Genomic DNA, 288,358 nt, shown 5'->3' with positions numbered 1-288,358 from the left:
CTTTAGCCCTGAGTTGAGCAAAATACATGAATCAGTCAAGCACTCAGTATTTTCTGCTCAACACCCTCCACAGCCCTTTCATGAGTCAAGTGCATTTATTGAGGCTTTCCCTGGCAGGACTGCCACAGTGCCAGGAGCAGATTCTGATGCACTTTCACATGCTCTGCAGCATAGAGCTGAGACAAAATTATTATTTGTCCCAAGTGATTAGGAGACTGTAGGCAGAAAGACAGGTAATAACAGCCTGCCAGGGGTAACCCCCTGGCCTGGACACAGAGGACTATGCCCACCTTGGGCAATCAACCACTCTTGGCAGTCAGCTGCACCAGCCACCCTCCACTACCATGCATGCCTCTTTATCAGTCTTGTGTTCTCATAGCTAGCATTTTTTCCATTGCTGAGCCTGCTTATTGTGAGGAAACAGGTTTTAGATCCTCTTCCTCATGGGTGTTTACTAGCTCAGACTTTCTCCAGGTTATAGTACCATGGCCTCAGAGTATTGTATGAGCGAATGAATGTGCTACTGGCTTCAGAAAACCTAAGTGACAGCCAGCCTCCCATTTCAGCATGACACAGTAGGCTAGAAGGGCCTTCTCAAGCCCATCCGCTCATTAGTGGTGACAACCATATAAGAGAAGAATAAATTCCTCCATTAATCATTCTGCCTTCACAGTTTAATTTTTAGATATATTTTTATATGTTGAGAGTTGTTTCTCACATTTTGTGCATATAGCAGAAAAGCGGTAATTTGCATTATAAAATTAGACTTTCCACTACTGACTAAGAAACAATAGGAATTAAATAGTAATAAAAGATGGAGCTTTAACTTTTTTTATTTATTAGCACTGAAGCAAATATAAAGGAGAATGAGGCAACAGATTAAAGCAGCACATTATGTTGACTAATTTAAGTTTCTGGACAATAAAGAAAATTAATGTCATCTTGACATTTGAGTGAATTTTTTAATGAAATTTCATTAGGGTTTTAAAGGACATTAAAATGATCATCTTAATAGAATCCTGATTAAAGAAGAAATATTGATAACAGCAAAATTATGCGATTACACTGTGGTTCTGAGGTTTTCCACAAACTTTGACAGCCGTCCAAGGCGTTATATTCTTCACACCATACACCCTGAACTTTTAAAAGAAAAGGAATTGGTGTTTGTAAGGTTAATCCAGTTGTACTATTCTGTTAGTAAGGATCTAATGTTGTGGTTAGTGTGCTGACTCTGTTAATCCTGTTTAATACAGCAGTATGTAATTATCCAAGGGCAGTGCAAAATAACTTACAATTACCCAATTTTTTTTCAGAATTATTTTCAGCATATAATTAATTGCCTTCTATCAAGGAAAAAAACAGAGAAGCAACACTCCTTAATGAGTTCTTCCAGGGTGAAGCAAAAATTATTTCTCACATACATAGTTATGATTGCAGTTTGACTATTAAGTGAAGACATAAAATACTAGGTGTTATTGAGTGAACCTGATCTATCAAACAAAAGTTCTCCTATATTATATGTAAGATAATCATATAATATAATTAGAACTTGAGTTGTGCAGAACTGTCATGTAGCACCAACAATATTTAGTGCATATGTTGACTTGAACAGAAATTTTTTTAGCAAGGAAAATGGCAGCTGACATCATGTGAGGCCTGAACTTCTTTCTGTAGTTTGAATTTCATTCTTACTTATGCAGAATATTAATTTTATTCCATCAAATTATATTCTTGGACTATTAGTTAAGTCTTTATAGTTAACATACTAAACAAAATAACTTCTTGTTGCACAGGGCTCCTCTTAAGCCCTGTGCTCTCCAACATCTTCATACATGACTGGACACAGGACTGGAAGTAATACTAAGCAAGTTTGCTGATGAGACAAAACTGAGGGGGAGATGTTGACCCCCTGGAAGTCAGAGGCCCTGCAGAGAGACCTCAACAAATAAGGGGACTGGGCAATCACCAAGCATATGAAGTTCAACAAGGGAAAGTGAACCTGGGATAGGGCACTCAGGATGTTCATACAGACTGGAGAATGAGATGCTGGAAGGCAGTGCCATGGAAAGGGACCTGGGGAGTTCTGGTCAAGGGCAAGTTGAACATGAGTCAGCAGTGCCCTGGTATCTATGAGGGTCAACTGTGTCCTGGCGGGCACCAGGCAAAACATTGTCAACTGGGCGAGGGAGGGGATTGTCCCACTCTGTTCTGCACTGGGGCAGCCTCACCTTGGATATTGTGTGCATTTGGGCACCACAATATAAGAAAGATATTAAGCTGCTAGCGAGTATCCAGAAAAGGGCAATGAGGATGGTGAAGGGCTTTGATGGGAAGCCACACAAGGAGAGGCTGAGGCCACTTGGTGTGTTCAGCCTGGAGAAGAGGAGACTGAGGGGAGACCTTCTTTCAGTTGCAACTTCCCTGTGAGGAGAAGAGGAGGAGCAGACACTGCTCTTTTCTCTGGTGACCAGTAACAGGACCTGAGGGAATGGCCTGAAGTTGAGTAGAGAAGGTTTAGGCTGGATATTAGAAAAAAGTTCTTCACCCAGAGAGCAGCTGAATGTTGAAACAGGGTTCCCAAGGAAGTGGTCACAGCACTAAGCCTGACAGATTTCAAGAAGCATTTGGATGATACTCTTATGCACACACGGTGACTCTTGGGGATGTTATTGTGAGAGACCAGGAGCTGGACTTGATGATACTTGTGGGTCCCTCTCAACTTGGCATATTCTGTCATTCTGTGATTCTTCTTCCTCTGTTTATTGCTCTGAGGCTTGGGAAAGCCAAAAGGATTAGAGAAGTTCTTTACCCAAGAATTCCTTTTGAATTTTTAAAACTCTTGCACATACATTTCCTTACTTTGTTCTTCACACAATATCTGTATAACCATCATGATTATAGAGTCCTTTATCTTCCATTTCATAATGTATGGAAAATAAGAATGCAATTATGGCTTAAGGAAACCAGGCTGAAAATGATAAGCTGAAACACCTGTCATCTGAAGCCTAGGGGAACAGCAAAATGTGACTAGAGATGGTAACATTAAAGCCATCACAAATCACAAGTCACACTAGAAGTCCTTCAAGAGTTTGAATTATATGGGCTGATCTTAAATGCCAAAGTGGAAGGGCTGACTTATAATTTTCACATTTGTGCACATGTGTAGAGAAACTACATGAGATTCATTAAGAAAAGAATAAGGCACAGCACATGTCAGAATAGATAGATGGAGTAATTGAGGAAAGTGAGGAAAGGGTTCTGTTGCTGATTACTGGTTGACTTTAACATGGAACTATGAGAAAAATTGCATTATTAATTAACTGTTTGATTCTGACCTGATTTGAAGAACTCAATTATGTCTATTATTTTTCAAATTATTAGGGCTGCTTTAAATACCTGAGTTCATCATCAGTTCCTCTTAGCCAGTAATATATTTGACCACATCTTCTAGGTTGTGTCAGATTTGAATTTAAAAAGCTTCCTCTCCTCATCTCTTTTAAGACCCTCTCTAGAACAAAGTGAAGGTCAAGAAAGCAACAGCTGCCAAGCATTTTCCTAACTCTTTGATGCCCATAAACCAGAAGTAATGATGTGAAGAACACAGAATAAAGTGCCAGTGAAGAAAAGACACTCTTCAGAGAGCGAAGTGACAGTCAGCAGAGATGTCCAGAACTGACAAGCCAGAAATAACAGGATGTGAATTTTCACATTTTCACATTTTCACAAATCCAAAGTATGAAATTATTCCATTCCAGAAAAGAGCACAATGTGACCCAAGTGAAGTAAAAAAGAAAAAAAAATTCAATCTGGGGTATCACAGGGAATAACGCTGTGACACAGAATCTTTTAGAATCTGTCACATCACTCAGAAAATATATTGCAAATTTTCTAGTGTTCACAGCAATTCAAGATTTAAGTCAGATTTTCCTTACATAGTCATATTGCAGTACAAAACATTACATCAATGGGCTGCATTTTGTGACTAGAAATTTCTAAACTTTCTACAAATTGCACTCTGCCATGGCACAAAGAATTACAGCCAAGTAAGCAAAAGCAGTGACATACTTAATCTCCCTTTTTTTCTCCTGCAGTCCGATACACCTCACTCCTCAATAAAAGAGTGCAGGTTTTTTGTGTGCTGTCTCCTTCCTTACAGTGACTTTCTGTGCCAGGCATTTCTAATGGGGAAAAGAGCATTAACAGACTACATAGCTTGATCTGAGCTCCATAAACCGCAGCCAATTTACCCTGTGGCACTTGGTCTTTGTGGTCTATTTCTAATCTCTCCTGCCAGACTCCTTGCTTAAATCCCCTCCAACTTCTCAACATAGTCATATTTTTTTAGCCTACCCTTTCAACATGTAGCCATTATTATAGTAAGCACCAAAATTACTCTTTACTTTTTTTCTCCCTCTTCCCTGCATCTTTTCCTCTCTAGGAACTCCTACACCCTGCTGCTGATTTTCAACGATCCTTCTTTCACAACACAGCACATACTTTTCCAGAAAATGACAGTAACATGATACAAATAGCCTCCTCCTGGTTAGTATTTCCTCTTTTGAAAAGAATTGCTGATTAGTCTTGTTAAAAAGCCCCCTGAAAAAAATGCTAAGCAGTTCGTTCTTCACAGTATGAAAAAAATAGTTATAGAAATGTCCTTTTCATTTTCTACAAGCTATGACCATGTCTACAAGCAGATGATCCCTTGTGTTCATGTTGGCATGTCTTAACAAAGCTGTTATTGCACAAAAAACCCCTTGAAGCATTGACCTAGGTAGCAAATTGAGTCCCACTCAATCAGTATGATTTCACTTTCTTTATTCAAGCTTGTTCAGAACATTTTGAAAGAGTTTTGACAAAAAGATTGCTTGACAAGTATTTTCTTCCAGCAAATGTTGCCTGTTCTCCCACAAGTGTCATGGTGTTACTTGCATTTCTGCATAACTTCCAGGAATGCTCTCATGGGCTTAGGACTGACATAAACTTAATAGTGAAATAAGAGGCTCTACTAATACATAGACATGGTCTTAACGAGATTGAAATTGTAACCACCCTTACACCACAATGCAGTGACTAAGTTCTGCACACTATTGTGCATTGTAACACTATCAAAATGAACTAAATTAGTAAAAGGAACTGCCTGGGCCATTAAACTACACTCAGAACAGTTCTACAACAATGTAAGCCAATGCTGTTACTTTTCTAATTTATAGCCTAATTTAAAGCCAATGTTGAAACACCAGAAAGAAGAAACCCACAACCATTTCTTGGAACTGTGCATAGGTTTTATTAGTACTTTTGTGTAGAACATATATTTCTAATGTTTTCCCATGTCATCATACAATAACCATTACACCATAAACATGATGCGTTAATTAAAGTCACAAAAATTAAAGTTCCAACAAAGGTGAGAGAAAGATACAACATCTAAAGATGAGATTCTGCCTTGATTTTGCACACTAAATATAACTACTAAATATCTCTTCAAAGAAGGTTAGGCAAATGGGCTGAGAGTAAAAGCCATATCTAGAAAATGGAAGTAGATTTAAGAGTGAAAGCAGCAAATGATCAAAGGAATTCACAGTATACTGAGAAGAGGGACCCAAAGGAACAAATTGCTCTTTCAAACAAATGCAAACAGTATCCCAATGGGCTAGGCCTACCACAATACTATAGCTTTCTGTGCCCTTGGTACAAATCAATCATAGTAGTTTGAGCATCCTCCTTCACAGGATTCAGACAAAATAGTGTGGAAAATAGAGGGCTGTAAAAATGGTAGTGTGATAATTCAAAGCATCTGTGACTGCAGATGCATAAACAGTAAAATGGCTTAAGGAATCTTGGCTGCCAAGTAACTCTGAAGCCAACAGAGATGAGGAAAAATCTCAAAAATATGACATTGTCTTTTTTTGTCTTCCATTGTAGGGACTCAAATGTTCTGGATACAGCCCTACTCCAACAAGTCTGAGACCATACTGTCTTTAAGAAGCTGAGAAATGTCACTGAAGTCAAAATAATGGATTGACTAACTGAGCCATCATTTAATCAAAGGGCGAAAAGAAAAACTGTAAGTCTGACACGAGATTGTTCCAAATTCTGTCCAACTACAAACATATCTCCTAATATTACATATACAAATAATAGAATCATAGAATCATAAAATGGTTTGGTTTGGAAGGGACATGAGCAATCTACTTCCAAACCCCAGGGCCACCTCTCACTAGACCAGGTTGCTTAGAGCTCCATACAGCCTGGTCTTGAAAACTTCCAGGGTTGGGGCATTCACAACTTCTCTGGGCAACCTGTTCCGGTGCCTCACCACTCCCACAGCAAAGAACTTCACCCTAATAACTAATCTAAATCTACTCTGTTTTAATTGAATCCAGTCCTCTTTGTCCTGTCACTACTTGCTCTTGTAAATGCTTTACATCTTTCCTGTAGGCTCCCTTCAGGTACTGGAAGGCCACAGTAAGATCACCCCAAAGCCTTTTTTCCAGGCTGAATAAACCCAGTTGTCTCAGACTTACCTCATAGGAGAGGTGATTCGTTCCCCTAATTATCTTGATGGACTTCCTACAGACTCAATCCATTAGGTCCATATCCTTTTATGCTGAGGACTTCAGAGATGGATGCAGTGCTCCAGGTGGTGTCTCACCAGAAAGGATTAGAGGACATGGCTGACTTTCTGGGCTGCAAGGACACTCTTCTGGGCTGCAATTGCCCACTCATGTCCCAGCTCTCATCCACCAGCAATAAGTATATACATACAGGTACGTATTGGGTTTATGTTGCAAGGTTTCCATAGCGGGAGGCTGCAGAGGGGTCTTCCATAAGAAGGTGCCAGAAGCTGCTGGCACTGGTTAAAGCTGAGCCCATCTGTATCAGTGGAAGAATATGTGTAGTATCATATTTCAAAACAGTGCAAAAATATCTGCACACCAGGAGCTCGGAGAAAAGAGTGAGAAAAACAAGTGTGAGAAACAGCCCTGCAGACCAAGGTCAGTAAAGGAGGGGCAGGAGGTGCCCAAGTGTTGGAGCACCTGCAGCCTGTGGGGAAGACCATGGTGAGGCAGGATGTTCCACTGCAGCCCATGGAGGTCCATGGTGGAGCATATATCCACCAGCAGCTTGTGAAGGACCTCCACAATGCAGGAGGTGGATGCTTGAAGGAAGCTGTGGTTCCATGGGAAGCCCACACTGGAGCAGGTTCCTGGTAGCACCTGTAGAACTGTGAACAGAGTAGCCCATGCAGGAGAAGTTGTGGTGTCAGGACTTGTGACCTCATGAGGGACTCATGCTGGAGCAGCCTGGCCCTGAAGGACTCCTTCCCACGGAATTGACCCCCATTGGAGTAGGGGAAGAAAATGAGTAGGAAGGGGCAGCAGAAACAATGAATGATGAACTGACTGCAAGTCCCATTCCCCATCCCTCTGCACTGCTCAGTGGGGGAGGATGTAGATTTGGAAGTGGAGGGTGAGGTGGTGGAGGGGAGGTGGGAGGGGTGGAGTGGTGTTTAGATTTGTCCGTTATTCTATTTTGATTTTGACTGGTCATAGATTAATTTCCCCAAGCTGAGTTCATTTTGAAGTGACAGTAATTGGTGACTTTCCTGTTCTTATATTGACCCACAAGGTTTTTGTCATATTTTTCTCCCATGTGCTGTTGATGAGTGGGAAGTGACAGGGTGGCTTAGTGGGCACTGGCAGGCAATCAAGGTCAACCTACCACAAAGTAATCAATGCACTGTAATCAGACCTTTATAAAACACTGAACATAACACCACAAAAAATCCAAATTAAAACTAGAAGGCTACAAAATCCAATAACAGAAATTAAATAGATGAAAAAAATTAATGATGGCTCATAACGTTACAGAGGAAACACCATCCTGTAGGAATGCTTCACCTTGGATTGTATGAAATCACAGACTGGTTTTGGGGGTTTTTTTGCTGCCACAGAGCAACTACAGTCTGTATTTCAGTCTGTGTTAGCCCAAACTGAAGTAATATGAGAGCACAGTAAATATTTACACAATGGGGCATCATGCTGGGAAGTTGCAACTCCAAATAGGACATAGGAATCACAGCTACTAAAAAGCTGAGCATCAGTTCCTAGGACAAGAGGACAAGTGCTCTTCCTGATTCAGTAAACAGAGAAATCCTGAGGACTTCCACCACAAACACTCTACAAATACAATCAAAGATGATGTCAATACTTTAAGATGAAAGTTGGTAAATCAAAGGGAAATTGAAAAATTCACCAAAAATAATAGGGTTGTAAAGCATGCTTTACAAGAAACTGCAGAATGTCAGTCTCTTTTACTTCTCAAACTGAAGGGTAAAACATAAGTACCTAACAAAAATGATATTATCTCCACATAGCATTAATAACATAAACATAATATCATCAAGAGGATGAAAGCTGAAGTAGTTTAAAGTCAGATTACACAGTAAAAAATTGTGTTAGAGATCATAACAGAATCTCCTTTACTGGCCATTTTAACTTAGGTTCATGTCTTCTCCCCTAATATTTAAATTCTAATTCAGAAAATTACTTTAGTCTACCACTGTTCAGACTAGATGATCACATTTTCCAAGATCTTACAGGCTGTAAATTTACGAAATGTGTCAGTGTGGGTAGCTTTGAGTTTTCAATATGTTAACATTTAGGATCCCCCAAAAAGTAGAACAATGTGCTAAGAAAACAGCTATTTATTTCAAGACATTTTCATATAACCTTTTCTCAAAGATGTTACATGTGGGTCTGACAAAATACATCTCCCACTTTGGTTTACTTATAGACAAACTTAACAACACAGGCTTTCACATACTAAAGTGTTTCATTTTATTTGCAGTTCTTACTCATCTTAAAGCATAAAAAACTTCAAAGATGTTGCCTCTAGAAAGAGACAACATTAAGTTTCAATGTGGAATATTGTGCTCTCCTTTTTGTTCCTCCCCTTCTATGGTTATTAACCCTTGAAAATAACAATGGTGAGAATGACCACTTGAAGGTGATAGTTTCTAGACTGGCAAGATGCAGTGAGTAAAGACTTTGAAATGAGAGACAAATGTGCCATTGCAGGCCGCTCTGACAGGAATTAAGACGGAGAAGGGATGACAAAACTCCTGAGGCTGTTAAACTGCTCTTTGGTACACCCTGCTGTTGCTCTGGCTGGACAGAATCTGGCATCAGCAAATTGACCAAAATACTGAAAGTAGGTAAAACACATGAAGTTCCAATGAAAAGAACAGCAGTTTAACAATATGCCCCTCCAGATACAACTAAAGCATGAATGAGACTTTTCTGCCTGGCACACATCTTCATTGGTTTTTAAAGCAAGCTTGAGAGAATAATGGTTCCTTTTATATGATTTTAAATGTGATTAAATTTACATCATAAACTTAGAGTACGAGAGAATTATTACAGGAATCTCATGTTGGTCAAGCATTAAGTAAAAAGTTTAAAACAACTCTCCCACAGCGAAAGTTAGCATAAAAAATAAATCAGGCTCTGCTTGGTCTCAGGAGCTGAAAAGAGAAATCTGAGAGAAAAAAAAAAAGAGCTGTAGGTCAGATCTCTTTTGTCCCACTTCAGCCATCTCCTGCTCTGTTGCAGTTGTTCAGACAGATGATCTTCAAAGCTGTTCTAGGACTTTAGAAGAAAATACTGTGATGAGCAGCACAGCACAAACAGCTTTTTTTCCCGACATTAGTTGATGGGGATATCATCCGGGAGTAATATTTATAATATCAGTAAAACTAATAAATCAGCTTTGCTAGAGCTATTTACCTGAGTGAGAATATTCAGAAGTATTAACTGCAAGACAAGGTAGAGAAACAACACAGAAAAGGCTGCTCAAGTTGACCAAGGATATGATTTTTAAAGACAAGCCAGACAGTGGCAGAGATAGAGATTAGAGAAGGTGAACAAAAACTAAAAACTAAAGAAAACTTCAGTCCTTTACAAAAAACTGATTGCAGGAAATTTTTAAGTCCCTCAAGAACCAACAAACAGATATAAAAATATCTGAAGGAGATCAAGTTTCACTTCCAAGTCAATGAAGCCAAATGAAAAAAAGGCAAAATGACAGAGGCTATAGTCACCTCAAATACTTTCCGTGGTTCAAACAGGTTCTTCCCAAAGCAGTCCACTCTGACACTGATTAAAACCTACGAACACAACTAAGCTCAATGATTAAAGGGTAACTAGACTACAGCTGACTGATATTCTTCACTCTCTCCTGCAAAAACCCAACCTCCTCAGAAAAAGTATGGCTGACATCTGGACTATACACATACCATGGTATTTGCTAAGGTTTTAAACAGTTGTGAGTCTGAAATTCTGAGAAGGTGGCTTTTTTTTTCTGAATGCTTGATTAGCACAGAGAGAAAAAGCCATATTCTGAGAACTTTTGAACACACTTAACATAATTCCAGGCCTCACATATTATACAAAGGAAACCTGATTGCTGCAGCATTTTGAGTTCAGAGCTGCATCCTTCCCCCTCTGCACAGCAGTCTAAAAGGCCAGATGTTGAGAAGTATTTAGCACCCTGGGACTTGACTGTCAAATCTAAGACTTGGAATGGAGCCAGAGGCAAAACTGGAAGTCACTTCTTTTAGGTAGCTGTCCTGACAAAGGCAGGTAGTAGAAAGGTCAGATTTTTTTTTTTCCAACAGCATTGGCATTCAAAAAAGTATAGCCAGACACAAGCTTTATTTTTCTTCAATGGCTCTAGAACTATTTTATGTAGCTTAGGACGCATTTTCAATCAATTTAAAGAGAGCCTTCAATACAAAGATCTCTTAAACTTCACAAATTGTTATATGGTATCATTAAGTTAAGCCTCATGAGACTAAAGCCATTAATTGTAAATCTGTTATGTGCAGGACAGGAATAAAAGTCAATGGGAAGCAGGCAGAGATGCAAAGTTGCCTTGCCTAAGTGTGGAAATTTCCTTCTCCTTCACTCGCAATTGTATTCCTTCAAGCACAGTCCCATAGTGAGCAATAATTACAGTGCATTTGTCACAGGTGGCAGAGAAGGAGCATGTCATAAAACATGAGGTTTGAGAAGGTAGGGAAAAGAGAGAGAAAACAAATGTGTAATGTGTTTATGAATTTTAAGACATTGATATGTGAGAGAGACAGAATTCATGTTATGAGATAACCAAAGCAATTACCCTTTTCCTCCAAACTGCTCCTCAGAACATGATCATGCAGTTTACCAGTATTCATCTTATTGTCCCATTGCTTTTCACTATTTATTTAAATACTCTTTCATCTCTAATGTTTTCAATCTTGCTACCTGTTTACTTATCCTGATTACTTTTATTTCAGTTTATTCAATCAAAAGACAGTCATTGCTGCATAAACCTAGAAAAAAAATTATAAAAGTGTAGACTAAAACAAAACCAACCTACAACCTTCTAAATCTAAGGAGAGATTATGTTTAATTTTCCCAGATAGCGATATAAAAATTTTAGGGACTAACACAGCATAAATAAACCTCCTGCTAATTTATAACTCAGAACTAATTGAGAGAAAATTAAAACCTGAAGACTTTTTCTGTTTTATAATATTTTTGAAGTTCCACTGAATTTTGTCTCTTACGTATGTGACTTAACAACATAGCATGATTATTTATAGGGAATGCAAGGACAGAGACATCTTGTGGTGGCAAGAAGAGGTTTGCAAAGAAATGCATTTCTGTATACTAAAAATTCCCTTTAGATACATTCAATAAGCCGAGTATACTCCAACTTTCCAAAATAATTTCAAACCAAAAATTTAAAAATTGAAATATTAAAATGCTTCATTGATAAAAATGTTTATTATGTTAAAGAATTGTTTGAAGGTTTTATTGACCAAAGCCATATTGCTGAAATTGTGCATATGGTTAAAAAAAACCCAAACAAAACCAAACAAACAAAAAAAAAAAGACAAAAAAGAATCTGCTCTAATTTCAGTAAACACAAGCAGATGCTCTAACTTCAGACTACCTAGGAAAGATATTTAACCAAGCAAATATAAATTAAATCACTGTCTCCTTATAAAAGAATACTTTAAAAAATCTCAGGTAGAGGGGAAATTAAATGGTGAATCTAAATTACAGCAAAGAAAAGTCAGAAGAGATGTTTTCCTCTCTGTGCTGGTTAACAAAAAAGAGTAAGTTAACATTAGAAGTGATGGTTGGAAGTGACACAGGTAATCAGGACTGTGGACTTTCATCCTATGGCTGGTCTCCATGCTGGCCTGCTTTCACTCAGTTTCTTCATCTTATAATGAAAGACACTTCTTTACCTCTGTGAAACATTTGGAGTTTCTGCTGACAGCATCATCCTCTACTTTCAACATGAATGGGATCCAGCAAATACCTTTTCACTGTTCAGAGGCTTCAGGAAGGTTTATCTTGTAAAAATGGCTACGTTAAGAAAGGCATAATTGCTACTGATCCATGACAACCCTGAATGCCCTAGAAATGGGAATGACTACAGCTTTTGTAAATCTTCAAGAATCTAGATGAGTCTATCCTCTTGGTAAATAAATGCCATTGATCAATATTCATTTATGTGAAAGGAAAAAATAAATAAATTAAACTTGGGGAGTTACAGGAAAATGTTACAGTGCTACAAAATATTGCCTAATGCTGAATGACCGTGGGGTCATGAAGTTCAGGGAGATTAAACACATCAGCTATGATTAAGGTCAGACACCAGCTTTGGAAAAATGCCTCACACCCCAAGCTGCAGCTTTTAACAGCAGCTGACATAGTCTTATCTAGGCATATTATCCCTTAGTTTACTGGCATAAAAGCATCCATGCATGAGATACTAATCATTACAAGATACCATAAAAATAGAGAGAACTCTCTCCAAAAATATTTGAAACAGATGCTGAGAGCAACATCAGACATAGGTCTATGTTGCCCTCTGAAATATGAGAAAACAAATATGCTAGTATTTTCAAGTAGAGCTCTAAATTCCTGTGAGTGGATTTATCACACCGCATCAAAACAACGTTTCTTGCATGATACCAGGTTAAAGAACAACAATATTAGGTCTGAAATGCTAAATCCGTTTCAGAGTGACAATTGAGATTGCCATTAACTGACCTGGAAGACATCACAGGCTGTTTTGTCAGTCATCTAGAAAGTCAGACATTTATGGAACAGGCAGCACAGAGTCCAGAAAGTGTGTTTTTCCTATTGCCATTATTTTTTTATTAGTATTATTTCCTGTCTTCTGAAGATCAAAAATCTCATCTGAATGCAGCTTTCAAAATATTGCAGAGGAGGGAGAAAGCAGATACAGACAAGATTATTCACATCTGCTTTCATAAAGTTGTACCACAGCTGTACATAATGTTTAAAATACTGTTAAAGGAAATATTTTTTTTCACCTCTAACGAAGAGACAGACATTTTTCATGTCAACACCTAGATAGTTTGACAGTTTTAACTAAATTCTCATTTATGAGTACAGCTTCAAGTCAGAATACATTGTTGCAGTTTTTTGTTGTTTGGGGGCTTTTTTATTCAATTGTAGAAGCTTTAAAAAGATGAAACTTTATAAAGAGAAGGCAAACATCCTGCTACCTCCTTGAGGCTGTAAACCACCATAAAAAAGAAGAATTAAATATAACAAAAAGTTGTGAGATCCATCAGCAAATTGATAATGAACATGGGAAGAAAGCCAAATTAAACTGCACTTGGTGACACAAGTAGTTTTTGGAGTCATGCCCTCCCTCTCTCTCACAATGGTTTTCAGCTAAACCACAGCCATCACATTAATACTGCCTGAGAAAAATAATGGATATGAATAAGGAGAAAAATAAATTATTAACTAAAGGGTTAGGGAAGTCAAAAACTCCTGAGGAGCCCTGACTGCCAGTGCTGTCCACAGCCAAGGAAACTAGAATTCAAAGGTTTCACCAGGGATCACTGTAGAGATGGCTGGTGATAATGAACTTACCTGGCATGTATCCAAGTAAATATAAAATTACACCTAAATGGAATAAGAATAATGTGTTTCACCTAAATGAGATAAGATGTTGTTAGGGTCAGAAACATTACAAGACTGGGAGTTTGAAAACTCAGAATACAGTATACACATCCCACAAGAGAGTTAAAACTGTAACTACTAACTCAGACACATTTAGATACTGTAAAATTGATGTAATTGGAGTGTTCTAGCTTTCTACTTTCCTCCTGCAGAGATAATCAAGAAAAGGAAACCAGCTCACCACCCTTTCAATAGGACAGAATAATTTATTTGTGTGACAAAAACACAGAACACACAGTGTGTATAGTGGAAGACTCTAGGGGTGAGTGTAAGTGCATCCCTTAAGGAAAGCTGTTTTGGAGTTCTACTTTAAAGAGATCAGAGCTACCTGGAGTATGTGTGGTGGCTTGTGACCAATGAGTGGCTGTGGTGTATGCAAGGTGAATTGGTTAACCAGTTATGTGTTGGCATGTTGGATATGAGAGTGCTTAAAAGGTGTGGTCATTACTGTGTGAGAGAGAGATTTACTAGGATGTTAGAGTGAGTCAGATCTAGATCTACTGATGCAATAGGAACTAACTTCTACTATGAGCTATGAGAACTGTCTGTTAACCTATCTTGAATAAAACTCCTTAAGTTGTGAGCCTTCTGATCAAGCCTTCTGATGTTTGCTGTGCCTGAGCTCTTCTGACCATGAGCCCACACCCAGCTCAGTGTAGGGGGCTTCCCCTATAGAAGACAGCATAACTCAGACCACAGAGGTGATCCAGATGTGCACATCTCAACACAGAGGTATACACACAAATGGTCAACCTTCACCATGAGGTGATTGCAACTCCCAGAGGGCATCTCAGGTGTAAAACAGTCTCTATCATCCCACCTTGCTCACCTTCAAGAAACAAAGCAGCTTCTTTAGGATGGTGGAGAGTGACCCAAAGAATAGAGACACATTTACTACTCTCTGGACTAGTGTTCTGTTACTGCTTCTATGCTTCAGTTGCATGCCCCAATCAAACTACCCTGTGTCCATCAAGCATTTTGCCCCTGTGCCTCCTAGAAATGTTGCTTGTGAATCATCTCCTTCAAGGACTGTGTCCCAGGTTATCAGTCTCCTCCCTACCATTGCAGCAAGAGAAATCCAGAGAGACTAACTTGCTTCTGCTTGAACACAATTTAGGAGTAAATGATCAGTGTCCTTTCACTACTCTCTTCTGTCCAAAACCCAATATTCACAGTAACAGGGCAGCTATGCTGAATATTTTTCAGATCAGCAGAGAGAACAGTATTATGGTACAAGAACTGGACTTACCCAGGACTCAGAACAAAGTTGACTTAAAAGGTTCTTCAATCAGAATTGATTACATTTACATTTCACTGTAGATAAGAAAAACCTCCTTCTACATAATCTCTCAGAAATAACTAAAGCACAAGAAAATAAAAAAATAAAAACAAAACCACCAAACTGAAAGAACATAACAAGAGCATCCATACACTTCTGCAATGGTTGTAGAGGAACACAAAGTAATCCCTAAAAAGGATTTTCAGGCTGGACCTCTATTGAAAGTAATCTTTCCATGCTGGTATTTTGTGCTGTCACATACATGCTACTGGATATAAAATATTTTAACAGAAAATGCAGCAATTATTCTGTATCACCGTCTTCCTTAAGCATACCCATTATAACATTTGCAGAAACATTTTGCAGGAGTGACAGAAGCTGAAACATGATTATGGACCTCAGCAGGGTACTACTTAGGTAAGTACTAATAGTGCTAACTAATTCCCTCAAACTGGTGATTGGGTGTGTTAAAAAAATAAACCAAATAGAATTGCAAAAAATGCATACATGGAACATCACATAACAGTCAAGGCTGGAGGAGGTAAGAGAAAATGGAGATAAAGCATGGAAGAAGAATATGGAGGTTAAAATAAACCAACTCTGGCAAGAAAAAAATACCTTTCCCCAAATATATTCATTGCTATTGGCCTTCAGGTAATGTGTCAATATTAAAAGTAACCTACCAATACTTTTCTCCTGTAAGCAGTATTTTGTCATTAAAGCATCTGTTGAAAATATTGTTTGATATATAATCACTCTGCTGAGTTTTCATTAAAATACTGTCCATTCTGGGTGGAATGAGATGTTAAAATTCATGTCACAACTATCACAGTAACCCTACAATCACCACAAACACCATCACTACTGAGGCCTTATAGGGGTGAAGACAGGACAGCTGTGCATTGTCTAACAGTCCTCCTTACCCACCTACGGTTCTCAGTTACCTTTTTGCTGCAGCATCACCCCATTGTCTAATATTTGGCTAATTTCCTATTCTATGCAATTCCTCTTGTGACTTTTGGTTGTCTGCCGCTGAGACAAGCAAAGCAGAGGACTGTGGGCTGTGGCTGTACACTCAAGGATTGTGAAACAGCCCCCTCTCACTTTCTGTTGCTTGAGTTGTATTGCAAAACAAATGGTGACTGCATGTTCCAATGTCCACAGGGGGATAGGAATTTTGAATGACTGCATTTGTATACAAAATCAGCCCTAATAATCCACAAATATTTTAGAGGGTGACTAGTGAAAAGGCAGCAAAATTAAAAATGGTTTTGGTCTGCAGGAGATATGAAGTGGAAGCAGCAGTAAATGCAGCATCTGGCCTGGTTACCATCTGGCACAGAATGCCTTCCACAGCCTCTGCAACTGTGTGAGAGTGCTCAGGGAAAGCTTCTTAACCCCAGCGTTTTGCAGAAGCTAGATCATCCGAACCTTGTAAGAGTCAGTCAGTATACCAGGAAAGGTAAAATGGTGGATCAGGAAAGGATTTGGTTTCCCATTCCACATTCAGATCCTTCCTCCATGCTGAAACATTCTGCTTCACTGCTGGCTGAACAAATTGAATAAGATATGGATGGCACAGAACGGAACAAGTATCACCATCTCTCTGCTCTAAATAAAGTAAAACCTGCTGTGCAGACTGTAGGCAGACTTTTCTTCACAAACTGGCTAGAGTACCTGCCGGTTTTTCCTATCACTAGACTTCGTCTAGCACTGCTGAAGTGTTACTCATTAAAAAAATACAGAGAAAATTACAACTGTATAAAACTTGTAAAAGACAAACTTTTAATACATTTAAAGGAGACCAGCTCATTTTCCCCCCAAGCACTGAAGTTGGTTTTGAGCAATTTCCACATGTTTCACTCCAAATTCCTTTTTAAAGTGTTTTATAACCTTCAAGTTCTTAACATGTGCTTTTGCTTTGTCAACAGTGACCACAGTCCCAGTAATTCTTAAGTATTTTTGGCAGTTGGAGCAGCAAAATGTATCAATCTACAGGTTTTACGGACTCTTTATAATCAAGAACCAGTGTTTAACCACTGTTTAAAGCTTACAACGTCAAAAAGCATGACCTCACTATAGTAGGTACAATGTAAATAAATACAAAATTAAAATCCCTCAATAAATGCATTTAATTTTAACTTAGTTCAATAAAGCAGATAAAAATTCTTAATTCTTCTCACTTTCTTTCTCAGAAATTATTTATATTGTTTTATATATACTACTGACAGAACTGCTGCACACTGTACTTAATTTCAGGAGATAAACTGTTGCAAAGGACTACTCAAAGAAATGCAGTTAATTCAGAAGACTTGAAATTTCACAAATTATTTTAAATCGCTTTTATGTGCATTTGACTTCAAGAGCAAAGGTCTGTGCTTCAAAGCTCCTGCTCCCAAATAAACAAATAACATAATTTGGATAAAATTATTTTGGAGGACAGAAAACAAAAGTAAAAAAACCATATCAAAAATGTCAACATGCAAACAGGAGATGCCACTAATACCACTCATTTAGGGTTAGATTGGATTTTACACAATCCCCAGACATGGGTAGCTGTGGCTATCATCCTGGATGTTCAGATGTATCTGCATCACAAGCCTGAGAGCAAAAAACACTGGACAAACATGGAAAAGACCCAAGACTATAACTACATCTTGTATTTAGTCATGAGGTTTAGCTGGACTAAGCTGGAAGTACCAAGGTGGGATCACAAAGGCATAGGCAACCAACAGATCTAAGAAAAGCAAGCCAAGAGGAGATGGCAGTCCTGAGGAGAATATGGGTGGCACTAACTACAGCTGCCAGCACTCTACTCTGCCTCACTTAGGTGGAAGGGGCCCAGGTGTTTGAGCAGTGTTTATTCTCAGAGCAGCACTCTGACCATAAATTTAGAGGCCACTTAGACTATCAGTTTGCTCTTTAGCTCTCTGAGCAAGTACAGTGTAGCTCAGTTTGATAAAATACATATCAATTAAATGGAAAATATGCTGTGTACTACTGCCATTGCTGTATGAAATATTTCCAATTGTTTCTCAATTAAATGTTGTCTAGGTTTACAAAAAGGCAATGGTAGTACCTTTTATTTTTTATTATTAAGTACCTCCAACCTAGAATTACACTGAACTCAATGTGCTATCATTTCTTTAATTTAGAGGAAAGAAATTGCCACCAAACTGCAATATTCAGAGGGCAATGTTCACAATGTGACCAGCATGAGTTAGACATTATGCCTGTTGGATATACCTCAAACGTTTAGACAATTATATCAACATCTCCCAGAGTACAATGTCATAGTTAATCTCTTCTCTTAACACAGTTTAAGGATCATACAACTTACTTCAGCAGCAGTGCTGCTGGAATGTTTTAGACCTACTGCTCCCAAAGAAGTGACATTTCACTCTTTGTTTAAAGATCAGAAGATCAAAAGAGACCTTTACATTCATCAGACCAGCAGAAAGCAGGTAGGAAATTTCCCCCAGTAGAATGATCCTACCAAAGACTTCTTCCTTAATGGTTAACATCAAGAAAATAATTAGGAACAAATTTGGATATTTAAAATGTTATGACAAATAATACAACTTGCATAATGAAAAACAATCTATTTGCCCTCCATTTTCAGGTCTCTGAACAAATCCCCAACTGCCATATTCACTGTTCTATCCTCCAAGCAGCAAGTAGTAAGCATAGCCCAGTTATCAGAATAAAGCCTTGTATTAGTGCACAGTTACATGGGTAGTATCTCTATTCAGATGCATTAATGCTGAAGGGATAAAACATCAATTTTCTATAGTTAAGTGTTTGATCAAAGCCAAACCACATGTGAATCTGATTGTCCCCACAGAGAAAAGTTTCACTGTGTTTCCAGAACAAGCCTCCACTAAAGCCAGGATAGTGACCACAGTTTGGCAAACAGGCACCAAGTTCGCTTTAACAGAAATATGGAGGTCAGAAATATAGCTACCAGAAATATAGAGGTCAGCACAAGCTGCACAGCCCACTCTGAGCTCTGCTTCCCATCAGCTCCCACATGCCACTCTGAAATCCCTGGACATCTCTCTGCCAAGCAACTCTGTGGCTACAGGAATGCCTGCAAACCTCATTAAAACTGAATTTGGTCTTTCCACACACCTAGTAACTCAAATAGAAAATGCACCAGGAAAGCTTGTTCTGAAAGAAAGATATTAAAAGACATATGAAATCCTGGGGCAGCAACACCAATCTTACTAAGGTTCCCTTCCAATATCTAATAGCATCAAAATTTCAAAGAGGTTTTCTACAAATTCCCTAAATCAAATATAACAGTCTCCCACTATCTACAAAACTGACCAACCTGATATCTTTCTATGACAAACTGATCCAATTAGTGGATGAGGGAAAGGCTGTAAATGTAGTCTACCTAGACTTCAGCAAAGACTTTGAAACCATTTCCCACATGATTCTCCCAGAGAAACTGGCCTTCCATGGTGTGGCTGGGGATACTCTTCACTGAGTTAAAAACTGACTGGGTGGCTGGGCCCTGACAGTTACATCAATTGGCAGATGATTCGCTAGTGGTGTCCCCCAGATCTCAGTGCTGGGGCCAGGCCTCTTAAATATCTTTACTGATGGTCTGGACAAGGGAGTGAGTGCCCCCTGAGGAAACCTGCAGAAGACCCAGCAGGAGAACTCATCTGTTGGAGGGTGGGAAGACTCTGCAGAGGGATCTGGAGAACAGGCTGGATTGTTATGGCCAAGGCCAATTGAATGAAGTTCAAAAAGGTGAAATGCCAAGTCTTGCACTGGGTCATAACCATCTCATGTAGTACTACAGCCTGGGAGAAGAAATGCTGAAAAGATGACTGGAGGAAAAGGACCCGGACGTTTAACTGACAAATGGCTGAACATGAGCCAGCAGAGCACCCAGGTGGCCAAGAGGGTCAAGGTCATGCTGGTTTGTACCAGCAATACTGTAGCCAGGAAGTGATCAGAAAGTGATCAGGAAGTGATCGTCCTTCTATACACAGCACCGGTGAAGCTGCACCTCAAATCCTGTGCCCAGTTCTGGGCCTCTCACTACAAGAAAGACATTGAGGTGCTGGAGCATGTCCAGAGAAGGGCAACAGAGCTGGGGAAGGGTCTGGAGCACAAGTCTCTCTACACTCTATACAGCTATTTCAAAGGAGGCTGTAGCAACATGAAGGGGCACATCTCTTTAGTATTACTAAGAGGAAACGGCTTCAAGTTGCAACAGAGAAGATTTATACTGGCTATTAGGGAAATTTCCAAAAAAAGGTTGTCAGGCCCTGGAACAGGCTGCCCATGGAAGTGGTTGAGTCACCATCCCTGGAGGTATTTAAAAGTTGTGTAGATATGTCACTCAAAGGCAGACTCTAGTGCACTTGGCAGTGATATGTGTACAGCTGAACTTGGTGATCTAAAAGGTCCCCTCTAACCTAAATGAATTTATGATTCTGTGATTTTATTCATATTTTAAAAATGCAAAAACATTAGTAAATGCTGAAAAGGAGTCACTAAGAATTGATTTATAATATAGATCAATATGTTAAAAACACATTTCTAGTGGCTTCCAAATTTTTAAGCAAACTAATGCAGAGACACTGGAAACACCTCTCTGCATTTGGATGTGATTCATTCATAAAGATCATTATTTTATATGACCTAATTTTTTTAAAGATCTTGCACTGAATATAGAAAAGCTCTTACACAAAAGGTTCAAAATGACAGAGTAGAAAAGCATGCATAATACTGCAATAAAAATATGCCTGTCATCTAAAGAATGCAAGGCCTTCTTCATGTCTGCGTGGATTTTCACAACAGTTATGAATCATACGCATTTTCCAAAAGCAAATGCAGCAGATTTTTCCCTTAGTTATTAGGACCTCAAAGAGGTATAATTTAATCATACTACCCAGTCTGTGACAGACAGTAGAACAAATCTGACCATGTTCGGTACAGAAGTGTTTTCATGACCAGCCATGGTTCAGGTTGAATAATACTTCAGACGAAAAATACAATTCCCTAATGGAAATATTTCAAATATCAAGGGGAAAGGCACTGTAAGAGAGCATATAAATTTCATGGTTTCTTACTCCTTTGGATAAGCACCTTTTCTTTCAAGCAATGACAATTCAAATAATTTAACAGTTAGTATAAATGTAATGTTTTATACTTCACTTTGAATCAAAGATATGGAAAAATATAACTATCCTCTGATACGGTCAGCTGTGGAAACAGCAGTGTCTTTATTATATGCGAGTATAGAAAAACAGATAATAGCACAGATATTGTTACTATAAAGCCTCACAACAGTTTCAATTTTATTGCTTCCATTTTCTCAATACGTAAGTCAATTAAATTGATGTTACTGGAGTCAGAGAATATTAATAATTGTCACGTTAGAAGCACTGTACAGATAACAGCAATATGATATGGTAGCACCTAGCAACTAAACACCATCTCACAGCAGCTCATAGTTTTATATCCTCTTCTAGTTTTCTCTTGGGGTTTTGTAATTTAATTCAAATTTGGATTTTTCTCTCCTTAATGTAAAGTGCTGTCTCAATACAGTCCTCTAGCAGCCATGAACTTTCAACGACTTTAAAGTCACCAACATATTTCTTAATCATTGACTTTCATCATGATGAGAGAAGTCTTCTATGAAAATACATCAATGAGAAAAGCAATTATTCAAAAGGTTCCTTGGAGCTTCATAAGTCTGAGAATCACCAGCCTGGATTTTGCTCTGAGACATCTCAGCCGGACAAAAAAGTGCATCATTATCTCCACTATCAGAAAGCATAAATATGACTACAAAAGGGCAGTTTTAAATGCTGACAAGATACCTTCAGAACTTATTGGGGTATGTTGGGACAGGTAAAGAACCTGATCACATGATTTACAGTGTTCACCCTGGGAATAACAGTGGCATATCTCAAATTCTCCCAGTCAGGAGATAAAAGGGAAGAAAAAACCCAGTCCTGTTCTGGAGATTAAGACACCATGGTATTTCATGCAGCATGGGTTTAGTAAGACATAATTCTGCAACAGAAAGAAATGCTGCTATTAACAAAAGATATTTGGGAAAGCATAAGGTTACACGTTTGTTTTCAGGGCAGGGTTACTCATTCCCCAGCGCAGTTTCTACTGCTCTCAGTTCAATGTAATAAAATTACAGATCTGTTATCAGCAAATTTCTCTCATACATATGCTGAATCTTAAACAGACAAAAGCATATGCCTAAGAAGACAAGAGAGAAACATGACAGACTTTGTAAAAGTCTAAAAGAGAAAATTGTCCCTCTGCTCACAAGCATGTAAGCTGTGGCTACTCGAATTTGACCCAGAATTAAAAGAAAATTTTTCTGAGTTAAGCAAAGTGCCTGCTCCAGTTTGATCAGATTATCTAAATTTTATTTGCTTCATGTGAATGCATATACTGTCAGTGCAGTACTATGGTTCACTGAAGTCCAGGGAGCAGAGAGAAACACTGAATTTCCTGCTGGTGTACAGAAGGACTTGCTAAAATCCTGGTAACATTTTCAAATCTTAGTACACCACTTTAACAGTTGTAAAGGAGAAGAAAATAATAGCCAACGTCTGCTTCAGTGAGAAACCAACAAAATTTCTACATATGGCACCTGTGATACCACTGGAGAGAGGAGAATCCAAAAATTATATATGCATCAGGGAGAAATTTTGCAACACTTTAGCACCAAGACAAAACAGTCATCTTGACTAATACATGTGGATTTTTGCATGTCAATCTATTATTTCAGTTATTCTTGAATTGTTAACAAATTAGTCTTTCCAACAAAGTGGGTAACATCTTTGCATCTTCTAAAGAAACAATACATTCAAGCCTAACAAGAGTATTTCCATTTTAGCTCTTAAGAGAAAATTTAACATAGTCATGTTATTAATGATTTATAACACTTTCCCTCAGATTTCACTCATTCTGTTGCTGAAGATTCTTTTAAAACTCGTTCTTCTGTGACAAATATCTATTTGTGACTTTAAAGAGACATTTATGCAGGGGACTGTCATCAGCATATCGGGGAAATATTTTAAATATTCAAGAGATTACTACTTATGCAGCAAAGAACAACAGAGTAATGAATGGAGAAATACAGCATGGGAACCAAAGCCTGTTTTTGCATTATTAGAAAGAAATTCCAGTCCAAGCATTCCTGATATTTTAGACCCAGTTTTATAGAAGTTATTACATAAGTTTAGTCTTATAAAGACTGTAATACTTACACAATTCTAGTTTCAGACTATGACTCTCCTTAGAAAATGGGAAACTGAAAGAGAAAACAAACTCCCAGTTCTTTACACAGTAGAGTAGAATTTTGTGAATTTAGTTTAAGAACCTGTTCCACTCATTTGTTATGTGGCCATGACCAAGTCAGGTAGCTTCTATGTACCAAGTCTGTCCATTATTCTTATGAGTATCAAAGCTGAGGCAGTTAAATGCCACCCTGACACCCGATCCCATCAGATCTCAGAAGCTCAGCAGGGCCAGCCATAGTTAGTACTTGGATGGGAGACCTCCTGGCAATACCAGGGGCTGTAGGTTCTAGTCCTGAGGACTTCACTGTCACTGTCCAAGCTCACTCGGCCATGGCAGATGAATCTCAGGAGTTAAACGGTGGGGCCAGTTCTGCACACGCTGTGCCTCACCTAAAATCCACTGCGCAGGCTCAAAGGGCATACCCATGTGGGTAGAGCCCTTCCCAAATCTTTGCTCATGAAGCTTGGCCATGATGATGATCAAAGTTGAGAAAATGGAGGCTACATAAACAATACCAGCAGGAAGAAAAGTACTGGGCAAGTATTGTCCAATGAAAGCATTATTACCAGATCAAAACCAGAAACCTCCATGCAGGAGTTTTTTAAAAAGATCCACTCCGAAAAACTAGATATAAATCCTTTTTAAGATCTTCTGAAACCAAATACTGCAGAAAATTCATAGTCTAAAATAACTGTTTTAACCAGTAATAACTTTAGCCTAGAAAAGTAATACTGTGGGTTTAATTATTTCAAGTTAAGAGGTATCCATCAGCCACCTTTTTATTCTTGAATTTCTGTCTTGCTGAGTATGAAAGAAAATCAAATTTATCATAACCACATGTGCTAGAGGAAGAAACTAATGTTTGAGCATCCCAAGAAAAGCTTTCCATGTGGTTGAATTGCAGAATGTAGTTAATATTCACCTATGAATCTGTAAGCAGCATTCTACAGCACTGGTTATGATGTCTTTCTCCTTCCTGTCTGGCTAGAATTTTAATTAAAAAAAAAACTTCCCAGGAACTTACTATCAGAGCCTATTCTTCTGATTCTGTGAAACAATTGATTAGCATCAATCCATCTATTTTGTAACAGTACTAGCAACCAATGAAAGCAATTATGCTCATAATAGAGTACACAGAGAAATACAAGATTTGATGACCCTTTAAAACTTCAATTATCCCTGGAGCTAAATAATATTCCTAAAACATTCTACCTATATTAATGATTTATACTGCTGACCAGTCCTACTGTGCTTAACCACTTGCTGCACTAATTATACAGGCTACCTACCATGTCTGGCTTTCTCCTAATTTTGGATTACAGAACATCTTCACACATTTTTAGTGGTGACAACAGGTAGTACTGTGCCTGCAGGTTTTTTATTATATGAAAATTGCATTCATTATCTGGCATAAAGAATACCATGAACGAAGTATTGATATTCCAATTGCACAAGACATAACATTTCTGGACAAGTAACATATTTTCCATCTTCATTTAAATATAAAGAAGTGGTTACACAGAATTCTGGCAGCACTGAGATATGTGTTCGTCTGAAAGATCTATGTCTACCTTTATAGTGGTTTTTAGCACATGGATCTCTAAAGTTTAAGTACTGTATTTAAGGCTTGCCATATATCATGAAGCTGTGAGAGGACCACAGCAGAGGCACTTAATCTCATACAGACAAAAGATCTCTGCCTGAAATGACTTAAACTTCAGCTTCACCTTTTGGAAGAGCCTACTCTCCTTCTCTCCAGCTCCTTCCCCATGCCTTGAGCAGATGAACCAGAATGAGTTTTAATTGGCAGACTGGAGATTGCCATCTGTAATTATCAGGACTTTATATATATATATACTTGAATGCCACTTTTTCATATTAAAAGCATCAAAGAAAAAATAAGTGTCTTTAACATGCAGGGTGCACACAAAGTTAATGCACTGTTTAATTAATTCCAGTCTACATAATAATGCATATTACTTGTTAATCAAATCAGAATCTCAAACTGTGTATACATTTGCATATTCCTTCATGATCACCAAAAAAGGCAAAAAGTATGTTGTTCAAAGCTGCATTGTTGTTTGGAGTTAATGAGTGATGTTACAATGTTTGTGATGAGCAAACCATTATTTACAGCACTGAGTTTATTAATTACTGATAACATCCATGCCCATCTGTGTATCAACAGAATTTAATTAAATGCTAATTACATTACAGAATTGGCAGTGTTAGAAGTTCTAAATTGATGTCTGTCACAGTGTATTTTGGACTGCCATGGTAACTTCATTTATCTGGCACCTTGCTCCAAAATAACCTTAAAAAAAGTACTTAAATGCTAAAACTCCATCAAGAAGCACTAGGATTTTCAAACTACTATTATGAAGAAGAAACCAAGCAGAACAACTGCTGTGCCTCCTAAAATCACTAATTACAGGCAGGAGGGAGTGGCATAGCAAAGCTGCTTTCAGAAAGGCACAGTTACAAACAGAGAGTAAAGGATGCTGGAATGCACACACCACATGTCTGAAAACACAACATGGGCTTCAAACACCAATTCACAGACAAGAACAGAAGGGACTATTGAAACAAGTATGTCGACACAGTGTAGGGATAGCAAATTTTTTTTTGTTCCCCATGAGAGCTTTCAATTTTTCTAAAAGGCTTGTATTAAGGTCTGTTGCAAAAGGTAGGTAGAATTGCTATAATTCATAGATGACTTTTCCTCATCAATAAGATATTCTCATTTCTTGCATATAACATAGGTGTTGCAGCCCTGATTCAGGTGGGTCTGGAGGACCACCTTACAAGTTTCGTTTTCACCTTAAAAGGACATGTCTCCAGCCTCAACCAATTGGAGTCAGACCACCACACCTAGGGCGGGGTCACTTGAGGTCATATATACCTGTGTTTTTGAATAAACGGGATTTGCTTGAACATCATATTGGTGTGTGCAGTCTCCTAGGACTTGGTTTGCAACACATAGGACAACTACTCCTTGTGAAAAAGAACTTCAATAAGCAAAACACAATAATTCCACAAGTCTACCTATGCTTAAGCAAATAAATGCACAGGAATGAAATAGGAAATTAACCAGCATTTGATTACTAAGGTTACTAGGAATTTTGCATTAGCCAGCCGATATCTGTAGTAAAAGTCAGAAATGTGTCCAAGCACATTTTTCTACCTCACATACAAACCAGCAGTAATTTCAAGTTAAATACAGAATTTGAATAATTATTCTGAGTTAATGGAATGATGATAACTAGAGCACTTGAAATAGAATGGTGATTGGCACTACCAGAGCATTAAGGGGTGCTAGTAACAAACATCTAAGTGATTATCTCTGGTAGGAGGGAGAGACACAAATGATTACTACTTGGAGATAACTGGGGAGTTGGTTCAGCTACATTATGAGGGAATTCTCAATGTATTTTCAAACACATGCCTCTGTTAAATCTTAAATTTCAGCATTTAGGTCTGGATACTGCAGTCTGGCTAGAGTCAGGCCCTTCGCTCCCAAGTGGGAATGTGAAAAGTACTGCCTGCCCAAGGCTTTCTTGGAGAGCAGAACTGAGGGGCCAGGAAACCCAGAGATGGTTTGAAAAGAAATGTTTCTTCAGTCCATTATCAGTCTTGTGCAAATTCATTAGAGTAATTATATTTTGTGGGCTGCTTTTAGTTGCCCTTCATATAACAACTCCAAGGCAATCAAACCAGGGACTAAAACATTAAAGAACAGCTTGGTTCTTTCAGAAGTTGTTTAAAAATAAGTGAAAAACCCCATAATGTAGCATGTCTATTGGTTGTCTCTGTCAATCTCCTAGCAACAGAGTGACAGAGTGCTCCATTAAATATACATGTTAAACCTCTTGGAGTACAGAGAATAGCAACGATGTTTATAGCCAGACTCTTTTTTTCATGATGACTAAATTTATATGTAAAGAACAGACTTTGCAGCTACTACCCAGCAGTGCTTCAAAACCCAGCAGCCCACTGCAGCTTTCATTTTTGGCCTCTTCTGAGGGAATGGTTTGGTAAGGGCGAATTCTGGAGGAGTACTGCTCTTCCCAGCTCAGTATAAGTTAATGTCTCCATTTTGATCTACTTACAAATAGTATTTTATCAGCCCCCAAACCCAATCTTTTATGTAGTTTTCCCCTTAGCTACAAAATCTCAGAAATCACAAAACCTTCTTAAAGACTTCTGACATTAAGAAGGTGCTTAACAAAAATTACTAACTGGCTGTAGCAAAACCATTACTATTGGAGCTGAAACAGAGTTAGATATAATTTTTTGCAATCTTCTGAGTCCAAAGCTACGTTGTGGCTCTATTATATGAGAGCTATGAAATATCAGATGCATTACAGCCTCCAGTGTCTAAACACTGGACAAAAATGTTCCTTAGGTGTCCTTGACCTTCACTAGAAAGTTTCCCTATGTGTGGCAGACTCTTAGAATAAGACTGTCTACTATGGTTACAAGAACTGCCATAAATAAACAAAATTCCTTCACTAATCACAGTCCTGCTAGGAAATAGCAAGAAGCCATTGCATGATCTCACATCATCAAGCAGGGACTTGATTAACATAGTGCTTACCCTCTGATGAGTGGTTTCAGCAGTTCTTTTGGAATACTGAAAAATTAAATAAAAGCATTACATTCTGGCTGTAAATTGGTATCTCCTTACAAAATAAGTATTTTGATAATAGAAAACATTGACCTCAGATTTTGACATTGAAAACTACTGAAATTGCAGGCTCATTAAGTGGCCTGGAATTCATCACCACACTTGAACGTTGCAAAAGGTATGCAGATAAACACCTCTTTTGGAAACAAAACAAAACCCTCAAAACCCCACACTATCTTTGAATGACCACAAGTGACCAAATGTTTGACTTTCCTTCAGATATTAATACAATCATCCATAAGAAGAATTTTGTAAAGCCAAACTGAACCTTAATCAGTGTTGACCATCGTCAGCCTCAGAGAGAGATGACTTCTGGGCATTTGCTTAACCAACTGCATCAGTGATCTGGGTTACAGATCACAGAATGTATTTCCTCATTCAAAACTTTTATTTTTTTCCCTCAGAAAAAGATTAAAAATAACAGTCAAGAGGGGTTTGGTTGTTTGTTCATTTTTAATTTTCTACGTTGTTTTCCTTGTTGTGCTTGGTCACACATGTAAAAAACCACTCTGAAGAACCATACAATCAAAAATTCATTGAAAGTATGTTTTAAGCTATGAAGGTTGTATTTTCCCTGATAGAGTTCTCAGGTGGACTCATTTTATCTTCGTGAAAAAAAGAAACATCTGAAAAACCACATGTTTTACATTCAGTCAGAAACTCTGCTACCTTTTATCATCACTTCCTGACAGGATTACAATGCCCTCAGCACTAGAGCTACTATGAGCTCAGATAAGATTACAGAAGATATCTAGAGCACCACGGCCCATTGTTCATGGAAATCAGGCTGAGATTCACACAGCAGAAGGCTGAGCAGAGTACAGTCCAGTTCTGACCAGAAAAGAAGTAGACACTGAAAAGCAGAGAAATGAAGGGTCAGGTAGCTTCATGAAAAGGTCCATCACCATCTCAAGTCTCATGTGCTTCATCTCAATGGAGAGACTTACTAGTAGGAGGAAAGAACAGCACACAAAAAGCAATGTAAAATACCTGTATAGCGCTTTGAAATGTAGCCTAGGCATGTTGATTGGTAACAGCAGCAACTCAATTTCTATTTCCTTTGTGCACTTGCTGTCCTAATAATTTGGGAAACACTAACAAGGTTGCAGATGCTTTGACTGTAGTATGAAATTAATTCCTTTCTTTCCCTTTCTAAATGTGCAGAACAGGAAACTATGTGGGTAAATTTAGAGGATGCAATGAAACCTCACCAATTCACTGTGATTGGTTTTTCAGCATTTATAGTAACATAGTCTTTTTTGAGCGGACTGAAGATAGAAACACAAACCCATATCAATTTATTCCACCTTTTAGTTAGTTCACAGTAGCCCTGGCATTCTACCTCCCAAGACTTTTATGGCAGCTTCACTTGTCATGATGCAAAGTTGAGAGAGATTCAAACAAAATCTAGGTCACCACAATGAACTGCTCTTTCCCATTTCAAATCCAAGTGTTCATAAACTACTGACCGCTACGCTTAATCTATGTTTGTGCTCCTTCTGACATGCTGTAACAAGAGAATGGGCAAAAGGCAAGAGGGCACAGGCAGTGAAACAGGAAGCATTGGTTAAAAAAGATGACAAATTCAGCACATGAACATGCTGAAACATTTAAATAGTACTTTATGATTGCATGAGATTATATGCTTCTGTAATTAGAAATTTAAAAACATTTATTCTTAACCTAAATATTTATTTAAGTGTGAGTATTCTCAATTGTTTTTTCAGGTCAGCTTATATGAAGCCCATTTTTTACTGAAATAGTATTAATTTCAGTGAAAAAGGCACTTGACATGATCAAGGCCTATGTAGTGTAGGAAAACATAAAAGGATTAATGTTCTAAAATGGCTCTTTGCAAGATGCATACATCCCTACATATAATTTGTACAACTTTAGATATTACTGTACCTTGCTTGGCTCTGTCTTTGAGACGGTGACATTTCAACATATGATTTCACTTAGCAGACTAAAGGAACTGGGGTAGTACTCACTGATAGACACAAAATTATCCACCTCTTACTGAGCTCAGCCTACCCACTCATTTAAGATCCTAACATGCCAGTTCAGTGAACTGATTTTCAGATAAACCAAACATTTGAATTGTATCACGGGGGCAATATAGAAGTCATATCAATGCAACTACATTGATAGTATACTTTATTTGTCCTAATTGACTTCATATCTGCTGATGTCCAATGCTTTCTACGTCAGTCTGCTGGAGATACAGCCGATAGCTCAAAGGACAAAATTTCTCTCTGCAGATGAGTCATCATGGAGAACTCGTTTCCACGCAAGCAGAAAGGTATCTGCACCAACTGAAGCAGAAGGAAAAAAGCACTGCAGGAATTGGAAGACAGAAGTATTTCCTTTTCTTCCTTCACCCTTTCAAAGATTATGATCATAATGAAAACACTGCAATGAGACTTATCCTTTCTTTATGCAGATCTTTGTGCTTGCTCGATGAAGGCAACATTGTATAAAAACAAAGTCATCACCTTGTGAATGCTGCTTTGCTCCCAGTGCTTCAGGAATGAAAGACATAATTTCAGTGACATAAACCTCTTCACTGTATATTGCATTATATTAGAGAGTTTTATTAAAAGAAAAAGGAAGTATATTAAACTATTTCAAAATGCTTATTTATTCGAGTGAGAACACTTCATTTTACAAAGCCTTTTAATTTATCAAGGTGACTCTTGAGTGAAGAACCTTTTACAAGTAGCGCTGCCCAACAAACTAGCACACAAATAACTGAAGTCCTTGTAGCAAGGTGGAAACAAGTCTTAGAGGAGACAGTGTCTAAGTTCCAGCCCTAAGTTCCTCAAGTTTGCAGCTCTCTCCTGCTTCTGCTCCTCCCTACCTTTACTCATTTTATTATTCTCTGATTATGAATGCAGTTGTCAACATTTAAAAAGCTGTTGACTGTAATTGTTGATAACTGCTGGAAGATGTATTGAACTCCTCTGAAATAAACTAATTAAAAACAATTCCAGTGACTAGAAAGCATAAAAATCAGCACAGGCTTCTCTGAAGGCAATACTTATAGATAGGAAGCTTACATAACTTTCTCCATCATTAATGCTCTTCTCCATTAATCAGAGGACCCATAAATGACTGAAGAGGATGTATGTCAGTGGAACTGCAATTTGCTTTTTAGAGGATTGATATAATTGCAAGCCAGCAGGAAGACTGTAATGAATGTAAGAAGAAGAAAAATGAGATCTAAAATAATACTGTGCCATGATTAAAAATCACAACAACTGACATGACCATGTTTAGCAGTAACTCAGTTATTCCAGAAAGATAAACAACTCAATTCTTATCTCCAGTGCTACAAAACCTGGAATTCAGAATTCACAAAATCAGAATTCACACTCATGTTCAGATACCACCTTACTTACATGTATACAGAGTTAATCAAGACACTGTAAAGCACATAGTGCAATAAAGGACAGTCTTCCCCTCCTCTGCTAAAATGCTTGCAAAAGCCTCCTTATTTTCTATTACATTTATCAATATCACTAAAGAGCTATCTGAGGTGTCTAGTAGACAAGTGTGGCTTTGCAATCCAAGATAAGGGCACTTATCCCTGAGAAAGAAAAAACATTCAAAGCAGGAGCTACCCTGGAAGAAAAAAGGATGTGATGTTTTGTTGTTGCATATCTGTAGGTCCTGCACTGTATTGGTATTGTTGCTGCTGTACAAAAAGAAAGGTCCTCCAAAACCACTCAAGATATGACAGATGTTGACAGGTTTGAAACACAATCCTCTGAAACACAAACTGATCTAGATAAAAGCAATTGATAATCCCTTAGACTCCTTCAGACAACCACCTTCCAAACTGGCTAACATTCCCTTCCATGGATCCTTGCGTTTATTACTAATTTCTGAGAATATTACTCCTAAAAGCTAGCAACCATGAACAGAAGGTTTCCAAGTAGTAGGAAGAAAACAAAACCCAAAACCACCAAACCAACTCAAGTATATATTCAAAATACCAAACTGACCTTACCTTCAACAGTAAACAGGTTGTTACTAGATAACAACAGCTAACTAGAACATTCTTAAGGTTAATGAACTGGCTAGAAATAAAGTCAACATGCCAAAATCATCAATAGCAGCTATTAGAACCACAAAGCAGATGAAAGAATTAAACAGCTGAATTATGCTCCTAGAAAACAGTCTACCACAATACTGAAAGGCTTGCTCCATTAGTCTCAGTACAGAGAGCAAAAGAGCAAGCTTTTACAATAGGGAGTACTTTCTCGTCTACTCAAGATTAACATCTATGACCAGTTCATCATGCAGGAAAAAGTCAAATTCAGAGTAAAGTCTGGGATGTACAGATGCAAAAAAACATGTAAGACCCCAAGTCTCAAGCTATGAGCTCACCAGGGGAGTTTTATTTCAAAAATATATAACATTTCAAAAATATCTGCCCTCTAGACATATTAGAAAAGCCTCCGCCTCTTATAACACCTGAAGAGAGAATGCAAAGGAGAAATAGTCCACATTTTCTCAGGAGGTACTTTACTGGTAAACTTTGGGAAGTAAGAGATCTTGGCAGAAGTTTAAAGGGTAACATACAACCAAAACAAAAGCATTCCACAAGCATTGACAGCACGTGCTAACCCATATAATTTAGGAAAATCCAACCCATCCAGTCCTAAATTACCCAAAATACTAAGGAGATTAAGGAGAAGGAGTAAAGATGAGATCTTAGCTGGAGCCCTGTGAGAGTCTGGCTTCCCCACATATCCATGTGGCAGATCTTCAGCAAATATAGCCAGCACACATTGCTGCATTTATTGCTTTGGAGCCCTCTGGCCAGCCCTCCCAGGCAAGCCTCCCAGCCCACTGGCCACTCTTGGGCTCCAGAGCAGGCTGAGGTGCTGCTCCCACTGTGCCAGACAATCAGAGGCTGGATTAGTAATGGCATTTAGTAAAATGACGTTCTTTAGTAATCTCCAACCTGTTAGATTGAAGTTGGGTTCAATATTACCAATTTCCCTCACCTGGATATATTTGCTTCTCATTTAATTAGAGGGAGAAAACTGCTATGAGCACTCTGTTCCCTTCTTGTTGAGCAGTACTTTCAGATTTCAGACTATCTATGGGGCTGAGGAAAAGAAATAACTTGTGAATTATGAAGACCATGTAACTTACAATAAATATGCCATTCTTAAATGGTTGTATTGATAATTGTTTTCCTAGTCTCAAAGTTAGTTCCTCACAGTTCCTTTTTCTTAATATACATATTTCTATGGCATTTTATGTAGATTTATGGGCAGGAAAGAATATATAGACAAAACCTTTTTTCAGTATACCATGTACAATGCATAAAGTTACAAAGCTGCAATCAATCTGTCCTCATGCAATTTCTTGAGGGAAAGTAATAGAAGACACTTACCTATTTGACAAAAAGCTGCTTGAAAAATAGAAGCTGGGTAGTACAGGTCCTACTTATACATGAAAATGCCATGAGAAAGGTAAATGTTAAGTGGTAAAAGGGCATTTCTTTGATCATTTCTACTTGATGGCCTCTTGGAGATGGCAAACATCCCACTTGTTCTGTTTCCTATCTATTCATGATGTGATTTATGTGAGGTACTTGTTGACATACTTAAGATTCATGTTTCTCTGCCTGAACTAAAGCTGATACAATAGATGTGAAGCAATAGATTTGAGAATTTGACTAAGTATTACAACATGTACAGTTTATCTTCAAACTGCCAAACTCAGCTGCAACCCCAAAGTTCTTTAATAGCTACAGTCTACTCTCAAAGTAGGGAAAGGGAAGTACCTCCAAGTTTTGGGACAAAAAAATAATCCAATATTCCATCCTCTAAAATAAGGCCTTCTCTGACCAAGAAGAAAAGTCTTAGATGTCCCAAATTCTTTGAAAGGCATAAACATAACTGAGCACACAAAATGCTAGTCATATGCATTAAATCAAACTTCCAGGTGTTCATGTGGCTATTGGTGATTAAGAACATACCTTCTTTAGGAAAAGGTACGGCACAGCTGCTATCTCAGTTCTGGTCATAGGTTCAAAATGAGGAATTCACTTCCATCATTCCCTGCTGCTATGATATGGCCCTCATGAGAATAAATCTGCACAAAGAACAATTTGGCTGCAGCAACAGTCTTCAGGGCAGCATTAATGCCTCTCGGGTGAAAAAGTTTCCCCTAAAGAATTAATGCTAACTACTTTCCATGTGATTTATAAGAGCAACTTACATGAAAATGACTAATCATTCTGGGCGGAGCTGAAGCTCAAGAGTTTTTTCCTATCCAGAAAAAAATCACATAATGACAAGATGCAAATAAACAGAACAGACTTCCATCTTCCAGCTGTTTTGATGGGTCAGACAAAAAATGTCAGTTTTAATAATAAACCAGCTAGACTCATATAAACCAGACAGTTTATCTAAGGCAATATGAATGAAGACTGACAGACACATAGAAGGAGATATCAAAGACAAATATTGGTTTAATTTTCTTCAGAATTAACATAGAAATATATGCTTCTTTGTAAGAACTACATACATTTTATTTAGATAAAGGTCTGCAACGAGAAAAGCATGATTATCTACCATTGCTGAGAAACTAAAAAGTAGCAATAGTAAGAATTATATTAACTTCATAACTTCTGCTTAGAGCAATTAAATCAGCTTGCATATTAGCAGTATAATGAATCAGTATATTGATGTTATGTAGCCTGCAATTGTTTCAATCATTGATTCTGAACTAATTAAAATTTCTGTCTTCTGAAGTTCTTCACTGCTGTGGTAGATGATCAAGCAGTTCAGAGTTTGGCATAATCTTTCAGGATCATTTCCAATTTCTGGCTCAGCATGATGTTCCCCTTCACTTTTAGTTTACCAGAGAAGAATGCCTAAAAACAGCAGAGGAGGAGAAAAAAACCCCATATATTAATTTGTTTACATACAAAGCAAAGAGTTGATAAAACCAAAGAAGTCGCCAAAGGTAAATGGGGTTGTTTAGTATTTAGGGGAAAGCCTTCAGTGCACAGTCCTAATGGCTATTGGCTATTAATGACAACCATTCCAGTTCAATTCTAATACCATTCAGAGTTTTCTATCTATAGTACAGGCAAGGCCAAGTCCATCACTCAACAGGAAAAAAGTAAATACAAAGCAACTTCAGCTGACTTTGTTTGTTTTCTGTGTATAGCACAGAAGACTTCTGGTGTAAGACAAATGCCTTCACAGAAGCTTACGGCAAAATTTCAGCAGGGCACGAAAATAAAGCTTACAGCCTTGTCACCCCATGATACAGTTATCCATATATCCCTACAAGACATAAAAAATGGAATGAAAAGGCTATTCAAAGAAAATTCAAGGCCTAACGAAAAGGTATGCTACTCATCCAAATTCATAATGAATCCAAGCAGAAACTTGCACAATGTATGTATACACATACTCCAAATTCCAAAGAAATGCATTGGCTTTACACATAGCATATTTTCTTTGAAATGCTGGTATAATACTTGAAAGAACTGTATATTCTGTTTCAAATCTGGTTCATATTTTTTTAAAACTAGTTTTGCTTCATTGTGGCTTTGCAGTTTGGAAGCTTATTGAAAGTTCTTTGAATGTGCTTTCGCATAGTTACATTAACTTGAAATACATTCAAATAATGAATAGAGAGAGCCAGAAGAAAAGAATTTGAATAGATGCTTTGAGCTTCTTTAGATGAAAAACTTCACAGAAACTCAAAGAAAATACTAATGTGAAAGAATAGATCATGTTCCTGAATTCCAATCACTGTTCTTTAGCATTCTGATGATTACATGTCAACATCTTGTTTGTTTATGCTTTATGCCTGCTATATACAGACGGTCACAAAGGATTTTACTCATCTGGTATATAGGACTTATAACAAACATTCACCATCATTGTCAGTCTCCAGTTTTACAATCTAAGTCTCCAACAACTTCTGCTTGGGATCAAAGAAAAGGAACCGTTTGATATATATTGAGCTTAATTAAAGTCTTCATTTGCTCAAACTTTAATCTGTAAGCTGACATACTAAATTTATGACAGTTTAATTTACTTTCACACATGCATTTTTATTAGTAAAATGAGCAGTTTTAAGCAGTAGATTACTCCAAGAAGCTCAAAGTGCAGACCCAGACTACAGACCTTTCTTAAATCTTTCTCCCCCTGAAAAAATTGTCCTAGTTTGGGTGAATTTTGACCAGTTTCAGTGCATCTGCATGCATGAACTGTCTTACATTTCTCTTTACTGCAGTGCTAGCAATAAATTAGAACACTGCAACAGATACCAACTTGCTGCAATATGACAATAAAAACAACCTGATCAAACTGACAAACCTAGGCTTGCAAATCATGTATTGTGAAGCACCAGGAAACAAAAACACTACTAACTTTTCCAGGCTTTATGTCATTTGTGTTATCTTTGTCTCAGGATGATAAAGGTGGCATAAATTCCTCATCAAGTTTTCTGACTAATTCCATATAAAGTAATGATGTGCTTATACCTCATCTGACAAAACATCCACTGACAAAACACCCAGTGGTGTGGATTTTGGAATGCAAACAGGAATGAATTGGAGCTTGATTTGTATGTCCCCACACAAGTGACTATGTCTGTGACATACAGGTTTTACCTTTTGAGGGTTGGTCTTTTGTTGTACCACATCCATGAAATCCTCATCTGAGAGAGTGAAGGTGGTATCAGCAGAACTTCTGGCAGGTCCCTGATACACTGCTCCAGAGCCATTCTTTAAGTCAATTGCTGAGAAGCAAAAACAAAGATAGTTTAATTTAAAAATAAAGATAAAATTTTCAGGCTAGAGAACTCTATTCTCCTTATCTATTATTATAAAGCATCCAGTTTAAACATATACCATGAGCTATCAGCTACTTAGAAAACTGAATTGGGTTTAATTCTTCTTCTTTAATGGAGGAAAACAAAAAGTGATTCCTGTACTAACGGGGAGGCCATATGCAGCAAGGACTGCCATTTAAAAATTCTGGTACCAATGGTTAAAACTGTTTTTGAACAACACTAAAGACGCACAAGATATTAATTAGTGCACTGCCAAAATGTTAAAGTGAGTAATGAAGTTCTGATGTTTGAAAACCATCCTGTAGCTACAATCATTGGCAAAACAAGCAATGGGCTGCCGGGCCCAGATTGTGTCCTGCACTGTCAATTGCGGAAGTTACCACAACAGCATAAAGCTGTGTTAAAGTGAGAAGCCAAAAAATAAAAACACAAGACAGCACAACTATATAAGTTTAAATAAGGGAAAAAGGCCTAGCAGGTAGTCTAAAAGAACCAGAAACACTGCTTGTAAAGGCCTGGGAGGTCCTTAGAGAGAGATCCATAAAAAGAAGAAAGATAATGAAATAACTGGCACCATGGCTTTAAACAATGCAAAAAACTCCCTTCCAAAAATATTCCTCCTTGTGTTTCAGTTCAGTCATAACACCTCAAGAATTTTGACCATTTGTTGAAATAGTATGTAATATTTAGCCACATGAATCAAATTCTAAATTAATTTTAAAGTCATTTTTTCCTTTTTGCTTTCTTGCAGATATGTACATTATGGAGTCTACCCTCAAACAGCAATTTTACATAGAAAAAGAGAGAAAGATAATTCAGAATTTTTCTAACCTAACAGCATAACATTTACAAAACTGATTTAAATTATTGTAAAGAGAAGATCAACTAATAATCAGTAGGCCAAACTGAAATGTAGTGTAAAGAAGTGCAGTTCTACCACCACAGCTAAGTAGCATTAAAACGTGAAGCAGGTTTGAAACCAGCCAAAATAGTGCCACATAAATAAATTCAAGCTATAGCAAAGGCTACATCTTACTACCATCTTCACTTTTAAAGTAAAACATTAATTTGTTGAGGGCTAAAATTTCTAATTATGTACAGAAGCTTCCATTACATTAAAAACCGAAAAAGTCAAGCATTCGAGTCAGCAAATGGCATTGTCAATGTTACATATTCTAAATCTACCGTCATCAATAGTGTGCATTACAAAAATCTGGCTGATGATTATATAAGGATCTTATAAAGATCTTCTAAAGTAAGAAATCTTCTGAGTTATTGAGAATATCTTAACTGCAAGAAAGCTGTCTTCCTTTGAATGTACAGCCATAAACTACTCTCTTCCACATTCACTATGCAAAATGAATCATACCAGCATCTGGCAGGAGAGACAGTACATGATGATGATCTTGAATACTGAATAATAATGTATGTAAACATGCCAAAAGAATTAAGTTTGAAACTGCTTATAAATCTCTTTTTTTCTGTTTTGTGTTTTTTGGAAGTGTTTTTACATGACAGGAATGGCATTTTCAAAATCTCCCAAAATAAAAATTCCAGCATGCAGATAAGCACATACCTAGCCATTAGAAATGTACCATTAGAGTTATGTAGACAATTGTAGCAGGCTATTGATCCATAATAAGGACAAACTGTGAGGGTTGACACTACAGTTGTCATAACTGCTAAGACTCTGCTAGTGAGTATTCTTAACTATTTTGACAATTTAATATTTAAACTATTTATAAGAGTTTAACTATCTTAATATTAACTGTTCCTCATCCTATAACTACTTGACATTTCAAAAACACACAAAAATATTCAGAAAACACAAACAGAGAAATCAGATGACAGAGAAAGTTCTTTGCAAAAGTGATACAGAAAGGGAATACTTGCATATCAATATTACTGATGAGAAAAGTAAGCAGTATTTTCTACACTCTCCTGGCCACCTAGATATTTCCATTCAGCCATATATATTTACTACTATGGCATATCATAGAGGCTACAGTAATTCATAAGCTTGAAGGAACTGACCACATTATACAAATATTCACAGTAACTTTTCCAAGATTTTGGAAATGCTTCATTTCAGCTTTTAATAGTAGTCAGCAACAGGAAATGTTTAAAATACTGGACTACCTCCTCCACTCTCTATCCCACAGGGAGCTTTATGTTTTTTTCAAAATTAATATAGAAGTATAGATAATTTTCACTGCAACAGAAGCAGAGGGAGCAGGACAAATGTGGCTATTTAATCCCTTTTAGCGAGACAAACATGCACTGGAAGAAGGCAACTTTCCTCCTACTGCTTCAGTAGGAAACACAAGAGAGGACAAGCTTTGTTTGAAAGGAAGAAAAGGCTGACTACTTATTTTCTCAAAGCAGGATTGTTCCCTTGCTCAGGAAACAATGGCAAAACCATCCACTTGTCTCCCATCTAATGAAACTTGGTCTCATGAGGCAGGTAAGGCCTCTGCTCAGGCCTAAACCTGTAAGTGTCCTTGTTCTGCATTCAGCAGTTTGCAGTTTCAGATCTTCCTGAGTGAGAAACTTTATTCATGTCTTGAACACTCCTCAGCAGAATTTTCGTTCATTGACCTACCCTCTATTCTCTAGACACCCATAATACTGAATTTAGGTTACAAACAAAGCAGTTCCAAAGTTAAAGACAATGATAAATCATCCTGAAATAGTTTTCTGGTCTTCATTATACACATGACCATCACTTTTACCATATTTAGTTACGAATGAAACAATAGACAGGACTGATGTAGTGTATAGAGTGACTGCCCAACAAACACAAGTATCCACTTTTAAGTATGCACTTCTAATTATTTTCTAGACATTTATGCAAGAACATAAGAAAGACTTCCTAAGGTTTCTGTCCCAGTTCTAGCCATGTCCATAATTTAAATTAAAAATTTGCAATAATGGAAAACTGCAGACAGTAGAAATGATTAAGAACAGTAATGAATTTTAAGATGGAACATCTGAAATGGATTATTCAGTATTTCCCCCATCTTATTTTGATGTATAGGCAAACATCTTGCATAATTTACACAGGTATACTCTGCATACTGATTGCAATTCAAGTGGAAATCACCCCTTATCCCTCAAAAACTGCTTAAAAGGCAATAGAGGTAGAACACAACTATCTTAAACAATCTACTGATATTTTTCCTGAAACTTAGCAGCAGTCTTGCAACTCAGAATCTCTGCTGGTTAACATCAGGAAAAACTATAGGTTTCTAAATTGCTCTGTAAAAGGACAAGCAGTTTCTCAAACACATTAACCACTTCTTGAGAACAGACATCGGAAAGACTTAACTATAGTTTAAAAAAAATCAGTGTATACAACAAAACACAGCAGAGACCTGATCTAACCTACTGTCAGTCTCTCTTCTCAGACTGTCAAAGGGCAGCCCACTTCATCTGCATCTCCCCCAAACCTCTTCCGACTGCATCCAGCCACGGAGACCAACAAAATGAAGCACTCTAAGCAACAGACTTTCACAGACTCAAAGACTTTCATTTTTCCACAAACAACAAAGACCTGAAAGTTACAACCTGACTAAGCTTTATCTCTCTGGAAAAACTTTACATTCCACTAACAGACACATGAACTAAATATAAATAATTCCGAAGACAATAAATATATCAAATTACTAATTTTTTAAAAAATACATATCCTTAGAAAGGCAGCAAAAGAGAATTTAAGAAGAAAAGTATTTTGAGGAAGTACTTTTGCCTCCATCACACCATTTCACATAATTCTATAATCCACTTTACCAGAAACAGTTCGGCTCTGACCCATTGCTATTACAGGCTTTAGCCTCTCTTCATCAACCAGTCCCATGCTTAAAGAATGGGAAATGATGATTCATCATCATGGCTAGGCTTTCCAAACGAAGACTTAGGAAGGGCTGTAGCCACACTTGCTGCAAGTGTGCTGGTGGCTGAAAAGGTAGATGTGGGATGGGCAAGTCTGGTTGCTGGCAAGTGATGATTATAACTTCACTAAACCCTGACCTTGGAAAATTTGAATGGAAACATATTGGACTCTAGTGACAAGAACAATGCAGTAGAAATAATTACTTGTTTTAGATCAGTTAGCATGTACATTACCACCAGACTAATTACCGTAACACAGAGTGCCTAGTGAGCTAATTTACCGTGCTTTCCTAAGTGCAGTGGCAAACCAGTCTGCCAAATGTAAATGAAAATGCACTTAGAATGGCTTACGTCTGCATCTAAACAGGCAAGTTACAGAAGTCGGTTCCTACAAAGGTTATTAACTGCCATTATGGAACTTAGCCTGACCTCCTGCTCATTTGTGCATCCAAAATGCATTCAGACCTTCAGGTCCCAGTGAACATTCATTTACTATCTTGTGTTTATTTCCAAGTTATCAGTTTAACTAGAATGAATATAATTAATCTCACTTCACTAAAAAATGCATTAGGGTATTACACAAATGTTACAACTTACTCCACTGCATTGTTGTTTTTCCATCTTTAGTGATGTCCCACTGGAATATGGCATTTACTTTCTTTACCAATTCATTTCCCATCTCTTTTACACGACGACTAATTTCTTCAAACACAAGGTCACTCTGCAGCCCTGTAGTCTTAAAAAAAGAGAGTATTAAAAATTTAAAATTGAAATTTGTTAAAAGTTACTGAATATGTCTCTTAGTTCAAGCACTGTGTCCAGGAAAAGTATCTATATGTTCTAGTTCAGCAGGTGGGACCAGGTATCACTGTGTGGAGGTGATCAAAGCTGTGTATTCTACCCTCTCTATTCATTCCCCAAGGACAATGGACCATTAGCAGCAGCTGCCCAGGGAGTCATTAGCACCTTCACACCCAGCCTGAGGGGGCGTGGCTGCTAATGGGCCATCAACGGTTCAACAATACCCCATGACTCCCAGAGTTATACACAAATTGTGTGAGTCTATAATTCACACAATAACCATGTCTAGCAGCCATCACCACTAAAGAGTACATTCAAGTAGAAAATTTCTCATTTCAAATTTTCATTTCAAATTATTTCAAATCTCACTTTTGCAGTTTTTGTCATTTATCATTACAATTTAATTTTTTTTTAATTAGTGGTCTAAGAGTTTCTAAATTGCCTTAAATTCCCTTTGGAGGATAACCATTGCCCCTTTTTCCACAATGAATGGCATGTTAATTTTTAAAACCAAGAAGTGTTTTTACAAGTATATGACTTTAACTTGACATGGAAGATTTTCAAAACATACCAAACTATGAACACAGTCAAAACTCCAGTGAGGACATAGTTTAGAATGGGCTTACTACTTTCACATTTTCAACTTTGCCAAACATATTATTTTACAAGTCTTTAATTGTCTTTCTTTTGCAAATACCTGTACTGGATAAAAGGCTGCATGTTTAGAAACTACTTGAGTGACATTTTTCATCTAACCGGAACTGGAGGAAAGGAGCTCTCATAGCTGTAGTTTTTCAGCTGTACGTACCTGTACACCAGAACACAATGCTCCTCAGGCTGTTGTTATCTTGTCACCTCTTTAGTAAAGCCTAACACTTTCCACTATATAACAGAGTTCCTAATGGGATTTAAATTTGCCAATATTCACTCAGTCAGGCTTGTTTCCCCTGGTAGATATCTGAGCCCATCAGCCAATGTTTTTCAAAGCATCTTAATTTCTCAGAGTAAGCTTGAAAGATAAACAACTGCCCAAGTTTAAAAAAAAAACTTTTACATCCTATACAGCTTTTGATTTAAAATCTACAAAATAAAAATAAAATCCTTGTTCTACACATATGGCCACAAATTACAGGAAGTAATTTCAATCTTAAGTTATGCTAGTGCTCGAAACCTGTAGCCCTCACTGGTACAAGCCTCACTTGATTTTAACTTACAGCACGATGTTTATTCTAAGAGTTCAGTTAGCATCAAACACATTAAACTACATCAGCATCCTGTGTGTCTTAAAACAAATGGAATTTTCCTCTCAGATAGATCAATTAACCTCTGTATCTCTAGAAACGTGTTTGTTCACACCTCTGAACTCATAGACTCATCTGAGTACAGGAAACAAGACTGGTAAGCAATCTAAGTATCTTTCCAGTGTTTATCACAAAAATAAAGCCTAACTATGCTGTTTTGCACATTAAAGCTTTTATTGCTTCTCCCTACCTTCAGAGGCTCTTGAGCAGGAGCCTTATCCAAGGCTGGTACTAAATCCACATAACCTCCTGCAATCGCGACTTCTCCAGTCTCCTTGACCTGTAGTGGGGGGGCATAAATACATGAAAGTGGTGATGTTATTTGCAAAAAGTCCCAACACAAGGGCATCCAAGAAGTCCTCCTTACATTTTAAAATCAGAGATGAAGGAAAGAGTAAATATAAAGGTTATAGAGTGAACCCCCTTATGCTGTTGTCTTGAGACAAGTTGTTAGTATACTGTATTTTTTAAGCAGCTCTTCGAATGAAATAACTGTTTATCTCTTGAGAAATTGTATTCAAATATATTGGTAGTTTTCTGTCCACGAAACAGTAGAAAAATCTTGGTCATCTGAAAATTTACCTCCAGTGTTTTAAGTTACTGTCAATGTTTCTTCATAAATAGTTCTGAGAAAGGCATTATTCTAAAATGTTTTTCCTTGAGGCAGATATACAGTTAAGAGTCTGTTTAGACAATTTTAATATCTCCACATGCCTTATACTGCGAGTTGCACTAGAAACAACTTTTTAAGCATTTTAAAACAGGAAAGATTACAAGAAGAATTATGAAAAATACCTGAATTTCCTTCTGGTTTAATTTTTTGAAACAGTTAAGTCAAAGAAGAAAATGGGTTTCATTTTGGCACTGTCTCTTTGGGGAGTGTAATAAACCATTCTGACTTATGGCAGCTAACAGAAGATGGCAAATTGATTCACTGGAAATGCACACTGAGAGTCAACAGAGAGCCAAGTGGAGGAATATCCAGTATCACAGTGTAGTTTATTGCACTACATAGAACAATTACTCAAATCATGCCTAACAGTTTGTCACCCACTGCCACTGCACTTCAGACAATGCTGAAACTGGAATCAAACCAGCATATGGAATTTATATGTCCACTTTTAGTTCGATTTAGCCAGAGTTTATTTCAAGTACAAAGATGGTTTTAATTCCAACCAATCCAACAAGCAATAAGAAACAGAACTCTGCATAACTCATAATTGTTCAAATAAGGCAGTTTTCTATAATCTTGTTAAAGCTTGTAATTCCTCTCAAAAAGCAGCTACTCCAACCTTGTGAAGAAAAAAAAACCTGCAGCAAAATTCACAAAGAGTCTGTGTATCAGCAATGACTAAACCAAGCATAACTACAAATTCAGCTTTTAAACGAAACAAAACAACTCATCCATGTTACAAATTCCAAAGGGCTTGGAAGCATATCATGACCTATATTCCTTTACACTGCACATGCAAACCCTCAAAAGTAAGTACCCGAATTCCGGAAATTCTGTTAGGAATGGGTGGTGGTACGCTTTAAGTACAGCTACAGTAATCTCCAAAGCACATTTCAGGCACCAAACTACCTTACTTACTACTAGTAATCAGAGAGGGACAGTTTGTACACTGCATTCTCTATATTCTTAACATTCTGAAATTCTATAGCAGATAACACTCATCAGGTCTGCAAACAAAATTTACCTCCTTCAGTCAACACATATACTACAAAGCTGCATTCCTGTTGGAACAGGAATCGTGTGTTCTTATGATGGCTCCCCTTACTTGATTTCGCCTGTCCAATCCCTGCTGCATCTGCAACTATAAGTGCTGCCTTGCTCACTAAGGAGCAGTTGACTACATTTTCACAGAGCTGGGACTGCAAAACTTTTTTGCCAGCCAAAGCAATGCAAATTTTATCTGCACTAACCAACATATTGACAAATACCAGTATCAAATCACAGTTTAAGAAAGTGACAATGTCATTCAACACTAAACAGGAGTGATAAACATTTGTGATAAACATTTACTTTTTGCCTTTTATGTGGACCGTTTTACCCTTAGTTTCCAGTAAGTGGCCTATGACATGTAGGTGAGGATTACAGGATACCCACATAAAACACTAATAGCAATGTTGAAGAAAATAGAATAAGGCAAAACTAGAATTTATAAAAATGTAAACTCTTTTATTGTAGTTACGATACCCAATTGCTATAAAATTCCCATTTTTAAGTAAGTTGTTCTGTGCAGTTTAACTCAATTTAAGCTAAATTTGTAGCATGTATACCTGCGTAAACTGTCAGGAGTTTATTTAAGATAATTAAATATTTTTTAAAAAGATGCATTTGCAAGGTTTTGAGGAACTGCAGAAAACAAGTACAAACTATGATGACCTGAGGATGACTGCTTTTTGCTCTTACACAACGGAAAAACACCAAAAAAATGCAACACAATTAAGTGACTACCCATTTAATATGAAGGTATTAAGTCCTATAACAGTATTTTTATTGGAATCCTAGTAACACCATAAAATAACAAAGAATATTTTATTCTATTTACTTAATTTCTTTACAAAACCCTTGTCAATGGTGTGTTGGATTACTTGGTTGTTTTTTTTTTTGCTTCCCCTTATGCCCCCAGTCAACCAACACACCTTTCTCTAAAGACCACAATGATGAGATTGTTCTGACCTTGGTCTGAAAATGGATTCTATTTCCTTCCTTCCACATTTCTGTCTGCAAAGTCTGCCCTGGAAATACTGGTTTTGCAAAGCGAACCTAAAAGCAAAACAAGAAAAAAAAGGTTGGATTGCGAACAGATCTGTCATTTGTACACGCAACACTTAAAAGCACAGGTTCCACTGAAATGACAGAGCTAAGAAGAAATTTAACAAACTACTGATGTAGAAAGCCTAACCATTTAAGTAAACATACAAGGCAGAAGCATTAAAATACTGGCAGCAGTACGTAAAAGCAATTCTGGCAGATAAGACAGTGCAAAAGCCTTTTCCTACACTAAGTATTCTTTTGTCACTAAACCCAGAAAAATCAAGAAGTTTAAATGCAAAGAACAAACACACATACCTTGATTGCCTTGAATATGTTCACATCATTATTTGCAAACTGCTTCAAAACGTTCCGAGCCGCAAACCCAAAGGTGCATAGTCCATGAAGTATGGGCTTCTTAAATCCTAGTTAAGGAAGTAACATTTTAGCACTTTCAATATTACAAAATTGAATGTTGGTTCTATGAATATCTATACTTCATTCATAGTATTTTCCTCCAGTAATGTTCTTAATTGTTTTTCTTTTTATCCTAATTTATTGCACTGAAAAAGTATCTGTTACCATTTACTGTTTCCTCTACTTATAGGCAAAGGAAAGCACTTGGTGAGAACTGGCACTTCAACATCACCTATGCTCTGCAAGACTTACAAGTAGGATTAGTCTCTGTCTGTAGAGATGAAAAAATGAAAACCATGGAGACAGCTGTTTTAGTATACATGCATATACAAACCAGACACACAGTTAGATGGAAGCAAGCATATCAAGGGTAAGACGTATTGTAATGATTCAAAGGTGGTGATACTAAGATTATTTGATCCTTCCTGTTTTGAATTCCTATTTGTGGTTGCCAATATACTACACTTTTCTTTATTTAGGAGTGGAAAAAACCCTGAGAAGACTTCAGGAATTTTGGGCACATGAAACAAACAAACAAAACCAGGGGAACAAAAAAAAGGCAAAAAGCAATTTGCAATATTTTTCTTATATTGGCATTTTTGGCAAGTTTCCTTGCACTTCTATGCTTTGGAACAGGAGCTCTGTCTTGGCAGAGGAAAAGCTTTATATTAGCTTTGAATCTTTTCCCAGTACTGTCAAAGTCTGACAAAACAAACCTTTGAAAACTGGCCTCAGATTTGTTATAGTGCAATAGTTAAAGGTATAACATGCTCCTTGAATGTTGTGATTCCTTAACAGATTGCTCTGACCTGAACAGGTATGTAAGCAGTAATCAACCATACTTGCAACAGGCCATGGAATCCATAAACATCTGCCCAGCTGTGGCTCTGAAACCAGTTGCTTTGCCCAGAACTCATCTGCCACTCTTGTCTGTCAGAGTATCTTTTTCCAAAACAGACAGTTCTAAACAACTCCCCATAGCATCTACACAGCATATGTCCTAAGGGACAAGAGCTAGGAGAAAAACCAAAAACAAATAAACTAAAAAGAGGAGACAAAAGAAAGCCCAGCCTGCAGAGAAATGGAGGATATAGAAGAAAGGGAACCACCTTCAAGACAAAGAGAAAAAAGCCAACAGGACTCTGTCCCGGTTTTGGCTGGGATATAATTCATTTTCTTCCCTACTAGCTTGTACAGTGTTGTGCTTTGACTTCATTGTGAGGACAATATTGATAATACACTGATGTTTTGGCTGTTGATAAGTAGTGCCTAACCTAAGCCAAAGACTTTTCAGTGGCTCATGTTCTGCCAGTGAGCAAGTGCACAAGAATCCATGGGGAAGCATGACCAGGACTGTTGATCTGAACAGGCCAAATAGATCATCCCAGAGAATGTCACGCCCAATACATGTTGGGAGAGGCTTGGCCTCAGCCCCTGCATTTGCCCGACCCCGCGTTAGGCTGGCAAGGTCAGCCTGAGCTTGGAGCAGTCAGAAGGAGAAGTAAACAACCTCAGCCCCTTGGTAAACAGCGACAAATTGTTGCCAGGGTCGGGCTGCCCAGCGAATGGACAGCTCGTGATAGCTGGCTTTCAGCCAATGGGAAAAGCCCCTCAGGTCATGCTCAAAGCCCTTAGACCTATCCCAAGCCACTCCAGTTCACGTGTACCCCTCAAAATCCTATATAATCTGTTTACCCCCGGAACAAAGTTATGCTGAACGTTCTTTTAACCATTTTGGAGCCTGGACCATATCTCTGTGAGAATTCATCCAGGTATCTGGCACTGAAACCTGAGGTCATGTCAGGGTTGGGCAGGCTGGGACAAAGAAAAACCTCTCGCTACAGCAAAATACAGCAGCTTTTTCCCTACAAATACATAAACTGGGGGGAGCTGGCCAGTAGTCACCGATCACGGCTCAGGGATGGGCTGATGAGGAATTGTGTTGTGCATCACTTGTTTTTCTTGAGGTTTTTTCCTTTATTTCTCTCTCCTCTTCTCAGTATTATTATCAGTAACATCAATAGTATCATTAGCATAATATTTTACTTTGTTTTAGTTATTAAAGTGTTGTTATCCTAACCCACAAGTTTTACCTTCTTTCCTCTCTGTCTCTCCTCCCCATCCCACTGGGACTGGGGTCGGTGGAGAAAGGGAGATGAAAGGAGGAGAAAGGAGGGGAGTGGGATGGAATGAGCAAGAGGCTGTGTGGTAATTAGTTGCTGGCCGAAGCTAAACCATGACAGACTCAATGCTGGGGAAGGGGGGAATTATGAGAAACGGCCAAAAGGAAAGACAGGGCTACCCAGGACTCAGCACGAGAAAGAGAATTTTTGACTCTTAGGTTAGAAGAGAAGACATGACAGAAGGACAGGCTAAAAGGAGCATGAATCTGTTTTCTCCCTGTAGGTATTCCACCTTGATCATTCTGCTCTTTCTTTACTGTAAAATATTTGAGTATGCACACTTTTAACAGCACTCTCTTTTCTGAAAAATGTGCACTGTTCTGAAAGCACAAAGATACTAGGCAGTCAATTTTAAAACAGATTACTGCAACTATTGTTACATCGTCAGTATTCAGTATCTGTCATTTAGAATGTTAGTGACACTTAGCTCCTCAAAAACTTAGTTCAATTCACCATGCAAGAAGCAGAAACCACTACTGTTTTCACAACTCTGAAACAGACAAAAATACATGATCCTATTTTCCCCAGTATTTTCTTTATAAGACTAATGCAATCTCAAAGAAAAAGGCAATTCCATATGGGGACCAAGTTACTTTGTATCTAGACTAGAACAAAACCAAAGTGAATGCTTGTATCTAGAAACACTAAAAACACACAGGAATAAAGGCACAATAACATAAACAGGTGTTTCCATGTAGTATATGTCCTCCTCCAAAACAGGAAGGTTTAACAACAACTCTGGAGCGACCTGAATACACTGTGCTGAATGCAGCGCACACTGTGAGAGCCAGTTAAAGAGAACACTCACAGAGACTCTTGCAAGACAAGGTGTGTGAATATGCCCGAAGGAAAAAAGCTTTTGAATATAACTAGAAAAAAATATTTATGGAAAACCCCTACAGTAATATTTTAATTTGATTGTACTTACCTTTAGTTTAGAGTAGGGTACTTTCACGGTTCCAAAACTGAGTGCAGCAGTTTTATGTACCTCATCTACATAGTTAATCTCATTTTCACTGTGTCTAAGTGCCAATGCTCTTTTGAGTGAGCAGGTAGAAGATTTCAACTCCTCTTCTTTTGTAAGATTTTTAAGGGATTATGATCATTATTCCAAACACTAGGTTTTCAGTTACAAACAAGTAATTTTTACCTCCAGCCTCTTCACAAGAAAATATTCATCCAAAATGATCAGATGAACAAACAAAATGGTTTAACAAACTGGGGAAATATCTTTATGGACTCTAGTGACTATCATTACTTAGTAACACAAATTTACATAGAATTATAGAAAACTGAGTTAATCAAATAATTAGTACACATTTATGAAAGAAAATAATTTGTGAACATATGTTAATCATGATCTGAACAAGGAAATAAGCTCTGCTCTGTTTGTCTTGGCACAAACATCAGAAAACTGCTGACCAACTGTTACAGTTTGGTATTTTCATGTAATGTTTATGATTGGCATACATCATATTCAGGATATTCAGGAAAGTTTCTTAGGTAAATCAAATTGCTGTCTGCCTGAAGTAAGCAAACTATACTACTACCCAGGCCTGAAAAGAACTCTGAAAAGTAACTTCACAACAGGATAGTAAGAAAACAGACCCCTTTTCAGTAATTACAGCCTCTGGTCGAATGCTTTTACATGTAGCATTATGTAAATGAATGAGCTAATGCACTACCAAGAGGTGCAGTTAAGCAACTTCATAGGAAAGAAGTGCTAAAATCCCTCTCTCCTGCCCTTCTAGATTTATTGGAATTGAGGAGATTACACAGAAGAACAAAAAAGTCTACCAAAACCAATATAATCTCAGAATTATTTAGATGGAAAGAACTATATATAAAAGAATTTATGCATTTCCTTCTGAAGCTTTGACAGTCAACTATTTCTGCTTATGAAACAGAGATTGTGAAAACAGGATAGTGGCAACAAACAAGCTCTAAAGGAAAACAGGTTAGGAGGCATGTTTCCACTGTAGGTGAAGTCCAAATGCCACTCCCCATTTCTAGGTACAATAAGCGATTCTTCAAAGTGAAGTGTCATGCAGAGCTTCGAAGACAGCTAACAGTGACTCTAAGGATAGCTATAAAACAAACATTACTTCCCCAGGTTGTTAAAACAAAGTAAAAAAAAAAAAAAAAGACTAAAAATACATTTGCACCATCCTTCATCCAAAGAAAAATACAATGGTATCCCTCAGCTCACCTCCAAGAGCAGCAAAACTTGGATCGACATGTAATGGATTCCAATCCCCACTCAGCCGATATAAGGCAGCCTGCAGAAACAGAGAAGGAAAAATTGGAGGCAGAAACAAGCAAGAGCCACCCAAAATCTGTCATTCATTCATGACAGATTAACAAATTTATCACAATCTATGTTACTAGTCCTTAGATAACATACTCTACAACAAAGCAATTAAAATAGAAATTAATTATTACTGTGCAGACAAACTGCCAAAATTCAACAGAATGCAAAGAACCATGTATGGTCTTGGTACCTAAGAAACTAATACAAGTGCTTAATGGGAAGAAGAAACAGCCTACTCTGCTGACACAGAGATCCAGCTTTACTAAAATTTGGCAACACTGAAGTAATGCATTTTCAAAAATTTCTTCACAGGTTCTTCAACTTGAAGTCTAATTTTAAAGAGTCTTTTCCTTGACTAATTTATGCATAATGTAAAAAAAAAAAAAACAAAAAAACCAAAAACAAACCAATTTTTTAAAACATGCACACACTACTGTGTTTTTCTAACAACTGATTTATTCTTACAGAGATCAGAAATATCCTTATTCTTCTCTGTTAAATGTAACTAGATTGACTAATTGTGATACACTTCTCTCACAGCCAATTCATGGGTAGCTGATCCCAATATCAAAATGAAACATATAAAATCCCAAAGTAATATTACAAGCTTTCTAGAAGACACTTGCTTCATATTAAACATTCTCTTTCACTAGTGAAAAAAGTAGAGAAATACATATTTAGTGTGTTTTATATATTGCGAATGTGAATAAACCTGAGAAATGCTGAAGGATATGGCTACTGTACTTAAGGTTTCTGTCCCTGTGTAGCCTCAGCATTTCCATGATCACATCTTGTATTTGCTGTAGGTGTATAGTAGCCAGGAGTCCATATTATGAGAGCTATGGCAAGCCAAACTGTGCAATTCTGGACTAAAATCTTTTTTCCCTGGTCCACAGATTCCAGTGAAATCCATTAACTAAATGATTGGAGAATACTTTCTAACAGAAACTTCCCAAAAGTACAGAGAAAATCAGTACATCACATTAATTAATGAAGATTTCAAGAATTTAGTAGCTTAATAAGATGACATGTTCAAATTGAACACAGATTCAATTGAATAAAGCTTTTAAACTGAAAACAAACTATTTTAATCAGAACCCCTTACCACTAAACATTTTTTCCCAGCATTTTGAACTGCGACTATGAAAAATGGTATAAATTTATCCAAATAAGAGCAAGCTGAACTAAATTCAATTTGGAGGAAATAAACTAGCAGATTTCTTAAAGAGAAGGATAAAAGTTTCCCCAGAGGAAGTATTTTCTAATATATGTATAACACTCTTTCTCCTATCAAATCTGAAGCAGACAGTGTAACTAAAGAGATTCTGAACTCGTATTATCATTTTAATCCATAATCCACTTGTTTTATTTTTCAACCTGTTAAAATTCATGTCCATTTCTTGAAGTATCTACAGCTTTAACAGTAAGCTCTAACTCTCTTTGTCCTGGTAACCTTCATCAACACAGCAAGTGTTTTGAGCCTCAGTTAAGGTTTCTGTGAGAGTTGGACATGCACTAAAAACAGCAAGAGGAAAATCCTCAACTGCACCATGGCTTAAGTATGCACATTTAGAAAGGTAAATACTAAGCTAATACTTCTTCATGGATTTTTACATAGTTGTTTACCCTTTTTGAAACCCTGTTCCTTTTGAAAACAAAGATGTATCAGTATGATGACAGCATAAAATTGAAATTTCTAACTGTAATTCTACCTTTGCACAAGTTTTCTTTCAAAAGCAACCAAAAACTAATGGCAAGTTGCCACTCGAGAACTAGACAAAAAATGCCAGATATTAAATTATTAAATTAAACAATTAAATGGCTTTTCAACTAAATTAAAATTCTAAGGTCTCCCTTTCATTCTTCAATTAATTTGAATTTTTACAAAAGCTTTCAGGAGGCTATTTTCACAAAGGAGTTGTAATAAATTTTAATTGTAACTAAATAACATTTAGTTGCAGTACTGGAAAATTCAACTTATGTGTGATAAAAAAACCCCAACTTCCTGTTTTAAGTCCAAATCTCAAATCTAGCAATGCAGCTGTTGCTTACTAAAGCTATAATAAGATCTAGCAATTTAGGGGTTTTATTTACTTTGGAGACAATACTTGTACCAAATGCTTTCCAAAATTACTGCAGTAAAAAAATACTAGTGCTTTGCAAACAAAATAAATGTAGCATTTAGGAAATAATTAGGTTCAAATAATTAAATGTGATCAATATATTTAATTAAAAATTCTGACATATAAATGTGGGAACTGGTACTTGCCATTTTGTATTTTCAATAACTACAGTGGAACTGGTCACCACTAAAAAAAACCACAAAGGCTGAACTGAACAAAACAGTTACACAGTAGATTATTTCAGATTCAGCGCCAAATCAGGTCTGCCAACCAATGTCACTCACCACAATCTTTCATATTACTTCATTATATAAATTACATGTCACAGCAACAACAAACAAAACCCAACAAAAAACCCCAAAACAAACCAAACGACAAAAAAAAGATGCATCCCTGCAGGATGACAAGAATCAATTGATGTCTAGCATTAGATTGAAGTTAGTCATGATATGGTCAGATTGTTCTCCAATTAATAACACAAACTGTCAAGTCTCATTTCCTAACAATTTAGAAATTCTGTCAGACCACAAAAGAAGAGGCGATATCCAACCTGTCTGGGCCAATTTTCAATCTTCCTGCAGACTGCAATAAAGGTCAGTGGTAGAACTAACAAAAAAAACTAAGCTAACTATACATATATTTTCCCTTCTAACGTGTTCTAAAAAGAGTTCTGCCCTAGAGCTTATCTTACAAAATGCAAGTGTGTATATATGTATACATGTGCATATGTATACAGACATGCATATATGCATGCCTTAACTAACAGCTTATTTAAGGGCAAGCAGTCACGCGATCTCATGATGGAAAAACAGCCACAATCTCATCTGTACAGGTCAATGACCTCTCATTTACATTAAGAACAGTGAATATGTCCAGTTAAATGGGCAGTGGTAATGCTTCAAGGGCTCAAATTTAGCACAGTACTTAAGTAATTCACTGCACATAAAGCTTCCCCACCCCACATTACTTACATATTTACTGTTAGTCCATAACAAATATTTTTCAGATTTAGTATCAACTTACATATTTTGACACAGACTTCACAGTACATTAGTCATTTTTCAGTAGTATGGCAAACGTGCAAGAAGCTTTCCCCTTAACAATGCCTCTTTTAATTAAAAAAACCAAATCACTTCAGCTTGGGGAACTTCAAATGGAATAATAATTTTTATAACCTTTACTAAGGCATGCACAGATAAGAGGAGGAAACAACCATGGTAAGGAAGACTATCTTGCTTAAAAAAACTGACTGCCAGCCTAGTACCTTTGCTTTTATCATCTTAACACACAAAATTCTAATATAATGCGAGCCCTCAACTATTTATCAAAATTGCCATGATTCAAAAATTGTATTATAATCTTCCCAACAGAATAAGGACAGAGGACTAGGGGTTATACAAATCTTAACATTAGCATCATAGCATGTAAAAAACTTTTAAAACAATCACTATTAAAAATGCTCTACAACAGTTTGGAGAGCACCATCTCTGCACACTGAAATCCCTAGACAAACAAGGAAAAGGTTATCAAATCCTAGCAAAGGCTTTGCATCCATTTGTTTGGCTTGTATCATCCTTTGTTGCTTTGTACTTTTTTTCTGTCATGGTCTCAGTATTTGTGAGCCTCCTGGAGCACATCATTTCCTCTATCATAAGACAAATTATTTATGCTACAAGTAGAAAAAAAAAATCACCTGAATCTCTCAGGAGGCTCTCTTGTGCTATTGTCTCAAGATCATTTAAATTTACATGTTTTCAGGCAATGCTGTATTACAGTCTTTGCAGAACAGGACATAAATTAGATTGCAACCATATTTTGATGGTAACTATGTCATAGCTTTTCTGTTGCAGAATGGCTTCCAGTTCCCTCTCCTTGTTGCCTGTCCTGTGTGCATTGTGTGCACCTCAGTTGGGCTAATTATCCCACCACTTTTTTGGCAGGGAGAAACTCTACATTATGTTCCAATTCCTAACATTATGATCTCAGGCGTTTCCATGGTTTCTAACTCATCAATAACTCTTGTGTCTCTGCTGACACAAGGATTCCACCTCCACTGAGGCGGCAGACTGAAGGACCTCACTCAGCACACCAACCCTCAAACACTGGCATGCTGCTCCCCTTGCTCTTCTTCAGCAAGTTTAGTTTTATCCCTTCCCCTTTTCAAATCTAGTTTAAAACTCCCTCACTGAGCTCTGCTAACTCCTGTGCAAAGATCCCTTACCCCTGTGAGACAGGTGTACCTGTGTGTCAACAGCAGATGTGCTGTTGTGTAAACTGACACATGATCCAAAAAACAAAACTCTGCCAGTGACACCAGGTTTGAAGCCAGCTATTGATCTGTTTGGTCTTCCTGTTTCTTCCCTCATCATTCCCCATGTTTTCTAAAAACACTCAAATATTTACACAGGCTTAGGATGAAAATACATACGAAATTTTGTAGAATAAAAGATGGCTTTTCACAGATAACGATTCACATCCAAGCTACACAGAAGCTTTTAAGGGTCTTACCACACCAAATAATACTCATAATACTGACCCTTTTGGCAATAGATAGAAAAGTTTTCACAGGAGATTTTAGTTTATCGATTCATCATCATGCTGTTAAATGCTTCCCATGCCCCTCTTTCTTTACAAGACATCTCTTTAATAAGTTTTTATTGTAAAGTCCACTTTTTTACAACAAACTAGATTTTTGTATAATTGTCTTCACAATTGTTTCCTGTTACTTTCAGAATTGTGGTTTTAACTGAACTTGATGCAGTGAAACACTAAACTCAGGTAGCTAGCACACAGCAGTATGAGTGGGGCTGCAGGACTGAGAATGACTCCGGAAGGAAAGGCCACTTCTGCAGTCTTAGTCACAGGATGCTGATAACATTTCTGCAAACAGGACAGTGCCAATTATTTTTTTTCTCTTTCAGAGAAAACAGAAAATAATTGTATTTTTGAAAATAAACCCAAACCACTAAAAAGTAGCCACTTCACACTGTGTCAGCCAGTGCTAGATTTATACCTGGAACAGAAGCCATTACATCTACATACATGTAGTATACACACATGCCTCTTTTCTATGTTGCTCACTGTATCACATTCTCAAAAATCACCATCCAGTGCTAAACACCACTCCTTTAGACACTCTCTGTACAATTAAAATGTCTCAAACACTTATGAAAAACCTTACTTTACAGACTGGAAACTACAAGACAGCAGAAAAGGTGTAATTGTCAGCAGCACAAACCAACTCCAGCTCTCCAAAGTAATTTCTGAAAGGGCTAATTTTTCAAAGTGCCTAACATTTTTGATGTACAGTGTACAAGTTCAGAACGCAGCTCTTCTGTGTTCAATTTCAGACTGTGATGCTCAGCCACTGTTCTGCTAGTCTAGCTCCCAAATTCCATCTTCCAAATTCCATCATCTAATCCTCTTCTACCACCCTTTTCTACCTGGTTAACAGCTGCCCACAGATCATAAGAACAAAACAAAGAAAATCCATCATCAAACAACTGCAGTTTCAACCAGTCACTAACCACGGTATCATTTTCCTCCACTACTCGTTCTCACAACACAACTTCTTGTGACAAATAACATAGGAAAACTGACTTCCTACATTGTCTCAGCTCATACCTAGTGCCATCTCTTTGTATGTGGAAGGAGTTCTTAAAGAGGAGGAAACAAACACACCATTTATGCCTGCATGACCAAAATCTGTATTGTAAAGCATTGCACTTAAAGCAGTTTAAGACAACAAACCCCATACCCTTTATTCAGAATTTTTACCTTTTTGGAGACTCTGAAACAATTAGAACAATATCACCGTTTTCCAAATCCAAGTAACTTACAAATTACAGGATGTAAGAAAGCTATTCCTCCGAGAGACCAGTATCAGACTTGGTTTCATCAGCTATAAAGAACAATTTTTCTGGAAAGCAAGGATGGCCATGGAAACCACAGAGCAGATGTATCATGTGCTTGAGATACTCAAGTGTCATGGAAAAGTAGCTCTGGCAGAAATTCACATGTGATAGCTCACATGACACTGCACTGTAGAGACTTAAAGAAGGCAAAGTTGCATGTACACAGCTGGTCTCAAAGCATGATACTGTGTTTTTCAAAATCTGTCTAAATTGTTCTTTTTTACCTTTTTGTCATGTCTATTTCTCCTTGTAAATATGAAAGTAACAAGAATGCAGAGTTAGAATTTAAAGTGGGAGCTTTCAGAAGAAAGTTGGAGGAAACAGAACAGTAAAACTTAAACGATTTCTTGAAAAATTCTGTTCTGTGGACTACTGCTCTGTGTTTATGCATTGTCACAATGCTGTGTATTCTGAATATTATTTCTGATATTTGAAGATAGAGAACAGTTTATTTTTTGGAAGAAAATCTGCAGAGCACTAGAATGCTGTGAATTTTTCCATAAGCAAACAACAACAAAAAAAACCCTCTAACAAATCACAGAAAATCCTCAGCAAATTCAAGACTCCTTATCTGTTTACTTCCTCAAAAGTAGAAACATTACTTAAGATATCATCCACTTTAAATAACCCTTGAAGCTTATTTTGAGTGTCATCAGAAAATGAATTCCCAAGAAATCAACACATTTAGGAAGAGACTGAAAGCTCAATGCAGACAAAACTTTCCAGAGCTACAGGTCATTCCATGCCTGTGATTTTTCATTGCATTAGGAACCATTCAGCAAAATCCATTTGATTAATTTAAGCTCCTGGTTCAAAAACTGGCAGGACAAAAGCCTGTAACTACATTAAACATTCCCTACAGGGTTGAAATTTAATGATTCATTCCTTGCTAAATGGCTAGTAGTCAAACACCCTCTAAACTTCTTGATCTTCTGTCAAAAGGTCTATTTTATTCAAAAGATTTATGGCAGTGTATCTAGTAAAGAATAGCTCAGGTTACAGAGAGAGAACAAGCTAGAAAAATACCACTGCACATGCACAGCTTTACCAGGCAAGATGGAAAATTTTTTCTAGCTCTTTGCAGAAAAATTCATGAAAACAGAAGAAATATTTTATATCCTTCTTCAGCAGGATGCAAATTTTAAGCCTTAAAACAATTTAGAAGGTGAGATATGTATAAACTTTTCTTAATCAACTTTCACCTTTAAGCAGCTTACATCACTGTACTGCAACTCACTTGTAAGCACTGGTTGATGTTTAAAGAATTTCTCAGAAATGGGTACAGATTTGGAAGGGATGAACGCATTACACCACCCGCTATTAGGTTTAGATTCTACTAACCAAAAGGATCACTTTTTTCTGTCAATGTTATGCCACCGACACAACACAAACATTTTCCAAGGTGATTGTGCTCTTTGTTCTGCTGAACACATGGTGAGGGGCAAAAACAGTTATTAGCCCTCTACTCCCAGTATCCTCTTCCCTAAGCAGTGCTTCATCTTCTACCTCTTGGAAAAATAATCAGTGCAGTAGAGTTAGACCAGAATGCAACTTTCAAGGCAACCACAGTGATTATCTTCAGTGAAAGACAGGTATGTCATCACTGTAAATATTTCTAAAAGGGGCATCAAAGTCTATTTACCAAAGGTTTACTACATGATCATGCTAAGAAAAGTTAAGGGGGAAATGGAAATTGTGAAAAGCAGTTTAGTCATGGTAACACAAAAACCAGCTATTAGTACAATTTAAGTTAAATCAAGTGCCATCTGCAAACTGACTCTTCCAGTCTGTCTTACACTCTGTACCAATTCAATAGCTGAATGGCAACAGTCGTTTCTGCCAACACATTTTTCATTTAAACACTTAGAAAAAGAAATTTGGAAAATTTGATGCAATTTGTGTGCCAGCTTCCGTTTTTTTTAAAGATGATTTTAGGCAGTCATGTGTCATTCCACAGACACAAAAATGTAAAATCTTAGTAACATTTTACCAAGCTGTCCTTCACATGAAAGCCGGTATTCCTGCCCATAGAGTTCCCAAGTTCTATTCATTCCCCCTCCTGTACACAGCCATCATCACTGAAGAACAAATGCCAATGAATAATTTGCCAGATAAGCTTTCTTACAACTATCAAAATCCACTGTCTGTTGTTCCTCTAAGTTCTAAATGGAGAGATATTCTCTTTATATGTATCTACCTGTCAGAGTAGATCTTAAAACAAAACAAGGGTAGTGGTTCCCATTAGCACTTTCTTTATTTCTAAAAATCAATTCTACAGTAACAAAGTTTCCCAACTTCTGCATTATAGGGTTATTACCCTCTTCTTTTAACTCATGAACTTAACACTTTATGTATAATAACAATTTCAGACATAAGGGTTTAAGGCTCAGAAACTAAGATTACTGGATGAACAAGGGGATCACAAATACCATGTAAAAACTGATGGGCCTGGAATCAATAATATAATCAAGGAGAGAAGAATATGAGCAATGGTTCCAACATTCAAAGCAAATACTTTTAACTACCAGGTGATTAGAGATGCTGTATCTTATCTAATAAAGGGTCAGCTGCTAGAAAGTACCTTCCACTACATTTCCCAGAAACAAAATACTCTCTCCCTTATTCACTGCTCCATGCTCAACTTCCCCATTTACATGAAGCCTCTTCAGAAGAATTAAGACATCTGTACTTCCTAGACTGATGCTATGGATTTTTGTATGCACCAGTGACATCAGTGACAGAAATGGAAATGCTGATCCAGACCCTTTCCTGGTTTAAGTGAGTAGGGTTAACTTGGACTTCAAGCACGGGAATCAGCTGGATGAGACTTAATTACTCTGTATATAATCAGAGAGAGGCTAAGCAGACATCTCAGTTACCACATTTAAGCTAATGCTCAACATTTTAATTCCATCTCCAAAAGCTATAGCCTTCTGCCATGACTAAGTTCTTTTGAAAACACCACTCAGTATCTTATAGTGGTAGCTCCAGACCTCCCTTTCTTATTTGTCTGACACTTGCACAGGTGAACCAGTGGGGCAGTGGACAGATAGAAACATACCTCAACAGGCATCTGCCAGGATTTCAGGTTTCCCTGACTCCTTCTGCTACAGGAATTTAACCTTTTCAAAACTGTTAACTACAAGTAATTTATTTTTTTTGTCACAATGTGTTTGTTTGCACCATGTAAACTTCATGAAGTCTGAACCATTTTTGCCAAAGTGAAACAGAATACAAATGTTAATTTCCTCCTATGTAAAATTTGTAATAAAAACTATTCAATTTCATCAATCTTAACAAAAGAATGCTTTACACAGTACATTGAGCATTGTCATAAGTTGGAGAAATTTTACCTTTATAAATACATACACTCACACACACATACACATAAAGACACAAATACCTGAGGTATTTCAGAAGACCTGAGCTACTAGTAAACATCATGTAAGACTCTTTTCTCAAAAAAAAACAAACATTTTGACACCTAAATCATAAAAAGCTTTACCTGATCAGATGTTGTGACATCAGAAATTACAGCATCAGGGGGTCTCTTTGGTGGATTTGCTGTTAACTAAAATAAAAGTAATAGTATGATCAATATTTCACAGCAAAAATCTTTTATTCATACTCAATGGCAGAATATGTCAAATATGTATAAAAAGAAACAATATTTACCAATCTTTAGGTTTCTCCTACCCTTTCTACATGTGCAGACAAATAGAAAAAGGTTTTAGACCAGAAAAAGTCTCCTCTCAAGGTTAGCTTTACAAAGATAGTGATCCTGAGGCATCAGATCTTTACCTGTTACAAGCGGTAAGTTTGATGAAATTTCTCCCAAACTATTCAAAAAAGCTCAAGCAAGAATTATTCACTTAGAAAAAACAGTTGTCTCATAGAGCATTAATGCTTTGGAACACAGATATTAAAATGAAGCTTTTAAAACAATACTTTAAAAATCACAATAAAGTACAAAATTACGTACTACTTCACTCATGGACTATGTTACATCATTTTTCACCTTTAAGAAATCAGAAGAAACCAAATGCTATGTAGTTTCACATCTAGTAAAAGCAAAGGGTCTTTCCTGTTTATTAACAGCAAGAACACTTCTTTGGTGGAAGAACAACTTGGGCAGAAGGGGATGATAACAGCACTCTTGCTTTTGTCACTTCAGAGAACCACAACGGACCTACACATTAATCAGCCTGAGAAGAAGAACATTACCTAAACATGTTTTCAAAACAATAATGGCTTGGCATTCTATTTACAGAAACTCAATCTGATTTACTGAGTCATTAAAACTGGCCACCATATGAATAATCAATGAAACCCCTCTGCCAGTAGGGTAAGAAAATCCCAGCTCTAGATGAGAGATGTGACTTACATAACATCGAAGGCTTCAACTTGGAAATATGTTTCACTTAACTTGCAACACAATTGTCAAGTACAATGAAAATGTAAAGTGAGAAAAAGACACATTATAACATATGTCTGATTGGCCTGGGGTTCCTTTTTGGCACAGAGGAACATGAAACTGTTTTAACTGGGAAGGTTTGCAAGGAAAAAGCAGGAAAATTTACCATTTGAAATTGGTCTCTGGCATGCAGATGCCTGTCTTGAAATTCCTATGTCATTGCGTTTTCTTAACAAGATTACATTGTGGGGGTATCACAGGAATGATTGCTGCCTGAAACAGGTATTCTTCCTATACTAAAAATGTAAAATCATTTACAGAACATTTTTGTACTTCACTAAATCTAGTGAAGAAGATGCAGCTGTTTAAAGTGCAACACTTAAAAAGTGCCAAGGCACTATACTAGACTGACTGATATCACCACTATAGGTTGGCCACCTTTCCTTTGACAATGTTTTTTTTTTACATGTACTACTATAGAAACCTTATTTCAGAAGAATTAAGAGTTCCTTCAAAGACCTCTAAACACTCTCTATAGTAATATTCTGTAAATGTTTTATACTACGCAGAGGCTTTTCCCGTTTCTCTTTGAAGCAGTAGGCATTTTAGTATTTGATTAGTAAAGCTACATATGGTAAAACTTCCATGCAATTAATACAGATTTAACTGAAAAAGTTTGTAAGTTTACACGCAAAAATCGCAGAGAATATCACCTAGAGCATTTCAGATGTATGAAACCTAGGTATTTAATTACAAATTTTCAAAAATACTGGGCTTAACATAGCCTCTATTCAATTGATTATTAACTGTAGTGCCTCAGGGCTCTAGTTCACAATAAGAACATGCAGTAACAGCTGACACTACCCTCAAACATGATATTGAAGGAGACAAAGGTTACATTGTCAGGCACCTGAATAGCTGTTTCATGCATTGGACATACACACTACAGGTTCATGTGACACTGTTTGCTACTTGCTAACCCTCTTCCAAAACACAGAAGTTCTACCCCTAACTATGCTACTTCTCTTTTCCTCTTTATGCTTTCCAAATCTCTTCCAGGCAAACACATACATTTAGAAAGAACTACACCTACTGATCTTTTCTTGAAACTGCAAGTTCAAACCTAACACTGCTTTCCATTAGGATATTCCACACCTGCAATTTCAAATATTTGAAAGCAACAATATCTCATCCATTGTGTGTTTACAACTTTACTTTTCTCTTAATTGTCAAAACAAACCCACTGGTTTCCCAAGCCTCAAACAGTACCTTTTTCCAATCAGGCTATCAGTGAACAGAAGTATTTAAATTCCATTCGAGTTCGTACCATCACACTGCTTAAATGCTAGTTTATTCTTCCTAGTTGGTAGAGCAAATATTTTTCTGGCAGTGCTGACAGAAGTTTTTACATAGTTCACTTTTTAAAAATATGAATATATGAGAATTTACCTTGGTCTTTTCTGATGTTCGTCTTCCACCAAATCCTCCGGCTCCAACAAAAAACAAAGAGAACTGATTATAACAGACTAGGTCCTTTCCACAATAGGTATTCACTGAAAGACAAAAGAAGAGGAAGGTCATATATTGTCTTCAATCTCCTTTTTCATATAGCTAGCATGTGTTGGTTGTTACAAGAGACAAGTTCATTTTCAAACATGACAAAGCTTATTTTAAAAACTGAAGGGGCAATGGTCACACTTTCAGGTTGCACAGTTGCAAATCACTTCCTGACTAGGGAAGACTAAGGATCTGTTTCAAATAACATCATCTATTTTATCTATATGAGAGCATTAAAATTAAAAAATGAACTCACGAAGTAGTGATGACATTCAAGGTGCTAAAATCATTTGACAACAGAGTGCTGAAATTAGATTTATTTCAGCACCTCTCATTGCATTAATAATTTATTTAAATATAATAGACTTGTACCATAAAATGTGATGCATTAGAAGCTATTATGAATACCTAGTAATCTGCATAAAGCAGATTACGAACTCATACAAAAAGTAGTACTAGTATCTTGTATGAAAAGAGTTTCAGAGTTTAAGGTCACTTGTTCTATTTTGAACAAATTATAGTCCTTACATGAAATTGAGATTCAGCTTCCTATTTCCATTTCATAATTATTCCACTTCTTTACACCTTGGACTGAAATTTACAGTATTGTTTGTTAATAACGTTCATTTCCAGCTGCAGAAGAAATTTAAAAACCACTGACACTCTGCTCACAAAAAGAGCTTTTGCATATTGCAGAAACAGAGAGAGTTTGTATGAGCCCATTATGAAAACAAAACACAGCTAGGAGGAACAATTGGTCAGTAAAAACCTGTTTCAAATTTTATCTGTCCACGGAAGAACTAAAAGGTCAACAGTGTTTGGACCTTCACTGCCTATTAACCTACTCTTGCTGCCTGATTTCCCAAAGGACTTTGGTATCATCATGTGTAAAGATAGTAAAATGGAAACTATGGGTTTCTGAGACATTCTGATCCCTTAACACATGCAAACATGCAGACATTCACCCCCCTACTGCAGGGGGAAGAATCTAAAATGTCTGCCTTCAGGCAGCACAAAGCAGTATTATTATTATTAAAGAACTTTGATCAGTTTTCACAGTGCACTATTCCAACTACACAGGAAGAGTGTTCTTATTTCAGTACGTTAAGTGCCCTAGAACAATTACACAGCCACATCTCACTGAGAGTTAATAAGCTAACAGACTTTTCTGTGGAAGTTATGGCAGTTACTAGTTAAAAATGGTACAGCTACTTAAAAATGAAGCCTAATAAATTTTACTGTATCTCCTTCAAAAATCATAATCCTTTTTACCATCTATTAGCAAGACTGCTCCTGATCCTTTGTCGAGAATATCAGCAACAGTTGAAACTGAAGTTAACTGCCCTGTAAGAAAAGAATGTGCACACATTGTAAGGATATTGCTCTGCGAATGAAGCCTACAGATCCTTCTTTACACTTCCTTACTAACTGACTTCCTTACCTAGCCTTATTATTATTATCATCATCATCACAGTCATAGTAATCACAATCATCACGATTATAACACCAGTGTCTGGATATCTTTGCAAATCTTTGTTTACAGAAGAGAAGGGGGTTCTGTTATGGGATTTGATTTTTAGATTTTTTCCGTTGGTTTTTTTTATAAGTTTGGGGTGTTTTTTAAGCAGAATTTTGCTATAGTTCATGTATTTGGAGCTGAACAGAAATCACATTTCAGACTCAAACTTCAAAGATAGCTCAAATCACTTAAGGATTGTTCCCAAATTTCAAGACGGCCAAGACAACCACCGTTCTTTAGAAGAGAAGCTCAGCTCAGAGCCTGACCATGAGGGTTCATGAAGTTTGTTGCTAAAGAGGTTATTGCTCAAAAAGACACAAATAACCACATCTGTTAATACATCAGCCTATGCAACACAAAAACAAAAGTCCTGGCAATCCATCACTAATTATCAGACTTCTCTCAAGTTAATATAACTTGAACACATCCCTTTTTTTGATTTCAACAAGAAATCCTGCCATTTATTTGTGACTTGCAGTATTTCTGTTCTTGTACACTCTTGAAAACTTAGCTTCTAAAAATTACTAGCAAAGAAATCTGGACACATGCATACAGATCTTGAATGAGTCTAAACAGCATTTCTCAGTGTAATCTGGGAAAACACAGCCATATGTGACAAGAGCTTGCTACTGCAGTAACTAATAGCTTGAGAATTTTGACAGGAAGACAAGTAATTGCTTTTTGTCCTCGTTGTTCAGATGTCAATTTGTTCTTTACACACGTAATTTAAATCTTATCCTCTTACAGGCACACAGGTGCAATCAGTGTTTAAGAAGTTTTAGGTAAACATCTCAGAAGTTTTATGCTACAACATTACTGAAAGAATTAAAAGTTCTGGTAGTTGGTATCACATTATATGAATAATACATAAGTATGTAGTGTATTTGCTTATTATGTCAAAGATTAGGCATACTTTACTATATAATATAGAAAACCAACACATGATCCCAAGGACAGTTTCAGAATTCTTCAGTAATACAACAAGCTGTATCCCTTCTCCAATACTCCTTGTAAAAAGAATATGCAATAATTCAGTTTGAAACAGTTTCCCTATTTCCATGTACAATATGGCTATAGGAACTGTTGTCATAGGGAAAAACAAATCAGCAACATGAAAGAACTGACCTGAGGTTGGTAATGGTTTATACAGCTCCAGATATTGCTCACCATGCAGCATCTGTGTAAAGAAAGACAGCACTGTAACAGCAATCAATGTGTTGCTGTCTCCCCCAAGGCAATACACAAGTATTTTAGAAAGTGATCAAACCAAAGCAATTTTTTTAAAAAAAGCCAAAACAAACAAAAACTAGCAACAACAAAGGAACAACCACTCAAATGTTCTTCTATGATTTTTCTAACTTCCATCACCAAAATATTTTCAAACAAAGTATTAAACTTTTGTGGTTTAAAGAAAGGATACTGAAAACACAGATTAAAATGTAATATAAAATATATCATTCATGTCATCTTAAGAAGATACATGTTATATATGTGCAGTAAATGAGGAATTTTTTAGGATGTACAAAACCAGAACACTGTATTTTTCCTTTCTATAACAAAAGAAACATAACAGCCTCATAAAAATACTAATTAAAGTCATCTTTCAGTTACATGACACACAAGTAAAATTAGCTACTTAACTCTTCCATACCTTTGCAAGATCAATATTTAGTCCTGGAAGAGAAGGAACACCATCAAACATTGAAGTCTGAGCAGGAATTACTCCAAAGCTAGGTAAACAGCAGAACTCTTCACTTCCTTCAAAGAGAAATTTTAGGTGATCTGGATCCTTAGTTGACATTCCCACACCAAGGGCATATAGAATAGGCTCTAAGTGAGTATATTTATACACGTTGGTAGCCAATTCACGGCCAACAATGCTTGCCTGGAAATTAAAAGTCAGCATAAAAGAAAAGTTAAAAATAGTTAACATTAAACTTGCATTCTTTCTGTAATTCTCATACAAAACAAACTTCATATTTGAGTATTTTCTTTATAGCCACATGTAAACATGAAGTATGACTAATCAATACAGTATAAAACATTAATGTATTTGTTGCAATACAAGCAACCCAAATGCAATGTATTATACCTTACTGCAAGCAATTTACTTAAAGAATAAGTAGTATACCTCCTTAAAACTGCACTCCCAGCAGTGCATAAGAATTTTTCAAAAACAAACAACAAATGAAATAGTTAACACTGTACTAAGACTGAAACAAGGAAAAATTATCCATAGAGAAGTCAGAGCAAAATGACATTGCTTAAAAACACCCAAGCCCTGCCCCTTTCCTTAAAAATACCATAATTAGAGAGGCTTAACAGAACTTAAAAGCACTTAAATTCTGCATTATCCAGTCTGTGCACCCATTAAGTTTTCCAGTCATCAATAAGAAAAATAAAGAGTGCAGTCTGGAGATGTTTCTTATTCTGTTTCCTCGCTTCACTGTTTAAAACCCACCATTTTTTTTGCAGACAGCAAGTCGGAATAGAAGCAACACAAGACACTTTGCTCAAGGTTTTCACATAGCTTTGAATGCATCTGTTAGACAGATGTACTTACCATGTCAACAGATGAAGAGGCCACTGATCCAGAGCTTGTGGAATTCATAGAAACATTCCCTTGAGACTCTATCTGACTTAGGGCATCACTCAACACACTTATGGACTCTAGAGAAAGGAATTGAAAAAAATTCAGTTATAAATATCTACAAATGAGACACCTCAGCTAGACACACAACAAACACCTCAGCAAATGAGATATAGTCTGGTATTTCTCCATCAATTTTTAAACACAGTAAATATACATCTGCAAACTGAGCATAGTCCTGCATTTTACAAGCATCTACAACCTCAGTGTAAGTGATTTCTAGACCAGTTCCATCAGTTGTGCATCGACCAGTCAACCATGACACCTATCTGAATGTGTCAAGGAGAAGATAATTAACACTGTATGCTTCAACTGTCTGAGAAGCAAACATCTGAAAATTACTACTGCTTTTCTTATCTTGGAAATTATTTGCAATCTAATCTCCTGGCTGTTACCCTTTTTCCTGAATTAGACAGACAGACAGATAGACAAACAGACAGATATATAGACAGACAGACAGACAGGCTTGATCAATGACAAAAATACAAGTGAGACAATGTACAGCTGAACTCAGCTATGGTAAAGGCAGGCTATCAAGAACAGCTTGTTCCTTGAAGCTCAATATGGCTAAAATAAGTATGAAACACTGAAAGAATACAAAAAAGGTGATGAAAATCATGCACAGAAAAAAAAAGTGCTTAAATTAGAGGCATGAAAAATCATTACTTAACTACCTTATCCTGGAGTCACTCCACTCCACTTCAAAGCCTCTATGCCCATAATGACGTGCACTGACACGGTGTTGCTCTATCACACAACCCTACCCTAAGTACCCTACAAGTTAACTGCATGACCTCTTGTAGAATCCTGATCCTGATCTCTTGTTTACTAGTCTCACTGCCAGAATCATCATGTTTTATTTGTGGCCCAAATCTTGAGAAGAAAAAGGAAATTCTAAGAAACAAATGTATGTTGTCACCTCTCCTGTGAAGACATAATATGAAAATGTGCAAACCAAGATTTTTAATTTCTAAGAATCTCTTTTATCTCTTTGTTCTTCATGAAATGAATAAAATAAAAGAAACCAAACCTGAGCTGCTGGAAGAAGTAACAACGTTTCTACCTTTTCTGCCTGAACCAAAGGAAGGTTTCATACTGCTTTAAAGTCTTCTCAGGAAAATACAGGTTGGACATCCAAACCCGAATGTTTCCTCAACTTAGCATGTTCACAACCTATTTCACAGAAGAATATGACAATCACCTTAAGTGGTGAAATCCAAAGATTAACAACACATGTAGATGAAGTGTCATAATTAAGACCAACACCATAAAGGTAATCTGTAAATTAATAATGGTATAGAATGCTACATTCCGCTTTTCAAAGAGTCTTTCTTCCAGAATGCATGACATGACTGGACCATAAAATTGGTGAGATGGTTTGTTTCTGGCTCCACACTAAGGGGATCATAGAACCACAGAAAAGCTTGGGTTGGAAGGGACCTTTTTAAAGATCCACTAGTCCAACCCTCTCTCAATGAGCAGCGACATCTTGAACTAGATCAGAGCCGTGTCCAACCTGACCTTGAGTGTTTCCAGGTTTGGGGCACCGAATACATCTCTGGGCAACTATGCCAGTGTTTTACTGCCTCTATTGTAAAAAAACTTCTTCCTTCTATCTAATGTAAATCAACCTTCTCTTCATTTAAAGCTATTACCCCCCGCCCTACCACAACAGGCCCTGCCAAAAAGTTCTGAGCAACCTTTAAGTACTGAAAGGCTGCAATAAGCTGTCCTCGAAGTCTTCTTTTCTCCGAGTTGAAAAAAGCCAAGTCTCTCAGCCTTTTCTTATAGGAAAGGTATGCCATCTCTTTGATAATTATTTTGGCCCTTCTCTGGACTTGTCTTTCCTGTGCTGAGAACTCCAGAGCTGGATGCTGACCTCCCGTGGCCAGAATTGCCTCCCTTGACGTACTGGCCATTCTTCTTTTGATGTACCCCAGGATACAATTGACTTTCTGGGCTGCGAGTGCACATGGCTAGCTCATGTCCAACTGTTCACCCACCAGCACCTCCAAGTCCACTCACAAGTAGGGATGTTTCTGATGCCTTTATCCTGTATTGATACTTGCAGTCGCCCCAGCCTGAGTGCAGCACCTTGCATTTGGCTTTGTTGAAGTTCACGAGGTTCCCATGGGCTCACTCCTCAAGCTTGTCCAAGTTCTTCTGGAAGGCAACCCATCCCTCTGGTGTGTCAACCATCTCACTCACCTTGGAAAACCCTCAGTACATTAGCAGAAGGTGCACTCAATCCTTCCATCTATCTAATTGCTGAAGAAATTAAACAGAATTGTTCACAAGACAGGTTTCTGAGGGACACAACTTGCCCCTGATCTCCATGTGGACATTGAGCCACTGACCACTACCCTTTGGCTGTGAGCATCCAACCAACACCTCATCCGCTGAACAGTTCAAATTCAACTCTCTCCAGATTAGAGAAGGATGTTGTGGGGGACTGTGTCAAAGGCTTTAAAGAAGTTCAGATAGATGACATTCATAGCTCTTGCTTTTTCCACTGATGGAATCACTCTATCATAGAAGAACATTAGGTCAACCAGGCAGGACTTGCTCTTGGTGGAGCCATGCTGGCTGTCCTAAATCACCTTGTTCTCGACGTTCTTCACAGGCTGACAGGTTGGCAATTCTCAAGGTCCTTCCTTCTAACGTTTTTTGAAATGTACGATGTGGTGTTTTTCACCCTTGACGTCAAAAACCTCAACAAAATTTGGGGGTTTTTCAAACCATGGCCTACGGTTACAGTTGTCATCAGCAACAATACTTGACCTGCATCACACCAGAATGATTTAGTAACACATTCACTGATTTTTCAAACATGGAATCTTCTTTCAAGGACTTTTAGGTTTGTTTCTGACAGCCACCAACTGTGTGAGATATGTCTATGGTTCTAGGACCAAACATTTTGAGAGGTGTCAGCAAAGAGTGTACATTATTCTTTATGTCTCAAGATGGTTTTCATTCTTTGATATCCCTTTGGATTGCCTCAAGATGTTTATGCAAGTTATTAGAACATCATCAAATACAGACAGCAAAGCTGATTTGTTGTTGTTGTTTATTTTTTAATAAAGGGGGAAAAAATGTTTCTTTCTCCCCCCCCTTCCCTGAATTACTATGTTACGTAACTTTTCCAGTTAAGAACTCAACTGCTGACATTTTCCTAGAGCAGAGTGCAACTGAAATGTTTCAACACATTAATTTGTTTCAGTCTTCACGGCATTTCTTCTGCCTAGCATAAGAGATTGGACCAGTATGGTGTTATATTTACAGCAATATTTTAGTAGATATGAATCTTTCATGCAGAATTACACTTTTAATGAAAGAGTAAATTAGATTACTGCATTAGGAGGTACAAGGGTTATGATCAAATACATTGTTATGAGCTAACAATGCAATATGAGACTATCAAAAAAGAAAGATAAAACATTCAAAATTACTGATAAGTGAGGTTTGGACACTGTAAAAGATGTCTTTATTTTGCAATAATTTTGAGTACTGGCAGTGAGGAGGAAAGAACAGAGTGGGACATGAGTTTTTAGACATGTAAACACACAGGATGTCTGAAATTAATGTTTCAGCAGTGACAATTTGTACATTTTAATACTCCACAAACTGAGGAAGGTGCTATTTAATACAAGAAACATATACGAGAGGGTATAATTTTGGTAGAAACAAACCCAGTAGGAAACTTTTTCATTAACATAATTATTTTAGTACTGGTATCTGAGTATTTTTTAAATTGTTAGACTGACAGTGAACATTAAAACCTTAAATGCCTACTATCCCAGAATGGTCTGCTATTACGCAGCAAATGATTAGCAGACAGCAGGAAAAGATTAACCTGGAGAGCAAAGGTTGAAAACAATCACAAGAAAGGCTATCTCTTCCCAAAAGTATTCCTCTCACTTTCCAATTAGAGAACATTGCATATGAACCATATCACTTAACAATGGAAGAAACAGCACCAGTATTTAAACCCTTTTTAAATACATATTAAGAAAGCTGACATTGATGCCGGAACACTGTCTCGGTTTGAGGGGAAAAAACCAAAATGTTTTACCCACAAGCAGGGGAGGGGCCTCCTCCACGATAATCACACCACTCTTTATCAAATTTAAGAAAACCCTTTCCCTGAGGCAGGGTTGATCCAGACTGTTTTCCCTAGCATACCTCTCACATGTATTACAGGGACTTTGTCTCCATCTACAGTGTGAAGGGGTTCTGATTGGGCAGGACCGGCTCGATTGACAGAGCCTCTAGTGTTGACTAGCCATGTAGCCTTTGCTAAGTGTTGATCCCAGTGTTTGAAAGTCCCTCCACCCAACGCCTTCAAAGTGGTTTTCAACAGTCCATTACACCGCTCAACTTTCCCGGCAGCTGGTGCATGGTAGGGGATATGATACACCCACTCAATGCCATGTTCTCTCGCCCAGGTAGCAACTAAGCTGTTTTTGAAATGAGTTCCATTATCTGACTCAATTCGTTCTGGGGTGCCATGTCGCCACAGCACTTGTTTTTCCAGGCCTAGGATGGTGTTCCGAGCAGTGGCGTGAGGCACTGGGTGTGTCTCCAGCCACCCTGTGGTTGCTTCCACCATGGTGAGCACATAGCGCTTGCCTTGGCGGGTCTGTGGCAGTGTGATGTAGTCAACCTGCCAGGCCTCCCCGTACTTATACTTATCCCAGCGCCCACCATACCACAGGGGCTTCACTCTCTTAGCCTGCTTAATGGCAGCACATGTCTCGCAGTCGTGGATAACCTGAGAGATAATGTCCATGGTTAAATCCACCCCTCGGTCTCGTGCCCATTTATAAGTGGCATCTCTGCCCTGATGGCCCGAGGCATCATGGGCCCATCGAGCCAAGAACAGCTCTCCCTTGTGCTGCCAGTCCAGATCTGTCTGTGATACTTTCACTTGCGCAGCTCGGTCTGCCTGTTGGTTGTTGAGATGTTCCTCATTGGCCCGATTTTTGGGCACGTGTGCGTCTACGTGGCGGACTCTCACAATCAGCTTCTCTACTCGGGTGGCGATGTCTTGCCATATATCGGCAGCCCAGATGGGTTTCCCTCTGCGTTTCCAATTGGTTTTCTTCCATCGGTCTAACCATCCCCAGAGAGCATTGGCCACCATCCATGAGTCGGTGTAGAGGTAAAGCTTTGGCCATTTCTCTCGTTCAGCAATGTCCAGGGCCAACTGCATGGCTTTAAGCTCTGCAAACTGACTCGACCCACCTTCTCCTTCAGTAGCTCCTGCAACTTGTCGGGTGGGACTCCAAACAGCTGCTTTCCATTTGCGATTAGTCCCTACAATGCGACAGGAGCCATCGGTGAAGAGGGCGTAGCATATTTCTTCTTCTGGCAATTGATTGTATGGTGGAGCTTCTTCCGCACATGTCACCTGGTCTTCCTCTTCATCTGCTAGAACAAAATTTTCACCTTCAGGCCAGTTCGTGATGATTTCCAGGATCCCAGGGCGATTTGATTTTCCTATACAGGCGCGCTGCGTAATCAGGGCAATCCACTTGCTCCAGGTAGCATCAGTGGCGTGATGTGTAGAGGCAGCCTGTCCTGACAACATCCATTTCAGCACTGGTAGTCGTGGTGCCAGAAAGAGCTGTGCTTCTGTTCCAATCACCTCTGAGGCAGCTTGAACTCCTTCATAGGCGGTTAGGATCTCTTTCTCTGTGGGGGTATAGTTGGCTTCAGATCCTCTGTAGCCTTGGCTCCAGAATCCAAGTGGTCGGCCTCGAGTCTCACCAGGCACCTTCTGCCAAAGGCTCCGAGACAGGCCATTATTCCTGGCGGTGGAGTAGAGCATGTTCTGTATGTCTAGTCCTGTCCTGACTGGTCCAAGGGCTACAGCCTGAGCAATCTCATGCTTGATCTGGTCAAAGGCTTGTTGCTGCTCAGGGCCCCAGTGGAAATCATTCTTCTTACGGGTTACCAAGTAGAGAGGGCTTACAATATGACTGTATGCTGGGATATGCATCCTCCAGAACCCTATGGCACCCAGGAAGGCTTGTGTTTCCTTTTTGCTGGTAGGTGGAGACATTGCTGTGATCTTATTGATGACTTCTGTTGGAATCTGACGGCGTCCATCCTGCCACTTCACTCCCAGGAACTGGATCTCTTGGGCTGGTCCCTTAACCTTACTCCGTTCAATGGCAAAGCCAGCTCCCAAAAGCATCTGGATGACTTTCTCTCCTTTCTGAAAAACCTCTTCTGCTGTGTCCCCCCACACAATGATATCATCAATGTACTGCAGGTGTTCTGGAGCCTCACCCTTCTTCAGTGCAGTCTGGATCAGTCCATGACAGATGGTGGGACTGTGTTTCCACCCCTGGGGTAGTCGGTTCCAGGTGTACTGCACGCCCCTCCACGTAAAAGCAAACTGTGGCCTGCACTCCAGTGCCAGAGGAATGGAGAAGAACGCATTAGCAATGTCAATAGTGGCATGCCACTTTGCTGCCCTGGACTCCAGTTCATACTGGAGCTCCAGCATGTCCGGCACAGCGGCACTCAGCGGTGGGGTAACTTCATTCAAGCCACGATAGTCCACAGTCAGTCTCCATTCTCCATCAGACTTATGCACAGGCCAGATGGGGCTGTTGTAGGGTGAGTGGGTTTTGCTGACCACCCCCTGGCTCTCCAGTTCACGGATCATCTTATGGATGGGGATCACAGCATCGCGGTTTGTTTGGTATTGCCGACGGTGCACTGTCGTGGTGGCAATTGGCACTTGCTGTTCCTCAGCTTTCAACAGTTCAACAGCAGAAGGACTTTCTGAGAGACCTGGCAATGAGTTCAATTGTTCAATCCCTTCTGTCTGTACAGTGGCTATTCCAAAAGCCCATCTATGCCCCTTTGGGTCCTTAAAATATCCACTCCTGAGGTAGTCAATGCCCAGGATACATGGGGCGGCTGGACCAGTCACAATGGGGTGTTTCTGCCAATCTCTCCCTGTCAAGCTCACTTCTGCTTCTAGCACAGTCAACTCTTGAGATCCCCCTGTCACCCCAGAAATAGAAATAGTTTCTGAGCCCACATGTCCTGATGGCATTAATGTGCATTGAGCGCCAGTATCAACCAAAGCCTTATACTTTTGTGGGTCTGATGTACCAGGCCATCGAATCCACACAGTCCAATAGACACAGTTGTCCCGTGCCTCTACCTGGCTAGAGGCAGGGCCCCTCTAACACTGATCCTGGTCATAGCGGTCAGAACCTTTTCTCGATGAGTACACCTGGGAGGTGCCCTCCTGTGGGTCAGATTCTTGCCCGTGGGAAACTGGGACTGCACTTACTCTCACTGACCTTCTTCCATTCTCCTTCAGTTCTTGTACTCGGGCTGCAAGGGCACGGGTGGGTTTCCCATCCCACCGTCCCATGTCTTCTCCATGTTTGGCCAGGAAGTACCACATCTCAGTTCGTGAGGTCTGTCCACTCCCTCTGGCTGGGGGGCGTCTGGCTCTGACTTCAGAGGTTCTCATTCGCACTGGTGCCACTTGGAGACTTTCCCTAATTTCCTCTCTGATCGCTTTTACCTCTGCAGGCAGCGTCTTGAGACTCTCAACCAATGTCTCTACAGCAGAAATACGGGCTGCATTGGGCTGTGGGTCATGCCTTCATATATCTGCAGCTTATTTGCTACAGCGCCCACTGTTTCTTGGTTCTCTTCCCTATACATGGATGCCAGGAAATCGGTGTATTCAGCTGGCCCCGAGTGTGAAAGGTTCCACCACATATGTGGTGTGCATCTGACCTTGTCAGGGTCATTATTGGTTTGCTCACCTCTTCCAAAAAGCACGTCCATCATTGCCATCTCCCTCAGACGTAAAATTCCTTCTTCCATCGTCTTCCAAGTCTTCCTAATATGATGTTCCTGCAGGATTTCTCTATAAACAAACTTCTCTCTTACACTCGTTAGAAGTCGTGCCCAGAGTGAAAGGGGCTTTGATTCCCTCACGAACACCTGTTCAATAGCCACATCCTGGGCCAGAGCCCTCAAAAACCTGGCTTCAGCACCATCCAGTTGTAAGGTTTCACCCATAAGGTCCCAAACTCGGATCAACCAAGTCAGGATGGGCTCACCCGGGTGTCGAGCAATGTCTTTCCGCAAACTACGGAGATTATCAAATGACAATGACTCAGTGATGATCTCAGGCTCTGGGTCTGCTTGCTGTGGAGGTGCAGCAGCCCCCTCATCGTCCGCTGGATGGTCTAATTTGGTCTTATATTTCCTTTTCTGGATAGGGGCAACTTCCATAGGCTTGGCCTGTCCTCCTGGTTTAGCTTCGTCCTGCATCACTGTAACATCAGAGGTTTTACCCTCTTCCCTTTTTTTAGCCTCGTCCTGCATCACTTTAACGTCAGGGGTTTTACCCTCTTCCTTCTCCCTCTTCACTGTAACGTTGGGGGTTTTATTCTCTTCCTTTTCCCCCTTCACTGTGGCATCAGGGGTTTTATTCTCTTGCTTTTCCCCATTCACTGTGGCATCAGGGGTTTTATTCTCTTCCTTTTCCCCCTTCACTGGGCTAGGCTTCTGAATGCATTCTTGAAAAAACCTGGCCCTACCTTTAAACATTCTGTAAGCCGCAGGGATACAACCTTGCAGAAAAACCATAAAGAGCAAGATATCTCTGGCATCCAGGGAGAATTTAAACATCTCAAAAGCTGTTGTAGCAGACTTGAATGGGGAATGGACAAAGGGTTGGGAGAAGAGATTCCCCTTTGTTCCTTCCCAAGGGTCCATACTATTATCACTGAATCCCCAGAGGTAGCAGCTTAGGTTGTGGCAGGAAAACAGCCTGGAGAACACCACCCACATGACATCCAAAGGCATCAAATTCATGGCACCATAAATCCAGAGTAAGAACTCAAAAATAATTGCGGCTATTTGAGTTTTACTCATTGATTTGTTGATAAGACTTAAACCTGCCGCTCCTTTTGGCATGAATTTGTACCAACAAAAAGCCAATATATTATACAGGATGGTCCTGATGAACCCTAAACTCAAGACCCACATGGTGCCACAAAATAGCAGTTATCCTTCTTTGTTTACAAGCCCCAAACATTGGGCACCAAGAAATGTCTCGGTTTGAGGGGAAAAAACCAAAATGTTTTACCCACAAGCAGGGGAGGGGCCTCCTCCACGATAATCACACCACTCTTTATCAAATTTAAGAAAAGGAATTTTAATACAAGAAGGATAACTGCTATATATATATATATATATATGTAAACAGACTAGTGCAACCCACTTCCCCAACACCACAAGAGAAAGAAAAGAAAAACAAAACAACAACAAAACCCAGCAGGTTTTCCTCCGGGAGAAAAGGTTATACTTAAGTGTCCATGTCACAGCCCGGCTGGCTGCAGAGTGAGTTTCAGTCCCTCTCCAGCGAGACAGATGAGCAGTGAGCTTTCAGATGGACTCAGTCTCTTCCCCCTGTGTTCCCCATCCAAGAAGCAGAAAGGTACGAGCAACCAGAAGCAAATCCAAGGCAGGCAGCAGCAGCAGCGCGGCACGAAAAGTAGTCCGGAGTAGGCAGCAGCGAGACAGCCAGGAAAAACCCAGCAGTAACCAGCAGGGCAGCCTGCCTCCTTGGAGCCCACACTCCCGCGTTCTGCCGAGCCAAGACTGGGAAGAATATCCAAAAAAAAAAACCAAAAGAGACAAACCTGCCCCCACCCCAGCGATCAACAGTTAACTGCTTCTTTTGTTAACCGCTGGCCTGGGCAGTTAAGTGGTAGGGGAGAGAATTTACATAATAATCCCAAACTACAACAAACACTTCCTCTATGACATTTTTTCTTCATACACACACGCAAAGCATACACACCTTCTATGTGTTTTACATTGATTTGCTCTATGCCAGAGGTAAGCTTTTGGAGTGTGCCAGAAGTCAGCCAGCAAGAACACTCAAGTTGTGTTCTATACATAGACAGCTGCTAAAAAAATTTAAAATGGACATGAATCTAAGAGCCAATTAGAGACCTCTAAAATACTACATTTACCAAAAACCAGCTCCCATCTTCACAACTGAGGAGAAATAGTGACAGGGTACCTCATTCGGGTACTGGACATAAAGAACTCTGTTTCCCTACATAATGAAAACAAGCAAACATACTAGCTGATGAAATAAATACTATGGAATGCTGTATACTGTATACAATCTGCAGGACAGGGATGGCTGTCTTCTGCCTATATCACAAGACAATATGATTCCCTTTCCACAAGGGGAAGATTCAGACAATGACACAAGAGCCCGTAGTACACTGTGAAGGCAAGCAGAAAACACACCAACATCCAGAGCAATATGAAACTGTGACCTACTGCATCATGCACCACACATCCAGAAGCTTCTGTATCACATTTAATTTAGTCTTTCTGCTTATGTATAGAAAACAAAGTTATAAATTCCACCCACTCTTAACAGTATTACCAAAATAAGAAACAAGATTAATATCTCGGATTATAGGATTTTCTACTACATTAAAAACAAATATTTTAACTAATTGCTTTTCTGTTGTTTTTTTTTATTAAACATAATGTTTAGTATACGAATGCCTTTCACATCAAATTACTTAAATTAATGAAACCTTCAGGAAGAGTTTTAACTTGCAGATATTAGGTATTATAGCTTTTAATTTTTAATATAAGTACTCTAATTAGTTTCCTTTATTTAATAAATAGCTTTAAGCAAGAAAGTGGAGACTTTGGCAGTAGAAAAAACTTTTATTAATATTAAAAAGTCTAATTAGCTAACTTCGTCAGAATTTCCCTCAACTCATCTGCTGATTTTCAAATACAAGAAAGTCGTGCAAGAGTTCTTATTCACGCTGGCAGTATCTGTGGCTTAATGTCACTGCAAGGAAAATGCCATATTTTGGCTAAGTTCATAACAAAACAGAAGCCAAGGCATGTACACTGCATGGAAAACTCAAGTCAATGTAATTTCTTAACTGTAGAAATCTGCTATGTTGTATTGTAAGAACATTTACAAGTTCAAAATCTTGTCCAATTATTTCTCCTAATAGCATCAAGTGTCAGATGAGGAATATCACATATTCTGTGGAAGTAACTTTGAAAAGGAATTCCTTTCTACTACTCTTTCTCTGCAACAGTTTTCTGTTAGCAATCCATAAAAATAGCATTGTACATGGGACAAGCTGAATATCAGATCAGAAGATATAAAGCTGAAACTACGTTAGTATAAATACCATTCCATAGAAGGACAGAGAACATTTGGGAGCAGGACATCTGTAAGCCGAAGATCAGTAAGGTGACCTGCAGCTACTGAATGGATGGTTACATTCCCCTGCCAAGATGTGAGTGAAAGGACAAAGTATCTCCTGTTCTGGAAGCATCTAATAACATATAACTAAGGTTTTAACAAGATATCCTAAAGTATTTCATAATCAATAGCTTAAATATCTACTGTGTAGCTAAGTATCCTTGAAATGCAACTGGCATTATACATCAGGATGCCTCCTCCCTCCTGCTCGACACTCTTCAAAGCAGGCAAGGAACACCGAAAGTAAACAAAACATTTAAAGAGACAATCACCTTGGTCATCAGCCAAGGGGGCGATGTGCCCCAGGAACACATGGCACAGTAAGAACTTCTTTGCTGTGATATATCACCCGACTTAACCAGGGAGCTTTTTAATAGAGAAATGTTCACCAAAACCAAGATTCCAGGACTAAAAGTAAAACAAAATCTCTCTACTACACTGCGATTGCCCATATGTAGGTGCAATCAAATAAAACACTATTGTTAGTCTGACTCTAATACTTACAATTAACTCTCATGTTGCTTCTCTCAAAAAAAGATAAAATTATGTCTTAATTCTATAGGCAAAACCACAAAAGATTCTTTAAAAAGATCTGACCATACTGAAACAGTAAATTATTAATGTTACACATTTACAAAAGAATTCACTGGTTCTGTAGATTTTGAAGCAAAGTTTTAGCAAATGTTTGAAAGGAAAGAATTCTTTTCCAAGCTTTGCTTACCCAAACCATCCACACAGAATCAAAGAACAGATTGGACTGGAAGGGACCTTTACAGGTCAGCTAGTCCAACCCTCCTGCAACTCTCCTGAGCAGAGACATCTTCAAGTAATTAGGTTTCTCAGAGCCCTGTCCAACCAGACCTTGAATGTTTGTCCAGAAATGGGGCATGCACCTATCCAGGTAACCTGTGCCAGTGTTTCACCACCCTCATTATAAAAAACTTCTTTCTTCCATCAAATGTAAAACTGACCCTTTTTTAGTTTAAAACCACTACCCCCTGCCTGTCTCAACAGGCTCTGCTAAAGTTTGTCCCTTTTTTCTTATAGGTCCCCTTTAAGTCCTGGAAGGCTGCAAAAATGTGTCCCTGGAATATTCTCTTCTCCAGGTGGAACAACCCCAGCTTTCAATGTCTCCTTTACCTTGGATGGTTCTAGGTTTGCTGGCATTCTCAAAGTCACACACCTTCTCCCAATTATCTCTCACTGCTTCAGGAGTCATTGGCTGACTCTTTCCTCTGACAATAGCTCCCAAGGATCGCTCCCAGCGCACTAATGGGAAACAAGAGCCAGAGAGTTCAAGCAACCAACAAAGAAACATTTTGGTTCTTCAGATAACTTTCATTTAGGTCACTACTCTCAAGATCCTGAATCAAGGGAAAAGTTCTAAGTACTCTAATGTAACTCACAGTACTACTTCAAGCTGGACTAAAAGGGTTCACCACTCCTAACACTTAGAAAGCGAACAGAATTGGTTTTAATTTCACTGAAGCTACACAGACTGATTGCCCTCCAAAGTATTACATGAATTTTATGACTCCACCTAGTGAAAAGATGTAGCTAGTATTTATCTACAGACTTTCTCTTCTGACAGTATTTTGACTAGTAATGGTTAGGAATCTCCTGAAATCCATGGAAAACTATGGAAAATGTGAAAATCACTTGTCATCTATGAAAGAACATTAACATCAGTAGCCAGCATCTCCAAATGGTCTTTGAAGTTTTATTCAGTACTGTAACCAGACAGAGACTGATAAGGCCAGTGTGAAACCTGTTCTGTAAGAATAGAGATTTCTTGGTTTGCAACTAACCTGTCATGTTGGTTTTGCTCTTAATTTACAACAGACAAGGAACAAGGCCATACTGGTACCTCATTAACAACCTGATTTTATTTCAATAACAATAGCCATCATAATGATGAAAAACAAACTTTTGATTAGAGAGATTTTCAGCTGTTTGAACCTTAACTCCTTGTGGAGGGCAGCAAGACACTTTATGCTGCTGTCGTGCTTCTTTTGATCTCTTTACTACACTTCCTGGGAAAGCAATTCCAGTGTCACCACAGTTAGTTAGAAATGTACAAAATGGTTATCAAGTGGGCAAAAAAAAAAGTTTTAAGAGGAGCGGGAAATGACTTCTTCAATTAATGGCCCAACTTATTGGTGATATTCACATAGGCTAAAAAGTTAAACCTTTAATAATTACAGTATTAGGTTCAATGCACTTAGGAAAAAAAGTTCAGATATTTCACATAATTTCTTTTCTTCTCCTAAATCCTCAGTATTGTCTGTGAGTTTTCTTTACATTCATATTTAAGCTAGTTACTGGAGTCACTCAAGGCAAATGCAGTCAGCATAGCGACTGGTTATTAAAGGGCTAATTGCCTCAGCATGTTTAGAACTAGAAATTGAGGCGGAAAGTTACTAAGAAGTTTCTTGTCTACCAGCATGTGCTACTTTTATATCATGAAAAACAGAAGTTATCAAGAAAAGGCAGCAATGTATACTTAGCAGAAAAAAATGGAGATTCTTCTTGACTTCAAATTACATGTGGGACTCAAGAGCTAAGGTTACTTAGGCATATTTTCAGTTACTATTAGTTAGCTCAAAAGTGTAACAACACCCAATGTAAGTTAATAGTTTCCCCCACATGAAGTTAAATTTGTGACTTAAAATAAGCAGTTACCTCAGAATCCTAGTCTTTTGTTAATTTTCTCTTTCTGAATAAAAATGTCTTGAGCAGAGGTTAAGTGCTAAGAAAACTTGCACATTTTTAATGTAAACTCAAAAACAAGATCAATCTTGCAACATAAACTACTTACATTTTCCAATCCATCCAGCTCCCACCTGCCAAGAAAAAAAGAAAATCATCAGCTTAGCACATGCCACAAAGCAAACCTTTGGTAGTATAGGGAAACAAAACTATACTACAGAACAAATTCAAACATTATAAAAATTCCTGAACTACTGCTGGTTGTATTTAACACTCTAATTAAGTACCAGAATGTGACCAACACAAAATCAAAGTACAAAATAACAGCTTTCAACTGAGGTAGCAGTTTGATGACAATACCTATAATGAATATCATAATTATGCTATTCATCCTTCTTGCGAGTTATTTTTTTGTATTTGAATGATTTAGAAAACAAATGTCTTTTGAAGTAGTTTCTTTGGTATCTTTTTATTCTTAAAAGATGAGAGAGTAAGAATTTTAACAATCAAATTGATAGTATTTTGAGCACACACCAGAATTTAACAGGTTGTTACTGCCTGAAGTACTCATCAAATACTGGACAACAGGGTCAGCATTTCTTCCATCCATACTGAGAATGCAGTACTTCACAGAGTAATTTACTTTCATCAAAAAGGTTAAGACTGGACAGGCTGAAAAACTGATTGATTTTGGGGAAAGGGGCACAAGGAGGGAAAGAGAAGGAAGAAAGGAAAAATAAAAAAATTACCTCAAACAGACTGCCATTCTCCACACAGCTCTCGTGGCAAAGCCAAACAACTAAGGGAGCAACATACTCCGGTTTGAATGCATCAACCAGATCTAGAGCAAATTGGAAAGGGGAATTATAAAATACAAATAAAATAGGAAAAAAACCTCTACAATTTCACTGAATTGTTCTTACTCTAGAACCTTCTGATGAACTGCAGAACCAGAATTTAACCAACAGTGCTCTGTCATGAAAAGAAAGGACAAACTAAATGAAACCTTCAAGACTCATTAAATATGAACAACTGATGAGACATGTATATGCCACCAAACCCCATGACATTGCTCCTCAGACAGAGAGATGAAAGTCTGTTTAAATGTTGGGAACTCTGTGACATGCAGACTGCAAAGCCAGGTACCCTCCTAAACTTCCATCTGACAGGCAGCCAGAAACAAGGACAAGCCAGCTAGACATAAGCAATTTTCCTTTTAGTTTGCTTGCCAGTTATAAAGGCAAGACATGATGGAGATTATTGCAACTGCTGAATGTTTAAGAAACATCTCATTTGAAAATGCTGATTTTTCCAAATGAGATATAGAGAATATGACCCTTGCTAAATTCATATAGCAATTGTATTTTGGGATTTTTATTGATATCTGGTACAATAGAAAATTATCTGAAAATTGAGACACTGTCATGGAGCAAAGTGTGGTTGTCCAGGCAGCTCTAGCTTTGAAATCTGCCTAAGATCAGGGAAAAGGAGGGTAAGAGGGAAATGAAATAGGCTAATCTGGAAGAGTTTCCGGGAGAAATTTCTTTTTACAACCCCTTTTCTTCCAAATCATTTTTCTTTCTTCTGGTCATTTGCCAAAGGAATTAGTCAGTCTATTTATCCTAAATTTACACTTTGCACACAGCTGTCTCCTTAAATGTTCTTTATTCTGACTTCCCAATGCAATGCTCTGCTAAAACTATTTCAAACATTCAAAGAGTAGTAACTGTGCAATAAAGAAAAAATAGGCAACTCAGTTCACTATCATCTCCTGCTGATCATGGACAACCAAGTACACACATGACATGTTGTGCAACAGCTCAATATTTCGCAATTAGACAATATTGCAACAAGTGCAGACACCTTATGCATGTACCTGATTGCACATCTGATGAAACAAACAAGCCTTTCCACTACTGCAGGAGGGCCTTGGAAGACATTAGAATTAAACAACCTTGCCACATGAAACTGCTTTTGGAAATGAGAAAAATTGCTTCTTATCTTGTGGAAAAAGGCAGGAATTCCTCACAACAAACAAAACAAGTAAGTTGACAGTTAAGAGACAAAAAGACAGTGAAACAATTAATTACCAGAGTGCGAACTGTTAAGGATTTGGATTTTCAGAGAGATAAGAAAATTTGCTGTGCTTCAATTCACTGAAAAATATCAGTACAGGACCTTAAGTGATTCACCTTGTGGCATGACGGTCTGGGTCAGCCTGGATCCAGCAGTGGGAGCAATCGTGTTGCAGTGGATGTTGTATTTCCGGCCTTCAACTGCAATTGTGTTTGCAAGACCCAAAAGGCCAAGCTTTGCAGCACTGTAGTTTGCCTGACCAAAGTTTCCATATATTCCAGCAGCTGAGGATGTCATAATTATTCTTAAGGGAGAGGAGAGAAAAAAGAATATTAAATTACTTCTTCAACTTATTCAATTCTACACAACAGCATTTTCCACCTCTGGCATTATAGTCTCCATATTCCACAAAGCAAAAGCATGTAAGTAAGAAAATATTATTTTTTTGTTCTGCTAACCAACAGGTAACTATTTCATGTTTGATGGATAGCAAATACACGAAAAAGGCTGAAGCACTATCAGAGCAGCAGAAAAGTAACAAAGTCATGAGCCTTTCTGAGATATACTGCCAAACTAGAAAAGACATGTTTTGACAACAGGGTACAGTATAAATAAATTTCTTTTCATATTCTCATTGCACTTCAAGTGGTATTATTCTTACGACTAACAAATGGTTTCAGTGGTTAGCAGAAAATTATTTTACTGAAAATTATTTGACCATAGTATCTACCTGGTAATATGCGAAGATCCATTCTTATAGAATTCACATTCAAATAATCCTAATGTGCTTAAATATGTGGCAGTAGAAGACAGGAAAGTCTTGCCCTTTGCTCTCCCCACTATTGCTGTGGAGGTGACTGAACTTCTCACAGGAAAGCTCTAAAACTACTGCAGTTCATAGCTGGTTTGAGGCATGAAAACATAGGGCTACAGGTCTTCTCACATACTTGAATTCAAAAGAAAAGGGTCTACACCTTCAAATTCAAAAGAAGACTTATGAGATTCTGTTCAAATCTACTTGCAAACACACTCCATAGCTGGGATAATTGTTATTACTGTCTGCCTCACTGCCAATAATCCAGTGGTTTTAATCTAAATAAAGAGATGTGTTACAAGCACTGGCTTAACATGATTAAGATGAAAAAAGTTATAAACTCTGTATAAAGCAAGCATTCTGCAGATGGCACATGTCTGTAAGAAAACTGCAGAAGGACTGATTACCATTGTTATCTGAGCAAATACAGAGAAAAGGAGCCAAGGGAAGCATTTTCCCAAACAGATGCAACTCCCAGCCATATATTCTTCCCGCTGATCTTTTTTCTATCCTCACAATTCAGTTCTCTGCATGAGAATCAATGTTACTTAACTCACAGGATGAGAAAATAGCTCACACAGTTTTCAACATGTGGGTATGAAAATAACATTTGCACCTTGACTAGGAAAAACAACAAAAGTGAAAAAAATTAAAGATTTGATTTCACTGCACTCTTTTGAGTTAGCAGTAACAGGTACCAAGACAAAGAACACTCCTATAATTTCTAAGATAAGTACATGTGTCCCAAAGGTCAAAACTAACAAACCAACCAAAAAATGCCACAAAAAACCAATACCAAACAAAAAAAACCCCCACTACCTATAAGCAGAATTACATGTACCGATCACTTGACTAGAAAGAAGCAGGACAAAGATTTCTAGCCAGTTCCCATGAAAAGAAATAGTGTTTTCATAGTTCTATAGCTTCTGTCCATAATCTTCAGAAAAATGCATTTAAATACAAAGGAAAAAAAATCTTTAAACATTTGGCTGGGGAGGTGGAAAGAGGTTGAAATGGTTTACACATTTGAACTGATTTTGCTTCACCCTTGGGACAGTGAAAAAAAAGGGTGCACAACTCCTCCTTCACTGATATGCATCAGTCTATTGTATCCTACTGAAAGAGCACAACAGAAGACAAATTTTTACCTGCCAAATTTCTGGTTTTTCATATGATTCCATGCAGCTCGAGTGACCAGGAATGATCCCCTCAAATGAATTCTATGAATTATATCTAGGGAAAAATTAAGGTCAGTTTAATAATTCCAGGATTTTGTCTTCCAAATTGAAATGAACTGTTTCTTCTTCATGACAAAAAACGCACGCACTCTGACACTATTAGTAAAAGAGTGGTGGACTCTTTTGTTTCCTTTTTCATAGATCATTTTGAAGTTCTTGCCTGAACATACACTGATCATGTGGGGACTCCCCACAAACACTGCCCCTTGGATGGGGCTTTCCTGCATGGAATTCAAAAGCATTCAAAAGTCCCGCACACTGGCAGAATCAGACAAGGACTGACAGAAGACAAACCATCTTTGTAAAAGTCTTCTGTGTGTGTGTGTGTGGCTCAGCTTCGCGAATGAAGATTTGGGAAGGGCTGTCCCCACGTGGGTGTGCCCTTCCAGCCCGCCCAGTGTATTTTTTAGGTGAGGCACAGCATGTGCAGAACTGGCCCCACCATGTAAGTCCTGAGGTCCATTTGCCACAGCCGAGCGAGCTTGGACAGTGACAGTGAAGTCCTCAGGACTAGAACCTACAGCACCTGGCACTTCCCAGGAGGTCTCCCATCCAAGTACTAATCTGGGGCTGACCCTGCTGAGCTTCCGAGATCTGAAGGGATCGGATGTCACACAAAAGTCTTCTCTACTGGCCTATCAACACCTTCCATCTCACTGAAGGTTTCACCTTTTACTTCTGTCCCTTGGCACATCAGCTTGCTTTCCTAGTTAGTTCTGGGGGTTTTAGTATGCTGGTGCTAGGAATGTGTTCTGCTCACAGAAACTATTGTGTGTAATTCACATGGCTCTTTTCTGTATTCCACTCAGCAACCCCCAGTGGCAACTAAAGCCTTTCTTCCCCTGCGGAACTACCTACACCTACCATGTATTGCAGCACAGATCTGGTTTGCAAGCTGAACACAAGCAGCTTAACACTAAGCTTTCAGGGCAAAAGGTAAGCCTTCCCTGCCTTCCCGTCTTCCTTGTTCCAGTGGGAGGGATGTACCTTTCATCTTTCACACAGAAAGAATACTTTGAAGTTATTTTAACACCAACTCACCCCAGTCTTCATCACTTATCCGAACAAATGAACGGTCTCTCAGGATCCTAAAATGTAACATCAGGAAAACAAAACAAACAGAAAATGAACACTTGTTTACAAAAAAGTGACAGCCCACGCTCAAAGAGGGCAAAACCCTCAGATATACTCACCCAGCATTGTTTACAACGATATCTGGAGAGGGGGGAAAAAAGGAAATAAAGTGAATGCACTGACAAAATCCAAGTTTATTTCTACTTTTTTCCCACTTCTAGAAATATATATAGACAAGAACACTACAGATATACATCATATTATTGTTCTATATTTCCTAGTCTCGAACAGTGAATCCTACCACTGCACAGTAAGACATAATACTTCAGGACAGGCAAGTCTCAGTCTGCCAAAGGGACAAAGCCTGACAGGGAGGTATAGCTGTGGAGTGCTGGCTACTTGGGAATCCAGTACCAGCAGGATGCAGTCATCCTGTACAGTTTGAAGCTTGCTTTGAATTCAGAGTGCTCTGAATTGTGATTACGCAGTTTGTGCCACCATCTTTGCTGCAGAAAGCCCAAATGATAACTAGAGGAACCACAGAGTCACAAAGCTGATAAAACAATTGGATCATAACAATTTTTGTCATATATTTAATTCAGTTTCTGTTGGCCTTGATTACATGTACTTTTAGCCATTTAGCCCTGAGTTAAAATCATAATTAAATAGTAGCAATCACATGGTAAAACCAACCATTAATGGTTAGATAAAATACCTCAAGGTTCTTTTTTTCCATTTCTGTTAAAGCAGTTTGACCCTACGTAAGCAGAAGAGCTTCCAAAGCACGACATTTTGCTTTCAGCAACATTATTCATGCTAATTTTATGCAACTAGTTATAACACTTGATGGGCTTTGTGCTTTGAGACAGAAATTGTTAACTATTAGTTCAAAAAGTTCATAAATTCTGAAGGGTAGGAAAACAAGAATCATGTACTGAGTCCTAAAGTTCTGCTAAAAACACCAAAAATCCACAGAAAAGTTGTTCATTAAGATTCAAAGTTGAAAGCTCCTTATTCAGGTTTCACTGACCAAGGGCATCAAGAGTTGGTGCGTACATTACTGTTGTCCCACTGTACTTCACACACTTATTGTCAATTGCACTGTTTATAATGGCTTTGCACTTGCAAACAAGTTTCAACACAAATTAAGCAATTGTACCTATCCTCCCAAAAGCCTCAAGGGCTGTCTTCACAAGCTTTTCACCATCTTCCACCGAATCTGTAAAAGAAAGGTCCAAATTTTCAAATAAAATTAACTGGATATTAACAACTAATTCCATGGAGCTAAGAAAAACAAATAGTGTACAACTCCAACACAAATTAAATTCAAATTCAGCCACTCTTTCCATGTGGCCTACAGCAAACCCTCCACAGTAAGTCTAAATGGCATGTTTGCCACTGCAAGGAAAACATGAAGAAAAGCAAGTAAGAATCATCCATTCCCATTTTGCCTCTGAAAACTGCAGACAGACATCTGCTTCAATGGTTAAAATTGTATAAAAGAATTACTAGACAAATCTCAACTGAAAAAAGCAATTGATGCACTTGTTTTTGGTGTCTGTCTCCCCACTCCACATCATATTACACCTTTTGAACTTACATCATTGGCAAGCTGTCAGTAGTCCTTTATGAAACAGCGCCAACTTTTAATTCAACAAGTCCACTACTCCTGTAGATAAAGCATTGTATTTGTCTGGGAAAAAAACATACCATAATTGGGTACTGCTTTCCCTCCTTTTGCTCTGATTTCCTTGACAACTTTGTCAGCAGCTGAGGAGCTCTTGCCATATCCCTTGAAATCACCTCCAAGATCATTCACTATGCATGTAAAAGAAATTAAATTTTCATTGGTAACATTCAAGACTTCACACTTTGTCCTTATCTCATTATTACACTGGAAGTTTTAAGGAGCCTGGATCGTACTGGAAATCTCAGATGACTAGAGAATAGTAGGACACATGATTTATTTTTTTAAAGAGTAGTGCAACATACACTATCCTTTTTTTTTTTTAGTAACATGGGAAACAGAACTTGTTTTTTCCTCCTCCACCACACGCTCAACTTGTCTGCCCTGCCCAGGCTACCTCTGTAATTGTGTTGCAGTTCAGAGATTAGGATCTAGATTGCATACCAATCACAGGAGATTTAATCTGGTCTTTTGTCAAACTGCTCTAACTATTGCCCTAATTGTAAGCAAAACTGAGAAGACTTTGTTCCTGTTTAAGAGAGTAGCTAAATTGTTACTAGTCAGCTTCATTATAGAAGAGATCAAGTGGTCTGAACAAGGTGAGGAGTGCCTGCTCTGGAGCTTCAGGTCCTGCTCCTGTGGGATAAGAGGGCCACCTGACACGGAGAGATGCTTTGTGTCCTGGGTGCTGTCAGTCCTGGGGCACACATCACTAATGGTGGTACATGTAATGCAGCACCACCTCTCGCTGCTGCAGCGCCGCTGTGTTTGCACTCCCAACACTTCACAGAATTCACCTGGGGAACAAAAAACTCCCCAAAATGCCAAACACTGTATTTGGACAAAGAATTTAAAAAACACCAAGAAGTATGTTTAAACGAGTGCAAAAGGAAAATGCAAGAAAGCCGGGACTGACAGAATTTCCATGCAATACTCCAGTGTTTTGCTAAACAGCCTTTCACTATTGTAAGTTCCAGCTTTGTGCCTTCTAACTTCTTAGAAGTCCTCAAGAAGCCACACACAGGGAAATCCACAAATTATGCAAGATATTCTTGCTGATTTTGATGATAAACAGCAATTGCAAGTCTTCTGTATTATCACAAAATTAAATAAACCCATTTTGTGCCTTTTTTTTAATCTCTCCATGCAAACAGGAACACAGCTTGCAAGACATGTGACAAAATCATTGTCTATTACTCAGACCAAGAAAGTCTCATCTGAAATCCGTATTCAACTTCATGTGCAGCACTTCATGAGAATTGTATAAAAACATTGCAGAAAATTTATATGAGTAAATGAAAATGCCAAAGCCCAGAAGAAGTAAGCCGGTAGAGGGGAGAGATGCAACATGACAACAAAAACCCCAACCAATTAACAACAAACCCAAAACATGCCTGGTCTGAGGCAGCAAGAATTAAAATAGAACACCATGATATGCTCAAATATAATAACAGATTGATTAAAAAAAAAAAGACAAAATCTCCCGGCTAAACAGATCAATACCTATCAGTCCAGACAAGCAGCTAGCACAATTTCACTTAAGTGCAGTGAAACATTAAGACAGGGAACACAGGCAGACTGCTCAGTCTGCAACATCACAAGTCTTCAATTAAAGGAAAGCAAGTCAGGAACTAGGATTTCTAATTTGTCCTGGGAAATACAAGTGGACAATATTGTGATAAACACTTATACATAACCTTTAGTCTTGTTAAGATATTAAAACCTAAGACAAAGCTTATATATGTTTACCTTTCACTACTTTTTGCTGACAAAAACTTGATTAAATATTTGGGAAAATATTCAGAGGCAGCAAAGTACCTTGGGCTGAGTATAGCCACTAACAGAGTTGAAGCAAAATTTAGTATGCAAGAAACAACTGAGTTATTCTAGGTTTTGAAACAGACAAATAACATTATTTTAAGCTCCAGCTTTACATCATGTAATTTCCATCTGAAAACATCCAGTAGAAAAAAGAGCCAGAGACTGTAGTATAGTTGAGACAGAGCATGGCTATAACCTGAACCTCAGAGAATTCCTCTAAGGCTACAAGTGTGTTACTAACAGAGCAGAAGAAGCAAATCTGAAGTGTGAAACAGTTGGTGCTGAGGACATGACATTTACAGTACATGCTTTTTAAAAATATAAGCCAGCTCACTGCTTGCTGTAGTCTGGTGTCACAAATATAACATACATGTAGAACACTGCAGATGCACTGCTAAATTGCATCTTCCAGTTTGGTTTTTAAAGGAACTCCACATGCAAACAAAAATAATATACACATGCTTCAAAAACATTAACCAAAACTAAACTAAACCAGCAACATAGAAGAGCTCTCAGTTCGACTGGAAGAAATGGTAGGTCTGGGCATAACAGGTTGCAAGACAAAAGCAAGGCATCCCTTCCTCTCTCTTTCAGCTTTTTCCTTATGAGACGCATGAAAGAGACGAAGCATGACAAACAAACAAGATAGCAGGCATCCTTTGGGGAATGAGAAAAGGTGTTTTTCCATCTATATTACTCTTGTCAGTCTAACCACACCAACAGCAACTCACTCAGAGAGAGATGTGGGACTGGGCAGAAAAGCTGCCATGATCTTTCAGAGTATTTGATCATTGTTCTTACAACATACCTTCATTTCAATAACTTAAAAAGATAGAACTTTTTTTAAAGAGACATATCATGAGTCTCGTATTTGCCTGAGTTTAAAAAAATCACATTTACACAAGTGACTTCTCAAGTGTATGAAGTCAGAAACAAAAGAGAACTAGACAGACAAATGCAGTCATGCAGAGGTAATTGCAAAGCAATACTGTAAGAAAAGCTAAGTGCAGTGTAGTTTCCAAAAGGAAACAAGAAGTTGCCCTTACAGTCAATTCTTAACTTACTGATATAACTCTTAAGCAATAAGGCCAAGCAATAAAGGAGTATTAGCTGTGGTAAGGCAGTACAATAAATTTTCTTTCAGATCATTCTGGAGAGTCAAAAGACTACTAGCTACACAGAATCCATACAAAACATTTGGGCTGTTTAGTGACATAATTTTTGTTAAATAAAAATTCAAGGAGAAGTATTCATGCCCTTAGTAAATAAGACAAGTATCAAAGATGGCAACTACCAGAAAATAAAAAAAAGTTACCTAGATTTTTTAGAGTTGTCTATGCACATACTCGGATTTAATCAATGAAGTAAAACCAAGCAATTGTTATGAAATTTTTATGAAGATTGGGACTTTCATTAGAAAACTACTAAAAACAAGTGAGCAAGTCTTTGTTCATAATCTCTTTTAACATTTAACCTTGAACTTTTCAATAATACCTGTACAAATTCATTCATAGGCAGTCAAATCATAAATCATCAATTATTTAGGTTGGAAAAGTATTTTAAGATCAAGTCCAACCATAAACCTAACAGTGCAAGTCCAGCACTAAACCATGCCAAGTGCCACATTAACATATCCTTTAAATACCTCCAAAGGTGCTCACTCGACCACTTCCCTGGGCAGCCTATTCCAGTGCCTGACAACCCCTTCAGTGAATAAACTTTTCCCAACAGTCAATCCAAAACCCCCAATGCCGACGGCCAGAGAGTGCCCAAGAACACAACTTGACCTTCAGAACTACCTTGTGATGCAGCATTTTTCACAACTAGATATGCCCTGAGAAGGTTCAACCAAGGGCCTACAAGATCATCAGAAATACTTTTACTGAGAGGTATTTGGGACTGTCACTGAGACCAGATGGCTCTTCTGTCCCATGAGCTGCAGAAAGAAACAATGCTACTGCATTACATTCCAGTAACTTCTTTCTTGAGATAACATATTCACCTATTCAAATATTCATACTGGAAGCTCCTGGGCAATATTCACCTCAGACAACACACTCACTGGCCACAAATCATGGTAAAGACTGGAATGCATAGCTGAAAGTCAAATCTGGGAAATTATGTGACCCAGACTGCGTTTCCAGCAAAGATAAGCCTTTAGACAAGCTTGGGCAGCTTGCCCCATGAGAGAAGAAGGCTTAGAAGCAAAATTTAAACAGCAAAAGATAAAACAGAAAACCATTAAATAACAAAGGTTACTGACAAAAAGGGCATGGACTGTTGAATGTAAGCTATGTGAAAAGGCAAAGGTTACTTACCAACTACTGAAGCTCCTCTTTCAGCAAAAGCCAGAGCATATGCTCTGCCCAAACCTAGGTAAAAAAAAGAGAAAAGAAGTTAAAAACAAGTGTTTCCTGAATCACAATTCAGGCATAAGCTACATAAAAATGAATTGGATAAAGAAAAATGCACCAATTCAACACAAACTCCTTGAAGATACAGAGTAAAACATTATTTCCCCCAGGAGTTCAAGATTTTGTATAAGTACAAAACATAAACCAAAACAGAAAAATTGTAGACAAAACCTCCAGTCGAGGAAAAAAATCCTCATGCTTACTCTTTGTTACTGCATTCATCTCGGAAAGCTGTCTGCTGCCGAGCTTGTGCTTGTGACCAAAAAATACATGTGAATGGAAGAACGTTTAAGGTCCTGATGTAACACTGAGGGTGCAGGGGATGTTTCAAGTTAATTAATTACACCCTAAGTGAATAAGATACTTCCCTGGTTAAAGTTAAGATTTGGAAATGAAACTGAACAGAATTGTAACTGTGACTGAAGATGTATTGACAAAATCGTGCAGATAGAAAGGAATGCTTAACAAATCAGTCAACCAGACACCTACACAGTTTGCCTGTGAAAACTGCCTATCTGTCAATCCTGCATCACATACAAAACAAAAGTCCTGAATCTTTACTCTGGCCGAGATTCTAGTTGTGTTAGGCATTAGTTATTTGCTACAATAAATCATTTAGAGATTATATCTGTACCAGTCAAAAGTTATTGAGATCAATGACACTGATCCTAATGTTATTCCTTTTGAAGGAAAAAGATATTTGAATGAGCAAGCAATTATCAGTAGAAAAAATTCTTCAGAGTGCAATTTCTCTTTGTGCTTCACCAGAATATTCAAAGTCAGTTCTCACCAAAAAACAAACAAACAAACAAAAAAACAAAAAACCCCCACACTGTTTAGACTGTTTTGAAACACACTAATCTCACACCAACAAAATGAAAGTTCCCTTAAGACTCCCTCAGGCCTCTGCAATGGAGAAGATCACATGTCAGGTGCATATACACCCACTGCCTGATGTAACCCAAGTCGAAGAAAACTTTTGTTGTTGTTCTGAAAAGCCACACAACTGAGAAGTGCACAAAGAACAGACCAGGGAATATGTGCTGGCATTCTCAATTGGTCAGCAAGAACTGAATGCTTAAGAATCATGGCATAAACACTGACTATGCTGCTTGACAGGCAGGAACAATAGTTCATAAGGCATTTTCCCTAAGTGAAAAGAAACTACTTTATTTTAGATGCCTGTGTGTGTGAAAACAGGCCTCAGTTTAGAACAAATTAGTGTTCCATATGTTTAAATAAATTCCCAGCTCTGACCTGTGCACCAGCATCCAATCCAAAAATCAATGTTGAAAAACAATGCTGTTAGCAGTAGTCTAACTACACTGTTGTAAACTATAAAAAAGCAAAACAAGAACTAAGCTGAAGTTAACAGCGCTTCCCTTTATCTTGGCTTAAATTTAAACAACCACCTATTAAAAAGCTATTGAGAAATAACACATCCAGGGTGAGTTTTCTCTGTTAACAAATCATTTTCAAGCAATCTAATACTAGGAGTACAAAGGTCACCATACCCACAGTTATAACAAGCAATTTTTACTCAATGTAGTGCTTTTTAGAAGCTTTGTTATTGTCAAAGTGGCTTTGTTTTGCTATGACCACAGGTCTTAACCAGTTTTTCAGTGAGACCTGCCATATAGGGAGAAGCACATAACTATAGGTCTGGTAAAAGCAGGAAAGCACCACAAAAAGACCTGGCCTGAATTATGCTCAGGCTGGTCACCTTCAGATGATGTGCATGGACTGCTCAGTGCTTTCCACAACATCTTCTTCACAAGACATCACCTAATTAGGATACCTCTTGCTGTGTGCAGCTCCACAAAATGAGAGCAAACCTTTGCTGTAGTAAGGGCAGAACCCTCTCAGAGGATGGAAGAACAAGCTCCTTTAGCAGCTCATGACAAACACACTTTCCCTCTCACTCAGTAGATACACTGACAGCTCCTATTTTTCTAGAATATCAGAGTAGGCAAAGGTAAGTATGGATGCAAAGAAAGAAGAAAAAAATAGTAAAAGGGGAAAAAATAAACAACAAAAACCCAACCAAGCCCACACCACCACAACAAACACAAAGACGTTTCCTGGCAAAACCAAGCATTCCACTGCAGATCCACCTCCCTGGAGAGGCCCGGCCTGCAGACCACCAAGGGCGAGGGCCGCGCTGCCCTGACCGAGTCTGTCCCACCCTCTTCCCGCTCTCCTGCCCTCTCCCACGTGCCTCCAGCCCGGCTCCCGGGAGGGACGCGGGAAGGGAAGGCACAACAGGTGTGCGGTAGCGCCGGCCCCGCCGGGACAGCGTAGCTCGGGGGCAGCGCCGGGGCCGAGGGACCGGGGGCAGGCACCGGGATGGCGGGACAGAGCCGGGGCAGGTCAGGGCCGGGCTGGGGAGAGCCGGGGCAGGGCAGAGCCGGGGCAGGGCAGTGCCGGGCAGAACACCCGTGACTGCGGCGGGGCTGCTCCCCCGTGTGCTCTAAGAGCAGAAATTACGCGCCCGGGGCAGCACCGACATGGACCTTTCGGTGGTACCGGGGCTGGCCTGGCAGTGTTGCAGCTCCCGAGGGCGGCACGGCCGGGCCCCTGTGCAGCCTTGGCATGGCCGGCCCCGGCCCGGGCACGGACACCGGCACTGACACTGACCGTGACAGTGACACCGGCACTATCCCCGGCACGGGCACTGACACGGGCACTGACAGTGACACTGTCCCCGACACAGCCACTGACAGCGCCCTGCCCGCGACGACGCTTCTCCCTTCTGCGGGACATAACCGCGCGGGGCCCGGCCCGGCCAGTCCTGCCGGAGCACCCGCCAGGGCCGCGGCTGCGCGGAGCCCACACCGCCCGGGCCCCCCGGCCCGCCGCTCACCTCCGCCGGCGCCGGTGACCAGCACCACCCGCCCGTCGAAGCGCAGCCCCGCTGCCGCCATGGCCCCGGCCCCGGCCCGACTGCACTGCCGCCCGGCCCAGCCCGGCCCCGCCCCGGCACAGGCGGCACGGGCACTGCGCGTGCGCAGCCAGCCCGCTGGGAAGGGCCGTGCGGGGTGGAGGGGAGGGATCGGGAAAGAGATCGGAGCGGCGTGAGAAGAGAATCGGGGAGAGCGGCCCCAGTGCGAAGGCGGCGGTGCCTGCGCCCAGCCCTGCCCTCCGCTGGTTTCCCACGGCTCTTGTGAAAGGCGGGGAAGGAGCGGCAGCGGCCGCCGGTCCTGCTGCTCCGCGGGCACAGCCACGTGCGCCTGGAGAGGCCACCGCCGGGCGGGGGGATTGCGAGACCAGGCTGCCCTGGTGTAAGGCATGACGCCTCCGTTTAGAGTTAACCTGTAGTTACGTCTTTTATATTGTGTAATTATTTTTTCTCTATTTACTGTTAAACTAATCCAAATCACTGCTTTCAGCCCTGGTTGTGGGAACTTTTAGGTCGAACCATAATGTGAAATACCTGCACACCAAACAGGATTTTAGCTGTCTGTGTGCGGGAGGCGGTGCTCGGTGCAGGTGTCCAGATGTGCAGGTGTGCAGTGTGATAGATGAAATTTATTAATTTGCTAAACTCAAATTGAAATTGTATTTGATGATTTTTATTTGAATCTAGAAGTGTATATATATGTTTGTTTGGGGTTTTTTTTGCAGGAGCCACAAAGATAAGAAACCATGATTAAAGGGACAAAAGAACCGAAACTACAACCTTCCAGACCCCCACCGCAGGGGGTTGGGAGAAGCCTACCTCTGGCTCAGCTGCATTCCCGTAAACCCCCTCCTCCCTTTCCCCCCCTTCAGTCCATCCTGGTTTCAGTACTTCTCAGCCTGGCATCTACCCCTTCTCCCGCCCAGTTTTTCCCTTATCAAGCCTCCCCCACCCTCAGACGCGAGTTTTGCTATAGTGACCTTTCCCCCCCCCTTCCCAAGCCAGTGCCCGGACAACCCTCCCGACCCTGTGCTCTGTCTCAATCCCGCGGGTCCCCCCAAAATTTGGCAAAGCCCTTCTCCAAACCTAGGCTGCCCCCCCCGTCTCCCCAAACGATCCCCGCACCGGATCTGTGCAGCCCCACGCCGGCTAAAACACCCTCCACAACCCATAACCCCGCTCCCACCACAGTGCCGAAGTTTTGTCGCCAGCCGCCCCGCTGGGAACCAAATCCTGTAACCCCAGCCCGGTTTTGCTAGCCCGCTGGTCCCCCGTTCCCCCCTCTTTTTTTTTTTCTCTCCCCCAGCCCGTCCTGGTTTCTTCACCCAGCCGGCACCGCCGCCAGTGCTGACCCCAGCCCCAAGGCTGCTTGTGCCAACCACCGGCTTTTGCCTGCCCGGCTCTGCCCATGGCTGCCAAACCGTGCAGTGCCAAAGCTCCCTCCCGGTCCCTGTCCCCCTTCCCACCTCGGTCCATCCTGGCCACCCCCCCCACCCCGTCCGTAACCACCCTTCCTCCCTTAGAACTGGCGCCGCGTCCACTCTCCCCATCCCGAGTTATCCACACTCCAGTTCACTGGTTTTTTTTTAATAAACAAAATTTCAGTCTCCTGCCAAGCCCACCACTGGTTCAGCATATGAGACAGGTCAGCCACTGCCTGGAGTGGCCACCGTGTCTGCGAAACCCTCTACGCTGCATCAAGACGTCTGCTGCCACCACCCACGTCGCTCCCAGAGCCACCTCAGCCCCGTGGCCTCATCAGGGTGAACCACCACAGCAGTGCTGTGACCAGACCCCTACGTGGAGTAGCCCCGTCATCTTAGAAACTCTATTACCGCCATCTTCAGCCAACCGCATGGAAAGTCATGGGACCAGCCCAGCGGCTGCTGAACGGCAACTACTACGCAATACCTCAAGCTTACACAATGCAGAATGTTGCGCCACAGAACTGGGCATGCGCAGAAGGGACACAGTTTGCGTAACTCTTGCGAAAGACATGAACTGCGTCTGCGCAAGGGGGTGTGGCCTACGCCAAAAAAAGTGAATATAAACGAGGTTTTGGCCCAGGTCCAGCACGAACCTTTTGGGAGCTGGTCTCCTGGGTTGTCCAGTGCTCTGCCACACTGCAAGCACTGTATTGCTCCTCTCCTTGCCTTCACAAAAAGCTGAAATCACTGAAGCTGGGGCTAACTGAGCTGGACACTGATATCACTTATTAAAATCAATTTCTGTTGTTTTTCTTTCTTCTTAATAAATAATGTTACTTATTTTTTTCCTTATTAATAAATACTGATATTCTAGCCAACGCCTAGCTGCCTATAACATGCAGGGGTGCGGATGTCCAGGTGTGCGGGTGTCCCGTGTGCAGGTGTCCAGATGTGCAGATCTCCGGGTGTGGGGGTGTCCAGGTGTGTGGGTGTCCAGGTCTGCAGGTGTCCAGGTGTGCGGGTGTCCAGGTGTGCAGGTGCTGCTGGAGGAGCTGCAGGGTGGCCTCTGTGAGGAGAGGTCTGGGCTACCCCAGGCCAGGTACGGCATTCCCACCAGCTCCCATTGACCCACCGCTGGACACGGCTCTGACCCTCAGACAAGGGGATACCAGGGTCTTTGTGGGAACATGTTTAAAAGGTGTGAAACCTACTTTGCAGCAGTTGTGGGAGAAACAGTCCCACAGACACCCAGGTCAGCAAAGGAGGAGTGAGAGCAGGTGGTCCAGGTGCAGGAGCAGAGATTCCCTGAAGTCTGTCCCCCTGCAGTCCATGGAGGTACGCACTGGAGCAGGTTTTCTGGCAAGACTTGTGACCCTGTATGGGATCCATGCTGGAGCAGCCTGTTCTTGAAGGAATGCACCCTGTGGGAGGAACCAACGCTGGAACAGTTCATGGAGAACTGCAGCCCATAGGAGTGGCCCCTTAGTGAAGCAAAGAAACAGAGTAGGAGAATGCATTGTATTTGGTCAAGTCAGTAAGTAGAATGAATACACTTTCATTTTATTATTGCAGATGGTTGTGGTGTGAGACTGTTCTTCAGAATGTAATTGTACTGGAGTTTCATAGAGCCTCTGTATCTCAGCAGTAGATCTAGGGAGGATTTTTCCAGTATTACCAACCAATTCAGATGATGGCAAACTTTATCTGAATTGTAGAGAGGGATCTCATGGAGCTGTTCATTCTTGCTACTTCCCTGTCCTGGCTGACTGAGAGCAGCCTAAGTTTGGCCTAGCTAAGCTAGGTTTGGCCTAGCTGTTGCCAACCCTGGACTAGCTCTCCTTCTCCCTCCCAGAACTTTCTCAGCAAAGGAAAGGAAAAAAAACTGAAAAGAAACGCACTCTAGAGAAACTGAACTGAATAAAAAGAATAAATTATATTTACTAACATTTACAAACCACACTGTATACACAATACATAGGATCCCACCCCCCAGGGGAGAGGGGAAGGGAGAAAAGGGGAATGATTAGCTGGAAAATAGGGAAGACACCAACCCAACCCAAAGAAACCGAATGAATCAAAACAAACACAATTAAAAACTTCAAGGAAAGGGAACAAGAATGAAACAATCTCACCCAGGACAGGAGAAACACCAGGGACCGGAGGGACCAGACCTCCACCACCTCCCTCCAGCTCCTCAGCCAAGGAAGGGAAAAAAAGAACCAAACCACTCCCCCACTGCTACGTGGAAGACACGTGTGGAATACTTGTAACTTCCTTAGATACAATGGTTACTGAGGAAGCCATGGGTCAAACCATTACACTCCCTGCTCCTTAAATCCAGGGAGTGCTCAGGGAACAGAGGATGGTGTAAGGAATGCACAGAATTACTGTGGAGATCACCTATATACTCCCTCTGCACAGATGAACTTTAATTCCTGAGGAACCTTTCTTGTAAGGTTTTGATTACTTCTGAATCTAATAGAAAAATTTGTTTTGCTGCATAGTTATCTTCTTGGCTGTTAATGCTTTACTGTCTACACTAAAGAAAGGCAATAGGTACCTGAGTGATAGCTATATGGAGACTTCCAAAAGAGAATAAATTGTCATTTCTGATCTCAAATGTACCTTTCACTCCTTTAGAAATAACAGGAACAGCGACGCAATGCCTGTGACTTTACGACACGGTTCGGCTGGAAGGGGAAGATTCCCTGCGTGGGTTCGAGTACTCCGGCTGCAACTCACACTCTGGGCACTAGAGGGAGCTCGCGCTATAGGAAAACTGCCCCAAGCAACTACATGTCACGGGTACCACCCACAGGGGAAATACTGGAAACTACAACAAAAATCTCTGGAGGCAGGCAAGGATACACGGATCTGATGATCAGTCTACAATAAATCACAAGCTTAACTGTGGGAAATATTGTTGAATGAGCACAGAAACAACCCATTGCATTGAGTGTGTGTTATTCTGTCACATCACAAAATACCCTCACAACTAATAAAACTTGGAAAGTTTGTCTATTGCATTTGAATCCAGGTCACTAGAAGAACAAGTTTCCCAGCATTGAGAGGCCTGGGGCAGCTGGCTGTGCATTGCAGAGAGAACATCACTGATTGTGGTTTGTCTCTACTCTGACAGGAAGAGGAAGCTGTTTCCCTGGGGTGGGCAGAGCTGTGAGTCAGTTTGCCATTCCTCTTCCTGAGGAAACAACAGATTGAGCTCACAACCATCTGTGAGCTTTGGTTCAGCCTCAATATTCAATATTTTGCTTATTGTTGCTACAATGTGGGTTTGGGGTCCCACCTGGAAGAAGAAAGGGAAGTCTCCAGGATGGGAGTGATTTTGGCTGCTGCAAGAGCAGCATCTAGTTCAGAGTGGAAATACAGGACTTAAGTGATCATCCTTACAGTACCAATTTTATTTTAATAATCTCCTAATAATTGTAACAATCTAAAGCAGCATAGTCTTGTGGGCACTTCTATAAACAAATCCTAAGAGAACCCAGTTCATTTTCAGTGCTAGTTCTGTCCAGCATTGGATCTGGAAGAAGCAGTTTCAGCCCTACCCTTTCACATTCCATAGCCTTCTATCTCCTGATTTTTTTACTCTTGAATTTGCCTGGAAGGTAGTGGTTGTGTCCCAAGTAAAAACAGTTCTTTGATGTACTTCCTTAGCAGGATTTGTTCTTTAGATATCTAGTAAGCAGGCCTTGTTAAGAAGTCAGGATCTTTTATAGCTTCCTCATTTTTGTGCATAGGCTGGGATTAGAACCAACAAAGAGGTCACACTTCAAAACAATATAGAAAATTAGAGTTTCCTTAACAGATTACAGGGTTTTTTTTAACCTGTAAAACACAAAAGAAAGTGCACAGAAGTGATAATATTTTACATTTTTAAAGTGAAACTTGTCTATATTAAAAAGATCCAAAAAGTAAAGAACCACTCATGATGGAAAGGTTTTTGAACCTAGAAGTTCCCTCGGTAGTGCTTTGTCCCAAAAGTCATACAGCTATAAGAAAATACCTGCATCAATCTGAAACAAGGTATGAGGATACTGCTGCTGACCAAAGTGGGGTGATAGTAGGTGGAAACATGAACAGAGTGGATGTCTAGCCAAAAAATGAATAGGTGTCTTACTGAATTTTCAATGACTGAGCCACAGTGGGAGATGAATAGCAGGATATCCACATTCTGAACTCAGACGGACAGGGTTTAAAGTGGTTGAGACTCATAACAAAGTAAGTGATTTCAAAGAGGAGGACCAAATCTACTTTGTCTTTTAGTGAGCAGTGTGAACTAAATATATTTGTCATTAACATTGACATATCAGACATTTTACGCCAGGAAAAGTTTGCCAAATACTCCATGCAGTATCCTGTAATACTGAACAAGATCATGGGGTTTTTTCTGTTATGCTTCAATGCCTAGAGTAGCTAAGTTCTTTTATTAACAGTGAATTTTCATGTTGTGCACTGAAATGAATTTTGTGTATAGTCTAATGTCATTCTTTTGACTAACAAGTTATATAATTGGGTTGGGCTTTTTTCTTTGAGTCTTTGATAAACTGGAGGGTTGCATGTGTTGTGGATACTGGAGGAGTCTTAATCCCATTGAAAATGTTTTCTACTGTCTGCTGCTGGAGATGGTGAGCACCTTGAAAACTTTTATTCAGGGCAAAAGAAGGAATTGACTTGCTTTTACTGTGTATTTTTTAATATTGCTAAAAGATCTGTTGGGATCATGTCTCATTTTCAAGTACTTTATTTGCTTTCTAAATGGTTTTGCTCACAGAGATTTGCAAAGGTCTTTTCACTGGGAACAAAGATTTCTCTACAAACATGAGTGAAGCGGGCTACCAGATGTTTCTTGCCATGACCAAGAACTGGATATTGAATCCATGTTAAAAACTATGGCACCCTTCACTGAACACAACAAAAGCATGGCCTCCTACAGATGGTATTTCCCCACAGCCTTAATGCCTGTAGAAGTCCCTGAGTTTTGGAGACATATGGTTTTTGCTGTGACTGAAGATGCCTTCCTTGCAGCCAGGTCATCCTCCCCATTTCCGCTCTCTCTCTGCAGCCGTCCTCTGGCTGCCAGTGCAGGGAGGTCATTGAGAGGTTTCAGCACTGAGCTGGTCACATATATTCATCTTATACAAACCATCTGTATGGCCCAGATCACTGTAGTAGTTACTCTTTTAGTAAAAGTGTTTAGATAAAACTGCTTAATATGGATCAGGCGCCCAGTCTTACATGACAGAAACCCCTGCAGAGGAATTCTTCATGGCTAGAATACAGTGTTTCTATTGATTCCTTTCACCTGCAGGAACAATATAGAGGAGTATTTCCATTCCAGCTTGCATTGTCTTGTCTTCTTGTATTTTTTTCTGGGACCCTACAGCAATTACTAAGTGGGTTTTTTCTTGCCATTGAATCCATTGTTTGTCACCCTCAAAACTTGAAAAGCAGCTTTCCTGATGTTGAGGAACAGACTACTGTGTAGTTAACAGTGCATGTATTCTTATGCACCAACTGCAAATGTAAATGCAAACATTTTTATAGCTTTAGTCAACATCCCACATCACAGGAGGTCTCATATCCCTGTTTTGGCAAGAAACATTAATTTTGGCATTTATTGCACATACCACACAATTAAGTGGAGAATTCATGCAGGGGGCACAAGCAGAGCGCTATGGAAGCTCTCCATTTGATTCCATCAGGAACTTAGGACTTAAGGGAGACCGAAACCCTGGGTCAGTCAGGGCTTGAGGGACTGCTGAGCAGGTATGTAGTAACACAGTAGTGGGACAAACTCATGAAGCAGAAACTAGTTGTGTGTGCACATCTACAGCTTTGAAAATGCATCCTGTGGAAAAACATTAGGGAGGTGCCAGCAAAAGGTTACGGTGTTACTCCCATACACAACTGCTCTATTTCATCCTAAATGATTCTTCATGAAACTCCATTAGCTTGGTCTCCTTGAAGGAAATGAAAAAAAAAAAAAAAGAACAAAACTCCACATGGACTAAAACAAGAACTAAAACAGGAGGTAAGACTAGCAAATAACCATATGTTGCATTCTGAGGAAATTGGATGCATATTGGCACTACTAAGTAGTTACAAGTAAACAGATTCTGCAGATGAACCAAATCTTTAATGAATTGATGAATGACTTGAAATGCCTCCTGAGAAAACTGATTTGGTGCAGTTGCTTATGAATTAACAGCCGTATTGAGCTTTAGAATAGCCAAAATTCTAAGATCATCTGCTTGTAGACTGAATCCAGGTAGGTCCTTTAACAAACACAAAACATGTACAAAAGATGAACTACTTTTAAACTGTGCCTTGTAAAATGGCCCCTTCTCTCAAGCTGCCACCAAGGGCCTTCTACAGTTCTTACTCCCAATGTTACAGAAGTTTTCATAGTGCACAACAGTACATCTATATTCATTTCAGCAGAGTTCCAGTTGTCCCTCAGAAATACCCACTCTGCCAGCTTCCATCCTAACCATTCCAAAAGTGCAAATGAAAGCCAAACACCACAGGTTAAGACTGACTATCTTCTGTGATGAGAATTCCTCCTCAGCCCACAGTAAAGAACAATTTTACTCAAGAATACTTGAAGTAGACAATAGGACTCTATCTATGCAGAAGATGGAGAACAGACAGACAGTCAATGAACTAATAACAAAAACACCTTTTCCTATAGTTTACTTGTACTGCTCTCCAGCACTTGCTTTGCTAATCAGAAACGAGATGGGAAGTCAGAATGCCTCAAGCCAACGTTCTCCCAGCTCCAAACAGTAGCAAAGACTAGTTTTCTTTGATACTGTTGTATAAAGGGCCTCCTTCCCCATTTCTGTATTTTGTAGCACACCCTTCTCAGTTCTAGCTTTAGGGCAAACTGTAGACTGCAATGTCGTAACATACTGGAACTGTGGGCTTAAACATATTGTCTTACTTAGCCAAAGTGAAATGTCTGTGCTTACAGAAGGCAGTAGTCCTTATCACAGTGTGAATGGCAAAGCAAACTTAATGAGATCTTTGTCTGATCACAGTCCTTCCTCCCAGAAAAATGCTGAGCTTTCCTTTCCACTTTTCACTAATAGTTTCTCAATTGATGGCATAGCAAATGCACCTTTGGGAGTGTCCACACCACTGAAATTAGGCAGCCTGTAACTGAGACAGCTTTTTAGCTGGGTAAAGAGACTCACTTTAGTTTCAAGGATGAGATAATTTTTTGGTTGCTGAATTATCAAGATCCTTGAGATACAAAACCAGCTCCCTTGAAAGTACAAGCTGATCTCATGTCATGGTCTGGGACCAATGCACTTACTCCCCCTCTGGCTCAAAGCCCCAGGGCATAATAAACCAGACACCCTCAGTTTCTTTTATTTCTGCAATCTTTTAGCATGCCTAGCAGATGATATGCAGTTCTGGGCCGTGACTCTCCACAAAAATAGAACCAAACCCCAAACGAACACAGTGAAAAACCATGGTATCTCAAGTCCAGTGAGTGATGTAAGCGGAAAGCATCAGCAAAGTGCTTCTGGAATGGGTAAATGCTGTCCTTTCATGTCAGAGGAACCCTTAATTAGTAGTAGGCTATCAACAGCCAGGGGACTTATTTCTCAGAACCCAAGCCAAGCCCACCTACTGAAATAGATTCCCCAAATAAAAAGACGTCTAAGTCCTGCTCAAGAAAGTCAAGTAGTTTTTAAACAGTATTCTGTAATAGAGTTTAACTGGTGCATTTGTAATCCCACACAAGAAAAGACAGGTTGATGGTATAGCAGCCCTACTTGGACTGATTTATTCCATCTGCAGTACCATACTCCCTGCATTAGAAAACCCTTATGCAACCTAAATGGAACAGCAATTTCCCCCCACCATTAGCTGTGGCTTGGCCAAAACGATCAACAATAAATGAATTTGGAAAAATGTAGCTCAAAATGTCCCACAAATGTCTTGTAAATGAATGACTCTGGGTGTGAAGACCAGGAGGTTGACACTCTGAAAAGGTGCCAGCAGGAACTGGAGAACAAGTGGGCGAAAAGCCAGCAATTTTCTCTTAGAATGACCTGAATTTATTAAAACCCTCAGAATTATATCCAAAAAGAAGCTCTTTATAGCAGAGAGAAAACCTACTGACTAATGGAAAAAAACAAGGTATCTAGGAAGTATGATATGATGCGCAAGGCCAGCTTCTCTTTTGTCTCAGCTCCTGTTTGGGTGCATAATAAAAGCACATTTTAAACCCAAGTATTTAATACAAACTGAAATAGGAGTTAATTTGTCATGAAGCCAATGGAAAGTATGATTTTAAAATCAGGAGTTAAGGTTTTCAGAGTAGTGGAACATCAGACATATGATGGTAATTTATATCTAAATCACAGTAACTGTAGGAAGCTCCACCTTTGTCCTCCACCTGCTACACCAAGACTTTCCCACAAGGGAGAACAACGAATAAGTTTTGGTTACTTGGGAAAGCTGGGCAAGTGGAATACCATCAATTACATTATTCTTAATCATTATAGTCTACTTCTTTGCCTGATAATGTGTAATCATGGTACATCCCAAAGTTATAAGCTGCCTCTTTCCAATTTGCTCTCTAATAGAAAGAAATCCTGCAAGGCGTCTTTGTCCAGAAACTGGTGTTGTACTAACAAGTATTACAAATTGTTAGAACTTACATATCAGCACCTGTATTTCTTAAGCTTGCACGAAAAGTTGAGTATTGATTCAGGAATGTTTTGCCCATAAATATAAAATTTAAAATTGAGAATCAGAGCTCTAAATAATAAAACTGAATACTAAGAAGAGAGAAGTCACTTCAGCAATTTGTAATTTAAAATTTAAGAAACTTTGATTTGTTATAAGGACTCAGCACTGCTGTAACTGAGAAAGCTCTTTGACAGTTTGTATGGAGACACTACTAATTTTTGTAAATGGAAAATAAATTACAGGGTAACCCAACATATTTAAAACTACAGATAAAAATTACAAAATTGCAATATAATTTTAGCTGCAGTATGCAAAATTTAGCATGAAAATACTAGTAATTTACAATGGATTCGTTTTTTAGATCTTCTTTCAAATACAAGGGGGGGTTGAATTTGGTGGTTTTAGCAGCGTGGGGGGTTGGGATTTTTGGTTTGTTTCGAACGAACTGGAAATAACTACATTACTTACTCTAAACTTTTTGAGTAATAGTCAGGGTGTGGTTTTGAGTAGTAATTTTAAGATAAATAGGAAGCTTCTCCCTCCCAAGAGAAGTTTCATTTATGTGATAAACATAGAAAAAAGACAGTACAGAACTTTTCTGGACAAATATAATCTCCTTTGACAGTTGTTGTATCCAGAGCACAGATGTTTGCCACTTAACCATGAATGTTGGCGACCTGCCCAAATCTCAATAACAAACAGTTGTAATGAAGTTTCCCTGCAAATGATTATGCAAACAGTAATCTTCATTTCATGTTCCTGCTGAAGTACACCCTCTGTCATGCATTCAAAAGTGCTTTAAAAAAAAGGCTCAGAAGTACATGCACTGAAATCACAGCTAAATGCTTACTCCACTGAACAGGGTATAGATGATAGCCAAAACAGTATTAACAGCTAAATCAAGAGGTAGATTATTCTTTCAGAGATCAAATGACATTGAAAAAAAAAAACCAAAAAACAGGAAACTAGGGTTAATCTCCAGGGGTTTTTATCAAGTGAAGTGGGTAACATAGTCTTATCTACTGTTCTCCTTAGAAGCATACAAAATGCAATATAATTTTCAGGTAAAAAACAGTAGGAAGGAGTTGACTTGTCCTAAGAATATTTCACCTGCTCAGCAGAGCTGAAAAAGCATGTAAGATCTGTGTTAGCAGGTCACCAGACGGCCAATGCTCATAACAAAGAGATCATCCAAGCCAATACAATGTACAACTTAACCACCCTTAATGCTGTCCTTTGACAGTGATTTAGGGTGGATTCCTCTCAGCTGGACCATGAAAACAAACATGCTGTGATCCCTTCAAGACTTACATGCAGAACTCCAGTTACAGCTGTTGTAGCTACAAGGTACAAGGAGCTGGAAAATGACTGAAATCAACTGCCATCAAAATCAGTTCCTTGTTTCACTGGGGCAATGTAGTCTCATTAGGGAGAGAGATGAGAAAGCAAGTGGCCATCTCCTCACTCCTTTATTTTACAGGAATTTGCTTTATGGGTGGGATTGAGTCTTTTTTAGAGGAGACATGATTTCATACTTTCTTTCTAGAAAAAAAAACCCACACAAATCACCCTGTGCTAGTTGCTGAAAGCTCTTAGATTTCTCATAATCTCTGCACCTTCTAAATGGAGATAAATCTCAGGAGAGCTCAAGGACAAGGCTTGTAATTTACCCAATTGTGTCTTTTTGTTTGTTTATGTATACAAACATACCAGAAGTTCTAGTGAATCCCTTCTAAGGTGGCCCCCACGAAATGGCTGAGATAATCCCCTGTATCTTCTTTTCATTGTATGGCTGAGATTACACTTGTTGTATCTTGCAAAAGGTATCCAAGGTCTGACTTAGCACTTTTTCAACACCTCTACAAGGCTATAACATTAGTTTTAACTCCCAGAACTTCATCAACGTGTATTTTGATGGCATTAGGCATTACATTAACTAAGCATTGAAAGGATATTATAAATATGAAACACCTAAGGTACTGAGTTTTTAAGGCCTATTTTAAAACAAATCTATGATGATTGGATTTTAATGTATTAGTAATTATTACCCTATTAAAAGACAATGTTGCATCAGTTTTGCAGCACAGATTAATGGCACTATGTTACATGTAATTAAACAGTACCATTGTAATCTTTTTTACTATGTCGAGTTTCTGCTGGAGGGTCAGCACCTTAATACAAAGTGTACCACAGGGAAAAATGCTATCAACTTTTTTTTTTAATTTTTGTAATTAAAGCTACTATTTATGTATGCTGCAGTTAAAATAAATTAACTGAAAAAGTATGGAGCTTGAGTTCTAAGTCCTTCTATTTACAATGGTAGATGCTGGAAACTCAATACAACTGATTTCTTTCATTGCAGAAGTCACTTTGTAATTCAAAGTGAATGCTAGACAAGAACCATTGTTACAGCATCTCAGAAGAATGTAACTCGATTGTGAGCTAAATAAAAGTTCTCCTAGTTGTCAAGTTTTCATCCTTATAATCAAATCTCCATGAGCAATTCTCACTTATTCTAACAAGTAAATAGCCGAATAATGCAGCTGAGCAAGAAGGTACTGCGTACTGAAAATACACATGGTTCGGATACATGTAAGTAAGTGTTCATTAGCAATTTTTATCTCAGAGAAAATCCAGTTTGAGGAAACAAAATATTCTGGGTCATGTCTGAAGAAAATCTTCTGTGGTTTATACAGCACATGCACACATTACAGCTGGTTCTAAACAAGGTACAGTCCCTTTCAGTAGCTGTTACAGTAATTATAAACTATATTTTGGGGAAATCAAAACATGATTTAGAAGTAGGATAGGTAAAGAAAACTGTTTCAATTTCTGGAAGTCAAGTTCCTTTTTGTTCTCACCCCAGAGAGAACTGCTAAAGAAAACAAACAGCTTTCTCTTTCTAGGTAGGAAAATGAATATATCAGAAACTAAACTCTACAGTTTTTTTGGCAGTTTTCCTCATGAAGGTGCATCCCTATGTATGATGTTTTATTAACAAAAGTATAATGTATTTACTGAGGGGATCTCACATGATATTCCTTCAAATATCAACTTAATATTCTATTTCTTGGCAAATTCTGGTGTACTATCCTGTTGCTCCAGCCAAGTAATACATTAATCTTTTCTCTCTGCTGGACACTAGTAGCTTCTATAAAAGGTGTTCATATTTTGAACACATTTCTCTGGCACATTTCTAGGAATATTTGCAGCCTAATGACCAACCAAACATAAATAAAACTTAATTTTCTGTCTTAAAAAACCCACAGGTAATGCTGAAACCATATGTCAGAGCCGATGATGTTTTTATTGATGGTATAGGTCAAGTTTGTTCCTTATAATTTCAAATGTAACAAGGGGAAAAAAAGGCAAGAAAACTTTGGAGTGCAAATATTCTTTGGTTTACTAGTTAAAACAAAGGACACAGCAAACAGCAAAAACACTGGCAATTAAATAAACAGCAAATTCTTTATATGTTTCCTAACAAAAAGTCTTAGGCTGTTTGAAATGTATTAACTTCATGCTTTTAAGTCATTACAGTGTCAAGAAAGTCACTTTTTTATCCCCAATGTCAAGGCAGAGAGAAGATGAAGCAGAAGCAGAAGAATAAAAGGTAGGAAGGAAGAAAAGAAGAAAAAAAATTATTCAAAATTCCATTTTTCCATTAGTTAAATAGTATATAACACAACAATAAAAGTAATTTCTGTTTCTAGTTTCATTGTACACAAAGCAGATTGGCTTGGAATTTATTTTCAGATGATCAACGTTTTTGAATTCACATCATACAACAGAGTAGCATATAAAATATACTGACTCTCACCTTTTCAAAAAGAATTGTGACCCTTCCAACCCAAATGTTTGATTCTGTGATTCTACTAGCAGAATTCTAAATATCTTAAGGAATTGCACAGACAAGTCACTGTGTTTTACCTTATCAGAGGCAGAGTTAAAACTATGTACTGCAGGTGGTTTCTAGGGAATACTCTTCCCCAGTTTGGCTATTTTACTGTAGCTTATTCCTCAATTAATCCCCATATAATCAAAGTAAGCAAACATCTGTGTTAATCTATAAGGATCTATATTTGGCAGACCCTTCTTTGCAGACAGGAATTTTTCTCCTCTGTGCTGGAGATGCACAAGCCTGCTGTTAAGACTCTATATGACAGCATCATTGATATTATTTAAAACTCAGTGCTTCATAATGGCAACACTAGGAAGCTGTGACCTTTGCAGAGAGCATAGAAGACTATAAATGAATCAAATGTATCTATTTTACAAGTGAAAGAAATTGCACAGTGTACCATCACCATGATAGTCTGTTACCAACTATACTGGACTCTGATAGTTTAGAATTAATTCTGTAAATCTACAAAATATGCTGATTGTCTGACACCATATTGGTTTGGTTTATATGTCTATCTTGTAAAACTCTTATTCTACTTGGACCATTCTGTTTGTCTTTATCAAGCTGTTTCCATACACAAAGCACAGTTCTGTACAGTCTTTTTTTTCAGATGGACTGTAAATAGCAACAGATAGCTCATAGTAGGAAATCAATTAATAAAGATATTTTGGAAATATTTGTTATTATGTAAAAAAACCCTCTTTGCATGCTCCCTTATTCCTTCATAAATCAACAGTGTTCCATCTACAAATAATTCATAGGCAGTCACCTCTAATACAAGTACTTATATGTTCCCCTCATCTAGCATTTTGTTCACCCCATCACAAAGTTTCTGCAAATGGAGTTTGTAAGGTCCAAAGGGATTGTATAAGGCAGCCAAAAATTCACAATCAGAGAAGTGATCAAACACATTGTTGACACGTCCGTGTGACTTCGCAGTTAGGTGACGCTGAATGATTTCATGAAGTAGCTCTCTGCAATCATTTAGCAGTTTGGACAAAAAGTTCCTGTCAAAGGTATAATCTACCTGATGGAAACTGACCACGGTCTTAGCCAGCTGATGAACCTTCTTCTTGAATTTCTCCATCAATGCTATTTCATCCTGATTAAACTGGTTGTTCCTATAGAGAATTGCCAATTTGAGCACTATTTTAATGAGGTTTTTGATGATCTTCTCTGCTTCCTTTTTATTTTGCGTATATTCCTTTGTTACTCTGTAAAGCTCATCTAAAACATCACTGCTTGTATCATCAATCAAAGTAATTGCTATGGATTTGGACACCATTTTTCCAAGGATCTTCTTCTGGGCCTGAATGGCCAGACTTTTGGAGTTGAAGACATCTGTGGCCACTAGGGGGGAAAAAAAGTATGCAGTTAGTACTTCAAAACAGACATTCCCTGGACAGCAAATTCAGGAATATTTCCATGTTTAACAATTCTTGTTAGCCTTACTAACTGGTACAAAAGTAATGCCCGTGTAGTTGCAGGAACCCCCATCTTTTAAATCCCTAAAACTACTCTCTTTAAATATACATTCTTTTAGACTGTTTCACTTTTGAGAAAATACCAAGTGAACTTGCTCAGAAATGGTTTAGATCATCTCTCTATATATAGATTGATGGAATTTCAAATTGAGGCAATAAACCTGCCTTATTTGATCAGATGAATTGTTAAGTCTGATCTGATTCTCATACTCATAATGAAATCTGAAACTGTGACTATCCCTAATGTCATGACAATTAACTACTGCAACTCAAATAGAGAAGTAATTCAGTGAATGTACCATTGTAAACCTTTTCCTGCTTAGCCTTTTACATGATCAGTGAATTCAGATCCCACAAATTATTAATTTTTATTAGATACTTGTTTTATACCTATCTAGGTTTCTATATAGATAGTCATACAGAAATAGATAACAAAGACAAATATCATTTGTCAGCAAACAATACGGAGATTCTCTGGATGCAATCTGAGTAAGTTAGTTTTCATAAGGAAGGCAAGTACAAATCAACATTTCTATGCCCTATACTTAGTGCAGTAAAAGCTAAATTTAACTGTCTGGCAATTGTCATAACACTTGTGAGCATAACCTAGTGAAGAAATCTTTTGGCAAACAATGAAGTAGACACTGGAACAGATTTCCACCTCCCAAACTATGCTTGCTTGTACTAATACACTCAATGATTAGTTTGTAATTTTGTTCAGACACTTGAAAGACCCCAAACATTTCTTCACAAACTTGACTTGTTAAATGTTATTGTTCATTCAGTTGCCAGCAGCAATTATTTACAGCACAGTCCCTCTGCAGCACCTTCTCCAGTAAGGCACATGGGAGTTCGCATTTCCAGGCTGAACAGGCTGGGTGATGGCTGCCTTTGTTCTCCAGCTTTCCTGGAGTCTCAGAGAGGCTGAAGGAAAGTTTCATCTGTGTACAGTAACTATACATATGGAAGGTTTGCTTAGCAAACACAGGGACTGGAAATATTTTTTCTTTTCTTTATTTTTTTTAATGAAAACATCAACTCTGCAGATGTCAGTAAGTCCCTGAGTTTGGAAAAGGTTTCCTCTTGGTATGTGGGCAGCTGGGTGTGTTCAGACGTAGGGTGCCTCAAGGGTTTCAGCAAATAGAAGAAACTTGTCCTTCAGGACATGAAACAAAATCTGTGTTTTTAATTCAAGAGTATCTTTGAGAAACTTAGTAACAAGCACCTTTTTCATCCCAGAAACTTTCAAGCAGGTTTGTTTCTTAAGACTTTCAGGGCCTATCAGTATTTTGTTTTGAAGCGTGAAGTGTTTGAGCACATTTTTTAAAATCTTTGCTATATGAGGACACTCAAAAGCAAAGAACCTCTTGTTAACTATCTTGGGCAAAGCACTCAAGATCACAAGACAGACACACTTCTCAACCACAAACATACAGGAAGACATTGAAGATACTAAGCAGTCATCCTGCATCGAAAATACTTGGTTAATTTTTTTGTGTTTCTAAATGTAAAACTCCAACTGTTAGTATTAAATCAAAACTAATCCGATTATCTTAAAGGGTGGTCAAGTACTAGAAAGCAACAGCCACTGCTGTACAAAGATTAATAACTTTCTCCCCGCCCCCCTTCCAAACCAGGAATATCAATTGTTCTTTCATAACTTTAAGTAATAAAAGTCTTCTTACTTATTAATTGCTCATGATGTCTTCTGACACTCCACAAATACATGATGTTCATCATAACAGCAGTTTCTGTTTCAATGTATCTTCCAAAAATTTGCAGAAAAAAACCCATGATGCAAAATATCCATATTTTTAAGTATTCTTTCCCAGGATGCTGTAGGCATTATAAAATTCTAACTATATCACACAGAATGCTCAACAGTAATTCCAGCCTGAACAATTCTATACTTCCAAATCCATACAAACTGCCTCAATAAAGACATACAAATACTCAGGTATGGTTCTAACATGATAACCTGCAAAGTATCAAGAAACTGAAAACTTGGCAATTTCCTAAAACTTTTACAGTGTTTCAACAAAAAAACCCTTATATTGCATAATTTTACATTTGATAAAGTGGAGCTCAACACATAGTTACCTTTGGTAATCAAAACAGGAATTGCACCCTTAGAAAAGCTGTTAAGCTCTTAATGGTATTTCTCTAAAGTCTATCTGAGTTTTGAGACTACCTACCACAGCCTACTTTTATCAATCTTGCCATAAATGCCCCAGAAATCAGTTTTCTTTTCTCTGTGCTATTACATGGGTTCTGAATATGTAAATGTCATACTTCAGTGTTTCAGTCAATCCAAAAAGGAATTTTCAAACTGTATTTTATAATCAGAATTTTTCCTCATTACCAATGACAGAGACTTAAAATGTATTTCACAGCTTAAACAAAACTGAGTTTAAGCAGTAAGATTATAGAACTCCTTCAGAATGAAAACATACACTTCCTTAAATAACAGTAGAACTATTACTTACTTGCTCATCTAAAGTAATTGCAGTTGTTAATGCTGACAGTGGAAAGGGAAGAAAATACCCAAGGTGACGACTGGCCTGTGGCTTATTTATTCCAGTAAATCCACTGCACACTTTATCATGTGCTTTGAAACACTGTCAGAAGCTATCACAGAGTGAATACAGGTTTTTCCCTGTCACTGTAACAGCAGCTCTTCTCAGCTACCTTTATCTTCTGCCTGCAGTGCTTCATTTTGCTCTGGCACCTCAAAATGTAAAAATACCTAACAGTGGTTTCACTTCCTTGAAGAGATTGCTGAAAGGAAATTGCACCGCTGAGCAAGCAGTGCAACAGTGATGGCTGTTCCTGCCAACTGATAACAGTTTGCAGACAGGGAGGGAGGAGAAAGGTCCTGTGACTTGAGAGGACAGGTGACATGTCATGAAGAGGTTAGAACATTAACCAGATTATCTGTGGATGGAGATAGCAGCGTGTACCAGAGCTGCCTGATTCACAGGGTGCCAGGGAGGGGCAGCCAAGCATCCCCTTCCAAACCTCTGACTATGGTTTCTGATGAGAGCACCTACAAGTGCACATTTATACAACTACTTAAAGCAGCCTCATTTTCTCAGGGACTATTGTACATAGCCACCTTTTGGAAGTGATTTACAGTAGCTGTCCTGGATGTCTAAATGTCTGACCCCACCTTTTGTGCTGACAGAACCCATCCTTGTACTTTAAACTAAAATAGTATCATTTCTCTGGTGACCTGTAGTAGACACAGAATTTGTGCTGGTAATCCCACTAATTTTAAGGCTCTCACTGTTTGCTTTTATTCATGACTGCTCTTTATAGTGCCTATTTTTTTCCTGTGAAGTTTTATACTTCACTCTTTAAAAGTGTATCATCCAAAAATACCCCTTTGCAATCAATGGGAGGTCATTTGCTGCACAACCGATAAAAATATGAATAATTACGTTCAGTAAAGCCATCCCTCCACAGAGGAGAACAGTCCAGGTGAAAGGCTCTCAGAGTAAATCCTCCCTCCATTACTTTGAAATTCACAGGACCAATCCTAGGGATAATGCAAACTGCAAAATCTTTTAAATTTTAATTTAGAGGAGGAAACAAGGTGTGAAAGTTGTGAGCTTAATAATCAGGAAACTTCTTAATTTTCGCAACCAAATACACAGTATGTCTGTTTAACATGGTATTTTTGTGTTAAATAAATATTGGACATGTAGAAGTCTGGACGTGTTTTTCCCCAAATATTTTACTATACAGAGGTTTTCATTACAACTGTGGTGGAAGTATGAACTTTCAGTGAAATTTAAAGTTGAGGTTACTAAGCTGTCAGGAAACTCCTATAAAAGTACAAGGCAAATATGTGCTGCTATGATTGTGACTCTTCCCTCACACAGAAGATGGAAGATAGTACACCTCCTTCTGTGCACCGAAGCAAATGTCTTACCACACATCCTGTGCCTCAATTCAATTAAAAAAAGGTAGTATTTGGGAGAAGACCCACTTTTTTCCACAAGGTAACAGTTTACAGTACATTCAACATCACTTGCATTTGAGTGTATGCAATCTCATGTACATTGACAATGAATCCTTGAGTCCCTGAGTGTTATTAAACTTCTTGTCATAAAGAAGGACTTTAAAAGAGACACTCAGTAAAAACTTACAGTGAACCACGTTAAATTCTGTGGTCAAGTCAAAAGCTGAGCTTTCTGACACTCACTACGTTGATACAACAGTCCCAACGGAAAGAAACTATGAGTGTGAAGCCATTAATAACAGCACCGCAGTGTGAGACCCAGTTCTCACTTTAGTGACTGCAATACCATGTGCTGCACGCGTACCTGGTGAGCACAAGGCCCAAAAATGCCAAGGGTTTTTGAGAAAGGCATAAAGAACACTTACAGACAGCACTGACTGAGGGCTTCATACAGCATTTAAGAGACTATCACACAGTGCTGAGAAACGTGGCAATCGATTTCCTGCCAGGCACCCTGTGTGGATGAGTGTGTTTGCCCCTCTACAGACCGTGTGAGAGCTCCAGCTAAACGCCTGCACATGCCACACCAATTGGATGTTCAGGCTCCTAGAGTGAGAGAGCACCATTTCCCTGGAGGGAAGCAACTTGAAATCAAGTAGATTGACAGTGTTTTGCTCCCTGAGTGTATGTGACCATGACTCATGCACCTCTAAAATCATGAGATTGCCTGGATATGAAGAAATTTTTAAAAAATACTATATTTTTACTTTTTCTTTTGCATTCTGCTTTCTGAGTCTTTACAGGCCTACCCTTGTTTTCAGGAATGATAAAGGCTAGAAACATCAAAAAAATAAATACAGGGGCATATAAATATATGAACTAATAAATAAATACATTACTTCGGCAAGGGAAAACTCCACTGCTGGTAAACTGCAAGAGTTAGCATTAGTGAACAAACAAGTCCTGAAGTACAGAATAGGCAGAAACAGTCATGTCATAAACCTGTTACCAAGGTTGTAACAATTTTCACAATATACTTATTACATGACAATATGATTAAAAACATGAGTGGTAGGACACAGACTATGAACTCCTCAGATATGAATAAGATAAGCTGATTTTTCTAGCTGCCACCATGACATACAGCTTCTTAATAATCATCTGAGTGAGTGAGTCACAGTTTCAAAATGGTTTTTTGGTGCCGTTTTATTTTTTTTCTTTTTAAACAGAAGAGTCAGTGTTTTGATTTTTATCTAAGTACTCCAAAGTTTCCTGGGTGCAAGGTGTGTTAAATTTGAAGTCCTTACAGTGCAGGAATCCTTTCAAAAATACAGCAGTTCCCAGACATCCACTTCAGCATATTGGCCGCTCCCCACATTCACAGGAGTTTGGTCACTTGTTGGCTTTTCAAAAGCTGATGAAAATTGAAGCTTGTGCCAGACATGCAAGATCAGAAGCACTGTGACAGCTTTCACTCCTCAGCCTCAGTGACTGGGACTGCAACTTCTCAGCTGGCTAAGGGCAGGAGTGGGAAGGGACCAGGACAGCCACAGTTTCCTGAGAGAAAGACAGCAACAGGGCAGATAGCTTGGGCAAGCACCATTAGGCACTGCAAAACCCAGAGAGCAAATGGCCAAGTGCAGAAGGAGGAATTAAAAAAACAGTCTCAAACAAGGACCCTGCACAGTACTTCTTTCACATACACCTCCTACCTTTTTGATTCATGTACACAAGGTCCTTATTGGAAGATCAAATATTTTACTTGGCACCTTGTTTTTAAAAAGGGAGATTTATATAGGAATATCAATTTTAACTAGGAAATAGTTTAAACTAAGATCTTCAATGCATACAAAGCATTATTTCATAAGTAACATTTGCCTACAGTTCTCTTAATGGGTACATTAAACTGTACTAAATTCTCACTTGCCATAATGGTTACCAACTGAGCATACTATGAGATTGTTAATTAATCAAGCAACATGCACTAATTTTAGCATTCACACTTCAAAAGAAAAAATGCCCCTGAAGCCAAGCCTAATGCATGGCAAATAATGCCTGAGCAGTCTTACTCGATTTGGAAGTCAGCTGTGAGGCTGCAAGTCACTCTGAAGCAACAGTTAATCAGCAATGTTGGAAAAAAATATGGCTAATGAAGCATTTTTGAAAATACCCAGTATGTCTAATTTGCATCCTCATACTGCAAGTAAGTGTACATTCAGCTGCAGAAACACAGGAAAGACAAAAGAAAAGCCAAAACAATTCATTTGGAACACCTGTTTTTTTCACCCAAATTGCTGAGTAAGTAGTTGTAAATATGTTTGCAAAACACTCGTGACATTGTTATATGCTTCAGGATTTTGCTACTTCACTCTAACCTTAGTATATTAAGATGTCCAAATTTTGACCAACATCAAAAGATGACCCAAATTCACACTGCAAAAACAAAACCAAACCATTAAAAAAAACAGAAACAAAATATTTTTTTGATCAAGAGGTGAGAAGAATTGCCAAAAAATGTACCTGAAGGTTAAGGCTGGGTAGAGTGGCAAGGAATTATGCTATTTCCAACAGGAATGTATGTGCAGAGTTTTGGAGTCCCATGGGAGCAGCTAGTGCCAACAAGTTATTCTGGTTTTACATGCTTTTGCTTCCCACAGCCAGCCTGTGCATCACATGATACATATACTGTAGCCGATTTAAACATTTAAAAAAGCCTTCAAAAAGCCCTTTTTCCTAGAGCCTCTGCACGCATTTTAATTAATAGTGTAGCTTTTACAACAAGAAAAAAACATCAGATTAACTTCTGATGACTGCTCTCACAGAAGAATGTTTCAGAATATGTTGGATATGACACAGAGAAAATGACAGTCACACAGAGCAGGGTCATGAACTTAATTTGGTATTTCACTCCTCTGCCACCATGTGTTATCCTTGCTGGAATGTAACAACTGGTGCTGTGGTATAACATATGCAGCCTGCATATTTCAGCTGTTGGCCATTTCAGTGCTGCATCAAGTTCCTCTCTATCTACCAGGTGTCCATGCACAGTGAACAATAATACTGCATGAATCTTTATACAGGAAATGAAATACATCTTATGTCATTCCTTCTAGTCAATCAAATGCAATGTAGGTACTCTGTACTTTTGTCCAGCCTTACATACCAAATTGCAGCAAGGCAACAGTGTCAACCTCCCTGACTCAAGTGGAATTTCCAGTAAAATAACTTGGCTATTACAACTGAATGTCTTACCAAAAGTTAAGTTTAAAAAAGAGGCATCTAATTGCACTTACAACCACACTAGCAAAAGGAATGCCTTCTCACAAAAAACCCCTCTCTCTCTCTCACACACACACTCTCTCTCTATATATATATACCCACACATACACTGGAGGAGTTTCTGGCTTGAATACAGAAGGAAAAGCTCTGAGGCCAGCAGCCCTGGGAAACTTGGGATCCATTGGGCAAACTTCCTATTTGACATGGGGTGGAAGTTAAGATTAAGATATATATTGCAAAAATACAGTGAACTGAAAGATCAAGACAGGATAGCAATCTGGCCTGAGAGGAACAGGGAACTCAGTCACAAGGACAAAGTAGCAGCCTGGCTGTCAAAATGCAAAGGGCATATATTTTGAGTCCCATTTAAAAAAAGTCACAGCAGAGGCTTCAGAGATTGCAAATTACACAGAAGTTTGTGACGGATTTTATAATGGCTTTGAAAGCAGTTTTGAAAGCAGTTAATGTTTTTCCTGTATTTCTAGTTCTCTGTTCTCCATGTCTATCTGTAAACTACATGGTCTGTTTCATACAGACAGGACAGGAGTCCCTCAGTATGTGTCTTCCATTATAATGTTGAAAGTAGGCTGGATTGCTTCTGGTCACTTTGTGTGTGTATATCTACACAGATGAATACATCTACATATAAATAAAAATTACTCTTTTTTCCACTGGTTGCCTTAAGAACCTAAACAACCCACACACATACAACATTTGTCTTCTTTCTAAAGAAACTTCTCAGGCAATAAAGGCTGTCACAGCTACAGTTCAGCTACATAGAAAACTAGTAGTGATTCTCAGGGCTCTAGGTTCTCAGGTGTCTCTGCCTTGTATACTCCTTTTCAATATCAACATTGAAATGTAGATTATAAACCACAACATAATCTGCTGTCTGAGAATTTTACTTACCAAGATATTGGCTGTTATATAGGTCTGGGACACTAGCAACACCCTTCATCTCTTTTTAATTAGTTTTTCATTTTGTATCATCCGTTTTCCTGGTTTATAGCACGAAGGATAAATCTTCAGGCATTTACTGCATGGTTGTACAGAGAATAAATGCTCTGTCTCCCCTTCCATACCAATCATTCATTGTACCTGTAATTATGGAGGACTACACCTGGTGTCTGCACTGGACATTTTGTCTGCACAGATAACATGAACTTCCCTTACTTTCCTCTTCCACAAAAAGCAGAACAAACCAACTTAACTTTTTCTCCCAATATTTAGTAGCCACAGCTTGTTCCTTCTGTATCCATACTGCAATTACCATGACCTTCTCCAGAATTCCACTGTGAATTTTCTCTTCTTCACTCTATTTTCCTTGCTGCCAGCTCAGAACAGGCTCTCCAAGACCCAAACACAGTTTAACTTCTTAAGGTTTTGCTTTCACTCCTCTTTGTTTCCACTTGGATTGCTCTATTCCTGGCATCTCCAACTCAGAAGCAATGCTCAAAACAACTGAGAAAGTATGTAAAGTATTTATACACATAATACTTATGCCCTCAAAAATAAATTAAAAAATCATAAACTACCTTTAAAATCTTTGACTTAACAGCACCAAAACTCTCAAACATTAGGTCTTTCAAAACACCAGTCCACCTCTCCACTATCTTAAGAGTTTAGTTTTGCTCTCACTAACACCATTAAGTTCTGGTGGAATATAAGAGAAAAATTAGGTCTTCAACACTGTTAGCAACTTATTCTTCTGTAAAATTTAATCTTCTAGTTAAACATCATGTGTGCAACACTGTCATTTTGTTTTACATCAAGCAGCAACATTATTTGGGTACAGAACTTTGCTGTCCAACAAAGCATTAGCAATCCTATTTATGTTGCAAATATATTTACTGACTAAAACTGGACAGCTTCCAGAGGTTCCTTTCAGCCTCAACTGTTCGGTGAGACTGTAAAACCAGCATCTATTTTGTAATCCACTTCTTGGGGTAAAGTGTATGAAACCACACTGGTTTTTACAGATGTTGACCACTGTAGAATTTAAATGTCCAGCTTCTTTACTTTATACTGGCATCAAATAGCATTTTTAATTTGGTAATGGGCAACATTCATCAGCTACGAAGGATTATACACTACCAGGAAAGGTTGTATTCTTGAGATTTTCAAGATTATTACCCAAACAGTAAGAAGGAGGGAATGGAAATTTGAAACTCGACAATGAAAGACCTCTATATAGAAACACTGTCAATATACATTCCAAATCAGTTAGATTCCATTCCTGCACCAAAATAAATGCCAGCAGTTTCTCTTTTCCTCCCCATGACGCTGCTGTCCTCTCCTCCCAAACTGCATGGTATTACATAACAAGCCACAACAAAGGATCAACACCTAACTCTAAGTTATATCTCTTTCCATTGATTTGCTTGTTGCAAAGAAAGGTGAGTTTAAACATACGCCCAGGACACTGATGTCCTGCATCACAGAATTTAAATCTCTTATTTCCAGCACTGAGGACAAGCCTGTGGGCTTGATGAAGACAGCACAAGACACTAAACTTTATTCTTCCTGAAGTAACCACCATTTCTGTTTGCAGATGCTCAAATGTATTATTATTTCAAGTTCCTGAAATAAAGCCTACATGTTTCTCAGTCCATATTTTTAATACAAATGTTTTTAAATGAGTAGAAACATTAATTCATTTTCTCATTTACAAGCAGTGAAAAAGAGCCCTTGGAAATACCAGTGTCATCTGCTTACTGCTGTTAAAATTAAAACAAAATTTTCTTTTTTCTATCAATAACATTATCTTTGTAGAATAGTTTGGTAAACTTAATCTCATGAAAGCCTTAATTTTTAAAATAATGGAATTTCTGCATTTCTCAAGGTCAAAGTTTCCTACACACCTCAATGAATTTAACTAAGTGGAAGCTTGTCTGTGCATGCACTAATTCAGTGCTTTATTCATTCCTACATGAAGTGAAATGTAAACATTTTTGGATAGAGACTTGAGAATATCACATTCTTAGAGATCTGAACTCACAGGTCAGCTGGCAATGCGTTAGAGAAACTTCCAAGTACTGACCTTCATAGATACATAAAACAATCTCAGAATATGTCCCTGGAATTTGAGGTTATAAACCTTTCAAGGATAAATGCTTTCAAACAAATGAAGTGCTTATTCCCACTTCACTGCAATTTATTCTCATTACTGTAAACTGTCAGCAGGAACAGGATTCTCTACAGACACTCCAGCATTTGTATATTTTATGTCAAAACTAAAATGTAGGTTTTTTGCTATGCAAAACAGACTCTTTGATCTTTCATTACTAACCTGTATAAGTTACAAATTCTGCAAAAGGCAGAGAAAAAGCAATTGGTTTACAAAGTGTATGTCCAATCCTCTATCAGTTCTGCAGGGAAGATTTTCAATCCCACATTCCCCAGACTGAATCCACCATGCCATGCAGAGATGCAAGGTCTCTACTTCTCACTATTAGCCAACTAGAAATGAACCAGAATTGTGACAGGGAATCAACTGATGAAACTTTATCAAGTCACATTCCAACCCTGAGAGAGAATCTTAGATATAGGAAAAAAAATTTACGAGAAAACATCTCAAAGTTATGAATGTAGAATGAATATCACAAGGAACAGGTTTGTCGGTTTCTCTCTGCCTCGCTCAAAGTGAGACTGTGCCCAGGTGACAACAGGCTTAAGGCCTGTGCTTTTGCTAACATTATGGTTAAAAGAACGAAGTTTTTGTAAGTTGCATTTGTATCACTAATCCCATTGTGTGTCCTGTTCTGTAGTCAGGATAGAGATAAAACAAAAATGGTACATCTGCCATTAACAAAACACAAGTAATTCATCAAACATAATTATTCAAACCAAGAAAACGTGAAAATCTGTAACTTCCAGATTTTCCACCATGCAAAATAAGAAAGTTAATGCCAATAACACTATGTTCAAATTAGTGCTACTTATGGAGTCAGTTTCAGCACTCTTAATTTTTTACAAACTCATAAACACAAACATGTAAAATTAATCCTTAAAGAAGGAAAAAAAAAGTAATTTTGCTTTAAAGCCATTATGGAATAGCTGAAACTATTTCAGCCTACTACTTCTTCTATTGAGTGTGATGTATGGAAAAAAGAAAACCAGAAGTTTTTTCATGAAGCAGCATAAAAATCTTTTACACCTCCTTATGAAATGCTCTCCTCTTGCCACATTTTGCAATCTAATTTTAAAAAAATACAGTCCAGAAGGTTGAAATAATGCCTGCAATACAGTTTTCATTTGTTTTATTTATTACTCTAGAAACTAAATGCCTGAGGGAGGAGAAGATGCATTTTGCTTCTCAAAAGGCAGTGTTTAAAACCCTTATGAAACTGTCACATTTAACAGAAGATGTGACAATAAATAGTTACTGATGAAAGGAATGATGTGTGCTTTTGAACAAAGACTGCAAATTACAATTAGTTTTCATGGTTACATTTTCCTCATGTTACTCCTGGCACACGTATTACAAAATACTCATTATTCTTAGTAGCCATTCATAAGCATGATGGTATACTTGGAAATAGCACTGGTAAAGAAGACGGGTATTCCAAATGTACGTGCAAAGCCTTCCCTTACCCAGATGCTGCTTTTGGTTCTGCAGATTCACTGACTTTTGCTCCCTGGTCTATTAACTGCTGTCTCATTTATGACAGAACATAGTCTGCTAAGTCCCCAAAGAAAACAACTCAAAGGTGTAAGTACTATAATATAGCAAATGTTGTCATGAACAGATAAATGAAAGGAAGATAGTGAAACTAAGTCTCCAGTACAAGAATCAGATCTGGAAGATGAAAAAAAAGGTTAACATTTGAGACCAAAGTATCTTCCCTTATGTGGCATACTGTGCTTCATTTTGGTCTTCCCAATATCCCTCCAAAACAGGAACTGATAAACTGAAGCAGGTCCAACAGTCAGATGGTAACATGGTTAGGGAGGTGGAGCACAGGATACAGAAGATGGGCTGAGAGTGCCAGGTTAGATCTGAGCAAGAGTGGACCTTTTATGGATACATGTAACTTGAATTGAAAAAGAACAGAGGACAAGACACAAGCAGCATCAAGGGCAAGTCTTATTAGGAATGACCACTTTCATAGAAAAGGTAGTCAAATACTGGACTATGTTGCTAGAGAAATTGTGGAACCACCACTCTTGAAGATATTTTCAGTGTGACTGGAAAAAGCCTGAGCAACCTCATCTAACTCTGAATTTGAATCCAGTTTTAAAGGTGGCTCTGCTTCCAGTGGAAGGCTGTGCCCCATGACTTCCAGAAATTCCCTGCAGTCCCAATTAATCTGAGTCTCCATCAACCAGAAAGTTCAAGGGACTGTATCTTATATGAAATTAAGCATGTGAGTCTTGCAGTTCACTGTGAATTAAAAGATTTTATTTCATAAGTATAATTATATTAATGGAATTTTCTCAAAGCAGTGTAGCATTCAATCCAACAATCTCAGCTAAATGATTAACCTGTTAAGTTTCAGTGATTTCTCTGAAGTAACCTACCAGCTACAGCCAGTGATTATCCCATGGCCTGTGCTCAAATTACCACCTGGCTTCCTCATCTGATCCAGCTGCTCAGATTGCTAAATATATGGGGTACAAAGTGTTCTGCAGACGATAACTACTGAATATGGATTTCCAAACGTGGTATAGAAAAAGAAAAACATCAGTTCAACTTACTCAGTTCTGAGGTTGTAGAAGAAGCAAAGAGTGGCCATCTAATCCACTCACAGATAGGTTATCTTAAAGATGACCCTGATTTGGCAAGGGAAATATAAAACACCATTCTTTCAATATTTAAGGGGAGAGATGTAGAGCTGCTTACAAGTCTTATGCCTTAACAGCCTGAAGTCAGTGCTCTGAGAGATTCGATACAACCATGACAATGGTATTCCTGTCCTCAGAGTCCTTTCTCCATTTCCTGCATCTTGCTTCATTGAAATGTACTATCTTTCAAACTACATTAAAAAAAAATCTAGCAGTTCTGACTTGCCTCTGTACTGTAGTCTTATTTCCTCCAACTTTGCCATTGCTCCTTCCTCATTAAGCTCTTAGTTCCTTGGTTTTCTTTCTTCATGCATATGTGATATTGTATGACAGCATCTGGTTAGTAATAATTCTTTCAAACCTCTCATAAGATTACTTCCTTTTCCCCTTCTTTCCTGTACTAAAATGTTACTCTTTTTGCCATCACCTTGTCCTATTAATCTTGAATTGTAATTATCTATAGGGGAGATTGCACAAAATACCCAGTTGTCTAGCTGCAATTTACAAAGCTGTGTACATCACCACAGTAATAGTTTAATTCTCTTCATCAATATGAAAGTTATCTGTGGAATAAAAAATCCTCAAATTGACTAGTAGATATCTCTAACACATCCACTGGGAACGAATCATTCTTCCCGCTCCTGAACTGAACTTTTCAGACTGCTGTTAACAAAAGGCCCCTGTTTCACTGGCCTTAGTGTTTTATGGAGATTATTGTTTTGACAAGGGAGGGTAGGCAACGAGCAGGTGAAACAAAGGAAGCCCACATTTTGCAGTCTTTGTGGTAAGAGCAGAAGTTGGGTCTGTGGGTAAGTACCAATCACGTGCTCTACTTGTACAGTTTGGATCTACCTGTTCACTATCATAAAAGCAAAAAAGGTTCTAACAAATGTTAGTTTTGGAGTTAGTGGAATGGAGAATCCCACATAACAGAGTTCCATTGATGCTATGCATGGAGTAAGTGGTGTGTAGAATCACAAGAACAGACTAATTGTTATCCAAATGAACACAATTCTACCCTGGAAAACATTTACACAGTCAGAGGTGACTACAAATTGTCAAAGCAAATCCCTGACTACTTAGAGGAGGGAGTACCGACTTCTCAAAACAGTGAGTGTTCTATGATTTTATAACTCCTGTGTTGATCTCAACTCTAAAAGGAACAAAACAGGTGAGCTCATTCTTCAGTAATCTCATTTGGATTAAAATAAAAAATACTAATTGTGCCTGAAAAAATCTGAGTACTTGCAGGAATGCAGTGATCTCTCACACTTAAAACTGACTATGATAAAGATGCAATGTAGGCTCTCATTGTGCCCAAGTTTGTAATACAATATCCAGTGTTTCACAGGCTACATATTACATTCACTCTGAAAGCTATTAGGAGGCTATTAGGAGACATTAGGTTTGTCTCCTGCTGTTTTTTAAATATCAACAGAAAACCTGCAGAATGAAGCAGAAGTTCTCTGGAGCTCTACAGAAATTACTATTTCCAACTCTTGTAGAAATATATCCACATCACAATAACTTTAACAGATACTGGCGTGTATTCTAAAAGGTATACTAAAATGCATGTATATAAATTGATACACAGTTGTAACACAATAGTATTAAGAACATTTCCTTCAGATCTCAGAAAGGAATTAATAACAGCCTGAAACCATTTGGTACCTTCCACAGCACGTTACATGCCACCAATCAATAACAGAATGAAATTACGCCATGCAGTTTAACGCTGTAGTCTTCTTCTGGAATTTTAACACACAATTTATTTCATCCAGGGCAAAAGTAACTACAAGAATATGTGTGCCAGGGTTATTTATATCACGATCGTTACTGGAATCTGTAAATGCAATACAGATTGATGCCATACAGACATGCGCACATATTTACCACACCATTGTGGGAGGCAGATGAATATTAAGATTGTTCTGAAGTTACTAAGCAGCATGACGGGAGGAAAAAAAACCCGTTTCATGTTACAATTCTAACATGGTCCATGAAAAGATCAAATGCAGAAGCTGAAAAGTCCACATACACTACTGCATACTCTATAACCAGCAATTATTATAATATATAGTGAAGTAATGATTGTCTTCTAGCAATGTCTTTTTATTCTCTGTTCCTGCTTAAAAAAAATTGATTTTACTTGAGGTCAAAGGCTCTACCTTTATTGATTAATCATTAAAAAAAACATCAGGAGTTCGCCATTCAAAATTTACCTTAACTTTGCATCTCATTGTAGCAATGGGCATAGGTAATTTTTACAGTAGTGAAGCCTATGGTCTTCGATCTTGTTATGCAGATTTTAAAAAATAATCCACGTCAACCCATTAAATCTACTTTTATAGCTATCCCAATGTTCTTCAATTACTGCAATTCACTTGTATAAAGTAGCTGAAAGTGAAGTATTTCTCTCTTCAGCATCAGATCTTTGGCAGATTATACACAATGTTCAATGCCATTACTGCGCCCTCAACTCTCCTTTTCACAGTCTCAAGGTCACACCTGGAAGCTGCAACTAAATTTCACTTTTTAGCTTGTAGAAGATTAGCCACTATGCCTTCATCACTAGCTCTGTCCTTGAAACGTACAAAATCTGGTAAAATAACTTTTGTAACTGCCCAACTGTACTGTCTCCTGCTTCCATAATCAGTCACGTTACCTACTAATTCCCTTGATGGACCTTCTAATTTGTTGGTAAACCAGAACTGCACTTTCAGAGTGATATGCAGTCTTACATCTAAAAATTAACCACCTCCCCTTTGGTAAAATTAAATATTCTCAGTGTCCAAAACCTGAGCCCCTCACTGAGCTTCAATTTGTGAAGCATTGATTTTCTTTATGCAAAAAGCACCATTTCATCATGAAACACAGCTAGTTAGTTGAAAGACTGACTATTTTATGCTACGTATACTGAATCACTACAAATACGCAGGTATTTGACTGTATTTTTCAGTATTTTAATCAGTGATTTTTCATGCCATGTTCATTCAGACCAGGCAAAGCAGTGTAAAAGCTGCAATTCTGTATATTCACCTGTTAATTCCAGTCTTTATTCACATACAAACAACCCCCTTCCCCCCTCCTTTTTCTCATGCCTTTTCTAAATTATTCTTCTAAGGATGGGAGTGTATTACGAGGAATACATTTACAGACCACCTGAAAGACCCTCTCAGTGATAGGTCTACCTCATCTTTCCCCAACGGCAACTGTTTTATTTTCCATTTGAACACATTAAGAACACAGGACAGCAAAACTCAAGTATTTCCCAAGCTAAAAATAACTAATCAAAAAGCTATCTTTTTTCTGCCTCAGACATCTGCTTCAAATGACCTTTTTCTCAGCATGAAAATCTTGGCACCTCAAATAATTTCTAAAGAAATGCACAAAAAGGCGAAAGTATTTAAAGGGGATTTTAAGAATCTGAGTCATCTAAGAAGGCAAGACATTTCTTTAAACAATAAAGTCTACATTTCACATGTAGCCAAATTAGTAAACTGCCTGGAACTTCAAGGATGTTTCCTGCTATAGCATGCAAGCAGATGTCTTTCGCAGTAAAACTGAGGGACAATGTTCACATATTCTCTTTTTCAAACAGTTTCTATAGAGAAATATCTTTTAGAATGCTGCCTTGCAATAAATCTGTCCCACAGATTTTTCTTGGGGGGGTGGGAAGCTGCCTTTTTGTTCATCTGTTCATTCAATGAGAAGATAAGAACTATTCTTATCAAAACAGAGGCTGCCAGGCTTCATTACTATGCATTCTATCAGCATTATGTTTAACTCAGTGCAAGCTGACTTTTTTGCAAATCAACAAAATACTCTTTAATCCAAGTAAGCAGATAAGACATCCCTGGTAATGTTATTCTTCAAGTGAAGGAAGTTGTACAGACCAAGGGGAAAACCATCCGAAAAGTTCTTGTTTTCACCAAATACAAAATGCTTAGGCTGCCTTACTACTTGCTTCTCTGCTGTGGGGTTTTTCCAGTTGTTTTTCTCAGCCACACTGGATCCCTGTATATTTGAGTCTCCCTAAGGATTATGTGTAACCATGAAACATCAATTCTGTTCTAAGAAATCAGTGCACAAGCCCACCACTGCCCTGTTCCCTCATCTGTATAAATGCTCTTTTGTATGTAGGCACTTTCAGGAAATTGCCTTCCTCCTCCCCCGCTTGGTCCCCACTGTTCGACTCCAGCTCACACCCCCCTCCCGATCAACATTAGGGAATAATTGCATTTTTGTTGGAGCACTTCCAGCTCCTCCACACGTTCCACTCCAGAAGCAGCACGCTGTAGCTTTGGCACAGTCCTCTGTTTTAACACACACATACACACTCACATGCACACTCACTCAGACACGGAACTAAGTGGCATCAAGCGTATTCCCAAAATAATGACCTTTTAATTCTGCCCCCCGCAACTTCTTCTTTTGCTGAAAAAAACAGTGCTTACAAATTAAAGAAAACTTCCTCTTTCGATATGCGACTATCAGTGCTCTAAAACAGTTTCTTCTATGTATCAGTACCCCACGTGTGAGTGAATTACCACTGCCACGGCAGTAAGACATCCCTGGGTGCCAACACTTCGGTCATTTCATACCCAGCAACATCGGCGGGGCTTTGATTTTGCAAAGGCCTTTTTCCCTGCCCTTTGAACAGCCGAAAACTAAAGCGAGGAGAAACTTTCCTCCTCGCTCAGAAAAGCGGCGCCGGCAACAAAAGCACGCATCTCTCCTCTCCCGAGAAAAGAGGCAAAAAACACATACCTTCCTTGGGTTCATCGGCTTCCGAACTCATGGTGTCAGCGCAGGCACCGGGGACCAGATCACAGCTGACTGCGCATTCAGATGCAGCCACAAGGCAACTTCTCCCTCTCTCGCTCTCTCTCTTAAAAAAAAAAAAAAAAAAAAAAAAAAGGCGAGAGAGCGCGAGAGAGAAAGGGTTGAGGTTTTGAGGGGAAAAGTCTACGAATTGAGCAAATCACAACTAGGCTACTTGAAAAGGATCCCGCCCCTTTCTCAGCTGCTCACCAGCGACTGTCTGGAAAACCAGCACCTTCAGAGAAACCCTGATTTGACTCGCCAACGGTTGCCGTTTATGAATCTCATTCTCCCCCGTCTGTAGGAAGGGTGGAGTTTCACTTGTTGCAGCTTGCCAGCGTGGTATGAGAAAGCAAGCAGGAGAGACCAAAAAAGCTCTGAGTGCGGAGCAGTGTCTGGGGTAACTGACAATCAGATGGGGGCTCTCTTAACTTGCAGGAAAATCTATTTTAAATAAAAAAATTTTTAACCCTAAATTGTACATTTCAACAGTGGTTGCTATCTGGAATTATTTCTGTAGGCTCTGTATTACACTGACTAATACCGAATGACTAAATACACACTTACAGGATGAGATGCAGCAGCTTTCTTTCAGGTAGTGTAACCTAAATAATTCACTCATGCTCAGTGCATGGTGCCATCTACCCTGAGAGTAGCAATTCACTTTTCCATCTTGGAAAAACTATCTGATTTCTTTATGCTAGGACTGCCCCCCTGCCCAGAAAAAGCCTGCTATTTTTAATTACTACACAACATACTTTTACAGCACAGCAAGATAACTGGGGGCTTTTGCAGCCACTCCCCATTTTGTATGCAGCACAAATGCCTTCAGTGCAAAATCAGGGCAATTACTTGGAATCCCATTCTCAATTAGCACAGTAAAACCACTGTCAGAAGGAACCATCTTTCTGTACCTTCTCATATAAAAGCTTTTTTAGCATAGTGAACAGGACAAGATCTCACTGGAAATGTGTCTGCTCTGACAAAAGGAGAGGTGTTGTCTTTCCAAATTCCCACCTGCCTCTCCCTCACAGGGAGACCTCCCTCACATCTGAAGAGCTGTCAGGGTGTTCTGGAAGTTGGAAGTAACACTATTAACAGCTAGCAAGTATCTTACTGGAGTCAAGTAGAAATAAGTCTATTTCAAAAAGAAGTCAGAAAGAGCTAAGGCTGTTAATGGCACAAAACTGGTGCAGAGGAGAAAAGAAAATAAACATTTCATAGTGTAACATTCACCTATATTAATTAAAACTTATGGGAAGCCTAGATATAGGTAGGATGGTCTTGTAAGTAACAAATACTAAGGTCGGTATGAATTCTTCAGCCACAGGAAAGTTGTTCTAGGGACAGGGGTAAATAATACTTCAAAATGTAATAACGTTTATCCAACTTATTAATGACACTGACTGTCGTTCACCATATACATATCCTACACCAAGGAAAGACAGATTTCATTTCAGTCAAAGACTCTGGGTAACACTGACAATTTTTTGGTTGCAAACTCAATATTCCATGAGTTCCTTAAAGACATTCCTGTTTTCTACAGGCCTTATCATCTTCAGAGGGGTACAAAGCACAGAAGCTACATCCTTCAAAGCACAGAGCATGAAAGTGAATATTATGCTAATTAATACACTGGAGTAGTTAACAAAGCCACATTTTCAAGTTAAAAACACATTAGGAAAAAAGAACTAAAGTACTGGTTTGAGGTAATTACTGTTTAGGGGACTGAAACAACTCAAAAAACTTCACACAGAATAGAAGAGGAACAGGAAGAAACACAGGGTTAGTGAGGATGAACTGCAACAGCCTCTGGGGCCCTTTAATCAAAGAGAGTGTTGTAGAGAGATAAGAATATAAGCCAGTATGAAGATCCCTGAATGATCAGATTTACACAGTAGATGGATGCCTTTTGTTGTTTTAGAGGACAGATACAGAGAGATAATGAGCCTTGTGGTTAAACATTAGCAACTTCTGCAAATTAAGATTTCTCACATCCCTCAGAAACTTTGTACCTCACTGAACAGGTAACAAATGCCCAATGATTTTGCCTTGTTTCTTCCCTACAGAAACAAAATCACATCTCTTCACTCAGTTCTTTTCCTCCTGCATACAGGGTCTCAATTCAGACTCAAGAAATTTATGTTTCATTTTTGTTGTTATGTTTCTTAAAACCACATGTGCTGGCAGAAAAGACACCAGCCTGACTGAAGGCTGTTTAGCTATGTAATTTTCCGATCTCAGGTTAAGCAGGGACTTGTAATGGTATTCCACACTGATGACATTATCACCTCCTTCAGTCTGCAAACAAGGAACGTTTATTATTTTTCTTAGAGAGCTAGCAAAAGTAATGGAGTGAGGCAGGTAAAACTAAACAAAGTCTGAGGACAGCACTGGAGCTCAGGTAAGGGATGACATTTCATCTGCAGGGAAGTGACACTTATCAAAGCATCCAGACTGATTTCTGGATCCCAGGAGGAGTAAAAAGCCTAGGAGCTCAAAAAAACCCCACTTTAATTGTAAACCTTGCATATGATAGGCAATAGGAAGGACAAAAAGAAGAATGACAAAAACTCTAAAACCAGAATCAGTAGATACAGCTAAATTTCATACAGCAGATTCTCTTATGAAAAGTATTTTATCCTGAAGGGCTTAAAACCCACTATTTATTTGGACAGCCACTGTCATGGAGGGAAGGCCAGAATCCACAGGGGAAAATTAAATCATCTGTGTGCAATACACAAAAAGAGTTTACATACTTCAGTGGCTGAAAGTCTAAAAGCAACAAAGCTGTGTAAGACAAGGGGCATGGTCGTTTACATCCTTCTCTGCTGAAACAAAAAAAATCTTCTGGTTTTACTTTGAAAAAAAATTAGCAGGTTTTAGTTTGGCTTGATTTTTAACTCATAATGCGTAAATTCTCCTAACTTCTGCTAAACACTGAGGAGGGTTACCACAGAAAGAACAGACTAGAGGCAGGCCTTGGGTTACTGCAGCAATACACAGGGAATTGTGAAGAGATGGGTAGCTATGGGTCAGCCCATCCCCAGTCCAGCTCACAACCCTGCCTATGTTCCATGTCTCGATGCATCCTGAGACAGCTCTGTTTACAGAAGGATTTGCTTATTAGATACAGAGGTGACGAATGCTATTATATATGAATACATATCAAAACAAATAAATACCTTATTAGCATTAAAATAAAGCGAAAATTGCTGCCAAGATTCTAAAAGCTCAATGCTGAAATTTCAAAAAAAAAAAAAACCCAACAACAAAACACCCACACTGTAATGTTTTGTTTTACAAAAAAAGAGGAAGCAGCACTTCTATGTAAAAAGTATGAGGAAGAAGCTTTCAAAAGGAGGCAGCTGCCATGGAAGCAAGAATAAATCTCCTACTGCAAGAAAACCTCTGCATAGCTCTAGAACAGTCCTAGAGAAGGAAGTGGTAATGTTACACTTCAGACATTACATATTCATGGGGGATTTACAAAAAAACCCCAAACCTCCCCGTATTTTGTTAACATAATTAAATCTGTCTGACAATAATGTCTGCTCTTTCAGAATGTCACATTTAATGGTTTGCAAACCTTTGAATGGCAAAAATAAGATCCATGCCCAACCTCAACTCCTTTATACAGATGACAGTCATCAGCCCTTTTCTCTAAGTCCACTGCGTGTCTTTTACTGACTGTAACCTCACTGAGTTATTTGAAGCCACATGACAGACCCTGATGGCACCTCAGTTTCCCACTCTACTCCCACCTGAGACAAAAGGAAAAGGTGTACAAGTACCTTGAAAGTTCGTAATACATATAACTGCAGGTATGGTTTCCTTGTGCTGTGCCAATAGCCATGCTGTTGAAGTTTCCTTTCCCACAAATTAGCAAGGTGGAGGATGTGTGCATGAATAGTGAGAAAAGTAAGTGTTGAACTGTATAGTTAAACAAATTACTGGCTTTCACAGTAGTGCTATAAATAAAGGTTTTAAAAGAAAAAAAAACAACTAAATTGAATAAACTAAAAGATCCTCTAACCTAGGAATAATGCTTTGCCATCTTTCAATTATGCAGAAATATAGGGAAATATGCTATTTCTCTTCTATCACCCCAGCAAGTTGTTGTACCTACTTCTGGTACTATAGGTTTGGGTTAACAAGTTTTCAGCTTCTGAGACTCTTCAATGGGTGTGAATCGTAGACACAAAATACAAGTTTTCATCAGGAGATGGGGGTAAGGAGAACATAGGATACTATACTGAATCACTCACATGTATTATTTCTTCATATGTATAATTTTCAAAATGTAATGGGAAATTATGTGATACACAAGTCACAATAAAATGCATTTCACCAATTCTCAATTTCGAGTTTTTAACAAACTAATGTTCTGAGAGGGAATGAGATTTAATATTGTTATATTTAAGTCTAAGATCTCCCAAGCAGAAAAAAAAATCACCAGGTCTGGCCTGCATAGATTTACACAATCTCCAAACATGCTGCCCTCTCAGAAGGGCAAGAAGATGACACACAGTATCTCAGAAACAAATGTACAAATAATAGTTCATGGAATTCCTGTTAAATTCAAGTCTGGAAGCACACTGAGATATCATTAGGAAACTAACTTAGCTATGGTTTAGTTAGTATAGTTAAGCCTCTTCTGCAAGTGGCACCTTCTTAACTTAGAGGTTTTGCCTGAAAGATCTTTTTGTAGAAGTTACTGACTGTGTAAGTGATCAAAGACAGAACAAAAGCATGCCCTTAACTTGCTCCATTGGTCCTTTTCTGCATTCCTTCCAGTCACACTACAACCATTGTTCAGGCAGGCAGATCATAACTGTGCTGAGTTCCAAGATGCACAGGTTTATAAAATAGGAAGTATTTTTGTTTTATAGTCCTTCTCTGTTCAGACTGGTGGGTGAGCTCTCACAGCTCTGAAATCTTGCATCACAAAAGGAGGAGCTGGTGCCTCTTCAGCAGTCACCATCTCCTAGGATGCAGAAACCCACCTGCCAAGCACCTCCCAGGTGCCAAACAGTGCAGCCCCAACCTGCTGTCTGTACCTTTTGCCACACACAGACATTGCTTGCGCATGATGGTGCACAGGGAGAGGAAAGGTGTGGACAGAGTAGTAGAGCCACAGGAAACAGTAAAGTTTCAGTTTTCTTGCACTGTATCCAAGTTGTTCTGCTTTCAGTTATGTGCTTAAATAGTTATACACAGACTTTCAAATTAGAAAACCAAGAAGTTATTTTAAAGTTATTTCCTAACACAGAGGTAAAGCAACACTATCTGTAGCTGTATTACTTCTTTATTGCAAAAGAAAATGCAATATGCACTGTTTGTAAGGTGTGAGTACCGCAAAACCAAATCCCAACTCTTATGCAATTTGGTTATTTTGGAGTTGAGTAAAAAGAAGGTTTTGACTAATTTTGTTATTTTAAAATCACTGTTTATACAGTTCTGCAAAAAAAAAAATTATGTACAATAGCCCATCTGTTGTTAGTGTAGCCAGACTTAACTCCTGTTTTACTATCTTCTACCATAAACCAGACATATATCAAGATAATGTAGACAGTGCTTAGCTTTTCATCAATGTCAAAAACACTGTTTGCAGCATACAGCATTCAGTGTCTCCATGTAACAGCACAACTCTAACATCTCAGTTATCTGTAGCACACAACTTTTAAGAAATTTTTCTTCATGCACATGGACTACCAGGTATTGTTTTTACCTTAGGAAAGATAGTGAAACAAAACAAATATAACATTAGCACGTTGAGCTACATAAGCCAGATTTGAAAAATATGGGTGGGTACTCCTGGGTTTGGTCTGATAATCAGTGCTTGCTATTCCTTAACTCATGTTATTTTCCCTTTGCACAACAGACTTCAGACATGCAGATGACTGTTGCACTTGTTGAAGCACTCTCAATACTTCCACCTCTTGGGGACACCCATGAATGATCCTCTGGTGCATGTTTCTACCATGTAGTTAACAATGAAAGTTAACAAATTATAACATATAATTGTATCTGATCATTTTATCAGGGGATCTCAACAGCATCTGCAGCATGCTTGGCATCTAGCACTTCAGTCTATTCTCATGAGCTCCCTGTGTTGCCTTCCTTTCCTGTTTCTCAACTCTCCTGTTAAAACATCCATTCTCCACCCTGCTATTGGTTTACTGATGTCTGTTCATTTTTTCATTTTCAAATGGCCAAAGCAATACAAGGCAAATCTAGTGTTGAACAAACCCACACCACCCAGCTGGTGTGGCCTTCAGACAAAGTAAACAAAATCTAGGGCTTCACTATAGAGTAAGCTGTAGGAAAATATGTCTAAAACCTTGTTTTGATAATGAACTGGTGGAATAGGCAGCAGTATGCAGTGACATGCAGGGGACATATGTGGTTTCCATATGGATGCAGTAAAAACTTCCCTTACAGGCAGTACTCACCTCAGCTCTTCTCCTCCTGACAGAAAACAGGCAGAGAGAGAGAGAGAGCGAGCAGGAAGATATACGCACAAAAGCCTTCATTAAGTTGGACCTGCTTAATATTGAACAAACCTTGCTACAACAGTTGAAAGTCCACCTGTCTAATCTGTTCAATACCCTCAATTGCATTTACGTATTTTCAGAGCTGACAATGCAAGAAGACAACATAACAGTGACCACCCTGCAAACTGTCAAGACTGCTGTGCAGTGTGCATCTTCCAAACCTGTGTCCCTGTTACAAACATGCTGAGATTTGAAGCTTCCAAACAGCCACAACAGTTATTTATAAGCTCTCATGAACTCTACTCAAAAGCTCCTGTGGTTAAGAGGTGAGGAAACACTTTGAATTGGCTTCAAAATTGAGCTTTCTTCATAAACTTTATGTGCACTGCCAGTATGTGTTGGACTATTCAATCACAGCACAGCCTCAGCACAGGTCTGGGATGCTGGCTCAGACTGGTCCCCACCTTTAGACCTCATTATGAGCATTCTGTTACAGAACAGCACACTGCCAGGGTACAAAACTGCTATCAACTCAGACAGGGTTTCACTGGCTTACCTTTTCTCTTTCAAAATTAGTCTGCAAATTCACACACAGAGAAACGCCACAACTTGTGAGATGTGATCTCTGATGTAATTCTGATTTCTTGACTATAGGCATCATGTTGTACAAACCCACTAATAATAAGAGGTTTTATTGTAGCCATGTAGATACCATGCACTGAGAGGAGCTTACTTATCCAGCAGTTAGCACTTAATGAAGACAAGGCTTCAGTGCATAATTGCAATAACAATTTCTCAAGAGCAAACATGTCAAATAATATTCAATGACTTGGTTGCTGCTGTCGTGGTTTAACCCCAACTGGCAACTGAGCACCACACAGCCACTCACTCACTCCCACCTGGTGGGAGAGGGGACAGAATTAGAAGGGCAAAAGTGAGAAAACTTGGGGGTCAAGATACAGAAAGCTTAGCAGGAAAAGCAAAAGCCACAAACACAAGCAAGGCAAGAAAAGGGATTCATTTACCACTTCCCATGGGCAGGCAGATGTTCAGCCATCTCTGAGAAAGCTGGACTCCGACACAAGTAAACAGTGACTTGGGAAGACAAACATCTTTGCTCTGCATGTCCCCTCTTCCTCTTCTTCCCCAGGCTTTAAATGCTGAGCACAGTTCCATATGGTATGGAATATCCCTTGGTTCAGTTCGGGTCAGCTGTCCCAGATGTGTTGCCTCTCAAGTCCTTGTGCACTCCCAGCCCACTCCCTGCTGGGGCTGGAGTGAGGAGCAGAAAAGGCCTTGGCTTTGTGTAAGTGCTGCTCAGCAGCAATGAAAACATCCCTGTATTAACACTATTTCCAGAAGAAATCCAAAACACAGCCCCATACAAGGTACTGTGAAGAAAATTAACAACATCACAGCCAAAACCAGCACAGCTATCCAGCAGGAGGTTGTCATCAGTGACAGCTGCTGAATGTTTGGGAAGTCACAGAGGACTTGACGGAATTAAAGACAAGGTGTCTTGTGAGGGCCTTGCACCAAACACAACAAGTAGTAACACTGGCTTATAGCACTGTTTATTCCAATATCAAAAATTTCACTTATTATTTTTTCTTTTAAAAGGACCACACACAGATTGCTCCTGACAACACTGCAATGTCAAGCAAAGACTAGCATTGATGAGAATGAGAGTGACAAAGACATCTGCATGAACAGAGGTCGGAAGGTGCAACCCTCTGGCCTGGCAAAGAGTCCAGCAGATCTGAGCTAGTTTTGACATAGAGAAAAATAAGCTTCCCAGCAGCAGTTTACCATAAAATTCTTATTAAACAGTTGCATTACCATATGAGGTTGCAAAAACTAAAGCAAAGTCTAAGAAATCTGAGAGGCAGAGCACCAAAAACATAAATATGAAAAAACCCCTGCATTAGAAACAGCAACTGTGCCATGGAGTCACAGACTCCCAGAAAAGTAGGGGGGAGTCAATGTGCTACACAGAAACTGACAGCACCACCAAAGGAAATGAGAAGAGATACTTAACCAGATCTGCTTTCAGCAAAGCATAAGAGGTATTGCTGGATAATTATGTATCAAAACACAGTGCTAGAACAATTTTAATTGAAAAGGGATATTTTAATTAAAAACAGAAAATCCAGCATCACATAGCCAAAAGTTAAAAAAAGCTCAAATACAAAGTGCCTGAACTAGTGTTAAATACATTATATTTTAAACAGTGATACTGAAGTGTATGGCTAATAAGGTCCTTTTTTTTTTAAGGTATGGCAGCAGTGCTGACAGAACAGAAAACTGAATAGTAGCTTAAAAAAAGGAAGGTTTCTGTTCATACAAAAGCAGTGTGCATGTAGGAAAACACGTGTGCTGGTTTGCAAGGGCTGTGTTCCAGTCCCAAGGAAATGATCCAAGTATTTTGCTAATGTGTAACAATCAAACTATGCCCTTTTTCTCTTAAGACGCCAAAGCCACTAATCACGCACACAGTCAAACACCACTTGAATATCAAATGGAATCTTATCTAGATAAAATTTCAAATAAAATAAAACTAAAAAATAGCAAGCTATGTGAATAATGTTAGTTCAAATTTAATTAAGAGAGTAAAAGGGAGATTTGAATGGATATTAAACCTAAGCAGAGTTTGCTCTTTAAAAATTCAGTTTAGCTATAGTTTACATTCACAGGCCAGATGTACCTAATTATACAGTGTTCATTCAAAGAGCCATATTGATTTCTGCTTGTTCCAGATTAGTTTTAAATCAGTTTAGTATTTGCCTAAAGCTTAGACCGAAGCTGAAAAGAATCTGGAAGAGTACTTGCAAGAACTGGATATCTTTTGGGAAAATATTAACTATGACTATGCTGAACAAGTGCTGAAAAGTCAGTACCTAAAGAAATTTAAGAACTCGCAATTGATGGCAGTTTTAAAGCGGAGATTTTCAGCAGTTGCATTCCCCGGTTTACAGTGACATTTTCATAACTAAAGGATACTTGAGAAAACAGCACTTCAGGCTGGTCCAGCTGAGAGTGACTGCCTACCAGAGCTGCACCATCATCTTCTTTGCTGCATCTACTATGCCAGCATAGGTAAGTGGTGTACAATTACAGAAGACCCCAATTATAGATAACCTTTATTTTTTTTTTTTGGCTAGGAGAATTTTAATCTAAACTAGCTGATTTTTAATAAATAAATATATAATAGACAAACTGCAGCTAAACAGAAGCACTTCTCTCAAAAAGAAGGGCTTGGATGATCTCTAATTTGGGTATGACAACTGAAAATCCATACCTTGCTCATTTTCCCCTATATTAAGCAGGCTTACACTAGCAAGAAATGTAGGGAAATGTCAGATGTAAACTCTGCTTAGCACTTCATCATTACATTAAAAACTCAGTATTAGGGTTTCTATTGATTGCTCTAAATTCCAATTAAAAGAAACAAAACACATCAGAATTTTAGCTGGAGCCCAAATGAGTTTGTTCAAGGATTTTATCCACTTTATAGGAAACTCTTACTTCAGCTCTCAGAATGTTTTAGCAACAGTAATAACACAGTTTGCACTCTGGGGCTAGACCAAACTGAATACCACTTCACAGGGTTATTGCAATACTTTCATGAACTATTTCAAGTATTCCTTTTCAAAAACAAACAAACAAACAAACATACAAAAACCAAAGAAAGTGTTGTGGATAACAAAATCTGAACAAGACTTCTAAGTCTTGCTGCTCAACATCTCATTTACAAAAAGCTGAATTACTGGCACATAGGATGATTTACTTGTTCAGGCAGATGGTCTGTCAGGGCTGTGCTACTGTAATTCTTCCTAAAGGGTGAGGCCTTTACAAAGTGTTTTCAAAATCTGAGGTTCAGCATCGACAACAGCTGGTATCTTTGTCCACTCTGGAAAATAAATGGGATAAGAAAAGGCTGCCACTGACTGCCACTGTTGACACAAGGAATCAGGCCCTTTGATCAGAAATCCCATGTAACAAACTTCCCAGTGTTGCTCAGAGGTGAAATCTCGTAAGAGATTCAGCCGTTCCCCTCTGTGCATCCCACATCCATCTGCCTCACAACTGTCAGCAACTGATCTAGGTTGAAGCATTTGCTGGTGGTTTTGGCCAATGCCACAAGGTGGCAACAGTACACTGAGTAAAAGAGAGCAGGTCTTCAGGATTGCATTTGCTCCACTCTATAGGAAACAGAGCAGGACCAGGAGCAAAGTGCTGGTAAAAATTGCAAGTGAGAGGCTTCACTGCAGCCCTATGATAGCATTTTATATTGCAACTCACATGGAAAGGATGAAATTGTGACTGTACATGCTGGAATGGCAAATCTGGAGAACTACATGCTTTCTGAAGCAGTAGCCCTCACCTGAAATCAGCAGTCAGAACATCAGGCAGAAAACATTTTTATTTTTTCCAACCCAAACACCAGATTTGTTTCAAAAAATCTACATGGATCTAGATGATACTAAGACAGCAATATAGCAGGTGATACAGTGGTTACAGCTTTTAAAACACATGAAAATTTCAAGTATCACTTGAAGGTATGGATACAACTGTGCTACTCATGATGTTCACCCCCTGCTCTCAACTTCTCCCTGCCATGACTCGGTTCAGCCGTGCTCTGTCTGTATGTTTTTCTCTTCCCTATCCTGCCATTTCATTTCTAGAAATGGGATAATGCAATCTTCTTTCCTCCTTTGGAGGAGAAGTGTTGAGTACCTATAACTCAATTTCCCAACTACAAAGTCAGTGTCTGTCCTTCCTCTTACTGGACATGCAGGACTGTTTTGAATGCAGAGACAGCAAAAAAATCAGCAGGCCAATGGATAATTGAGGGAGATATTGGATGAAACAGGGGCCTGTACTGGAGTAAGTCTCCCCTATTTCAGGAATTGAAACAGGATAAGGGTGACTGCTCTCACTGTAGTCAGCTCAGTGAAGAAGTGGTCACACCAAAATCTTCTGGGTCCCCAACAAGGTACGGATGGGCTGAAAGAGCAGTGGGGAGATCCGTGTCGGAAGGGAGAGATGAGTTCCAGCTCTTACCAAATCACTGGAAATCCTGATGGCCTCTCACCTGATATGTAGCAGTCATACCAGGTCTGATGTCAAGAAGCTATAAATATCACTATTATGCTAAATTAAAATGCCCATCATAAAGAAGGAGAGTCATGGATAAAGATTCCACATAAAACCTCAACTAGGCCAGCTAAAAATCCACGAGTATTATGCTTTTCTTCATGTTACTTCCAGGAAAAGACAAGTGTCATTAATTCTGTCAGAATTAAAAAAATGGAAAATTTTAAATTTGTTTTTCTTTTGAGAGCTAAGAGCAACTCAAATGGTGGAGAAAGGATGGTACACATAAAATTGGATAATAGTCAATGTCTCTGTGTACACTGTAAAACTGCAATTATCTTGGGACCACATGCCTCTCCAATCTTCTTTTCCCAAATATTTTTTTATGCATTTTTTAAAAAAATGCAGCTAATTTATAGAAACAGAGACACAGTAAAAAAATTTAAGATATTCTAGTTTAACCATTGTTGTGTAGAGACAACTCCCTACCATGTTTTTAGATGTGTAAGAAAGGACAAGGAGTGCTAAATTTATGTGTTTCTACTTCCTGGTTGCCTTACATCATCTAATCCTAAATGTATCTGAATGCTTTCACATTCCCTGTAAAAAAAGATGAAGCATGAATCACCACCATTTTAAAAATTCCCATTATTCGCAACGATGCTATATAATCAAGTAAGATTTTCCCCAAAATCTTGACCTATATTTTAAGCCATTGTAGAGTTATAAAAATTTTCATGTCTCTAAGTAAAATTGATAAAAAAATGAATCTTAAACAAATACCAGAAATTACACACTTGTGTTAATAATGGAACTATGAGAATGGTACCAGAGAACACTAACTGAAAGCAATAAACCAGTAGATATTTAGCACAAAGCTCATGCATTCAGATGGCTATACAGCTGTTTCATTCAAATTGGATTTTTATAATCAAACAGGCTTACTTGATCTCAGCACAGTTGGCTGCGTGTGGAGAAGAGCAGCAAGTCTAGTCGAAGAACGGAAAAGCGGAGGTGAAATGTAGCATTATGAGGCCAGGCTATAAATATATTAGGCTCAAATCTAATGCAATGCCTTGCCAAATCAGATCACTCCAACATCTACACAACACAGCTTACTTTTCATGTCAGGAAAAAGCCAGCAGGAACTCACCTGACAGTAAACAGTGAACATGTTTGGGCAACATCATACTAAAGCCATCATGTTTCCCCATTTCCTCAGAGTTTAGTTTCACAATTCTCTGTGGTTTTTATTCCACAGTTTATACTGTAAATGCAAAATGACCTTCAAGCTTGTGACCAGTTCTTGATAGGTCTTCAACAGTTGCTGCACAAATAATCTAATTTCTTTTCAAAATTCCTATGGAATTTAAACACAGCAGACTCCATATGCAAGTACCTGGAAATCTGTAAGCAAGTATATCACTCTATCAAACAAAGTGAATTGGGGTGAAGAAGAGAAAACTTCTTTGTAGAAATCACAGCCATGACAAAAAAAAAAAACAAAAAAACAAGGACAGTCTTGACCCTAATGACTGCAAGGAAAAAAACATAAATTCCAGTTTGTCATAGGGGGTTTCTGCTCTTCATTCCAATACTTATCAGAAACAGGTGAAATACAACCAATTCATAGGGAATGAACAGGCAAATAAAGAAAAGAAGAAATAACCTACTACACTAAAATATACAAGTATTTAACACTGATAAAGAATTCTATCAATATAAACACTGGAAGAAAAAAATGTCAAAGACATTTTAAAAATTACTACTCAAAACTGGAATTTTGTGATGATTGGCTGCTGACAAAGGGTGTTGTTTTATCTTAGTTGTGAACTTGATGAATTTTGTGATTTCTCTATCTTTTAAGAAGCATGCAAGTGCACTCAGCATGAAATGTTGCATGTTAAAATCCTAAGGTGTATCAAGTGTCAGTATCCCCTGCCCGAATCTGGGCCATACAGATTCTGCAGAGCTTTGACTGCTGATGCACACAGGAAGCTCCTGTGTGGTATCTACTGTTCATCTAATTTTTCCAGGTCCTTTAAAATATGCAATCCATGAACAATTTCTTTTGAAGGACATTACACATTAATGCGATCTCCTCCTTTTAAATCCAGCTTTAAAATTCTTCACAGAACTATACATGTACACAGGCCAAAGTGCACAACAAAAAACCAAAAACCACTCATAGTTAATCACATTTATGCAATAAAGACCTGAAAGAAAGTAATGTATTTGATGACCACAGAGATTTATGTGCATCTTACCTAATCTCCAACTCAAAGCTACTTACAGCTTTCCACCAATTGGTTTCTAAATGAAATCAAACCTGAACTGGCTTAGAAATGTTCGACATTGACTGAGATTTAAAATAATTTTTTTTATAATCTCGAAGCTATTTCTAACTTTAGTATATAAAGAAGCAGCCAAACTCCAAAAATTACATTTAGTCCAAATTAATGTATTAAGAATTTCCATGCATGAAAGGGCCTTGTTTCAGAGGTCCAGGATATTAATTTTTTGGGGACAACAGGCACTAACTTTCCACATGAAGGAGGATATCTCTTTATAGAGAGAAACTAGGTTGTCATGCATGTCAGCTTCATCTGCAGATGCTTACCCAAGTCCTTACTTCCCTACTGGTGGTTGTGAATCCCACATAAGTTGTCCAACTCCCTTCAAGGTATTGATGTTTGACCCAGAGCTGTGTGCTGAACTCCCTTTGTGAATAAGGCAGCAGCTTTATCCTTCCCATATTTCTTATGGCAAAACCCTCAGCTATAAAGCAACAGACTTTTCATTTGACATACTACTCGTTTCATAGGCTAAAAACAGTGAAACTCTAAAATTTGCTGCATAAGAAAGTTAATTATTCATAGATGGTTTACACTAAAACTCAAACTAGACATAAAAGTTATATTGACTAAAAAAGACAAAAAAACCCCTGTATCTTTTGCACCTCAGCAGAACTACCAACCAGCAACAAATAAAAAGTATCTCTTTCTGCAGTGAACCAGATACTAGCTATCGATCAAAGTGTCTGATACGCCTTAGGGGAGGGAAAAAAAAAGGTTACCCATAGTCCAGGTAGTGACAAAACTCATCAACAGTCAGCATCTGTGAAGGCGCTTTTGTTTAATTATATTTGTGATACCCAACAGTCCATCAAAATTAACTCTATATTTCTATTTTTATATACATTTTAATGATAACAAAGTTTTGGGGACCAGTTTCATTACAAAAATTAAGTCACTTATTTTAAGGCCAAAGGTTTATTTTGAATATATTCACCACCCTATCACAAGTATGTGCCATCATTCTGGTCTGCATAAACCCTGAGTTAGTGTAAAACAAGACAGCAATATTAAACAGCTGCCTATCTGGTATGTAGTTCAGAAATGGTCCTAAGACATGCACACTTCATCCACAAACCATAGTGCTTTCCAAATTCAGCTCTTCTGTATTCCTAATTGTTTATGTTAGCATTAACCAATACCTTTAAGAAATATTGTCCACTCACATTATGGCTAAGCATGACTGAAGTACACAAACAGCTGGAACATACTGCTGCATTCTTGGTCTCTTTATAATCTCTGAATATCAAAATTAGTTGACAGAAAGAGGACTATGAATATGAATATGGAGTATGTCTGGAATTATCTGTAGTGATTAATAAGCAGCCTTCACATCTCCTTCAGTTGAGTGCTCACTCATGTTCACCACTATCTTCTCCCCCAGAAGAAACAGCAGATGACTCATGGCTGTGGCTTTGAAAGGCTCTTTTGCAAAAGACATCAATGCCTGATCAAGGTGCCCTGTGAAACACTATTCCTGACCAAAGAAAAATGCTAAGGAATCCAAATCAATCCTGACAGGAAGATATGGGATACAATTTTCCTTGACTAACACTGTGCTTAAAACTTACAAGAACAATTCAAGGGCTGAGAAACACACATATTTATGTGGCTAAGACAGTCTAACTGACAAGGGGAAGCATTTTGGAAGGGAAACTCCCAGGATTCCTGATGGTTTTGAGATGAGGCAGAAATACTCAGTAAAAACTCGTACCTCAGACTGAGCAGGGAAGATGGCCTCCAGCTGCCATGCCAGAAATCAGCAGGCTCAGAAACATAAAAGCCACTGCTCTTTAAAGTAAAAAAAAGTAAGGCTTAGGAATTCTTATTTCAAGTTGTATTAGTTTGGAACTTTTGTCCTGGGCCTCTCACTAGCAGCCCAGATGTTTAACCAAACTGAGTTATCTTGTAAGATAAACCCTCAAAAGTCAGTGACTTCCTTACACTGGACAAAGATGTCATACTTCTGTTTACGTTTACATCATGGTTATTGACTGTCAACACTAAAGCATGATAGCTGTTCATTCAGTGGGCAAATGCTAGACATCCCTCTATACTGCACGGAGCTGCTGTGCAGAGGGAATGGAAATGTTGTACCTTAACTATCCATGTGTGCCACCAACCTGAAGAGAATTGTTTCCATGTCATCTGTATCTGGATGGGTATTTCTGCACAAAAAACCCTCTTGTCTAGCCTTGCAACATTCAGAAAGAATTTAAAATCCTCAGACTGACAGCAATCCCAGCTTTCTTCAGGGACTGCTGACGCCTTCATGATTTTATGTAGAATATGGCACCTGATGACATGACACACTCCACTATAGTTAGGCAGGATATCATAAACCTAAGAATTGATGTTCATGATGATACTACTGCAATGAAATGGAAAATGAACAGTCTGTGTCCAAATGCAAAACAGAGAAGAAAAACACACCACTTCTGGCAGGCACCCAGAGATGTGATGGTGAGATACAGTCTTAGGCCAAGACAGGAAGAGACTTTATCTGCAACAGCACTGCTTCCTCTTCTGAATATATGGATGAGTACAGGTGGTCGTACTGTTAAGTAACAGAGGCAGAGTTTGCAGTTCTAGAGAAGGTTAAATTCTGGTTTAGCTTCCTAAGAAGACATTGCAGAAAATGAACAGGACCACCTCAGTGGCAGAGCTCTAGCCTCACAGTTCTGACTCCAGCACCTCTTGTAGGGAAAATTCAAAGCAAGGTATCTTCTGGAAGCATAACAGAGTCAGCTTACTTCTTTGAGAAAATGAAATTTCTTTTAACCTTTTAAGTCCAGTGAATATAAACTATATCAATACCTTATATCAGAATATTTGAATGTAAAACAGTTTCAATTTGTTGTGCTAACCTGTGAAGAAGCTTGGCAATACAAAACTTATCACAAGCACCAGGACACTGGAAAAAAAGTGCCAGGGACAGGTTCCTCTGCAGTTTTTTTCTCTGCCTTTGAACCTCAGAACACATCAGGCTCTTCATTAAGCAGAGCCTTACTGTTTCTTACAGTACTAGACACCTCCCAGTTCATGCACTGCTGCAAACCTGAAGGTCTGGATGGGTGACTGAAAAGTTAAGGCTACCAGTGAAGCATATGCATTAGCAACTTTTGCTGCTATGAACTTACACTTTTCTAAAAACACAGTGAAAAGTTTTTCTCATTCTCACTTGTGAACAGAAAGTGCAGATCCACCAGACTAAATCAAGGTTTGTCCCAGGTCTCTGCCTTTAACAGTAGCCAAAAGCAGAAGAGCACAATATATCTAAAGAGGTACCACCACCAGCCATCACCTTGACCACTGGCACTTCAGGATCCATCAGAGGCAGAGATGGCAGGGCTGGTATACAGTTATATGCAACACAAAAGAATTTGAGAAAGCATAGGAGTTAATAAATAAACACAAATATAAAAAGGAACAATTAGGAACATATTTAAAAGTTCATAAATCTGTAATTTAGGAAACACATTTCTTAACTCATTAGGTTAAAGCTCTTAGCTCATATAATGCACAGAGAGCTGTGGACAACATCATATTGATCACTAAGAATGGCAACATTTACTTAAAGGATTTACATGGAAAGTATTTACATATTGAAACATCTGTGCAACTTTTCATGTTTTAAAGTTAAAAAGCATTATCTATTATTTGCTGGATCCAGTCCCAGTCCCAAACAATCTGCATGTGTTAAATATTACAGTACTAGACCGAATGTATTCTACGTATGTAGGGACTATCACTTAATAATTTGTTTTAATTTACAGCAATTAAGGGTCCTAAAAACAGGAGTTATATGTTTATACTGTAAAAGTAAATCTGAAATTAGAACAAAGGTTATATTAATTTACAAGGCATTCAAAATACCTACTTTTGTTCATTTATGCCAATGAGAAAAAAATCCCTAAACAATCTGTTCTCCAGCTTCTTCTTGAGGAAGCTGTAAAATACCTTGAACAACAAAATCATAGATCTATGCCTACCAAACCTCCATCACTCTGGATCAGCAGATAATTAAATACAACTGTAATAAGGGAGCAAGTTACAGCATTTTTGCTTCTTTGTATTGTCAGTTTTGTTCAAGTATCTCCGTCACAACTAATGCAATTTTAACTGATCTTCTGTATTGTGGATTTTAGAGAACCAGAGAAGAACTGCAGCAAACAAATCAGGATTCAGTCTAACCAGCTGAACATATAATATACTTTTAACTTACTCATATATATATTTCAAATGACACTGCAGATCAGAATTAAAGACTATAATTTTTCCTCCCTTAGCTAATATTTTCAATACTATGAACAAACTCAGTCCTTCATTCACATGCACTGACTTGCTATTTGCTGTATAAAAAACATTAAACAACTGCTAAGGAAGCTTTGTTTTAAAACTCTGTATATTTTCTAGTATAAAAAAAAAATTGTCATGCATATGTATGGCAGCTACACATTTGTTTACTAAGATCTTCTCACAGCTTAGAGTTTTTCTAAACCACAATATTTACATGTGGATTGCAGATGGCACATTGGCCTTTCTCATATACATCCAGCAATGTGACCCTGCCACTGCTGATGCTGACAGGTTGATATTCATAAGAACTAACTACACAATTAAATTACGAGACACAGCTAAAAAAAGGTTAAGATTCATTTAAAAAGCCCTCAGTGTCTGGCATCTTTGCTTTCTACATATCCATAGTAGTTAGGCATTCCTGGGTCACTCCTGCATTTCAAAGTAAATCTCTTGCTTTACTGCGACAAGTGGCACTAATTAATGCCAAACACTAGCGTGGAACAATATACACATTTTGGATCATAAACCTTGCTGAAAGGCAGTTTTCTCAGGTGTACAAGTTAAGACTTGAGAAACAAAGCCAATCTGTATCAAGCACTGAATGTTCAAAAAACCCCAAATGTTTTAAAACTGGTTTGGAGAGGATCATTCTTCCTCAAAATATTTTGGAAACCAAACATTCTACAAAATTTCCTTAAAAATTCTCATACACAGATGATTATTATATTGATTTAAGGTTGAATGAATTACATTTGTAATTTAGGAAAACTTCAAAATAGCAAACAACAAAGGGGAATGGAAAAAAGGAAAAAAGTGACCCAACCAGCTACTACTGCCTCTTGGTTTACAGCATCATTCCAGGTTATGGAATGCTTTTTAAAGAGAGGTTAAAGACACTGAAAGATTATTCAGAAATTGTTATCTCAAAAGTAGGTCATGTGAAGACAACCTATTGTCTTTTCCAAATCAGATTTACTATCTGGAAAGCCACTAGTGAACAGCAGATGACTATTACTGCCTAGTTAGTCAGTGGAGTTGCTAAAGGAGAAATGGTAACAGGGAGTATTGAAGAGTACATATCAGACTAAAAGAAGCCTTCTTCTACAGCTTAGGTAAACATAAATTTTGCAACCTAAACTTCATGAAACTTGTCTCAAAATGATGTGAGCGTTTGTGTGATGGCTGCCACAAAGCTGAGAGGCCTCCTTAATACAGAAAGACAAAACACACAGGAAAAAGGCAATAAATCTGAGCAGGGCTGCTTTCGGTGAAATGCAATACAGACCACTATACCTAAGTGCAAAGTCAGACTAAGACACTTCTATGAACACAGATTTTTAAGCACTGCCTCTAAATGAAGTGGTTGCACAACTCCCAACCCCCAGTTCCACTCACCCTGTCTTCTCCTTTCACCCATCCTGAGAGCAATCTGTGGTAGCAAAAGCATCTATTTAGCTGTGCAACACATCAGGATTAAAGAATTAATTCACAGAAAAAGACTGCGCAGGGAAAAATAAAAAAGGCTCTCATGGTCTCATGGTTGAGGTCCTCAGTCTGACGAACATCAATGTTTTTGCTTACACAAGGAAGGAACTAATACAAGTATTGAAGCAGCATTGCATGACATTTTTGGCAGCCAAAGATTTGTGTGAAATTAGTGCTTACACACTTGAATTCTTCAGCAAAGAGAAGGCATCATCAACTGGAAAAAAAGGAAAAGGTACTATGTCACAAGATCATGACAAACCAATCAATTTATTACTGCTCCAAAAAAGATACTACAACAATGGTGAGAAACACAAGATACTCATCTGCATACAAAGGATGACACAGACACTTGGTACATGACAACATTAAAGCACAACTTCAGCTCTTCTGCAGAGATTCACAAAAGTTAAAAACTCTGTGGGATAAAGGTGTCTTGTTTCTCATCCTGTACCCAGTCATGCAAGCATTGTATTCCTTTAACGCATTAGAGACCACATAGGCCAAAAAATTGTTCCAGTCATCTCTTTTCTCCTCTGACATTCAAAAGTTATGAGTTCACAGTATTTCACAGAATCACAGACTATTCTGAGTTGGAAGGGACCCACAAGGATCATCGAGTCCAGCTCTTATGTCAGTGGCTTATTTCATTCAGTTATGCAGCCTTTGACTGCAGCTACCACTCCAATGCTGTATTTGTCCTCATCGCTTGATCACACAGGGACTGCTGCATTTGAAGTCATCATCATGGCTAGGCTTCGCAAACGAAGATTTGAGAAGGGCACTACCCACGCTTGCTGCAAGCAAGCTGGTGGCTAAAAAGGCCTATACGGGATAGGCAGGTCCGGTCACAAAAGGAACAGTGGAATGTGTCTCTAGGTGATATTGGCGAGGAACGGTTCTTTCTGCATTGTCTTTTCTCCTCAAGACTGACTCTGTGTGCATTCTCAAAAGAAGCAGCAGTGTCATGAATGGTGTGTCTCCATGAATCCCGATTGGAGGCCAGAGTGGATCACTGATGGCAGTCAATATGGCCAAGGCTGAGGTGTTTCAGGGAGTCCTTGTATCTCTTCTTCGGGGCTCCTCTCTTGCGGCAGTCGGTGGTGAGTTCACCATAGAGCACAATCTTCGGAAGGCCGTGATCCTCCATCCTGGAGATGTGCCCTGCCCAGCGCAGCTGCGTTCTCATCAGCATGGCCTCAATACTGCTGACCCCTGCCTGTTCAAGAACAGACACATTGGTCACATAATCAGACCACTGGATGTTTAGGATTGAATGGAGGCAGCGCTGATGGAAGCGTTCGAGAAGCCGCAGGTGGTGGCAGTAGATGACCCATGATTCACACCCATACAAAGAGTAGACAGTACAATGGCTCTGTAGACACTGATCTTTGTACTTTTCTTCAGGTGTTTATTGGACCAGACTCTTCTATGGAGTTTTCTGAAGGCTCTGTATGTCTTTGCTAGCCTGTTGTCTATCTCTTTGTCAATGTTACCGTCTGAGGAAATGATACTTCCCAGATAGGTGAACTGCTGGACTGACTTAAGCTCTGAATTGCCTATGGTGATGTGAGGATGATGGAAGACTTCTTGAGGTGCAGGTTGGTAGAGAACTTCTGTCTTCTTCAAGCTGACTTCCAGCCCAAAAAGCTCAGCAGCCTCTGCAAAGCAGGATGTTAAGCGCTGCAGAGCTGCTTCTGTGTGAGCAACGAGGGCGGCATCATCAGCAAAAAGCAGCTCACGGACAAGTTGATTCAGGGTCTTGGTGTGGGCCTTCAGTCGCCTTAGGTTGAATAGGCTTCCATTGGTACGATATCGGATGTAGATGCCGTTTTCTTCATTGAGGTCGCATTTGAAGTAACAGTCACAGAACACACTTTTTGAAAAATTCTGCTGCTGTATGCCCTGCTTCTCAGTTCAAATTTCCATTACATTCAGTCAGACATTAAGCACACTTGATAAGCAAGGGACACAACCTGCCATTAAGAGCTTTTCCTAGGTGCACTGCATTTGTTTCTGTCTACTAACCCTGAGCCCAGCCTCATTCTGACCATCTCAAGTCCCAAATTCAGGCCTGCCATAACAAAGTCCCTAGCTTGGATATCATTACATTATACCTGCCTGTCAACATTGGTGACTGATCCCATTTATTTCATCAACTCCCTCTTTCACTTTGCAGCATGCAGTTCTCATGATGGAGGTGGGCAAGAAGACAATACCACAACAGCCTGGGAGATGCACTAGCATGATATTCACCCCATAGGCTTCCTTCAAATTTTGATTCCCAAAATCTCGATGCCTATTTATGCTTGAAATGCTGTATTTTTTCATATAAACAAAGATCCCTGAACTTCTCTCCTGCTGATAGAGTATTTATCTTATTAACCTGGGCCTTCTTTATCCTCAAGCCAATTCCAGATGAGTAGCTACCTCAGCAATGTATGCTGAGAACAAACACTGTTAAACCTTTATTTGAAACAAGGATAACTTCACATGCCCACAGATTTTCCACCATTCTGAGAACTAGCTCAAATGGATATATCTTGACAATGTTTTCTAAGGAATTGATCTGTACTCTTTCTCACATGCAAAAAGTGAAGGAAAGAAACATGCTTCATCTCTTTTTGCTTCAGTTACCATGTCACAGACTCAAATATGCACCAGGACATCACCAGGCCCGCTCAGGACCTCACAGCCCCATGTGCCCTTGAACTCCAAAAGCAACTGCTAGACCACCACACCCACTGCTCAGAGCAGCTGTTGCAGCTACACATAAAGAAAAAGGTCTTGCCACATTTGCTAGTAACATGCATAAGAATTTGATAGTAATGCAACCACATGAGCCTGCATGTTGATGATTAGTCTTAGAATCATAGAATCATTCAAGTTGTAAAAGAGCATTGAGTCCTCCTTGCTGCACCAGAAATGCTGCCACAACAACAGGTAACACCGAGGTGTATCTATGTCTGTGGCAGCATGAAAATGCTTAGCGGAGGAGTCCACCCATGTCCCTCCAGTAAAAACAGGAGAGAAAAATCATGAGCAGTGATCCAGTAATACCTAAAGATGTTATTCATGACAGATGTGTATGTATGTATGGAAACAATAGCAAGTACTTACCTTGACTGTTCAGGAGAGCAGAATTCAAACCACAGGAATCATAAAGCCAAGTGTAGTAGTCAAGGGGAGGGAAACACACAGTCTGCAGCAGCAGGCAAAAGAGTTTGACATATTGACTCTTTCAATAAGCATGCTCATTACAAAAGACCTCAGCCTATAAAAATATCCCAGGTCTGAACTGCTGGTCACAGAAAGAATTATTTCAGCTCACAAGATGATATGAAAAGAAGAGAGAACAGACCAGCCAAAAAAAGACAAGTGAAATTGTAAACATCAGAAGCATCCAACACTGGAGCAATACTCCACCTACCTTTGTAAACAGTGAAAGTGCCTCTGCAGAATTAAAATTAGGTTTGACCACAGTGTGAGATGCAGTTGATTGTTATAAGGGGCATCTGGAGCCTGTAATTTAGAAGGCAGGCTTCTTCCAGCTACCTCTTCCTAAAATACAGCCCAACCACCAGTCTAATGAAGTCAGTATGAGTGTATATATGACCAGCACAAGAGCAATAAACCTTTCTTATAAACCTTATTAAAAAAAATAGGGAGTGTCGTAATTATTAACAGGGAAAATTCTAGCAAGTGTCACTGATTTCAAGCTAGCAGTAAAAATATTAGGAAAAATTAATATGCATCCCAACGTGATAAGTGATAAAAGACAAGAAAATATTTTCTATGGGTAAAAGTGAATAGCATTCAATATTAACTGAAGAAAAGCACTGAAGTTTGTGTCCAGAAACATGGTATTATTTTTTAAGATTGCACACCCAGTAGAATGAAAAAATTATCCATAATTGTTTGATTCTTAAATTTCTTTACACCTATTTTCTGTCTAAAAAAAGGAATCAACATTTAATAAAGCGTAGACACTTCTCTACTTCTGCCATGCTAAAAATTATTTTAACAGGCTTTTAGTCTTTTTCCTAAAAGAAACTTGAGAAGTGACGGGTTTTTTCGCAGTTCCTACTTTTGAAGAACAATAGAAGAGAAGAGTCTGAGTGAAAGTGGCTGATGAGTGCAGTGTGAGAGCTGGTTTCAGTCTGTGACTGGAAAAACTTATGCTGGTTTTAACATGCATCGTCTGAAACAGTCTGTTAACAATTCCAGATTCCTGGCTCAAGCTCTCCAGTATGGAAAGCAATATCAGTCACCAAGGCATTGGTCTCTACAACAAATATATTCATATTTTGCAAGAGGGCAAAGAGCTGCACTTCCTGGAATGTGCTGTGACTAGTCATCTTTACCACCAGGTAATATTAGCAACGCTCAGTGCACTTGAAAAAAAAACAACTTTATCCATAGGACAATTTCCTTATTATATGGCTATTGATGAGGTACGCTTCCTTACAGCTCTCTGGTGCTAGATGTTGAAGTTAACTAAAGGAAGTCCTTTAATTGCTATTCCGAGTTACTGTTAGAATTTCATTCTAGGCTACACAAATAATTTTTCAGTAGGGTTACAAATTTCCATAACTTTCCCTCTGCAAAATAGGTTCCCAATCTACATATGCTACCCAAGCCAGTGTGTACGGACTGCACGTACTTGCTTCCCATGGCTGACAAACAAAACAGGGGTTCTCACAAGACAGGAGAGATGCATTTCCCTCACACATAAAGAGAATTCTAAGAGAAAAAACACCCCAAAATCAGTAATACTTACAAAAATAAACAGAAACAATTTCTGAATGTAAACAAAATAAAGCTCAATTCCTTTGAAAGTTGTAGTACCTTGAGCAAAACCATTTCTTTCATCTAAATGATCTCAACAGATAACATATTTCTACTTAAAGCATCTAGAAGTCTGATGTAGATTTATTTTTTTTCACATATACTTAAAAATTTACATGACACCAGGAGGCTCTGGAAGTTTCATAGTTAAATGTTCAATTAATTAATTGAACCTCAATGCAACCTCAATTTTCTTTTGCATTAGCTACAAATATTTCTTTTGGGAAATGAGACTCTATTTCAGTTTCATGTCATTCTAAACAGAGGAAAATCACAAATAAAATAATCCTTGAAATTTCTTACTTGGATGTAATCAAGGCCATTAAGGCTGTCACCTAGCACAGTTGCATGACTGCTTTCGCTGTTCTCACCTTACTTGTCTTTCCTAGAAGATAAGGACATGCATTGTTTTTCAAAACATTAGGCAAACTTTCCCTGAAAATAATATAGACTGGCAGAATTTAAAGCAGAGTAACTTGTGACTTCATTACAGGGCCCTTCCTTCTTTCTTTCTGGAATCACATACTGCCCATCTGTAAATATTCCAGCTGCACGGAATGATGACAGAGGTGGGAACTGTAAATATGGTCAAGTGCATGTAAGAGAATTTAAAAGAAAAACAGGGGAAATCAGACATAAGGTGGGAGGATGCACTTGCAGCCCAGAAAGGCAACTTCATCCTGGGCTGTATCAAAAGCAGCATGGCCAGCAGGTCCAGGGAGGCAATCCTCCCCCTTACTCCACTCCTAATGAGATCCCACCTGGCATACTGCATCCAGGTCTGGGGTCCCCAGCACAAGGAGGACATGGACCTGCTGGAGTAAGTCTAGAGGAGGATGTTGCAAACCAGGACCTAGGGAGACTGCACACCAATATGATGTTCAAGCAAATCCCAAGTTTATTCAAAAACACAGGTAATATATGACCTCAAGTGACCTCGCCCTAGGTGCGGTGGTCTGACTCCAATTGGCTGAGGCTGGAAACATGTCCTTTTAAGGTGAAAATGAAACTTGTAAGGTGGTCCTCCAGACCCACCTGAATCAGGGCTGTAACATCTCCCCCTTTTGTTTCAAAGAACAAAGCAAAAATGCAAACAACATAATACACATAACTCCTTAGCTAACTTATCCAATGGGGAAATTGTCACCATTAGGATACTATCCAGATTCATGCATATTGCAACTTGAACAGAAAGGCTGAAAATTTTGAAAATTGAGAAATAACATTTTGAAAATCTAAAATTTTGCTAATTCAAGATTTAATAGGGTATTTTGCAGGTTACACATCCCTACCTCCCCCTCTCTTTTCAAAACAGACCTTTGGAGGAGGTACAGTAACCTTTGTAAACTAACACAAACTAATACATGACTAAGACATGTATTTTGGAATTTGCAAACTTACAACTAGTGCAAAACAAGAAACTTTTCTTTCATGCATGAAATTGTGGTCCTTCCTGTGCAGTCGTCACCGCACAGACCACTGTAAACAAACTACGAATTTTATTAAATTTTGTGCAAAGTGTTCAAGAGTGCAGAGTGACTTAACTTAGCAAAGAAGCAAGTTCAGTCCAGCTGAACTAAATCTCCTTATGTTCAAGATCCATTCTCAGAACTTCTGTGTGGCCATCACAGAGGTTTGAGAATGTAGCTTTGATTTTTAGTCCTTATACACTCTTGGTAAAGCAGTAAACAAGTTTGAATTCACAGAGAAAATTCACAAAGGCTAAACATAACTACTTACATTCTGCAGAAAATGTTCAGCAGCTGAGGGGACAGGTGTTTTTGCCTTTACAGCCTGCTGGGCAACTTGGTAGTGCAGTAAGCTCAAAACTGCACTTTAACTGAAAATTAACAGAATTTCAAAATACAGGCTAAACAACATGCTCTTGAACTGGACTGTTCCTGTTTGATTGGACAGTTAATGAGTAGTCTTGCAAATAAGAACAATCAAACAAATCATAATAACAACCAGGATCAATACTCCTTGAATTAACGCTGCTTCTTGCCAGCTTATTAGGCTCAGGGAATGAACCCATTTCTTTAAAGGAGAAATGTTAACTGTTAGCTTGTCAGAATTATTTTTCACTGCTTGTGCATCTTTGGAGTGTTTGCTTAATTCTGTGGAACATATCCCTTTAAACTCATCACATTGGTAACCATAAATCATCAACAAGAATCTTAGGGCTTCTCTGTTTTGTAATACTGCTTGTTCTATCTTATCAGCATCTGTTGAGAGATCATTAAGCATTTTGGCAATGATGTTTAGTTGTTCCTGCACCCAGTAGTTAAGCATTTGCACTAAACGTAATGCTCTGTCTACACCAACTGGGGAAAGAACTGCTGCTAGCAAATTTCCTGTATCACTCCAATGTTCTATGGTGTTTTCCTCAGCTTGAGGACTAGACCACTTAACATGCTCTTGTATTGATTGTGTAAATTTGGTCAGCTGGCCTAAGTAACAAGGTCCACTTTTTACCTGGGCAGGTATTCCTGGCCATGCTCTATTACTACAAATTAAGAAATATTCAGGAGGCAATGCTCTTCTCTGGTTACCTTTTGTATGAACCAATCTTGTTTTTGTGTAGCTTGTATTTTGTGAACCAACAACATTCTAACACCAACTGCTATTGGTGTAACTCTTATTATGAGGAGTGACGTCTGTGCTTCCCACAGGAAAATATTGCTGTGACCAGTGTTTGTTTGACCATTCAGATACACTAGAATGCACAGGGTGAAATTCAACACATGACTCATTTCCAGGGAGAGCTCCTGCTAGCTTTAGCTCTTGCGGATCTCTCTCTAAGGAAGTATTCAATTGCCATATGATATCTGCTATGGTTTCTCCAGTACTACGATAGGACACTTGCTTCCTCAATACCAAAAGGAATGAAATCTTTGATGTTATGATAAGGTATTCCTATAAGGCACACTTTGTTTGGTTCTCCTGCTTTAACCATGTTATCTGAGCAGAAATTTTCTAGATTTGCCTGTTGAGAAAGCATTATCCATACATTTTGATTAGTAACAGCAACAAGACAAGTTACAAATGCAAGAGATACACTTAGATACTCTTTGGACTTAACTACCCTTTGAATTATGGTGGCTAGATGCTTTTCATCTGGCTTGACCATAGCTGTGAAAGCTTCTGAAATGGTCTTTTGAGTTACCAGAGGCTTCCCTGTTCTAGGAAGGTTAGAAAAAACAGCTAAAGCAGCATTTTTGGATCTTTCAAATCCCTTTTTTACTACATCATGATTCCCAGCTCCCCCCAGCATGTCCCAAACAGAGGCTTCTTTTTCTTTCGGTGCCGTGCCTTTAAATGGCTGTGATGTTGCTCTCCATTCTGGGATACAGCTGGTGGGTGTGGCTGTCGGTGATGAAGGCTGCAGGTACCAGGTTGCTGGCGAAAGGACAGTCCCTGCTAGCGCGGGGGGTTCCCGTGCCGGTGTTGGCAGCTGCGGGCAGCGCACGGCTATCGGGGAGAGGGTCCCCGCTGGTGCTGCAGAGCTTGTGTCCCGCGCAACCAGCGCTGTGGGAACTCGCTCCCGGGACGCTCGTGCTGTGGAGGGCACATAGTGAAGGGAACGCCAAGGGGGAGCTCCGCTGGCTCCGCTCCACTGGGGAGGAGTCTCTCCCCTCTCCATGATGCAGTTGATCCACACTGAAGGTGGTGGGGGTGGCGTGGGAACTGATCCGCCCCAGGGGCGGGCGAATTCGGAGTCGACCCTGGCCCCTGCAGGCTGAGGCGGACCCGCGCCTGGCGCATGTGCTGTGATTGGCAGGCAGTAGGGAGGGGGGTTGGGCGGTCCTGGCGCCTCGTGGTAAGGGCGCGCAATTTCTTTGTTTGATTTCGCGGGCTTTGGGATCACGTGGTCTCTTTGTTTTCCTGGCCACGCGGTTTCGAGCCCCGCTGAAATGTCTCCAGCGGCAGTTTCCAGTCGCAACGGAGCAACTCCGGCGTACCCACAGGGCGGTGGGGAGCGCGGCGGAGGCATCCCAGCCCCGAGGTACCCCAGGGCATTGGCGGCGGTGGAGCCGGCGCCAAAGGTGGATGGACAGGGAGAGAGAAACTCCACGGCGTTTGTCCCCCCCTCCACATGTCTCTCTCGGCTGAGGGCATCCCCCATCACACCTTCTCGGAGTTAGGATTTAAATAAAAGTCACTCACAGTTTGGCATGGCTGGATGTTTTCTGCGACGTGTCTCGTGGGGTTCCAAGGTTGCTGCTGAGGTCCGGCCGCTTCTACAGCGGCAGCTGGTGATCTCATTTGCTGTGCCTAGGCTGTTTCTTGGTAGTTGTAAGGCAGTGCAAAGACGACTTCTTGGCTTTTTGCGGTGACGGACGGTGTGGAAAAGCTTTGATTCCAAGGTTGCTGTGATTCTGTCAGGTTTTCTGGAGTGGGAGCGGGCGGTGCTGCGTGTGGGTACCGCAGCGGGGGTCCGATGGACGGCACGGGCGGAGAGGGGTACCGCGGCGGCGTTTCCGTGAGCGGCGGTGCTCACGGCGGTGCAGAAGAGTGTTCAGGGGAAGAACTGCCCTGCAGAAGCAGACTTTTTTCCTTTCTCTCCGGTAGCTTGAGGTTTTTATGGGCTCGTTCTACCTCTAACAGCATTTTCCTTATAGCTGCATATGATGGAATGAGCTGTAAAAATTCTTCGGGTGCAGTTTGCGCTAAATTCCACAAATCTGCCCCAATGTTATCACACAATTCTATGGAAAACGTGGAATTGGCATCGGTTAAGTGCCCTCGACTGAAGCACCATTCCAAAAATTCCTGTAATGCTTGTCTTTCAATGTTTGTTTTTGTAATACGAGCTAGTTTTTCAAATTTATCAAGCAATAAGTTCGTTTTAGTTGAGTTGGAATTTCCCATGTTTAACTCACCGGTTCAAAGGTCGTGGTTCCTTCAGTACACATTCTTCCAGCAGCTCTCAAGGCCACTACAAAAAACTCCCAAGTTTACGGGAGACAGAAGCTCTTGGAGGCTTCTCCACAAAGCACCCAAAAAACTGGGGCTCAGCAGCTCTCGGAGGCCACTTCTTAAGGTTCTAGGCAGGTCTGCAGGTGGCTTCCATGTTCTGAGACACGTTGGGGTCCACCAATTGTTGCAAACCAGGACCTAGGGAGACTGCACACACCAATGTGATATTCAAGCAAATCCCAAGTTTATTCAAAAAACAAGGTAATATATGACCTCAAGTGACCCCGCCCCAGGTGCGGAAACATGTCCCTTTAAGGTGAAAACGAAACTTGTAAGGTGGTCCTCCAGACCCACCTGAATCAGGGCTGCAACAGGAGGCCATAAAGATGAGCCAAGGACTGGAGCACCTCTCCTATGCAGACAGGTTGAGAGCTGAGGTTGAACTTCTTCCACCCTTTCAATACTTAGAGGGGGCTTAAAACAAAGATCACGAAAGACTTTCTGCTAGAGCCAGTAGCGACCAGACACAGTAAAATGGTTTTAACTGAAAGAGGATATTTTATATTAGATATAAGGAAGAAATACTTTACTGTAAGGATCAGGCCCTGGAATAGGTTTTCCAGAGAAGCTGCAGATGGTCCAACTCCATAACAGTTCAAAGCCAGGCTGGATGGGGCTGTGAGCAACTCCATCTGTCCCTGTTGATGATGCAGGGCAGGGTTAGACCTAGGTTATCTCTGAAGGGGCCTTCTAACCCAGACTATTCTGTGATTCCCAAAAAATGGGAGCGCACAGTTAGGGAAATAAATACAATGCTAGCAGGCTGGAATTCTCTCTTATACTCGACATTTCCAAAGTAATACAAGGATAAAGTTTGCTTAAACAAATATTTCAATAGCTATGAATGAAAATGCAGGTCTGATTATCTTGAGCAGTTTCTGAGTCACTGAAAGAACAATAGAAATCTAACTTGCAGTACCAAGCACTGTAAACCTTTAATCATAGTAGTTTCTGTATGTTATTAGTGCAGAGGAGAATACTGTTTGGACATACTACACTCATTTGCACATGTAATTACATGCAGCTGTTACAGAGAAACTGAGAGAAAACTGTCTGGATTTGACACTCTAAAAAAATAAAAATCACAATAAGAGATACGAATCAAAGGCAGAAAAACAACTTTTAAAGCACATTGCATTTAATGAATCAAATCAATAATAATAATTACAATCAGATGTCTGCAAAACATTCCTGTGTATAATAAAGTTTATCTTTATTTGAATTATCTCCTAAACTGTGTATAAAAATTGATGTGTGATACGTAAGAAAACAACCTCAAGTTATACTAACGGTCAAATATCACCAGTTAATCTCCTCATCTAAATTACAGTGAAGCACAATAGAAAGCAAGTGCTTCGATCTGACAGTGTAGAAGGAAGTTTTATCCAAATAGAAAAATCTGAACTCTTCCACTCATGTAAAGCAAAAGGAGCTTAAAACTTCAAAAGAACACTTTCCTCCAACAGACTCTTCTCGGCTCAGTTTTTTGACTTGTTCAGAACAGACAACATTTCAGCATCTGGAATATATTTACTCTGGATCACACCAGCACTAATTCACTTACACACCTCTACTGTCAATAAAAGATTTTGTCTACTCAAAGAAGAACCTGTTTTCCTTTAGTGATAATTGTTTCTTACTGGGACACCTTGGGCTGAGTTTATCTTACACTACTCAAATATCTCCAGGAGTTATGGGGAGAAGAGCATGGGAAAGAGTAATTTAGTACAAGTCCTGTATAAAAGGATCACACAAACAAGAGGAACAGCAAAATTTGCTAGTCAGACTAAACAGTGATATATATGTACATGTTCACTGCCAGAGGTGCATACGAAGAAGAGATGGGTATTAATCAGTTTACTTCCTTCAGAGCACTGAAAAAAAGAGAGCAATAAGGAGGCAGGCAAGTTATTGCCTGAAGTCTTTCCACAGTTTTGGAATTTCATCTTACTTCACTAGCTTATGTCAGAAGAACTTCATTATTTTATCTTCCCATCTTCTCTCAGCTACTAAGCTGGACTGCAAAAATATCATTGCTCTAATATTTTGCCTAAACTACATGGATTTGTGAACTACCTCAGGATTCCAACTTCAAGTAACAGAATTACTCTGTTAATGTCTGTTTATAGATAAAAACTAAATTATGCATAAAGACCACAACTCGAAATAACTTTACAGGTGGAAGAAAAGAGGTTCTGGCTTTGAAGCACTTGACTGACTTTTACTCTCTGAAAGAAATCTTGCATTGAAAGTTTCAAGATCTAGATACAAAATAGGAGTTAGTTTTGCTATAAGCTGCCAACATACTGAGTATTATGGAAAAACTGCTACACAATACATGTGTTTGTACAGGCAGTTCTTTCCTATTTCAAACCCTACTGTATTCAGCCAAAATTTTCAGACACAGGAGCATAACTCTGCGGGGAAATCATCTACTGCTGTGCTCTGCTATAACCTTTGAGAGTCCCAGAAGTTGGTAGTATGAGGAGCCCATAGTGCACAGATATAGCTCACTGTCCTCCCGTATCACCCACCATATGATAACCTTTCACATGGGCACATTAAACAGTACATCTCCTAAAACTGTCATCAGACAGAATTGATGCTCCAGCTCTCAAATTCACCATACACAGGTACAACTGTTGTACATCAGGCTATAAGAGCTGGTTACTCTACCACCAGGCTATTTGGACACATATAGTAATGGATGTACCAGCCAGACAAACACCATCATTTTTTTGTGAGTTATTTGTCCCTCAGATAGATCCATTTAGGTGATCTGGTCTTCAGCTGCTCATGAAGGACTGTGATGTCACACCAAGCTGATTGGTACTGTTGACTTGAACAAGTTTTCGAAGAAGTGCCGAGGCCACTTACAGAGAACAGAGCAGAAAATGTGCTTTTTAACCCAAAGTCTAGCAGAATTTAACAGTTCTTTGTATGTTTTACTTTGGAGAAAGTTACAGTTTTCCTAGTACTTTCGTTCAATAAAAGGGGTTAAGAGTGGGATGAGGGCTGTTCAGACCATGAGATTTCCCCAGCTCTGACTATAAAGGGCTTCTGCAAGCAGGACTCATCGCTTTCTGTAAGCAACACTTGCTCCAGAGGCCGAAAATCATAATTACAATATGATCTTCTTTAAGGTGTAAACAAGCTTAAAGCATGTTATTTTCAGGGTTACACTGGAGCAACACTAAGCACTTGAACAAATTGCCTCCAAATTAGTTGGGCACAGTAGCGTTTCCCTTGAGGGAACTTCAGTTGAATTTGCCTGAACAGAAGAAATTAAGCAATGATCACTGCTTTTCATGATATCATGGGACACAACTGACACACTGTTTATTTCCCTCAGTTGTCCATCTGAGGGAAGGATGTTTCCCAAGGTTCTAAGATTTGTACATGGTCACCCACCTCAACATAGGAGACACAAACACTCCTGTCTGATACTGCAGCACTACCAAAGGCGACGGTTTCTCCAGGCAGATAACCACAAGTTCATGACACAAGCAAGGGCTCTGCAAGGCACTTTGTGTAATGTGCCTGCCCCGCTGCAGGCCACCCCCAAAAGATACAGGCTGCCCACACCAGTTGAGGCATATCAGGTGCTCCTGCTCCACATCTCCCTGTGGTCTCAGGCACCATGCCAGCTATTGACCTTCACAAAGAGCTGTGCCCCAGTTATGAGCTTCATTTAATGCTACATATGGGTCTGCCAGCTTTTCTTGATAAAAGGGCATGCACTAAGGCCAACAAGCCTTCAATGCATTTTTACTGTAGTATTTTCAGCTTTTATCCACCCAAAAAAGAATTAATACCCACAAAAGCTTCAGTTCACTGTTTCTACCACTTTTGCACAGTAAACCCTTAGTTAACAGCCCAGAAGAAAATCTGCGTGATCAGACAGTTTCAGACTGTCATCCTGGGTATCTAAACCACAAAGAGGCTTTGAAAAAGAACTCTCTTCTGCCTGACACTTTCAAATGTTTTATTAGCTGTAGCTTACTTTATTATGGTGTTATCCAGTTCTTCACACTAAGAAAAAGTAAAACCTTAAATGTACATTGGGTTTTTTCTCTTCAGTCTTTCATTTTTCATCTCAAGAAGTTCATTGAAGCTTCTCAAGGTTCTCCTTATCCTTATTCCAGCATTTGATTAAGTTCTGAATATACTTCTCCTAGCTAATTATTTAATTATTGCTTTGCCTATCTGTTAATTGCCACTCTTCTCAATCAATGTATTTGCTGCTGTCAAGACACAGAACACCAACTTTCAGATTTGTGCTGTAGCTACTAACTTCTTAAACAAAGTGGGTTTAAGACAAATAAAGGTGAAATGGATCGCAACTGCATTTTAGCTGTGAACTCCTGGACTGTTTTTTCCACATACATAACATTGTTAAATATATATAAATATATATTGTTTCACATAACTAACATTATTAAATGCTGCAGATTGCTAATTCTTGCATACTGCAGCATTGGCTGCTAGAGGTCTGCTTTCCTACAAGTTTAAAATTCAATTTCAAAGCCCCCTGTAACAAAACATTCTCCTTCCCCAAACTCAGTCATGTACATAAAACCTCTTGTGCTTGAGCAGAAAATAGGGTTGTTTTTGTGACATGGTTTCCTGTGTACCGAACAGCAGTGCATACTCTGGTTTAAGGCCCTTGCAGGTTTTAGAGGTCTCAAATAGTGACTCCCCACCAGGTGGACCCACTATGAAAATGTTTACAATACATCCTGTTCTCCAATTACTGAAATAAAATACCTGATTTGAGAGGTAGAACTGGGTACTTCTTATAAAGCAAGACATTTACACAAATATGGGGTTTACACATGCAGTATTTCTCCCTATCTATTCCCTAGTTCTCCTCCTGGTATTAATAACAAAATTCACATTTCAACTGACCTTAAACTATCCACCTGCATATTCAAAACCACTTCTACAGCAAATACTGCTGGCAAACCTGCACAAAAGTGATCAGTCACAATCAGCATACTTTCTGCATCACTGAACAGTGTGGTGTTTTGCAGACCAATGTAACACAAGTTCATAGTTTGGATTACACAGATTTTTCTACAATTCAAATGTTAATCACATTTCCACTATTATTCAAAGTTACATGCAACTTCTAACGAATTTTCAAAAGTTCCAAGCAGAAACAGATTTGAATATTTCTTTAAAGTGAGAGTAATCTAAAACACTGAAGTACTAGAACAAACATTTTAATGGAGAAGCAATTAAGTGGATATGCCTGGAAATAATCCACTGAATTCACACAAAGTAGTGGATAAGACCATTATATGAAATTCATGGCAATACAAAAGTGTAACACAAACCATTTCTAGAATGAGATCTTCAAATAACAAACAATTCCACTTCTCAACATGCTGTCAAGTGCTGGAGGGAAAAAAAGGTCTGGCAGCTAAACTAAAACAAAACAAAAAAAAAACCTAACCAAAAAACCCCAAAAAAACCCCAAACAAACAACAAAACCAAAAATAAAATCAAGATTCTCATTGCACTGCTTACCCTGCTTATAGTAACAGATTTGTACTATTTCATTATTTATTCAGAAAGCAGGCTCATGCATTCTGCCATTTATGCACAATAACTTTAAATACTACTCAATGATACAAGCAAATAAAACTGTAGTCAAACAGTTAGCTTTCCCTCAGTATGTTTAAATTATTCTAAAACTGCTGGAAATGACAGGAAGATAGAATCATAGGATGCTAATGAGCATTAAACATCACAGTCCTAACATCCCCTGCCAAGGGCAGGGGCATCTCCCACTAGATGAGGTTGCTCAAGGCCTTACCCAACCTGGCCTTGAAAACTGCCAGGGTTGGGGCATCCACAACCTCCCCAGATAACCTGTTCTAGTGCCTCACTAGTCTCACAGCAGAGAACTCCTTCCTAATATCTAAATTAAATTTCCCCTCTCTCAACTTGTACCCTTTACTCCTTGCCATATCAGTACTATTTCCTAACAAAGAGTCCCTCTCCAGCTCCCCTGTAGGTCCCTTCAGATACTGGAAGATTGCTATGAGCTCTCCACACAATCTTCTCTTTTCCAGGATGAACAGCCCCAATTTTCTCAGCCTGTCTTCATAGGGAAGGTGGTCCAGTGCCCTTATCAACCTCATGGTCCTCCTCTGCATGTTATTCAACAGTTCCATATTTTTCTTATGTTGGAGGCACCCAAAGGGGATGTAGTACTCCAGGCTGGGTCACACAAGAGCAGAGCAGAGGGGGAAAATCATCTCCCTTGACCTGCTGGCCAATGCCCCTTTTGATGCAGCCCAGGACACTGTTGGCTTTGTGGGCTGTGAGTGCACTCTAATGTGTCATATTGAGTTTTCCATCAACCATCATCACCCCCCAGTTTTTCACCACAGGGCTGCTCTCAACAGATGTTCAGAAAAACTTTGCTACACTCATTCTCAATCCATTTGTGACTTCCACAGAAGACATCCCTACACATTAACCTCATGTCTTTTATACAGTGGTGCTTTTTAACTTTTACAAAGCTGGGGGCGGAAGGGGAAACGAAATATTAAACCTGTTATCCCGCCAATGCTCAAATGCAAGAGAGTCACTTAGCATCACATGGTTAATAAAACAAAACAGCACAGCTTCTTCATTTTTGTTACACAAAAATATCAAGTACAGCAATGATACAAAAGTCTTTATCTGTAGCATTCCACGTTTCACTGTAACAATAACTCTAACTACACAGCTAAACATAAGGACTATCAACTAACTTCTTCCACCTTGACTTGCAAAGATTTGGACAACTAAGCAAACTTCAAGACTTCTACAAAGCTCAGCTTTGCCTCTCTTGCTCTATCCACTTGTCCACTTCCCTATAATTTATGCAAAAAACCTTCCACTTTTTAATCTCATAAAAACCATAATTAAGTTTCATATGCCACTAAACCCCACCAAGCTGCCTACAAAATCATTCCAATCATGCCAAAAAGGTAACACAGCTAAAAGTTCTAGCAGTACTATAAATAAAATCAGCTCCAGACTACTTGAAACACAGGTTTTATGTCTGGAACCCCAAACAGTAGCAAAATATTTCCCTCCATATAAACTCAACAATTAAAATACATCACAGGCATAAAGGTAGATTAGGTTTTCTCAGAAAGGGATTCTTTTTTTTTTTCATAAAACAATTCCATGGTTAGTCATAAACACAGTACTCTAAACATCATAAAATCTTAATATGAAAAGTAACTGCCTATAAAATATGAAGATAAGCTGTAATTACAAAAAAAAAGCTGAACAGTTTTTGTTCATTTTTATTTCACCTTTCAAATAATTAAATAAAAAAAATCATCTGAAGTGTAGCTGATATAATGCAGAGGTTGTGTTCCGCACTGAGGAGAAAGGATGTAAGATGAGCTGAACATGGGCAAAGGTTCCTCCATAGATTTGATAATTACTTTAATACACTAAGGAAAGTGGGATAAGGATATATATAAAACAAACACCCTTCTGCTGAGAAGCAGAAGGATATCACAAATAAACATATATCTAATTATGAATATTCTAAACTGGCTCAATAATCAGAGCTTAAGTACAGGCCATTTAACTAGGCTTACCTTATCCAGTTTTTTTATGCAAGCACTGCACAACACTCAGAGAGAACTACCTGCAGCAGACAAGTCAGAAAGTCACAGGTACCTCCTCCCACCAGCTAGCATTTCTCTACATCCTCAAACCATCGTACATAAACACTCAGATAAAATGTTTTGCAAAAGATGGAGGTATGGTTTTGCTACTTACTTCTTATTAGTTAACCACAATATGTAAGAGAGAGCCCTAAAAACTTGCTGCTTCACATAAAACTGTGATGCTTATTAATAGTAATTAGCACAGTAGCAACTTCCTTTCTGTTCCTCAAAGCAAAGTAGCACCAAAAATCCCTTCATAACTGTTTGTATAACACTATGTGTTGGGTTTTTGTAGTGGGGGGCTACAGAGGTGGCTTCTGTGAGAAGCTGCCCGAAGCTTCCTGCATGTCCTGCAGAGCCAATGACAGCTGGCTCCAAACTGACCTGCTGCTGGCCAAGGCTGAGCCAACGAGGAATGACAGCAACACCTCTGTGACAACTTATTTAAGAAGGAAAAAAAAGTTATTGGGCAGACATAATTGTGGCCACACAAGAGAGGAGTGAACATATGTGAGAGGAACAACTCTGCAGACTTCAAAAGGAGGGGGAGGTTCCCCTGAAGCCCATGGTGACGCAGCTGTGCCAGAGGACCACAGGGATGTTGAGACACACCTGCAGCCCCTGGAAAAGCCATAGGCCAGAGCAGATGGATACCCAGAGGAAGTTGTGACCCTGTGAGAAGCCCATGCTGAAGCAGGGTCCTGGCAGGGACCTACAGACCTGTGGAAAGAGGAGCCCACGCTGGAGCAGGTTTCCTGGTACGTTTCCTGTGACCCTGTGGGGAACCCATGCCAGAGCAGACTGTTCCTGAAGGACTTCACCCTGTGGAAGGGACTCATCCTGGAGCAGTCTGTGGAGAACTGTTGCCTGTGGGATGGATTCACATTGGAGAAGTTCATGGAGGAACTGTCTCCTGTGGTAGAGACCCCACAGGGGAGCAGGAAAAGGACTCCTCACCCTGGGCAGCATCAGGAACGGCATGTGATGAACTGACACAACTCCCACTCCCCGTCTCCCTGCACCACTGGAGTGGCAGGAGGTAGAGGTGGGAAGGAGGGAGGGGTGTAGGGAAAGTGCTTTGATTATTTATTTTACTTCTCATTATTCTGCTCTGATTTTGTTAGTAATAAATTCAACCAGTAACTTCAAGGTGAGTCTGTTTTGCCTGTGACAGCAATTGGTAAGTGATCCCTCCCAGTCCTTAACTCAAGAATCTTTTGCTGTATTTTATCTCCCCTGTCCAGTTGTGGAGAGGAGTGATAGAACAGCTTTGCTGAGTACCTGACCCTCTACATACTGGAAGTCTTTCTGTAAGTCAAGAGGCCGTTGTTTATTCCAGACATTGCAACAAAAAAGTTGAATCATATTTTAGAGCATTTCACTGTTTATGGCTGCTGGGAATAAGCCTTCTGCTACACAGTGGACTACTTATGGATAAAAAGGCTTTTCTGCAAAACTGACATTTTGAAATTGGAATGTAGCAGAAAATTTAAAAGCCCAGACATACCTTTTATTTTTACACATTCCACTATAAAGGTTTAACATTTTCAAAACCCATGTCCATAAGAAAATAGCAGAGATTATTTTACCCCTTCCATCCCATCCCATCAACAATGTCACAGTGACAGCAATGACTTGGCTATGTTTTCAATTTCTGCAGATCTGGCAAAAGCAGAAAGTTAAGGTTATGTTTCTTTTAGAACTGAGTGACGGCAGAAATGTATTCATGCTGGGAGGGCTAGTGAGCACACCAACCCAATAACAAATTCCTGGCAGTGAATGCTCTGCATCACCTGAAACCTAGTTTTTGGTATATTTTTTTTCAGGATTTCAAGACTAATTTCCAGAACTTCAGCTGTATTTGTAGATAAAGTAAGTTCTTCAGGCAAGTATAACATTCTGCAGTAATGCCAACATAATTTTTGATCATGCATCAAATTGGAAGTGGGCAACACAGTGGCATGAGAATTGGTTCCAAAATTACTTCTTCCACCTAGAAACTAGAGGGAATTTCATCTTCATGGAGAATCAGAGTGGTTACATACACCATATCCCACAATCAATCACTGAAATGTGGTAACATTTGGTTTGATAAATTCAGTCTAGCATGTATTTGGATAAAATTACTATCCCCTTCTTAAACACTTTTTTAACTAACAGATAATTTTCTTTGCCTTGCTGGATCACTTATTACTACATAAAAAGCCTTTCAAGACAGCCAATTTTATGACACTATCTGTATGTCATATGTATGCCGGAGAGGATAAAGGTATTGAAAAATCTGGTAAAGAGCAGATTTTATGTCCTTCACAAACCAGGCATTCAACTTCAAAGCTCAAGGGGCAAACATACTTGAAGATCATCACATGTAGGCATATGCTTTCTCAGTTTTGTGCTTATTTTTTCTTTTTCTCAGTACCTTACAGTTTAATATATCCTTTTCTTTTACATGTACATGCTATGGAGAGACGCAACATGGACTACAGATACAGGTTTTTCTTCAGTTCAACTATTTAAGACAGTCCACCTTGAATGTATCTGAGCCGCAGTAAGTTCTGCAGACAAAACACCCAGTAAGAAATGTCTTGTCTCCATAAAAACACTTGATTAGCAGGATTTTAGTTTAAAAATACCAGATGAAGCCACCAAAAGAAAGTAAGCATGTAGAATCTTCAACTATAGAACACCATCCACTTCTGTTTAAAAGAGGTTGCTTTGCTCTTCCATTTCTTGAATTCCTCTCAAGACCAACTCCTTAGCAGGGCACACCATTCAAATTTGCTCCTGTAAGGCTGCAATACTGCATCAGAAAATAAGCTACTGGCTGAGGAAAGGTTAAACACACTATGCAGTTAAAATTTTGCTGTTGATCCAGTTAATATCAAATTCATATGGTAAATGTAATTTCCACCAGTTCATTCTGAATTCTGGAGCCTCCAGACAAGGATGCAAAACAGAGCAAATACTATGCTGCCAATGTAGAGAGCACAGCCCTCTGCTCACACCACTCCCTGCCCTCCTCCAGATGATTTAACAACCATCACCCACGGTCAGACACGTACCCAAATAACTACCACTAGCAACAACTGCACCTGGGCTGATTTCCCTAAGCCAACACCACTGCACTCTTGCATTCTTCACTGAGTTATTCCATAAAGTGGGAGAAAATGACAGGCTTTAATGCATTCAGTTTTGTCGATCCTGTAATATAAACTGAACTTCAAAAATATTTATTTAAAAGTACACAACCCTATTTCTGGAAGAAAAATGAGATTTTTTGATTAAGCCAGACATATCTAAAACTAAAATTCAGCTGTTTGAAGATATGCTTTTAGTTAATGAAAAAAATATTGAAAGAAATGCAGATTTTGGTACTAATATCTTCTAGACTTAATCCTCAGCATACATCTTATTAACGTACCAATGTCATCTAAAAGAAATGCAAAACCTTTTAATTCCCCCTGAAGTTTGCTCAATGGCTGACACTCTTACTTTTCACTATCTGGATTTCTAAATAAAAACAGAATTGAATTAAGGAATAGCTTTAACTCACATCATTTAAAAGTTATGTATTTTGTTTAATACTCTATCTCACACACCTGCCTTGCTAAAGAGATCTTAGGAACCACCACCATGAGATAAAGAAAAAGAAAGAAGTAACATTTTAGCCTGAAGTGACATTCCCAATGATCAGTTCAGAAAACAGCACCTGAAGACCAGGATTAACAGCTTCTACTTTAAATCACATAATCTGCAATTTTTCCCTTCTTTAAGGTTCTTGTTAGAGACGCTAAGGAAACAATCAAGTGCTACCACTGCTCTAAAAACTGCACACCTCAGTCTCAGAGCACTGAGTTCTTTTCTCAGTGGGGGTGAGGTCGATCTTGAAAAAGGAAATTCTGGTTTGAGCAAAACATGACTTGAGAAAGAGAGTGTGTTGTGTGAAACTTCCTGCTCACATGCTTAACTGACAAAATGCCAGCTTAACTTCGACTTGAACATACATAACATTTACTCTGGGTCTTATGATCTGAAGATGCTGGAGGCATAATTGAAAAAATAAACATAACTCATTTCAAGCCATATTCACTTTCTTTGATTACACAGCTGGTCTCAAATAAGAGGCTAATTTTGCATTCCGTCACAGTCGACAAATGTTGTAAACATGTTTATTTCAGAAAAAATTGACAACATGGATGCTCATGGTTGTGAAGAGATAGACATACAAAAAAAAAAAAAAAAAAGAAACCGAGACCAACCCTAAAAAGTCCCCAAGTTACTTTGCCATTAACTTATCAGTATTTGGAGCAACACACTCCATGTATCGATACCCTAAACAAAACACAAGAGCACTAGAATCAATTCAAATTGAGATACACATTACTGGAATGTGTATTACTTGATGCTTACTCAAGCGATGTTGTGTACAAGGAATACTTTCCCTATAAGAAATTCTTCCTATGTATCTGATTTTCAGTAAAACCTTTAGTTCATCAGATCAATCTAGCTCACAAAATGTAACTTAAATAAAACATAAGAAAGTTGTCAGAGAAAGAAGATCAAAGCATTGTGAATGATCTGCCTAATGCTGGGAAAATAAAAGAAATGGCAAGAAACCTATCTACAAAGGCAGTGGGAAAAGGAAGACTAAAAGACGAGGAGCAAAGTACAGTCCAAACACCTTGTGATACATCTTAGGGATGTAAGTAGCTATAACTAAAATTACTTAGACAGTGATCAAAGCTTCTAGAATGTAATCAATACAGAAAAAAACCTGTGGAAAACATATTACCAACCATTTTAGATTAAGGAGTTATTTTAAGTGGATATATATAATGGTAAAATCATAACAAATACTACTTGGTGACTTTTTTTTTCCTTTTCATCTTCCTCAAACCAGCTACTGTTTGCATTGTTATTCAGTACTCCTGTTATTTGTATGAAAATAAACTGTAGGCATCTTCTACCTGCTTTAATGATTACTAAGCATTTTACTGCCCATCACTTGGAGGACTCATCTGATGTACTGTAATAAGAAATTGACCAAAGCTGAGATTTCCCAACCATTTGATTATTTCCTCAGCCTTTCCAAGCAGCAATTATTATTTTTTACCTAGCAGCAACTATTTAAGGAAAACTCAAAACAGACAACTTAAGCCATAAAGCACACTGAAATCTAGGTTTGGTCAGATTAGGCTAGTTATTATTTAACGGAAACGAGCAGCTTCCTGTTGTCACAGCAAACAGCGAGCAGCTTCCATTGCAAGCTGCAGTTTTGTACTCCTGCAAATATCTGCACCATAACTTTCATTTCAATAGTGTTCCACATGAAATTTGCTTCCAGGTGAAATAAAGGCAAGTATGTAAATATACTAAAACAGTTTAGTTCCTTCTTCCTGCTTCTAAACATGTTCTAAGTTCACCAAATTTTGTCTTCCAAATACAGCCCCTAGACCTCTTTCCGCTGAACGACTCCTCGTTTCTGGATGTTTTCCGCTTGGTTCCATTACCAATGACCTTTCAAAGCAAATTTCCTATTTAGAGATGACAAGAGATAAACAGAGTTGGCAACAGTCACCCCAGACAGTGAGTGCAAACAGCTCCCATCGGGCGTATCCGACTGCTCAGGGAAGTTTTTACCAGGCAGTTTGTGTCGTGAGTGGTGCCACTACTAATTTACACCAACCAACTCGCAAAGGAGCACAAGCGAAACAAGACACGTGAGGATGGAGCATCGCTGGGGCTGCGCTTTGCTGTGCCCACGTGTTTGTGCCCTCAGGTAGGGCTGCGAACACGTACCGAGGCACGAATGTCTATAGAGACACACAGAGCTCTAGCGTGGAAGGTCTGACCATCCAGGTTTCTAAAACTGAAAAGCCCACACTGAACTGTGATCTCTCTTATTTTACTAGCAGTATGCAAATAAGATACACCTAATTCTACTGGCAGGATTTCAGAATTTTTGCTAGTAGCACTTCAAACCCAAACTCACGGATCTCAGGAAAGTAGGTGTCTCACCACAAAGAAACAGATGAGCCGCATCGCCACACTGGTGCCTCTGCCTCGAGAGCCACAGGTCAGTGCTGTGCCCAAGCACACCTGGCGAGGGGACAGGTTCGCTCCCGGCCACAGCAGGAACTCTCGTGGAAACACAGCAAAGAGCAACCCGGGAGGAGCAGCGGAGGCTCGGTGACCCCGCACAACAGGCCCGCACAGCAGCCCCTCCCCAGACACACGGACAGACAGGGACGTCGGAACTCCCCGCGCTGCTCGGGCAAGTCCCGCCCGGGGAGCGGCTCCGCGCTGGGCCTGAGCAGCATCGGGAGCCGGCGGGGTAGGAGCCGGCGGGGTAGGAGGCGGCAGCGCCCCGGCGCCAGACCCAGCGCAGAGTTCCGACCAGGGCGCCGCATCCCGCCTCTCGTTCCGAAAGCGGCGACACCGCCGGGACCGGGGCAGGGGAAGCGGCCGGGGCCGGACCCGCCCGGCGGGAGCGCAGCGCGGCACTTACTGTGTGGGCGCGGGGTTGGGGCGGCGGCGCCTCCGCGGGGCTGCGGCGGGAGCGGCGCGGCCGGGGTGGTGCGGACAGTGCGGGCGGTACCGGTCGCGGGTCCCCGGCGAGGCCGCTGGGCAGGGCGGGGACGCTGCGGGGCGGGCGGGGAGGCTGCGAGACGGGCAGGCTGCCGAGCCCTGCCCGCCCTCCCGTCGGGCCGGAGGCGGGAGCGGGGCAGCCCCGCCCGCCCCGCTGCGGGTCCCACCCGAGTCGGGCCGCCGTCTCTTGCCAAAGGAGAAGTCACAGTAAGTGCGACGGGAAGCCCAAAATAAAGTTGGGTGGTGGTACGCAGCTGTGTGCTGAGGCATTTTAAATCCTGGCAGCAGCTTGGTGCTACTGGACTAGATCCATGCTCTACTCACCAGCCTATGACTGGAGCAGGGGCATTCATCCTTGCACCTCTTCTAAAGGTGGGAACATGAGAGAGCTGAAGTTCCTCAAGACCTTCACAGGTTTCCAAGTTTCAGCAAAACAGAAAAGGGTTTTAAAAAGTTAAGCCGTGGCAGACGTGGATAGAAAGTGCCATCACTACAGCAGCTTCATTCCATTGCAAAATGACTTAGTTGTACTCAGTTACACTAGTAATGTACTGCAAAAACAAAACAACCACCCCCAAACAAAAAACAGAAACACCCAGCACACCACCCTCCCAAAACACCAAACGCTAAGTACAAGGAAAGCTAAGGCATGAGAAGCTAAGGTATTAAAAAACAAAACACACACATACACACACCAAAAAAAAAATAAAATAGATATATCAAAACCATGCAGATTTTAGAGCTAGGAACGAGGAGGAATAAAAAACACCAAGGATGGTAAATCAATATCTTTATTTTATATAAACTAGTTTGATCAGTGTGCTGAACCTGCCATTAGTGGTGGTTTTGCTATTTTTAGTAAAAATAAACATTTGAAAAAAATTACCTTAGAGAATTTATCATCTCCAAGCTTATCTCCATTATCACTGTTGCTTTTTTCATAACTATTGCAACTAATCTAACACTGAGTGCTCTTATGAGGGAGCGGTACCTAATGCAGGATTTCTCAACAGTTTATTCCTGCAGCTGGGAGCGAGGTTCCTAAAATGCAATAGAACATGTATGAGCTCACCTTGCACCACTGTGGTGTGGTACAAAACCTGCACCTAAATTCCATCTTTCTCCATGGATATCCTGCAACATCAGCTGTCAGCTGAGAATTTTCCAGTGAAAAGTCACACAGCAAGTTTAAGGACCCAGATGGCCAGAGTTTTAACTTTCACAAGTTACTGAAGTAATCCTAAAGAACTTGGATCATATATCTGATTGAGGTAACTGAATCAGTTAACAACACAAGAAGGACACACTGATAACATTATGTACTACTACATAGACAAACACAAGTCACAACTGTCAGTCTACGATATTTAAAAGGGACATTATCAACTACATGCTAAGTTATTTTGTCTGGATAACAAATTTTTTTTGACTAAGCACTCAAAAATGTGAATGTTACATGTGATTTGTGCACATGGCTACTTTGAGCACAGAACCCTTCATAGACACTATTACACTTAATTTTGAGTAACTTGCATAGCTATGGGGAAGAAGCATTAATTGTTGGAGGACAAAAGTCAGTGGAAATTTTAAGGGCAATAGCTGGAAGAGTTTCGAGTTCAGTCCTTCTCCAATGACCAGATTTAAAGTTGAGAGTGTCCCTTTAAAAGTTTCAGGTACAACAGAAATTAACTCATTTTAACTCTACCATTACAAGAAAGCTACCAATAATTTGTCTTACAATAGTTAAACATCGATGAACATTATACAAGCAAACAACTGATTTGTAAATGAAATAGCAGCAACATGGAATTCTAGAAGGTTGAGTTTCTGCAGGATTTATTGGAAAGATTATAAAGGTGTGGCAAATATATTGTGATTTTACATAATTTACTTTTGAGAATAGCTTATGGTAACTTTAAGTATCACTCAAAATGCCTGCTCACAGTCAGTACTATTCTGGTATAAGCATAAGTTTGCCAGGATTTTTCATAGTGCAGCTTTACTCAGAAAAATAACATTTTAAGTCTTGGCAAATTACATCTACAAACTGCTCAGTTCGCAGTTGGTAAGACAGCTTTTTGTGATTGCCAGTACAATAAACTTGAGCTTGAAATATTAAAGCTAATGAGATATAAGTATTTCAGGACAAAACATCAAGGACATAATTATATAATACTGCCATGATTTTTGCACATGTAACTTTGTTAGTTCAGTGGATGTATAAAACTGATGCATGTATATAAGCAGCTACAAAGTCACGGTTTCAGCTCATTCTAATGTAGTTGTGCTACTGTTTATTCCATTGTTTTCCTTCTTCCATAAGAATACAGAATATTAGAAACTCAGCCACTGAACAGATATGACATACCCATTGGACAAGTCTGGGTGTCACTTTTAGTCACTTTTCTGGTCCATCACTGTACTTAAACTGTTTTGATATCAAGTTTGATTTCAATTTAGTGTTAAGGAAGAACAATTACAATTGAATCACTGAACAGCTGTACCAGTTTGAAATGCTGTCACATGTTTCTTCATGGCAAAACATTCACATTCTTTTTATTGCACAATTTGAAAATTCAGGTTATGTGCATAAAAACCTTCATAGTGTTTGAACTGCAACTTGCGAAACATACATTTAAAATGACCTTAATACATTTTACAAAATCTTTTTAAACAACTTTATATTCTTAAGAGAAAAGCATCCTGAGAATTTTACATAGTTCATTTTACAAGCCCTTCATTTCTGTTAAGCTTTGTTTATCCCCATAGTTCCTAATTTGACAAGTTTATTTTACAGTCAATATCTTGGTGCTATATTTCACAAAATATCTTTTAGCAAAAAGTACACCATTGGCATTCAAGTAATTCAGCCTCACATTTAATTTACAAATTAAACCTCTCTCAAGGTCTCAAGTAAGGAAAAGTAAACCAAAATACAGAAAAAGTTTAGCTGACTAAAAAAATGTAAAGGCCTTGTGCATTAATAATTTGGTCAAACATTGAAGTTAAGCAGTTTAATATTTTGGCAAAGAAAAACCCCAAACTCGATCTACCCTTTTCAATTTTTTTTTTCATTTGACACCAGATGTAAACATACAGTACAAAGACTGAGTGTTGAAGTACTTTGCTGTTGAATTTTATCCTTTTTCCTTTTTTAAAGTACTTATGAAAAGCAGACAAGGAGAACATAAGTGCTAAGAATGAACTGAGTATCTTTGGGCTAAATAAAACCTCTTACTGGAAAGAAATGCAAAAATAAATTAGGTGGGGTTATTTATCCTCTACAGACATCTAAATAAATAGTCTTTGAAGAAAGTCTAGTGCCATATCCTAAAGCAGTATCTTCCTATATCTTTTTGATCAAGACTAAGGCTTCATGCATAATCTCGACTATCTTACTAGGAAGATAACCATTTATATTTACATTTTACTTTTGTAAAGAGACTGTTCAGGGTTAAAAATATATTTCTTTTCAAAAGGTAAGCCTGCCATCCTGATGGCAGTGATTCAAGCTGTAGAACAGAAGACAAGTTATATAACATCCTTCAGTTTCTTATACCCTAGATGAAAGGAAGGAGATCAGGCAAGTTACAGGTAAACAGCCTGGATTCCAGGAATGGATACACAGAGTGGCTCCTTACATGAATGCTTGCATGACCAGGAGTATTCACTCCTACAGACTTTGTTTCTCTTCTACACATAAGTATAAATTTTTATTGTCAACTGACTAAACAAGTTGAGAAGAGAGACAGCTATGGCTGCCACCATGAAAAAGAACATTATCTAAGGTATCCATCTGGACAGACATGCTTTTAGAAGGTGGCCAGTTGTTTAGTATAAGCAGAGGTCATGCCCAGATGCTGTGCTCCAGGTGGGAGTGTAAATAACCCAAAAGAAAGAGTAAACCACTTCAGTAACATCTTAGTATTATAACTATATAATTCAGAGTCATATATAGCTTTTATTTTAGGCAACAATCAAAATCTGAAGGACCTTGTTAATCTTTAAGGCATTAGTGCATCAGGGACTAAAAGTTCCAGGTAATAAATATGGGGTTGCGGGTGAGGGAGTGGGAGGTGGGAGAAAGGAAAGAAACAAAAATATCTTTGTGTCACAAACTATCATTGTGCATCTGCTTTGTTGGTTAGTTCCAAAAAAATATTTTCAGGGATGGCACAAGGGGAATGTTATTCACTATTCTGAGAAAAACATTAGATCATAAATTTCACATCATTTTTTAACACATCCTTTAAAGGGCTGAATCTGTCAGGCAAGATTCTCATCTTTACTGTTCCATCAGCACCACAAGAAAATATGTGATTTGCTGGTCCTGTCTCAATTTGCATGACTCCTGTCCCAATGTTTCTGAAGAGAGACTGTCGAGTATGCTCGTTGATGAAGGTGTGAAGAAGATTAAATGTAGACAGACTCCATACCTAAAAAAGCATTGAAACATCAATCTCTTATAAGGATAATGAGTCATGGAGAAATTGGGCATTTTGCATTTATTTTTCTTACACTAACTATAAATGAAAAATATGTAGCAATCTACAATGACACAGTTATAGAATATTAATATTCATTTTCTATAATAGGGAATACATACAGGGACTAAGATACCACTAATTAAAAGGAGCACTGCAGTCTAAGACTAGTATTTCATAATTAAACTAGTAAATGTGAAAGTCAGGATTAAGAACAAATACAGTACATATAACATCTGATTGTTCCATACCTGTACAAGATTCTTTCTGAACATACACATCTCCACTCCCTCCCTGTCATTAATACCTTTATGTTGCCTTCAGCAGATCCTGTGACAAAATACTCTTCTGTAGGATCAACAGCAATTGCTTTGACTGGAGAATCATGACTCTGGAGCAATTGTTGCTGCTGTTTTTGGCGAAGATCAATTACACATGTAAAGCCTTTTCTGCCTCCAGATATTAACAGCTGATGTTTTGGAGCATATGCCAATACAGTTGCGCCACTATCATGACAGATAAAAGCTGAAAGACAAAGCAAAGTAATTTAAATATTAAAACACAGTACTAACTTCAATTTTACATCAACCTCCAATGGCTCAAGACAGTAGCCACAGTGACTTTGATGCTGTAATACAACTGACAACAACTAGCCCATTTATTGCCGTACTATATATATGTAATCCCAGGTTCACATCAGACATTCTCAAGTTGCAGTATTCTCAAATTAAAAAATATCATTTTTTATCTCTGTGTAATCACAAACTATTAATCCTTGACCAAAACCGGATGATTTTCAAAGTCTCCAATGTTTCTTATTTTAAGGCGTACAGGCATGAGAAATTCCTCCTAAACTACTTGCCCAAATATCTTCAAAGTTTCCAGTGGTTATTATACTGATGATTTGCTGCTTTTCACACTTATTTGGATATGTCTACTCCCTTAAATGAGTGGAGGAACTGAATTGTTATGGGTTTAGCCAAGTAGGCCAAAAATTTAGGCTTTAAAGTTCAGACTAGGCCTGGAATTGTCATCTGACTTGAGCTGGGCTGGGCTAGCTAACAGCTGACCTCTTCTAGCCAGTAATGTTGTATTCCATGCCATGTTAAGACATCATCTCAGAAGAGGTAAGAGCCGGTGTGTGGGTGTGGCTTGGTAAGTTGCTTCACAGCTGTGGTCCCAGCAAGACACACCCTGCCATCCCAGGAGAGATGGGGAGGCCCGAGCCCAGAGCACCAGCTTACCATCATTTTATCTTAGGGAAGTAAAATGTTTGTTCTTAGCTTTTCTCTCTGCTTAAGTCTGTCTCTGTGGGAATTGACTTCTCTAAAATGATTTGTAGTTAAAATGGTAGAATTTGTGTTTACTGGGGAGTGGGAAGTTATTTCTTGTTATACATAACTTGTGTAAGTGTGTGTTATATTGTAGTTTTCTCTTAATTTTCTCTTTTCTGTATAAATACATATAGTTAGTTTCAGCATAAACCTGGATTAGAGGGTTTTTTTTCCCTCTCCCTCTTTTTCCCTTAGCTGGCTGGGGGGAGAAGGAACCCTTTCTCTCCGTCTTGGACACTTGGCGTTTTGCTAGCTCGACCCAAGACAGAATGAAAACTACAATTACCAGCACAAAGTTTGGTATATTGTACTTGTAGTTCAAAGGGTCTCTGAATTTCGGTTTACAAATTCCACATGTCCCTCACATACACTCAAGCATTCAGCATACTTAAAGTAAAAGGAGTTCACAACTCTCTTGATCTTAATTCTGTATTTCAGATATTGAATTTGTTGTATTTTTTGCAACAAAGTATTAGCAAAAAAACTAATGAAACCTTGTTAAATATTTATTATATCTCAAAAAGCATACTTATAGGAATAACTCTTCCAGAAGCATTTTTGCAAAACTATTTGTAGATATCTACCCCTAAAGCATTTAAAACATTTGACTGTATTTGGGATAGTACAAAGAACAAAAACGACAGGGAAATAGATAATCTTTCAAAGCAAAAATGCACTTCAAGTATAGCTGTTAAACTCATCTTTTAATTCAACTGTGAAATTTACTACACAATTATGAGGTCTTATTTATATATCTGCTAGTTCAATATATTCGTGAAAATATCAGTGAATACTTTCTAGAAATTTCAGAGCATTTATTGACATAATATCTTCAGACAACTATTTTATAATGATGTCTTCACAGCATCATTATTTGGTCTAATAATCAATAAATTTTGGGGCCACTCTGATCTACAAATACAGACACAGCCACAACAACTTGAAACTGGAGGGTGTTGGTGCATGTCCTGAAAAAAACATCTCATAACCATGCTACCGATTGTATTCTGACAAAGCTACTGTCTTCTCAACATGCTGGCCACTCCAAGCAGGAGCTGCTCAGACTCTTTTAAAAAGGAAGTGAAATGTTTGGCTGTCAGGGGTTGCACTCGTGGTGGAAAGGCAGGTGTGCAAAGAAAGGTGCTCATGTCCATGAAACGAATGATTTATACAGACCACTAAATAATCTATCTGGTTTTATATTCTTGCTAATGCACTCACACAGAACAGTGAAAGATGCTTTACTGCTGATGTTAAAATTACCTCCCAGAATGACTTTTTCAATAAAGACAGACACACAAATACACATTATTACTGTGATCAAATATTTTAGTGGTTTTACTTTACTTACCATGCACCAAGCTATTTGTAGGTGAAACCAAAGTATCCCAAAGACAAATATTTCTGTAGAAAAAAACCGCAGTTTAAATCAGTGACAGATGTTTTCTAGTATTTTGAACACCTGAGAAGTCATCTGAACCTCAAAAAGATTGTTTCAGGCATAAAAACACTGTAAACAGACTTTCAATGATTACTTTTGAACAGACACCCAATTATTTTCACAGTTATACTGCAAGAACATGGCTTCTACATAATCCTATGACTGGCTAGTCTCGTAAAGGATTCTTATTGAGATAACAATCTGTTGCAGCTGAAGTCACAGGAATATTAGCAGTTGTTACTATTTCTTGATCAATACTCACTTACAAAACCAAGTGTGAAACAAAGAGCTAGCAAATTCCCTACATCTATAACAGTACTTTAATACAGGTTTCATATGATAATAACAGAACCAAATAGTTCAGCTGGAAGGACATAGAAGGAGCCCGACACCTTCAGGGCTGACCAGAAGTTAAAGCATATTATTAAGGGCATTGTCCAAATGTCTCAGACATGGAGAGGCTTGGGGCATTCACCATCTCTCAGCAAAGCCTGTTACAGTGTCTGAACACTCTCTTGGTGGAGAAACATTTCCTGATGTTCAGTCTGAACCTTCCCTGGCACACCTTTGAGCCATTCATACATATGCTCTCATTAGATGCCCAGGAGAAGTGCTCAGGACCTCCCTCTTTACTTCCCCTCCTCATATGTAACATTAACAGAGTATTTGTGCTTGCCTATAAACCTCCTTTAATAGATATGTGAATTTAGCTGCAAACATTGCTTCTATCCCCGTCCCTCAAAGAAAGAAATCAAGTGGAAGTACTGCTTAAGAAGAATCATCAAAAAAACACAGTGGGAGAGAAGAGAGAAAATATGGCACCACATAATGCATTAATTATCACGGCAGTTCTTACCTGTTGTCAGAAGACAATCCTGCTGTAGCTATCAAAGATGATGAACTGATGAACACAAAGTCATTGGCTGTTTTGTTGTGACAATGCCATGTCTGAAACATTGCAGTTTAGAAATTATTAATTAAAAAGGAAATGTATTTTGTGCAAGCATGACATATTAAACTTCCTTGAAAAGGTAAGTTGTTCATAAGCAATTTAAAGGACATGGCATATAAAGGTATTGGTATGCCTTGTGAGACTCTTTAATTTTCCATGGAACTGCTAAGTTGTAAGGGACCCACAAGGATCATCAAAGTCCAGCTCCTGACCCTGCACAGGACCCTCTGCAGGAGTCACACCATATGCCTGACAGTGTTGTCCAAACACCTCTTGTACTCAGACAGCATCAGTGCTGTGACCACTTCCCTGGGGAGCCTCTTCCAGTGCCCAGCCACTTTACGTGTGAAAAACCTTTTCCCAATATCCAACCTAGAGCTTCCTAGACACAACTTAAGGCCATTCCCTCAGGTGCTGTCAGTGTTCACCACAGAGAAGAGATCAGTGTCTGCCCCTCTTCTTCTCCTCACAAGGGAGTTGTAACTGCAATGAGGTCTCCCCTCAGTTTCCTCTTCTCCAGGCTGAACAGACCAAATGCCCTCAGCTGCTCCTCATACAGCTTCCCCCCAAGGCCCTTCACCATCTTTCCTGCCCTCCTTTGGACACTCTCAAATGGCTTTATATCCTTCTCATATTGTTATTGCAGTGCTCAAAACTGCACACAGTATTCAAGGCGAGGCCACACTAATGCACGGCAGAGCAGGACAATTAATTGCCAACTGACAATTATTGACAAGTCTCAATGAACATTAAAGTTATTTCAGATCTCATATCACATTGCATTTTCTACTCTTGACTTAGTAAATATGATTAGAATGTAAGAACTTGTCTGTCAGATGTACCACAGGATGGCAACAATACACAATTTAATCTTGATTAATTCTGGTTATCAGCACAATCCCTGCTCTCTCCTAACTATTCCAAAGGGGCAAAGAAGTAAGAAAGTACAACACAAGTTTATGGAAACTAATTTAGTTTTCAGCTTACCAAATATGGCTTAGGTGAAGTGCCAGTAAGTGGACAACATTTCCAATTTGTCTGATATAAACTTATATACCCATCAGCATCAACAATTCCAAACTGAAAGAAAATATGTATTAATAGTAAATACATATGTATTTCAGAAAAATACTCTCAATTCTTAAAAACTACTTTAGATTTGAAGAATCTGATGTTTCTGCTAATGTGCAATTATAGTTGGTGAAGAGAGTAAGTACAGAAACATTCTGCCATTTACCTTATTTCCTTGGTAATTGAATCTCATTCGAGTTACCCTTGAGTTGCCGCCAGATCGAAAACATGCGATTTGTTGGGCATGACCCCATTCAAACATTCTTACACTACCATCCTGAGCACCTGTTAGGTCTGCAACAGAAAATATTTAAATTATTTTTCACAGGTATTGCAATTCTAAAATTTAAAAAAACCCTCACACCACCTCAAAATATGTGTCATAGTATCTGGCTTGGCATAGGAGTAGTAGGTACCACTGGAAGATAAACTTATGTTATGCATTATTTAACTAAGACCTGTGTTTAGATGATACTGAAAAATGAAGCTATTTACTGGGATATAGTAACACACCTTTTCCGCCTATCATTCAAGTGACAAATGAAAAAGAAATACACTACTTGTTGCTATAAAAAATATCCCTATTTCTAAAAGCTGTTCTGTATTCCCCACTATTGTTCTTTAAAATGATAGTTTCCGTACAATATGGCTTATAAACAACTTTCCAAACATACAGGAGACTGATGTGTTAGTACAAAATAGCAGCATACTAATAAACATGCCAATAAGGAATACACATTATTAGGTAACTCTTATCTTTCTTAAACAAAACTGAACTTACAATATGGCAGTGTTGGATGAGAAGCCATTCTTCTGACATTATTAATAGCTTTCTTGAGCATCTGTTTGATATACAGCAAAACAGAAAAAATTAAACAGCCCTACTGAACAAAAAGTTATTGGAGAACAATTAGTGATTGCAGAAAGTTGTTTCCTATCAAATTTCCTACTGAAAGCAGATTAGAGATTAAGAAAAGTCAGTTTCTTTCAAGACTAGTGTAGACATTAACACTTTGGCAGCTTTATTTATCTAGGTAAATATTAAATTTTCGATTCAGAAATGTATGGATCCAAATATAAACACTCCTTAGACTGCAATCTTACCTCTTTTCTTGCCAATTCCTTTCTGATTCCATTAAATTTATTGGAATATTCCTGAATATTGTAAGATAAGCAAGAGAGAGGCAGAAGCATGTAAAGAAAGAGGTAAACAAACTTTAACAGAAGTCAAAAATAGGAGGGAATTTATCTATTTTCAAGTCTAGTTAACTTATTGCCATTGCTTGAAAAGTTGTTATTTGTGGCCATCCAGAATAAGCAACATACCTAGTAACTGGGGTAAGAAAAATAAATAACAATAATAAAAGAATTCTTCAAAACTATTTCCAATTTGCAAATACAGATCCAAAGAATTTTCAGTAGCACTTTTGCTCCCAACTTCCAAACTTTGCTTTGAGCAAGGTGCATTATGAAGATTGCTGGGAAGAATTCAATGTATGAAGAGGACTGAAGACTATTAGACAATTATATTTAATCCCCATCTAATTGCATTGTACACCAAACCCACAAAAGGAAAAAACCCTGTAGGGATGTTTTATCAAAGAAATACAGCTGTGTCTGTGATGTCTCTTCCCTTCTTTTCTTTCTATTAATGTACGTAAAAGTTAAGTTTTCGTTCTTTTATTTTCTGATAGTTCTTCTCAAAAGTATCTTACTACTTTGAGGACAGCCTTTCTTCAGAAAATGATTGGACTCTGTTTGTTCATGCATGTATTATTTACCTGAACATTTGAGAAGGGCATAATTTTGGGTTTTTGTCAGGTGTAAACTTCAAACAAGAACACAAGTGAAATTTTGCTGCCAGAGGATTCACCTTCAACACAGCATCTTACACCTTACAACACACCAATAGCAAGTTGGCACTGAACCACTTTCAGAAAATCATTTAAGTTGGAAAAGACCTTTAAGATCATTGAATACAGGTGTGACTGTTCCAATTTTGTGGAGATTTTGACACTGCTTGTCATGGGGCAGTAGAGAGTGATCAGCTATTTCAAGTATACGATTCTCCCCTTGTCTCCAGTCACATTGGGGTGTCAGTTGGAAGGAGGCATGAATTACAAATTTTTATGATTTTCACATGACTCAGAGAGCTGAAAAGTAATATTCTGTAAATTATCAGTTTGCAAGCAAACATGAGGAAAAGCACTTGGAAAGAAAATTATTTTCTCACTAAAATTTCCCTGGGTTTGGCTTAATGAAGTAACTGGAATCCTCTGACTACATTTTGGAAGCAGATTTAGATCTTTTAATTCTTGAAGTTTTATTAGTTATTTAAGAGAAAACCTTATGCCTCTCAGTTACTCAAGGTATTTCAAAACACTTCCCTGAAGATAAAAAGTAAGACCTTCAAATACATATTTTCCTTTCTATTTTCATTATGTACTTTAAATGCCAAGGAAAAACACTAAATAGTTTGGTAAAAATAAATGCACATTTTAATATTTAGGACAAGAGAAGATTATATTCTTCAAACATTTACTGACTGGTATGTGCATTTATAATTGCAATGCTTTGCGCTCTAAACTTACAATTTCTGTCTATGTGTAAATGGAAGAACAATTATTCAGGTTCTCTCTATTTCTTCAGTACAATGAATGGCTGTGTCAAGTTTTACAGCTACCAACTTTTACCCAGAAGGTAAGAGAATTCATCTGTCTTCCTTCAACAGACAAGTAGTTATCATGATTTCCTAACCCCTGCTGGATTATGCTTTGGAAAATGCAAACTCACAGGAACATGCCTTTGAAAGACTACACCATTAATATAACTGACATTTGATACTGCTAGCCCTCAGTTTCCCCTTACAACAGCTGGATGGCTAGAACATGGGTTGCTTTGCTGGAAAGTTGGGTGCTTTAGGCCTAATGTACAGGAAGCCTGAAGAATAAAAAAGGACTTGAAATTCAACCCACCAGCTGTTAAACAGGTAAATATTGGTGTCAGTCACAATGACTTGTATGACAAACTGTTGAGACCATTACCTGAGTTTCAAAGCTGTTAGTTACCTACTAGTACTTCACTGCTCTTAGAGGCACATCCTGTAAGAACTGTGTAAACACACTGTGCTGAAGTGTTGATAGTGAGCCTCCTCACTTACCTTATATGAACCATGCAACAGGAAACAGTGAAGAGTTACAGAACAATCTTAGACCTAAATAAAACATTAACTGTCTGAGTATCCTAAGTTCAACAGTCCCCTTGACTGATGCAAGTGAAACAAAACCGACAAGATTGAGAAGCCAGTAATGGCAGTGAACAGTGGGCTAAACTACTAAATGGGCTGCAACGATGACAACAAGAATCACAAGTAGTATCCAAAGGAACAAAGTAGTAAACAGTATCTGAAGAAAGGTTTTAGTGAAGCTGCTTTTCTCCCAGGTTTGAGTCCTTCCACAGCAACACTATTTCCTCCCAAGAATCCCTATATCTTCCCTCATTTACTTTGTTCTTCACTGGGTACCTTTGTCTTCCCTCCCTAGTGGGCAGGTGTCGTTCTGTGCTGTGATTGGTTCTCTGCCACAGTCATACAGTTATGCCAGACAAAATTTAGGTGCAAAGTTAACAGCAAATGCATTCAACACAAACATAGCCAAATATCTTTATGAAGAAAGTTTTACTACATACTAAATAGAAAGTCATGTAAGCACAATTTACACAGTAGGTTATACTATTACTCAATGTTGAGAAATACACAAACAAAAATTCTGTACATACATATATATATAAATGGAAGTGAGAAGAGAAAATAGTGAAGGCATTCAAAGAACACTTGCAGAAAAGACCTGATTGTGATAAGAGAGCTGCAACACTGGCAACTGAGATCAGTAGTTCCTAAACAGAAGTCAGAGGTGTAGGTACAGGCACTTCCATGTGTGAATAATATCATAATTCTTATAATGCTTATTCCTATTCCTTCTTTACTCCTCCTAATCATCAGATATTTTCAAAAATGAACTACAATATTAATTAACACAGTTATTTCATTCTGCCACCAGCTACAGACTTGCTTTGAGCTGTTAAACGACACAAAATGCAGTCAAGTCCCAAGACTGTACACATTCAGTTATCCAGGAAAACTTTCATGGTAAGACCGAGAGATACTGGTGTTTTGTACAACCATTTCAGCCCAGTGAAGTGTCTCCAAACAAGCGTCTCCCAGATAACTAACCAATAGATCTGCATTATTTGAAAGCCTCTATGCTGCAGCAACGTAAGAATGTCGCCAGCGGCCTGACTACAATTACCATTTGATCCGAATTAAATTTAACCTAATAGTTTTTAGCTCTGGGCAAACTTTAATTCCAGATACAGAATCTATTTCTAAAACTCAGAATGAAGCTGAAGATCATGCGTAAAATAAAAGCTGCTTCAACATTTCATATATATATTTCTACTCAATTCTTATGAATTTATATCCTGAAATCTGCTGAATATATGGGGTTTAGATAAGAGCATTTGGCTTAAAGAAAAATATATGATGCAACTTCTTACCTAAACCCCGATTCTTTGTTTTCAAATGATGCATCTTCAGTAAAGAAAGCATATATGGCTTGCCTAGAAGATTTGCTTGCTTAGTTGGTGTCCCTTAAATTCTGTGCAGTGTTTTAATCTATTAGAGCAAATTGTTATACAAAAATCCAACTCATCTTGATTACACAGAAAAGCTATTTACTTACATGCTAATTGTAAAATATAACCAGCAACACTGAACAGAAAAAAGGAGAGAGGTAGATAGGATACATGAAGGTCATCTTTGACAAGGGACTTACCACAGATGCACCCCTGCCAGTTTGTGTACTACCCAGCCAGGGCATATTGATGGGTGTGCCAGGATTACTGTGAGTATAAGGAGTAGTTCCCTGAACATTTACCAGATCATCGTGAGCATGGATAACTAAGAAATCATCAGCCCTATAAATGAAAAAAACATTGTAAGTTAAGATTACCAACAGCAACATTAAATACCATGCTTTGTTACACTGATTTATACACAGTCAAGCTGTGATATTGGAAACAAAGAACATGTACCCTTTATTTTCTATTTCCACATCATCATCAACCCAGGTATAGATCTGCGTAGCTAAAATCGCAGACACGTCTAGTTCTTGAATATCATGACTCGATGCTATTGCAATGCAGTTCCGATTTGCCTGAAAAAAAGTAACACACAGAAAGGCAGATACAACAGGAAAGCTCAAAAAGGGCTTATCTTATTTTTCTCTGGTTATGGTACCATTGTTCACAAAAATATACACAATTTATTTATAAATCCCCAAACATTTATGTCTAATTTATATATATTCAAAAATGAAACTTCCCTTTTAATTTGAATTTGGGATAGCATCGCACAGTATCTGTATCTTATACCTCTCTCAATCAGCTCAAATATCTCCTTGCTTTTCTCAGAGGATAGACAACAGGCAACTGTGCTACGATGCTTTCAACCAAGCTTCCTTCCTCCACTTCTGAAGGGTTATGTGGCTGAACAAACGAAAAAATTACTTTCTGGTTGTCTTTGACACAAAAGGACAAATACTCCCACACACACAAGCTTAAAGAAAAAGTAGAGCCCAGCTCTCCCTTCCCTCAACGCATTGCACAACAGAAAAAAAGAGAACAGTTTAATTATTAAAAGATAATTATGAAGTGCTTTAGGGAAGGGAGTGCTGGAAGTTCTAGGTGCCAATAGTGGCTAACGCTGCTGGCAAAGCTTATCTCACACATTGACAACAGGACTACCACCTGTGTATCAGGTGCAAGTACAACACAGTTAGAATATTCTACCTCCTTTACACTCACCTTATTGACTGCAAAAGCAGTAATGATATCAGACTCTTTATGGATTATTCTTGCCTTGCCTCCTGGGTATCCCAAATCTGTTTCTATCTGTATTTAAAAAGTAAAGCACAATTAAAAGAAAACTTCTGTGCAACACCATTTTTTAATGGAAGTAAAGAGACCAAACATTGTTTCATATATGATTTTTTTTTCTTTTAATCCTAAGAAAACTCAACAAATAACAATTATGGTAAACCTGCTTCGTGTAATAATCTAGCTTCCAAATGACATGTTGAGATTACCACAGCAACAAAGAAAATGTAATTCATCACAGAAGTCACAGTACTATGTTCATTCTCAAGTTTTTCAGGGATACTGAAAATCAGCAAGGCTGCATGCACACTTGCTGTTTATGATTAAAACTTTGAATCATGATATTTCCCTCTCAAAAACTTTTGTTAAGTCTTTGCATGCTCTTAGCAAACACGTTTTACCACTGAAAATGATGAATTAACCCAAGAGAAGGTAGAGGCAAGCTCCTGAGTAGGAAAAGAAACCTGAACTTTGTCAGCTTTCCTATTTACATTTCTCCAAAATTCAATAGATCCAGCACCACAAATATTTTACTATCACACATTCTTATTTTTAATATTATTTTTTTAATGTTATTTAATGTTGTATTTGAATATGGTCCATCATTTTGTATTTTAGAAATGCATCCAGGTACATGCCAGCACACACAAAATTCCAAGAGCTCAGCATTGCAAGTATTAAACTGATAGATTACAGACTCAGTCCGTTGTAGTTACAAAATTATTCTACAGTAAAAAAATGGCATTACCAAACTGACAGTGACCTGAAAATTCAAACCTGAATTACATCATGTAGAATTTGTATTTTCTTCAAAACAGAGAGTTATTCCAGAACTATTCCCAGTCTTTCATCTTCAAATTCTTAATCTTCTGACTTTTAGAAGATTTAAACAAGGATACTTTACATGAAAACCAGTAAAATTATACTGTCAAAGAACTGCAAATGGTCTTTTTCAAAGTCTGAAAAGAAGTCTATAGCGGTTGTAGATGAAGAAGTGAAATACCTTCTGTAATGTCAAAACAAAATTGACACCTTGTTGATTTTATTTATGTACACTGCACAAAACTGCAGTGACTGACAGATACAAACCCATGATCTGTGCATTGTGGTGAAAAAATCTGCATGAAATTAAAATTATTTTTCCTCAGTCAGTTCCAATTATCTACTTGCTAATACAGCTTTATCATTTAATTAATAAGTTAGCCCAAGGACACCACAGGGTGTTCTCATACCTGCCTTCACACTAGTTTTGTAAAAGAAAAACTGAAGAATAGGCTATTCAGTTGAATTTCTAGGCATAGCATTATACTGTTTTAGTCTCTCATAGCAACCTTTTAGAAACTTGCTATAAAATTGTTATATGGGTTAATTTGTCACCATCTTTAAGGTTCAGTGAATTAGTATCATGCTGACAAACTACTGTAACTTCAGTTAACCACTTTCATTTATAGCAACTATTCTAGACATCTCATATTGGCAAAAGGTCCTGTATGGACTATGAACCATACTGCACTAAATTTTTGTTATTTGTACAAATCTCAGCTTCAGCTCCTCACTGGCCATAGCTACAGAATTGGATAACACATATTGTTCGTACCTGGTTGCTTAATGCAGCTCCCTAACAAAAGTAGTTTCAGATAGACTCTGTAACAAGATAACTCAATCCCTTGCAAAAGTGAATTTTTAAGTTTGCTTGCTATGTCAGTAAAGACTTTTTTTAAGTGAAATTAGCACCATTTCAAAAAGAAAATGTTTCCTAATGATGCAGGGTCTAATAAATTTGAGGATTACTACTGTGTACCTTAGAGATGATGGGCTCCTCCGCCACAAAATTTTTCATGTTTTCATTGTGCTCCTCTAATGACTTCGCCAAGGAAAGAACAACCACAGAACAAAGCATAAAGAAGAGACATAACATGCAAAGTATCACGGAAATCCTGAATTTCTTGGTTTTTTACCCCAACACAGAACAACTGAAACACAACAGGATGTTTGCACACACACATAATTTAAATAGTAACAATAATTAGCAAATTCTGTATTCAGTGCAGAATATACTGATTTACCTATTCTGTGCTGTAACAGCATCTTGCCCATCCCAAATTTCAAATTTCTTGAAAAATAAGCAATTTACACTGACATAAGTAACAAGATAAAAAGTAACACCAATACACCTATACTCTGTAAGGCTGTACATGAGTCTCCTTTGAAACATATAAACCACATCTAAAATTTTCCAAAATACTTGGCCATACAGCATAACAGCACAGCTGCATTAACATAAAACATGACCAGAAATGGTGCATCTTTAAAGGACAGAAGGAACAACTTGCCTTTTAACTGAAGTCTGTAGTGAACACAATTAGCCAACCTTACTCAAGCAAACTAATATTCTAGTTGTGACAGGATGAAGATTAGGTCATACAGACCTCTCTGCTGCCATGGTGAGGCTTTACTTGTCACAAATATTTTTTTCCCTGCAAGTTTAATTTGTTCTGCTTCATTCTCCTCTGTTTATGGTATTCCCCCGTTTTTATTTAGTACCATCAATTATTTCAATTATTGGGAGTAGGGCTGACTAAGAAAAAAAAGGAGAAACTGAAGAGGGAATAAAAAACATTCTAGAAGTCCATTACAGAACCACAATTTAAAAACTTCTAACTGAATCTGGAACCTGAAATCTGGATTGACACTGGTACAAATTACCAGGGACAGAAATAGTAACCGTTGTATGACAAAATTTCTTACTAAACTGAAATTGTTAACATGACAGAAAGCAGTGAAAAAAAGCCAGAGGACTGTGGGAGGGATGAACACACTTTCAGAACTTAGTTGTTTAGGTTACTGGTTTTAATATTTGAAATTTTCAAGTTGGTCATTCTTTTGAGACAGTTTTACTGATCTTAACTAAGATAACACGAAGATAACTTGTAGCCAAGTTGTGGCAGTTGTCATTCTATACTCAAAGACTGATTATTTTTGTATCGTATGAAAGAATGGACAAATATTTTTAGTATTAAATACTGTAGATTTAGAGTCAAAGCCAAGAACATTAACCTTTCATGTCCCAGAAGTAAACAAGCCAGTTAAATAACTTAAGTAAAAGTTCACAGATTAACCTACAATATTTTCTCCATTTTATATACCATACCAACCTCACTTAAGCATCGCTTCTTTGTAAAAATATTTCTAATAAAGGTTTCCTGGACTTCTTCCTGTTTGACCAAGTATTGCCAGAGCCTCTTCACAGACAGTGCAACATGACTGCTAGACCTACAGCAAGAAGTCAAAATAAATTTTTAAGTTATGCTCGTATTTATACAAGAGTGCAAACAGAAATTACAGTCAAATCAAATCAAATTACAGTCAGAAGTAAGGCTGAAGCAAAACTACAGATCTATAGATACTACACAAGACCTATTTGGAAGGACTTTAATACCCTCTTTCTGATATGTGAGAGGAGGTATGAAAGAAGGAAGGAAAATTATATGTAGTATTTTCTCCTCCTATTTTGGGACAAGTGAGAAAAATCTCTTTCAGAAATTACACAATGATAAGGACAGCATACAGATTATTTCTTAGTTCAACTCATTCATTACAACATGAACCATTTCTCTTTATTGCTAATGAGCAATCCTATCACATAGACAATGAATGATTAACATTTCCTGCTAGAAACACATCATCAGCTGTGCAACATCTCTGAAACATCCATGACTTTTCAGTAACAAAATTAGAAAGACTGTAGAATCAGAAAACAATTATTTCATTCATTGTCACTAATCCTTAACTATCTCTCAAGGCAAATTTTTTAGTCTTTATTTTATTGTCAACCTTACTTTTTCTAGAGACACTTAAAATCCATATGTTAAGCTTCAGTAAGAGAACTCTAAAAAAATCAGAAACTGTTGTTTCTTTTTCCTGACCCTGCTTTGGCTGAGATCCATGAACTCTGATGTGCATCCATCATTTCACAATGGATTAGAGCAAAGCTAGAAACTGGCATATAATTATTGAAGTCATGGTCTAAAACCATGCACTAAAAATCTAATGCTTGATTTATATTGCAGATATTGTGGCCAGTGTTTATAGAAATCAGACTCACCTGAAGGGAGTGTTTGTAGGCTCAAGTAAAGTTTTATGGCGAAGCAATGCAGGACCAGCAGCTAGGGCATCTTCAGAAGCATGAACTGAAATATAATGTTGAGGTGGACCCCCATACAGCTCAAGACGTCGGAGAAGAACTTGTTCCCAGCGCTGTAAAGTTTTCAAAACTGCATGGCATATTGGAGAGCTAACTGGAAGCTCTAGAATGACAAGTAAACAGCAATAAAAAACCTTCCCTTTCCATTATGATCTTGACAAAGATAATTTCAGCAGCTGAAGGCTGAAGTTTATTTCAAGTATCTCCCAAGAAGTAAGCTTTATTTAAACCTCAACTTGATATTTACAAGTATAAAAATTACAACTGCTTTGTGCTATGCTATCATTGCTAAATACAGCAAGAGACTTCTCTAATGTTGACAAAAATTAAGTATCATGGACCAGATCCTCTCCTGGAAGCTATGTCAAGGCATACGGGAGACAGGCAGGTAATGACAGAAAGACAACATTCCTTCAAAAAGGGCAAATTGTGCCCAACTACTTTGGTGGCATTCTGTCATGGACTGAATACACCAGTGGGCAAGGGAAGAGCAACTGACTACCTCTATTTTGACTTCTCTAAGGCCTTTAACATAGTCCCACAAAACATCCTTACCTCTCAGCTGCAGCAATAAGGATGGACTATTTGATGGCTGAAACTGGTTGAGTGACCTTAACTGAAGAGTTACACTTGATGTCCGAATGGAGATCAGTAACAAGCGGCATCCCTGAGGGATCCGTGTTGGGATTGGTGCTGTTCCGTATCTTTGACAGTGATACACGCAGTCGTAATGAGTGCACTCTTGGGAAGTTTGCACATAGCACCAAGATGAGAGGTGCAGTTGATTTGTTGGAGGGATGGGATGCCACTCACAGCGACCCTGAGAGGCCTGAGGAGTGGGCCCATGTCAACCTCACAAGCTTCAACAAGGACAAGTGCACCTGAGGCAGGGTAATCACTAGTACCAAAACCAACTGAGTGATGAATAGATTGAGAGCAGCCCTGTGCAGAAGGAGTTAAGGATACCAGTGGATGAAAACTTGGACATGAGCCGGCAATGTGTGCTTGCAGCCCAAAAAGGCAACTGCGTCCAAGGCTGCATCAAAAGAAGAGTGGACAGTAAGGCAAGGGAGGGAATTTGGCCACTCTAATCTGTTCTCATGAGACTCCATCTAGGGCACCACACCCAGCTAGGGGGCACTCAGCGTAAGAATGATACAGACCTGTTAGAGTAGGTCCAAAGATGGGCCATGAAAACAGAAGAAATGCCTCTCCTGGGAGACAGGCTGAGAGTGTTGGGGTTGCTCAGCCTGGACTAGAGAAGGCTCCAGAGAAACCTTACAGTCACCTTTCAATATTTAAAGGAGACTTACATGAAAGACAGAGAAAGACTTTTACCATGGCCTGTAGTGGTAGGACAAGGTGTAATGGTTTTAAACCAAGCAAGTAGATTTAGATTAGATGTAATGAAGACATCTTTTATGATGAGGGTGGTGAGACACTAGAACTGGTTGCCAGAAATGTTGTGAACACCCCACCCCAGGAAGTCAGATGAGGCTTTGAGCAAAACCAACTAGTGAAAGATGTCCCTGCCCACAACGTGGTGGGCATGGTTGGACCTAGATGGTCTTTAAAGGTCCCTTCCAAACACAAACCATTCAATGATTCTGTGCTTCTACAAAACAAGGACTAGAATGATGCCACTTGAATTACAAAAGAACTACAGTGCTTCCACCAAGAAACATATATTGTAAACATTCTTAAAGGACTAGGAGGAAAAGAAAACAAGTATGCAGAGACTTCTGCTAACTACTGAGCATTCCCTCTCATCCATTCATCTTATCCCCCCACCTTGTTATTTCATAAATACACTTGTATCATAAATAGTATCAGAACATTTATTCCCAGATCACTGAAAAATTAAGAAATTTCGAATTAAAAATAAAGTTACAATATATGCATATTATTCAACATACTACTGATTTAAAGTGTGGTAATTAGGTATGAAGAGACAACTCTGCTGCTTATTACCTGAAAGATCATGTCCAGCCAAAGGGTAGAAAATCTTCAAATTGTGAAGTACCAGCTGAACCATTGCCAATCTCATCAGTGACCAACTAACAAGAAAGCACTAGTAAGTCATTTACTAATAGTAAAAAAATTCTAACTTATTCAATATTAGGATTTAGACTTAGAGCTTCAAAACCTCATTATAAAGTACTGAAAATCAAAAACTGTATTTTAGAATATGATACTTTGAATTAAAAGATCACTGTAGCATATATTAATAAGTAAAATAATAATTGTGAAAAATTAACTACTAAGTCTAGATAATGCACTCCCATGAACTTCCAAGTAAGTGGTGTATTATCTCAAAAATAAAAAGCCAGAAAGTCAAGTCTAGACGTTGCAGAACATCCTGCATTCAGAAGTTATTTACCTGTAAGAATTTGAATTAGAATGCTCTTGGTTATGTGAATTTGATGCAAACACATCTCCATCAACATATTCATCATCTTCATCACTTGTCTGACTCTCTTCTGAATCATATTCCACTCTACTTTGTGATGGAAGAAATGGCTAAAAAATTAAATAATACTCTTTAAGTATCTTCTATCCAACATCTCATTTTAAATTACCTTTTAAAACTGAGTCATTACTACATTTAATGCTTTTTATAAAAATGCAGGCACATCATCTTACTTATTTTAGTAATACTTGGGAGTTTGTACCTCATGAAAAGGTTAATTGTCCATAAGCACTATATACTTAAACAGCTTAACTATTTTTTACATTACTGAAAATTCTAAAGCTGAAAATGAAAATAGTTTTGCAATTCTTATTTTGCTTTATTTATATATTTATATGTCAAATATATCAAACCAGACATGGGACACATGAGCTGCTCAGAGAGAAATCAAACACTGAGTATATTCTCTCTAGTTCTTCCACAGCTGACCTAACAGAAGGCAACATGATTTGCTTTCTACTAAGAATACACATTCGTTTCACCCAACTAAAATAGCTGATAAAATGCTTCTCACATTTCCTTTTTCACCTAAATAGCTGGCCCTAACTATCTATACACTTCTACTCTGCAAGTATAAAAAACATGTTTTGTTCATACAATTATCTGGAAACAAATTAATGGAGTAACAACAGCTTTTAAGAAAGCTATTTCAAAAATACCTGTAGGCAGGATTTTATAAAAAGCTAATAAATATAAGCAATAAAAACAGGCAGGTTTTATCCTATCAATATCTAGAAAAATGACTAAGAAGATAAAAATTGCCAATCCAGAAGTGACACAAGACACTTAAGTGTTGCAATATCATAAAATTACCTTTGCAATGAAATAATCCCAGATGCTAAGCTCAGGAGGGATAAATCTTTCTCTGTAAGATGGAGATTCTTGGTCTACTGATGACAATGCAGGCAACTGAGAAGTCTCTTTTGGAGAGGTTTTTGATGAAAGCCTGAAATGTTTTTGCTGTTTCTCTTCATCATCTATAGAAGAAGAAAATAAAGTATTTTGCTTTAAAGCATCTGCTCCACCTCCCTATTGAATAAAAGGATTCATAATAGAACGTAAAAATCTTCATCATTACAAGTTTTCAGAATTTTAACATTTCTGTCACAAATAAACACAGAGAATGTTCATCCTCAAATACATGAAACTGAAACATAACTAGAACTCCAGAATGTGAAAATTCCCAGCACAAATAATACAGCATATTAGAGTACATCCGTAACTGCATTACAAGCTCTTTTCCTAGAAAGTGACAAATATCATTACTCAAGCAACAATATTGCAAAAATAAATTAATAAGAACTACTATATAATGACTATGCTTGTTTTTAAGACAAGGATGCTTGTCTTTCAGAATATATACTGAAGTATGTAAGCTTGCCATTCCTACCCAAGTTTTAATTCCATGTCTCCTTCTAGTGGAAGTCTGTATTTTTGATAAATGGTACAATTTTGCTAAATCCCTATGTCCTGCCAATACATTTTCCCAGCAAATACCAATGATCCCATTTTAACTAACATGATCTGATATACACGTTACTAAACAGGGAAGGACTAATTCTTTATATTAACACCCTAAGTCCCAGGAGTAGAGAGGTCTCCTGACTTGTCCCAACATTGACCTTTTCCAGACTAGGAAGTGTTTATGGGAGATCTATTTGACCTAAATTCTTGATTATTACAGTACCCAAGGAAACAGCTTATCTGAGCTTCCAGGAATACCTTAACACATCACCTGATAAGCTGAAATCATTCTGGATCTTGTTAGGTGAATCACATTCCAATACAGCCTTACTGTTACTAGAGAAGGAATTATACCAATTGTCACTGTCCCTGAGCAATAAGTTGATGTTTTAGCTCTCCAGACACCTCTAAAGTGGAAGGGACAAGGGAGAAAGGCAATTTTATTTGGAGACTTGATACAACATGTTGTCCATCATTCATCTTTCATAGCAGACAAAATGAACTTGAACCAATTTCCTACTTCAATGTAAAAGGAGGGAGTTGTTTTTTTTTATTTTCAAGTAGACATATGCCATGCATGAAGACTGGCTTCTATAGTGGAAAAAAATGGGTTCAAGACTTAGGCAGAACAAAGAAAGCAAAAATATTAGGATAAAAAGGAAGTTGATTCTTTGAACATCCTTTTGGAGTCCACAAAACTTCCAAAACATATTTAACGGAGTCTTTTTTCCTAAGTAGAGGAGAATATGGGTTGCCTTATGATCCAAGTCTTTGGCTTATCTAATAGCAATACCCTAAAGAGCTGACCTGGAGAATGGATACTCCTATCACTGACTTCTCAAGTATCTACATGTTGGGCCAGGCTGGTTGCAAGGATGAACGAATATGAACATCACAAATACAAATGGGTTCTTTATTGTTTCAACTTTCCTATTCCCTTCTGCTACCACAGTCCCTCAAAACTACCTATCACTGAAGCTTCCAAAATTACTTTCTCCAGTGAATAATGCTGTGGATGGCAAAAAAAGTCAGCACACCTACACATTTCTGAGCAAACTACTACAAATAAGTATTTCCTATACCCTTTTTTTCATTGTTATTATTTATATTTATCCACAGCAGACTTTCTGAGTCTTGACAGAGGCCTGAAAGACCATTTCCTTCAAACCTCTCACGGGTATTCTAATCACTTGAAAACAGGTCTAACACAGGACAAAAGAAAAACAGTGCTACTTTACAACCAATTATACTTCATATTTAAGACTTCCTTTCTCTTACCACAACCTGAGACAGCTTTTAACCCCAAGGCTCATAAGATTTAAGTAGACTGTTTAAAATAAAAAAACCCTTTCTGTTTTTTTTATACCTCACAATTTTTTATGCTTTTTTGAATGCACAAATTCTCTGTACTCACAGTGGCTGATGGAATTTTTCTGCCATTTCTGGACCAGAAAAAGCCTGTATTTTTCCAAGAAGATTCGAAGAGATTTTTGACCATGCATGAAGATGAATATTGCCATCACAAGCAGCTGAACTACTGTGCTGATTTTGGCTGGGGCAGAGTTAATTTTCTTCACAGTGGCTGGTATGGGGCTGTGTTTTGGATCTGTACTGAACGCAGGGTTGATAATATAGACATGGTTTTGTTACTGGTGACCAATGCTACTCCTTGGAGAGCCAAGGCCTTTTCTGATTTTCATACTCCCACACTGGTTGAGGAAGTTGGGGATGCATGGGATGCTGGGAGGAGACACAGCTGGGACAAACTGATCAAGGGGATACTCCAGACCATATGACATCATGCTCAGCATACAGAGCTGGGGAAAGGAGGAACGGAGGACGTTTGGAGTGATGGTGTTTGTCTTCCCAAGTCACCACCACGTGTGATAGGGCCCTGCTCTCCTGGAAAGGCTGAACACCTGTCTGCCCATGGGAAGCAGCAAATTAATTCCCTTTTTTGCTTTGTTTGTGTGCACAGCTTTTGCTTTTCCTATTAAACTCTCTTTATCTCAACCCAGGAGTTTTTTGGCTTTTACTCTGTTGATTCTCTCCCCAGTCCTGCTGGTGGGGTAGAAGTGAGTAGCTGTGCTGTTGGTATGACAGCTGCAAAGTAATTTTTATATAGAATTTAATAAAAGGTGAAGACTATCATCTTTCATAGTGAAACAGGGATATCATAACAGTGTGTGTTGCACTACAAAATTGTATCATAATTTTTAGGGGTATTATTTGAAATCCACTTACCTGCACTAAAGGTCAAAAATACAGCAACTGCAGTACAATGCAATGTATTCTTATTTCATCATTTAAAGCTTATCAGTTAAGAAGAGCATGCACATGCATCACTATGAATTTTAGCAACTGCTTAAACAAAAAAGAAATTCACTAGCATGAAATAAGGAGCAAATGTTGCATGATGCAGAAATAAGCAAGCATACGTCTGCAGGTTGTTTTTCTAAGCAGAATTCAAAAAACCAATATTTTACTTTAAAACAGTACTTTATTCCTTTCTGTGTAGTTTTAGAAATACTGCTAGACATTGGACAAAATTCAATATTTAAGGTAAATTAAAGTACAGCCACCTAAGGGCTCTGAAATACAAACTAAAAATGTAAATTCCTTTTTATGCCCTCTAAAAAATTAAACACATTAACAAATTCATTAAAAATGTGACCTTATCATTTGGGATTTCAGACTAGCAATTAGTCTCAGTTTAAAATTTCTCATATATTTCTAGTTAAAACCCTTTTATGCCTTTTTTTTAATTTAAACCATTAATCTTTGCTCCCATTTTCCTTATAAGACAAATGTTAAATTTATGTTATTTTCCAAGAATATTGGATTATTTGGGTCAGGGAAAATCCTTTAATTTTTACTAAGTCTAATACATGCAATGATAATCCAAAGACCTGTTGCCTCCCTTTCACTTTCCTGAGAAGAGCTATAAGGTAGCGCTCTTTCAACTTCCCCCAAACATTAAAATGCAAGTCAGAATTTCTGTATTTTTCTGAAAACTGTGTGCACGCACAAAGCATCAAGAGCCCAACACTTAGAAAAACACAAGTCTTGATTAAGATATGGGAAATTATGAGGTCCTCCTCTTACCAAAGTATCACAACCTTGACAGCAGACATCAACAAGTACCAGCACTGCTGAAGCCCAGAACGGAGTGTAAGGACAAAGACATGACAAAGAACACCAATTTTGAAACACACCTTGAATCATTTTATTAAGTCTAAAGCCCTACACAGATTTCTGTAATTCTTTGGGAAGCTATAAAAGCCAACTAGAACAGCAGTCTGGTGAAGTTCTACACTGCCACACATTTCAACTTCAAACAGAGAAAGAATTTGCATTTTTTAAGCTGACAAACCCTGAAGCTTTCAACATGACATTCTGATTACACACAGACAATAGATCTTGTGACCATGATGATGAATTTCCAATCAAGAGAGGCAATTGCAATTAAATTCCCTAAGAGGCAGTTCAGTGATTCACTGAAAAGCTCAAAGCAAGGTATGTATTACACTCTCAGACATTCCTGAATATCAGCAGCAGCATTATTCACATCGCAGGCATTTCAATAAACAGTGAATGCAAAACTCTTACAAGATAGGGTAAGTACAACAAAATACTTGGTGGCATACACAAACTTTCTTGACATTTTCTGTCCTGACCATACAAGACTATTTCTACCGAGCTAAAGCAACTCTAACATTCACAGTGCAAGTACTTCAAGTCAAACTTCTAATTTGTTTTAAAAGCTGACTTCACCAAAATTAAGACAGCAATAATGAGAAGACGAAGACTTTATAAATATAAACTAGAAAGACCACACAACTAATTACAGACTCAGTACTCCAAAGTACCATAAGAAAAAAAAGCCCAATGTTGCACTCTCTAATTCTTGAGTTCAAGACAATTATTCTGACGTTGATGTCAAAAACTTCATTACTAACAGGATTGCAGGGAGTTCTGCATTAAAAAGGGGCAGTTTGGCATGGCTGTTACTTACACAAGCTGGAGGATTTTAAAAGCTAAGGCATCTGTATTCTTTTATCTGTTCTGAGATTAAGCAATTCCTGAACATAATGTCTAAATGTTAAGGCTTTTTACTACTTCTGACTTGCTGGTGAACTTGAGTGCAGATACACAGCACTGCTCAGTCTCGTCCGAAGCACTCCTAATGCAAGTTCAGTTTTTGTTGCTGTTTCAGTCAGGATTAAACTTACAAGTAAGCACAGCAAGCAGATGAAAGCACGATTTTAAGGAATGGGGTTTTGTTTTGTTGGGGGCTTCTTGCTTGGTTGGGGTTTTTTCTATTTCACAATTATGTAAGAAAACTTCAGACTTACATGACCTGTTACTCTAAGCCAGACATTTGTAAAATCTCTCATGACAGTATGTTTTCTAGGTGGACAGGAATAGTAGTTTGTGAAGAATAAGCAAGAGCTACAAATTAATTTAGAGGAACTAACAAGAAAAATACACACATAAGAGAGCAGGACTGAACATCTGATGGATAAATTCTGTGCACATCCTCATTATCCAGGCATCTACTTCTCAAAACCTCTGGTGTGTCAGGCAGAACTCAAGGCAGTAGCAGCTGACAGTTTATAATTTCTTCCTACCAAAGTACTCAGAAATAATATTTGTGTTAAAACTTAGGACCCAGAACATAGTGGAGAAAAAAGTCCTCTTCTTAATAGTCAAGTATTGTCAGATTTCTGATTTTCTACATCTGAAACCCAAAATGACAACTTTAAGTCTGCAAAGTGCACTGGTAAAATACTCAAATTTAGAAAGCAGTTTTATATTTTATCTTGAAGCATGGAATAACTGAATATACAAGATGAAATTATGGATTTCAACTGTTACAGCAAAATTCAAACTTTTCCTTAAGAACTCTCTGGATGATACAGTTTTCTAAGGCAGTTTTTAAGAGAAACTATAGGGTAAATACAACTCTGAAGAGATCTACTATAATCAACAACAGGATTGTTTTTCAGATGATAATTGCCTCTTGGGAAACAAAACATCATGTGCTAACCCTGTTTGCCAAAATCATTTGCTGCTACTGCAAAAACATGGCTGGCAAGTACAGTGCTCTAAAAAACACTCAAACTGCTCTGTCTTGCTTGTTTTGCCTCATCTTTACTTGACAGAGGCATTAAAACAAGTTTTTTCATAAAAATTAATTCCTAAGAGAGCTTAGAATTTTACAAGACTATCAGGTACTATTTTTTGGTTCCTGTTTCATTTTGTGTCTAAGGGAAATTTTATATCCAAAGCTATTACATGCTCAAGTCCACTAAAGCAAAGTACACAGTATATGATCTCTTAAATATGTTTGAAACTTGGAGATCAACATCCACATTCAGGTATACACTAAAGGATTAGAGGGCAGGCAAGGAGAAGGCAACATGCAGGAGTATTACATAAGATTCATTAGTATTGAGAAGGTTTGGCTTTTAATCTCCATTTGAGAGTGGAAACATTTCACATAAATCTAAAAGTAAACATAAGAGACTCTAGTTATGTATAACAAAATGGGAGCTATAAAAAAATCTAAATAATATGGAAGAATATGCCATAGCTGACTGGAACAAGCATTCCAGTCACTTCTCAGTATTAATTTATGGGTGTCAGAAGGAAAATAAGAGATGACAGTAAACACACAAAAATATAGCTGATTTTAATCCAATTGCTCTGCTTCACTGGGTGTCTATATTCTGTATTTCTGGATGTGAATTTTTTTTCCTTCCCTCTCCCAATATTTTTTTAAAGTGACAGATAAAGATATTTCTCAAAAAAATTCTTTCCCCCAAATTTGGTCTACATAAACACATATTTAAAACAGGTAATAACCTACAGAATCCTAGAATTACAGAGGCTGGAAGACACGTGGTTCAACCCCTTGATCCAAACAGGGGTGATTTAATTTATGGCATTTGTTCAAGTTTTGGAGTAACTTCAAAGACAGAGACTCCACAAACCCTCTAGACCTTTTTTTCAGTGTTTGATTATCCCTACTAACTAGCATTCAAAGAGGTCCCTTCTTCCCTTAAACTTTCAGTTTGAGCTTCTTGATTCTTTCAGCAACAGTTTTACTAAATCTGTGATCAGCCAGCCAGCATTTATGTTTAAGAAAAATGTGCAACACAGGCATGTAGTATACATTTCAGAATACACTTCAATGTAAAAACATTTATCATTTTAAACCAGTGGAAGCAGCTGTGTTAACATACCTTAGTACACAGTTACCACCACAAGCCAGTTATGGCTTCTAACACTTCAGTAATGGCAAATGTATTTACCTTACCAAAGTGATACTGAGAAATACTTATTCAATACCACAGAAAATTGATCATATCTAGAATAAGAGCTTATTTTTGATTAAAGATTTCTACTCTGAAAATGTTTTCCTGAAAGTCTGATAATAATGGTATTTAAACAGACCACATTTACAGCTTTCCTTAAATGCAAGGTAAGAAAATTCTGTATGCAACAAATATCTAATATAAGTAATAAAAATCATAAAAGTTTTATTTCATCTCCCTAAAAATATCGCTAAATGTGATGTACAAAGTCAACACAGTTTAAGTAAATACACCTTTGCAAAATTTTCCTTTAAGAGAATTAGATAATCTGTAGTACTTTGGGTCTTGGTTTTATAGAAATCCAACTAAATTAAAATACCCAAAACTGTACCCAAAATAAAAGCACTACAGGAATTTGTTCTGGACCTCAGGGTAACTTATGATCATCTGACTTTTAAACTTCAAGGTTGCTTGCTTTCCTAAAGGGTGTTCAGAATATCAAATTTGAATATCAACAGGACACCTTTCATTTGTAACATCTAGAATCAACACTTAGAAATCCACATGCATAATAACGCTCATATTCAAAAAGCAAAAGAAGCAGCTCTCCCACAAAGATATGAAACACTTCTGATCTTTTCAAACCATGGTCAAAGTAATTTTTGTATTCAGTATTTATTTCAAATGAAGAATTAGTAGTAAGAATACATCAGTAGTGACAATTTTCTTTTTTTTAAAAGGTCCAATTCAACTGCTGCTTTAATTATAAAACCTTAAATTTTGAAGTCATGGCTTGCAAACAGAAGGTTTTCTGTCTCTCTGCATATGCAAAAAAAACCCCACACATAGCAAACTGCATGTAGAGGCCTAGTACTAAATCTAATGTCTTGCCTGAAGATTTGGTAGGACTATGAGTACTGAAGGAGGTAAGGGATTTGGAAAACCCCACGCATTCCATGGAGAATACTACTACCTGATGTGGGCTAGGCATTGGGAAGTGCCTACCTGTCAAAGAGAGAAAACATACTGTATTTGTAAAATGGGAATATATACCTGTTAAGAGAGTACTGGAAAGCTTTAAAATTCACACAAAAAACTAGATTTTAATAGTACTGGAAAATGTCTCTAAGATAACTCCCGCAGATTACAGGAGCTGTGCTACTCGGAAACCTTATTTCACTATCATTCACTTCTGTGCACTACATCTACACAATACCTATGCCAATAATGTTAGATCCTTGTTTTTCCATGCAGATCTAATACTGAATTCTTACTGAACACAAACTATTTAAAGCAATTACTCCTAAGCTTTCAACAGTCACATAATTTTCTTAAAAAATCCAGATAACAAATGTAAGTAAAACAAGAGAACTAACCAGTTTTTGCCTTTAATTGCTGTTGTCCTCTGCTGGGCGTATGAGCTCCTCCTCCAAAGACAGCAGACCACATTTCGTCATTAAGTGGATGAGCTATAATTCTATACAGCTCATTGCTAGAATGTGTTGCAAGGCCATGGATGAACAGACTCAGATAGACCGCAGTTAGAATTTCACACAGTAAAACTGTGAGACCTGGCTGGGCTTCCTCACCAGCAGAATTCAAGAGACGCATTAGAGCTGTCATTCCTGTTTATATAAAATAAATAAACTCTTTAAGAAAGCATATATATGTGTGTGTGAGCATACACCAATTATCATGGTATTTTGCCTGGAAAACTATGTTATTTAGTAATTCTAGTGTAAAAAAGATCCAAGTTTTAGACAAAACTGAAAACTTCAGAAGAAAGAGGCATGCTTTTTAACAATTTATTATAGCTTTGCAGCTTCATGTTTTGGACTAACAGTTAAAAAAATGCATAACAATTTTCAATTATTGTAACTGCAGCATAACTGTAAGTTGAAATGCTACCTTCTCACTTTACAGTGGCAAAACTATTCAAAAAACATGGCCATCAGCTTGAACTACACGTTGTTCACTCAAATACTAAACACCTTGTAGTGTTTTGATGTTCTCACAACAAGATGTAGTTCAGATGTGTCTTCAACTGTTGCACTTTGTGCACATAAGTGAAAATGCAAATACTGGTGACCAAAAAATTGTGCTTTTGTGTCATGCTCTCCAATAGCATGTGAATCTATTATAAAAGATAAATCAGTTCAAGGGGATGTTGCTTGTAAGAAAAACTGCTAACAATTCCTTTTCTCATTCTTTATAAATTTAACTCTGCAACTAATGAAATAAGGAGAAAACATGACAAACCAATTTCTCCATAAAATCCGTAAATTCAGTGTAAAAACATTTTGCAGAAAAGAAAAAACAGCATAGCATCAAACACAAAGACTGTTTGAGGCTCTCCAAAAACATTTTTAATGTGAAATCTTCTGATTTAAAAAACATACTAAGTATATTTCTTGGTTGTACTTACATTAAAGTTAGTGTTGTAACCTGAAGTTCATATACGCATATTTATGTGTAATATATGTATATATACACTTACGACATTGCTAACACTCCCTCTGATGTAGCTCCCTAGTACAGGTTCACTAGCACACTTAAGAATGACCTGAAATCCACCACGGATTTTAGAGCTACAGAAGAACTTTATTTATTATGAACTTCTCATTTTCAATAGTTTCAAGTTAGTTCAAATGTTGGAGCACAAACCAAGACAGCCTTCTAAGTCCTTTTCAAGGAGTAAGGAAGTACAGTACTGGTGAGACTGAACCCTTGCCTTCAGTAGGCTCAAGCAGAATAAAGGACAAAACTTCATCCTACTTCCCATTTACTTGCCCATTATTAAAGCCTCCACTAACACTTTTAGCAAGAGGAAGCAATACCAGCCATCTTGACTTAGTGAGTAAACCAGAAGCACTAACTTACAGGTTTCAGGGAGGGGAAAAAAAATAGACAGAATTTTAATGAAAGAACTCAACTTTACCACACAGCTGTTGCAAAAACTACTAGAAAGTCCAGAGCGTAGCTAACTGCTCTTACACTAGACCCAGATAACTTAGTTTTCCTTAAGAGGAAAGAAACAAATCAATTCCAGATACCTGGCCACTGAGCAGGTGATGTACTGGGAGTCACTGTTTCTTCTGAGCTTGCTGTTCTTAAAGAATGGCGCTGAGTTAACAGCACTGTTTGATACACTGTTCCAGTGAACTGATTTGCTTGAAAGGAGCTGTGAATTAGAAAAGTGGAAAATTATTAAAAAAGTTATGGTTACAACTATTCAAGTTCTTTCTAGACACAGGCAGGTGTGAGCATTGCTTTGTGGTGCACTGCCTATTATCATCACCACAATAAGACAGTGGTTCTCTAAAAGGCACTTTTTCTAGAGGCACTTTACCTGTAGCTGTGGCCATCACAGAGACATTGGTAGATGCAAGCGGAGAGCGATGCTGCCAAGGTATGCATGACATATACCTGTAGGATAAAGTTTCATAGAACATATTACACTCAGAGTTGGCAGTGGTTACTATAACAGCCCTTCATGCATATATATTTGTAACACCCAAACAAGCAATGAACATGGAATGTACAAGCACTTAAGCACTTACAAAACCACCTTTCTCTTCCAAATTTATTTCAGATAAATCAGTTCACTTTGTACTGAAAGACATGGGGAAGTATTCACTAATCCCACCCACTCATCACAGCTCAGCTTTCAATTAATAAACAGCAACATATTAAACCTCTACACAACAGTTCTAAGCAATTGCACCCTCAGACAGTAGCAACATGTTGGCACGGAATACAAAGACTTTGCTTCAGAATGAAAATCAATAATGCAGCTTAGCTTTTGAGCAATTCTTGTGCAGCGCTCAGACACATAGGCAATGTACTCGCTCACACTGATCAGTACTTTTAACATAGTTGATACTTTTCTTAATGTATTACAAACCACACTTTGTAAAAAAGCAGAAATACTGTTGATCAAAAGGGTTCTGTTAAAACAAAAAGTGTATATTACACTTATTTGTTTGTTCTCTTTAAAGTACTAAGCACTCTCTTGAGTGTTCTCTAGAAATCCCCAGTAAAAGCAAACATGATTTGGGACCTAACATATACAAAACTTCAGGAAAGACTTAACCTACCATATTAAGTTTCACCTCCAGTCAAAGGTTAAATACAGAAGAAACTTTACAGAAACATAATTTTTAAAAAGTATTGTATTTACTATATGAGCAAAAAAGTTTATTGTATTTTGCCAATAATCAGGTTTTATACTTCAAAACTTAGTTTTCCTTAGATCTAGGAATGAAAAGCAGAGTTTACCATTAATGTAACAGAAATAATGATCATATTGTCAAACATAATCACTATAATGAGACATGTAACTATAACAGTAATTACAATAGAAGACAAATACGATGCTGATAGTGTAACATCGTTTCCAGAATAGATGTCATCTTGGACAAATGTCCAGTTCTGGGAGAGGCCAAACTATTTCAGCTTCTTGAACCAGATGCTCAGCAACTTGACAGTAAGTTATAATCAGCAGATTTTGTTTTAGGTCAAGATAATTACTACAGAAAATGCTCATGTTTCACGGTTTTATTATTTGTCACAGGGAGGCACAGCAGAAAGTTTTCATGCTATTATAAAAAAATTCATGACTTCAGCAAACTAGACAATGATAACAGCAACAAAACATTTATTAAAAAAATACATACCTTGCTGTTCTGAGTATCTGGATGAGGTGGTGAATCAAGGTTTATTATGGCATGTAATATATCATGAGTTAAATTATCAAGATGCAGCAATGGATTAGCCACCACTGTTTTGGCACTAGCTGTGCAAGCAAACAGGAGAGGTACGAAGCCTTGCTCTGCTGGAGGGCTGGAAGGCATCTGTATTGACTGCTCCTAAAAACAAGCAAGAAACACACAAAGTGGTAGTACACACTCCTAAAGGGAACATAAGACTTTCTGAAAGACTAGAAGGGATTCTAAATAACAACAACAAAAAAATAAGCCTACATGAAACATAACCTGTTAAAAACAGATGTACATTTACTATAAAATAGGTGTGTGTTATAGTAGAAAAACTTCAACAAAAAGACAAAACACATTTAAATAAACCTACAAACCTGAAGCAGAGACAATACAAACTAAAGGTCCCCCACATACCTGCTGCAATTCCTGCAATAGGAGAATTAATTCCATTCTGACAGATGCCAAGCCTCCACCATGTGAGCCATGAAGTACACAGTAACTAAGGAACATTCTTAGGAGAGACTGGTACTTCAGAAGCCACTGACGTCTTTTCTGAAAGTCTTCTCTCCGCATCATATTTCTCTGCGGGTCAGCTAAGTCTTCAGCGTTTTCATGTAATGTGGTTTCCTCTGGCATCACTCTAATTACTGACGGTATCTCTTCTACTTCAACATTATAATCACAGGTCTTTTGAAGAGCTACCACTTCTCTCTCAAGCCACTGATAAAGCTGATACCGCAACTTCCCACCATCTACCTCATAACCCGTGGACAGTGTACGAAGCTCTACAGTAAGAATTTTCAGGCATGCTCTAAACTTCAGTTGTGCTGAAATGATATCTTCTGATGGACTTAGAATATCTTTGTCATCACCTACACTAAAAGATTCTGTGTAGCTAGAACTTGTCTCATATGATTTTTCAGTTTTCTTCAGAGGTCTAAGATTTTTCATTACCAGGGAAGAATCTTCATCCTCATCATTTTCATCACTGTCTGTCTGTAGTTGCAAGGGTTCATCTTGGAACACCACACATGGCTGACTCCAGTCAAAGGAAAGAGTTGAACTTGAATGTTTTTCTGATGAACAATCTGAAGATGAAGCTGGACTGTTCCATACTGGCTGTGACCAATCAACACTGGAAGATTCATCTTTTGTTTCAAACTCTCTAACTGGAGAAGATGGTGAGAAATCTTTACTAGTGTCCATTAAACTAGGGGATTTACAGAACGACTTTGACCTCTTGACAACTTTGGGCATTTTTGATAACACTTCTAAGGCCAACATAGGACAACCAGCTTTTAGATGAGCATAAGCAGTGGTGAAAAACAGCCGTCTTTCACCTAGGTTGATTTTGTCAGCTAATCCATTTTCTACTGTCAAGCAAATGTGTGTGGAAGATGCATCAGAAGAGCCAAAATGACGTCTCAGCAAGAGAGGATGTGTTCTTAAGTAGTTGTAGAAGTTAAACACTGCTGGGTTACAACTTGATGAGCCATCTCCTTCATCTGAAAAGATATTGCAGCATGAGGAAAATCTACCATTCTGTATGCAATATCCATCTGCAAGTCCTAAGTTAATCAGAAAGCTATAGGTCTTAATATTAATTCTGTTGTCTACTTCATATGTTCATACTACTGTTTACTTCATTGCACTCCCCTTTTCACCTTCTTTTGCACCTTTATCATTTGAATATTTTGGTGAGGAGGACATTGCCAAACCTAATCATTACCCAAAAGAGAAGCTTGAGAGGGACAGCAAGTAAGATCTTTTAAATTAAAACAGCTGCCATTTCTGTTCCTTGTAGTCAGGCCAGTTTTACTACAGTTAAAGAAGACCATTTTTCTGTTCAGTTTAGATTTCAAAAGTATCTATCACTAAATGAGAACAAGATGTTACTTGAAGTACTTTTTTTAATAATTTTAGATTACTATTTTTTACTTTGTCTATATATTAAAAAAACCCATAACTCACACCCAAAGTAGGAAATCCATAACATTTATACCTAATGGTTGCACTATTATGAAGCAAATCAATTACACAGCAACACATATTCATATGCTTAAAGGACAAAGTATGCATTCATGAGATACAGGATAAGGACAACACAGTTACCATATTTGCTGTTAAAATCCACATATATTGCTACAGCAAGCTATTCACTAACAAGGGTGAAAAACTGTGTGGTACCTGGTTCTGTTCAGACAACACTTGAAGAAACTGCAGATTAAATGAACAAACAAACAACCTAACAGGCAAAATACTCATACTTTTACCTCCTTCATCTTCAACAGGATGTTTAATCAATGTGTCAAGAGCCTTGCTATAATCTTCCAAAATCCAGTATGCCATACTTCGCAGAAAAGGGTCACAGTGTATGTTTCTTGAGCTTTCTTTTCCAGTAAACACACTTCCCAAAACTCTCTTCTGCAGTACAGATTTATAAGTACTAGATACTTCAAACTCCGTTTCATAAAGTCTTGAGATTACAAGAGCCAGTTGAATGTCATGCAGTTTTTCAAGGCAAACCTAATTGAAAATAAATACATTTAAAAGACCAAAGTTTGTAATTTCTCCTCTGATTAAAATGATCACAAGGCAGGAAATGACAAGAATCTGCTCAGATTAAATTAAGTAGGTCTATCAACTCCATAAAAAATGAGCAAGAACTACACAGAGTAGGTGTAGACAACTATTATATCCGAGATCTGATTTGCCTTTCTTCAGTTGAAGTGGCATGACAATAGATCTTTGAAATCAATTGGCTTCAACAGAACAAAAATCCTTCATTATCAAAGATTAATTTCCTTTTCAATTCAAACAGATCCAAGAAATACTGTTTTGGGGCTTTTTTAAGGGATTTTAGGATCTAATCCGTATCACTGCCAAAATGTCAGGTCTGGAACCTCCTAATGAAAAACTCTGCCACCTTCATATAGGTCTAGGTAGACAATCTGAAAGGACAGTAACAGTAGCTAAGGCCCTTAATTGTAGGTAGGCCTCAATATTGTAACAAAGAAATTAATTAACCATGTGACTTTTTAGTATCACTAATATGACAGCTTAAAAAAATCAAAATGCAAAGATCAATGTTAGGCATTTGTCATTAATTTGGGGGTGGGATGATGGGAAAGAAGAGCACAAACCAGGAGTATCAGAAGCTTCAGGAGTTATACTAATAATGCAAAATGCAAATCATATTCAATATATTTGCACATTTGGGGCAACAGAACAGTCTTAAACATAAAAAAGAAGTTAATTCTTTTACCTCCACTGCATCTTTTAAGTGTCCTGCCAACAAGAAAAATGCTGCAGAATGTTCAAAACGCTGTTTGCCAAGCAAAGAAAAAGCATTCTTTAATGCTGCTTTACGCCATCGGTCCTCAGTAAAATTGTTTCCAAAAAACTGTGTCATTTTAGTATCTTTTTGGGACCTGTGTATTAAATGTAATTGATAAATACATTATACATTTTATTAGATGCACTAAGGTTCTTAGTTTCCTCAGATGCCAGTATAATTTTACACAGATTTTACATTAGGAAATGCACAGTCTCTCACCACACTGGGAGCAGACAAGGCCTCATATTTAAAAATAACAGACTTCAGTAAATACAAAACCTAAAGGTATTTTAAATTAACCCAATACAAACACAGAAAACCCATTTTTTCCCAGTGAGTTCTTAAGAAAAAGTTTGAAACATTGAACAGTGTATTATGAAAAAACAGTTTCAAGGGCAGACATAATTCAGTCCTCTGAACTTAAGATAAAATCTGTAACAACAAACACTTTTCTAAAAGACAAACACTCCACACACTACACTGCCAATCCTCAAAAGTAGATCAGAATTAAGCACTGATTAAAATTACAGTAGCTTTGAGACTAGAACTTGAAGTATCTCCCTTCAGAAACAGTAACTAAATTACTTTAGTCAATATAAGAAGCTTAGAAATGACTCATTCAATGTAATGACTAATTTAGAAATCAAATCTCAGCTTTCAATAGTAATATTTGTGCTTCTTTTGGATTACCATCACATTCAATTTTTTTCCCCAAATTATATCAGACAGTGTGAAACTCTGTGGAAGAGCCTGAATGTCTCCTACCTGTATAATCCCCAGATTACAGTCTTCTTTTTCATTGCAAGGTAAAAAATGGCCGCATCAAGTGGATCATTGTTTCGCTGAAAGGCTGCTTTAGCCACCTGTGAAGACAGTTCAAGAGCAAAAAAAACAATCAAAATTTAAATGAATCTTAAATGAGGTTCTTTTTGCTGCTGGTATCCCATACCCCATAAAGCTCAAAAATTCTCTTTGATATACAATCCCTCTTCTCATTATGAGTCTGACATAACATGTGAAGGTACAAGAGCCCCTTTGATATCATTGAGCTTATGTTCTTCCAATTCTAGAAGATTTTTGGAAGATCAAATAGGAATCCCATTATCTGAAATTAGTTCCTGAAATCACAACAGAATTAATTTATTAGATGCTTTGGTAATCAAAAGACACATGGAGTCTTGAAAAACAGGCTGAACTAGTCAGAACAGAAGAAAAATTTTTTATAGGATATTTTGGTGGTTGGAAAAGAAAAAGAGGTAAGTGGCAGCAAGAATAGCCCCAGATCCACATAATATTAAATTAAAGTCAGGCCCAGAATACCTGAAATTTTTTTAATGAAAGGCAGTTAAGTTTCATAAAGTGACAATTAATTACTGAAGATTGAAAAGTGAAAGCAGAGACATGCATTTCATCACTTTGTGCTTTGTAGTCAAAGTATCCTGTGCATGTCATTTTCTAGCTCAAAACACTTGGCTTTTCCAAGAGCTTAAAACAAGTGATAATGACATTAGGCTTATTGCCACATCTGTGATGGTTAAAATTTTTAATATAAAAAACAAACAAAAACTCCAAACAAACACAAAAAAACCCCAAAGCCAAAACAAAACAATACAAGGTTTGCTTATCATGTTTATCACAACAACCCCCTGCAGCGCTTATCATGTTTATCACAACAACCCCCTGCAGCACCACAGAGTGGCTGGAGAGCAGCCAGGCGGAAAGGGACCTGGGGGTACTAATTGACAGGAAGCTCAACATGAGCCAACAGTGTGCCCAGGTGGCCAAGAAGGCCAATGGGATCCTATCCTGTATCAAAAATAGTGTGGCCAGCGGGACCAGGGAAGTGATCCTTCCCCTGTACTCTGCGTTGGTGAGGCCACACCTTGAGTACTGTGTTCAGTTCTGGGCCCTTCAGTTCAGAAAAGATATTGAGGTGCTGGAGCAGATCCAGAGAAGAACAACAAGGCTGGTGAAGGGACTGGAGCACAAGCCCTATGGGGAGAGGTTGAGGGAGCTGGGGTTGTTTAGCCTGGAGATGAGGAGGCTCAGAGGTGACCTCATCACTGCCTATAACTACCTGAAGGGAAGTTATAGCCAGGTGGGGGCTGGTCTCTTCTCCCAGGCACTCAGCAATAGGACAAGGAGGCACGGGCTTAAGCTCTGCCAGGGGAAATTTAAGTTGAAGATCAGAAAAAAATTCTTTCCAGAGAGAGTAATCAGGCATTGAAATAATCCGCCCAGAGAGGTGGTGGATTCCCCATCCCTGAAGATTTTTAAACTGAGATTGGACGTGGCACTGAGTGCCATGATTTAGTAAATGGACTGGAGTTGGACCAAGGGTTGGACTTGAGGATCTTGGAGGTCTTTTCCAACCCTATCGATTCTATGATTCTATGAAATATACCAATTTGCAAGACATATATACAATATCTAAGTTGTTCCCACTTCTGATAGCTTTTAAAGGAGAACCTTTTTCCCTAACTTCTCTCTTTTGCTATAAAAAACAACTATATCCTCCACCTGTATCTTGAGTATCTATCAGAAGAACTGCACATTGCCACCTACAAAATGGAACACCTAAAAGCAAAAAAATGTGTTTCACAGTGGTGTTTGGAAAGCACAAAAAAAACCCAGTTGACTACAAAAGTTCCTATTCATATAATAAACTATACATTGTACAGCATGAAACATTCAGAAACACTTAATATATCTAAAACTTTAAACCCTCATAAATAGATGGTAAGCACCAGAGGACAGCCGTTCGAAGAGTCTGGTATGTCTTTTTCAGAATGCTATGTTTACCTTTTCAATGCATTTTCGCAGGCTATGGATATTTCGAACCCACCATCCTACACCCATAGCTCTGAGCTCTGACCATGTCGGATCTCCCTTCTGCATTGCAGGGAGCATATTCAGTAGTTCTTCCTCTGCTACTGAGTGAAACGCCCAGGCAAAATGACTGGTAGATAAGCCTGCATAATAACCCATTAAAAAAAAAGAAAAAAAATTAAAAGACATTAATTAATTAAAAAAACAATCCAGAATCTGAAGTCAAGGGCAGGGGAAAGGGAGAAGGTCAAACTCTTTATTTTGCATTTTTAAGTGCATTGCTGATAAGGCAACAGAAATGTAAGAACATTTGTCAGCACTGCATATCAAATACTAAAGAACGAACATACAGCTCAAAATAATTTTTCATCTGCCAACTCTTTATGTAAGTTTTCAAAGAACAGTGGTACTGAAGTTCAGATATATGGTTAGTGGTGGCACTAAGACTAGCCACGATATGAAGTGCAACATACTCAAAAAATTTTTCAAAGTTTTGAAAGAAAGGTACATTCACTCTGACTTGGATTCAAATATGCAAAGTTTCAGATAATTAGAGCAGAAAACACATCGCACAACAGAGATACAAAAGAAAACTTGAAATAGACAGCAATTATTATGCTTCTTTGTAGAGAGGCACACTAAACTGCAGTTATGCATGTTCCTCAGAGGCACTTCTCGCTCTCGCCAATTTCTGAGCTCACCAGAAGCAGAAGTATCTCAATAAAAATTGGTTCATCAGAGAGCTAACTCCACAATATTCTGCTGTGGCACCCTGGCCAAACACCGATCTCTGATTCAGCTGAGGAGTGACAGGCTACAAGATTGAAAATGCTGTCCATTGTCATGATGGCTAAAGGAATAATCACAGCCAGTCCCTTATATTTGATTATGACTAATGAAACCCATTTTATTTCATTGCCTGAACTATCAGGATGAAAGCAATTATAAAAAAACCCAACTATTTGAAATGGTTGACCATATAATTACAGTAACCATATAGAAATATTAAAGTCTGAGTAGAATGTAAACCACATTTTTTCAAATATATACTGAAAACTTAAATAAGTACATACTATTTTCTACTGCATTATTCCTGCAAAAGGTTATTGGAATGACATGATACTAGAAGTACAGAAAAGCCAATTCATTTGGGGAAACACAAAATAAAACCAACAAATCCTAAAAACTTCTTAGGAAAAAGATCACTTCAGTTCCAAGACCTTTACAAACATAAAACAGACATTTTCTGCTCTAGCATTCATCCATATTGGACAATATTTTTTAAAAACCCAACAAATTAACTCACAGACTTTGCAAAGGCATGTCAACAGCACACCAGTTGTATGTACAGCTACATGACCAAAATCATTCTCATCTAAGAAAACATATCAGTTACCTTGATGAAGCAGCTGAGCTCGATGTGCAGGAGGAAGCGCAGTTGTCAGAAATGTATGAAGCCGAACAGCCAACAAAAACTTTAAACCACACTCGTCAAGAGTTTCTCCACCTGGAAATAAGTATTTTTACACACACTGATGAAAGTAATCAAGAGTAGATATTGTGTGTCTTACTAGTCACAAAATTGTATTCCTTTTATTAACACTTTAGATTTGTAAACATAACAGCTTAATTTGTAATTCCTCCCTTCAGGAATGGGAAAGAAGAAAATTTCAAATATAAAAAGTTCTGAAGCTATTTATTCTGTTTAATGCAAGAAATAGAAAATACAGAACATGTAGAAAATGCCCACAAACTTATTTCTCAGCTTCTCCACACAGTAAAACAAATACTTGTCATTAAGAAAGCTGTCACTTCAAAAGTGAATTAATAATAATGGTATGTGGATTGATGGAATAACAGTGGTATTAACAGGTGGCAAAAGAAATTTGATTCTTGTTGAAGGATTAAGACTTAAACAGTAAATACAGTGATGGCACAGTAAACACTATTTATTATTATAGTCTATACTTGAAGCAAAACTGGGAGCCACAAAAACATTCCAAAATAGGAGAAACTCCCAAAAAGTGCTGCGAAGCACAGTAGGACATTCAGCTTGGAAGAGACGCCTTACCCTGACTTCTGTCTCTGCTTTCTCCAATGTCAGTACTGGTAGTAGCAATTGTATCTGCCAAGGCCATCAATGACATTTGCTCCATCCTTGACAGACCTGGCAAGCTTGAATGAAGCAAGTGACAAGAAAGAACTTGAGCATGTTCTAGTCCAAAGTATGTTGGGCTATATTGAGAAAGATCGATGACTTTCGGTTTCGAACTATCATCATCTGTGTCAAATGCAACAAGATCATCTGTACTTACAACAGTATTTTGAAAGAGATTTTCATAATTGTCATTGGGCATATCTTTTTTATTTTGGCTATTCTGACTATTAGTCTTGTCTGAACAGGAATAAGATGAATCATCATCCGCAGCAAGCAGAGCATACAAAGGCAATGGTGGAACAGAGTCTATTTCGATATAGTCTGTAGTCTCAGTTTTGCTGAATGTCTTGGGATCTCTTGCAGTACTTCCACTAGCACTGATGGTCAGAGATCTGAGCCTCTTATCATGATTAGGCTCAGATTCATTTACAGCAACAACTTCTCCAGCAATGCACTTCACCAAATGGGACAGAATGGCTTTTGCTCTGCGCACTTTACCAAGATCCATGAGTTCCAGCAGCTGATATGGATGATACTGAGGTAAAGTTGGAGATAATGTATGAGCTGCTTCAAAAAGACCAGAATCTTCCATTTCCACAGACAAATCACAGGCAGATCTTTTCCCACTAAGTTTTTGTGCAAGACTGGTCATAGATCTGGTCAAGGTTCTCTTTGGTGGATGCAGACCTGAGGCAGCTGATTGGCTTTGTTTCATTAAGCTAGTTATACATGGCACACTTCCACTGCAGGAATCTGTACTAACTAGTTCATGCTTAGCAGGAGGTTGCCATTGGGAATAAACATGCATTTCACAATCCATTCCAACTACAAGAATGCCATCACGCACCCAAGACAAGGAGACAGGAAAAGGAGGTGATCCCTCTACAGATGAAACCAAGTCAACACAGCGAAGCAAAACAAATCCAGAAAAAGTTGTACTTTTAGTGCTGCCACTATGGGAGATTGTAGCCATTTCATTACCATTCTGTTCTTGCCTCTTCCCAGACAGCTGACCAAACATATAAAGTTTTGATCCAATTCCCACTGTCAGAATATGTGAACCATCTTCCCTAGACATCCAGTCTAAGTGTACCAAGTGCTTGGTGCTGGGTGTAACACTCCCACCTTGAGACACAGAAGTGTCTTGCTGGTTATATGCCACTACATTGCTATCAATGCTAACACCAGAGTCTAACATGGTGCCTATTTCATCTAAATTAAGAGTCTGTTCTAAAATCCAAGAAGAACCCCCTGTAGATTCACATTCAAAAATACTAACATGCATTGCAACATCTTGAGAAAGATGGCCATCTTTAGATGCTACCTGCTTGTATGCTACTGCTAATCTGTTCGTGTGTGCACAGCTGACTTCAGTTGGCCTTCCTGGAACATTAATAGCACTACTACTAGGAAGTCCATCCTCAATGAGTAGTGGCCATTCTTCCCACACATATTTAACTTCACCATGTGCACTGTATTCTGGCAGGGAAGAAGCTGATGATTCAGTGACAACTCTGCATCTCCAGAATCGAACCTTTCCATCAGAGCACGAAGTAGCCAGCAGATAAGGTGCACGACAAACAGGATATATGGAAGAAGAACTGAGATGTCCTAAAATGAAACAAAACACACTTTTACTGCAGGAAATACTAAAAACAAGCACAACACTAGAGATGCTTTTATTCAGCTACACATTTTATTATTCTGAAATTCAAAAAATGCTACTTCCTTACTTACTTACTTCTTTACAAGGCCTCACAAAGAAGACAAGGTGACAAAAATATCATTAAACCATTTTACCTCTTATTCCATTTCATGATCTAGAGTGAAGTCAAATTTTATTATTTAAACATGAATATTACTATCTAGAATCTCTTCCACCAAAAATCCCTTCCATTCCAAAATGTGAAAATACTTGTATTTTTGAAAGACTACTGATGAAAACCTCAAAATTTATAGAGCCTACAAAAATTTCATAAATGATGGCAAAACAAAATTTGTGCTATAATTATTCTTATTGAAAGAATGTGGAATTCATTAATATTAGCCCTTAAAGAAAAGCTTTATTTTTGTATTCATTCAAGAAAGGAGATATAAAGTCAGGGAAGCAGATTTTAGCAAACCTTTTGGATTCACCTACAGGCACTTTAACATCAAATACAAAAAGTACTATTACTTTGTTTCTACTTTAAGACCGAAGTCAGAAAGGGAAGGATTCCTAATTTTAGTCCTTAAAAAAAATATCACAAACCTGCTGATGGCTTTACGCTTATTATCTCTACTCCTTCTGGCATATTCAGCTCTTGACTATACACCATTTTGGAGGAGAGAGTAAGCCAGCTGGTGCTCTGAAGGTTTGCTCTACAGGCCCGATACTTTTGAGTGAAAGGTGATTGAATCTTCTCTGGATCAGGTGAAGAATACAATTCTTCTGTTTGTGTTGCTTCATCAGGTAGATTTGAACCTATCTTTTCATCTAAAAAAAGTTTGCTTTGTTAATTTTAAAAACACAGTAATTTCTTTTACATCAAGAAGTAATTTTACTCACCTTAGTACTTCCAAAAAAGACTGACAACACATGACTTAAAATTTTACTTTCACTCAGATTTAAAGATAAATGCCGACATATCTCAGATTGAATACTTGTGAGATTCTAGAACTGCTAAGAAATTATAAAGCAATCAAACTATAACCAGAAAGACTAAAACATGAAGAGTTATATTTGTGGCTATCCACTGAAAGTAAGGTTTCAATAAGCACAAAATACTTGCAGCTACAAAAAGTTACATTAAGACCTCCATGTCTTACCTCACAAATTGAGAAAAGTTACTTTTCAGAAAAGTTTTATGACAAATTTTATTGCTTAAAATATAGGTTCTCAGAGATTATGTAATACAAGTGTTTCCTTTTTTTTTTAATAGAATGCAGTTGTTGGAAGTATCAATTTGATGGATTTGGAACATGAAAATCACCAACAAATCTGCTGAAAAGCCCTATCAGTAATGTCCTCATCACATAAATACATCAGAAAATTTGGATCTGTATTACTTAACCATTTTATAAAATAATTGGAATTTTATTTCTTTCTGCCTTTGAAAGCAATAGTAAGTAATACTAATTTAGTTTAAATGACAGAAACATGCAGTATAACAGATTTCTCTTCTAGGTGGCAAATATCAGATTTATGTTTTCTTCAAATCTTTACATGTTAACAGAAAACTACTGACATGTATCTTTTCTTACTTTAATATTTTATAGTTTTAGAAGTAGTTTGATAGTTTCAAAGAGAAACAGCATACTGCAGAATGTCAAAATTGTTTATAATTGTAATGGTATCACTGATGATTAGGTGCTTCAGACTATGGTCCAATTAAAAACTTAGCTGTAAATTCAAAAACTGCAGAACAAAAACTTCAGAGAAGCAAAACATCTTAATTGATAGACTGTATTAAATACAGTTGAATACAGTTAAACATATCTCCCCTTAGAATGCACAAAAATTACCGAACTCTGGGCTCAGGCTGAACTCAAAAGCTTCAATATTCTGAAGTTTAAGCAATCCAGAAACAATGAGTTGTGATAAAAGCTGGTTACCAACTGCATATTCTTTCCAAAAAGATGAAAAACGATATAGAATACACTGAATAGGAGATACATTCACTAGATAGTACCTTTTTTTTAAAAGAAAACTACAAGAAAGAAGGCTTACCTATTGAGACAGGAATTGATTTCAGATGTAAATGCCACATATGTAGTAATGAATGATTTTCAGTATACTCTACTACTATTAAGTAGAATTTTTCAGAGAATCCATTCTGCTGGTTTCCTGATGAAATTGAGAAAAGGAAGATCTCAGGGGTTATTGACTTAAAAACAGAATTGAATTTTGCTGGCTCGTAAATAATCACATTAAATTACCATGAACTAATACTGAAATGCAATGGTCTGACTGTATCCAACTGTGACATTAGTTTTTTCATTATTTATCACAACCAAGAACTGCTACTATTACAGGTACACTTACATAAGAATTGTCAATGTGTTCTTTTAGAGATGACAACATTTTGCCTGACTTTGCTGCATCTAAAGTTAAATCCCAGAAGGTACTATCAGGTCTATACCTTTGCCTTTTACATGTGTGTCTCTTATAGATTCTTAGCTATCTGTTAGTGGTAACTTTAACAGTTACAGAGGTTTGGCCTTCATGTATAAAACATGTATCTAAAGAAGAAACACCATGTGAACATTTGTAAAAGTCACAGCTTGGCCTAATGGCTAGGCTCATTCTTCGTAACCCAGCCAGCCCAGCTATGTAGACCGGGACTACAAATAGTCTGTAACAAACAAGAGATACAAGGCTTCCTCCTAAGAATTTATTTGCTACAGTTGCACACCAAGAAAAGAGGACACGAGTTGCATGATCAATAGGAGCCCATTTCTGCAGGGTGCATCCAGCCACTCTCCCTCCTTAGAACCAAAGTAAACCCATTAGAATCAAGAAGGAATAGCTTAGTGACCGTCTTTCCTCCATGATTCCTCTGACCCTTCTTTAGGTGTGTATCTTCATAAAACATGTTCAAGAACAACCTGTATTTTCCCTGTGCATTTGACATTGTGGTGTGTACAGCAGTACAGGCAAACATGTATTAATTTCTTCTTTTTAAAAACAACGTGACATAAATACCCCTATGCATTATTAAAGATTTTTTTTAACAAAACAGAAGCCTTTAAAGTACTAGAAAATACTTCCAAATTAGAATGTATGCAAATGATTTAGTCCTAATTTACAGTTTTTCAAAGGGTCCATTTAGTGCAATTCCTTACATTGTAGCAATCCATACAGACCCTCAGAACACATACAGAAGTATACAGCTGTCTTTTCAAAGATCAAAGAGCTTCCATATTTCTCTTTAAATCCTTTCTGTATATCATAAGATGTAAACATACAAATATGAGAAGAGTAACACATATTTATTCTCCATGTTGTTTCTAATGTTCAACATCCTATTTGCGTTTTTTGAGGGTTGGGATTATCTCCACTTGTCCATCTCTCTTCCTCAAGTAGAAACAGACAATTCACAAATTATCACTATGTCTATACAGTTCAGTCAATATTTCTCTTGACCCCTTTGACACTTTTCCATAACTTTTCTTCCTTTAATTTAGGATTCCCTTTACTACTGCAGATGTCCTGGTATTACAAACTTCACTCAGACTCTTTTTTCACCACACTATTTCACTGGAACAGAACAACACAACATTGTGATGCTTATATAGCAGAATCCCTGACCCACTCAGGAAACAAATCATTTATTCCACAGCAACTCAGACCTGCCACAGACCTACAAACCCACACACTACTCATGCTATTCTAGTGAGAGGGAACTAATTTGGTGTGCCATTTATTATACCATGCAATACCTGAGGAGCAGTAGTTAGCTGATGTAAAGGATGAACATCCACCATGATATGATACAGTAAGATTTGTCTTTGTCATATCCTACTACAGGCTCTACATTTAAAACACTTTTCCCTTCATGTAAGTAAGGTACCAGCAAGGGACTGCTTAATACATGATGGCTATCTCGTGATTTCAACTATTGTATCTGAAATTTGGTCGCACATAAAGAAAGTGAAACACACATGAATTTCATTAGACTAGATAGTCTTCTGAACATCTTAAAGTAAGGTATTTGACCTTAAAATGATAAAAGCTATATAATGAAAAATAAAACATTGTCTTCAATGCTCTGTGTAAAAGTATTCTTTACCAGAGTCTGATAAATTGTTCTTCTTTGCAGGCATTTCTTTCTCCGGGTTATTTAAAATGAAGTCTTCTTGAAAAACGTGGAATAACTGTGTTTTCCGGCCATGCTAATTAAAAAATAAAAACACAAACAAGAAGTGAACATCATGGAATGTATTGCTTAAGGTCACTCTCTAACATAAGAGCTTTTAGTTTGCTAAGTTATATACATTAATGAAACAGTTCTCATGACGACGTATATTCATTACTCACATTCTTGCCATTTATAGGTACTACGGAAAACAAGAGCAAGTATATGCCACAAGCACTCTAAATACCTCATCTTTACCTGACAGAGAGCTACGGGTATTGCCATTTTTATTAACACTTTTAAAACAGGCTCATTATAGTGAAAAATGAGTATAGAATAAAATCTTACAAGCTCTGTGATAGCATCCAGTTCAATGATGCATCCTGGGCGAGCCGTAGATTGCTGACTTATGATGTTAAAAACTTCACCAACATATTTCTGTTCAAAAAGAGTCAGAGGGGTGGTTTTGTTAACTCAGCTTTGTGCATTTCAGTGGCACAGCCTGCTAGCTATGTGCTAGCTACATCTCTACAGAAATGTTAACTAAAGCATTAAATATACCCTGGTTGTGATTCAGGAAGAACAGAGGTAGTATTTCCTGTTTTATCAAAAGTACATGTCATTTTGATGGCTGAAGGATGACAAGAATATCTGGAAACTCCACATTCTGCAATATATTGGCCTTTTCTCAAGCTGCAGTCATCTCAGCTTTTCCTTAGGATGGCAGTGCACACACAGATTTTATTCCTTCTACTGCAAGTGTTTCAGAGGCATTTCCCAATCAAACATTGGCCAACCTCAACAGGCAAGAGTTCCAGATTAAATGAAGCAGCGTTAAAAAAAGCTTTACCGTTACCTGCTTTTAGAAGCAGAATTATCTGTGAAATCTTCAGCAACCAGCTTAGTCAGTTACCCACAGGTCTGAGCCTAGTGTGACTGAATGAAGTTGCAAAATGCAAAAACTTGAGATAGCTTTTCACTTACAGAAATTTCTGGATTGGAGAGCTCATACAAAAGTTTCTTAGCATCTATTACAGCTTGATACAATCTCAAATTCTGTCCATCACTAGCCACAAAGCAGGCACTTGGAGAATTACAGTATGCACCTGAAAAGTAGGAAGGCAAAAAGTGTTCAAGTATTCAAACTAAATTGCTTGGGGTTTTTTTGACAAAAGGCAATTTTGAAGTTATAACAGAAAACAATTTATCATTAAAAACATCTCATTAACTTCTATTCACAAGCAAAAACTACAAAGTAAAACACTGCACTGAACAACCAAATCGAAGTATATGAAAGGAAATGGGAATCCCATTTGCAAACTAGAGCTAAATCTAAAAGCTTGAAAATTTGTGAAATAAATGACACACGCTTAACGTATTTTCCAGTACATTTAAGTATATCTATATTATCTTTTTAAGAGCATTATTAGGTTATTTACTTTTATTCTAGAACACTTGACAAATCAGGAAACAAAACTCACCAAGGCAATTGCTGGGTATAAGTGTGGGCAGCCATGCAACATTAGAAAAAGCTGAAACATGAAGAGAATTGATCCGAGCAAGTTCAGAAACTCCACCAGAAAAGGACAAGGGCCCAACAGGATCTACTCTCCAAAGAATAAGCTCACTGTAAACTGCATTGGGATCCTGGGATGTCACATTTGCATTGCCTCTACTCTGAAGTCTTACTGGTGACTCCTGAGAATTTAAGCCTTCATTTGACTGTATTGCATTCTCAACATCTGGTGAAATTAGAGCATTGTGATGTGAGGTTGTAAGCAGCAGTGGTAATACTGAGTGGCAAGCCAAGTCATTAAGATGAAAACGGTGACCACAATATCGAGATTTATGTGAAATACTGAGTACAGTAGAAAAAGCAGATTCCTCAGCAAAACTCACTAGCCACTGATTCAATGACCCATCTGCATGTTTGGAAATCATCATAACATTAGGTGTGAAGATGCTTAGTTTTAAACTGTTGGTTGATTTACTGTGTCCAGAAGAGATAAGCATAGATGAAGAACGTGTAAGGCCAGAAGGCTTTTGTTTGCCTTGTTGAATAGCTAAGTCAACATTTTTGGTACAAGCATACATCACTATACTTCTGCAAAGAGAGTTTGCATCACCCGTTGGAAATGCAACAGGAATTCTTGACACAAATGACACCTGGAATTTTAGAAAAGGAACAGTAAGTATTATATATCTTCTCATCATACTTCCCACTGAGTAACAATGTACAATGCAAAAGAAATAAAGTACCTGCACCTGCCGAAACATGCCTGGCTGGTATTCATCCAGCCAGTCCACATGCCACACCAGCAGAGAACCATCCATAGGATGTATACTGAATAGCATGTCAGCATTTTTACTCCATTCAGAAAGCAAAACTTCAACTTCATGATCAATAATGGCAGAAGATAAAGGAACAAGGCTTGAATTTGGAGTAGCTTTCTCATCATTCAGTTCCTTCTTTTCTTGGTTTCCTTTTTGCTCATCTCCAGTTTCATCAGCTTCTAGAACACACAGACATGTACAGTATTCAAAATCAGCAGCATAACAAGTGCTGTTATTCAGGCATTGGAGCACATTTCAGGCCTTTTATAAGCCACTCATACAAGAACTAATTTAAAAGGATGAAAATTATAACCAGAAATCCTCTAGTGGACAAGAACGTCTAGCAAAAAAACTACTTCAAGTGTATATTGCACCTTAATTTAAAATTTCCCCCTCCATTTAATACAAATTTTTGCATGCATAGACAGAATAAGAGCACTAAGCTCCAAAATATTTAAAATAATTGAATATATTACATTACAGAATAAAGCTATTTAAATTAAGTGTGCATTAATATCCAAAAAAGAAAGTTAATTCTAAGATTGCACCTGCTTCCTTAATGTTAAAAGTCACATTTTATGCAAAAGCCCCCAGGTCAGCCTAAGCAAATAGTACAGTTTTTAGCATCTATAACTCAAAATTTCTGGAACAGCCATTAAAAACAAACAAACAAACAAGATTTTTTAAAGTCATTTAGGTACTTGAAGCATATGGGAAGAAAATGTACAGAAATGGTACTGTAATCCTGTAACCTGTCTGTATCTTCTGTGTCAAGTTGCCCACCATTTACTTCACTTGAAGGAAAATTACAAATTCCTTCTAAAATTAAAGCCATTTTTCTATATGGTATATATTTATGTAACTCTTACCTTCTTCTGATCGGCCATCCATTTGATTAGATTCCTCAGCAATAGTCTCTGGAGAATGATGTTCAAAACTCCTTTTAAGTTGTTGCAAAAACACTTCCATAGATAAGGTAAAATGAAGTTCTTTATTGTTTAGCCAGTGCACAACAAAAGGTCCACTTTTTCCTTCATTTTCACCAAGACTCAGAGATGTGATAGAAGGGAGCAGTGGGATATCTACCAGACAAAGATTTTGACATTCTTTAAGTAATTTGGCCAAAATACGATTTTAGACAAATTGGCCAAAATACGATTTTAGACAAATTGTTTTTAAGCAGAAACCATGTCATGAAAAAGATACACACTGTATTGTCACTTGCCATTCCTTTCATTAGCATGATTTCTTTTCAGTATTAAATTGCTTGACTGCCACCAGAAAAGATGTTCCGTAGGGAGGTTCTTTGTTATCTTCTGATACAACATAGTACATAGAGGTTAATTTACCTTGTCTTTTCCTACTAAAGGTCAGTATGAACCGAATAATTAAAATACAATTTCCAACATTTAGTCCGCAATGGATGCTGAGTGGATATACACTGTAATCAAAAAGCACAGGCTTACACAAGCAAGAATGAGTATAGTGACTAATCGGCACTCTCTGTAACACCACCACAAAACCCCCTAGAATTTCTGATTCTGGTACATTCTGTTATTTCACACTGCCCTTTGATGGTAACTGGTGCTCCATCTTGCTGTGAAAAATAGAGCAGTAATGACAAAGTGTGTGACAGAAGCAAGGATCAGATTGCTGCAAAGTAACACAATCTAAACTCAGGGTGGCTAATAAAAGGCAGCTAGGCGATTTACAGAAATTTCCTCAAATGAGTGATACAACATCATGTTACAAGCTCAGCCTGCATATAATTCCCACCAAGAAGTCTCCATGTATATTCTGATCTCCTTCTGCTCCCTATTTATGCAGCATTACTTAAATTCCATGTTCAAAAGACAAAATACTTTTCACTCAATATCTGTTGTTTATAATCAAAGTAAATGATGAATTTGAACTACTAATCCTCCAATCTAGCCAAATAAAATCGAAACTGAGAGCACACAGATAAAACAAATGAGTACCACAACAATCAGCAATTTTACTGTGGGAAGGGGATGCAGCAGGAGAAGGGGGCAAGAGCAGCACAGATGATTTATGAAATACAGTCTCTCACCCTCAACAGGCCAATGCCAGTCTCAAAAATATCATTATACATATGGAAAGTAACAGAACTTGGAGCGGAAAATTTTGTTGACCCCTCTTTGGAAGATAAAGCTGAGTAAGTTGAACTAAAAAGATTACTTTTCCGATTAGATTATAAATCTCTGTTCTTTGAGTATTTATCAAAAATCACTAAAGAAATAATGTTTTTTCCATTCTCCTACCTCAGAACTACCAGCTTCTAACCATTGCTCAGCTCTGGACATTATCATTAGTGAATTTCTATTTGCTTCATAAATCACAATCACTCTTTTCAGAAAAACTCTGAAGTCTATGGAGGCAAGAGCTTTTTCTAAATTGCCTAGAGACAATTTTGTCCTAGTAACCACTGTTTATTTCCTTCACTTAACTTCACCCAGGTGGAATATCAGCTAAAGCAACACCACTGTATAAAAGAACGTCTCAAGGATTCTGTCACTATATGAAAATTAGTTCCATATAACATATGAAATTTTGTATTTATTCTTATATATGACAGCATTATTCTTCAGAATTCGAAATGAATGAAAGATAAAGCTGTTTTGGCCTTGAGTTTTTATCAACTGCTTTAAAAAGTTATAGTAAGGACAAATTTTCAAGTCAGAGATAAGAAATCAATTTGTTTTAAATTAAATGAAAATAAATACAATTAGGTTTTCAGAGTAAATCCAATTTCAAAAGGGCAAACAAAAAGGCCTACTTAGAAAATCTGGTTAGACTGAGGCACTTAAAGACTTGACTGTGAGGGAGAACATATACTTCAAATTAAGATTTAAGTTGTTATTTACTTCAGGGGTTCTACATTAAAGAACAACCTGTTATCCTCCAACAAACTGAGGTAAAGACCAAGTGATCCAAAAGACAATATTAAGATACATACAGATTAATACAGGTAATATGATAGGAATATAAAATTAAAAAGGGTAAAGACAAATTTTGAATAACTTGGAAATATTTTTTCAATCTTTTTCAAAATTAGTTTTGTTCTCATTCTGTGAATTTGCTGTTAGGTATATTTATGCTGCTAAGAGTATTAAAAGCAAAATCTAAGTTTATTTAGTTGTGGTGATTTTGGCTGGGGCAGAGTTAATTTTCTTCACAGTGGCTGGTATGGGGCTGTGTTTTGGATCTGTACTGAACGCAGGGTTGATAATATAGACATGGTTTTGTTACTGGTGACCAATGCTACTCCTTAGAGAGCCAAGGCCTTTTCTGATTTTCATACTCCCACACTGGTTGAGGAAGTTGGGGATGCATGGGATGCTGGGAGGAGACAGCTGGGACAAACTGACCCAAACTGACCAAGGGGATACTCCAGACCGTATGACATCATGCTCAGCATACAGAGCTGGGGGAAGGAGGAAGGGAGGATGTTTAGAGTGATGGTGTTTGTCTTCCCAAGTCACCACCACGTGTGATGGGGCCCTGCTCTCCTGCAGAGGCTGAACACCTGCCTGCCCATGGGAAGCAGCAAATTAACTCCTTGTTTTGCTTTGCTTCCTTTTGCTTTCCCTATTAAACTCTCCTTATCTCAACCCAGGAGTTTTTTGGCTTTTATCCTGCTGTTTCTCTCCCCAGTCCTGCTGGCAGAGGAGTCAGTGAGAAGCTACATGGAGCTTGGTGGCTGGCTGGGGTTAAACCATAGCCTTGGCTATTATGTATAAAATAGCTACATGAAAAGGTTAGCTAGCTTCCTGTGCAATGTGAAGATGAAATAGTATAGAGGAACACTACAAATCCCCAAGAAGTTTTGAAATTTTCCCCTACGACATTGGGCAGTAACACAAGTAATGACTGGTGACTTTTCCTGTAGAAATAGGATACCATTGATGGCACAGCACAAAACTGCAAGAAGTTTCCTTCTGGTAGGCTGGATGTGATTCTATGAATGAATGAACCTACAATAAAAATGCTGAAGACTAATCTTGGCGGAGAATGTGTTTACAGCTTTGCCTAGCACAGCAATGTTAATGGAAACCTCTTGCTCTGTAAAATCATACCTACCACTGCACAACTACAAATATGAACTCATTGTGAATGCCTTTAGGTAAAAACTGGCCTTTCAAACAGGGGTCAGTAGGAACAGAAAAGCAATTTAAAAATACTGTAAGAGTTTAACTAGTTTAAGAGAAGAATTACATAATTTGTTCATTAAGTCAAGACAGAAAACCACATCAGAGAAGCAAAACCTTAATGAAAGGTCATTGGATATTGCACTTCTATTCAGTTTTTTGATGAGCAGACATGCACTTCATTTTCAGCATACACAAAGATTATGAAGGCAGAAATATTAGCAACTGTAGGGGAGTTTCCTCAATGTTTATCAACATGTTGTTTGAGTGCTAGACAGTAGCAACTTTATGGAATGCAAGATGAAGGTGTGGTTTGTTTGGTTGAGAGACAGAAGTAAAGGAATGTGTGATCATTTCACACACTTAGTGTCACATACTGATTTTACTCAGCTTGGAAATTTTCCATTTTATCAGTGCACCCCCAGTATCATACACAATTTACAGTAAATTGAAAATCAAGGTACAAAAGCTTACTCCATCTTAGACCACTACGAAAGATAACAAAATGAAAGACAGGATTATTGCAGAGAAAGTTAATCGAGATAATTTCACTACCGTAGAACATGCTATCACACAAACGAAACCAACATACTAGCAGTTCTGCATGACCATGCAAATACTGTACAAATACATTTGTTAAGTTCCCACAGAGAACACACACCTCATAAAAATTGTAGTTCACTTTGAAGCAAGCATTTACCACATTTCTTACCTGTAGCTGGGTTGATACTGGCAGCAATATGGAAGTGACAAAGGGCATTTGCATGAGGAGGAATGCTCCTATGAACTTCATGTGGATCTTGCTGATGTGGAGCATATCCAGTATGTGCTACAACAGCACCTGACCTCCTCCTTCCTCGTCGGAAGTGCCTCAGGTTTAACTGCATGAAGAATAAGGTGTCATTTTAATTCCTTTCAAAAAGAAAAAGCAGATTTCATCTGTAAGTGGTTTTCTAGAAACTAATGACTAGTATTTTTCAATCTAAAAGCTACTTTAAAGAATCAGTGTAGTTTCTTGCAAAACTTTACTGATTGGGTGGTGTCTGTCTGCACTAGAGAGATAGCAATGCCTTCAGATTTATTTATGAAGGCCCACCAAAATACCTTCATAGAAGTAATTATTTCATATTTCAGTGTGCACACAATGTTCATGCAGTTTTTATACTTAAACAGAAAATACTATTGTATTTCATAAGCATACACCATGCTTATTCAGCATTCTGAACAGCGCAGCAAATCTGAGTAATTTCAATTCAGAGACTGAAAAACTGGATTCCCAGTTTTGATCTACATAGATCAGCACTTCAACTCCCCTCATAAGGGCCGAATGAGCTTTAAGGCTTTCCTCCTTTATGTAAATGTACATTTCCAAGGGAAAAAGTAATACTCAATTTTAAAGATTGACTTACACAGTTCAAGCCCACTATGCTGTAGACACCTGTGTCAGGACCCAAAGGTACACAAAGATACACAGCTGGTATTAAGGGAGGTATTACACTCTTGGCATTTCTTGTCACTTGCTGTGCTTTGCATCTTAACACAGTATACTCATGTAAAACAGTGTTTTCTCAATTCTCCCATTACTGTTGTTTCTGATCTCTAATGTTGCCTCTTATTTTCAACAGGAACACAGAAATGATTCCAACTTTCCTTTTCTCTCCCATCTTTTGATTGTTTTCTTTGGTGTGTTGGGCCTTGTTGTAGTTTTGGATGCTAATGAAATTCTGTCTCCCTACCAACACGGAATTTAGGAACCAATACCCAACCTCCACGCCACTAGATGACAAAAGGGGGTGGCCAACTGCTTTGATTTCCAAGCTGATTGCTGAGGAGGAGGGGGGAGGGAGGGGTTTCTCCAGAGACAGAGACGTCCCTTTTATTTTGTTAGCTGGGTGAGTGGAAACTGCTCTTTGCTGGACTCGTGAAGGTGTTTGGAGAGAGCCGAGTTGCCTTGGTTTTGGCCTCCCACAATCCCAGCTCAGCTCTGGTGTTCCATGCTGCTCATCAGAGGAAGACAGGAGAGGGTCTTGGATTTCTGCTAGAGATCCCTTTCCTGAGCAAGCTTTCTGTCTGCAGAAGAGTGAGTACCACCACCACCAGCCCCTGTCCCCAGTTTCTTGTCCCCAACCAGAAGACAAAGAGAGGACTCTGCATTTGCCTGCCAGAGGGTTCCACCCCATCCTTCTTCGTGGCTTTCATCTCCCACAAGTCATTCAGAGAAGTCAATACCTCACCCTCACCCTTTTGTCTTTGCTTCACTGGAGGTCTGTAAGTGACTTTGAGGCCAGCCGAGGCACAGCACCAACCGCTGCTGTCTGTAAATATAATTGCACCAAAGGAGCAAAGACAAAAATTCAGTTTCATTTAAAGGGTTCGTTCTTTTCTTTAGGGGTACAGCGCAGTTGTTTGTTCTGTCCTAGTTTTGGTTATATATATATATATATATATATATTTGTAGTTAAGAACTGTTATCCTCTGTTTCTATACATTTTTCTTATTAAGACTCCTAAATTTCAAAGCAGTAGTGATACTTTGGGGGAGTCTCTTCTTTTCTGGTCCATATAAATATCTTAGTTTTCTTCTGCACTAAGAAAGGCCTTTTAGCCTGTCATATTTGTCATGTATGCTAAGAAAGCATTATGAACAGACTAAATACATCACTCCATTAAGATAAAAGCACAATGCCCACATATGCTCCACACAACTTTGTAGGAGACCACTAATGATTCACCTTCTTCCTGATTCCCATTGGCTAGAAAACACTACTAGCAAAGATCATTTGCTTTACAATTTACAGGCAGTCTGTCCTACCTGAGAAAAGCTGTTTTGATTCCCTCCACACTACCCTTGGTTTTCCAGTTGAAAAAGTGAGAGAACATCCCACAACTTCAAAGGTAACAAGTGAACCCCTACCATACATTGTAAGGCAGCATCACTCCTGGGTTTCACATAACCTTTATACAGTATGTGCTCCATATTGTTCCTAGTTCTTTGAACTAGATCCTGCAAAGCATTTTTCTTCAGTTAACAAACCAAAATAGGCAACTGGGACTTTAGAATAGTGTGTCTTCTAATGTGAGAAGTTCAGGAGGAGAGCTATCAGCTCAAGACTTCCGAACGAAGATTTGAAGGAAACTCATCCTTTTATAACATTTTACTCACATCTCTGGTATAAAGGATTTCAGCTTATGATACATCTGAATTACTCATTACAAACCTGTTTAAAATTACATGTTTGTACAAATGTTTATTCTCACTGCTCAATTTCAATTCTTACCTCTAAAGCACTTTGCACTTTTTCTTTACTTGAAATATTTCTCTTGAAGTTATTTGTGAAGTTCACAGCTTCACTCCAATTGTTGTATCCTCCACCATACAACAGACTGTCGTTGGGTAACAAAGTCTCTGCCCAGAGACGACAAACATTGTCTTTACAGCACGTCAGGAGCACATTGCAGACAGCACCACTAATGAAAGAAAATTTAAGGTGTGAAGAAGCTCTTTCCTGTTACCCAGCACCAAAATAAACCAACAGTTCCAAACAGTTTTCCATTATCAGCTTTTTTGAAATTGCAGCAACCAACTTTAACATATTGATGAAAGAAAAACTCATCAATACATTCTTAGGAAAACAAATGATGTATCAAAGGTTTTCCTATCTATTCAAGTATCTCACAATAAATTACCCCAAACATTATCACACAATAGTGCAACAGCAAATTGTGCTTTTCAATTTGAAGAATAATTCACACTTGTAATAGCAAAATTTATGTTTTTCCTTTTAAAGTTCTTTACATTAAAAGCTAATAATATTTTAGATACCAGTTCTTTATTCCATATCTTACTGCTATCTGCCACTTAAAAAATTACATACACAAGAGAGAATCCAAAGCAATACCAGGGACACAACCAACTTAAAGCTACAAATCTTAATTACTATTTTTCCAAATGCAACTTGTGTTACATATATAGCCAAGGAATCCAATTACCCTAAACTAGACACTGGAAAAACCTGCAGATCATCAGGTTTCCAGTTCATGGAAGTTGGCAATTTAGCTTTAACTAAGGCTTGACAGCTGAATGAATCATCTGATCAGACTGTCTAGCAGGAAAGTCGCTGAGGAATCACACACAGAGCAGGTAGATTTTTCAGAAGTGACTTAAGAACTACAGTAATGGTTTTATGAAGAGTCTTCTGCTTAACAGTTGATATAAAAAGCATCATAAACATGCTCCACACAAAGGTATGCAAATTTGGTCACTATTTGGACTAATACGGCAAAAGGGGCATAGCATCACTAACTCTATAGTTTGAGATTGTAATTACTGATGAAAACAGGTCATTTTGAATCATTATAACATATCCCTAAAAACATCCTCAAACAGATGATAACCAGTTCCATTACTAATCAGATTCCCTGATACTGTTTCTGACCGAGGTCTAGTTTTGTACTAGACAAATAAGGAAAGTAGATTAAAAAACATGAAAACATTTGAATGTTTGTGAAAGAGGACTGATTTTGAATTGCTCTGATTCCATAAGGATGGAAAGGAATGAGCTCGGAATAAATGTATGAATGGTCATTTTAGACAGTGTGTCTTGTCTCAAAGGACTACATAAGGATTATATATATATCTATGCATATATGTGCAACAGGTAGCGAGATCGATGCCCGTATTCTCCACCATTAATGTGTCTTGGGTTGAGCTGGCAAAATGCCAACTGCCCAAGTACAGAGGAAAAAAAAAAGTGTTCCTCCACCCCCAAACAGCCAAGAGAAAAAGGAGGAGAGGGGAAAAAACCCTCCAAACTAGGTTTATGCTGAAACTAACTATATATATTTATAAAGAAAAGAGAAAACCAAGAGAAAACTACAATATAACATACACTTACTTACACAAGCTGGAATAACAAGAAATAACCTCCCACTTCCCAGTTAATACAAAGTCTATTACTCTAGATTCATAAGCCCTCTAAAAGACACCTAGCAAGAAACAGAAAGAGTAACAACAAAATGTTTCAACTTCCCTGAGTTCAAACAAAATGCAAGCACCAGCAGCAAGAGCAGCAGGGCCTACTCCAAGACAGGAGCTGCACCATGTCCGGCTTGTACTCTGGCCATGGGGCAACTGACCTAACACCTCCCACTGCTGTGTCATCTGGTATGAAATATTTCCTTGGTTACCCAGTCAGGTGATAGCTGTCTCCCAGTCCACATAGATTCTCTGAGCCTGCTAATTTGAGGCCTAGCTAAAACCACTACACAGTGTGATCAAAAAGCTGCAAAGAGGAATAATTTTCCAAGAGCTGATTTTGTATTTACTTCAAGCCTAAGTCAGTCTGTGAAACTTCCTTTTGAAGTAGAGAAAAGCCAGAACCTAGGGGATTTTACTAAAAGCACCCAACTTTCTGGGGAGTTTCCAAGAGATAAGGTTTAATTTAAGGAAGACATCTAACTCTCAGTGGAGTCATAATTAAAGATCCATTTAGCGAACAGGTTAATCTCAAGAAAGAAGCCAGAGCACCATGTATGACAAGACCCACTGCAAGAATCAGCAAAATCAGACCGAGTTGAAAAGTTCATGAGGATGAAGAGCGAAAAATACGACCACGACCAGATGAAGTAACATGATCTCCCCTCATAATATTCCTCAAAATGGACAGCTCCGCCCCAACTCCGCCTGCTATGAATAATATAACTAGATATTGCAATATTATAATCGTGCATGAATATGTAGGTAAAAATATTGTAATCCCTCACTGGAAATGTATAAATACTGTAGCTTCTCACTGTAGACTTTAGAGCTCTTTGTCCGATACTAATCGGAGGGTTCCCCAACGTTGCCTTAATAAATACCTTGCTGTTTATTGACTAAAACTTTGTCTTTAAACAGTTTGTTCTGCCTCTTTGGGCATCACTTTCTATCTCTGCAGTTATTTCCCAGAAAGAGGATGCTTATCGTCCTCTCAAGGAGACACACAAATACTGTAAAAAAGTGTGCAAACTCAATTAATAACTGAAGTAAACCATACAATTTGTGTGACTATTGACTGTACAACTGGGAAGACTGTACAGTTTGCCGGGGTGGGAGGGGTTTGGCAATTCATGAACTTCATGTTACAGAGCTACTGACCGTGGCATGAATTTACTGGTCTTCCTCCACGAAAACCCATTTACTGATCGAGGATGAGCCAAATAAACAAATGAAAAATCAATTTCTTTTGCTTGGTTTTCTGGACTGGCACCAGGTGGTGTTATGGCTGATCGCCAACTCTCTGTGTTGTACCATACTTTCACAAGACAGTCATCCTGTGGAAAGAAAAAAAAAAGACATTAAATAAGACTTGCTTGCATAAGAGTACAATGCACTTCAACTACTTTTAGGCATGCCTCTTGAGGTTTTATTCTTCTTTTAAGTAAAAGAAACAGAGAAACTGTTCAGTAAATACAACTTCAAAACCTTACCTTAAAGAAAACACGGTAGCAGAGCTTCAATTTAACTTGCTTGCCATTACTAACAGGATTTAATTTTCACCCTCCTGATTAGCTGCCAATTTTTAACCACAAAAATGCAAGCTGCACTAGCCTGAGATGGCATTCAAATGTTAATGCAACTAATTGTACCTTGGTAGAAAACAGTCAAAACACCCCAGCACAAATTTAAGTCTTAGAAAAACAAACAAAGGTCATAGGTGACATCTCAAAAACCAAGCTCAGTGCTGCTCAACTTGCTTTTGTCAGCTACACATATAAATTGATCATGACTTTAAGAACTAGATAATTAATCTGGATCTAGATTTACAAGTTGTTGATCAGCTATTAAATATGAATGGAACTGAAAAAGTTTATCAACCTAGGTATGCATAAGATGACTCTACTGGAAGGTAGCGGAGTATAGTTTGCCACCCAACATCATCCTTCATAAAAAAATTAAATGAAGAAATAAGACACAGAAACAAAGATGCGTTTTAAAGATTCTTCAGGCAGGTAAACTAACTTAAGCATTTGCAATAAAATCTATGTTTTTTCCTACTTACTAACTTTTCTTACTTATTCAGTAATTCTGCTTTGCATAAGTTCATAATGTAACACAACAGGACATAAGACATTCTAGTCAAAACTCTGAAGAGTGTTACCCCCAGAGAAGCTATTTGCAGATTAATTCATTTTTCTACAATCTCATCAAATTGCAACATTAGATCCATTAAAACTTGACTTATAAAATAAATATTAACACCTACCCATCAAAAAAACTGCAATACATACAGTGTATACTGCTGATAATGGCAAAACACTTTTTTTTAAGGAAAACATATTCAAGCAATTTATTAGTGATAGTTATCTGGAACATGCTTGGAATTGCTCTCCTTTCAGTCAGTAAGTGGCTAGAGACATCACAGAACTAAAAGTCATAAATGTGATATTCAAGTAAGCAAAAAAAAAAAAGAATGGAGCTTGAGAACTTATTTCTTTGTTATTGTACAGAATATACTTAATCATCAAGAAAGTCCAGTATTTCACTTCATATTTGGAAGCTAGTCAATTGGAATATGGTTTCCTTAGAAAATGAAATTTAGGTTATTTTGTGGATTTGTTACATCTTTAACTCTACTTTAAAGACAGCAAATGCCGTAAAGTTATTCTTCCAAGCAAGCATGATGATATGAAATAGCAAGCCTTAAGGAAAAAACGAACACCTACAACTAATCAACATGTGCATTACTCCTCAGATCTTGGTGCACACAATCATGAAAATATGCACAACTACTTTTCAAAAGCAAGGTTCCTTTGTAGACTGAACCATCCTTGAATCTTCGTTTTTCAAGCATGTATTAAGGGAGATTACAATTCAAACAGCGACGTTTCACACTGTATTACCAAATCACTGTTCTACCCATCCATTACATTTCCACACTCATTTTTCATTCATGCTTCGAACACTGACCAGACCAAACTGAAAAACTGTCTTTCATTCTTCAGTCTGAAACTCATTCTGTCAGGTTACTACTGTTCAGGATTCTGTGACACTTAAACCAGGTTTCCACTAATCTCAGCAATTTCATTGTCCCAATTAACCTCACATTTTGTTTCCTTTCTAATAACTCTGAAGCCTCTGCTAAGTTCTTTAGTTGGCAGCTCAAACTCTATGCCGACTTGCACTTACTAACCTGTGTTAAAACTGCTTATACTATTAAGCTTTCAGTTACTGTTTTTTGAAAAAATAATCTGAAACCAGTATGTTTGTTTCAAAATCTGCTTTGATAATTCCACAAATTCTCACAAGATGAATACAGAAATTCTTACTGTAACTTCTTGACCAATGTCACTGTGACTTCCCCCCCAACTTAAGACAATAGTATTATTTGCAGAAAACAACAACTTAACTCCCTCAAATTCATCAACAAGTAACAAATTCTCATATGCATTTGTCACATTTGTTCACTGGATCATCGACATGATCTTGACTTTTTTTCTGATTTGACCTGTTAGAACATTATTCTCTTACCAAACCTGAACAACAAGTTTTAGAGTATAAAAGATTAGTTTGACAGTGTTTCAGGAAGAGAAAAGACAAGACAGTGACATTTTGCTTTAATTTTTGTTGCTGTTTTGCCAAGGGATTTTGCTTTTGCTGTTAAACTGCCCAATGCTGAGCACACAAAACAAATCTGTAAGACTGCCCCCAAACACTGACATGAATTGTGTGTGAATGCACCCATGGAGAGGCACGAGAATTCTCTTCTATGTAGACAAACAGGCATACAGATACATTTACACAGAAACACATGAAAGAGCTATTTTTAGTAACGATGTTATAATAATATTGAAATATTGAATGTATTTCCCTACTAGAAGGATATTCAGCAGCGATCTCATCTGTAGATCTCCCCCATTATCCAAAACTCTTCTTTTTCTGATGTCTAATAATTTGGTACCAATTAAAAATGGGTATTTTAAAGCAATAAACTGAATATTTGGTGTATTACCTCCTTGCCTCAAATTACCTTGCTCCCAAATTCATGTTTACCAAAATTAAAGATGTGAAAATTAGGAAAAAAAAAGACTTTTTTTTCAAGAAATAGCTGCCCTTTTTAATGTGATTTTGTTTGTTTGCTTTAATAGCTTATCTGAAATAGTACAAAACTATTAGGAAAAAAAAATGCTTACCTTTCCAGCAGTAGCAAAAAACTCTCCATCAGGTGAGAATTTCATTAAACAAACTTGAGAAGCAGGTCTATGAAAGAAAGACAATTAAAAAGAGAACATATTTTTAAGAACTTTTTTAGAATTTTTGAACAGCTTTCTCCCCCTTGATTTTATGGAAGTTGTTTAATTCTTAGATATAAGTGTATATATATATACTGTCGTGTGAAACAATTAAGTTTTAACAAAGTCCAAAAGGACTAGGAAGTAAACTCATTTGCAACACATTGCGTGGTCACACAAAAGAAAACAGAAAACCTGAGAATGCTACAGTATCCACTATTCAAAAATATCATAGCAGAAAAACAGCTGCTAACAGAATAAACAGCTCTACTTCTACTTCACAATCATTTTGATTTCAAACTGGTCTCTGTTGTCCCATATTATCTTCCAGCTTACTTGAAAGACAGCTCCATTTCTCATACTTCCTACAATTACAACTTCAGAAAACAAAAAGGTGTAAAAAGAATAATGCAGTTAAAATACCTGAAAGTAGTTTTTACAGGAATGGTCACAGTGATATAAGATGCCAAGGTATTTACACCTAATCATGTGGTTCGTTTTTGTAGCATTTTACTTTACTTTAATTGGAAATACTAATAAATTAGTTTCTTCTACAGCTTTTGAAGCACTGAGGTACTGCCTTAAGTGTCAGGCTTACTAATGGTAACAAGAACATACAAGGTACGGTTTACATTTTCATCTTGAATTTATTAGCCATGTATAACAAGTTGTCAAGGTCCAGTTTTCAGGAAGGACTAAGTTGCCCAACAGGTCAACAAAGGCATGATGCATTTGGTGTGTGAAGTAAAAACAGCAAGGTCATTACAAATCAAGTCCACCCAGGTTTAAGAAAAAAATCTCCTACTGGGGTAAATATGAAGACATTTGTCAATGTTTCCTTCAGGCACTGAAAACTACTCTGCCAAAGGGTAGTAACATAAAATCACTTTCTTGCAAACTTCTCTTAAAAAAAAACCTATTCTAAATCTAACTGTAGGACAAATGCCAGAAGACATACAGACACAAAAAGTGAACAGAGAAGGCAAGTTATGCTGACTCCTTCTAGGACCTACTAGTTCACGGAAGACAACACTTAGCTCTGTATCTACCAAAAAGAGTTTAAAAGAGGAAAACAGGTGGACAACAAAGATGACTTCCTTAAGTCTTCATATTTGATACAAATGCTAAACATAGTACAGAAGAGACAGAGGAATAGCACTACCTGCATGATCTTTGCTATTTTTAGCACAACCCCAAATTTTAATACCATATGCCATGGCATTTTATCTACAGGCTGACTTCTCCCCTTATTAGAGAGGTGAGGAACTAAAGTGCTTCAATAAACAAAGTAAGTCTTCAGCTTCTTGTATTTAGAAAGTTTAGAAAGCAAAGAAAAATTTTTCAGTTGTCATTTGGGTGATCCAGATATTTTAAACACATCCATGACAAAAGTTCAAGTACAGAGAAAAAGGAACAACTGAAGGATTGAAAAAATTATGTTCTTCTCATACATCCAGAAAACTGGCCAACCAATACTTAAAGATTCATGAGGAACAACTTCAGGTGTGTCCATCCAGCCACTCTGGGAAACTGATTTAGGGGACTATTAAAGGAATAGTAGTCCCAAGCGAACAGTGTACTCAAGATACTATGAAAGTTTTCCAGAGCCAGGAAGGACAATATTTTAAATTGTATTATAAACTGAAGTATTAAACTAAAACTGTTCAGAATGTACCAATACACAGAAGCAAATACTAAAATCAACATGAACACAAGAAGAGCATTCAGAGACTCAGTAAAACACAATGCATCAACCTTGGCATGACTCTTCCAAATATCCAGAATAAACACAGAAAAAGTAAAAGGTGTGTGAAAGGGGAGAGACATTACATTGAACACAGAATAAAGCTTATTTTAATCAGTCCTGCAAGTACAATAAGTTTTCAATTATGCAGCTTTCACCTTCCTTCTTATACAAGGAACAGTGTCTTCTGTGACAGGTTCAACAACAGCCTTCCCTCTGTATTTTACAAGTGTTCAGTATAACTGAAGAACGGCCTAAGAACACAAACTACCCCAAAACCAAATATAACTGATCTTGTAAGAAGAAAGAAATGTAACATCAGTCAAAGGAAACATGATTCATGTTTATGACACATCAATAACGTTCATCACACATCAATAACATTTATCAAATAAAAGTATGCAATCAGTATCACTTAACTACACCAAGTATTTCATCTGAAATGAATGAATCAGTAAAGAAAAAGGAATTATTTGTCTTTCAATGCATTTCTTACTTGCACTGCCAGATACATCTCCACTCTCCAAGTCCCACATCTGTTCTTTCAGCACTGTCATTGTCAGAAGGGTTTTCCAAAGTAATATTGGACCAAAGTTGAAGACAATTGGAACCAGTCAAAAGGCGAGTTCCTAAAACAAAGATTTACAAAAATTTAACTACAAAAAAGTAGCAAAATATAGACATATTTCAAGAAGAAAAAAAGTTTTGCAAAGATGAAACTGCAGAAGAGAATACTGCAGATATACCTTTTCTAGGGTTTTTGGTAGATCAGGCCATCTACAATTCAAACTGTGCAAATTAATCAAATTTTAGTAATGCCCTAAAGGAAACACCTATTGTAGACATTCCTCTCTCCCAACAAATACTTACCATTTAATCCATGCTTATAAACCTTAGAAACTGCTAAGATAGGAATAATTAAGTCAGACCAGACAGATGTACTTAATACTTTGCACTTCCTATATTAAGTGACAAAAGGTAGATTTCACTCCACTTGGTGTTCTCTCCCATGACAGGACAAAACAACCCTCTTTTCCTTGTTCCCAAAGAAGGGTAAAAATTGAATAAAAAATTAGTTGTGGTACCAAATAGAGAGATGGTTCTTTTATTATTTTCTTACCTGTGGGATCCCAAGTTAGATTATGTGCTATGCCTTCTAGTGTGATTTGAGCATTCTTCTGCCACTGATAATGTAACACCTGAAATTTCAAACATTCACAATCATTAGCATGAAAACACTTCCTTTTCCTCTATTTTTATAATAAAAATAGAACACCTTCACTGCAATCTCCAACTGTTATGATGTATGTTTAAAACACGCAGTACCTACTGCTTATCTAATAAAAATTGATTCATTCTAACTTTTAAACAAAACAGTTTTTCACTATGATGATCATACATATGGAGGTTTCTAACGTCTTATTTCAAAAACATAGATTGAAAAAAAATTAGTACATAAAATGACTATCAAGATCTGAGATTTTTTTAAAACGAAGTGTGATTTCATTTTTGGAACAAAGTAAAAATACATAAAACCTTAAACATATTAAATATATCTAGTGTTAGATATCCATGCTGTTGTTGAACTAGAGGGTTTCAGTTAAGTTAAGATCACATATAGGATGCTTCCTTCTTTCCCCCTCGTCCCCCTCTTTTTTTTAATATATAACAGAACAGTCAATGAACTTCAGTTTTTGGTTTACTCATTGGAACAAATTAAGCATTAGATTCACAAAATATTTTATTTGATCTGTTTCCACAGTAGGCTGAAAAGGTTTGATACTTTGAATTATAGAAGGAACTGAAAACATTACTTGAAATAGTATTAAGAGCCAACAGGTTTTTCTCTTAATTTACAGACTTTTTAAAAGTACTCAGCCCCACACAAAAAAATGACACCAAACAGACACAAAAAGTTAAATATGAGAACTCAATCTTCCAGAAGTTTGGTAGAAAACAGAAAGAAGCACCTGCAGATAAGGATCCAAATGGAAAAATTCTGAAGCAACGTGTTTTTTATGTCTGTTTTTAGGTTTCAAGTTTGGGGTTTTTTAAAGAACCTGTACATCCTAATAAATGAAAGACACACACAACCTTACATTAACCTGGAACTACTGCACAGAGGTTAACTGAAAGAATGAAATAACAGAATATTTCTTCAATTACAAACATTTGAAAGCAAATCACTGATGGTGAGTGCTTCCTCTACTGCCCAGTTACTACACTAACTTCAAAGTTTCAAGCTAAGTGTAGTGTTTACTGGTATAGAGGGTGGATTCAATGGTTCCAATGACCAATAATGAGACCAGTACTTCTAAAATGTTCATATGAGCTTAGAAACTCACACTTTACCATTATTTTGTTGCATTGCTTTCCAGTCATGTAAATTTATATATATATTCAATGCCAACTATTTAATTAATATATAACATACCACAAGCTTACAACTACACTGAGAACCTGACTGAGCTGGTTAGTACAAAGAAGGCAATCCACTAGGATGGCCATATTAACAATTTGTTAATTGCCCTAGTTCAGCAGGAGGGACCAGCTAACCCTGTGTGGGGGTGATCAAAGCTGTGTATTCTACCCCCTCTATTCATTCCCCAAGGTCAATGGGCCATTGCAAAGAGGCACAACTAACACAGGGAATTCTTCAAGGTTGAAGGCTGCTCCGGTCTCTCGTAGGCAAGGCTCCAGACAGTATAGGAATGATGATGTTATGCCCGATCCTCTTGAAGGAACCTCCCGGTCATATTCACAGGGAGAGCGCAGTGAATACCATGACCAGAACTAGGGGGGCCCTGCCTCTAGCCAGGTAGAGGAGAGGGACAATCGGGTTTATTGGACTGTGTGGATTCGGTGGCCTGGCTCATCAGACCCACAGAAATACAAAGCTTTAGTGGACACTGGTGCACAAGGCACATTGATGCCATCAGGATACCTCAGGGCAGAATCCATCTCTTTTTCTGGGGTAACAGGGATCCCAACAGCTGACTGTACTGGAAGCTGAAGTCAGCTTGACTGGGAAGGAATGGCATAGACACCCCATTGTGACTGGTCCAGAAGCCCCGTGTATCCTCGGCATAGACTACCTGAGGAATGGATATTTCAAAGACCCAAAGGGACTGCGTTGGGCCTTTGGCATAGCTGCTGTGGAGACAGAGGAAATCAGACAGCTGAGCACCTTGCCTGGCCTCTCAGAGGACCCTTCTGCTGTGGGACTGCTGAAAGTTGAAGAACAATTGGTACCGCTGGCCACAGCCACAGTGCACCGTCGGCAATACCACACTGACCGAGACTCTGTGACCCCCAAACACAAGATGATTCGTGAGCTGGAGAGCCAAGGGGTGGTCAGCAAGACTCACTCACCCTTTAATAGCCCCATATGGCCAGTACGAAAGTCCAGTGGAGAGTGGAGGCTGACGGTGGATTACCGTGGCCTCAATGAGGTCACACCCTCCCTGAGTGCCGCTGTGCCGGACATGCTGGAGCTTCAGTATGAGCTGGAGTCCAAGGCAGCCAAGTGGTATGCCACCATCGACATTGCCAATGCCTTTTTCTCCATTCCGTTGGCAGCAGAGTGCAGGCCGCAGTTTGGTTTCACCTGGAAGGGAGTGCAGTACACCTGGAATCGACTGCCCCAGGGGTGGAAACACAGTCCCACCATTTGCCATGGACTGATCCAGACTGCATTGGAAAAGGGTGAGGCTCCAGAACATCTACAGTACATCGATGACATCATTGTATGGGGGAACACAGCAGGGGAAGTTTTTGAGAAAGGAAAGAAGATAATCCAGATTCTCCTAAGAGCTGTTTTTGCCATTAAACGAAGTAAGGTCAAGGGACCTGCTCAGGAAATTCAGTTCCTAGGAGTGAAGTGGCAAGACGGGCGTTGCCAGATTCCAACAGAGGTGATCAACAAAATAGCAGCTATGTCCCCACCGACCAGCAAGAAGGAAACTCAGGCTTTCCTAGGTGCCGTGGGCTTTTGGAGGATGCATATCCCTGAGTACAGTCAGATTGTAAGCCCTCTCTACCCTGTGACACGGAAGAAAAATGATTTCCAGTGGGGCCCTGAACAACAACAAGCCTTTGAGCAGATTAAACAGGAGATTACCCATGCAGTAGCCCTTGGGCCAGTCAGGACAGGACAGGATGTGAAGAATGTGTTCTACACTGCAGCCGGGGAGAATGGCCCATCCTGGAGCCTCTGGCAGAAAGTACCTGAGGAGACTCGAGGACGACCGCTGGGATTCTGGAGTCGGGGATACAAAGGATCTGAGGCCAGCTACACCCCAACTGAGAAAGAGATCCTGGCAGCTTATGAAGGAGTTCGAGCCGCCTCAGAAGTGATTGGCACTGAGGCACAGCTCATCCTGGCACCCCGACTACCAGTGTTGGGCTGGATGTTCAAAGGAAAAGCTCCTTCTACCCATCATGCCACTGATGCCACACGGAGTAAGTGGATCGCTCTGATCACGCAGCGAACCCGGATAGGGAATCCTAATCGCCCTGGGATTTTGGAAATCATCACTAACTGGCCGGAAGGTGAGAGTTTTGGATTGTCCTCTGAAGAAGAAGAGGAGCAGGTGACACGAGCTGAGGAGGCCCCACCATATAACCAGCTACCAGAAGAGGAGAAGCGATATGCTCTCTTCACAGCTGGCTCTTGCCGCATTGTAGGGACAAGCCGGAAATGGAAAGCAGCTGTATGGAGTCCTACACGTCGAGTTGCAGAAGCGACTGAAGGACAAGGTGGATCAAGTCAGGTTGCAGAGCTGAAAGCTGTTCAGCTGGCTTTGGATATCGCCGAACGAGAGAAGTGGCCAAGACTCTACCTTTACACTGACTCGTGGATGGTGGCCAATGCTCTGTGGGGATGGCTGGAGCGTTGGAGAAAGGCCGGCTGGCAGCGCAAAGGGAAACCCATCTGGGCGGCTGAGATGTGGCAGGACATCGCTGCCCGGGTAGAGAAGCTGAGTGTGAAGGTCCGTCATGTAGATGCTCATGTACCCAAGAGCCGGGCTAATGAGGAGCATCGTAACAACGAGCAGGTGGATCGAGCTGCCAGGATCGAAGTTTCTCAGGTAGATCTGGATTGGCAGCATAAAGGTGAATTGTTTCTAGCCCGATGGGCCCATGATGCCTCTGGTCATCAGGGCAGAGATGCGACATACAGATGGGCTCGTGACCGAGGGGTGGATCTAACCATGGACAGTGTCTCACAGGTTATCCATGACTGTGACACATGTGCTGCCATCAAGCAGGCCAAGCGGGTGAAGCCTCTATGGTATGGTGGACAGTGGTCAAAATACAGGTATGGGGAAGCCTGGCAAGTTGACTACATCACACTTCCCCAAACACGCCAAGGCAAGTGCTACGTGCTGACCATGGTAGAGGCAACCACTGGATGGCTGGAGACATACCCCGTATCTCACGCCACTGCCCGGAATACCATCCTGGGCCTTGAGAAACAAGTCCTGTGGAGACACGGCACCCCAGAGAGAATAGAGTCTGACAACGGCACCCACTTCAAGAACAGCCTCATAGACACCTGGGCCAGAGAGCACGGCATTGAGTGGGTGTATCATATCCCCTACCATGCTCCAGCTGCCGGGAAAGTTGAGCGATGTAATGGACTGCTGAAACAACCTTGAAGGCGTTGGGTGGGGGAACTTTCAAACACTGGGAGCTGCATTTGGCAAAGGCCACCTGCTTGGTCAACACCCGGGGCTCCATCAATCGAGCTGGCCCTGCCCAATCAGAACTCTTGAATACTGTAGATGGAGATAAAGTCCCTGTGGTCCATATGAGAGGTATGTTAGGAAAGACTGTTTGGGTTAGTCCCACCTCAAACAAAGGCAAACCCATCCGAGGGATTGTCTTTGCTCAAGGACCTGGTTGCACTTGGTGGGTAATGCAAAAAGATGGAGAAACACGATGTGTACCACAAGGGGACCTAATTTTGAGCGAGAAGAGTTTGTAATGTTTCATCACATATATATGTATATATAAGTATAGGTAAAAAGGGGATTAATTTGGGAATGACTAGATGGAGTAGAATAAGGGGTGGATAATGTCCTAGTTCAGCAGGAGGGACCAGCTAACCCTGTGTGGGGGTGATCAAAGCTGTGTATTCTACCCCCTCTAGTCATTCCCCAAGGTCAATGGGCCATTAGCAGCAGCTGCCCAGGGAGCCATTATCACTTCACACCCAGCCTGAGGGGGGCGGAGCTGCTAATGGGCCATCAACAGCTCAACACCCCCTGGCTCCCAGAGTTAATCACCCATTGTGTGAGTCCCCGCCCAGGGGGAGGGACTGAGAGCTCCCTGAGGGTACATAAGGGGTGGGTAAGAAGACCTCGGGAACCTCTCGTCGGATCCAGAGCAGCAGCAGGACCTTGACAGGAGGAGATCCCCGCTCTCGCCCAGACCACAGCCCTCGCCTGCACCAACAGGTTTTTCTTTTCCTTTTGCTCTGGACTTGGGGGAACCACAGGGGTCTCAGCACAAGGGCAAACAAACCCCCTTGGGTTTGTGCCCCAGGACACTGGGTTATACTGCTGGGGTTTTGTGAGTTGAAAGCAATTTCCCTTGTGTGTCAGTGTTGCTATTGTAATATTATTATTAAATTTTAAGTCTGACTTATAATCTCTCTCGTGGTGAGTTCATTTCCCCTGCTGGTTCACCTTTAAACCAGCACATAATACAAATGGAGAGACCAAACCCATGAAGAGGAAGGCAAACACTCCTAGAACAATTGCAAGTCAAAGTTCTCACATAATCAAACTCACTTTAATTAGAATCTAATGTTTCTAACTATAGGAGTATTACTCACTCTCCATGTAAGAAGCATGGTTAAATAACTTGCTATAAATCATATTAAGATTCAGAAGTTAAGATTCTGGATGTTAATCACTACACTACTCAAGAAAGTAAGTATTGTAAGTTCTTACCATTCTACACTAAAATATAAGCATTCAGTCAGATACTCTAAAAAAGCCTCTGATTTTTGAAACTATTAGAGATGTGGTCAAAAGCATGCAGTTTCATAAGCAAAAGTTAAAAGTAACAACTGTAAAACACATCAAAACAAAGGTGACACAGGATGGTTCAAAAAGGAATTCCTACTGTAACAGTCACACTATCAGCAGAATTGGGTTACGTAGGTCTTTTTGGGTTCTGGAATATTTTGGCTATGAGTTGTAGGGTTACATAACTAAGTAATATGAAGCATTATAGTAGAAGTATCTTTATTAAAACTGTTTCAAGTAACAGGCCTCTGTGCTTATCCCATCATTTTCACTTCCCAAGAACCATCTTATGTCTCAATTTTATTCTAGCAATAAATGAAGACATCAAAAAAATCTTCAACTTCAAAGCAAACCCAAAAAATAAGACAGGCTTTGTAACTGCTCAAACAAATTAAGGAGTGATGAAATACTCACATTATGATGACTGCTGTTCTGCTTCAAGAGGCTAACCGGCTCAAAGATGCAAATCACCTTCCCGTAAGAAGCTGCAATCTAAAGCAATTTATTTGTATATAAACACACACAGAAGAAACAAGCTATTGAAAAAAACTAAAATGCAAATAGTTGATTTTAACCTTCCTTGTACACAAATTTTTAGCTCACATGTGTATTTCCATTTAATAATAAAAAAATAACATCTAGCAAAAATCAGGAAGAAAGTTGTCAATAACAGAAATACAATCTTTATTCATTAATTGTGATGAGCTATTGAGAGTATAGGTAGACTTGAGATTTTTTTTTTAAAAATCAGATTATTAGCAATATTCTTTCCATATTAGATTAGGTAAACACTCAGAGGAATCTGTAGAGTTCACTTTCTCAGGCACGAAACCCACATTGGTTCAGGGTACTTTTGTGCACTTTCCAAGGATCAGAACATGCCACCTTTAAAACAGTTAATTCCAAAGATCTGAATTGCACAAACAACACACCCAATGCAGAAAAACTGCAAATAGAAGTACTACTAAGGGCTAACATAAAATACTTCCAAAAAAGTTGCAATATGACCAGTTTTAACTGGTATATGAAAGTCTTTCTTCATCCCCGGTTCTAAGCCACCCCAAACTTGCATTGAGGCAAAATTAAGATATTAAGACACCTACTGTGGTAGTTTTGGCTTTAGTTTTACCTAGGCCTCAGTTTAGCAGGCCCAGTCTGACATAGATCAGAGGGGACAAGCATCACCTGACTTAGGCAACCAAAGAGATATTTCGTATCACTTTGACAACAAATCAAGTCTAAAAGCAGGTGTAGGAGGGGCTTAATCTCAGTTCCCATCATGGCTGCAGTCCTGAGAGGCTGTGCTGCTGCTGTGGTGCTGTGCTGGGCCTTGGCTGTGCCTGCCGCTACTTTGCATTTTGTTGTAGTTTGGGGAAGTAAACATTTTATTTTTATTCTCTCTGTTCCTTGCTGGGTGTCTTTTGGGGTGCGTTATGGATGCAGAGTGATAGGATCTGTGTTCGGTGGGAGGTAAAGAATTGTTTGTTATATCTAACTTGTGTAGGTGTGTGTTCTTTTAATTTTCTCTTTTCTGTATAAATATATATATAACCAGTTTAAATCTCTGAGGTTTTTTTCCTTCCCCCTTTTCGTGGTGGGGCAGGGAAGAAGGGAGCCTTTGTCCCTTTGGTTTATACTTGGCATTTTGCCAAAGTATTCAAACCAAAACACCTACATAAAAAAAGTGTAAAATACCTGTTAGAAAGAGCCACAACAAGCCAGACGTATGTTAAAGACCTCAGGCAGAGCGGCTGAGAGAGCTGCCACAAGGAAACGTTGTCTAAAACCACGTGAAACACAGATTTACAAAAATTAAGGAGTCTGTATACATCATTCTGAAGTGATGCTTGTTTTTAAAAGGAGAACATCTGCAGGTACAATATGCTTCAATTTCCTATTTCTGTAAAATTCAGACTTAGACAGTATTCATGGTTTTCCTTCAACAATCATAAACAAAGTTTGAGTCACTTTGTAAGATGCATTTTGATTCCAGTATCAAGCAGAAAAGCTTTTGGAAAAAAAAGTCTAAACTCATTATTTACAGATGTACCTGATCTCTACAAATGTACAGATCCATACAAATTCCAAAATCTATAGCTTCAAGAGAAACCCTCTGCATTAAAAGAGCAGATAGTTAAATAAATTTCTATCACACTAACAACCTAAACATCAGCCTGACCCAAAAACGCCAAGAATAATTTTGTCACATTTGCAAGGAAAAAGTTTCTTCAGGCATTTTCCATCTCAGACTATTATTTGCCATGTCTAATTCTCTTTAACTACCTCACTTATTCTTTTTATTCTCTAATAATCCCATTCCACATTTTTCCAAATTGTATTATTTAGTGATTCTTTAAGACAAACTAACATTAGCATTCCAAAATGCTAAACATTCCAGAGCAGCTGCTGCCCCCGAAACTTTTCACATGGGGCCACTTAGCCTCATCCTCACTGAGCAGCATGTCCACAAAAGGAATAATGACAATCAGCATGTTGAAGAATTTCCCAAATTACCACCATAATTACCCAGACACCAAACAAAGGTCTATGCTAGTCCCAAGCTGTGCTGTTAGAAACAAGAGGTGCAGGGAAGCCTTACGAAGTTGTAGGACACTACACTTATTCTGATGGCATGGACAGCAGGGCAGGTGCACCCTCAGCAAGCTTGCAGGTGACACTGAGCTGGATGGTGCAGTTCATGTGCTGGAGGGAGGGAAGGGATGCCACCCATAGGGATCATGACAGATTTAAGGATGAGCCCATGTGAACCTCATCTAGATCAATGACCAAGGCCCTGCAACCTCGCTCAGTCAATACTGACTATCATATAGACAAGGGAAATTAATTGATTGAGTGCAGCCCTGTGAAATGGACTGGGGAATACTGGTGGACAAAAAATTGGACATGAGGTGGCAACATGCGTTTGCAGCCCAGAACACCAATTGTCTCCTGGCTGCAACCAAAGAAAGTGGTCAGGGGAGCGAGGGAGGTGATTCTCTTCACTCTACTGAGACACCACCCAGAGTGTCACATCCCGTGTCTGAGCACCAGGAAGGCACAGACATGTTGAAGTGAGTCCAGAGAACCAACAGTGGAGTACTCCTCTGATGAAGACAAACTAAGAGCACCGGAATTGTCTAACAATTTGTTCAGTTAACTGCAGAAAAGCTGGTGTGTTGATACTGGTGAAGGAGGTGCAAGAGGAAATTCGATCCTTACAACAGTGCACTGGAAATGCATCGATCAGTCAGGTCAATAAGCAGATTCCCAGCAATTCACTGCTTAGTATTTCAGCACTTAACAAATACATCCAGTTTGCTGACAGCAAACAAGACAGACTTGCAGAAAACAAAAAAAATTCTGAAGCTCAGTAAGCCTTACAGTATGATATACATTCACAGATGTTAATTCAAAATTCAAGGACAGTTTATCCTTTAAATACAGACAGAAGTGGCATTATGCAGCCAAGACGACCTTGCAAATTTACAGAAATATTTTATATGATTAACTGTGATGTGTGATCTTCATGTGTATTCCACCTGCTCTTAAAATATGCCCAGTGAACTCAAAAACAAATTCCTAGTTAACAGAAGCCAGTGGAGAAACCCAGGCAAGACTTTAAGGCTATGAGGAACCAGAGAGACAGAGAATATCTTCCTCCTTTTCATTTGCGTTCCTTCAGTACCATTGCAGGAGTTCATCACTAAATGCCAAAATGCCGAAACAGGGAGTGGATGGGGACTGTGCAGCGTAGACTTCACATGTAAACATAAACTGGTTTCCATCAGAGGTCTTGTCTCAAGATGGACAGCAGAATCCAACCAAAGCTCTCATGAGCTCATAAGGCTTGGAGTAATGTGAAAAAAAGCCAGTGTTATCTCCTCCCTAGGACAGGCTTAAAGACAAAGAGGTAGAAAATCTCATTTTTCTGGATGATCAGAACAAGACTGTTGTGGAAGCACTCGTCTGCTGACAGCCACTAACATGTCAAAGCATGTCAATGACATGCCCATTAGTGCAAAGCCATAGTGAATAAATTACCTTTGCTTCCAACTTAGTCATCTTACAGTGAAATTCCTTCCCTGCAGTCCCACATGTCTCCTACAGTCTCAGACCTATTTCACATTCCCTGTGCTCCTTATGACAAGACAGAAAGCAACCAGCCGTTTTACTGTAGTGTATTTGCCTTAACTTGCAAGTATCCACCCTCCTGAGAAGGTGCTTAACATGATATAGCTAGAACATTACTAGAAATAGTGCTCTACATACCTTCCCTTGTTGCATTGAACAGTCCACACATCCTACTTGAATGTTTCCATGTTTTGCTCCAGGGATTATCTGTAACCTTTCAAAGTCAGTCCCCAATACCACAATATCACATCCTGATGCATATGCCTAAAATAAAAAAAAAAGAAACAAAAATAAAGCTTTAGCTACTTACAGCATATGAGTAGTGGATATCCCTGTATTCTATCCAAGTGAAACACGATATAGTCAGAAGTACAAAAGTATTTACAGAGATCATATAGATGTCTACAATTTAAAATCAAGCAACAGTAGTGGTAAGTTCCTTTTTTTCCATGCTTAGAAGTGGATTGTAATATTTGCATAACAAGAAAACAGTGATTCCAGACAGAAGAGGCCAAAAAAAAGATGGGAGTTTAAAAAAATCTAGAAAAAAAGGAAAAAGCATGAAAGAAAGTTCTTGCAAAGTAGTGAAAAGTAATATATTTCTTACACTGAAGACAGAGATTTAATAAGGGGGTTTTTTTAATTTTTGAAAGGGGGAATAGAATTGAGGAGCTAAAATGGTAGGAAGTATTTACTAGGGAACTTAGTACATGAAAAAATTAAAAGGGTAGCAAAATGAAGCTTGGTTATACAAAAGCAAAACTGTGCACTTAGACTTGTTGAGTCTCCTGTTACTTGCATCAATTTCATTTTCTCTTACATTTATATTGCCTCTAAGTAAAATATATATCTAACACAGAGCCAGTTCACTGAGTATTGCTATGTCTGAGTCAAAATTTCTTCCTGTCTTGGAAGTTTTATTAGAAACTGAGTACAGATTAAAATGGAGAGAAATACTAAACACTGGAGAAACTTGTGAAAGCAACAGGGAGTAGAACCATCCAATTAGCATAGGAACGCAGATGAAAGTCCAAGGAAAAAGGAATGCACATCAATTAAAAAGTTACTCAGAAAGATAGCAACAAAATTAAGGGCACAAACAACAATATTCTGTTAAGAGAACAAGAGAACGATAAAAGGCTCAAAACCACCGTTTTTAATTGGCTAGAAGATTCGGGAGCAGTCTCACAAAAACTGGAGATGTAACATTTCCATGTACTGTCAAAAATGATTACAATCATCACAACCAACCCTACTAACTTACAGTATGTTAAATAAAAACTGGTGACTTGAAAAAAGCAGAAAAACTGGATAGTAGATTTAAAAATCTGAAATCTGATGATCATGTTTTCAGTTGTTTAACAAGTACTTTTACCAAGACTGACCTATACTATAATACCATTATAAACATTAAAATAAATAAAAGTATGGAGATTTGAGTTCAAAGACATTTTTCCCCACAAAGGGTGCAGTGATGCTTCACAAAGCAATCTTACCCAGAAGCCCAGGATAACTACCCTCGGTCAATACTCAGCTATCACTTTGCAACCAGCAGAACAACATAAAATAACCTGATAATTGAAAATGCTGTCTGTAATTCTGCAGGCTGAATATAACCATTTATTTATGATCGCTTATTATTGGTCAGGGTTTTGAGCTCTTTTCTGTCCTGTCCCCTCTTCAGCTTCAAGAAGTTCAATCAGCACAATTCCTCCTCTCAGAGGAGTAACATTTATTACAAATTGACATACCAAACTGTGGTTTCCAAAATAGTCTAACTGAAAACTCATTTCATAAGGAGAGACTGACTAGTAACTTTTGTTCAAAAGTTAAAGTGATTATTTTGATATTGTGATGGCATGAACGTTGGACCTGTTTATCACAGAACAAATTTTGCCTTCGGTTAAAAACCACCTTGCATGGTGACTCACTAGTTAGGTCCACAGCTCACCAGAAAAAGGTTTTTCAGAATTATGATATATACAGATTTTCCCAAAGCCATTTTGATGCATTTAATATTCTCTATGGAGGAAATTTTAAGGAAAACAAACACAAGGAAACAAAAGTGCTTCACTGTAAAGACATGACATAGAAACATAGACATGGCTCTATTAAAAATGTGTGTAGAAGACTGAAGTGTCAGAGAGTGTATGAAGCTCACTTGGTCTTCTGTATGCTCCTCTAGGCCTCATCAGCACTTCATAGACTTACTTTACTTCTCCCATCTGATCTCTCCACTTCTTAACTTCACAGACAAGCCTGAAATCACAATGTCACATCACCACAACCACAGAATGGAAACGGAGCAGCTTGAATTGGAAGGAACCCTAAAGATCATCTAGTTACAACCACCCTGCCCTGGACAGGAATATCTTTCACTACACCAGGCTGCTCAAAGCCTCATCTAACAATATTCAAAGTACTTCTAGGGATGGGGCACCCACAGCTTCTCTGGACAACCTGTCCTAGTGCCTCACCACCTCACAGTAAAGAATTTCTTCTTAATACCTAATCTAAACCTATTTTAGTTTGAAGCCATTTCCCCTTACCATGTCACTACATGTCCTTGCAAACAGCCTCTCTCCATCTTTCTTGTATGCTTCCTTCAGGAAAGTCACTCTCAATGAGGTCACTCTGAAGCTGAAGAATCACAATTCTTTTTCCCTTTCCTCATAGGAGAAGTGATCCATCCCTGTAGTCATATTGGTGTCCCTCCTCTGGACTTGCTCCAACAGGTCAACCTCCTTTTCATGCTGGGGACCCCAGAGCCAGATGCTGCATTCCAGGTAGGATGTCACAAGGGCAGGGGAGAGGGGCAGTATCTGCTGGCCACACTCCTTTTGGTGCAGCCCAGGATACAATTGGCTTTCTGAGCTGCAAGTGCACATTGTTAGCTCATGTCCATCTTTTCCTTCACTAGCATACCCAGGTCCTTCTCAGCAGTGCTGCTCTCGACCTGTTCATCCCTAAGCTTGTATTCATACTGTGGGCTGCCCAACCCAGGTGCAGCACTTTCTACTCAGTCTTGTTAAACCACATGAGATCCCCATGAGCCCACTCCTCAAACTCGTCACATCCCTCTGGATGGCATCTCATCTTCAGGTGTGTCAACAGCACCATTCAATTTGGTGACATCTGCAAATTGGAAGAGGGTGCACTCAGTGCCTTTGTCATCATATTGAGCAAGAACTACCCACGTAATAAACACACATCACTAGCAGTGACCCTGAAATTCATAAACTAACCATTTCAAGGGGATCAAGAACTCAATCAGTTTTAGCATTCAAAAAAGTCCTGAGCACACTTGGCATTTTGCACCGAAAGAATGGTAAGATGACTATCAAACACTGTACACTTGAGTCTTGAGGAACTGGTATATTCATCAGTGTATCAGGAACAAGGACTTAAAACAGTATGACAGAATATCCTGAGTTGGAAGGGACCCACAAGGATCATCAAAGTCCAGCTCCTGGCCTTGCACAGGACCCTCACCAAGAGTCACACCATATGCCTGACAGTGTTGTCCAAACACCTCTTGTACTCAGACAGCATCAGTGCTGTGACCACTTCCCTGGGGAGCCTCTTCCAGTGCCCAGCCACTCTATGGGTGAAAAACCTTTTCCTAATATCCAACCTAAAGCTCCTCTGACACAACTTAAGGCCATTCCCTCAGGTGCTGTCAGTGTTCACCACAGAGAAAAAATCAGTGCCTGCCCAGCTTCTTCCCCTCACAAGGGAGTTGTAACTGCAATGAGGTCTCTCCTCAGTCTCTTCTCCAGGTTGAACAGACCAACTGCTCTCAGCCTCACACAGCTTCCCCCCAAGGCCCTTCACCATCTTCGCAGCCCTCCTTTGGACTCTTACAGGTTTATAACTTTCTTATATTGTGCTGTCCAAAACTCAGAATCCAGGCTAGCTCCTGCTAAATTGGGGTGTGATGTACAAAAGCAGCTTAAAGATATATGCAAGAGGCATCCTAGACTTGCCATTGCCTGAAAGTGTTCCTTTTATGAATACAAGCCAAGAGCTATAGCTCCTCCTCTCTACTTCATGTTTAAACATGGCTATTATTTTAAGTTTCATAATAATTTCTCACCCAACTTCATATGCTGTATGTTTAAAAATAAAAAAGTGTGTCAAATTGGGGATGAACTTCCAGAAGAAAAGTTGGGGAGTATATTCTCATTCTAGGAGTTCTCAGTTTTAACAGTTATAAGTACACTTGTAAGAAGGTGGGGGTGAGAGGAGTGCCCTTTCAAAATCTTATTTTTGTAAGAAAAATATAGTCGCTCACCCTTATGTTCTGATATTTCTCCATATTATCTAAAAATTTATATTCATGGCATGTCAGGGGAGGGGAAAATCACTTCAGACATCAGTCTCTTCAGATGGATTAGATCATACTTGGTCACACTGGCTTCCCCATGTCCAACAGGCTGCAGAATCATTGACTAACTCCTAAGTTTGTAGAGCTGATTTGTTACCAGAGAGGTAGAAAGGGAGAAAAAAGGGCCTTTCCAATGAGCTTCCAAATACAACTGCAGTCAAGCAGAAGGGTGATTCCTTGGAGGTTATTTTTGACATTTAGTTAATATTCGCCTGCAGGAGAACCACAATTTGGAAGACAAAAGGTAAAGGATGCAGAGGATAAGGAAGTCCCATACTGCAGCAAAGAAAAGCATCTGAATAAGGTGACTAAGATGTCTGGCAAATGAAACTGCAACAGGGTCCCTTTTCTACTGTTTTCTACTGCTCCCGTTACAGCTCACACTGACTAGACACTTTAGCAGGGCCCTTCTCCTAAGGGGTCCTTCCTTTGGGTCTTTGCTGTCTTACCCTGCAACTCGTCCATTAGTACCTGTGCAGAGATGTCAGATCCTCTTACACCCTCGCTGGACCCCAGACTGCAGCTTGGAATGAGGTTTCCGAGCAGCAATATCCCGTAAGGGCATGTTCTCTAAACCAAGTTCACAAACTTAACTGCTGCACTAATTTTACACTTAAGGTTTTCTTTTTCACTGTAGAAAATTGTATGGTGTATTTTCATTTCCTATATACTGGAAGACTGTGTTCAGGGCTAAGCAATACTTTCCATAATCCAACAGCCTCTCTGAGGTAACAAAAATTAATTCTGCCTACCAATGACTGTATCTAATTGTTACAGCAAGACATCCACACAAGCTCACAGCACCCCTTTCCATTTTGACACAAGCTTTTTGATAAGCTATGGAAACTGAGAAAAGAGGTAATTCTAGTCTTCTATTATGCACAAGACAATAAGTAATTTTAGAGTGTAAGAATTTTTTATATACATACTCTTGACTACCTTATTTGTCTCTTGGGTGGCAGAGGTCGGACAAAAAAAGCTGCCACACAGTTGGAACAAGGAAAGAATTCCTAAAAAAAAACTCTGAAAAATCATAATAATATTAAAACCTCAAGATAACATTTGAAGCAAGCAGAGTCTCTATGCTGGTAAACGATAAAAGCCTTTCACCTTAAGAATGCCCTAGAACATTTACAAGAAAGTTGCCTTTGCACAGTGAGACAAGCAGATAACGTGATATTATCATGTTCTTGGAATGTTTATTAAACAAAACTTTGTTCTTCTGTTACACAAATAAACAAGCTAGAACTAGTCCAAGCTGCATGACCATGGATCTCACTTGCTGCTGACTGAGTAAAACAAGCCTGAAATTAGGGAGTGAAAAGTGATTCAGTCCTGTGAAAAAAAAAAGTGATTTTGCATTGCAGTACTGGGTTTTCATACAAATTCTACCCATTCCTTTAATACGATGCCAGCTCTTATTTCCAAATTAGTATTTCTTTAAAGATTACCAGATTTTTGAGAATAACACTGCTTTAAAAGAATGGAGTTTTAACAGAAAATAGAATAGACAATTATATGAACTATTCCGGTTCCTTTTTAAAGTGAAAGCCTGATATGCACAGCTCAAAATCCAAGCCTGGTACTGGGAAATTACTCTCAACAGAAGGAAAGCAAACGAGCAAGGGCCTTGACCTCTTAAATAGCACAGCACCTCTAAAGCAATTATTTCCCTTGCACTCAACCTTCTTGATATATTTCTGTACTGACACACAAATATTTGCTACACTTTCTGCTACAGCTACATCAGAACTAACACATTACCTTGCACAACTTGTACAAGCTTTATTTAACCTACATCTCTTACAGCAAGGGCACACGTGCACCTAATTCCCTGTCATTATCCATGAGTGAATGCAGCAGTATGTGTGTGCACACATACATATTTATAAAGTAATATATATGTAAACACATGCAACTACACATGGGATGAACATACAGATTATAAAAATAATACAGAACTCAGTAGAAGTCAAGTAAAAAATGAAAGGCAAATAAATCTACAAACCAGGCAATACTTCAATAACAGCTGTATTTTTGTCCTTTGCACTCCTTGGTCAAAATCAAAAAGCATAGCCACCGTGAATTATTCTATTCTATTCCTTTCCATTCCATTCTGTTCTGGTATGGTCTCTCTTCATCCCATTTTTGCATCAAAACGTACACTAGTCTAAGTGTTCCATTTTAAAATCTTATTTTTAAAAAATGAATAAATCCTTTTCTTAAGATGCTTAACTAAATTTTAAGAATTACTCTTTCATCATGCTTGGAAAGCAAACCCAACTTTCTAAGCTATCAAAACTGTAAGTATATTTTAGTATATACAAGTAGCAGATTGACTGGCCATGCAATTGAATCACGTCTCACTGAAACTCCACTTTTCACTGAAGTGTTTAGAAATTTTAGAATATCCCCCCCCCCTTTTTTTTTCCTTAAGATGAATTCAGGTCAGAAGACAATAACTTTCTTAAGTTCAGGGTAGCCTAACTGGAACACTATTTAAAAAAAAAAAACAAAACCAACAGTCTCAAATAGGTTTACTTCCCTTTACTAAATCACAACCCAGAAGTAAGTGTAAACAGCGCCATTTCTTGATTTACTCATGATCTGTCACTTAATTTTCTGGAATATGGATATCTGCAGAGTTCCAAATATAAAGTATTTTCCAGACAGGTAAGTAACTGTTTCATTGAGTCACAGAATCTGCTTTTGTTTAACAAAAAAGTTTGCAAAATGAGAACTCTTTGTATCTGGAAAACTCAGTCTTTACCAGCCTATCTTGACTTGGTCTTGACAAAGCAGTCAAAAAAAACCCCCAACTTTTCAAGTGCTTTTCAAATTCAAATATTAAGTTCATAGTTTTATTAATTGTACAAAGCAAGTCTCAAGCCCAGAATCAATTTAATCACACAGAAGAGGGGAAATCTGTCAATAAAATATTTTGGTTCCATTGAAATAATCCATATAATTAATCTTTCTTTCAAAATTGTTACCCCTATAAACAACTGCTCTTTTGTGACTTTCACTATCTGTCTTGGGACTTGCACTTACAAAGTTCCTATTGCTCACAGTGATTCTTCCCCCTGCCATCTTCTGCTACTTGGAAAAGACAAAAATTAAAAAAAAAAAAGAGCACAGAATCAAAACTGAGTAAGTAAAAATGCCAAACCAATCACAAAAGTTGTGTCAGTGCTGCTTACCCAATAACTTATATACAGTAATATATAGTTCAGAGAAATGCTACTTGATGAATTTCATGAACTTTTTAAACTTTTACTCAAGTATTTCAGATCTGACATGCACAAACAAAGAATGTCTTCCACCATGGACAATAAAACAATTTCAATTTCAGGAGGAGGACATAAAGAATAAACTTAAATTCTGACATCTGAAGGCCAAGGTCTTGATCACTTAGTGTGTCATGTGTCACTACTGCCTGCTCTCTGTGGACAAAAAACAAGCATCGTTCTTATGACAGCCTGATGATTGTGTCTTTTTCTATTTATAAATAAAATAAGGGCTAAAAACTCTACCAAGTGTTCTTTTCAAGGAAGCTCACATTCCACATCCTAAAAAAACAAGGTCAGAACAACATATCTGTACACCCTTAGAACAAACATCTCAAACACCTTCCTAAAACACAACTGCACATATTCAAAAAGGTGCATACAATTCAGCAGGTTCAGGCATTTTTTTCCTTGCTTTGCTTCCAACTTGTCAGAGTTTAAGAAAAGAATCTGATATTTTTATCTTAAAACTGTAATATCTTAAACTATTTCACTTCAAATATTCAGTGGTGTGCAACAGAAAATATTCTGAAGCATACTGTATATTAAAAAAATAAAATATTACAGACCAAGTTCTCCACTTGGACAAGGATAACTTGCCCCACCTGTACAGTACAAAACCCTGAAATATCAACTCTTATGAGTCCTCAGACATAAAAACTGGAAGCACAGCAATCTAACACGAACCATAGAAGTTAGACATGCTAGGATTCTTTTTTTTGTTTCTAAAATACAACTCAGGACTATTTATACTAACTAATGTTTATATCATTTCAGACATGGAAGAACAACTGTGAATTTTTTCTTAGACTTTTTTTAACAGTTGAATCCATAATTTCTCTCCAAAAATGGCAAAATTAGTCTAAGTATCTTTCACTTCTTAATCCTTTTGAGCAATCTCATTAACTTAAAATAGATGGCATTATAGAATAAGTAACAACAACAGCACTGCAAATATTTCTGTTAGAAGTTTTACATCTGAGGAAAAGTAATCCATTCATAACCTCCTGGTGAAAAGGACAAAGGCAGAAGAATACAGCTATAGCAAACAATATGGGACAACACTTATGTCAAGGAAATATTGTTACTAAATTAACGTGAAAACACTTTTTTGTAAAAAAAAAAAAAGGACAGTAACAGATACTGAAAATTGTACTTCCCGAGCCTTTCTTTTCTCCTCAAGAAGTCATTCCTACTCTCCTTATCCACTGGGGAACTCCAAAACTTTTGATAAGTTGCCATGTAGCAGGTAGAAAATGTCCAGTGATGATTTGAATTATTTCCCTCAAAAAAAGAATGACACCACAGTGGGAAATTTATGAGAACATACTTTGAAAGTTTACTTTTACTTTGCTGCAAAGTAAACCTCCCTATCTCTTACCAAACGGTTTCCCACCACCTTTGGTAGCTCTTTAATGAAATTTCGGGATATGTAAAACCAGAAAGTTTGGCACAATTGGAACGTAAAGTCCCAACTGCTGTAGTTTAAGAAATGACCTTATTTATAGGATCTACTTATTGGAAGCAAGCACATCGCCGGGAAAGGCTGCGGACAGCGGAACCTGCAATGTCAGGCCAACCCCGGGGCAGCAGCTCCGCGGCCCGAGAGCGAAGCCACAAGTAGCCAGATGATTTTAGGGCACACTCTACACAGGAAAGCAAGCCGTGAGTTTCTTAAATCTTGGATTTGTAGCTATCATTCCCCTATCAAAGTGAAAATCACACCGTAATGAAGATGAGCGCAGCCATAAAAGGTAAGGTTAAAAAACCTCAAAGGTGGTGACTTGACAAACTGCTGCATCTTATTTCATTCTCCTTCGGCCCACACGGAGGGAGGGAAGAAGAACACAGCAACAAAGAGTGTTTACAAAACAAAAGTGAAAGGGAAGAAAACACGCACCAATAAAGCATTTGGACTTACCACGCACTGCTAAGTGTTTTCTTCCCACTCTAAGCACAAACATCGAGAGGGAGTTCAGACATGGTCTGAGAACCATAACACCAGGGTAGGCATTCCAAGACCTGCCACACCATGCCCAGGGAGGGTGTACACCCCCTCCCCTGACCCCCAGCCAGCGCTGAAGCCCTTCCAGCGAGCGCCGCGGGTCCCGCGTTTATGTAATCCCTTATCGCGGCCCCGTGCCCGCCCCGCACAGCGCGGCGAGCTCTGCGGCTCCGCGCCCTCGCCGTGCCCCTGCCCGGGCAGCTACCCCCGGCCCCGGCCCCAGTCCCGGACGGTGCGGCCCCTCCGGACGCGCCCCCGGGGCGAGCCCCGCGCCCGGGCCTGGCGCAGCCGCTGCGGGCAGCGCGGGCCCCGTGGAAGCGCCGGGGCCGCGGCGGGCGCGCTCACCGTGAAGGGCTGGTCGCGCAGGCTGCCCACGGAGAAGCAGCTGTCGCCGGGGTTGACGGCGCCCGTCAGCACCTGGTGCAGGTTCATGGCGGAGGGCGCGGCTGCTCGGACGGCCGCTCGTACCCGCGCCCGGCGCGGCGGAGGCGGTGCCAACCGGGGCGGGGCGGGCGCGGCGCATGCGCGGGCGGACCTCGGGTCCCTGTGCGCGGCGGGGCGCCGAGCTTTCTTCGTAGGAAAACTGCGCTTCCCTTTCTGCATCGCCATGGAAAACGCTGTCCCCGCGGCCTTACGAAGGCTCCGAGGCGCCAGAGCGCTGGAGGGCTGGGGGGCGGAGCGGACTCGAAGCCCGGCGGGGCTGGCGCCGGTGGCCCCGGGCGCAGCCCCTCGGCCCCACTGTGACAGCAGGAAGCACGTGGCGCAGGGACATGGCCGGGCCCGGACCGAGACACCTTCGCTGGAACGTAAATCAGCTGCAGGCAACCGGACTGGTCACCGTCCTCGTACAATGAGGGCGAGCGGGAGCAGTGTCTGAGGGGAGCGGCTTAGTGGGGGCCGGTTTGGCTCAGTGAGACGAGGAAAGGTGAGCCTGGGCCCGAGGGCACCAGGCCCCGTGGTGGGATGGCAGGAGCTCCTCGCAGCCACCTCGCCATTGGAGTGGCTCTTCACCACCAAATGGACTGAAAGATTGAGGTGTCTCCCGATTGTGAGACAGCGTGGTCACTCCCTCTGCTGCACTGGAAGCACTTTATAATATTTTATTTCCTCTGTAAGTAGTTTTTAGGATTCATAAATTTCTCCTAGGAATGTCAACATCACTAGTGTTCTCCCTTGTAAATTACAGATCCCTCATCAATTTTCATTCATGAACTATCAGAGCCTCCTTCAGCCCACCAGCTGTTTCTAGAAATAATACATGATTAAAGTAATTTCACGATGTTAGGCATAGCTTTGTGTGCCACATTCCATGCTACTTATAAGATGTAACTGTACATGGCAATGCCTTTTTTCCTTTTGTTATTTTTTCCAGTCTCTGTGTAAGCAAAGTCAATCATATCGTTTTGGGTGTGGTGTCTTTCAGGTCATTTTAGTAAATATAAGCCTTGCATCCTTTGAAAAGCAGAATGAAAAGCATTTCACCATAATGCAGTGTGCTGCAATAATTCAGGCAAAAGAAAGATTTCTCCTATTTTTTAAAGTCTCCTGATTTGAGAAATATCTATAATTTGGCACACAATGTATATTGATGTTCCTTCAAAGAGCCGTGGTTTTCTCGTGGTAGTTGCAAACTGCTATCACCCTAATTGCTTTTGTTTGCCAAAGGATCAAAAATTTTATCAAATTATCCTATCCTTGCTAGGAGTGCTGATTACTGATAAGTGATTTTATCTCTCTGCAAGCTGCAGAATCTCATAAAACAACCTTAGGGGATTTTTAAGTTAACAGAAATTCTGCTCACTGGGTTCTAGCCCAGAAAGTGAATTCTGACTGAAAACAGTAAGAGGCCTTATTTGCTATTTTCAGCACAAACAGCTACTTCTGGGCTCAGAAGGAGCTGTGAACTTTGCTCTGATTTTGGCTGCAGCCAGCTGGGACTTCTCACAAGGACTGATCTGGAATACACTGGACAGAAGAGGTCAGAGGTGCTCCAGAACTGTATTGGTTTTTCAGGCCTTGTTCAATCTACACATGTAAAGCACGTAGGATTTGCAGTATGACAAGAGAGTAGGCTAAGAGAAGACAGCAATCCCACACCCCTGTATAAGGAAGGTGAAGGATTCAGGAAGGAGGGCAAACTCAGGACACCAACTAAAATAATGAAGAGTTTTACTCTGCAGCTGATAACTGCTTTTTAGTTATATCTAAGTACAACACAATATGACATGTTTACAACTGACACACCCTAACCTGCTGATATGCTAAGAAAATACGAAATTCTCATTTCCTTCTTAAGTGGTTTGGTCTTTGTGACTACTCAGATTAACATGTTTGGTTTACTTCATAACAGAAAGGACATTATCTTTTGGCCTTTCCTCTCTGGATAGAGTGAGAGCCTGTGTAATGACCTGTCAGGCACATACATCCATATCCTGGCTCCTGTCCCCACAGGAGTGTAGCACTGCCCTTCCCTTCTCACATCTGTCAGTAGAGCACCGTAACACAGGAGCTCTCACACCTCAGTGCTGATTCCTGACACTGCTGCTGTGCTTATTGCTCTCCTCAGCCTGCGGAATGGCAAGGACAATCCCTAGCAGCAGGAGTTGGGCACATGACCTTCAGTTTGATGCCCTTTCTCACTTCTGCAACACCTGTGAATTCAGTTGAGGACAAATTGTGTACTGTATATTTTAGTTTAATGTCAAAGTGAATGCACTGTTGGATACTGGCAGTTGAAAAGAAAAATTTTAAATTACTCAATAAAATTAAAAGTGTATTTATACATCATCTTGTTGAGATAAACAGAGGTTAGTTTTGCTCAGAATTTCAACACTTGACAGTTTCTGGAAGGTTAAAAAAAGGGCTCAGAAACAAAAGTGTTTTCTGTGTTTTTTGTTCATTTTGCATATTTTCTCACTTTTTCAGTAAACACTTTTTGTTTTCTTTTAAAGCCCTTTGTTTCACCTTTCACTTTGAAGTAACTGAAAAAATGGAATAGACATTGAATTTACCCCTCAAGATTGTGAGATATTATCACAAGCTGCTTTTCATTGTTTTTTCCCCCTAACCTTAGCAAATCTTCTTTCTTTGAGTCTTTCAGGAGCTGCAGTTCTCATAAACTCCTATCATTCACAAGTGCTACTGAGCATGCTCAATCAGTCCTGCCTTTCTTTTTTTTAAAGGGACACTATACAAAATATTCGCAGTAGCAGAACCTAGGAAAGACTGTAATTTCCCAGTATTTTAACATACAGTGGCTGTGGCTGTTCTGGAAGCCTGACAGAATTTCAGCAGTTGTGTATACACAGAAGGGCTTGGAAGTGAACAATTTACTACCTTTATATTATTGAGCAAAGCATTATTTTTTCAAAAACAATGAGACCTTTGATTGCTTCGTAAAGCGATACCAAGTATATGCATACATACTTGTCGTTAGTAAATCCTGCTTGTATTTCTCTAACACTATCCAAAGACGGTTCAAATGAGAATTTTAAGCCATATTCCCATGAGTTTCTCTTAAATTGCAAATTGCACAACTGCAAAGCAAATGCGTATTAACTATATTCTTCAATGTAATGCAGTAATTAATGTGAATTGTAAATGTAATGTAAATTGTGTATATGTAAATTATTTCACTTGGAGAATTTCAATGTCATGCTTTGTGTTCTTTCAGTGCAATAAACATCCATGAGTCACTCATGAACAGCAGTGACATCGCTTACATCAGGGATGTACAAGCAGCTTTGGAAGAAGCTCGTATTTTAAGTGGCCTGTTTGCAGTTTGTCTACAGTATTAGAAAATATTGTCTTCTTCCCTTATTTATTAATAATGAGCTACTGGAAGGTAACATACTCTTTGTTGTAGTTTGGGATTATTATGTAAATTCTCTCCCCTGCCACTAACTGCCCATGCCAGCAGTTAACAAAAGAAGCAGTTAACTACTGATCACTTGGATGGGGACAGGTTTGTCTCTTTTGTTTTTTAGGGACATCTTTTTTTTCTTAGCTCCGTGGAAGGCAGGAGCGGTAGCTGCCGAGGAGAGAAGTGGCTCTGCTGGCACTGCTGGGGCTTCTGGCTGAGCTGCTGCTTTTTTCTCCTCGCCGTGGCTGTTTCTCCCAGTTCCTGCATCTGGGATCCCGGCCTCTGTTGCAGTCTGACCACCGCCCGCACTGACCACCGCCTGCACCGTCACAGCCTGCCCACCCCGGCTGGGACAGTGACCCAAGAGAGAGAGAGGTTTGCAGCTGCTTTTGCAGGACACGTGGTGGTTCCCCACTTTCAGCTTTCTTTTTCCTTCATCTGGGACAAGAGACACAGAGTTCATCTGAGAGCTAACCACTCGTCTGTCTCGCTGGAGAGGGACTGGGAACTACTGGGAACTCACTCCGCAGCCAGCCGGACTGTGACATTTGACACTGCTTAAGTATAACTTTTCCTCCTGGAGGAAAACCTGCTGGGTTTTGTTTTTTGGTTTTCTTTTCTTTCTCTTGTGGTGTTGGGGAAGCGGTTTGCACTAGTCTGTTTATATATAGCAGTTAAGAACAGTTATCCTTCTATTAAAATTCCTTTTTTTTCTTAAATTTGATAAAGAGTGGTGTGATTATTGTGGAGAAGGCCCCCTCCCCCGCTTGTGGGTAAATATTTTGGGTTTTTTCCCCGCAAACCAAGACACTCTTTTTAATATATTTTGCCTTGTTTTCTTATGAAAACAATGTGCTGCAGCTGGGAATAAATGTCCCACCTCATGTACTCTTTGACTTTGTCTCTGTTGCCTTTCTGCAGGGTTTCTTTTGTTTTGAAGACACAAGGCAAAAGTCTGACCTTAGTGAGGTCAAGATTAAAAAGCCCTTACGGATCTCCTCAAGATCTGGTGTTCTCCCTCTGTACTCACATTAAGTACTTAATTCTCTTCTTGAGCTTTTATGACTTTTAACAGTGTAAAAAGAGTCAAAACACAGCACAGCATCTTGGGAAAACTTGAAATGCATAAATACATAAACACTGACGTTTAGTAGTGAGGTCCTAAACAGCTGACCACTTTGTCAGACCTTTCTTTGCAAAAAGCTTACTTTATTCATGTCCTCAGTAGCTCGTGTTTTATATCTGTAGCCTGAAGGTTTGAGGGATATTTGTTTTCCTTTTTTTTTGTTTGTACTGTTTTCATAAGGTGAAAGACTTTTTGTAACAGCTAATGTTGCTGTCACATCTATCCAATACAGTACATCCCCTTTCACTTCAGTGATCTGATGTAACCTTTTACTTGGTGAGGGAGATACATACTGACTGGCATGCTTTTTTACAAGATCTTGGTAAAGATGTTTTCATTTATTAAATTTGGGATTTATTTGGCTTTTGCTGGTACTTCTGTTCCAGATCTGAGTATCATCAGTAGTTGCTTCCAAGGTAAAAGTCAATCATTCTTAGACCCTTCAGGCTTTCAAATTAACAGTTAACAATTAACAGGGTTTTTAAATTTTCATTCATATTAAAGTTTTGTATCATACCACAGACAAAGGTTAAAGCTGCTTTTGAAGAAAATTGTGGAAGCGCTACTGGATAATACATTAACTGTCCACTCGTTCCCTGAGTATTTATAAAAAACTCTGTTATTCCTGACTGCTGGGGGTGCTGACCTGGGCTTCATCCCTTGAATGACGGTGGTGGGGTTACCCTGATGGGTTCCCCCAGCACTTCCCAACAGGCTGCTGCCAGAACACGGAGCTGCACTGCAGCAGGACTGTAAGCGCCAGGAGCACTGCTCTGGCATGGTGCTGCTGCGGAAAATATCCGCTGATGGACTCTCTGGTGCATGGTCGAGAGTGATCTTGTACAGCATGTAGGAGTCCTGTCCTGCTGCAGATGCTGAACAGTGACAACTTCCAGACACATCGGTCAGTTTTCAAATGTAGTCAGCCTCATGTGCACATGGTACTTTTTGTGCCACAGTGCAATAGTCGCTATCCTGGAAATGACTGAGCCAGGCTTTCTCCATCCAAACAAAGATGCCATTTAGTTGTTCAGTTCTTTGTGGAGATCAAGGAGACTCCATCTGGCCTTGGAGAAGTTCTGCTGACAACTCTCCTGCTGGTGCTGAGCTCTGATTAGGCAGTTTATGTATGGTCTATTACTTGAAGTTCATACAAAAATCTATTGAAATAGTCATTATACGGTACTGCCTACCAGAATGTATTTCTCCTTAATTATTCTGTAAGCCTATTCTTTTTTTATATACTGTCAATTTCAAGTTAAGTATAACAACAAATATTAGTGTTTTGAGTTTACTCTGAAACGTCAAATTATATGTAAATAAGTATGTAGACTCCACATTCACCTAATGAATATTCACACTGCCCATCTGTTCTAAGGAATAATATTCTATCATATGTTTTCAACTTTTTGTGATATTTCATATGGTGCATGTTTTCCATATCATGTTTAAAAGATTGGCATCCTTTTTATGTGTCCCTAAGAAACTTACCTGAGGTATAATGCAATTGTTTTACTGCTCCTTTCATGTTCATATCACGTGCTTGGATATATATGTTTTCAAATTCAGTATTAGCATATCTCCACAAGTCTACTGCATAGAGACATTTATATAGATTCATAGAATCATAGACTCGATTGGGCTGGAAAAGACCTCCGAGATCATCAAGTCCAACCCTTGGTCCAACTCCAGTCCATTTACTAGATCATGGCACTCAGCGCCACGTCCAATCTGCGTTTAAAAATCTTCAGGGATGGGGAATCCACCACCTCTCTGGGCAGGCCATTCCAATGCCTGATTACTCTCTCTGTAAAGAATTTTTTTCTGATATCCAACTTAAATTTCCCCTGGCAGAGCTTAAGCCTGTGCCCCCTTGTCCTATTGCTGAGTGCCTGGGAGAAGAGACCAGCCCCCACTTGGCTAGAACTTCCCTTCAGGTAGTTCTAGACAGAGATGAGGTCACCTCTGAGCCTCCTCTTCTCCAGGCTAAACAACACCAGCTCCCTCAGCCTCTCCCCATAGGGCTTGTGCTCCAGTCCCTTCACCAGCCTTGTTGCTCTTCTCTGGACTCGCTCCAGCACCTCAATATCCTTTCTGAACTGAGGGGCCCAGAACTGAACACAGTACTCAAGGTGTGGCCTCATGAACGCAGAGTACAGGGGAAGGATCACTGCCCTGGTCCTGCTAGCCACACTATTTTTGATACAGGATAGGATCCCATTGGCCTTCTTGGCCACCTGGGCACACTGTTGGCTCATGTTGAACTTCCTGTCAATTAGTACCCCAAGGTCCCTTTCCGCCTGGCTGCTTTCCAGCCACTCTGTGCCCAGCCTGTAGTGCTGCAGGGGGTTGTGGCCAAAGTGCAGGACCTGGCACTTGGCCTTGTTGAACTTCATCCCATTGGAATCAGCCCATCTCTCAAGTCTATCCAGATCCCTCTGCAGAGCCCTCCTGCCTTCCAGCGGGTTGACACTCCCTCCCAACTTGGTGTCATCAGCAAATTTGCTGATGATGGACTCAATCCCCTCATCTAAATCATCAATAAAGATGTTAAACAGGACTGGACCCAACACAGACCCCTGGGGAACACCACTGGTGACTGGCCGCCAGCTGGATGCAGCTCCGTTCACCAGCACTCTCTGGGCCTGACCCTCCAGCCAGCTCCTAATCCAGGAGAGGGTACACTTGTCCAAGCCATGGGCTACCAGTTTTTCCAGGAGTATATTATGGGAGACAGTGTCAAAAGCCTTGCTGAAGTCCAGATAGACCACATCCACAGCCTTCCCCTCATCCACCAGGTGGGTCACTTAATCATAAAAAGAGATCAGGTTGGTCAGACAGGACCTGCCCCTCCTAAACCCATGCTGGCTGGATCTAATCCCTTTTCCACCCTGAAGATGCTGTGTGACTGCACTCAGGATGAACTGCTCCATAACCCTGCCAGGCACGGAGGTCAGACTGACAGGCCTGTAGTTGCCAGGGTTCTGCTTGCAGCCCTTTTTGTGGATTGCGGTGACATTGGCCAACCTCCAATCATCTGGGACCTCCCCAGAGACCCAGGACTGTTGGAAGATGATGGAGAGCGGTTTGGCAAGCTCCTCTGCCAGCTCCCTCATCACCCTGGGATGGATCCCGTCTGGTCCCATAGACTTGTTAGGATCCAGCTGGCTCAGTAAGTCCGTAACTATATCCTCCTGGAATACAGGAGGGCTATTCAGCTCCCTCTCCCTGTCTACCAGCTCCAGAGGCCAGTTGTCTTGAGGGCCACCTGTCTTACTGGTAAAAACTGAGGCAAAATAGGTGTTAAGTACCTCAGCCTTCTCCTCATCTTCCTTAACTATATTTCCCTCCAAGTCCAACAGAGAATGGAGGTTTTCCTTGCCCCTCCTTTTGTTATCCCTAACTGAAATAGCCAAATTTACTTCAAATTCCACTTTTCTTTCCCTATTTTTTTTCCTGCATGAGCTAGCTCTGTCTGTAAATTCTTCGTAAGTAGCCAGCCCTTCTTTCCATAGGCTGTAAACTTTCTTTTTATCCCTGATTTCTTTCAGAATCTCCCTATTTAACCAAGCTGGCCGTCTTCCCCTCCGGCTGGACTTTTGGCACACTGGTATAGCCTGTTGCTGTGCATTCAGAATTTCCTTCTTAAAACATGTCCAATTCTTCTGGACCCCCTTGCCTTTAAGGGTTGTTTCCCAGGGTATGCTCTGAATCAGTTTTTTGAATAGGCCAAAATCTGCCCTCTGGAAGTCCAGAGTAGAGGTTTTAATGGCCTTTAAAATGGCTTAAGATGCTCAAGGGCTAGCCTGAAAAAATAGGGTCATTTTAGGCTATTATTTCAACCTTTTACCTCTTTAAGGTTCTTTATAGTTAAGTTTTAACCTTGTAAAAGGATGATTGAGGTTTTGACAGAGGATTAGTTATTTCCCATACCTATACACACACTTAAACAGATGGCCATTCAAGTATAGGGAAAAAAAACACAAAATCTGTTGTTCTCCCCAGCTGCAGTGAAACTAACCATTTCCCCCTCAAATGCATACACCCCTTCATGTCTCAGAGCCACTTTGTGAGTTAGCCGCACTTTTTTGTTTTTTTGCCAGCAGTTTTAGTGGTATGCAGCTCTCAAGTTTTGTCTTTTTCTGCTTGCTACATTTCATTAACAGAGCTCAGGTATTCATATATACAAATGCAGGATGTCTGAACAGTTAGGTATGGTTACTTTTTTAATACTAATGTTACCTTCTTTATATGGTTTTGATTCTCAAAAGTAGGGAGGAGAAAACAAGAACAACCAAATGAAGGCGGGTTCATCTCTGTGTTACTGCACATTCCTTCCATCATTCAATGGTATATTCATAACTCTGTAGAAACACAAAATTTAAAAAAGGTGCTGGAACAAATGAGACACTAACATTTCATCTTGGCAGTAGATTTGCAGTTGACTGCTTTATGCTGAGTAGAAAATGGCATTGCAGTTACTGATTTTGAGTGGAATAAACTTAATGAGACTTGAAAAAAGCTATTGAAATTTTGCTGTCTTTCTCATTGCTTGATCACCTGTATGACATCTATTTTTTTTTATGTAGTAATAGAGTGCTTGTGTTTTTATAGGACAGAATGGTATTGAAACTCCTTTGATTCTATAAATAACAAATTGTAAGATTTTTCAGCATAATTGTTGACAGGAACTAAAATTTACACATGCACATTTTAAGACATTAAAGGGTTGCAGGCTGTTCATCAGTACCACCTGTTTCACAACTCAAGAACATGAGTTTTGACAAATAAGATTTAAAAAAAAGCACATGCAATTTCCTTGCTTAAATATAAGTATGTAAAGTGTCACTGTGTTTCATGAAAACTGTGACTTCCCTGAAATAGCATATGGGTTTGTGGTGTACACAGTTTAATCTGCCCAAGGGCAATATTGCTTTCTCGTGATTCTTCCTCCACCACATATTGTATGCTCCACCTCAATGGACTGATTTTATTTACTGCTGAGTCAATATTTACCACTTTGCTACTGCCTGCAGTAGTTGTAATCCCTGTCTGAGCAACTCAATAGTACCAGGAGCTTTTTAAAGCATTTAGGCCTTAATCCAGTCACATTCAACATGTTTCTAGTGAAAGTTAAGGTTGCTCAGTGCCCCAAAGTGCTACAATGCTTTGGTTATTACAGTTTATTGCTTGTATTGCAGTAGCCCTGTAGATCTTGATTGAGCAATGGGGAAATGCTATGTGAGGTAAGGCATGTGTTATACTTGGGAGGTGCTTTTTCCACAGTGTTGTTCTAAGCCCATGGAGCAATTAATAGGTTTTTTTTTTTCCCTGAATGTGTGAACAAAAGGGATTCTGTTGTACCAGAAGCATATACCTAAGAGAGAAACAAACTTAAAAGAAAACATAAGCAACATGAAATTAAAACAGACATCAAGAAGATTTGATACACTACATCACTTTGGAAATACAGACTCAGATCCAGGCAGTAGTGGTTTCTTCCATGTCAGGTATATGTTCTTGTAAGCAGTTTATTCTGGTAGGTTTTCAACAATGATTTAAAAACACACAATCTGCTTGAACCATAGAGATATTAAAATGCCAACATGGCAAATTAAAAACAGCTGTACAAAGCTTTATCCCACAAAACCAGTCAGCTCACATGTAAAAAATTGTAACAGGTTGTAGTAGACTGTATTGTAAAGATGATGCCCTTAAACGTATTTTGGAGGAAGAGAAATAAATTGCTTTTCTGCAATTCCAGTGGCATATTCTGTACATTAGCTGCTGATTTTTCATTGCACTGTGATTCAGTGGCACTCATAAATACATTGCAGAGCTTTAAAAAATACCCATGTCTACAAGGAATTTTCCTTTGAACTCTGCATCAAGTATCTCTATTTTTTCTGGGGGACGTTGCAAAGAAACAAGTAGCAAATACAGTCACAAGGCAAAAGAGAAACATATGTATTCCATGTTTGCGTTTACACATTATCTTCTTTCTAAATAAAAACAGAAAGACTCAGTCTCACCACAGGAGGAGAGAGAAATAGCAATCAACAATGATAACTTGAACTATGAAGAGATATGAATGCCTAATTATGTCACTGCTAGATGATTCAAGTAACACCACATCTCTCTTTGGGTTACAAGATTTTTACCATTCTAGAACTCATAGTGTTTTCACATTATGTAAGAAGTACTATCTAATATGAAATGGATTTTTTTCTGAGATTTAGCACTATAGTTTTTGCATTAACATCAAGTAACTATTTGACAAATCAATATTTCATTATTTTAATGTGCTATGTAGTAAGTAAGAGAAGCTTCAAAACAATGTATCAAAACCATTAAAATCAAGGATTTATTTTTTGCCACAGATAAACCCTACTGTGACAACTGTGATTTTCCATTGAATGATTGAAATACATGTAAATAAAAATAACTATCCTCAGGAAAATTCCAGTGAAGTATTTTACCTTGGTTTCAGTACTGCTTGCACAGTTTTAAAACTGTCATGATCAATAACTTAAAAAACTGTAAGCAAAGAAAGGGCTCAAGCCCAAGAAATTAGAACCCTCAAGAAGTCTTTAACAAAGCTAAAAGTATGTGGATATTGCTTGGGGGAAAAAAACCATTGGGTTTGAATTTCATATTCTGTGACTTCCATGTTAACTCTAAACTTGTTTTAGTTTTGAAACCTTTTAATTTATGGGGCTCTGATTTAAATGCTACCACTTCATTCTTTTTTTAATGAAGATACATCACATAAAGAACATAAAACCATTTTAGGTTTGGCAAATAGTAATTGTTGTAAGGCCACTTTGCATAATATTGTATTAAATAATTAAATTGGAAGAAATTTAAAGCTTTACAAAAGAAGGAAAAATGAGCAGACTTGCTGCACAATTGTATATTGCTCACTGGTCTGATGACAGGGAGAAGAATGGAAATTAAAGCACAATGCGAATCATTCACTAAAAATTACAGCTGTCAGTTTATCACTTTTGAAGAAATCTATTAAGAAAAAATCTACAATATAATTTAATTCCATCTTAAGATATGTGATCTAATTTTGGTCAAGTGTGCACTGTATTTACCAATGACAGGAACTGAGAGATGGGTCTGGACATTTTTCAAACTCTTCCATACATACTAAATATACACAAAATAAGAACATGATCCTCTTTCATGTAAATCAGGTAAGTGACATCTGACTTGGAATGTGCATTTGACAGACGTTGAAGTAAATAAATATAGGTGGAACACCTTACAAGGCAATATGCCTGGGATTCCGCCACTGAATTGGGAGGAGAAGCTCCCTATAGTGCTCTCTGAAGATCATAGTTGTTTGCCTGTCTATTGCAAATACTGTCCCCCTGGGAGCCTCTGACAAGACCGGAGAGGACTAAACTAACAGAATAGAGAGTGAAGTATGTCCTTTCTTTCTTAACATTAACACTGTTAAGCGAAATATGTGGGCCCTTGGCCTAAGCTGGTTGGGACACTACATTTATTCACAGGTGCCATTATTAGAATATAAGTTTTTTATAAATTTACCTTCTAATGCTTTGCTGACAGGTCCCACTGCAGCAGCAGGCAGTAGCATAAACCTGCCTGTCATGTCTGTTTGGACTTACTTGCAGCTCCCTTTCTTGCTGCTTTGAATCTCCTTACAAATGTGCCATGGGGATGGGAAAAATCTGGTGCCCTACAGACTGATTCAGATTATTTTACAGGTGGTTGCTCTCTGTTAAAGCTGCCTATACTTCTCTACCTCTACGTAAGTGAGTTTAATGCACATGCTGAGCATCAGAAGGTCATGTGAATTCATGTCCCCAGTAATTTGATGTACTCATTTGTACTCTTCTGTGATTTTGCAGTGCACCCATCACATCCACAAAATTTCTGTTGCACTGTAGTAAACAAGCTGCATGCAAATCAAGGTAATCTGAGGATATGCCCTTTACAAGCTACCTATTAATTTGTCACCTTTGTTCATATCAACACACATGTGTTAAATATAGACACTGTTTTATTAATTTTGCACCTGAGGACACACAAATTTGACACACTATGACATTTTCTATGTTTCATAACTTTGGGTGACAGCACCATAACAAAGTCCCTTGCTAGACATAATCACACAGATACACAACAGCAAAATCAGTGTCAGATGCAGCTCAAACTACAAAAGACTGTGAAACGTGTAATATTTATTGTACAGCCACAAGCCACACTAACTTCACTATTTATGTTTTTTGGCTGCTAAGTGACTCTTCTTTCATCATTGAGCAGACACATTGCTGTTGCTTATGCAATTTCTTTTTATTTTCATGTGGATGTCACCTTAGTTGGCCTTGAATATGCCTGAGATATATTCCTTCCAGCCCATTTCCCACTCTTCACTGAAGTGAATGCTGATTTTTCTTAACTTTTCTCCGTGGAAGACCACTGAGCCATCTATTCCTATTATCTCACAGCAGTTCTCATATTCTGTGGACTACAATGTTCTACCATGAGACTTTGAATTCCTTTGTGCTTCAGATCATATTTGTCATGGGAAATGATAGGGCATGATTATTTTAGGTCTGTTCAGGAAGGTGCTTCCAAGCCCTCAAATACAAGTCTATAAATGCAGAATTAATACTACTAAAATAATACAGCTCTCTGTATTACTTTTATCCATTGGATTTTTTTTCCCAAAATATTTTCAGTGTTTACAAGCAGAATATGGAGATTTTTCAAGTTTCTCAAGGAAGCAGGCCTATAGCTGAGCTCATGGTTCAAATGGCAATGAGTACACTACAGCAAATGGGAGAGACTCTGTGGATGTGACCTGTGGAGTATATGCCATGGGCTCCCAGCACTTCATGCAGCAGCTGGCACACCAGGACTGGCTTAGCCTGGACAAGGCAGGGCCTTGGGGGCATCAACAGCAGCTTGCAGTGCCTGTAAAGGACTGTCAGGGAGCTGGGGGCAGTGAGGCACAGTGGCCAGGTGATGGGCACAGGGAGCAGGTGAAGGAAAGGAGAGACCAAGACTGGCCATTAGGAAACCTTTCCCCAGGAGGACAGATGAGCAGTGGCTCAGCTTGCACCGGGGCTGTACAGGCTCCCTCCCTTCCTGAGCAACCTTGTCCTACTCCATGTCTGACGCTCCTAGGAGCAATGTCTTGCACCAGGTACCTCCTGAGATCTCTCCTCACCTGGATTATCCTGTGGCACCATGGTCTTTTGAACCTAGTCCTTGCTCGCTCTTAACAATGGCAAGCCTATCCTTTGACATTAACAGAAAAATGCTTGCATCACAAGCATCGCAAGCATTTTCAGTATTAACTGTCTTGAGACTGCTTAGGAACCCTTTCAAGAGTGTTTTTGAAGGAGCAGATCCTTGAAAGGCACTTCTTCCTTCTTTCTGCTTGCTGCAGCTGCTGACTCTTTTTCATGTGAGAGCTGGTAGAAAAAGATTTCTACACTTTTCTCACTTCATGTTTATTTTGCTGCTACATATTCTTCCTTCATATCAGCCACTAAGGATGAAGAGGAAATGGCAGCTTTTCCTGAAAGACTGTAATTCAAAAAGCTTGTGTTTCACAGGATATAAGTAGGTTCCTCAGTAATGATAGCCCTCTGAGCCTACCATATGCTGTGGTGCATGTAAATCTCATCTTGACGTTTTTAATTAATTCAGGCAAATTATGTTTTTTGCTGGTTTTGTTAAAGAAGTATTTCTGGCTACTCTTTGATGTTAATTAACAGTTCTCCTAGGGATGGTCTATGTTTTAAGACATAGTTCAGCAGAGCCAAACTTGGATCCTTAGGCAAAGCCTAAACTTTGGAAAGTCTGTTTTAGTACTGTACTTCCCAGTAAACAGTACAGTGGATAATATCTGGGAATATATGTTTCTCAGGTAACTCCTTAATCCTCTATTATTTCTTTAAAATCCTAACCCCTTATGATGAGCTTCAATTTTAATATTTTATCTTCAATGACCACAGATTTATGGTGTGTCGTTACATGTTTTTACATTAAAGTCTCTGCTATTGTAATTACATCCTAAGGACACAACATTATAACACCATGTTTGCTGGAACATACACACTTCAGAGTTTGGCTTCTGCATGTCCAGAACTGCATTTGTCCACTTTACTAATTTTTGCAGGTTTCATATTTCATATATTTTTCTTCTCTCCTTTACAGTTTGTTATGCCCTACAACCTCCATGTATTTTTACAAATCCTGCTATTATACTTGCACTGACATAAGTTTATTACCTAAGTAGTAAGTCATCAGTGATATGTATCCAAGTTGAGAGGGTAATGAGAGGTTCAGTGTGTGCTTTCCTGGTTGCCTTACTGGGATGGATGTAGTGGGTTTCTGCAATGCCTTAACTTTTGCTGTGAGTACTGAAAATTTATTCATCATTCTTCCTGTGACTGAATAATCTATGGCAGTTACTTTGGTACAAAAGCCTATAATTTTCCAATATGATTGTGTTACGGGTTCACCTAGGTGGGCCTAAATTTGGGCTCTGGAGTTCGGACTAGGCTGAAGCTATCAGCTGACTTGAGCTGGGCTGAGCTAACAGCTGACCTCTTCTAGCCAGTAATTTTGTATTCCATACCACATTATGACATCATCTCCAGGGAAGTAGGAACCAGTGTGGGAGTGGTTAAGACAGTCGCTTCTCAGCCCTCCTCTTGGGAGGACGCACGATGCTGTCCCAGGGAGGACGGAGAGGACCAGGCCCACCACTGGCTCACAGGGTATCTCAGGAAAGTAAAATGTGTTGTTCTGGGTCTCTCCTTTCTGCTTGAGTTTGTGTCCCTGGGGAATAAGTCTTTTCTTAAGTAATATGCAGTTAAGACAGTAGAATTTGTGTGTTCGCGTTGGAGATTGACTGTGCACTATCGTGGCTTGAATGAAGTTACCCCACCGCTGAGTGCCGCTGTGCCGGACATGCTGGAGCTCCAGTATGAACTGGAGTCCAGGGCAGCAAAGTGGTATGCCACTATTGACATTGCTAATGCGTTCTTCTCCATTCCTCTGGCACCAGAGTGCAGGCCACAGTTTGCTTTTACGTGGAGGGGCGTGCAGTACACCTGGAACCGACTACCCCAGGGGTGGAAACACAGTCCCACCATCTGTCATGGACTGATCCAGACTGCACTGGAGAAGGGTGAGGCTCCAGAACACCTGCAATACATTGATGACATCATTGTGTGGGGGGACACAGCAGAAGAGGTTTTTCAGAAAGGAGAGAAAATCATCCAGATCCTTTTGGGAGCTGGCTTTGCCATCAAACGGAGTAAGGTTAAGGGACCAGCCCAAGAGATCCAGTTCCTGGGAGTGAAGTGGCAGGATGGACGCCGTCAGATTCCAACAGAAGTCATCAATAAGATCACAGCAATGTCTCCACCTACCAGCAAAAATGAAACACAAGCCTTCCTGGGTGCCATAGGGTTCTGGAGGATGCATATCCCAGCATACAGTCAGATCGTAAGCCCTCTCTACTTGGTAACCCGTAAGAAGAATGATTTCCACTGGGGCCCTGAGCAGCAACAAGCCTTTGACCAGATCAAGCATGAGATTGCTCAGGCTGTAGCCCTTGGACCAGTCAGGACAGGACCAGACATACAGAACATGCTCTACCAAGCCAACTATACCCCCACAGAGAAAGAGATCCTAACCGCCTATGAAGGAGTTCAAGCTGCCTCAGAGGTGATTGGCACGGAAGCACAGCTCTTTCTGGCACCTCGACTACCAGTGCTGAAGTGGATGTTGTCAGGACAGGCTGCCTCTACACATCACGCCACTGATGCTACCTGGAGCAAGTGGATTGCCCTGATTATGCAGCGCGCCCATATAGGAAAATCAAATCGCCCTGGGATCCTGGAAATCATCACGAACTGGCCTGAAGGTGAAAATTTTGGTCTAGCAGATGAAGAGGAAGAGCAGGTGACACGTACGGAAGAAGCTCCACCATACAATCAATTGCCAGAAGAAGAAATATGCTACGCCCTCTTCACCGATGGCTCCTGTCGCATTGTAGGGACTAATCGCAAATGGAAAGCAGCTGTATGGAGTCCCACCCGACAGGTTGCAGAAGCTACTGAAGGAGAAGGTGGGTCGAGTCAGTTTGCAGAGCTTAAAGCCGTGCAGTTGGCCCTGGACATTGCTGAACGAGAGAAATGGCCAAAGCTTTACCTCTACACCGACTCATGGATGGTGGCCAATGCTCTCTGGGGATGGTTAGACCGATGGAAGAAAACCAATTGGAAACGCAGAGGGAAACCCATCTGGGCTGCCGATATATGGCAAGATATTGCCACCCGAGTAGAGAAGCTGATTGTGAGAGTCCGCCACGTAGACGCACACGTGCCCAAAAATCGGGCCAATGAGGAACATCTCAACAACCAACAGGCAGACCGAGCTGCGCAAGTGAAAGTATCACAGACAGATCTGGACTGGCAGCACAAGGGAGAGCTGTTCTTGGCTCGATGGGCCCATGATGCCTCGGGCCATCAGGGCAGAGATGCCACTTATAAATGGGCACGAGACCGAGGGGTGGATTTAACCATGGACATTATCTCTCAGGTTATCCACGACTGCGAGACATGTGCTGCCATTAAGCAGGCTAAGAGAGTGAAGCCCCTGTGGTATGGTGGACGCTGGGATAAGTATAAGTACGGGGAGGCCTGGCAGGTTGACTACATCACACTGCCACAGACCCGCCAAGGCAAGCGCTATGTGCTCACCATGGTGGAAGCAACCACAGGGTGGCTGGAGACACACCCAGTGCCTCACGCCACTGCTCGGAACACCATCCTAGGCCTGGAAAAACAAGTGCTGTGGCGACATGGCACCCCAGAACGAATTGAGTCAGATAATGGAATTCATTTCAAAAACAGCTTAGTTGCTACCTGGGCGAGAGAACATGGCATTGAGTGGGTGTATCATATCCCCTACCATGCACCAGCTGCCGGGAAAGTTGAGCGGTGTAATGGACTGTTGAAAACCACTTTGAAGGCGTTGGGTGGAGGGACTTTCAAACACTGGGATCAACACTTAGCAAAGGCTACATGGCTAGTCAACACTAGAGGCTCTGTCAATCGAGCTGGTCCTGCCCAATCAGAACCCCTTCACACTGTAGATGGAGACAAAGTCCCTGTAATACACGTGAGAGGTATGCTAGGGAAAACAGTCTGGATCAACCCTGCCTCAGGCAAAGGCAAACCCATTCGTGGGGTTGTCTTTGCTCAAGGATCTGGTTCCACCTGGTGGGTGATGCAGGAAGATGGAGAGACACGATGTGTACCTCAAGGGGAACTTATCTCTGGGTAAACGACTCATATTACTGTATTTGTAAACACTTAATTATTTGAAAGAAAATTTAAGTTTAATGTAGAGTATCGGCATGGAAGAGAATTTAGGGGTGGATAATGTTGTAGTTTGGGATTATTATGTAAATTCTCTCCCCTGCCACTTAACTGCCCAGGCCAGCGGTTAACAAAAGAAGCAGTTAACTGTTGATCGCTTGGGTGAGGGCAGGTTTGTCTCTTTTGGGTTTTTTTTGGATATTCTCCCCAGTCTTGGCTCGGCGGAATGGGGGAGTGGGGGCTCGAAGGAGGCAGGCTGCCCTGCTGGTTACTGCTGGGGTTTTCCTGGCTGTCTCGCTGCTGCCTACTCCGGACTACTTTTCATGCCGCGCTGCTGCTGCTGCCTGCCTTGGATTTGCTGCTGGTTGCTCGTACCTTTCTGCTTCTTGGATGGGGAACACAGGGGGAAGAGACTGAGCCCATCTGAAAGCTCACTGCTCGTCTGTCTCGCTGGAGAGGGACTGAAACTCACTCTGCAGCCAGCCGGGCTGTGACATGGACACTTGAGTATAACCTTTCCTCCCAGAGAAAAAACCTGCTGGATTTTGTTGTTTTGGTTTTTTGTTTTTTTTTCCTCTCTTGTGGTGTTGGGGAAGTGGGTTGCACTAGTCTGTTTACATATATATATATATATATATATATATATATATCAGTTATCCTTCTTGTATTAAAATTCCTTTTCTTAAATTTGATAAAGAGTGGTGTGATTATCGTGGAGGAGGCCCCTCCCCTGCTTGTGGGTAAAACATTTTGGTTTTTTCCCCTCAAACCGAGACAGTTCGTTAAGAAGTTGAGGTGGGGAACTTGTTGCAGACTTGTGTGAGTGTATATTTGTACTCTCTTCTAATTGTCTCTTTCTTTCTGTGAAAAACATATGTAGTTTTATTATAAACATGGTTTGAAGTGGTTTTTCCCTTTTCTCTCTCTTTTCCTCCCTTTCCCTGGTGTTAGGAGGGAGGCTTTTCTCTCTGTGCTTGGGGGGGTTGGCAGTTGCTTATCTCAAACCAAGACAGAGTGTCAAATATTTCCAAAGCATTCATTTTATCAATGACTCATCAATCTTTATTTCCCTGTTTATATCCTATTAATGAAGCATATAGAGTAATATCATTGTAATTTGGGAGGCAAACACATTTATTTCTCCTTTCCAACGTATACTGTGATTTTTTATTTTTCTTGTATCACAAAGAATATCTCAAAAGAAATATCATATATTTGACTGCCCCCAAGCAACACACTGTTGTATCTTTTCTAACATTTTTCTCTAGCCTATTCTTTGTATCAGCTAACACACCTAGAAAGTTTACTAAAGGATAGTCTGTTATCTTCTATCAGTTTTTCTCATACTTGGCATTCTTGATTTCAATTATGATACGATATCAAGTGATCCCATCAGATCTGGGAAGCTAAGCGGGGTCAGTCCTGGTTAGTACTTGGATGGGAGACCTCCTGGCAATACCTGTAGGTTCTAGTCCTGAGGACTTCATTCTCACCATCCAAGCTTGCTTGGCCATGGCAGATGAACTTTAGGAGTTAAATTGTGGAGCCAGTTCTGCGCACACTGTGCCTCACCTAAAAAATCCACTGCGCAGGCTGGAAGGGCACACCCACGTGGGGAGAGCCTTGCACAAATCTTTGTTCGAGAAGCCGAGCCATACATACATACATACATAATAAATAAAAATATTAGGAATATGACGAAGTGTGTTGGAATCCTTATTTTAAGTTCTGCTAAAAAATCCATTAGAAAATTCTCCTCTCTGCTGCAGTTTGTTGTGAAATCTGCATTTTTTTTTTAACAGAAGCTTTTCCTAGGAATGTAGTTAGTGTCCTGCTTGTCTATTAAATCCTAATTGTCTATTAAATCTCACTAGTTGCATTCTCATCCTGGTTTGTTAATAACTGCAGCAAATTCAAGAAAATCAGTCTCTTCTGGGAGTCTCCTTTCACCTTGGATCTAGCTTGTTAAAAATCTTGTGGCCTTTTCCCCAGGATTTCACAACATTATGAGTAAGATTCAAGCCTTTTTTTCATCTCAAAAGTCACAGAACAATAGAATCAATTAAGTTGGAAAAGGTGTCTGAGATGATCAAGTTCAGTTCATGACTCAACTAGGAACCATGTCAACCACACCATGGCACTAAGCACCATTTGCAGTCTTACCTTGAACACAAGTCCTTCTGAAGGATTGCACTGCTGCTACTGTACAGTAGGTGGAACTCCTCAGAGTTGAAGGACTGCATATGGATGTAGATTAGGAAAAGCTTATTGGTATTATATTCAAATAGGAGGGTGGTGCATGAGGGTCACTGACAACCTTCTCAAAATATACACAGGTGATCAAGTCTATGACTGCTTGGCTCATATACACACCTCTTCCTTACACATACACATCTCATAGTGGTTTTAGGCTAAGAGAGAATGTTTTTTCAGACTATGTCAAGATTAGTTTAGGGCAAAATGAGGTCTTGATCTTGGAAAGAAAATTATGCCAGCAGGTTTCTTGTGATTCACCACTCCCACTGATATAAAAGCTGGCACTGAGTCTTCAGAGAATATGCTTGTTCCTAAAGCATCTGTCTAGCATCTTGGGTGACCGTGCTGCATCTTACCAGTCAATACTATAAAATGCAAATACACGTCTTAAATTCACACCCAGGGTGTTCCTTAAGCACTGAGTTACCTTATAATAACAACATATTCCCTGCTTCCTGTGTCCTTCTGCTATTTTTAATGATTTTGCTGATCTGGCATCTACAGTGTTATATAAAACAGCATCCTTCTCCCTTCCCCATCTCCTCCTATGCATCCTCCTGACTAAAATAGTCTTCACTATGTGCTTGAAGGAAGATATTTGGTGTCTGCATAGGGGCAGCCCTATTTAGGTGTGCAAGGACACCCCATCACACCATTAAACCTCTGCACTGCTGTCCTTACAGAAACTCAGCTTGCTGTCCTTACAGACAATGTCAGGGAAAAATCAATCCAGCATTCTTTTAAGAAAATCCCCATCATGACTTCTTGCAAGGTGAGAGGGGTTTTGCAGACTGCCAGAAATCAGGCTGAGGTTGCAGATGAAAGATAATATACATGCCATGTCCTTGTCTGGGGAACGCCCTAGGAAGTATATTGTAGGGCCATTATGTGTACATTACAGCAAGGTTTCTTCTGACATAATTGTGTTAGGCATTGATTTTGCCTACAACATTATCTATCAAACAGATGGTAGAGCTGCAGTAACACAAATATGTTGACAGTACCACAACTATTTACTGTGCAAGACTGCTCCATGGAACCAGGTATTTGGGTTATGTAGCTCTGTTCAAAGCTTTTGTTAGAAATTAATTCTTCCTGGGTGAAAAAAATCAGTCCAGCCTAAGGAAAAGAATCTGGACAGGGTCTGGCAAAACACTAAAGTCAGGGTATTAAAAAGGAAACTGTCTGCTTAAAAACTAACAATATTTCTAAAAGGAATAAAGGAATACAGCAGTTTATTTTTACTCTCTCTGATTTGAAATCTACTGGAAGAAAGAATATGTTTTGCCTGACACTACTTCTTGTAAGCAACACTTTGTAAGGAAACCAAAACCATTAACTTCAACATGAGTCTTTAAAGTCTGCTACTATTAAGGATATTGTTGGAATGATCATCATCATCATGGCTACGCTTCGCGAACAAAGATTTGGGAAGGGCACCACCCACGCTTGCTGCAAGCAAGCTGGTGGCTAAAAAGGCTGATATGGGATAGGCAGGTCTGGTCACAAAAGGCACAGCAGAATGTCTCTCTAGGTGATACTGGTGAGGAACGGTTCTTTCTGCACTGTCTTTTCTCCTCAAGACTGACTCTGTGTGCATTCTCAAAGGAAGCAGCAGTGTCATGAATGGTGTGTCTCCATAAATCCTGACTGGAGGCGAGAGTGGACCCTTGGTGGCAGTCAATATGGCCAAGGCTGAGGTGTTGTTTCAGGGAGTCCTTGTATCTCTTCTTCGGGGCTCCTCTTTTGCGGCAGCCGGTGGCAAGTTCACCATAGAGCACAATCTTTGGAAGGCCGTGATCCTCCATCCTGGAGATGTGCCCTGCCCAGCGCAGCTGCGTTCTCATCAGCATGGCCTTGATACTGCTGACGCCTGCCTGTTCAAGAACAGACACATTGGTCACATAATCAGACCACTGGATGTTTAGGATTGAATGGAGGCAGTGCTGATGGAAGCGTTCGAGAAGCCGCAGGTGGTGGCGATAGATGACCCATGATTCAGACCCATATAACAGAGTAGACAGAACAATGGCTCTGTAGACACTGATCTTTGTACTTTTCTTCAGGTGTTTATTGGACCAGACTCTTCTATGGAGTTTTCTGAAGGCTCTGTATGTCTTTGCTAGCCTGTTGTCTATCTCTTTGTCAATCTTACCGTCTGAGGAAATGATACTTCCCAGATAGGTGAACTGCTGGACTGACTTAAGCTCTGAATTGCCTATGGTGATGTGAGGATGATGGAAGACTTCTTGAGGTGCAGGTTGGTAGAGAACTTCTGTCTTCTTCAAGCTGACTTCCAGCCCAAAACCTCAGCAGCCTCTGCAAAGCAGGATGTTAAGTGTTGCAGAGCTGCTTCTGTGTGAGCAACGAGGGCAGCATCATCAGCAAAAAGCGGCTCACGGACAAGTTGATTCAGGGTCTTGGTGTGGGCCTTCAGTCGCCTTAGGTTGAATAGGTTTCCACTGGTACGATATCGGATGTAGATTCCATTTTCTTCATCGAGGTCTGCTGTGGCTCTTTGGAGCATCGTGCTGAAGAAGATTGTGAATATAGTTGGTGCAAGAACACAACTTTGTTTCACACCATTGGTTACTGGAAAGGGCTCAGAGAGTGCATCGCCATATCTGACTTGTCCACACTGATCCTCATGTAGCAGGATGGTCATTTGGAGGAACTTGGGGGGACATCCTGAACGTTCCAAGATCTGCCACAGGCCTTTTCTGCTTACAGTGTCGAAAGCTTTGGTGAGGTCAACAAAGGTTACATAGAGACCTTTGTTCTGTTCCCTACATTTTTGCAGTTGTCTGAGAACAAACACCATGTCTGTGGTGCTCCTATTGGCTCTGAAACCACACTGGCTTTCAGGTAGAAGATCTTCTGCAATAGTGGGTACTAATCTGTTCAGAAGTATTCTTGCAAGGATTTTACCAGCAATGGAGAGCAAAGGAATACCTCAATAATTTGAGCAGTCTGATTTTTCTCCTTTCTTCTTGTACAGGGTGATGATGACTGCGTCATGGAGATCTAGTGGTAGTTCCCCTTGTTCCCAGCAATGCACAACAAGCTCTTGGAATTTAGGATGGAGTGCTTGACCTCCATGCTTCCAGATTTCCTGTGGAATTCCATCAATCAATGCCTTATCAGTTTTCACCTATTGTATGGCCTTAAATGACTCTCCCATAGTAGGGGCTGCATCCAATTCATTTTTCACCGGTTGTTGTGTGATGTGCTGAATTGCTGCCAGAGTAAGCACAATGATCAGAACTAAAGCAAAAACGACATCCCAGAACCCAAGATGTAGAGGTAGCTAAGGGGAATGTTAATAAGTCACACATCACTACTAATATTTTGCTTAAAAATTATCTGTTATATGCATCCATTTGACAATTCAGGCTTAACCATAAGAATAAATATGAACTAAAGATATGGCTGTGGTAGATTCAGCCTATCTTAATGTGTAAGATGGGGAGAATAAATAGTACCTAATAGCACCAGATTTGGAATATCTATGCTATTAGATGCAAAGAAAGAGAACTGATACGCCCTGTGACAATGAGCTGGAAGCATCAGGGAGCACCCTGAATCGTTTCACTTAATCCACTTTTCAAGACATGCTAGCTCAGAGGCAAAAATGATCTGCTGTGCTATATGCTTTGCTCTAAGGCATAGTTTTGTTCAAAGTTTCTTTTACTGGAAATATGTGTCTCATTAAGACACTTTTCTATGTGTCATACCATTGTCTTTTCTTTTACCGCATAGAATGAACTTCTGTATCTGTAATTGCCCCTCTCACACATTAATGTGATCTGTATTCAAACTACAACCTAGTCCTAGAGTAGCATGGCAGATATCCAGATATCCTGCTTAATAGTAGTTTAGTGTTTGATCTATAAATCTAGATAATTGTGCTGCATGGATGCTGCTTTGGAAGAAGAGAATTCTTCTGTCTTACTGTATGCTTTCACATCTGTCAATAATTTCCTGAACCAGTCTAGAGATGAAACTCTGAAATGCTTGCATTTTAGAGACTGATATTGTTACTTTCTTGTTCTTTACAAGAAGATTCAGCTGAATCTCCTCTGGCATTGCTGTGACCTGAGGCTTTTACTCAGTTAGATGTAGGCTATCCATAACACAGTATTTCCAGAACCAGAAAAAACCAGATCCTATAGAGTGTGTTGTGCATCCAGTCTATGAAACTGCTGACAAGGAGAAATGGTAAGATATTGCTAAACACGCAGGCGTGAGTAAGTTGCCCTGACGTCTCCCCTCTGCACTATCATGTTTTCCAAATGACCAAAACCACTCGGATTTAAAGAGTGAAGTACTTCTCCTTTTCAGAAGTGCACTGTTATATCCAAGAATAAATCATCTGTGTTAGTTGCATGAACCCTTCTGAAAGAAGAAAGAACAAACTGTATGTTACATTGCAAACTGGTAGTTTGGACTTACTTGATCCTTAAAACCTCTTGCTTGATTGTTTTCTAAGAGTGGAACTAATTCAGCTAAACTTACTGTGAGAGTTTAAGAACAGGCAATAGTTTCCAGACGCGTGGAACCTGCCTCCTTTCACCACTTAGGGTAGGACGTATCATTACTGACACTGAAGCAGGAAACCCTAAAAAAATACCGTAATTATGGTGTTTGACCAGATTTTCAACAGAGATCTGTGAAACTTCATGCTCAGGTGGCAATTTTCTTACAACTTTAAAATGGCTTGCTGAATGCAAAGCTTCTAAATAGAGTGGAAAAAGGGCTCCTGACATCTCAAAGTGCCCTGTAAAAGTACAGCTAATTGGAGCATTGACTTCTAGAGGCCTTTAACAAAAACTCAGAGTTAAAGATTATAATCAGTATTAAAACCAGTTCACTCACAATCTTTTCTCTCCCTGCGACATGCCAGATCTGCATCAGCAGTACAAGCTGATACAAGTGAATTCTCTGTGCATGCTTCTCAGCTTCCAAGAGACATATACAGTAGAGAAGTTTCCACTGGGTAGTCCTAAAAGCAGAAACTCTGGTTTAGCTCTAAAGCTAAAAAGCCATGGAGGACGTTGTGGCCCTTACGTACAATATTTTAGCGGATACCACTTAAAAGGGTACTTATCACTGAGGTTCACCTGTTTCATTTTGCACTTGCTCTTTGTATTTTCAGCTGCATTTTACAGTTACAAAATTACTTACACAGCATACCAAGGCAATACAACCTACTATACTTGTCTTTATTCAGTGATAGATTTTGATTTTTGAATCTGATTTTAGGCAAGGTCTTTGAAATTAGCACAAACTTCTCAGTTACTTGTTACTGTAATGTGCTTCCAGTTATCAGAGTTGCAATCACAGGCTGCAAGTGCAGGTTTACTGATTGGAATTACTTTGTTATTAGCCCAATGCCAGGAGGAGGCCATGATACTATCAGAAGCCTTGTACCAAACTTTCAAACCAGTGATGAAATGATTGTGTTTGAAAATGTGTTTACACTTTACAAATATTTGCTTTTTTCTTTTATCAAAAAAGTGAATGAATGTCATATGCCATATTTCACTACCTCAGATGTTCACTCTAAACTGTTTCAAAAAGGAGATGACCCTTACACATGATCTCATAGAACAACTTCATGAAGTTCCATGTGACTTTCTTGTGCAACATGCGAGATCTATTTGCAGCAGATAATACCAAGAGCAGCTGAGAAGGCAGTTAGATTTCAAGGATAAAACCAACCAGAGCCAAGTTAGGCAACCAAACTTGTACTTCAGTGTATTTTCTCAGACCACAATATCTTGCAACCAACCTCTTAGAGCCAAAAAAGAATCGAGTATACAGAGATTTTTCGAATCAGAGAAACAGTGCACGGTGTGATGTGGCATGCTGTCAGGGAGTGCAGCCAAGAAGCAGGATGGCTTGTTGTTTCACAGCCCATGGTGGCATGGACAAGATGAACACTGCAGTGCGTGAAGAGTTATTTTTTTTTAGCTGGCAATACTTGGATGTACTGCTGCTTCCCCTTTCAGCAGATTATGACTACTCTGCACAGGGCTGGCTCACACCAAGGCAGTCACTGGGGCTGGAGGCCAAACTCTGCACACAGCAGTACATGCTCAAGCAGGCAGTACTTGTTCCCCCCAGCATTTTTTACACTTTACTGATCTTTCACTTCTTTACTGGCAGTAGAGGTCTGAATGGAAAGCTGGATATTTTTCTGCTCCTCATTCCTCCCATCAGCATGCTTATGCCAGCACAAGTGCCTGGCTGGCCAAAGGGTAAACTCAGCTGGTCTACTGGTGAATAAAGAAACTTGAAGAGTGGCTGTGTGGGCACTTGTGACACGATCCCACCAAATACAGATTGCTGAACTCCAAATACAGGTAGACAGTCAACAGTCTACCCACACAGCAATATTTATTAAATTCATTTGGAAGTAGCAATCTTTCTTTCCAATTAGTAACACTTTATAGTAATGAATGCAAACAAGATGATCAAAAGCTCTCTCTCAATAATATCTGCCGGCATAATTTTATCTGTGCCAGAGGCTTAAGTCGTGTTATTGTATCTGTGTGAAATAAAATGTTTTTGCAAGTGATGAAGGATAACTGCACACCTGTGCAGTTGCAAACCAATCTTCAGCCTCCTAAGGCTTTCTCTCTTGAAAGAAAGGCTAACATAAGTCACTTAGACTAGCCTGGGTCAGACTTCAAAAGCAAATCTCCAGTCTGTACCGATACTTGTTCTACCCCAGTAGGTTTCATCTTCTCAAAAGAAAAAAATACTGTAATGTAAGTACCCTTATATAACTTAGTTGAAATTTGTTCCAAGGCAGGTTCAAAAAAGGTTTTACTGTTGTAAGATTGAGTAAAGAAATAAAGTTCTACTCATAATATATATCATCATCTACACTATTATTTTTTTCAAAATTGCTGGTAATTATCCCAAAGTGAAAGAGAGAAAGAGGAAGAACACTTCCTGGTATTAACAGTATATGAAAACATGCGAAGCAGTAGTTCGGTGACGTAGCAGTTACTTTGCAATGTCACAACCCTCTTTGTTTCACTGTAACTTGTCTGTGAAGTTATGCCAAAAATAAAAGTGTATATACAGGAGTTAGAATGTTACTTTAAGCTATTTCTTCACATTAAAATAGTTCCTAATAGCACTTTTTTTACAGTGTCTCCAGCTTGTGGAGAAAAAAATGAGTTAAATGGACAAACATTATTCTTCTGGAAATCTTGTGATTTTGAGAAGTAAACAATGTTATGGAAAGTGTTGCTTTATTTTGGTAAACATGTAGGAGGGAGGCACTAAAGAGCAACAGTCAGCTCTGTGGAACAATTTTCATCAGACTAAATAATTTTCATCAGAATAAAGGCAGAATCACTGCTGCATTTTGAACACAATTGCATAAATTTTAGTTCTTCAGTCTAAAGAAAAAAATGCAGGTGAAGATTAAGCAACAAACAGGGTGTTTCTGTTGCTGCTGCTGTTGTTCCTCTGGCTTAAGTAAAGGACATTTCCAATCCCTCAGTAGTGACTGAAGTATCTGAAGCGAACTCTGTGTTTTTCAAGTTACTTGCTGTCAGTATTAACAAAGTAGTGAGTTATCATGAGTGACAGACAAATCCAAAGACTTTAAATAGAATGGTTAATGTCTGAAACCCACAGATTCAACAGATTAGGAGACAACATTATGCAACTTACATCATTGTTACACGGTTCTTGCCATGCAATCAGATTTTCAGTATTGGATGGCTAAATATTTTAATCCCATCTTTTGTGTTGTAAATCAGTTGTAGTATAGCCCCTATTCTAGAATAGACACAGTCACAGACAGTTTTTGCCCTTAGGACTCACAGCATCTCTGTGCATGTGGAAAAATACAGCACCTCCAGCAATAGACATCAAGTTCTTAGGGGAAGGATTATTCTGGCCAGCTACTGTGTCTCACTAAACCATTCTTTTTCCCTCAAAAAGCCAGTCTTGAGAGACAAGTGAGCTGACATATCAGGTCAGAGCATGCTTGGGTCAAACAGAAAGCAAGCTTTTTCCTAAAATTCAACTGTTCCTGGTTTTGAGATCAGACACACCCAAACTTCTGCACAGAGCTCTATTTCCACCCCACAGTGGTATTTACCAACTTTACTCTGAACCCCTTTATCTAATACACCAACTATCTGCTCATGGGCTTCTGTTCATACAGCTGAGAAAGTGCTTTGCTAATACGGTCCTGCTGTACAAATAGCAAGATGTCTGTCAATCTTTTGTTGTGAGGCAATGAGGCAGAATCACACAACAAAAATATCCTTCTTCCTCATTGCAGCCTTTGTATGCACATTTTCAAGCTCACCAGTCTCCAGACTTGTTCCCCTTGGCTCACAGTTCTCAGTGCTAGTCAGTTCTCCAGGTTCACCTGTGGCACTCTGGTTTCCAAGTTCCCAACTCCGACTGCCCTTGCACAGACTACACCTCATACTGACACAGTGGCTGTGTGGTAAGCCTGGTCAGGCAGTCTGTCCAGCATAACTGCTGGCTTCTGGATCCATCACCTAAATATGTGG

General features: G+C 38.9%; 3 protein-coding genes and 1 long non-coding RNA gene across 13 annotated transcripts; 1 reads left to right on the top strand and 3 right to left on the bottom strand.

Moving 5' to 3' along the window:
• Positions 1-34,790: 34,790 nt before the first annotated feature.
• Positions 34,791-95,115, bottom strand: HSD17B4 (hydroxysteroid 17-beta dehydrogenase 4). 2 transcript variants are annotated; one of them, XM_071581512.1, is made up of 24 exons: positions 95,003-95,115; positions 92,044-92,097; positions 87,928-88,035; positions 87,377-87,436; positions 86,337-86,358; positions 86,185-86,231; positions 85,054-85,138; positions 83,208-83,395; positions 81,765-81,856; positions 81,125-81,149; positions 79,447-79,575; positions 66,912-67,018; positions 66,000-66,233; positions 65,474-65,525; positions 64,102-64,173; positions 62,722-62,825; positions 60,364-60,429; positions 50,720-50,789; positions 46,229-46,335; positions 45,836-45,922; positions 43,343-43,432; positions 41,648-41,786; positions 36,978-37,105; positions 34,791-35,219 (listed from the first exon to the last, which is right to left on the bottom strand). In XM_071581512.1, exons 1-24 carry the CDS (start codon positions 95,061-95,063, stop codon positions 35,130-35,132), a joined length of 2,217 nt encoding a protein of 738 aa, XP_071437613.1. In that variant the 5' UTR covers positions 95,064-95,115; the 3' UTR covers positions 34,791-35,129. The 2 variants fall into 2 exon arrangements, with proteins under 2 accessions (XP_071437613.1, XP_071437614.1); XM_071581513.1 differs by lacking the exon at positions 95,003-95,115 and adding an exon at positions 92,343-92,441.
• A 65-nt stretch (positions 95,116-95,180) lies between these two features.
• LOC139684998 (uncharacterized) lies at positions 95,181-97,338 on the top strand. The gene is made up of 2 exons (XR_011700016.1): positions 95,181-95,475; positions 95,764-97,338. It is a non-coding gene; the product is annotated as an uncharacterized lncRNA (long non-coding RNA).
• Positions 97,339-108,577: 11,239 nt separating this feature from the next.
• On the bottom strand, positions 108,578-172,354 carry TNFAIP8 (TNF alpha induced protein 8). 6 transcript variants are annotated; one of them, XM_071581355.1, is made up of 3 exons: positions 172,188-172,353; positions 128,378-128,498; positions 108,578-110,446 (listed from the first exon to the last, which is right to left on the bottom strand). In XM_071581355.1, exons 2-3 carry the CDS (start codon positions 128,406-128,408, stop codon positions 109,881-109,883), a joined length of 597 nt encoding a protein of 198 aa, XP_071437456.1. In that variant the 5' UTR covers positions 128,409-128,498; positions 172,188-172,353; the 3' UTR covers positions 108,578-109,880. The 6 variants fall into 6 exon arrangements, with proteins under 6 accessions (XP_071437456.1, XP_071437457.1, XP_071437455.1 ...); XM_071581356.1 differs by lacking the exon at positions 172,188-172,353 and adding an exon at positions 140,971-141,041; XM_071581354.1 differs by lacking the exon at positions 172,188-172,353 and adding an exon at positions 128,642-128,745.
• A 690-nt stretch (positions 172,355-173,044) lies between these two features.
• On the bottom strand, positions 173,045-259,657 carry DMXL1 (Dmx like 1). Of its 4 annotated transcripts, XM_071581262.1 has the most exons (45): positions 259,529-259,657; positions 249,643-249,768; positions 245,788-245,865; positions 239,457-239,535; positions 238,833-238,965; positions 236,494-236,560; positions 233,459-233,634; positions 230,601-230,790; positions 228,036-228,204; positions 224,024-224,236; positions 223,080-223,333; positions 222,302-222,986; positions 221,805-221,926; positions 221,169-221,258; positions 220,755-220,857; positions 218,693-218,809; positions 217,235-217,459; positions 214,897-216,594; positions 214,222-214,332; positions 212,799-212,968; positions 210,762-210,859; positions 209,925-210,090; positions 208,933-209,185; positions 207,074-208,164; positions 206,618-206,809; positions 205,291-205,367; positions 204,995-205,122; positions 203,318-203,566; positions 194,971-195,134; positions 194,068-194,207; positions 193,659-193,744; positions 191,589-191,790; positions 190,639-190,756; positions 189,285-189,347; positions 187,412-187,498; positions 186,641-186,762; positions 186,382-186,523; positions 182,654-182,704; positions 182,331-182,391; positions 181,716-181,843; positions 181,466-181,558; positions 180,383-180,474; positions 179,437-179,489; positions 177,059-177,276; positions 173,045-176,703 (listed from the first exon to the last, which is right to left on the bottom strand). In XM_071581262.1, exons 1-45 carry the CDS (start codon positions 259,613-259,615, stop codon positions 176,479-176,481), a joined length of 9,192 nt encoding a protein of 3,063 aa, XP_071437363.1. In that variant the 5' UTR covers positions 259,616-259,657; the 3' UTR covers positions 173,045-176,478. The 4 variants fall into 4 exon arrangements, with proteins under 4 accessions (XP_071437363.1, XP_071437364.1, XP_071437365.1 ...); XM_071581263.1 differs by lacking the exon at positions 182,654-182,704; XM_071581264.1 differs by lacking the exon at positions 189,285-189,347.
• Between the last annotated feature and the right edge of the window lie 28,701 nt (positions 259,658-288,358).

The sequence above is a fragment of the Pithys albifrons genome, chromosome Z (genome assembly GCF_047495875.1).
Source record: "Pithys albifrons albifrons isolate INPA30051 chromosome Z, PitAlb_v1, whole genome shotgun sequence".
Classification (NCBI taxonomy): domain Eukaryota; kingdom Metazoa; phylum Chordata; class Aves; order Passeriformes; family Thamnophilidae; genus Pithys; species Pithys albifrons.
This window is presented reverse-complemented; position numbering and strand designations above follow the sequence as displayed.

Coding starts and splice junctions, on each gene's coding strand:
- DMXL1 (XM_071581262.1), bottom strand. CDS start 259,615: ATGAACCTGCACCAGGTGCTGACGGGCGCCGTCAACCCCGGCGACAGC. Junction 224,237..228,035: donor CAGTATCAACCCAGCTACAG/GTAAGAAATGTG, acceptor TTTGTCTGGTAG/ATATCCCACTGCTCCCTTCT. Junction 177,277..179,436: donor TACAAATAGCTTGGTGCATG/GTAAGTAAAGTA, acceptor TTTGTCTTTCAG/CTTTTATCTGTCATGATAGT.
- TNFAIP8 (XM_071581355.1), bottom strand. CDS start 128,408: ATGAGTTCGGAAGCCGATGAACCCAAGGAAG. Junction 110,447..128,377: donor AGCCGATGAACCCAAGGAAG/GTATGTGTTTTT, acceptor TTTCCCCCCTAG/TGGCCACAGATGTCTTCAAC.
- HSD17B4 (XM_071581512.1), bottom strand. CDS start 95,063: ATGGCGGCAGCGGGGCTGCGCTTCGACGGGCGGGTGGTGCTGGTCACC. Junction 85,139..86,184: donor GATAAGTGATGAAGACTGGG/GTGAGTTGGTGT, acceptor ATTTTTCCCTAG/ATATAATTCATAGAATTCAT. Junction 46,336..50,719: donor AAGTTTTGCTGCTCTTGGAG/GTGAGCTGAGGG, acceptor TTCCTTAACTAG/GATTTAAGAAGCCCATACTT.